Genomic DNA, 213,038 nt, shown 5'->3' with positions numbered 1-213,038 from the left:
GTTGGCCGCAACAGCCGGAGCTGCACCAATCTGAAGCCAGGAGCCAGGAGCTTCTTCAGGGTCTCCCGTGTGGGTGCAGGGGCCCAAGCACTTGGGCCATCTTCTCTACTTTCTCAGGCCATAGCAGAGAGCTGGATGGGAAGTGGGGCAGCTGGGACTACAACTGGCACCCATATGGGATGCTGGCGCTTCAAGCCAGGGCATTAACCCGCTGTGCCACGGTGCCGGCCCCCCACAGTATACCTTAAAGGGAAGCTGTCACAGTATCTGGAGCCCTTTGTGTCCTGCAAATGATGTAGGAGATGTCCCCAAATTCCTTGCAGCAGGAGCCCACCCGGATGGCACCAACCTTGGACTTCCAAATGGAACGGTGCATCTACAAAAGGAAAAGGGATGGCATCTGCCTCCAAATCTGGTTCTAAGCTGACCTTCACAGTCGCTGAAGCAAAGAGGTTGATGGAAAATGAACACCAGTTTCTAAATGTTAAAAAAGCTGGTGCCAGTTAGAGAGAAAGACAGATAGAGAGCTCCCACCCACTGGTTCACTTCTTGTATGCCTGCCACAGCCCCCGATTGGAGCCAAAGTTGAGAGCTGAGAATCCAATCCAGGGCTCCCTTGTGGATGGCAGGAACTCAACCACTGGAGCCATCAGCACTGCCTCCCAGGGTCTGCACCAGCGGAAGCTAGGGTCAGAGGTCAGAGGTCAGAGGTGGGACTCAAACCCAGGCTCTCGAAAACGGGACGCAGCAACTTAACAGGCATCTTGATTGCGAGGCCAAATGCTCGCGTCACAATGATTTTTAATAATTTTAATTTTGAGAAGTAATTCTTTGCTGATGGAACTGTTACTGAATCTTCTAAGAGTGCTTTCTGTTTTGTGAGGACATTGGAATACTGACCAATGATTCCCCCCACACTGTGATTTGCTGTTTCAAATTATAAATCTTGGTGCTCTTAGAGCTGACAATTCTCACGCAACAATTTTTCCAAACAAATTCAGTTCTTCATACAAATCAATTTCACGCCAGTCTGAATTTAACTTTAAGTGTAAGTTTACACAATTGCCATGTAATGTTTCTGTGATGTTTCCTGGAACTTGCGGAGCTTCATACAAGAAATTAAAGGCAGCTTCATCTTTTTGTGTACAATTTATTTTTTATAAAAATAAGCAATAGCTTATCCTTTTTTTAAGATTTATTTATTTATTTGACAGGCAGAGTTACAGAGAAAGGGAGAGACAGACAGAAAGGTCTTCCATCCACTGGTTCACTTCCCAAATGGCTTCAATGGCCAAAGCTGACTGGATCCGAAGTCAGGAGCCAGGAGCTTCTTCCGGGTCTCCCACGTGGGGGCAGGGGCCCAAGGACTTGGGCCATCTTCTACTGTTTCCCAGGCCATAGCCGAGAGCTGGATCAGAAGAGGAGCAGCCAGAACTGAAACCAGTGCCCATCTGGGATGCCGGCACCACAGGCGGAGCCTTAGCCCACTACGTCACAGCACCTGCCCCTTTGTGTACTATTTAAAACATTGACTTATACAACCTTTCATTGCATCTTCAATTATCAGAAAAATTAATTTTGAAATTCTCTGGATTTTTTTTTTTTTTGACAGGCAGAGTGGACAGTGAGAGAGAGAGACAGAGAGAAAGGTCTTCCTTTGCCGTTGGTTCACCCTCCAATGGCCACCGCAGCCGGCGCGCTGCGGCTGGCGGACCGCGCTGATCCAAAGGCAGGAGCCAGGTACTTTTCCTGGTCTCCCACGGGGTGCAGGGCCCAAGTACTTGGCCATCCTCCACTGCACTCCCTGGCCACAGCAGAGAGCTGGCCTGGAAGAGGGGCAACCGGGACAGAATCTGGCGCCCCGACTGGGACTAGAACCCGGTGTGCTGGCGCCGCAGGCGGAGGATTTTAATCACTGGGTCATCCAGCGCTTCATATGAAAGTGTTGTTTTCCATCAAATGCAACAGACTAAGTTTCATTTCTCTAAGACTGAATGTTTGCAATTTCGCAGTAATTTTTTTAAAGATTTATTTTTTGTATTTGAAAGACAGAGTTACAGAGAGAGGTAGAGACAGAGAGACAGAGAGGTCTTCCATCCACTGGTTCACTCCCCAGATGGCCGCAATGGCCGGAGCTGTGCCGATCCGAAGCCAGGAGCCGGGAGCCAGGAGCCAGGAGCCAGGAGCTTGGGCCATCTTCTACTACTATCCCAGGCCATAGCAGAGAGCTGGATCGGAAGAGGAGCAGCTGGGACTAGAACCGGCGCCCAAATGGGATGCCAGCACTTTGATCCAGGGTTTTAATCTGCTGCACCACAGCACTGGCCCCCACAGTACTTTTCAAAACTGAAGATTCTAAACTCTTTGAGGGGCTCTGACAATTCCGACACGCTTTATAACAATGTCCGTATGTACATTTTCATTTTATAACAACTTACTGATAAAGTTTACTGGCCAAGGACTGAGACATAAGAGTTAATATTGACACCATCAGGGACAGACAAGCGGCCTCCACTCAGTGATCCGAGCACTGCCAACTCACTGGGCTCCTTTTCTCTCCTGCAGCTGCCACTGCTGTCGCCGGGGTTCTGCCTGGGACACCCTGGGTGCCCTACGCTGTCCCGCCTTGCGTGTGCGTGCAGGGTAATCAGGTCCATGGCTCTGTGCTCCTGACACCTGCTCAGCCCTGTGGACCCCGTCACCGGGTGTCTGCTGCTGCGCCGACCAACTGCATTACACTTACACAAGTTCAGAGATAAATTGTTGACACTTCCAGATGGAAACAGCCAAGAATAAAGCCACGGCAGGGTCCCTGTGAGCACAAGGTCATGTACAAATTGCACAGGTCACGTGCCCAGGAAGTTCCTCTGCGCTGATGGGATGGGGTTTAGACAGAGCATTCCCAGGAGAGCCCACTGACCTCTCAGAGGCAGCAGGAGGGCAAAGAGAAAGGGGAGCCAGGAAATTCTGAGATTCCCACAGTGACTTAGGAAGGGACCCATCAGCTACAAGGCCCCTTCTGTCACCTCTGGGTCCTTGCACATCCTCTCTTTGCTGCCGTCACACATTCCTGACCGACCGTCCGAAACTTTGCCCCTCCTCCTGCCTCTCCTCGGAAGCTTCCAGACCCTGACTGCCCCACCCCGCTTTGCAGATTGCCTGGGGTACGTCCAGATCTCCTCTGGTGGTAAGACATCCTTTCAGAGAAAAATTAATTTCAGGGGACCCGGGAAGATGAACCTCCTTGGAGCCGGCACTGTGATGCAGCGGGTTAAAGCCCCTGCCTGCAGCGTCGGCATCCTGTATGGGCACCGGTTCAAGTCCCTGTTGCTGCACTTCTGATCCAGCTCCCTGTAATGCGCCTGGGAAAGCAGGGGAGGATGGCCCAAGTGCTTGGGCTCCTGAATCCAAGTGGAAGACCCGGAATAAGCTCCTGGCTCCTGGCTTCGGATTGGCTTAGCTCTGGCCATTGTGGCCATTTGGAGAGTGAACCAGCAGATGGAAGACCTCTCAGTCTTTACCTCTCTCTGTAACTCTGTCTTTCAAATAAATATTAAAAATCTCAAAGCTCAGGAATACATGGGCAAGACTGGCTTCTGAATGCAGATACTTCTGAAGCTCTCAATGAAATCCAAGCCTCCCGCCTCCCAGCAGCTCGCCCGGAGTGCAGTGCCACTTCTGAAGGGACCGCCCATGAGCAAGCTGAGGCCTTGAGTGAGGAGGAACAATGACTGCCGAGGCGTGGGCTCAGCTAAGGGACCGTGCTGGCCCCAGACTCGCACTGTCAGTGAGGACCCTGGGGCCGCAGCCCCGATGCATCACACATGTGCACATGTCGCAGTTAGGAGAGCATGCCCACATTCACCACAGCCCTGCGAGCCCTGTTACAGCCTCAGAGAAGTCAAGCAACTGCCCCAAGCCATCGGCCGGTAGGCGTCAGAGCCAGGATTCAAGCCCAGGTCGTCCAGACGCCAAGTCCAGTGCTGTTTTCTCTACACTGGGATAATGTGCCTTTTCCCTAAAGCTGTCCTTGAAACATGTTAGTAGGGTTAGCTAAGTGCATCTTTTTTTTTTAAAGATTTATTTAGTTGGCCGGCGCCACGGCTCACTAGGCTAATCCTCCGCCTTGCAGCGCCGGCACACCGGGTTCTAGTCCCGGTCGGGGCGCCGGATTCTGTCCCGGTTGCCCCTCTTCCAGGCCAGCTCTCTGCTGTGGCCCGGGAAGGCAGTGGAGGATGGCCCAAGTGCTTGGGCCCTGCACCCCATGGGAGACCAGGAGAAGCACCTGGCTCCTGCCTTTGGATCAGCGCGATGCCCCGGCCGCGGCGGCCACTGGAGGGTGAACCAACGGCAAAAAAGGAAGACCTTTTTCTCTGTCTCTCTCTCTCTCACTGTCCACTCTGCCTGTCAAAACAAAACAAAACAAAACAAAACAAAACAGGGAGGCGGGGCCGCTGCTGTGACGTAGTAGGTTAAACCTCTGCCTGTGGCACCAGCATCCCGTACAGGTGCCAGTTCAAGTCCCGGCTGCTCCACTTCTGATCCAGCTCCCTGCTAATGCACCTGGGAAAGGAGTGGAAAGATGTCCTGAGTGCCTGGGCCCCTGCACCCATGTGGAAGAAGCTCCTGGCTCTTGGCTTCAGATCAGCACAGCTCCGGCTGTTGCGGCCATTTGGGGAGTAAACCAGTGGGTGGAAGACCTCTCTCTCTCTCTCTCTAGCCCTCACTCTCGCTCGTTCTCTCTTTCCCTCTCTCTGTTTGTAATTGTGCCTCTCAAATAAATAAATAAATCTTAAAAAAAAAAAAAAGTGAGGAGGCTAAGGGTAAATCTGGAAGAGGGAGCGATGTCTCTTGAGTCCTCCGTGGCTCAGGTGCCGGGGAGGAAGTCACAGGAGCGCTGTTCTGTGCCCTTGCTGTCACGTGTGAAACTCACGGAGTCTGAGTCTCTTGGAGGACTGAGCGGGCTCCCCTGGGCGCCCCTGACAGCAGGCCCTCCCTCAGTCTCTCCATCAGTGCTGTGTCTACAGGTCTTTGTTCCGTGGCTTTGTTTTAAGCTATCCAAATCTCAGAGCCTTGCCTGCGGCGTGCCCACTTCTGTGCATGCTGTCCGTGCACAGGCAACATCTGTTCCAGGCTCAATCCAGCTTTTGGAAGGTTTCCTTTCCAAAATCTCTGGCCTGGCACCGCTCCCAGGCCCAGTCAGCAGAAAGCCGCAGTGTGCATGTGGCTTTTCCAGCAGCGGCTCGGGATGGCCTGGGGAGCGCCTTTGATCTCTGTTGCTGGGGAGGGCTAAGAATGGAGGAAGGAGGCAGGAAGAGGAGAAGAGAGCAAGGCTTGCACAGGCCCGTTCGAGCCCAGGACTTCCTCCCAGGGCCGGAAGACTCTGGACAGCCTCGAGGAGTCACAGTGGCTGGAGGGGATTGACATCACTGAACCCTGATTTTTGATGCTGACCCCAAGCAGGAGTAGTTGTCAGTTCTAGCAACGTGTTGGGGAATTTGCAGTAAGGAGCCATCTGAGAATGCACCCTTGTATCTTTTGCACTTAGGAAGTGTTGATGAATGTGCCTTTCCATCTTGTTAGGGGGCGTTTAAATACTTTGTGATCATCTTGGCCTACTGACAATTGCTACAGTGCTACCCTCTGGGGTCCCCAGCTTCACAGATTACCTGAAAGTGTTGCTCTGCGGTATCTCAGAGGAGAAGTTTTTTTTTTTTTTTTTTTTTTTAAGATTTATTTATTTATTTGAAAGACAGAGTTATAAAGAGGCAGAGGCAGAGAGAGAGAGACATCTTCCATCTGCTGGTTCACTCCCCAAGTGGCTGCAACAGCCAGAGCTGAGTTGAGCCAAAGCTAGGAGCCAGGAGCTTCTTCCAGGTCTTCCCATGTGAGTGCAGGGGCCCAAGGACCTGCGCCATCTTCTGCTGCTTTTTCAGGCACATTAGCAGGGAGCTGGATGGGAAGTGGAGCAGCCAGGACTTGAACTGGCACCCATATGGGATGGTGGCACTGCAGGCAGCGACTTTATCAGCCACGCTACACTGCAAGCCCAAGGAGAAGACTTTTGTGAGAAGTGGTGAGATGGATGTTCAAAAACAAGAAATACTTTGGAATGAGGGTTGTGACTCAATGGTTAAACCACCTGTAACACCAGCATCCCATATCAGCACCAGCCTACCACTTCCCATCCAGCTCCCTGCTAACGTGCCTGAAAAAGCAGCAGAAGACAGCCCAAGTGCTTGGGTCCCTGTGCCCACATGGGAGACCCGGATGGAATTCCAGGCTCCTGGTGTCTTCAGCCTGGCCCAGGCCTGACCCATTGCAGTCATTGGGGCCATTTGGAGAGTAAGCTAGCAGATGGAAGATTTCTTTCTGTCCCCCCCACCCCTAACTCTGCCTTTCAAATAAACAAACAAACAAATCTTTAACAAAACAAAACAAGAAGTACTTTAACAAAAGTCAATTTGCAGAGAAAACCACATAATTAACTCTCCGGGTCAGGCATTTGGCAGAGAGGTTAAGATGCCCTCATCTCACCTGGGAGTTTCCAAGTTCAAGTCCTGCCTCTGGCTCCTGACTTCAGCCTCTTCCTGATGCAGACTCCAGCAGGTAGCAGTGATGGCCCAAGTGGTTGAATTCTTGCCACCTACAAGGAAGACCTGCAGAGCATTCTGGGCCCCTGGCTTCAGCCCTGGCAGTTGCAGGAATCTGTGGAGGAAATAAACAGATGGGAGGGTGCCCTCCCTCTCTCTCCCCCTCTCTGTATCTCTGTATCTCTCTCTCTCTCTCTCTGTATGTGTGTGTGTGTGTCTGTCTGTCCCTCTCAAATTAAAAAAAAAATTCTTTTAAAAGAAAGTTGGGGGCCGGCGCTGTGGCATAGCAGGTAAAGCCACCATCTGTCGTGCCAAGAATCCCATGTGGGCACCGGTTTGAGTCCCGGCTGCTCCACTTCCAAACCAGCTCTCTGCTATAGCCTGGGAAAGCAGTAGAGAATGGCCCAAGTCCTTGGGCCCCTGTGCCCATGTGGGAGACCTGGAAGAAGCTCCTGGCTCCTGGTTTTGGATGGACACAGCTCCAGCCATTGTAGCCAACTGGGGAGTGAACCAGTGGATGGAATACCTCTCTCTGTGTCTCTACCTCTCTCTGTAACTCTGTCTTTCAAATAAGTAAAATAAATCTTTAAAAAAAGAATGTTGGGTTTTAAAAAAAGATTTATTTATTTATTTGAAAGAGTTACACACACACACACACACACACAGAGAGAAGGAGAGGCAGAGAGAGAGAGAGAGAGAGAGAGGTCTTCCATCTGCTGATTCACTCCCCAATTGGCTACAATGGCCGGAGCTGTGTCCATCTGAAGCCAGGAGCCAGGAGCCTCTTCCAGGTCTTCCACATGCGTGCAGGGGCCCAAGGACCTGGACCATGTTCTACTGCTTTCCCAGACCATAGCAGAGAGCTGGATTGGAAGTAGAGCATCTGAGACTCAAACTGTCACCCATATGGTGCTATGTCACAGTGCCAGCCTGTATTTATTTATTTGAAAGGCAGAGTTACAGAGAGAGAGAGAGAGAGAGAGAGAGAGAGAGAGAGAGAAAGGGAGAGCGATCTTCCATTTGCTGTTTCATTTCCCAAATAGGTCCGGGCCAGGCTGAAGCCAGGATCCAGGAGCTTCTTCCAGTTATCCAATGTAAGTGCAGGGGCCCAAGTACTAGGGTCATTTTCTGTTGCTTTCCCGGGCACATTAGCAGGAAGCTGGATCAGAAATAGAGCAGCTGGGACTCAAACTGGCACCCATATGGGATGCTGGTGTTGCAAGTGGAAACTACTGCTAAGCCACAGAACCGGCCTCCATTATAAATTTTTAAGGAACAGATGATATTTTTGTAATTTTCTTAAAGATTTACTTATTTATTTGAAAGGCATAGTGACAGAAAGAGAGGAAAGGACAGAGAGAGATCATCCATCTGCTGGTTCATTTCCCAAATGCCCTTACAACGGCTGGCGCTGTGCCAGGCAGAAGCCAGTAGCCAGGAACTCCAAATCTTTCCAAAGTTCTAGCTCATCCTTTGCTCATTCTCAAAGTGAAGCCCCCTGGGACCACATCTCTCCTCAAGACAAGCCCCAGGAGGCCTGCAGGCAGATGCAGGGTCCTGCCTCTGCAGGGTTAAGGCAGCAAAAATCTGTGCATCGTGGCCAAGCCTGTGTCACCACTCTCCTGCAAAAGACAGGAGCGAGAATGGCAGAGCCCCAGCGCAGATCCTGCGAGGCAGCAGTGATGGCTGAAGTGGTTGGATTCCTGCCTCCGAAGTGAGAAACTTGGATAGCATTCCTGGCCGCAGGCGTCGGCCCTGGCCGAGCTCCAGCCCCAGCTCTGCCCCGGCTATTATGGGCTTTTGAGGGGTAAACCAGAGGTAGGAACTTTCTCTGTCTCTGTCAAATAAATAATAAATATTTTAACAATGGCAGAGACCAGTGCAAAATGAATAGATGGAACCCTTCTCTCAAAAAATATGAAGAGTTACAGGGTGAGCACTGGGTGCAGTGGTCACAGCACTGCTTGGGACACACGCGTCCTGTGTTGGAGAGCCCGGCATAAGTCCTGGTTCCGCTGCCGACTCCGGCTTCCTGCTGATGTGCACCCCCGGGAGGCAGCAGGTTATGCTCAAGTACCTGAGGCCCTGACACCCACGAGGGAGTTGTAGATTGAATTCCTGACACCTGGCTTCCACCTGGCCCAACTCTGGCTGTTCTAGGCATTTGCGATGTGCGAGGATGGAGATCTCTGTCTTTCTCTCTCTCTCTCTCTCTCTACCTTTCAAATAAAATGAAAATAATATATATTTTTAATTTTCAGGAATTTCAAGATGAAGCCCAGCATTGTGGTGCAGCAGGTTAAGCCGCTGGTTCAAGTTCTGGCGGCTCTGCTTCTGGTCTACCTCCCTGCTGACGTGCCTGGGGAAGCAACAGAAGATGGTCTGAGTACTTGGGGCCCTGCACCCACGTGGGAGACCTGGGTAGAGTTCCTGGCTTCTGGCCGCAGCATGACCCAGCCCCAGCTGTTGTGGCCATTTGGGGAGCGAATCAGCAGATAGAAGGTCTCTCTCTCTCTCTCCTCAAATAATTAATTTTTTAAAAGATTTTATTTATTTATTTGAAAGGCAGAGTTACAGAGAGGCAGAGGCAGAGAGAGGGGGAGAGAGAGAAAGAGGTTTTCCATCCGCTGGTTCACTCCCCAGATGGCTGCAACACTGGAGCTGTGCCGATCCGAAGCCAGGAGCTTGGAGCTTCTTTTGGGCCTCCCACTTGGGTGCAGGGGCCCAAGCACTTGGGCCATCTTCTACTGCTTTCCCAGGCCACAGCAGAGAGCTGGATTGGAAGAGGAGCAGCCGGTACTAGAATCGGCACCCATATGGGATGCCTGTATCGCAGGTAGAAACTTAGCCCACGACTCCACAGTGCCATCCCTCAAATAATTAATCTAAAAAATAATTTCTCTTCCTTCATTTTAATACTTTGTTTTTCTTATTTAGGAATTGTCTACACAGATTCTTCAAAAGAAGGAAAGGGAAGAAAAGGAATCCGATTCCTCTAACTCCTTCACGTGGACTCTTGTACTTCCCCACATCTCCCCTATCTGGAATAACTGGTTTTGCTGACCCGGCCTGCTCTCCACCCTGCTGCTGGCGGGGTAGTCCATTTGTCTCTGATGCAGAACTCACAGCCGCTTACCTGCACAGAGGACAAGAGCATCTCCTTCATCACCCGGATTCTGCTTGATCAGGTGACTCCAGACGTGTCGATTTGCCAGGTCAGCTGCAGGCCAGCTTCCTGGGCTCAGACGCAGAGGCAGCTCTGCAGCATTAGTACCTAGGCTGCTGCCATTCTGAGTCCATGAACAGCACTTGACATTTATCCCAACCAATTGCTTCTTTCTCATATTTTTAAGTTTATTTTTTAAATGTGTTTTCTAAGAAAATCTGTTTATTTGAGAAGCAGAGACAGACAGAAGCAAGAGAGAGCTCCCATCCTCTGGCTCAGTCCCCAAATGGCCACACCAGACCAAAGCCAGGAGCCAGAAACTCGATCTTGGTCTCCTACATGGGTGGCAGGGACCCAGCTACTTCAGCTGTCACTGCTGCCTCCCAGGGTGCACACTGGCAGGAAGCTGGAGACAAGAGCTGGAGCTGGGACTTGAACCATCCACTCCAGCATGGGACTTGGGTACTACCGTGCTAAATGTTTGTTCCTTTATTTATTTATTTTGCTTTTTTTAAAAAAGAAAATTGTCATTTTATTTCTTAGGATCTTTATCCTCTCTCTCTCTCTCTCTCTCTCTCTGTGGTTTTTGTTTCCGTCCAATGAATTTGTCAAAACTCAGTATAGAATTACATCTCACTTGGAATCCATTTAAGTCAGTCCTGCCCTGTTTCTCAAAGATGCCAAAGCCACCTTGTTTAATCACTCAGTGTAAAGTAGCCCTACCGTATTACCCCACTTTACCTTTTATAGTACTTCTGAGAACTTGCCTTTTTAATTTTATTACTCATTTTTTAAAGATTTGTTTATTGGCCAGCGCCACGGCTCAATAGGCTAATCCTCTGCCTGCAGTGCCGGCACACTGGGTTCTAGTCCTGGTCGGGGCGCTGGATTCTGTCCCGGTTGCCCCTCTTCCAGGCCAGCTCTCTGCTGTGGCCCGGGAGTGCAGTGGAGGATGGCCCAAGTGCTTGGGCCCTGCACCCCATGGGAGACCAGGAGAAGCACCTGGCTCCTGCCATCGGATCAGCGCGGTGCGCTGGCTGCAGCACGCCGGCCGCACCGGCCATTGGAGGGTGAACCAACAGCAAAGGAAGACCTTTCTCTTTGTCTCTCTCACTGTCCACTCTGCCTGTCAAAAAATATATAAAAAATAAATAAATAAAAATTTATTTATTTGAAAGGCAAAAATATAGAAAGAGAGAGATCTTCCATCTGCTGGTTCATTCCCCAAATGGCTGCAACTGCCAGAGCTGGGCCGATCGGAAGCCAGGAACTTCTGGGTCTCCCACATGGGTGCAGGGGCCCAAGCACTTGGACGGTCTTCCACTGCTTTCCCAGGCCATTAGCAGTGAGCTGGATCAGAAGTGGAGCAGCCAGGACTCAACCCAGCACCCATATGGGATGCCAGCACTGCAGGAGGAGGCTTAACCTGCTACGCCATAGCACTGGCCCCTCTAAGGGCCTTAAAGAGAATAGAATAACAAGTTGAAAGTGAGTGCTGCCGGTGCTGCGGCTCAATAGGCTAATCCTCCGCCTAGCGGTGCTGGCACACCAGGTTCTAGTCCCGGTCGGGGCGCTGGATTCTGTCCCGGTTGCCCCTCTTCCAGGCCAGCTCTCTGCTATGGCCCAGGAGTGCAGTGGAGGATGGCCCAAGTGCTTGGGCCCTGCACCCGCATGGGAGACCAGGAGAAGCACCTGGCTCCTGGCTTCAGATCAACGCGGTGGGCCGGCCGCGGTGGCTCTTGGAGGGTGAACCAACGGTAAAGGAAGACCTTTCTCTCTGTTTCTCTCTCACTGTCCACTCTGCCTGTAAAAAAAAAAAAAAAAAAAAAAAAAAAAAAAAAAAGTGAGTGGTAAAGTGAGAAGTGCCTAGCATATAAATGGTGGCTATAATGACTTTATTATGTCCCTGCTCAGATTAGCGTTACCTCGGCTCTTCCTATCTGCATTCAAGTTGTTTACAAAACCTTTAAATAGCTCGGCATTCAGGACAGCACCATTCCTGGAGAAGACATCCTATGGCTGTAGTCCGACCAGGCACATACTTCCCCGCCGTGAGGGCAGAGAGCACCCAGGATCTCTCCTCTGTCTGCCAACGTTGCCCTCATCTGCTGGCCTAGTCAAACAAAGAAAGGGAAAGCAGCCCGGCTTCATTCTTGGCCCTCCCTTTCTCCTTTTGAAGCTCACAGAACGTTTGTTGGCTGACCCCACCCAGGGCTGACGTCAAGTTCATTTTTTGCCCTTGGTTGGGCTGAGTCCTGTTGCCTAGGAAGGAAACATTTGCGTGCCCTCGCCAATCCCTGGCCCCTGGCAGGAAGGACAGGCTGAGGGTGTTGCCTCGTTGCTCTGGTTGGGAGAGGCTAAGAGGCACAGTGATGCAGGAAGAGAAGAAAGATCAGCACAGAGGGCAGAAGACTGCCCAGGGCGGAGTCAGCAGAACACTGGCCAGCGAGGCCTGAGGTCCTCAGTGTTCAGAATCTGCTCTTTTATTTTTAAGACATTTCTTTATTGGAAGGACAAATAAATTCAGTCTGGGCCAGGCTGAAGCCAGGAGCCAGGAACTCCATCCCATGTCCACTCCCATGTGGGTGGCAGGGGCCCAAGCACTTGAGCCATCTTCCACTGCTTTTCCAGGCACATCAGCAGGGAGCTGGATCAGAAGCAGAGCAGCCAGGACTCCAACCGGTGGTGAGGTGGGATACAGATGTTTGAGTCTCAGAGCCACTTTGCAATGCAAATGCAGTTCCTATTGTTACAGATAGCACAACTGAGGCTGGGAGATGTTAAATAGCTTGCTACATTCATAAGAAAGAAGGAGAGTCTCACTTGGCTAATCCTCCGCCTGCGGCACACCGGGTTCTAGTCCCCGTTGGGGCGCCGATTCTGTCCCAGTTGCTCCTCTTCCTATCCAGCTTTTTGCTGTGGCCCGGGAGTGCAGTGGAGGATGGCCCAAGTGCTTGGGCCCTGCACCCCATGGGAGACCAGGAGAAGCACCTGGCTCCTGGCTTCGGATCAGGGGTGAACCAACGGAAGGAAGACCTTTTTCTCTGTCTCTCTCTCTCACTGTCTAACTCTGCCTGTCAAAAAAAAAAAAAAAAAGAAAGAAAGAAGGAGAGGAGGAGAGGGAAAGAGAGAAAAGGAAGGAAGAAAAGGAGGGAGGAAGGGAGAGAGGGAGGGAGGGAGGGGAGGGAGGGAGGACACCGACTCTCTTTGCCTCTCAAATCCATCAACACAATTTTTTAAAAACTGGAAAGAAGGGAGAAAGGAACTGAAATTTGGAAGCATGCCTGGGGGGTTCCAAAGTCATACTGTTTCTTTTTTTAAAAAATACTTTATTTGTTTTAATTAATTTTTCATTTTGGTTGAAAGGCAGAGAGAGAGAGAAACACGTGTGATAACTCTCCCATCCACTGATTCCACAGATGCCCACAACATCCCAGGATGGCCCAGGCCAAAGCCAGGAAGCCAGAAACCCATCTGGATCTCCTCTGTGGGTACCAGGGAGCCAAGCACCTGAGCCATCACTCCCAGGGTGTGCATTAGCAGGAACCTGGAATCAGGAGCTGAGCTGGAACTCAAACCAGGCACTGCAAAGTAGGATGCTGTGTCCCAAGCAACATCTTAACAACTGTGCCAACAGCCACTCCCCTCACCTTGGGCTGTGTCTAGCACAGCGAGCTTTTGTGGGCGAGGGTGCCATTAGACGCCCATGGTCCTCAGCGCTGCTGGGGGCGACTGTGGGTGCCCTGCTCACCCTGCAAAGACTGACTCAAGACTCAAAGGAAAGGGGGGGAAGAGTCTGAATCCTGGGATCCAGGAGCTCCATCCAGGTGTCCTGCATGGATGGCGGGGCCCAAGCATTGGCGCCATCACCTGCTACTTCCATGGTATGTTATTAGTGGGCTGGTTTGAAGACCAGTAGCCTGGACTCAAACCAGCACTCCCATATGGGATGCAGACATTCTGAGCAGCAGCTTAACCCATTGTGCCACAGCGCCTGCCTCCATCAACCTTTTTTTTTTTTTTTTTTTTTGATTTATCTATGTCAGGCACAGGATCTGGGGACAAAATGTCATAAAATACAGGTCCTCTCCTCATGGTGTCACCATCTAATTGGGTGAATGGAAAAAGGAAATGAAAAAAAATACAGTTTAGCAAGACTGACATTGGGGGATTATTAGATCATTTGTGCTAAATTTTCTATATTTGAAATTCTCTAAATAAATGTGAAACTCTGTTGTAGCCCCACCCAAGTGCTATCTATGCACAGGGTGTGGTGAGAATACAATGGAGAGGTGCCCAACCCAAACTAAAAAACGCCACTCAAGAAAGACTTTACTGGGGAGGTGACATCCAAAGTGACAAAGGACAAGCATCACCTACCTGCCAATTCCTCACACGGAAACTCAGACATGAGACAGCATGGCCTCCAAAGAGAACTGCAGGCACAGGTCGGTACCTGGGGTCAGAATGAAGAAGTCACTTCAAGACCCCTTGTAAAATTGTCCTTTAAGCGCAAGCCACATCCTCTAGGTTGTAAGGGTTTGCTTGTAATTTTTCAGGCCTGATTTCTCACTTTGTGGGATGAACACTAGAACTTCAAGTAAATGAGCAGAAGTGGGGCGCCACCTGCAGCTGAGAGAGTGCAGTTCTCAAGATTTGCCTTCTGTAGACAAAGCCATCGGATCTCCGGATGCAACTCTATCAAAGAGCTGAGCATCAGGAAAACCCTCTGATCTCCAGAAAGGCAAAGTTAGTGGAGCTCAACGCTTCCGAACGGAGCAGAACTGAACTCCAAGGCAGAGATGTGATTGTGAGCACAGAAGAAACTGACCAAAAGGAGGTGTGGGTTTGCCCAGCACTTCATCCAGCGCTAGCGACTTCCCATTTATAGAGCACCAACACGTGCTGGTTACACGGGGACCCTGGAGCATGGCGAGCAGAGCTAATCCCACTTATTTCTCAGCAGCAGCAGCAGCAGCCTCAGAAGGCGGAAACTATTACGCCCATTTTATAGTTAACAAATGGCAGTTCGGTGACGTTAAGTAACTCTCTCAGGATGTGACAAGGTGGGGTGTTCTAAAAATTTAAAACCTCAAGCCAGTCAAAGTAAAGGTGGGTGGGCTGTGTGGACTGAACATTAAGGAAACCTTTGGTACGGAGGACATCGGATGCTGGACACCTGGCGCCAGCCACTGACGTCAGGCGGGAATAGGTGCTGATTACTGATTGGCTAACTGCTTCCCGATTGCTCCTGCAATTAACTGCTGATAGCAGAATGTGGTTTTGCTTTAAGAACTCCCCGCTCCTGCAAGTCGCTGCTGTCTTCTCAAGACTTGCTCTGTGAGAAAAGCAGTCGCCAGCTGGCTAATAAAGATGCCTAATTTGATCCCAAAGTCTCGCTGTGTTTTAATTGGTGCCCCTCACAACAAGGATCACAGCCAGGATATGGACAAGCTGGGATTTGAACTCTGGTCTTTGGATTCTGAAACACATGCTCTTCTTTAAAGAATATTTATTTATTTTTATTTCTTTAAAAGGCAGAGTGACAGGAAAGAGGGAGAGGCATCTTCCACCCACTGGTTCACTCCCCAAATGGCTGCAACAGCCAGTGCTGGGCCAGGCTGACACCAGGAGCCAGGAACTCCATCTAGGTCTCCCACATGGGAGGTAGGAGCCCAAATACTTGCTTGATCATCTAACGCTTCCCAAGTGCATTAACAGGACGCTGGATTGGAAGCAGAGCAGCCAGGACTGGAACCAGCACTCAAATAGGGGTTGGAAGCAGAAACATCGCAATTGGTGGGTTAACCCACTGCACCACAACACTGGCTCCTGCTCGTGCTCTTAACCTTCAGATTAGACACCTGTTGGAGATGGCCATTAAGCAAGTTCAAGTTGATCACATCGTCTTTCCCATCTTCTTTCTCCAAGTGGCACTACCTGCCCCCTAATCCCACTGCCCAAGCCAAAAACTCGGGATTTTTGGCCCCATGCCTAATCACTCACTTAATTTGTTAATTCTGTCTCATAAATGCCTTTCATTTAGACTTTTATTTATTATTTATTTGAGAGACAGAGAAAGAGTGGCAGAGAGAAAGAGAGCTCCCATATACGGGTTCGCTCCTCAAATGCTCACAACAGCAGGGACTGGGCCAGGCTGAAACCAGGAGTCAGAAACTGTCACTTGAACCGTCACTGATGCTTCCCGGGGTGCACATTAGCAGGAATCAGGAGCAGGTGTGGGCTATCAGCATCTTAACTGCATCTTAACCCCTACACCAAAATCCCTCCTGGATGTCTTTAAGTATTTTCTATGTTCTCTCTCCTACTGGTGCTGCCTTAGTTGAGGCCGTGGCCACCTTCTGCTCGATTACACGCACGCCCAGCAACCTCTCTCCTTCCCAGCACCGTGTGATAGAATCATGGTGATTATAGTCACCATGACATTAGGGCTCTGCCACCCTAATCCCAGTGCTTGGCCACAGGAGCCGCTCAATTAATATTTTAATGATTGATGATAGTCAGGAATCATTATTTTCATTTCATTATTTTGTGTCTCTCAAAATTTGTTTGTTGAACCTGTTATGGTTTGAGCATGTTCTGGCCCCTGAACTCAGGCATAGGTTTAAATCTCAAGTCCTAAGTTACAAGGTAACTTAGAGGATGGAAACTTAATTTGACTATGGTGATTAGAGGTAGCATTTTGGAAAGTGATTAGATTACATTAGGTATTAGGATGGAGGCTCCATGATTCTTTTTTTGTTTTAGATTTATATATTTATTTGAAAGGCAGAGTTAGAGGGAGGGTTGGAGGGTGGGAGGGAGAGAGAGAGAGAGAGAGAGAGAGAATCTCCCATCTGCTGTTTCACTCACCAAATGGCTGCAATGGCCAGGGCTGGGCCAGGCTGAAGCCAGGAGCTAGGAGCTTCATCCGGGCCTCCCTCATGGGTACAGGGGCCCAAGCACTTGGGCCATCTTCTATTGCTTTCCCAGGCCATAGCAGAGAGCTGGATCGGAAGAGGAGCAGCCAGGACAAGAATCAGCACCCATGTAGGATACCAGTGTCACAGGCAGTAGCTTAACCTGATACACCATAACATCAGCCCCTGTGGGTTTTCTTTCTAGAGATTTTTTAAAAGAGAAATTTATGGGGCCAGAGCTGTGGCACAGCGGGTTAATGCCCTGGCTTGAAGCGCTGGCATCCCATATGGGTGCCAGTTCAAGACCTGGCTGCTCCACTTCTTTTTTTTTTTTCTTTTTAAAGATTTTATTTATTTATTTGAGAGGCAGAGTTATGCAGAGAGAGAGGGAGACAGAGAGAAAGGTCTTCATTCCGGGGGTTCACTCCCCAAATGGCCGCAACGGCCGGAGCTGCACCAATCTGAAGCCAGGAACCAGAAATAATCCATCAGATGGAAGACCTCTCTCTCTCAGCCTCTCCTCTCTCTGTTGCTCTGACTTTCAAATAAGTAAATCTTTAAAAAAATAAAATAAAAGATAAACTTATTTATTTATGTGAATGGTAGAGTTACAGAGAAAGAGAAAGAGAGAGAGAGAGAGGGAGCGACAGAGAGAGAAAGAAGAGTAGGACCTAGAAAACACAGAGGGACAACCAGGTGTGGACACAGCAAAAAGGCGGCCAGCCACAAGCCAGGAGAGAGGCCTCAGGAGACCACGTCAGGCCAGACTCACAGCCTCCAGTGCTGTGAGATAGTAACGTTCTGTTACTTGGGCCACTGTGTTGTGATATTTTCTTGCAATATTCCTTGCAAATGAATTCTATCAAGAGAAGAAATCAGACTGAAAGGGTTTGAAGGCCGTGTGCTGTAGAGCCACTTGGTAAGGCAGGGAACACATCCTGCCTTGTGATCACTCCTTCATGTTGTTGACCAACTCTTCCTGACCACCTTGGATTTTATTATTTAACTTCTTGATTGTGTGGGGCTTGTTACTCCCACTAGCACACAGGGTAAGAACCCCATCTTACTCTTGTCACCATTCTCACCCCTCCTGGCTGAGCTTGGTGCTTTTTAACCATGCACTTTTGGTTATTATTTTTTTCAGAGTCCTTATTTTATTTTGTGTTTGTTACTACTAGGTGATTGACACATTTGGATGGGTAAAAAGGAGCCTGGTGGCAAAGGCCTGGTCTCCAAGGGAAACATGCAATGGGGCCACCGAATCCAGAAATGGAACCTGACTCATCTCTGAATCTCCATATATAGACTCGGGGATGACTTATCTAAGCCGTTGCGGAAAACAGTGGTACACAATAGTTGAAGTTAGGATTGTCCAATAAAAAAACAAAAATCTGTGTGTGTGCTTGTGTGTGTGTGCTTGTGTGTGTGCGTGTGTGCACGTGCATGCCTGCAGGTGCACCCTTACCCAACAGCCCATAGAGTTTGGGGGAGCAGGCTGTGGGGAGCAGTACCATTAGCTTCAGGGTAGCCCCTTTGGTAAGGGAAGGGGCCTAAAGCATGAAGCAGGGAGGCAGCTTATGCTAGAGGCAGAAGACCCAGAAAGATGGGCAGAGATGAGCCTAGCCCCTAGCCATAGCCTATGCTCCAGCAGCTCCACAATAGCTCACAGCTGAAATGCCTGTGGGGCAGCACGACCCTCCCCCACATACACAGCCCTCCTGCGTGTGCGGCATCACACAAACGGGCGGGGGTGGAATGAGGCGCAGCCCTTCTGGAAGAGAGAGCAAACCCCAGGGGATTCATCCTAAGCTCCCTGTAGCCTTCTTTGTGCTGCACCTCCATGGTTCAGGGCAGGTTGGTCTCCTGTCCCGCGGGACAGTCTGCAACGTGAGCATCACCTGCTTAGGATGCTGCGCTCTGAGGCAGGAATCTGACCTAGCAGTTGAGATCTCTGTGTCCTATGTCAGAGGACCCTCGTCTGAATTCCTGCTCTGGCTTCTGATTCCAGCTTCCTGCTAATGCAGCCCTTGGGAGGCAGGTAGCTGTGTTTCGGCCTCTCACCTAGGAAATCTGGACTGGGTTCCTGGCTCCTGGCTTTGGCTTCAGGCCCAGCCCAGCCCTGGCCTAGCCCTTGTGGACATTTAAGTAGTGAACCAGTAGATGAGATACTATCTCTAGCTATCTCTTTAAATATTTATTTAATTTATTTGAAAGGAGGAATGACAGGTGGGGGTGGGGAGAGACAGAGAAATAGATCTTCAATCTACTAGTTTGCTCCCCAACTGTTGCAGTCATTTGGGGAGCAGGCCAGGCTGAAGCCAGCAGCCTAGAACTTCATCCTGGTCCCCCGCCTGGGTGTCAGGGGCCCAACCACTTGGGCCATCTTCTGCTGCTTTCCCACGCACATTAGCAGGGGTCTGGATTGGAAGTGGAGCAGCTGGGACTCAAACCGGCACTGATATGGAATGCCAGCATTGTGGTGGCAGCTTAATCCACTGTGTTACAATGCTGGCCCCAAACACATAAGTTTTTAAAAGTCCTTTTAGGAGCAGGCATTTGGCATAGCTGTTACGATGCCACTTGAGATGCTCACATTCCATTTCAGAGAGCCAGGCTTCAAGTTCCAGCTCCACTCGTGAGGCCAGCTTCCCTCTAGTGCGCACTCTGGGAGGCAGCAATGAGGGCGTAATATTTGGGTCTCTGCCACTCACATGGGATACCCAGATATAGTTCTGAGTTCCTGGCTTTGGCTTGGCCCAGTCCTGGCTGTTGTGGACATTTGGGGAATGAACCAGCAGATGGGAGAGCTCTCTCTCTCTCTCTCTCTCTTTCTCTCTCTCTCCACTCCGCCTCCTCCTCTCCCTCTCTCTCCTCTCCCTCTCTCCTCTTTCTCTGTATTGCAAATAAGTAAATACTGAAAAAAAATCCTGTAAATTAAAAAAATTCATTTAAAATATTTTTAAATGCTTCACTGCAAGAATTCACCAAAGTGGCTGGATGCTCCACACCTTGACAAGGTTGGTTTCTTGCTACATAGGGTGAACCAGGCTGCATCTCTTAGTCCCGGTCCCTTCCTGTCGGTGTCGTCAGCAGGAAGGCTATGAGGTAGGCAGTGTCCCTCAGGCTCCCTCTGCTGGCAAACTGGCAAACCCTCATCTTGGGCTCACTGGCCAGTGCCTGCAGCACATCACTCCAGGGAGGGTGCTGCCAGGAGTTTGGAGTCGTGAGACAACCCACTGATAATACACAAGCCATCTTTTTTATTTTTTATTTTTTTTTTGACAGGCAGAGTGGACAGTGAGAGAGAGAGAGACAGAGAGAAAGTCTTCCTTTGCCGTTGGTTCACCCTCCAATGGCCCCCAAGGCCGGCGTACTGCGCTGATCCGAAGCCAGGAGCCAGGTGCTTATCCTGGTCTCCCATGGGGTGCAGGGCCCAAGCACTTGGGCCATCCTCCACTGCACTCCCTGGCCACAGCAGAGAGCTGGCCTGGAAGAGGGGCAACCGGGACAGAATCTGGCGCCCCAACCGGGACTAGAACCTGGTGTGCCGGCGCCGCAAGGCGGAGGATTAGCCTAGTGAGCCGCGGAGCAGGCCCACAAGCCATCTTTAAGACAGAAGCTGGCCGGCTTCTTCTGTACAGGGCTCCACGGGAAGTAGTGTAAGCTTCGTGGGCTATTCAGTCTCAGCTAAATGACTCGGGGAGGCCAGCCCCATTGTTGCACAGAGGCAGTGCAGACAATACGGGGGGCACCAAAAACTTGCAGGAAAAAAAAGTGGAATTAAAACGTAAATTTATTTTGGTGCAAAATATAGAAACCTATTCACGTTTTCTTCTTTTAAAAATTTGCTGTAGGGGCTGGCACTGTGGCGTAGCAGGTAAAGCTGCCATTTGCAGTGCGGACATCCCATATGGGCACAAGTTTGAGTCCCAGCTGCTACACTTTTGATCCAGCTCTCTACTATGGCCTGGGAAAGCGGTGGAAGATGGCCCAAGTCCTTGGGCCCCTGCACCCACGTGGGAGACCTGGAAGAAGCTCCTGGCTCCTGGCTTCAGATCAGCTCAGCTCTGGCCATTGCAGCCATTTGGGGAGTGAACCAGTGGATGGAAACCCTTTCTCTCTGTCTCTCCCTCTATCTGTCTGTGACTCTGTCTTTGAAATAAATAAATAAACCTTTAAAAAAAATCCCCCAAAATTATTGTATTTATTTGAAAAGCAGAGAGAGATCTTCCACGTGCTGGTTCACTCCCCCAAAGGGCCACAATGGCCAGGACTGGGCCAGGCTGAAGCCAGGAGTCAAGAACTCCATCTGAGTCTCCCACACGAGTGGCTAGGACTCGAGTATTTGAGTGATCATCTGCTGCTCCCCAGGCACATTAGCAGGGAGCTGGCTCAGAAGCAGAGGCGCTGCGGTTCTAGCTGGTGCTCCAAGAGGTGGCTTAACCTGCTGTGCCATGGTGTCATTTTCTAGTTTTCCCATGAACTTTTGTAGATCATTTTGTGTGAATGAATTTCAATTTTTTATAATAAGATAAATTTATCTTTTTTTTTTTTTTTTAACTTGAGAGGCAAATAGACACACAGACTGAGAGCTCTCTTCTACTGGCTCACTCTCCAAATGCCCCCAGTAGCCAGAATGAGGCCAGGCTGAAGCCAGGAGCCTCCAGCTCAATCCAAGTCTCCCATAATGATGGAGAGGATCCAAGTAATTGACCTGCTGTCCCCATGGTGAGCACCAGCAGGAAACTGGAATTGGGAACAGAGCCAGGACTTGCACCCATCCAATATGGGATGCAGGTCCTTATCTTTTAATTCCAGTTTCCATCAACTTTTTAAAGTATTTATATTAGTAAACAAATAAGCATGACTGTCTTCCAATAAAGTTTCACTTAAAAAAAAAAAACAGGCAGTGGGGGCGAGTGCTTTGTGCAGTAGTGAAGATGCCATTTGAGATACCCATGTCCCTTAGAAGAGTTCCTGGGTTCAAGTCCCAGCTCTGCTTCCAATTCCACTGTGGCCCTCTGGGGAGTGAACCAGCACGTGGAAGATCTCCCTCTCTCTCTCTCCCTGTTAATGCATCCCTTGCGGGTGGGGTTGGGGAGAGCAGATGATAGCCCAAGTACTTGTTTCCTGGTCACCTATGTGGGAGACCCAGACTGAGTTCAGATGGAGCTCCAGGCTCCTGGCTTTGGTCTGGCCACACAGCTCTGCAGTGTGGGCATTTGGGGAGTGAATCAGCGGAGAGAAAATCTCTGTCTGTCAGTCTCAGTCTGTGTCTCACTGTCAAGAAGAAAGTAAGAAAGGAAGGAAGAAAGAAAGAAAGAACGAGAGTAGGCCGGCGCCTCGGCTCCCTTGGCTAATCCTCCGCCTGTGGCGCTGACACACCAGGTTCTAGTCCCGGTCGGGGCGCCGGATTCTGTCCCGGTTGCCCCTCTTCCAGGCCAGCTCTCTGCTGTGGCCAGGGAGTGCAGTGGAGGATGGCCCAAGTGCTTGGGCCCTGCACCCCATGGGAGACCAGGAGAAGCACCTGGCTCCTGCCATCGGATCAGCGCAGTGCGCCGGCCACGGCAGCCATTGGAGGGTGAACCAACGGCAAAGGAAGACCTTTCTCTCTTTCTCTCTCACTATCCACTCTGCCTGTCAAAAAAAAAAAAAAAAAAAAAAAAAAAAAAAAAAAAAAAAAAAAAAGAGAGAGAGAGAGAGAGAAAGAGGAAGAGAGAGAGGAAGGAAGGAAGAGAGCGCGCGAGCAGGCAGCTGGTTTGGCCCACAGATGGTAGTCCAGCAACTCCTGGCATAGAACTTTAGAGCGACAAGAACCTATCCAAAGGAATCTGTAGGGAGGAAGGGGAATGAGCGCCGGTGCACAGAGTGGTGAGGGCTGAGCGAAGGGATTTAGGTAGAGCCGATATTGTCTGCACTGAGTGGTTTTTCATCTACATTGATGAGCTCTTATATTAAATGTTCTGACAATGTCCCTAATAAATTATTATCTGTAAGAATTGTATAGTCTCTGTCACACCTTCTTCTTTTACAGAATAGAAGTTAGTGGCCAGCATTGTGTGCAGCGGGTTAGACCATTGGCTGTGACAATGGCATCCCATATGAGCACTGGTTTGAGTTCCGGCTGCTCCGCTTCTGATCCAGCTCTCTGTAATGTGTCTGGAAGGCAGCACACCATGGCCCTAATGCTTGGGCCCCTGCCACCCACGTAGAAGACACAGATAGAGTTCCAGCTCCTGGCTTCAGCCAGCTGTGGCCATTTGGGTAGTGAACCAGCAGATGGAAGATCTCTCTGTCTCTCCTCCGCCCTCTCTCTCTGTAACTCTGCCTTTCAAATAAAAAATTTTTAAAAACAATAAACAAATAAAATAAACACAGGGAGTTGAGTCTCAGAGAGAGTGAGACACTTGGGTGGACGTGGAATCTGAACTCTCGGTCTGGCTGCATTGCTCCCCATCACGTCCATTCCCTGACCCCGGCGTGTTCTGAAACTGTGCTGCTTCCTTTTCTGGCTGTCATAAGGAAATCGGATGTAACACACTGACCTTCAGCAGCCTGGGGTGCCCATGCTGAAGGAAATCAGCACACACCTGTGTGAACGCATCTCCTGAAATGGCCGGCACTTGGAGATGGGAGGTGAGAGCTCTGACCGCTGGGTGGCACCCCACTGACTGCTAAGTCAGCTCCCCAAGTGGCTGCTGAGCCCGTGCCCTGTTTCCAGGCCCCCTCCAGATGGCTCTCCTGCCATGACCTTGCCGGGTGGTGGGATGTTCCCCAATCAAGGGTGGGACATTTGTTGGGCATCGTGTTAAGAAGTTACACACACTACAGATGTTTCCCTGTGGGTTCTGACCACATCTGCAAGATCAGGGTTAGCAAAGTAAATGGTCGCAATTTTATCCCCAAGCATTGACAGTGTGCTGGTCTAGTTTCTTTACAAATGGTCTTTGCACTGTGACAACAACCCTGGAAGGTAGGACTTCCTACCCAATGAACAAATAGGAGTGCTGGGAGACAAAGATTACGTTTACATAGCTGTTCCACGGATGTGATCAACCGATCGAGGAGGCAGTTAAGGGGCTTCCGTGTAAAGGGATTCTGTTTGGAGAGGTGGGCTTGCCACCTGCTCATCTCTCTGGATCCACATCTTTGCATAAGCTCAGGGTGGTGTGGAAATACAAAATATGGCATTCACTTTGGGATTAGACAGCACCACATCCAAATCCCAGTCCCACTACTTGCTAGTCATGTGACCAATCACAGCTTTTTTTAAAAAAAAGATTTATTTTATTTATTTGAAAGGCTGAGTTCACACACACATAAACACATACAGAGAGAGAGAGAGAGAGAGAGAAACAAAGAGAGACACAGAGAAAGAGATCTTCCATCCTCTATTTCACTCCCCAAATGGCCACAATGACTAGGGCTGGGCCAGGCTAAAACCAGGAGCCCAGAACTCCATCTGTGTCTTCTATGTGTGTGGCAGGGCCCAAACACTTGGACATCTTCTGCTGCCTTCCCGGTGCATTACCAGGCAGCTGGATCAGAAATGGAGCAGCGGGGACTGAACCTCTGCTCATATGGGTTGCTGGTGTCATAGTTGGCGGCTCCATCTGCTGTGCTACAGTGCTGGCCCCTGTTAAGAACAATTTTTTCCAACATTTCTGCGTGTCTTGTGAAGGAGTTTGTTCCAGGGATGTTTGTAAAGTAAGCACCCCTAGTTGACAGAGATACTGTTTGCCTCCAGGTCAGAGTAATAAAGATAATGTCTCCTTTTGGGGCAAAGGTTGAGCAGCTGCGCTAGTGGCTCCCCATAAAAGATCAGGCCGTCACCAAGCTTGGGGCTGTGCAGCTGGGACAGAAGCCCGGCGACTTCTCCACGATGCTTGTGGAGCAAGGGGAGCTAACAGAAACAGGATCTTCTGCTTCCTGCTGTGCTACCAGTAGCAAAGTCTTTCGTTTCTGACCCAGGAGTCTCAGATCCTCCTCCAGTACCAGTGAAACTGTGGCGGGCTAACTCATGAGCAGGTGAGAACAAGATCCCAAACCCTTTTGAGGTTTTGTTTGTTTGTTTGTTTGACAGGCAGAGTGAGAGACAGAGAGAAAGGTCTTCCTTTGCCGTTGGTTCACCCTCCAATGGCCGCCGTGGCCGGCGCACCGTGCTGATCTGATGGCAGGAGCCAGGTACTTATCCTGGTCTCCCACGGGGTGCAGGGCCCAAGTACTTGGCCATCCTCCACTGCACTCCCTGGCCACAGCAGAGAGCTGGCCTGGAAGAGGGGCAACCGGGACAGAATCCGGCGCCCCGACTGGGACTAGAACCTGGTGTGCCGGCGCCACAAGGTGGAGGATTAGCCTAGTGAGCCGCGGCGCCGGCCCCTTTTGAGGTTTTAACACTATCATTGAACTGTCAAAAGAATCAGTAACTGGGGCCAGTGTTTGGGTGTAGCGGGTGAAGCCGCCAGCTGCACTGCCGGCATTCCACATGGGTGCCAGTTCAAGTCCCAGCTGCTCCACCTCCCATCCGGTTCTCTGCTATGGCCTAGGAAGGCAGTAGAAGATGGCCCAAGTGCTTGCCCCTGTGCCCGCGTGGGAGACCTGGAGGAAGCTCCTGGCTCTGGGTTCGGATTGGCACAGCTCTGGTCCTTGCAGCCAGCTGGGGAGTGAACCAGCGGATGGAGTACCTCTCTTTCTGCCTCTCTTTTTCTCTGTGTGTAACTCTTTCAAATACATAAATAAATCTAAAAAAAAAAAAAAAAAGAATCAGTAACTCTCCCTGTGTCACCTCCCATTGTACCTCAATCTCCTGAACGTTGGCTCCCAGTAGGATACAAAACCGTTTTTGTCAGTGTCACCAAACACAGATAACTTCCAGTTGCAGCGTGTTTTACCCCTGGGCAAATCCCTTCCGCCCTCTGCAGCCCTTGATGCTAGGGGTATATCCTCCTTCCGAAGTGCTCTGCAATGCACAAACCACACTTCTGCCTCTCCCTGATCTGTCTCTCCCCAGATGCCTTGCTGGCCTCTCTCTGTGGCTCCACCTGCCCTCGTTGGCTGATCTCGCACTGTGGCCATCAAGACCCTTGTACATGGTGATGACACCCCAGATTCTAGCTCCTGACACAAGCTCTCCAGCCCCCTGGTGAGCAGCGGCACCTCCAACTCAAGCTGTCATCCCCAGGACCCCTGCTGTTCTTCACGCCCCAGAGCCAAGCTATCTTTGAGCATTGCCTCTTCTGCTGTTTATGGAATCCATATCCCCTCCTCTTCAGACCCACTCCTGCTCGTGTCCCAAGCCTTCCTGCCCCGGGCGACTGCAGCGTCCCGCTACCTGCACTTCCAGCCTCCTCTTGGCCCTGTGAAGCCTCCACCTCTCTGTTCCTAAAACACAAGGCAAATCAGGCCACTTTCCTGCTTCGCTGTGCACGTCAGCATCGTGTGACCACACAGCCCACTGTGCTCCTCGATGCCATGTCCCCCTCAGTCCCTCCCTCGAGGATTTCTCCCATCTGTCTCTGGAAAGGAGGTGGGGAGGAGCTGCCTCAAAATAAAACCCAGGCACCGGCGCTAACTGGCTTTAGTTTTATTATCTGGAACCAGGAAATCAAGGTTGCATGAAACACCAGCTACCGGCTTTTTGCCTGCCTCAAACCCACACTGAGTGCACTTGGTTTTTCTTAAAAGATAAAATCATAGTTTGTATCGGGTGCATTTCTACACAGCTATTTGCTATCACCTTTTTTTTTTCTCCGCTTCTCAGGGTCTCCTTGAGAAACAAGCGCAGAGATGCCTTCATTCTCCTCAGTGAACAGCTCCAGGTCTCCCGGTTCCTGGGTGATGGATGTGTATCTACGAACATATAATTCCATAAGCGTGTAGCACGCAGGTACGAGTTGTTCACAGATATCGCATACCTCCCCAAGTATCCCGGCTACATAAATATTACGTATACTGTAATACATGTGTACATACATGTTTATTTGATTTCTTGGTCCTCCAAGCCAACAGAACCAACATCCCTTACTGTCCACCAGGAGGCGCCAGGGGAGGCAAAGGACCTGCGGTACCTTGGCGGTGATAGAGGTGGCGATGGATGCAGCAGCGATGGAAACGGGGCTTCCTTTTTAAAGAATCTGTGTGAGCGAAGCGCGCAGAGCCGCGTTATTTTGGGGAGACTCGGTCGCACTCCCCCTCCCGCAGTAGGTAGCGCCCCGGGTGTGCGCGCCCCGCTCGCGGACCCCATGGAGAGACGCCGGAGGCGGCAGCTGGGGCTCCTTTCGCGGCTGCAGCAGGCAGTAACCCGACCCCGCCGGCGCGGGGACTGAAGAGGCGCCGGGGAGAGCGGCGAGCTGTGAACAAAAGCCCGCGGCGCGGGGCCGGAGCCTGGGACGTGGGTAAGTCGGATCGGCGGGCACGGGCGCGCCGGGCTCTTGGCGCTCCCAGAGCCCATCCGCTGGGGGTGCGCTGGGAGGTATCTGGTGAGCATCTGGGGGCGAGTGTCCGAGCCTAGGCTGGGTGGATGGTCCCTGTCGTACCTTCCGACTTGCGGAGGAGATCGGGTGCGTTCGGAAGGCTGCAGGCACCTTCTCCATCCCTCGCATGCACCCGGTGGGGGTTGGGGTACAAGAGGCGGGCAGAGCTCCTAGCAAGCCCTGCCCGGGAGGCAGGAGCAAGTATCCACCACCCCTCCCGGCACGTCCTTGGGGATTTCTTTCAGCCCTGCCATCATCCGTGGGCCCTGAGCCATGGGTCTCCTTTGGCAGTGGGAAATCAACCCTAAACTTCTTCCCTTGGTAAACGGGGTCCTCGCAGCAATGCACTTTTGGATGCACAGGCCTCTTCTCTTTTTTTGTGTGTTCCTGCAAAACTGCAGCCCGGCAGCCCGCCTAAGCTACAAACAAATACGCTAATCCTCCCGGGAATCCTCCAGCGCCTCCCTCGCTGCCTGCACCGTGATCTTTCCATTTTAACTTGCAGCATGAAGGGGCTGCATCCAGCGGGCCGGGCGCCGCGGGGAGGGGTGGGGGGCATCGCCGCAGACCTCCGCCCAGCACGCCGGGGCCGGGGGAAGCTGAGGCTGTGCTCCGAGCCCCCGCGTCCCCCACCCAGGCCGCCCGGCCTGGGTTTCCAGGCCATCGGGTTTAGGATTTACGTTCCACCAGACCTTTGAGCCTAATCCAGGAAACGGATTAAATCGGGAGGGGTGGCCGTGGGTGCGGAGGGGGCGACAGCTCTCAGATGTATTCCTCTACTCCCTCCCTGTCACCCGCAGAGACGCCGACAAAGCACGCGGCTCAGCCATGGTGGACCCGGTGCCCGAGGAGGAGAAGGAAGGCGCGGAGCCCGGCGGGGCGGGAGGGGACGCGGCCGCGGCGTCCGTGCCCCCGGACGCCCAAGGCGCCCAGCAGCCCGAGGCCGCCTCTGCGTCTGCGTCCGCGGCGGCGCCCGGCAAGGCCGAGGTCACGTGCGCAGCAGAAGGCGGGCGGCGGGAGCAGTCCCCGCTCCTGCACCTGGACCTCTTCAACTTCGACTGCCCAGAGGCCGAGGGCAGCCGCTACGTGCTGACCAGCCCGCGCTCTCTGGAGGCCTGCGCCCGCTGCGCCGTCAAGCCCGTGGAGCTGCTGCCGCGGGCCCTGGCCGACCTGGTGCGCGAGGCCCCGGGCCGCTCCATGCGGGTGGCCACCGGCCTGTACGAGGCGTACGAGGCGGAGCGGCGCGCCAAGCTGCAGCAGTGCCGGGCGGAGCGCGAGCGCATCGTGCGCGAGGAGAAGAGGCGCCTCTTCACGCCGTTGGGCCCCGCGGCCGCCGCAGCCCCAGCGCCGAGTGCGGGTAGCAGCAGCAGCTGCAGCAGCGCCAGCCTCCCGGCCTCGCCGGCACCGCGCGCGGCCCGCAAGGCCTCCTCCAGTCCCTCCCCAGCCCGGACCCAACCTCCGCCCGCGGGCTCTCGGACAGGTAGGAAGAGCCACTCGCTGGACTCGCTGTCCCGCCGGCGGGAGGGCGCCCTCAGCTCCGAGTCTGGTGCGTCGTCGTCGTCCTACAGCGGGGAGAGCCTGCGGGAGCTGCGCTGGCCGCCGCGGGCTTCGGCCCGGAACAGCTACCCGGCGGGGTCGGCGGCCTCGGCCCCCAACCCTCTGGGCCGCCCGACCGCCTTGACCTTAGTTCCCATCACCGGCCGCAGCTTCAGCCTCGGCGACCTGAGCCACTCGCCGCAGACGGCGCAGCACGTGGAGCGCATCGTGCGCCAAGTGCGCGCCGAGCGCGGCCTACGCGGGGTGCCCGAGCGCGACCGGAAGATCGCGGCGCTCATGCTGGCGCGGCACCAGGAGGAGCGCCTGCTGCTGGAGCAGCGCGCCGCGGCCCACGGCCAGTGGGAGCAGCAGCGCGTGCGAGCCGAGCAGCGGAGGGAGCGCGAGGAGCGCGAGAAGCAGCGCGCGCTGGAGCAGGGCCGCCGCGCGTGGGCCGCGCAGGTGGAGGAGCGGCGAGGCCGCCGGGGCCGCGAGGAGCGCGAGGCGGCCCGGCAGCGGCAACAGCAGTGCGAGCGCAGCGAGGAGCGGCGGCGGGAGCTGGCCGAGCGCCAGGGCCTGCTGCGGCGGGAGCGGGTGGAGCGCGCGGCGCGGGAGGACCGGCTGCGCAAGCTGCAGCAGGAGCAGAACCTGAAGCAGCGCGAGGAGGGCCTGCAGGAAGGGCGCGAGCGGGCCGAGCAGGTGCGCAGGGAGCGCGCTCAGCGCGCCGCCCGCGCCAAGCAGACGCAGGAGGGCCAGCTGCGGCGGGAGAAGCGGGAGCTCGGCCGGGCGGAGCGCGCGCGCCACGAGGCGCTGCTGCAGGGGCGGGCTCGGCGGCAGCGCGAGGAGCAGGAGGGCCTGCGGAGTTCCCTGGAGGCCAGCTTGGGCCGCGCGCAGGAGAACTACGAGCAGATGGTGGAGCAGCGCACCCGGGAGCTGCGGGAGCGGGCCCGGCGGGAGGAGCTGCAGGGGAGGCGGGCCAAGGAGGCGGCCGAGCGCCAAGAGCGGCAGCACCAGGCGCACTTGGAGGCGTTGGCCCGGGCCGGGGAGCGTCGGCTGCAGCACGCGGCGCAGGTAGCCGAGGAGGCGGTGCAGCAGAAGGCGCGGCGCGCCATCCAGACTCGGCTGGAGAAGGAGCGGACCCAGCGCGCCAACAAGAAGAAGGTGGAGAGGGACGAAGACTGCCGCCGGCGGGAACTGATCCAGGCCATCGGGCGCAAGTTGGAGCGCAGCGAGCAGCTGTCGAGGGAGCGGCGCAGCGCGCTGGAGAGTGCCCGCTCCACAGCGCGGGCCTCCTTCCACGTGCGCGAAAAGGTTCGCGAGGAGACCAACACGCGCTCCTTCGACCGCATGGTGCGGGAGGCCCAGCTCCACGCCAGCCTGGATCGCAAGTGACTGCAGCCCTGCGCCGGCCAGGGTGGCACGCTCTGCAGGGTAGGGCCTCCCGAGGCCGCTTTGACCAAACCGTGGGAGTCCCCAGTTGGAGCACAATACTATGGCCTCTCTAGGCTGCCGGCGCTGAGGCATTGAGAGGACGGATGTGTGGGACCTGTCAGTGGGCCCCTCCTTTGTTTTTAAACACTTATTTCCTTTGGAGATGACATGGCACAATCCTTGCCCATGCCTGCCCTTGGTGGCTCCCACACCGGCCCTTGCCAAATTCCTCTTTGTGTCTTGAGGGTTGGACTAGAGAGGTTCTGGGGTGAGGGGCGGAGGGCGTGGGGGTGATGGCTCCCACCCCTCCTGCACTAGTTGCTCCAGGCACCTTTGGGACGCTGGTGTCTGGGATGACATTGGGTTGCTGAGTGGAGGGGGCGTCTCCTTGGCTCACCTCCACATCTCAGAATAAGGCAAATTGCACAAAGCTTGGCGACCTCCAAAAAAAAAAGCACAGCTCTTTGAAGGTGACAGGGTGCACCCAAGTGACCCAAGCAGCTGTGGCGCGTTGGGTACGCTTGCCTTTTACTTGGCCACCTGAGCAAGTTTCCATCTTAGTCCTCTAGGTTTTCTAGTTAGACAATCATCTGCAGATAGTGGCCCCTTTGTGTCTTTTTGTTGTCTCTTTCCTAATTCTCCCAAGTGGCACAGGAAGTGGGTTGGTTTGGTGATGCTGTTTAGCTTTAACGGAAGCGCCCAGCCCCTGGAGGAGGTGGGGTCCTTAGGCAGCAGCGTCGCACCCCATTAGACTTCCTTGCAGGGTGGGTTCAGGGGAGGCGGCGTCTGACGCCCAGCTCCCAGTAGACACCCACTGTTCACAGACGGCAGCCATGCCTTAAGAAGGAGAGCTACCTTATGTGCCTGCCAGGGCCGATCCAGCTGGCATCTCTGGCCCTGAAAGCAGACTCAAGGGTGGGCCCTGGAGAGCTTGGGGTGCAGGGGGCCCTCTGTGAAGGAATCGTCCCAAGCGCCCTGAGGACAACAAGGGTACCTGTGGCCGCTTGACCATGGCCGCAGAAGCTGGAGTTGCCTCTTTGCTGAGGCCTGTGCTTGCTGTGGTTGGTGGGGTAGCCCTTCCCCCTCTGAAATTCCGGGTACCCTCTCAGCTGTAACCGAAAGGTGTTTAATCCCTCTCTTGGTGCCTCATCCCCATCCACCAGATGGGGCCATCAGTACTCCTCTCCCGGGACCTCAAGGTCTCCTGGACCCAAAGCCCCGCCTCAGTATTCTCTGTTGGTCTTCTTTGTGCCTTTCTTGACCTGGAGTTGGGAGGCAGGAGGACTGCTGTGAGCCCAGCTGGTTTCTGGGAGCTTGGGTTCCTGGCGTTGCATCACGGCCAGATGGTCAGTTAGCCTCTGGGGGGGAATACTTGCAATACCAGGGCCAAGAGGCCATGGCCAGTTGTCAGCAGGCGACTGTACCCTTCTGAGTGCTTCCCTTCCATGAAGCCAAGATTGGCCCCCAGCCTTATCCACCTGTGAACTCTGCGTTTGCCAGAGAAGGTCGGAAGTAAAACATCACTTTTTATGATAAATTAGGATCAGGAAATAAAAATACCAGAAAGGAAAAATACAAGGAATCAGGGTAGAGATTTGCTACATTAGACATGTTTCATGTGTGTTCTGCCAGGCAGAATTCTCCCTACAATGGCTGGTTATTACACACACACACACACATACACACACACACACACATCACTTGTCAATCTCCTCCCCCAACCCCATCCCCTCGAATGCCAAACATGGATAGGAAGTGTTGTGTAGAAAGAAGTAGGGGTTAGTTGTTGCACTGAAAATGTTGTGAAACTAGGAAAGGAGCCGTGTACTAAGGCTTATTTAGTGAATGGTAAACTTGTCCCTTAACATTTCTTCTTGTTGGTGACCAGGTTGTCAGTGAGCTGTACTAACTTGTGTGGTTTGTGAGTCAGGGGCATTGAACTGAAAGGTTCATGTGATTCTGGTTCTTCCCTTGTGGTTCCTGAGTTGCTGTAGGGCTTCTGAAAACTTCTAGAATGTTCCACCCCAAAACCATGTACTCCCAAAGCGTGTGCACTCATGTGAGGAGACAATCTGGTCTTTGGGATGAGGCACCAGAAGGTACACAGATGATCTTATGTGGCCCTTGCCCAGTTTGTTTCCTGACTCCCTGGGTGACTTTGGGTGGATCACCTCTCTGGCTTTGGTCCCCCTAGGGTGGGGGGATTGTGACTGCTGCCCTGCTCTGCACACAAGTGCTGTGCGGATGAATCAGAATGCAGTGCTATGGCTGTGGAGCTGCAGGTGCAACCGCTGTAAATGGAAGGGTCACATGACTGTACTGAGGGTCACATGACTGCTGTGCCCAGAGAGTGCAATGCCTGGGGAAGACCTTGCACACAGTGGTCTTGAAAGGCACATGGCAGATCACAGTGCTGTGTGTGATGCAAAGGCCCAGCCTGAATGTCAGCAAATTAGAGGTTTGTGCTTGGACAGAAGCACCATGCAAAGGCAAAGATTTTGAAATAAAAAAAAATCCATATAACCACGTAGAATGAAAGCAAATACAGAAACCAAACCTCCTCACAGGAAGGAATGGCTTCCCCAAATTCTGGCCCATCTACTCTGTATTCTAGGAGAAGTTCGTGTTTCGAAAGAGGAGCTCTTTCCAGAATCTTCACTGGGCTCTTTGTGGGTGTTTCTTATTCCTAAATGCAGCAAGACAACATTGTGTGGGGCCCAGGGCAGACGAGTGGAGAGCGGCTGCTGATGTATATTCTGATGGGCAGTGTTGTCCCTGAGTGACATTCAGACAAACACCCCGAACTGGCCTGAAAGCACCGTGCTGGACGTTTCCTTGTGCCCACGAAGCTGCAGCCTGGAGATGCCCACAGGTCTTCGACGTTTCCCATCTTGGAACATCTTGTTCAGAAAAGAGGGAATGTGAAGTGGAGAGAGGAGGAAGGGGATGGATTGGAAGAAGCTTTTCTTGGGTTGGTTACCAAGGCAACAAGCGAGACAAACCATTTCAGATGAAATCATCAATGAAACTAGCCCAGTATCCTGTTCAGGCAGTGACCAATGCCCAGGCCACATCTGGACAGGGAGATGGAAATTTCATCTTGAAAGCACAGACTGAACCTTCAATAGGGGGCAGTAACCAGGATGTGGGGAAGACGAAGAATCTGTGAGAAGCTGAAGATAGGCAAGTGTCTTAGTCCACTTTGTGTTGCTGTAACTAAATACAGGCCGCTGAGTAATTTGTAAAGAAAAGAAGTGTATTTAGCTCACCATTCTGGAGGTCCAAGAACAGGGCACTGGCATCTTCTCGTCTCTGGTGAGGGCCTCGTGGCGTATGGCATCACGTGGTGGGTGCTAGAGAGAAGTCGCAATATGAGATAGGAAGCAGGAGAGGGGGAGGGGCCAGTCTTCCTCCTTTATGTCAGCTGGTTTTCATGGGAATTAATCCACTCCTTCAAGATGCAACCCACTGTGCAAAACCTGCATCAGTTCTTTTCTGAGGGTGGAATCCCCACAGGACCTAATGACCTTCCACTAGGCTCCATCGCTTTGCAGTCCCACACCCCACCCCTGCCTCACTGGGGACCCGGACGGGATCCTTTGGAGGATAAGCAATATCCAAACCACAGTGATGAGAATGCGATTTGTGTTCAGTCCATTCTGTAGAGGCCACCATTCATCATTGCCCCGCCCCCTTGAAAAAAGTCTGCTGAAAACAGAAGGGTGGTGCACAAAGGGGCTGTCTCTTGCTTGCCATTGAGTCCCCGTGCAGCCTGTGGCTTAGCACCTCCCACATGGAAAGCACATTAATACTAGGTAGAGGGAGCGGTAAATAGTGGGCATGTGACAGGTGACCAGAGTCCATCTGTATAGAACAAATCAGGCAGACAGTCCTCCAGCCAGTCAACAGATTTTCACTGAGCACCTGCTGGATTCCAGGCACTGCTCTTGCTGCTGCTGAAACACTGAGTCTCTTTGCTGATTGGCCCTCGGAATCATGAGTGCTGTGATATCATGAGCAGATATCTTTGTTTCCCCACTGGGCTTGCCTGCCTTACCACCCAGGGAGGTAACCTCAAGCCTTTTTCATTTTGGGGGACCAACGATGCACCTGTCAACCAGCACCAAGTCCCTGTTGCTCTCTCTCAGAGGTGCCTTGATTAATCAGTTCAAATTCGTAACGTCATGCTCCTAATCAGCTCTAAATCACAATAAAAAGAGATTAATCACCTTGCAGGGCATTATCTGTCATGCCCTCGAGAGAAGCAGCATGCATAGTAATTGTGGATCCAGAGAACTGAGCCTCAGGCCTTGTACAACCAGTTTGCCCAGAAGGGTACTGGCTCCATCCTTCAGCAGTTCTTGCTGAGATGAGGTCAACCTTGTTCAAGTATTTCAAGTTTCTTTTTTCATTTTCATTTATTTGAAAGGCAGACACACACACACACACACACACACACACACACACCATCTTCTGATTCATTTCCCACATGCCCGCAACAGTCACGGCTGATCCAGGCCAAAGCCAGGAACCTGGAACTCAATCTGGGTCTCCCACATGGGTGGTAGAGATCCAGGTACTTGAGCCATTACCTGTTGTTTCCCAGGGTGCACGTTAGCAGGAACTAGAATTGGAAGTGGAGTCCGGACTCAAACCCAGGCACTTGGACATGGGATCCAGGCAGCTTAACCACTGTGCCAAATGCCCACTAGCAACAAAAAGAGGACGTTGGTCATTACTGAGTTGATGAGAAAATTCAGTAAGCCAGAATATCCCACTTTTAAGCCTTGTGTTTGCAGTTGCTGGGTAGACTTGCCTTTCCTCCACTGTGTGATCATATCTGCACCCTGTGTGTCCTGGAAACACTTGGCAGAGGAACACAAAAGCAGCTTGGCATTGCTTCTGGTGGCCTGGAAAGGGGCTCTTGGTGGGGGGGCTTCGGCACAGCAGTTAAGACCCTGCTTGAGACACCCACATCCCGCAGCAGAGTGCCTGGTTCGAGTCCTAGCTCTGACACTTCTGATCCAGCTCTCTGCTACGTGCCCACCTTGGGAGGCAGCAGGTGATGGCTCAAGTACTTGGATCCCTGACACCCACGTGGGAGAACCAGATTGAGTTCCAGGGTCCTGGGGTTTGGCCTGGTCCAGCCCTGGCATTGTGGGTATTTGGAGTGAACCAGTGTCTCTCTGCCTTTCAAATACAATGAAAATAAGTAAATAAAATTTTCTCTTAAAAAAAAAAAAAAAAGAGGCTTCCAGGGACCCAGCAGCTGACAATCTGTTTTAGGGACGTTTTTATATGAGTACGTGCTATATTTGGCTTTGGGTGTTTGGTGTAGCACATCTATCAGAGCTGAACACAAGCTTTGGTGATGTGTTTTTAAAAGGCAGCACCTCACTGACCCAGGTGTGTCCTCGGCTACAGGGAGCTCCTCCCAGCACCACTTCACTACTAATGCCCTAGCTTCGATGGGTCAGGGCTGGAGCAGAGGGTAGAACTGACAGCTGTGGTTAGGGTGTGGGATGGGGGATGGCATCTTTCTGAGGCATGCGGAAATGTCATCGTTTGCAGTGTTGCTCCTTTGCAATTCAGCACATATCAGGTCACTTTAAAAAGTTCATGAGAAATAACATTTAAAGATACGTTTATTTTGTTGCCAACAAATTTTTGAAATCCATGCCTGTGAAGGGTCTTCAAAAATCCATGGAAATGCATATTATTTTTTACATTAAAATTACATGGATTTCAAATATTTTTGCACCAAAATAAATTTACCTTATAATTCCGTTTTCCACACATTTTATGAAGTACTCTCAAACAGTCATGTCCCACGTAAGCATGAAAACCTGCTCCAAGCTGCCATCTTGGAATGTTCTCACCTTTCTTCCTCCGACTAACAGTCTTGATGGCACACTTCTGTGTCAGACACTTGCACGATTCACGGGACTGTCCACAACATGTGAGCACACATGTACACACACACACACACACACACACACCTCTCCCATCCCGCTTCCATGTTCTTGCAGAGGGAGGGAATCTGTAGCCATCTTTTCCTTCCAAGAAAGGGTAAGCTCTGGAAAGATCGAGCTGCCTCTTGGTGGTCGTTCATGGCTTCCACCTACCTCCAGACCCAAGGCTGCCTCCAGGCTCTGGGCTGTGAATTGGTATCTGTATTTCCCAGATCCATTACTGGGCCTCGTGAGTCACAAAAGGTGTTCACGCTGCCACCATACGTCCCCTTCCCGGAGTGTCCGCTCATGTGTGGTGAGAGATTGAATGGCAAATGGAATTTGGATGCCAAAATGTTGCCATCTGGGAACACAGCAGAGGAACAGGGTAACTGACAAACCCAAAGTCCAGAAAATGCAGTCCGTGTGGTGTGGTCGTTACACCTTCAAAGCAAAGAGTCTGTAACATGGAGACAACAGAGCAGAGGACCGTGAAAGACGCAAATGCTTTCGAAGCAGCACAGTTGAAGGCCCCTGATGCTCAACGGGTGGGCGCTGTGATTCTGGATTCGGGAGGGCAGTAAAGGAAGGTTGAGCTTCAGCCAGGTGGACACCAGGTCCACATGGTGCCCCTTCTGGGGCAGCAGCCCCCCAACCACTGCAAAGGAAGTGGCTGTGGACTAGTGGTCCCCCAGTAATACACAGTAGCCTGGGATTTGGGATGGGTGTGGGATTGCCTTGTTTACCAAATTACCTTGTTTGGCAATAAAACTGACATCTGATGATAATTTTGGAAATTTTATTTTGAGATTTCCTAAACGATGGCTAAAATGACAAGATGCTTTAAAATATATGTCTTTCTTGGGCAAATGATGGTGTGCTTTTGTCCTGGTGATACTCCAAGTTCTGTGATAGCAACTTTAGCAGAACCAAGTAGGAGAGACTGGAGAACCACCATTGCAGAGGGGGAGTGGGGTCCAGTGGTGGAGGGTGTGGTGGCAGCTGGCAGGGATTCTGGGACCTATGGCTATCTCTGCTCTGCCCACATGGGAATGAGGAAGAAGGTGTGGGACTAGCCCAACCTGGGAGTGTGCTGATGGACTCGTAGGAGCAGGAAGGAAAAAGGTGGATGTGCCTTAGCATCACTTCATCCTCGACAAACGGCTTTCTCTGGGAAGCCTCAGCAATGCCCCGGTCTCCATTGCTGGCCCCCAGCCCTACAGGCAGCTGCATCTCCCCCGTGATGTTCAGTTGTGTGCAGGGTGAACAGTAGGCTGACCAGGCCAGTGCCACAGCTCACTAGGCTAATCCTCCGCCTGCGGCGCCAGCACACCGGGTTCTTGTCCTGGTCGGGGCGCCGGATTCTGTCCCGGTTGCCCCTATCCCAGTGCAGCTCTCTGCTGTGGCCCGGGAGTGCAGTGGAGGATGGCCCTGCTTGGGCCCTGCACCTGCATGGGAGACCAGGAGAAGTACCTGGCTCCTGCCTTTGGATCAGCGCTGTGCGCCGGCTGCTCTCCCATTGGTGAACCAACGGCAAAAGGAAGACCTTTCTCTCTGTCTCTCTCTCTCTCACTGTTCACTTTGCCTGTCAAAACAACAACAACAACAACAAAAAAAAAAAACAAAAAAACAAACAAACAAAAAAACAGTAGGCTGACCCACAGTGGCTGTGCATGGGGAAGTGGGAACCCTGCTACCCTTGTTTGCCCTAGAGAGAGGCCCCAGAGGATCTCAGAAGCATCCTCATCCCTCAGCAACAGCGGAACAGGCAGAATGTGCCTCCCAGGAACAGCTCCTTGTTTGAAGAGACCTGAAGGGTGAAGCAAAATCCCGAACGGGGGGGGGATGATTTTGCCAGGGCTGGGGTTGCAGGGTGATGACTGTATGCTAAGTACAGGGGACTCTAAAGCACTACACCTATGAGATCCCTATGAGGCAGGGACCATTGCTATTCCCATCTTAGATGATAAAGGGGAGGCACCAAGGTCCTGCCCCCAGGACACGTGATGCTGAGCTTGAAGTGTCTGCTCTACAGCATGCACCATCCCAGGGCCAGCAATGCAAGAGCCCCTTGTCCTGTCTCCAGCTGTGAGCCTGCGTGAGCCTTCGTCTTGTCCCTCTGTGCCAGCAGGGTCAATCTGTTCTAGTGAGGCCTGAGCTTTCTCTTTGCGATCTCACACATGGGCTTAGCAGTAGATGATTCCAGTGGCTGGCACCGGGACACTCGGGAGGACCCCTGTGTTATAAATATCATTCCTGGCAGCTCAGCGTCATGTCACCTGCGGCTGGGACCCTACTCTGGCTGTAACCAGCTCTCCAGGTGCTTAGGATGTGCACTTACATGGGAGCACGTCTGCTTTCCAATCCAGGAGTCATGAGCCACGTATACCTATTTACATGTGAACTAGTTAAGTTTAAAATAAAGCTAAAAGTTCAGCTCCTCCATCACACTAGCCACATGACAAGTGTTCAGTATCCACACATGGCTGGTGGCCACCACCCCAGACAACAAAGATACAGAACACTGCCGTCCCCGTAGAAAGCTCTAGGGCAGCGTTGGCATCAGCTGGGAATTCACTAGAAATGAAGAACTCAGGCGCCACCCCAGACCTTCTGAATCTGCTTCTGTGCAAGGTCCCCAGGAGACGCACAGCGCACATTCGAGCTTGAGAAACACCGTGCAGGAGGCAGGCCCACCCCACACACGCCACCCTTTCCTTCCTGATAGGAGTTTAGTTCACTGGGATGAGTCTTCAACTTCCTGGGCCGCCAGATCATGAGATTTTAGAGCCCAAAGGGAAGTTATACACCACCCATCCTATTTTACTTTTGTTTATTTGAAAGAGAGGGAGAGGGAAAGGCAGAGGGAGAGAGAGAGGGAGAGGGAGAGGGAGAGGGAGAGGGAGAGGGAGAGGGAGAGGGAGAGGGAGAGGGAGAGGGAGTGCACTCCCACCCACTGAGTCATTCCTCAAATGCCCACAACAGCCCCTGGCTGGGGTTGAAGCTGGAAGCTAGGGGCTCAATCCAGGTCTTCCATATTGGTGACAGGGACTCAAATACTTGAGTCATCACCAGTGCCTCCTAAGGTCTACACTAGCAGGGAGCTGGACCCAGAAGCTGGAGGCAGATTTTGAACCCAGGCAACTCCTGCATGGGACATGGGCATCCTAACCACTGGGCCCAACATCTGCCTCCACCCCTCTTTTGACCGACACTCTGCCAGGGCTCCCTCTCTACACGCGTTCTCGTTCCTTGCATTCTGATCTGGTTGGGGTGGTTGTATGCGTCCAGGACTTGACCTTGACTCTCTCTAGGTATGTGATTTTCTAGAAGGCTTCATCCCACTGAAGGCAGAAAAAAAAAAAAAAAAAAAGCTGTCCGTTAGGATGGCTTGATGAAATCTACCCTCTGCTTTCTTTGATTTTGAGCCTCCAACTGCCCAGTTTTGTTCTCTGGGTATTGTCTGCACTCAGTCCTCGCTGTTCATACACAGCTCACTGTTTGCTTTCATTATTAGATGGAGCCAGAGGTTGCGTGAGGAACTCTAGCTGTTCACCTGCAGCCATAGGGCTGGACCTACTCCCACTGCCACACCGGTCGCATCCACAGGCCCTCCCCACTTCTTGCTAGAAATGCACCACAAAGGTACAGCAGGGTTGAAGCAGTTTGTTTGATGTGGGTCCAGCCAAAAGCCCTGATCCTAGGTCTCCTAGCAGGCCTCTGTTGCCACAGGTGGACCAAGAATTTGACCTGGGTTTCCACTTCCTACAGCCGCTAAAAGAGGTAGAACACATCAGAGGGAGGGAGGGGGGTAAGCAAAAATCTCCATAGAAAGGGACAAAGGGACAAGGTTGATTTATGAAAGGTTATTAAAATAAGTACAGGAGTGGGTGCTTGGCTTAAGACACCAATTAAGAGGTCCAGGTCTGGGGCCGGCGCTGTGGCGTAGCAAGTAAAGCTGCTGCCTGCAGTGCCGGCATCCCATATGGGCACTGGTTCAGGTCCTGGCTGCTCCACTTTCAATACAGCTCTCTGCTGTGGCCTGGGAAAGCAGTGGAGGATGGCCCAAGTGTTTGGGCCCTGCACCCACATGGAAGACCAGGAAGAAGCACCTGGCTCCCGGCTTCAGATGGGCGCAGCTCCGGCCGTTGCAGCCATCTGGGGAGTGAACCAGTGGATGGAGGACCTCTCTCTCTCTCTCTCTCTCTCTCTGGATTCCTGTCTCTAGGCTCAAGGCTTGCCCAGCTCTGACTGTTGCAAGTATTTGGGTTATAAACCAGAGGATGGCACCGTGTCTCTCTGCTCTCCCTCTCCTTTACCAAAAAAAAAAAAAAAATACTAGCAATGAAAATATATGATTGCTTTTGCTTATGATCAGAACAATTAACAAATCTTTTTCCATGAGAAGCTGCTTCTGAGATACCTCTTCTCCATGTGGGCATCAGGATGGATCAGGTCTGTACCTCAAATAGGAAAACCAGTGCACAGACCCTTTCAAGGGAAAGGCAGGAGGCTCTGTAACTTGGAGGCACTTTGATACCATGTACGGTATTTGGAAGGTGAAGACTTGATGTGTGCACAGGGCATCGGACTTTAGAATGATTTATTTATTTATTTTCATAGATTTATTTATTTGAAGGGCAGATTTACAGAGAAAGATGGAGGGAGAGACAGAGACAAAAGAGAGATAGTTCATCTGCTGGTTTCTTTTTTTTTTAAGATTTATTAATTTATTGAAAGTCAAAGTTACAGAGACAGAAGGAGAGGCAGAGAGAGAGGGAGAGAGAGAGAGAGAGAGAAAGGTCTTCCATCCCCTGACTCATTCCCCAAATGGCCGCAATGGTGAGAGCTGTGCCGATCCGAAGGCAGGAGCCAGGAGTTTCTTCTGAGTCTCCCATATGGGTGCAGGGGCCCAAGGACTTGGGCCATCTTCTACTGCTTTCCAGGCCATAGCAGAGAGCTGGATTGGAAGTAGAGCAGCCAGGACTAGAACTGGAGCCCATATGGGATGCCGGCACTGTAGGCCAGGGCTTTAACCCTGTGCCACAGCGCCAGCCTCTCATTTTTTATTTTTTAAAAAGGTTTATTTAGGGGCTGGCACTGTGAGATAGTGGGCAAAGTCACCTCCTGCAGTGCCAGCATCCCATATGGGTGCCATGTGCTTGGGCTTCTGTACCTATATGGGAGACCTGGATGAAGCTCTTGGCCCCTGGCATCAGATCAGCTCAGTTGTGGTTGTTGCAGCCATTTGAGGAGTGAACCAGAGGGTGGAAAAACTGCTGTTTCTGTCTCCCCATTTCTCTAACTCTGCCTTTCAAATAAATAAATAAATAAATAAAAAATAAATAAATCTTTTTTTTTTTTTTTTTTTTTGGACAGGCAGAGTGGACAGAGAGAGAGAGAGAGAGACAGAGAGAAAGGTCTTCCTTTGCCGTTGGTTCACTCTCCAATGGCCGCCGCGGCTGGTGCGCTGCGGTCAGCGCATCGCGCTGATCTGATGGCAGGAGCCAGGTACTTATCCTGGTCTCCCATGGGGTGCAGGGCCTAAGCACTTGGGCCATCCTCCACTGCACTCCCGGGCCACAGCAGAGAGCTGGCCTGGAAGAGGGGCAACCGGAACAGAATCCGGCGCCCTGACAGGGACTAGAACCTGGTGTGCCGGCGCCACAAGGCGGAGGATTAGCCTAGTGAGCTGCGGCGCCGGCCTAAATAAATCTTTTTAAAAGGTTTATTATTTTTTATTCTATAGGCAGAGTTGGGGGGGAGGGAGAGAGAAAGAGAGAAGAAGGAAAGGAGGAAGAGGAAGAGGAGGAAGAAGAGGAGGAGGAGGGGAAACAGAGAGAAAGCTCCCATCAGCTGGTTCACTCCTCAGCTGGCTGCAACAGCCTGGAGCCGGGCCAGGCTTAAGCCAGGAGTCAGAAACTCTATCCAGGTCTCCAATATGGGTGACAGGGGCCCTAGGACTTGGGCCATTTTCTGCTGCTTTCCCAGGTACATTAGCAGGGAGCTGGATCAGAAGTAGAGTATCCAGTGCTCCAGTATGGGGATGTGGGATGCTGGCTGGCACCACAAGCGATGGCTTAACCCACTGCAACACAACACTGGCTCCTAGAATGATTTAGAAGGTCATAGACTCTATTTAATGGGAAGAGATTATTTACAGCTGATTTTCTTTAATGTCCTTATATCGAATCGTGGTAAAAGATGCCAAATTTCCTCGAAGCTTTCAATTCTGTTGAACAACGTGGAATTGTCAATATTCACCCAGTGTTGACCTCGAGAGCAGCAGATGCCCCTAAATAGATGGTCTGAAGGCCCTGTGGGAACCGGGTGTGAGGGAGTGGAGGAGTGGTGCCCAGCAGACAGGTCAAGGACAGCCTCTGGACGTTCATGGGCTGACAGCGCGTTTCTGCCTGCACGAAGCGTAACTGCTGGGCGCCCTCTTGGTCTCCTCCCGCAGCTCGGGCTGCAGGCAGCTTCTTTGCCTAGAATCTGCAAACACGTCTGCAGAGGCTGCGAGCTTCTGTCTGACACGAGCTCCCAGGAGTCCTGCAGGAAGCCAGGCTATCGGCACGCTGCTGCCTGCCCAGAATACCCAACATCGGGCGGCTGCACAGGCTCCATGTCCCTGCGCCGCAGCCGGCGTTCCTGGCATCAGCTCTGTCCCCCCCACCCCGGGAGTCCTTCTTCTCCCTCCATTGTGGCTTTTCCACCATCCCACTTGTTTCCAGGTGGCAGAAATACGCCTGCCACCCAACAAGATGTTTCTAAAGCCTTCTCCATGACAACGCAGAGTGGTGAGCAGGCTGCCAGCTCGGAGCCAGCCCGAGGGAGGCCCTGGGGCAGACAGCATAGAGGGGCGCAGGGGCAGCGGGGGACGCCAGCTTCATGCTGCTTCAGCAGTGAGCGGCGTGGGGTGGCTAGTGCACCCTGAATTCCGGGGGAGTGGTTTGGAGGCTGAGTAAACCGTGGGAGCCGGGGGCCTGACAACCATACGCCACGACCTTCATGTTTGCACACGGGCCAGAGAGTGCAGTACAGCCTGGGCTGCCTTTCTTCTTGCAAAATCTTTTGTAGCTGCATAGAGGAGAGAAACTGTGAGAATCCAGCCAGGAAATGCTTGGGCTTTTAAATGGGCTGCCAGTGCCTTGTAACTGGACTAATTCTTTACACATCTAAAGCTTGTCCAGGTGGTGTGTGTCTCATAGATGTCACCCCACCATACCCAAGTCCCAGCTGACCTCACAGTAGCCAGAGCCCTTAAAAGAACCAGAATTCCTACCTTCTCTCTCCTCAAGCCTTGGTGCAGAATGTCAAGTGCAGTGGAGATGGTAATGGAGGCCCAGCATCTACAGCGAGCTGTCTTGAAGCTGACTTTCTGGGGTGAGGGAAGTTGTCAGAGAAAACCACCTGGGGCAGGCATTTGAGCATAGCAAGTAAGCTAGGTAAGATACTCACGTCCCATATCAGAGAACTTGGGTCCAATGCAAGCCTCCGGCTCCTGACCCCAGCTTCCTGCTAATGCAGACCTTGGGAGGCAGCAGTGATGGCTCAAGTAATCCAGTCCCTGAACCCACACAGGAGACCTGGATTGAATTCCTGGCTCCCAGCTTCAGCCCAGTCCAGTCTCTGGGGAACGAACCATTAGATGGGAGATAACTCACTCTCTCTCTCTCTCTTTCTCTGCCTCTGAAATAAATAAGTAAAATTTTAAACAATGTATCAGGGGGAAAGCCACAGGAGCAAGGTTGGGGCATAACTGTGAATTAGAGAAAGGACTGAGAGCCGATCACAGATGGCACTGATTCTTGCTCCCAACTCCACCTCCCCTGGAGCTTCCTTAGGGGGAAACCGCACACAAGGACTGAGTGGTGGAATCCCTGAAGACGCCTTCAGTGGGGAGCCATGCTCTCTCGCTGGCTGCTTCCTGGCCCCTGCCTTGTTCATACTGCACCTCGCTCTCGCCCTCTGCCCTCTTGTTTAAGCAGAGCCCTCTTTAATAGTTTGGGGGTTCAGTGATTCACTTTCAGAACAGGGGCCACTGAAACCTCTGCATTCCAACTGATTTTTTTTTTTTTTTGGACAGGCAGAGTGGACAGTGAGAGAGAGAGAGACAGAGAGAAAGGTCTTCCTTTTCCATTGGTTCACCCCCAAAGTGGCCGCCATGGCCGGCGCGTTGCGGCCAGCACACTGCGCCAATCTGAAGCCAGGATCCAGGTGCTTCCTCCTGGTCTCCCATGCGGGTGCACGGCCCAGGCACTTGGGCCATCCTCCACTGCACTCCCTGGCCACAGCAGAGAGCTGGACTGGAAGAGAGGCAACCGGGACAGAATCCGGCGCCCCGACCGGGACTAGAACCCAGGGTGCCGGCGCCGCAGGCGGAAGATTAGCCTAGTGAGTCGCGGCACCAGCCATCCAACTGGTCTTTGTGCAAGAAGGAATTCAGCCTTGCGACAGGGAGTCGTGGTCAGCAGGTGGCAAGGTGTAACAAGGCACGGCATCCATCAGGACAAATGGGCCCCTCTCCAGACAGAGCCCCAGAGAGTGCCATTCAGGCAGGGGTGAGCAAGGTTACACAGCTGAACGGAGAGAGTTCACTGATAGGCCAGGCAGGCACCTCAGGAAAGGGCTGAGCACAGTGGGATTCAGACTGGGCCTTATAAGGGAATGGAGTCCTTCTCCTTCCCCTGGCCCTCTGCTCCTGGACAAAGGGCTTGCTGGGTGTGAATTGGGCACAATGCCTCCCAAGGCTTTATCGCCCAGTGTTGTCAGACTGGGTGGCCCACTTGGCAGCCAGGCAGAGCAGAGTTTCCCCTGGGGGAAGCCTGGGACCACCTGTAAAGGTAGCAGGGTATGGGCAGGACGCGTGGTGTAAGATACGTGGCTGCTTCCCAGGCTGCTGGACACTGCCACTTTCCTCTCCAGGGGGTGCTTTGTGTTCTGTAGGCCTCTCACACACACAGAGTCATCTCCGTCTTCCTGCCTCCCCGTGCAACCTGGGACCAGAGGGCTGCATTTGCGTCAGCGGCGTGCAAATCAGGCCATTCGCCACCAGTCAGGGAATCAAGCAAACTCAAACTCAGGGAGCCCTGAGGCACCTGCCCCCATTCTCCTGGGATTTTCGGAGGACTGAGCTCCTGCTCTGAGGCCAATAGCAGCTGTCCCTGCAGGGCAGGGGAGTGGACAACTCCTGAGTGGACAAGAGGAGGGCCCTGGGCATGCGGGCTGTGCTCTGGAGTAGGTCATGGTGACAGCTGCCGTCTGTCTTAGCACATGACTTTGGCCTCCTGGACTGAAAGAGAGGCTGCAGGACTCGCAGAGTGCCCAGGGCAGGATGGAGATGCATGGCTTGTGCCCAGGGCAGAATGGAGATGCATGGCCTGCTGTTTGTTAAGAATTTCCAAGACAGCAACAACAGGACATAAAAGCAAGAGTGGGCCCTCCTAAGCGCAGAGCCCTCCCTGTGTGACTGTCTGGGTGGCCTCTAGGAAGCTGGCCCTGCTAAGTCATTTTATCTGATAGAAGAGGCTGTCGGGGCTGGCACCGTGGTGTAGTAGGCTAAGCCTCCACCTGTGGCACCAGCATCTCATAAGGGCTCCCATTCTAGTCCCGGCTGCTCCTCTTCTGGTCCAGCTCTCTGCTGTGGCCTGGGAAAGCAGTAGGAGACGGCTCAGGTGCTTGGGCCCCTGCACCCACGTGGGAGACCCAGAAGAAGCTCCTGGCTCCTGGCTTCAGATCAGCCCAGCTCTGGCTGCTGCAGCCATTTGGGGAGTGAACCAGCGGATGGAAGACCTCTCTCTCTGTTTATCTCTCTTTCTGTGATTCTGTCTCTCAAATAAATAAATAAAATATTTTTAAAAATAATTATTAAAAAAGAAGAGGCTGGAGACACAACGTACCAGGAGATGCAGTTTCTAGAGTTTGTAATTCTGAGTGTAACCAGTATTTTTTAAAAAATGATTTATTTATTTGAAAGTCAGAGCTACACAGAGTGAGAAGGAGATGCAGAATATAAGGAGTGACAGTGGAATATAAAATAGTGATCATTTCAAACCAACAATATTAAGTGTTTTTTAAAGGATTTTGTTATTCATTTGAGAGGTAGAGTTACAGATAGACAGAGGGAGATACAGAGAGCGAGAGAGCAAGAGAGAGAGAGAGAGAGAGAGAGAGAGAGAGAGATCTTCCATCCATTGGTTCACTCCCCAAAGAGCCACAACTGAACTGTAACTGTGACCTAATCCAGAGCACAGCCGGCATACCCGGGGCCCTCCTTTTGTCCATTCTATTTGTGTGGCCAGTAAGTGGCCACAAGAAGCAAAAGCCACAGGAGTTGTCCACTCCCCTGCCTGCAGGGACAGCTGCTATTGGCATCAGAGCAGGAGCTCAGTTCATTCCCCCAAATAGCCAGAGCTGAGCTGATCCAGAGCCAGGAGCTTCTTCCAAGTCTCCCACGAGGGTGCAGGGGCCCAAGAACTTGGGCCATCTTCTACTGCTTTCCCAGGCACATTAGCAGGGAGCTGGATTGCAAGAGGAGCATCCAGGACACAAACTGGTGTCCAAGTAGGATGCTGGTACCACAGGCAGAGGCTTAGCCTACTGTGCCACAGCACCGGGCCCTATGTGGACTGTTTTAAAGCTTACGACCACAGAACTTCATGACTACAAGGGTTTAAGAAAAGTGAACATGAACTTGCAACAGTGGCTTGCATAACTCATGAGGAGTGTGCAGAGGGGATTAGTGGTGTCCGGGGACTCCTCTCTATGATGGGCTTTGTTATGGTTTGAATATGGTGCCTGGAATTCATGTGCTGAAAAGTTAGTCTTCGCTACAGTAGCAGTGTGGGTGATGCTGAGTTCAGTCCCGGAAGCAGAGACTGATGGGGTGAGGCAGGCGGGCCGTGTCCTTCTGAACCTCAGTTGTAATGAGAGCCACTGAACTCCAAGAAGGGTCTAGCAAAAGAGAAGGAAGCACTAACAAAAATGCAGCAGCGTCTAAATGCTGCCAGGCCGATGCCCTTGGGACGTGTCTTCAAGGAAAGGCTGGCTGGGGGTCAGGGTCCGCGGCTTGCAGACTTGGCTGCCAAGGCCTTGGAGGGTGCCTACGTCCCTCCGTGCCATGACCAGAGAAATCTATCAGCTCTGCCCTATGCTGGATTTAGAAATAGACCTCCACGGCTGCACAGAAGAGGAGAACAAATTATAAGACTTTGCCTGCCTTCTCCAGTTGAACTTGATGCAGGGGCTGGCATGGACATTGTACCTAAGATCCCACTTGAAACGCTTCCGTCCCACATCAGAGTCTGGGTTCAAGCCCAGCTCTGCCCTTGATTCCAGCTTCCTGCTAATGCACACCCTGGGAGCCAGCAAAGGATGGCTGGAATAGTTGGGTCCCTGCCACTCACGTGGGGAACCCAAACTGAGTTCCCAGCTCCCAGCTTCCACCCAGCTGGGAAGTAAGCCAGTGGATGGGAAATCTCTGCGTCTCCCTCTTTATTTCTCTCTCCCCCTTTGTCTCTCAAATAAAAATAAATAACAATTTTTAACTTTATATATGAATTTCCCTCCTATCAAAATTGTTTTTGTCTAGGTTTTTAAGGCACAAATAATCTAATGAAGGTAACTGTTGCTACACTTTATGGGCTTAGAGCACCACTGGGCCTCACCTTGGGGTGGAACCTTTGCTGCTCACAGGAGGTCTATGGAGATAAATTCACATAGACTGGAGACTGGCCATGTCAACAATCCCCTTGGTGAGAATTCCTTTCCAGAGCCCACTCTGGCCAACAGGATATGGAAGAAACCTTTGGGTGCATTTGGAGGAAGGAAGAAAAGAATTCTCCAGTTTTTGCTTAGGATTAAATATGTGCAAGTGATTAAGATCTTCTTTAAACAAGTGTTTAAGATCTTCTTTAAACTCCCTGTCTCTCCTTCTTTCTCTGTAATTCTGACTTTCAAATAAAAAAGAAACCTTTAAAAAAATCCCTTTAGACAACGACTAAGGCCATTTGCAGGTATGTGCTGCCACCTTTGATTTATTCAGTTACATACTTGTCTCCCACACGAGTGCAGGAACTCAGCGACTTAAGCCATCACCACTGCCCTACCAGGGTCCCCATGAACAGAAGACGGACTCAGAAGCAGGAAAGCCAAGCAGTCTAATATGGGTGAAGGTATCCTAACAGCCAGTCAAATGCCTGTCCCTCTTTCTACCTTAGTCTGCCATCTTCTAGGGTGTTCTCATTTGACCAAAGATAATTCACCAGCACTGCTGTCACATGCCAGCAAATAGAGGGAGTGGGTGACCAACAATTTCCTCTCATAAAAGTTGCATATGCCATTTCTTAAAAAAATGTATTTATTTGAGGGTGAGATAGATCAATGATAGATAGAAGGTGAACAGATGGATAGATAGATAGATAGATAGATGATAGAGTGCTCCTATCCATGGGTTTACTCCCCAGATATCCACAATGGCCAGGGCTAACTGGCTGAACTAGGAACTCAGCCCAGATCTCCTACACGTGTGTGGCAGGAACACAGTCACTTGAGCCGTCACCACTGCCTCTGAGGGTCTACATTAGCAGCAAGCTAGAGTCAGCAGCCAGAGTTCAGAAGTAAATGGAAGTATTCCGGAGAGGGACACCAGGCTCCTACCTGGCAGCTTTTTTTAAAGACTTATGTATTTATTTTTGAAAGTCAGAGTTACAGGGACAGAGGGAGAGACAGAGATCTTCCACCTGCTGGTTCACTCCCCAAATGGCTGCAAATTCAGGAGTGGGCCAGCCTGAGCCCAGGAGCCACAGGCTTCATCCTGATCTCCCACGTGGGTGCAGGGTCCGAACACTTGGGCCATCTTCCCCTGCTTTTTCCAGGCCATTAACAGGATGCTAGACCAGAAGTGGAGCAGCCAGGACACAAATCAGCCTAACCGGCATCTTTTTTTACAAAAAATTGTTTTAGTTATTTATCTTTATTTTATTGAAAAGCAGACAGACAGAGAGGTCTTCTATCCACTGGTTAACTCCCCAAATGCCCAGGGCAAGGCCAGACGGAAGCCAGGAAACTGGAACGCCATCCAAGTCTCCCATGTGGGTGGCAGGGACCCAAGTACTTGAGCCGCCACCTGCTGCCTCCCAGGGTGTGCGTTAGCAGGGAGGTGGGTCAGAGGCAGAGTAGCTAGGACTCAACCCAGGCTCTCAGGTCTGGAATGCAAGCAACTTAACTGCTGTGCCACACGCCTATCCCCTAACTGGCATCTCCACAGCTGGGCCAAATGCCCACGTTAAACATTGCTTTTGTTTTCATCCCACGGTGACTCCTGGTTGCAAGGAGAGGGAGAGCCAGGTGATACATCTGGATATCCTGGCTGTCAAACACAGCATGTAACCAAGTGGCCATGTGTGAAGGTAAAGCGAAGAGGGAAGGAGGTGGCCTGGGCACGGGTGGACAATGAGAAGTCTGCATCAGAGGAGTGGGAGAAGGGTCCATGGAGCAGCACAGCCCAGGAAGACGAACGCAAGGGGCTGGGGGTGATGCGACACCTGGGGAAGCCAACCATTTCTGAGTCTAGAAGAAGCAAAGTGGAGGTTTTACTTTGAGGCCTCATCACGCCTAGTGGTTGAGTCCGAGTTGGTCAGAACCTTCCAGGCCTGCAGGTCGGAGGATGATCTTGATCCTAAGATGGCTCCATCGGCAGGATGGCTGTGGAGGGTCATCCACAGATGTCTCGTCCCCCCACCTGCCCAGAGCAGGAGCCCCTCCCACCGCACACCTGCAGGTGGCGCACCACTGGGACTCGGGCACACTCCGTGTGCCTCACCGCCTTCCCAGCCAGCGTCCCTGACGCCTTTCTGATTGGTCCACATGAGGTCTGGCTATCCACTCATAAACACGTAACCCGTCCATCCAGAGACGAGAGCTCACAGAGCCCAGAGCTTCGCCCCCCACCTCCAAGGCCACTGCAGTGAACCGCTGTGTGGGGGCGTTTCTCTTCCGGGAGACGGCGACCCTGGGTTGTCTGATTTCTTCCCTCCATGAACGCCAGGCATGTTCATCGCTTCTTGCACTCGGAGCCTCTTAGCCACAACCTTGAAGAAAAATCGCCCTGAGATTTGCGATGGATTTGGCCTATGAATTATTCAGCATGGCTCCCGACTCAGGGGAAGTATTCGGTTTCTCATGCTTCTGAGTTAGAGAAACAGCGGAAGGCATGCGGCAGGGATGCGTCTGCTCCGGTCTGAGTGAATAGACGGGAGGGGCGGGGTGGGGGGGGGCGGGAGGAGTGTTGGCAGGAAGATACAGCGTCTCAGAGGACAACCCATCTTAGAAGCACCCCAGGACTTTAGCTCGGACTGGGTTTCAGCCGAAGCTTGGTTGTGGGAGCCGCGTGGGGTGACAGGGTCACCTTGCCTCCTGGGACGGCTGCAGGGTGAAGGGGCGGGGTGCAGAGCTCGCCCAGCCCCGAGCCACAAACTCAAGAAGGAACCTAGAAGCTGTGTATATGAAACCTCATCTCAGAACACCTAAGGCTCCGCCCCGACTTAGCCCTGATTCCGGACTAGCAGAGGCCAGAGGAAGGAGATGGTGACTCGAGGGTTCCGGCCCCAGTTCTGCCTTTCGGCGCTATGAGGGGGTCACCAGTGCGTGGGGTGAGCGGGGTGGAGACGGGTCTGCCCAGAGATCCTGGAATCCCGTCCCACCACAGGCCGGCAAATGCAAACTGCGCCTCACGGAAGCTTTCTTTTCCTGCTGGGCCAGCCTGGGGGCTCCCCTTAAGGCTCTTACTTTTCTTTTCTCCTGAATCCCAAACCTACTTGACACGCCCACGGTAAGGAAAAGCACGCCAAGTGGGCCAGGATTTCTGCCTGAGCTCCCAGGGCCAGTCCACCCGTCTCATGTGCACTCAGGAAGGAAAGTCTCTGGACACGGAGCAAGGACCCCCGGAGGACCCCTCCCCGCTGGGTAGACCTAGCACATTACCTCCTTCCCTGGGCACTTGAACAACTCCGTCCTGGCATCATTCTGCTCCTTAGGGAGAGTGGTAAGGCCTGGGTTTGATACCCAGGCTCCAGCTTCTGACTCCAGCTTCCTTTAATTCAGACCCCGGGAGGCAGCGGTGCTGGCTCCCGCCGCCCACATCGGAGACCTGGATTGAGTTCCTGGCGGCTGTGGGCATCTGGGAGGTGGGCGGGATGCGATTTCAAGGCAGCCAGCCCTCTGTGACTCAGCCTCCTCCTCTTTAGAAAGAGAGCTGTACAGGCACCAGCCCCAGCGGGTGGCTGGGGAGAGAGTGGAGCAACGGAGGTGAACGTGTTCAATCGCCAGTAGGCAGCACACATCAGGGCTGGGCGGGCTGCCTGGATGGGCACCCCGTGCGTGGGTACAGCCCCTGCCTGCAACCTGCTTAAATGATCGCTGAGAACAAAACACATTCCTGCGACACCCTCAGGGAACACCATGAGATGGCGAGCCATCTGGCCCCCGCTTAGCACTGCAGATGGTGTGTGCAGTTAGCACAAGTGTTTAGAACAGTTTCACAACTTTGTCAATCAGACGCCCGGCAGCCTCAGCCTCCCATGGGGTTATGACGACTTGCCGTCTGGTCCGTAACTCTGCAGGTGCAAAACCCACTGCAGATGCTGGTGGATCCTGGGAAGGGGCTGTGAGCCCACCCGCCCCCCAGTCCGCAACCCAAGGCCGTTCTCCACGGCAGTAGAGCGCCCCTTCTTCTGCACAGGGCACACATCTCCCAGGACTGCATAAAGCCGCTCCGTGGACGAAGGCAGAGACGGGAAGTTTCTCTTGGAAAAAGACAGAAGCCAGAGGACACTGGGCAAGCTCCCTGGGCGTCGTCTCCTCCTCTGGGACCAGTGCATGGTCCTTGCCCCCCCGTGACCTCCTCATCTGGAGTCTCTGTCTCCAGATGGACACCTGGGGCCCTGAGTCTTCAGGTGGGCTGGACCTGTCACTCTCCTGACAGCCCTTGACCTCCCATAGACTGTTCTGCCGAGAAAACACACGGCGAGTTAGGTCACAGCTGGCCTGGTGGCGTTCCCGTGTTGGACTTTGGCCTCCTTGGCCAGATGTGCCGACAGCTGAAGCCCCAAGCACCCCCTCACCCACCGAAGGCCTCTCTAGCCCTGGGAGCTGCCCTTCCTTCTGTGATGGGCAGGACCGGGGTCACAGTCCCAGGGCCAGCTCTGTTCTTCAGGAAGACTCCATCCCCCATGAGCAGGGAACTTGGCAGCCAGCAGCGTCTGGGGCCCTGATTCTCAGCATCTCACCCACAGCAATTCTATCTAGCTTTACTACCTGGATAATTGTTATGATCATCATTAACACAATTATAATACTGACTTTAAAAAGATTTCCAGGAGCCCGGAGCTCTATCCAGGTCTCCTATGTGGGTGACAGGGGCCCCTTGTACTTGAGCCATCATCTGCTGCCTTCCCAGGTGCATTAGCTTGGAGCTGGATTGGAAGTGGAGGAGCCAGGACTTGAACCAGTGCTTATATGGAATGCCAGCACCGCATGCAGCAACTTAACCCACTGTACCACAACAGGCCCATTAATTTTATTAGAGTATTGGAGGTATTTCCAAACTCTGCTCTCCACCCCACCCCCTCCCAGAAGTCCCCCTTCCATGTCCACCTCCTCACAAATCACTGCTGTGGGGGGACCTCGACCAATAGACTGTTGTACCTGTGATATATATATATATATATATATATATATATATATATATTTGGACAGGCAGAGTTAGACAGTGAGAGAGAGAGAGACAAAGGTCTTCCTTTTCCGTTGGTTCACTCCCAAATTGGTGCGCTGCACCAACCTGAAGTCAGGAGCCAGGTGCTTCCTTCTGGTCTCCCATGCGGGTGCAGGGCCCAAGCACTTGGGCCATCCTTCACTGCCTTCCCGGGCCACAACAGAGAGCTGGACTGGAAGAGGAGCAACCGGGACAGAATCCGGCGCCCCGACTGGGACTAGAACCCGGAGTGCCGGCGCCGCAGGTGGAGGATTAGCCTAGTGAGCTGCAGCGCCGGCCCAACATCATTGCTATCTTGAATCAATTCCACAGCAGTAAGAATGCCGGACACTGTGCTCATATGGCCTAGCCTGTTTTGTGCTTCTAAAGATGTATATTCATTTATTTAATTATTTGAAGGCAGAATGAGAGAGAGAGAGAGAGAGAGAGAGAGAGAGAGAGAGAGAGAGAATATCTTCCGTCTGCTGGTTCACTGCCCAAATGTTCACAGTAGCCAGGTTTGGGTCAGGCTGAAGCCAGGAGCCAAGAATTCCATTCGGGTCTCCACGTGGGTAGCAGGGGCCCAAGCACTTGGGCCATTGTCCGCTAGGTTCCCAGGCACATTGGCTGGAGCTGGATTGGAAGCTGGACGGATGTGGGATGCGGACGTCGCGAGTAGTGCCTTAACCCCCTACACACAATGCCTCCTCACCTCCCCACCCCCACCTCAGCCTGTTTGTGGGAGGAGGTGAGTGGCACAAGAAATAAGTGCCAGTTATAAACCTGAGCAGGAAAAGAGTGGGATTCATTTCCTAACCCTGTCTCCGCAATTATGAGGATGGATCTGGGGTGAGGAGGCCCCTCCTGGACACAGCTGGCTCCAGCCAGCTGCCTAAGGAAAGATTATCTGAGGGCACCACGGTACCTGCGCAGAAAGGGTGCCTGGCGCCCCCTGGCGGGGAACATGTGGTGCAACAAGGGGAGGCCCCGGGGAGATGCAGGCGCCCTCGTGGTCCAAGCACCACGCTGCTACCTCTGCGGTCTCAACCAAGAGAGCGCTTTCCCTGGCACAGGCTCCCTAGAAGACCGACCCTGGCTTCGCAGATGACAGCCGGGAATCTAGTGATTAATAGCGTCCCTTCCTGGAGGGTCCCTGGGGTGTCCTCATTATTAATTATGCCCTGAAGCCCCAAGGAGTTAGGTGATCTCTGCACGGGTGCACCAGCACCGAGCGTGCCCGGCGCTGGAGGGGAAAGAGACAGCAGACGCCCAGGGGTGGGTGCGGCAGGTGCCAAGAGGGGGCTGTTGGGGAGGCCCCGCTGGAGTCTATAAAGTGGAACATGTGGAGGGGAGGGAGACTTCGGAGGCGTCTGTCTTGGCCCCTGCAGGGTGGAAATCGGAGTGGTCCAAGTGTGACCCTCTAGCTCTAAATCTCCAATTTATGCTTACATCTACGTTAAAAAAGGCCGATGACTAAAAAACAGAGCGACTCTAGACCACAGCCTACTAATCTTAGGGCACAGGCAGGAGGAAAACGACCTTGTGATAGGAATGGCACAGTCAGAAACCCGTCTCTCTGAGACGCTGGTAAGTAGTCTCTGGTGGTCAACTTCCCTTTTAAAAAAGGATGTTTGTTTTTATTTATTTGAAAAGCAGAGATACAGAAGGGGAGAGGTGTTTTTTTGTTTTGTTTTTGTTTTTGTTTTGTTTTTTGACAGGCAGAGTTAGACAGAGAGAAAGGTCTTCCTTTTTCCATTGGTTCACCCCCCAAGTGGCCGCCATGGCTGGCACGTTTTGGCCAGCACACTGCGCCAATCCGAAGCCAGGAGCCAGGTGCTTCCTCCTGGTCTCCCATGCGGGTGCAGGGCCCAAGCACTTGGACCATCCTCCACTGCACTCCCGGGCCACAGCAGAGAGCTGGACTGGAAGAGGGGCAACCGGAACAGAATCCGGCACCCCGACTGGGACTAGAACCCGGTGTGCCGGCGCCACAGGTGGAGGATTAGCCTAGTGAGCTGCGGCGCCAGCTGAGATCTTCTAACCACTGGTTCACTCCCCAAATGCCCACAACAGCCGGGACCATGCCGGGAGCCAGGAACCAGGAACTCCATCTGGGTCTCCCACATGGTAGCAGGGATCCAAGTCCTTGGGCCACCACCTGCTGCCTCCCGGGGTGTGCATTAGCAGGGAGCTCGAGGGGAAGCAGCCCGTCTCAGGCGCTCTGATTTGGGACGCGGGCATCCCAAGCAGCAGCATAAACCGGCTGTGCCTCGGTCCTGCCTGCTTCTCCCTTTCGTCCTCCTCTGGGTATTGGAGCATCTCAACCTCGCTGTCCATCTCTGAGGCCACCTGTCTCCTTGCTGGGGTGCTGCAGGGTCACCCCTTTGTTCTGACTCCTCTCACTCCCTGGATGATCTCCTTGAGTCTTATAGTTTTAAATGCCATCAGTGGATCTGCATGGTGGCGTGGTGGGTAAAGCAGCCGCCTGTGTCCCTGGCATCCCATATGGGCTTCTGGTTCGTGTCCCGGCTGCTCCACGTCGGACCCAGCTCCCCTGTTAATGGCCTTGGAAAAGCAGTGGAAGATGGCCCAAAGTACTTGCGTTCCTGCCACCCACATGAGAGACCCAGATGAAGTTCCTGGCTCCTGACTTTCGGTTTGGCCCAGCGCTGGTTGTTAAGGCCATCTCCAAATCTGTGAGAAATAGATGTCTACTGCTTAGAGCTCCCCTTCACCCCACACCAGGGTGTCTTCCAGGGATTCTGGCTGACAGATAGAAGGCAGATCCTACTACCCTATGACCCATTGTCACCTGCCCCAGCCCCCCTGCCTGGGGCTCCCAACTCCCTCACTTGCTGTTTGTTCCCATAGCCCTTTGTGCCTTGAAATGAACGATGGAATGACTTTTCCTCTATGTATTGTCTGTCTGTCTGTCTCCCCTGCTATAGCATCAGCTCCATGAGCACAAGGACTTCTGCTCTGCTCCCTGGTGTAGCCAAGGGCTCAGAACAGTGCCTGCTGCCTGGTGGGCACTCACTGACTCATTCATTGTCGAGGGAAGGAACGATGGGTCCTGCTCAAAACTGCAAAGGGAGACTAGGAGGGGGGTTTTATCTACCCTGGAACTGCTCGTCTCTAAAGGGGAAGCAGCCCAGCCTGGCAAGGGGTAGACTGAGGGGCTGGGTGGACCTGGCCATGGCCTCAGGTAGCCAGAGGGGAGCAGGTGGCCTAGGAGATTCAAGACAAGGGCAGGTGACTGGTGCTGTCTCCGTCTGAAAGTCACAGAGTTTGCTTCAAGAAGGAGCCAAATTTCTCCAATGGAAGCGGGAAGACCTCCTAGGCACACAGCATGTGCCAAGGTCCAGAGGCGTGCATCTATCTGGGGATACCAGTTTGCAAGGAGATGATGAGATCATGAGGACAAGGACTGTCCTGCTCAGGCCCTTGAACTCTGTTCTGTTGGCAATCTGGAGTCACTGAAGGACCCGGGCAGGGAAAGCAAGCTGGTGGGAATTACTTGTTAGCAATTGGGCAGCTGCTGGAGGAGGAAGGGAAGCTTTGGGGAGAAGTTGTGTCACCAGCCCGGTGTACCCCGTGGCAGGTCAGCTCCCACCTGTGTGCCCTGTGAGACATACTGAGCGCAGAAACACACACCTGTGCCCTCCCCCCCCCGTGACAGCCACACCCAGGCGAAACCAACACCAGCCCTCCCCTGTGAGCCCAGGGAGCGAAGCCCAAACCCAGCACCACAACACACCCCACCCCTGTCTCTGCCCTCCCATAACCGGCACCCATATAGCTGGGCTTTGTCTTCCTTCCTTTTTTTTTTTTTCTTTTTCCCCCCAACAGGCAAGTATCAGTCAAAACACTCCAGCCTCAGTCTTTAAGACCCACTTGGTAGACGGTTGCCATGACAACCGCTGCTGACCCAGCCTCCCAGAAGCAGGAGTTGGAGGCCAGCAAGGATGCAGTTCTGCTGCCGCTGCCGCCCACGTCAGTCGTTCTCGGATGCAGCGGAAGGGGCCGGCAGGCTGCAGATCTCACACGCACACACACACTCACACACACACGCATGCACACAATGCACACACACACTCACACACACGCATGCACACACACACACTCACACACATGCATGCACACAATGCACACACACTCACACACACGCATGCACACAATGCACATACACATGCACACGATGCACACACACTCACACACACGCATGCACACAATGCACACACACTCACACACACGCATGCACACAATGCACACACACATGCACACATACACACGCATGCACACAATGCACACACACTCACACACATGCATGCACACAATACACACACACATGCACACAATGCACACACACACTCACACACACGCATGCACACAATGCGCACACATACATGCACACAATGCACACACTCACACACATGCATGCACATACACATGCACACAATGCACACACACGCATGCACACAATACACACACTCACACACACATGCACACAATACACACACACTCACACACACGCATGCACACAATGCACATACACTCACACACACGCATGCACACAATACACACACACTCACACACACACATGCACACAATGCACACACCCGCCTCGGTCCTCTGCACATGCCCTTTCCACCGCTCCCACCCTGCTTGGTGCATTAGCCTGAGCCCGCCCTCCACCCACACGTGATTCAACCAAGTCGGGGGTGACCTGGGCTGCAGGATGAATTCAGGGAGCTCAAGAAAGAAGCTGTGTCTGCCCTCTACGGGTGCCAAGCGGGGAGTGCTGGTGGCCCTGTCCTGCAGCGGGAGAGAGCAAGGTCATTGCACAAAGAAGCAAAGAAGAGCAGAGCGCGCTGGCCCCCCGCCGTGGCAGCCAGACCCCCGGTCTGGGCCCTGGTGCCTGCGGCTGGTACTGGTGCCAGAGGCTCTCTCAGCTTTGCAAGCCCCCAGGTTCTGTAAGTGGAGTCTCCTCAGCTCCCACCCACCCACCCCTCTGGTCGCATCTGCAGAAATCACTTCCTAGGCCGGTGTGGCACAGCAGGTTAAGCTGCCACCCACGATGCCGGCATCCTATATCAGAGCGCCCGTTGGGGTCCCAGCTGCTGCCTGCTAATAAGTGAAGGAGGCAGCCAAAGATGGCCCAAGTGCTTGGGCTCCTGCCACGCACGTGGGAGACCCGGATGAAGTTCCTGGCTCCTGGCTTCAGCCTGGCCCAGCCCTGGCTGTTGAGGTCATTTGGGGATCCAGTGGATGGAAACTTGCTCTCTCTCTCGCTCTCTCTCTCCCTTCCCCCACCCCGTCTCTCCCCCTGGCCCACCAGGATCTGTCATCCAGGTAATAAATCTTTTTTGTAAGAAACCACTTGCTTTCCCTGTGCCGTAATTTGCACAGCTCTCCGGTGCGGAGATGCCTCTCCTTTCCAATCTTTCCCCACTTTAGGAGCTGTTAGGAGCAGCGAACGCTTGGGACAGGAACAGGGACTGCTTGGTGCTAGACTTGGCCACAGTCCCATGATGGGAATGGTTCGCATTGCAGAGAGGTGGGGAGACAGAGGCGCCAGCACCCACAGCCCTTGCAGGGCGTGCGGCAGGCAGCATGGCCAGTCATAGCAGGCTGCCGCCCAGGGAGACCCATCCCGCCGCCACGCAGGGGCGAGGGCAGCCGCAGCCCCCGGCTTTCAGCCTTTCTTTCTTTTCTTTCTTTCTTTCAAGATTTATTTATTATTTGGAAGGCAGTGTCACAGAAAGACAGAGGCAGAAAGGGGGGGTTGGCTTCCATCCACTGGTTCGCTCCCCAATTGGCCGCAATGGCTGGAGCTGAGCTGATTCAAAGCCAGGAGCCAGGAGCTTCCTCTGGGTCTCCCATGCGGGTGCAGGGGCTCAAAGACTTGGGCCGACTTCTGCTGCTTTCCCAGGAGCATTAGCAGGGAGCGGGATGGGAAGAGGAGCAGCCAGGACTCGAACAGGTGCCCAAATGGGAAGTTAGCACTGCAGGCAGAGGCTTTGCCTGCTGCGCCACAATGCTGGCCCTCGGCTTTCCACCTTCCTTAGGATTCTCCTCGGAGACCTTAGCTCCCCAGCTCCGAGTAACAGGCTTTGCCCTCAGTGCCAAATGGAACAATCTCTGGCACACATGTGCGTGTGTGTGTGTGTGTGTGCACGCGCACCCAAAGGAGGGGGACAAGCTCTCCAACAAGTGGCTTATATATGTCAAACCCAGGGGGCCGGCACTGTGGTGTAGTAGGCTGACCCTCCACCTGTGGTGCCGGCATCCCATATGGGTACTGGTTCATGTCCCTGCTGCTCCACTTCCAATCCAGCTCCCTGCTAATGTACCTGGGAAAGCAACAGAGGAGGGCCCAAGTCCTTGGGCCCCTGCACCTGGGTGGGAGACCCGGAAGAGGCTCCTAGCTCCTGGTTTCATACCAGCTCAGCTCCAGCCATTGCTTGAAACCCAAGCTGTACACAGTCTCCCAGCGCCTCCGGAGCCCTGTGTTTGGAGTCGCCAGCACACCCTGGGCCGAGCGAGCAGCCCTGCTGAGCGGACAGCATGGGAGAAATCAGCAGGGCTAGGTGATGGAACTTTCCGGACAGCCCTGGAAAACCTCTTCCGCCTGGAACTCTGCAGAGGAGACCCACGGTTTGGGATAAGCCCCACCAGAGACAGACCCACGGGTAACCAGATCTGTTAGGCCTGGTTACCTATGCGGCCACTTCATTGTGTCTGAGATTGGGGACGGCATCCGCACGGAGCCGAAGGCAGGAGGGGCGGGCTGCAGTTTCTGTTGGCTCTGGGGAGGCTTGGGCTGCTGGGAGCCTCCCCCACCCCCACTGCAGGCTCGCTGCTCCCTGCAGTGTGAAGCCCCCCACCCCCCTGCTCATCAGCATCTGCATCCACCACAGCCCCTTTTCCCTGCAAGCTCAGCCAGACTACATTTCCCAGACTCCCCGGCAGGTAGATGTGGCCGTGTGACAGAGTTTAGCCTATTAAATAAAAGCAGGTGCTCTGGGGTGGACTTTGGGCCTAGTGGTTAAGACCAGGCTGACACACCTGTGCCCTACCCCAGAGTACCTGGGTTCACACACGGCTCAAGCTCCCAGTTCCAACTTCCTGCCGATGCAGACCCTGGGAGGCCCCACGCTTAGGAGACCTAAATTGTGTTCCTGGCTTCCAGCTTCCGCCCAGCCCAGTGCCAGCCACAGCAAGCATTTGAGGGAGGGAACCAGCGAATGTGAGCTCTCCCTATTTGTCTGTCTCTCACATACATGTTAAAAGAAAAGAAAAAGGAAACAGGTGGTGGGGGTGGCTGCCCCCCGTATCAGTGCCTGGATTTGAGTCTTTGCTTCACTTCTGATTCCAGCTTCCTACTAATGCACACAGCACGGCAGAGAGAAGTTTATTGCTTAAGTAGTTCAGTCCCTGCCACCCAGTCGAGACCTGGGTTGAGTTCCGGCACTCAGCCCAGCCCAGGTATTTGGAGAATGAGCCAATGGATGGAAGACCTCTCTGTGTCTCTTAAATAAAACAAAAATTTTTAAAAAGGAAAGAGGAGCTTTGGGCCACGTCCACGCACCATGGAAAAGGAAAATCCTTATGAACAGCTGGAGACTGTATCGGCAGGGCAACCTTGGTGAACTGTGGCTGGTGATGGAAGCGTGGCTGTCGTGTAGACCCCGGATGACACGCACAGGGCCCCACGGTCAACCCGCGCTCCCCTGTCCGAGGTCCTCCCCCAGCACCAGCGCCCGGGACAGCCCACAGCACCAGGCACGTCGTCACCTGATGCGCCGCGGGAAGTAGAGAAGCTGCCCGATGGAGCGCGGCTCCACGCTTCCACCTAGGAGTCTCATTCTGTCCTTACAGAGGGGCCGTTTATAGACTCAATGAGTCATGGATTTTTTTTCTCCAGTCACAGATTGCACAGGAAGCAGAAGTGAAATAAGTCGGCTAAGGTACTTCTAGAAATTCTCATTCCCCATCTGACTCCTCTCTCTCTCTCTCTCTCTCTCTCTCTCTCAGTTGGCAGTGGCCACCTTCTCTCCCACACCATCAACCTCCGGGGCGTCGGAAGCCTCTCTCAACAGACTCTGCACATGAGCCAAGTGTTATATTTGCTGGGCTCATTTAAAAGTTCTTTATCTTTATTTGAAAGGCAGACAGAGCAACAAAGAGATCATCCATCGGCTGGACTTGAACCCATGAACTCCCACGTGGGGTGTGGTGTTCCAAGTTGCATTTCTCTGGCTTTTTAAAAAAAGATTTATTTATTTATTATGTATTTGAAAGACAGAGTGACAGAGAGATGGAGGGGGAGAGAGAGAGATTCCCTCTGCTGGTTCACTCTCCCAGTGACCACAACAGCCAGGGCCGGGCCAGGCTGAAGCCAGGAGCCAGCAACTCCACCCAGGTCTCCCATGAGGGTGGCAGGGCCATCTTCTGCTGCCTTCCCAGGTGCGTGAGCAGGCAGCTGGATGGGAGCAGAGCAGCTGGGATTTGAGCCAGCACTCTGCTACGGGATGCCGGCTTAGCCTGCTGCACCACAACACCGCCCCACGCTGCGTCTTACCCGCTGCTCCAAATGCCCTCGGCGTTTGGAGCCTTTCAAACCTAGGGGAGCTAGGTCTGGTATTGTTCCTCCCTGGTTTGAGTGGGAGAAGGGCCAGCACTTCCTTTTCTTTGTTGCATGCGTGATTTTTATCTGCAGATTCCTTTCTGGAGAGGTTTAGTTACTCAGGTTAAAACCAGAGCGGTCCATCTGTGTGTCCACTTCCCACCACATCACCAAAGCTTGCAGGGGACAAGCGAGAGTGCCACCATCACCCCTCCAAGTTGTGGAGCTCCCAATTGCTCACGTGGCCGTGATGTGACATTCCTGAGCTCAGGGAAGTGGGGGCACCAGGGTCAGTCCGAGCAGCGGAACCAGGGAAGACGTCATTTTCCTTCCCCAGAGAAGAAAGTCCTTCACGGGAAATGCTACAGGTGGACTCGCTGTGCTCGGGTGGGTCACCACGCGGGCCCCCTGCTTGCACCTGCTGCAGTGGCCTAGGTGGGCAGATGCCCTGCGATGGATGCCACGCACAGGAAGCTGCCTCAGACAGGTGGAGGTGCGAGGTTACAGAGGAGCAACGAGGAGGCATTTAGTCACGCCCAGTGGTGTAAGTGCCACGGACTCCACGCAGCACGTATGAAGACAAGGCGTTGCTGCTCATCGCGTGCAAAGCTGACATTCTTCCAGAAGACCTCTCCCAGATGGGAAGGCCTGGGAGTGACGGGAGCACTGGAGGCAGGCAGGAGAGCATCGACAGTCACACGGCACCTAACGGTGTCAGCGACAGACCGCGTGTGCCACGCTGTCCCCTAAGAGCAGGTGGCCTGGTGACGTCGCAGACCTTCTGCTGGGGTAGGTGCAATCTGTGATGCTGGCGCACCACTAAGTCACCTGACCACACGGTTCTCAGAAGAAGGGGTGCCCTGGCTCGTGGGGCACACAACTGTCAGTGCACAGCCTCCCTTGGCCCTGGGGAGGCTGGGTCTCTTCAGGACCCCCCAGAAAGCCTCCCCAGTTCCCAGGTGTCCCCATTGGCTGCCTCCTCCCTGTCACGGGTCTGTGCTCTGTGGGACCCTGGGCATGGGGAAGGTGGAAGGTGAAATGTCAGGAGGGCAGCCAGGGACCGGATGGAGACAGCCCAGGCCTGGGGCAGGGTCCTCAGTGAGCAGGACCAGCCAGAGGTGGAGAGCAGCACCCTCTGATGCAGCTGAGCCAATCCAGAAAAGACCTGAGGAGAGATTCCTGGGACCTAGACAGAGAGGCGCCCGATCTACTGAATGAGTGAATGAATGACTCTCCCTTTAAAAATGCACCTTTGTTCAGGGGCTGCCAGAGAGAACACTTGCTTTGGGCCTGGACTTCCAAGTGCACCTGCTTTCATTTTTTTTCTCTCCCTCTAAATCAAAGAAAAGGATGTTGTGAGGACAAAGCGAGAGAATCAGTGTGAAAGGGCATGGTCCGTGGTGAATTCGTAATCAGCGATGGCTGGAGCAGTCTTTTGTTTCTCATCTTGAAGACAGAGCAACTGGAGACAACACCAACCACTCAGGACCGCCTCAGCCCAAAGCCCGCCCCTTCCTACTGAGCCTCAGCTCGCTTTCCCAGATGGCATGCTGCCATCTGCTGGGGAGAATGAGGAAGTGCACATGACAGCACCAGCACCAGGCTGTGGGCCGGGGTTGGGGGAAGTTGGGGTAGGGACCCGGTTCCCCTCAGCTGTGACTCTCTTGTCCTCTAAGACAGGCAGGGCCCTCCCCATCAGAAGCATAAGATTGCAATCAGGTTTTCCTCTTAAATCTAAGTGATGGGATGCTATTTGCTTTAAAAAGGAAGGAAATTTTGGCTCGTGCTAGAAAAAACCCCTAAGGACACACACACACACACACACACACACTCACTCACTCACTCACTCACTCACACCACGGGTGGGTGCTTGGCCAAGCCTTGGAGACACTGGTTAAGATGGCCACATCCCCGACGAGTTCTAGTCCCGGTTGCCCCTCTTCCAGGCCAGCTCTCTGCTGTGGCCCGGGAGTGCAGTGGAGGATGGCCCAAGTGCTTGGGCCCTGCACCCGCATGGGAGACCAGGAGGAGGCACCTGGCTCCTGGCTTTGGATCGGCGCAGCGCCAGCCATGGCGGCCATTTGGGGAGTGAACCAACGGAAAAAAGACCTTTCTCTCTCTCTCTCTCTCTCTCTCTCTCTCTCACTAACTCTACCTGTCAAAAAAAAAAAAAAAAAAAAAAAAAAAAAAAAGATGGCCACATCCCAAACTGGAGCTCCTGGGTTCAACACTCACCCTCAGTTCCTGACTCCAGCTTCCTGCTAATGCAGACCCTGGGAGGCAGCAGGGGATGGCTCGGCTTGAGTAATTGAGTTCCTGCTACTCACAGGGGAGGTCTGGATGGAGTTCCTGGATCCTGCTTTGACTGCAGCCCAGCCCCAGCCATTGGGGCATTTGGGGATTGAACCAGTGGATGACAGCGCGTGCTCTCTCTCACTCTCTCCCAAATAAGTAATATATATAAATACTGAGTGATTCTATTTATCTGAAGTATCTAAAGTACTTCAATTTATAGACGGGACTACAGGGCTGCTTGCCAGGGTCTGGAGGTGGGTGGAGATAATAGGGAACTTAATTGTTTCTTCTTTTGTTGTTTAAGATTTATTTATTGGGGCCGGCGCTGTGGTGTAGCGGGTAAAGCCACCACTTCCAGTGTTGGCATCCCATATGGGTGCAGGTTCGAGTCCCCGCTGCTCCACTTCCAATCCGGTTCTCTGCTATGGCCTGGGAAAGCAGTAGAAGATGGCCCAAGTGCTTGAGCCACTGTAACCACGTGGGAGACCTGGAAGAAGCTCCTGGCTTCTGGCTTAGGATTGGCACAGCTCCTGCTGTTGCGGCCAACTTGGGAGTGAATCACCGGATGGAAGACCTCTCTGTGTCTCTCTCTCTCTCTCTCTCTCTGCCTCTCCTTCTCTCTGTGTGTGACTCTGACTTTCAAATAAATAATAAAATAAATCTTAAAAATATTTATTTATTTGAGAGGCAGAGCCACAGACAGACAGAGGCAGAGAGAGGTCTTCTGTCCATTGGTTCACTCCCCAGTTGGCTGTAACTGCTAGAGCTGGGCAGATCTGAAGCCTGGTCCCCCGTGCAGGTGCAGGGGCCCAAGGACTTGGGCCACCTTCTGCTTTCCCAGGCCATAGCAGGGAGCTGGATTAGAAGAGGAGCAGCTGGGACATGAAACAGTTCCCATATGGAAGCTAGTGCTACAGGTGGAGGCTTATCTTACTATGCCACAGCACTGGCCCTGGAACTCATTATTTAATGGGTAGAGTTTACATTTTGCAAGATTAAAAATCTAAAATTGGCTATACAACAATGTGAATATATTTAACACTGCTGAGCTGCACACTTAGAAGTGGTTCAAATGATAAATTTTGTCAGATGTGTTTTACTACAATAAAAAAAAATTGGGGCTAGTGCTATGACACAGTGGGTTAAGCTGCTGCCTGTAGTGCCAGCATCCCATATGGGCACTGGTTTGAGTCCTGGCTGCTCCACTTCCAATCCAGCTCCCTGCTGATGCACCTGGGAAAGCAGTAGATGGTGGCCCAAGTCCTTGGGCCCCTGCACCCACATGGGAGACCTGGATAAAGCTCCTGGCTCCTGCCTGGCCGAGCCCCAGCTTATGTGACTATTTGGGGAGTGCACCAGCACATGGAAGATCTCTCTCTCTCTCTCTGTCTTCCCCTCTCAGTGTAACCCTGCCTTTTGAATAAGTAAATATATATTTTTTTAAGTTTTAAAAAGGAGGCAGGCATTGTGGCACAACGGGTTAAGCTATTGCTTGGGACACCCGCATCTCATATAAGAGTGTTCTGATTCCCATCCAACCACCTGATAGTGCCTCTGGAGGCAGCAGATGACGGCCCCATAACGGAGTCTCTGCCACCTGGGTTGGGGACTCTCGATTCCAGGTTCCTGCTAATGCACACCCTGGGCAGCAGCAGCGATGGCTCAAATACTCGGCTCCCGGCCACCCATGTGAGAGACCTGGATGGAATTCCCAGCTCCTGGCTTCGGCCTGACCCAAGCCTTGCTGCTGCAGGCATCCGGGGAGTGAACCAGCAGACAGGAGCTCCATGCCTCTCTGTGCCTCTCAAAAATAAAATTTAAAAAGGATAGCACACATGTCCCATGAGCCCTTTGAAGCCCCCTTGTATGATCACTAACAAAAGCAAAAATCCCACCTCATCAGGGGAGGTGACACCTGTCAGTTTCCAGCGGAGATTCTAGAACTAGCAGGTCATAGGTGTCCTGTGGTCCGTGCCCTCCTCAGAAGAAATTCCAGCTGACTGTCCTCGCTACGTGGGAACAGCCAGGACCTCAGGGCGGGAGCGCAGATTTTTCAGTTAATTAAAGAAGCCGCGTACAGGCGGTGTCTCGGTGGGGAGTCCCCTCTGCGGAGCAGGCAGGCTGGGCAGTGCAGCCGGCGAGACAACAATCCCACATTTGGCCTGCAGGTGGCAGCAGCTCTCTAGCAATAACTGCACTGCGTACTAACAAAATACTGCAGGAAACATTTAATTGGCTAAGAAATAAGAGTTTATTTAACAAATTTAAAAAGAAAATCAGGTGCATATATTTCCAGTAAGCAATCTACACCCCTACCTATTTTCACATAGAGGTGCTGCTATTTTTCTATTCACTGTGCTACATACTTAGTAAGCTTTTAACAAATAAACACTTCTGGATTGAGCCATTGGCTGACGGTAACCCAGATTTGCGTGAGGTATGGAAAGTGCAGGGTGAGAATAGGAGGAAGGAGAGGAAGGGGGGACTGGTGCATCCGCATGGAACTGTACCGCTATGTTTTGAATGCTTGTCCGCTCCCAAACTCGTGTTAAGATCGAACTGTCATTATAGTAGCATTAAGAGGTGGGACTGTGTAAGGAGTGAGGAGGACTCTGCCCTCATCAGTGGGTTAGTGCTGTTAGCACAGGAGTGGGTCCATTATTGCAGGAATGGGTCCTCTCGCAGCCTTTGCCTTCCCGCTGTGCGGTGATGAGGCAAGAAGGCCCTCCCAGGGCCCACGCTATGGCTTAGCAGGTAAAGCTGCCACCTGTGGTGCCGGCATCCCCTATGGGTGCCAGTTCAAGTCCCAGCTGCTCCACTTCCGATCCAGCTCTCTGCAATGGCCTGGGAAAGCAGTGGAGGATGGCCCAAGTGCTTGGGCCCCTGCACCCATGTAGGAGACGTGGAATAAGCTCCTTGCTTCAGATCGGTCCAGCTCCAGCTGTTGTGGCTATTTGGGGAGTGGACCAGTAGATGGAGGTTCTCTCTCTCTCTGCCTCTGCTTGTCTGTAACTCTGCTTGTCACATGAATAAATAAATCTTTAAACAAACAGACAGACAGAACGGCCCTCCTTAGATGCCAGCACCTCGGTCTTGGATGTCCCAGCTTCCACAGCCATGAGCCAGTGCATTCCTGTCCTCCACAAGTGACCCAGTGTCAGGTGCAGCAGCACCAACCAGACCAAGATGTGCACTTTCCCTTCCCGGCAAAACACATGCATTGGAAACATTTCCCGAAAGGTCTTTCTCCAGGGGCGAGCCACCATTCATATAATTCTTTGGAAACAAACAAAAACAGGAGCTTGGGTTTGTGAATCTTCCCCCTAGTAGATAAAGTATTCCAGGTTTCTATGTGTTTAAAGCTTTTACATCCAGACAGAGCCCTTTCAAATGCACTGCTGCCCAGGCACCCCAACCCTGCCCCCACCTCGATCCGGCACACTGGCTGAAGCTACCCCTGAGAAGGGGACCTTGGAGCCGAGTGTCACCAAGGAGCCTTGAGCCGGAGCAGGACAGCGTGGCCCGGCCTTGGCGCGTGCACTCTCCCAGGCAGCAGGCACTGCTCTTGCTGCAGGCTCCCCTGGGTGCCTGCTCCTTCCCCTGGGCCCTCCCTGCTGCCACCACCTGTCTATCTCTCAGAACGTCCTGCTTTTCCAAGCGGCGGAGAGTTAGCACCTCAAATGCCACCAGTGTCCCGGAGTGCCCTGGTCCCCAGTGGATCCCTCTTCTGTGAGCCCAGCAGACCCTGGCTTGTCACTGGTCCATCTGCTGGGGTCCATGGCCTCACCGCTTCAGCAGGGTAAGGCTCGGAGGGACAGGAGGCAGCAAAGCCTCCAAGGAGGGCGCCATCTGCTAGGTCACGCCCAGCAGTGGCCAGAGTGGAGAACGCAGGAGCCAGGGCCGCCTTCTTCCCTCTGAGCTTGTGACTTGTCTTCCAGGCGAGAGACCCCAGTATCCCTGCTGGCCCCAGGGCTCCAGGTGAGTCATCCCACGGCCAGGGCCCAACTCCAGGGAAGGGAGACTGTGGCGAGCCTTGGGGTGTGTGTGTGTGTGCGCCATGAGCCCGAGGCTGCTGCCCCAAGGTCTTCCCCCTACCCTAGCATGTGGTATAAGGGAAGCCCTTGGCTGGGGTGGGGGGAGAGGAGGAATGTCTTTGTGAGGTTAGAGGTCAGAAGCAAAAGGGGAGGGCGTGTCCCAGAAGGTGTGTAGGACCCTCCCTGGGTAAGGGATGCCTTGACCCGTGAGGACCAGGGACCAGGAGGAGCCACAGAGAGCGGCAGGCCCTGCCTGTCGCTGGGATGGACAAACCCAAACCCTGGCCAGCGATATCACTCCACTCCCCCTGCTTGGGCCTGCAAGGGTCCAGTGGAGAAGCCAGGGTAGTGAGCAAGGGTGAGGCTGGCCCCAGGCCAGAGTGGAGAGAAGCCAGGTGGAGCCGGGCCTCCCTCCCTGGGCCACCCCTTCCCCTTCCCCTTCCCCCGAGGCAGGAGAAGAGCCCCAGTCACTTGCCGCCACCACGGGGCACCGAGGGGGCTCCGGGCTGGGTGGCCATGATGTGGTAGATGGATTCCCGGAAGCGCTGGTCCCGGCTGAGCCGCTTGGCCACCTCCTTTAGCTCCTCTATGTTGTTGGCTTCCAGCTGGGACGTCATGAAGGACTGGGACGGCTTCACTGGGGAGACAGGGCCGGGCCAGCCACGTGATGGCCCTCCCTCTGCCCAGGCTGGCCCCGTCCCCACCCCGCCTGGGGGCAGCTGGGCTTCTCCCAGCCTCTCCTTGTCGCACAGGCCTCTGGTCTCTGGGATGCCCCCCTGTCTGCCCAAGGCTGCTTGAGTCAAGTTCACGGCCATGCTCTCCAGCCTTGGAGCTGGGCCTGCTCCTCTCGCTCACCACCTGCCCTCTCCCTGCCTGGTCCCCTTGCCCTCTTCCTGCCTGGTCACCACCAGGCTGGACGGCCCCGCCCCACCAGGCCACCCAGACGGCCGCACTCACTGTCGTTCCAGGACGTGCTGGAGCGGCGCCGGTGGAAGCGGCAGCTCTTGATGCGGCGCGTGGCCGCCTTGTGGATGTACACGGAGTTCTTCATGATGACGGCCATCTTGGCCTCCAGCTCTGCGTTCCGGATGCACTCCTCAAAGAACCCTGCGGGCGAGGCCGGGGAGGCGCGAGTGCCGCCACCTCCTTCGCTCGCTCTCCGCCCATCCCTCCCCTCCCAGAAACCCTGGTGGGGTTGACCCCACCCCTCGAGAGACCAGAGCCACCTGCTGAAGGGGCCCCCTTTGCTCCTTCAGCCATCTCGGGGGGCCGGGTCTGTCGAGGCCAGAGCTCTGAGCCTTTGCAGGCTACCCCCTCCCACGACCCCGACCACCAGCGAAAAGGAAGCAGTGCCAAATGCCCGTAGGCAGGGTCTGCGGGAGACATCCCATCAAGACCCATGGATGCCGCCTGCATCCCCGGGCCCAGCGTGGAGCTCTGGGCCTCGGCTCCAGCCGGAGCGGAGCTGCCGGGCTGGGGCGTCTCCAGGGCCAGTCCAGGAGGGCGGGGCTTACTCTTCAGATGGCTCACGTCTGCCCGCATCCTCTCCTCCTTCTCCTTGTTCCGCACCTTGGAGTTGAGCCCCTGTTCCAGGCTCCGCAAGGCGCCCTCCGCCTCCCGCAGGCGCTTCTCCAGGTCCATACGGACCTTCACCTCCGCCTGAGTGCACAGCGAGGCAACGGGGAGGGTTGGGTCCCTGGAAGCCTCCCTCGATCACCCCTGGCTCAGTGGGGTTGGATGGAAGTTACTAGAACCATCCTCTGTGTCTGAGCCCTGAACCGGCAGCACTGGGCAGCAGATTGACTGGCTGGCTGTCCCCCACCCCCACCCCGTGGCTCCATCTCCTGGATCTGAGCCTCCGGCCAGGTGAGCCCAGGTGGTTCGGGCAGCCCACCTGTGAGGTGCAAGTCCCCGGGGAGGGCAGGGCCCTGCACGCACCCTCAGCTCCTGCTCTGCCTGCTGCTTCTCGGCCGTGAGCTCCTGCAGTGAGTTCTGCAGCGCCTGGGACTGGCTCGAGTAGAACTCCCGCTCCTCCTCCAGGGCCCGCGAGCGCGCCTCGTTCTCCTTCATCCTGCGGGGGCCGACCAGGCGCTGACCCGCTGACCGGACGCTCACTCGCCGCAGCGGGAGGCCGACGGGAGGGCGGCCCCTCCCAGACAACGGGCTGCCGAGCCACCCCGAGGCCTTTCTGGGCTGTCACCCAGGTGAGGGGAGGGATGGCAGGGCCCGTGATCGGGAGCCCTCGGGGTAGCCTGAGGGCCCAGGCCTTGCCATTTCGGACCTCAGAAAAGCTCTCTGGGGCTGTTCCCTGCTAGGCACCAGGGGCTGGGAGACCCCGCCCCGCCTGCCAGGGTAACGAAGTGACCCGTGTGGACAGTGAGGACCCGAGTGCAGAGGGCCGCTCCCGGCCCCGGAGCTGGCCGCGGCCCGGGGGCTGCGGGCTCCTCACCGCTTCTCGGCCAGGAGCTTCTCCTCCCAGAGCTGCCGCATCTTCTCCTCGATCTGCCGCAGGTTGTTCTGAAGCCCCGCGCTGGGCGGCGGCGGCTGGTTCTCCGTCTCCTCCAGCATCTCCAGCGTCTTCTTCTTCTCTATGGACAGCTCCTGCACGGAGGACGGAGAAGGGCAGGAGAAGGAGCGCGAGTGAGAGTCTCCGACCCCCGCACACCGCGGCTGCCCCCACCTTCCTCCCGCGCCCTGCTTCCTGGGAGGGGCCGTCTCCTCTCCATCTCCCTGATGGGCACCTAAAATGTTTCCTCCTCCTGAGGTACAAGGTCAAGGGCTTCCTCACCAGGAGACACGGCTCCTCCTCCATCACAAGTGTCAGGGAGGGCACACTCTTCACTCTTGTGTCCAGCTTCCGGCAAGATGGCACTGCTACGGACTCATAGTGTTGTTGTTTTTTTTTTTTTTAATTGTGTGTGTTTTAGATTTATTTATTTATTTGAAAGGCAGAGTTACAGAGAGAAAGGGAGAAACAGAGATATTCCATCAGCTGGTTCATTCCTCAAATGGCCTCAACAGCCGGACCAAACTGAAGCCAGGAGCCAGGAGCTTCTTCTGGGTCTCCCATGCAGGTGCAAGGGCCCAAGGACTTGGGCCAACTTCTGCTGCTTTCCCAGGTGCATTAGTAGGGAGCTGAATTGGAAGAGGAGCAGCTGGGACTTGAACCGGTGCCCATATGGGATGTTGGCGCTGCTGCAGGCAGCAGCTTTACAGGCTGTGCCACAGAGCCGGCCCCAGTCTCAGATGGCTTGAGTGTCTGCCAAGGTTTCATGTGTTGAAATTGAATCCCCGCTCCTCATTGTCATAAGGTATTAATAGGATGGGTCCTGTATGGGAGTGCCTGGGTTCAATCCCTGGCTCTGGCTCTACCTCCAGCTTCCTACCAGTGTAGACCCTGGAGGCAGCAGTTACAGCTCAAGTAGTTGGGTTCCTGCCACTCACGTGGGAGATCTGGGTTGAGTTCCTTGCTTTAGCCAGCCCAGCCTTGACTGTTGCAGTCATTTGAGGAGTAGGCCAATGAATGGAGGTTCTCTCTCTCTCTCTCTCTCTCTCTCTCTCTCTCTCTCTCTTTCTCTCCGTCTCTCAAATAAACAATTAATAAATATATTTTTAAAAAGACAAGACTGGCACTGTGGAGAAAAAGAACCTACGTAGTAGGTTAAGCCTCTGCCTGTGGCACCGGCATCTCATATGGGCACTGGTTCAAGTCCTGGCTGCTCCTCTTCCAATTCGGCTCTGTGCTTATGGCTTGAGAAAGCAGTGGAAGATGGCCCAAGTGCTTGGGCTCCTGCACCCATATGGGAGACCTGGAAGAAGCTTCTGGTTCCTGGCTTTGGATTGGTTCAGCTCCAGCCATTGCAGCCATTTGAGGAGTGAACCAGCGGATGGAAGATCTGTCTCTCCTTCTCTCTGTAATTCTGCCTCTCAAATGCATAAATAAATACTTAAAAAAAAAAAAAAGAAGAGGGTGGAGGGGCAGATGTTGTGGTGCAGTGGGTTAAGCTGCCTCTGGGGATGCATGCGTCCCCTATAGGAGTGCTGGTTCAAATCCCAATTGCTCCACTTTCCGTCCAGCTCCCTGCTAATGAAGCTTGGGAGGCAGCAGATGATGGCTCAAGTGCGTGGGCCTCTGCCACCCATGTGGGAGACCTGGATGGAGTTCTGAGCTCTTGGTTTCAGCTGTTGCAGATACTTGGAAGATTTTTCTGTTCTCTTTCTCTCTCTCTGTCTCTGTGTCTGTCTCTCTGTCACTTTGCTTTCCAAGTAGTTGAAAATAAATAATCTTACATTTAAGAAAATCAATAAAGTGGAAACTTAACTTGTGATGCTTAGAAGTGGGGCCTTTGGGATTAGATAGAGTGGTTAGGGTGGCACCCCCATGACCGAATCCTGGGGCTTTGTAAGAAGAGGGAGAGAGCAGACAGACACACATACACATGTGTGCTCCCTGTTGCTTGCCACGCAATGCCTGGCACCACCTGGGGACTAAGCTGGCACCAAGGCCACCACTAGATGCAGCCCCAAGACCTTGCACCTCCACAATCATGAGCCACAGTAAACCTCTCTTCTTTATAATGTTTCCCAGCCTCAGTTGTTTTGTTGGAGTCACCAGAAAGTCACATTAGTGGCCTCCTCCTAGGTCCCAAAGGCAGCGTGACTTTCTGAGGTCCTTGTTCCCCCAAGAGGGAGCCAGGTGTTTGTGAAGCCAGCCAACAGGTGGCAGCCCCAGGCAGATTCTTGGGGACCACCTCCTATGACGTGAAGATAAGCACACAGAGGCACCCCACACAATGCTCCCATCAATCAAGCAAGGCTGGAAAGCTGCTTAGTCTTCAAGGCAATGGATGGGTTCAGTAACATGCACAGGTCACGTACCACGCCCCAGGCGCTCTCCAGGTACTGGGCTTAGAGAGAGCATCCAGATACAGTCTAGTCAAGTTCACCGACTGAACAACACAACCTAGACTGTGAAGTCTCACAACAGATGTACAAAATGCTGTGGCAGCCCTGAGCTCAGAGCAAACACCTGCACCCAACAACCAGAGAAGCTCGACGAAGGAGATATTTGAGCGGCCTTTAGAAGGATGAATAGGAGTTCTCCAGGCAGAGACGAGGTGGAAAGGATCTGATGCATAAAGCCACAGTATGAGCAAGGCTAGGGAGGCCGAAAGCGCTTGGCTTCCTCACGGCATGAGTTCTGTGGCTGGAGCAGGGTAGCATCGCTGCACAGGGAGAGGAGGGGGAGTGGGGCGGTAGGGGCAGAGCTGGGGCTGCGGTTTACACTTTGTCCTTGACACACGCCACCTCCACTGCCCCTCCTGGTTTCTGGGGTATCAGAGGCAGGTGACCTGGCAGCTGATTTCCCATCATGCTCCATTTCACTCAACAGCAGCTAAAATAAATGAGCCACAAGAAGGAAGCAGGTGGCTCCACAGCCTACCCTAACCAGTCCTCTGTCAGGTGTGCAAATATCAGCCCCGAAGAAGGTGGATTTCCTGAGGTCACGGTCACGGTGAGGGCAAGCTGAGATTTGCCCCCAGGGTCTGAGATCAACCAATGCCTACTGGCTGGGATTCCCATGATCGATCGATTGATGGCAGAGGAGACAGCCTTTCGCTCAGCACCCCTTGGTGTCATCTGCCTTGCAGATAACCCTTGGGGAAGCACCGTTAGAAAACCAGTGGCACGCGGCACAACCAAGCAGCCACACAGGCCTGGCGGCCACTCTCACCTCCAGTGTGTGTTGCAAGGACTCCGTGAGCTGCCTCAGTTCCTTCTTCTCCTGCTCCACACCTTTGAGGCATCTTGCAGTCAGTTCTAGCTCCCTGTGGGGCAGAGGGCTGGGTAAAGCTGTGCCCACCTCCCTCCAACCTCCTCTGCTTCCATGTCTCCTCCCAACATGGCCCACAAGTGTCCTTGGATGGCCAGCCCCAACAACAGAAATGAGGAAGCCCCAGCCAGGTGGGGTTGGAGTCACTTGCTCCAGGTGTGCATACACCTGTCAGTGTGATAAACCTGAGGCTCCCTAGGCAGAGAGAGGCATTTGAGAACAAAGCGGGTCCCGGCCGCAGCCCCAAGTTCCCTGGACAGCACTTGTAATATCCAGACGCGTTCTGACATTGGACATGGCCAAGGCCCCTCTCTTGGCTAACAAACTCCATGTTGCCTTCCTAACAAGCCTTGGTTATCTCAGCTTCTCACGCCAGTTTCCCGCCTTCTGCTTGGAAGGTTTTTCCTTTTCTTACCCAATTTTCCAAAGCCCTTTCAACTTTCCAGGCCCAGCTCAATCTAACATCTATTTATGGGCAGAGGGTCATGCACAAATCTTAATCCCTGCACCAGGGAGGAGCTGCACTGTGCCTTCGAGCACCTGTTACATAGTGTTGCACTGACATTTCCCGAGACAGCCTGGTTTCCCCAACCAGACCACGTGATCCTCAGGGGATTTATCATCTATTTCAGGGTCTGGCACGATTCTGAGAGCTATTTATGTAGGAAGATCCTCTGTGCTTTTCCCTCTCCAAAATACATGTCTAATTGACTCCCTTTTATGAGGCTGTTGCAAGAAAAATTTTCATCATTGATTGATGAAAAATAGTGATGATGATGATGATGGTGATGGTTTTAATGACATTGATGTGGTAATAGTAATGATGGTATGGTGATGATGGTGATGGTGATGATAGTGGTGATGGTGGTGATGGCAGTGATGGTGATGGTGATTATGGTGGTGATGGTGATGGTGGTGATGGTGGTGATGGCAGTGATGGCGGTGATGGTGGTGATGGTGGTGATGGTGATGGTGGTGATGGTGGTGATGGTGATGATGGTGGTGATGGTGATGAATGTGATGATGGTGGTGGTGATGATGGTGGTGATGGCGGTGATGGTGATGATGGTGGTAATGGTGATGATGGTGGTGATAGTGATGTGGTGATGGTGATGAATGTGATGATGGTGGTGATGATGATGGTGATGATGGTGGTGATGGTGGTGATGGTGATGATGGTGGTATGGTGATGGTGATGATGGTGGTGATGGTGATGACCATCAATACCACCTAAAGCAATATTCATTGAATTCCTGGGTAGACTGCCTCAGAATCACCTGGGATGCATTTTTAAAAATATTGATTACTGGGCACCATCTTCAAGAGGTTCAGATTCAGTAGATGATTATAACAGGTAGCCCCAAGGGGACTTCAAAAGTTCACGGAAAGTGCTTGTTATAGAGAAATTGAAATAAACATCTTTTAATTCCATTTTCCAAGAACTTTTTGAAATACAGTTGCAGGCTTGCAAATGACAAGGTGTGAAAGACTGTGCACGAAAAACAGAGAAGTAGGGGTTGGCTTGGCGAACGGCACCCCTGTGCCAGCCTGCTCCCATCTGGCCCCAGGAAGGTGCGAGGGGTTTGTCGCTCAGAGGGATGGATGTCTGCAGTCCCCCACGCCACAAGCTCTAGGGGGCAGTAATGACCCATTTGTTGGGGAGGGAGCCTATCTCTTCTTCTGGGCACCCCAAAAGCCCAAGCACTGGAAAGATAGACCCAATCTGGTGGTAACTCCTGGGTGGAAGCCTCTCCCGACTGGGGGCTCCAGGTGCCCTAACTCGGACACACCTCTCGCTGCACCCCTCCCAGGCACCACCGGCACCTCTTGATCTGCTCCTGTTCCATCCGCAGCTCCTGCACCACCTCCTCAAACTGCTGCTTCTCAGCCTCCAGCACCTGGTTCAGGCGCTCCAGCTCCTGCAGAGAACCAGAGAGGAAGAGTCACGGGCAGCCATGGCCCTGAGATCAGGACCCCCGGGACCCTCTGCACTCGATCACCATCTGGGGCACTGGCTGGCCCACACTGGCCATGAAGTCCTGAGGAGCCCAGGCACCACGCACAGACACAGTCTTCACAAACACGAAGTCTGCAATGAACTTGGCTGGCATAAAGGGCATGCAGCATGCTGAAGGCAGGACTTAGAAATGCTCCCCATGGTGTTTCCTGTGGCTGGATATGATCGCAATGCCAGATGTCTACTCTACTGCGGGCTCCGGTCTAACATCCTAGCAGCTAAGGCGGACTGGCTGGCCCTGCAGCCTACAGAAGAAAAAGAGGACAACCTGCATTTCCACGAAGCATCCCTCTGTTAGAAGTGGCAGACAAGAGGGGGTCGGCGCTGTGGCTCAGCGGGTTAACGCTCCGGCCTGAAGCGCCGGCATCCCGTATGGATGCCGGTTCTAGTCCCAGCTGCTTCTCTTCCGATCCAGCTCTCTGCTATGGCCTGGGAAAGCAGTAGAAGATGGCCCAAGTCCTTGGGCCCCTGTACCCACATGGGAGACCTGGAAGAAGCTCTTGGCTCCTGGCTTTGGATCGGCGCAGCTCCAGCCATTGCGGCCAATTGGGGAGTGAACCATTGGATGGAAGACTTCTCTCTCTGCCTCTCCTCTCTCTGTGTGTAATTCTGACTTTCAAATAAAAAAATAAATAAATCCTAAAAAAAAAAAAGAAGTGGCAGACAGAAACCATTCCCAACCCAAAAGTCGGAGAATAATGACTTTTTTCCCCAAGGCCTCTGGCAGGCAATGAGTGTGAGTGGTTGTACTTTTCCTCCGTTCAGTCCTAAGAGTGGGGAAGGGCCAGAAAGCCCAGGACAGGCCCCACGGCGCAAGCCCAGTGTTACCCAGCTGGGCTGTGCCCTTTTTTTTCTGGGATTTGATAGGAGGTCCACTTCCTGGGAGGTTTGGCTTAAAGCATTTTTAGGACAACAGCTTTGTTTCTCCACATTTCACACGGCGGTGGGGGGGGGGGCACTGTTCCTACATCTGCTTTCTCACTTTGAGCTCCAAAATGCACTTTCATTCTCAGGGGGGCCTTTGTGCCCAAGTATAATGGAGACCAGCCAGGGAACAGGGCTGCCATTGGCACGAGATGCAGAGGAGGCATAAAAAACGAAGGAGAGGAGAGTCTGATTTGAACCCCTTGCCCCTGACCTCCGCCCCTAAACTTCTTGCCCTAACAGCCACCATTCCTTTCCTTTCTGACCATTATTGGCATTTTGGGCATGGCTCATGCAGTATGAACCGGTCTCAGTTTGCCAAATGTGGTCATCACCAAAGATGCTCCCTGGCATTTTGGAAATACCATACACAGATTTCGAATCCTTTTGCGCCAAGAAAAAAATACCTCATCTTTTCATTCCATTTTCCACAAACTTTCTGAAGTGTGTTCATAGTCGGAGGCTATAGCTGGACGCACTGCGTGGCCACCGTGCACCTGCTAATGTTGGGTGGGCCAGGGGACTGTCTGAGGCCAGTGGAATGTAAGCAGATGTGTAGTAGTTCCACTAGATGCCTTTAGAAGACAGTGAGTGGGACTGGTGCTGTGGTGTAGTGGGTAAAGCTGCCACCTGTGATGCCAGCATCCCCTATGGGCACGAGTTCAAGCCCCAGCTACTCCACTTCCACTCCAGGTCTCTGCAAATGCACCTGGGAAAGCAGCAAAAGATGGTCCAAGTCCTTGGGCCCCTGCACCCATGTGGGAGATCTGGAAGAAGCTCCTGGCTCCTGGCTCCAGATCGGCTTGGGCCACCGAATAGTGGAAGATCCAGGAGGGTGGCATTCTCATATCTTTTCCCCACACCCTGCCCTCTGCATCTCTGCCCCTGTGTGCTCTGATGTCCTTGATAATACGCTGAGACGTGCATTTCCCTGAGGGCTATAAGCCACCCTGGCAAATTAATCACACCCAAGGAGGGGGTCAGGGATGCCCAATTTTTGGCAGAATGTCTCAACACCCAGACCTGCTGCTGGGAGGTGGGGTGGCCTTGTAGAGCAGAGTCTGTGACTGTAACAAGTGCATCTCCCATTCCTTTTTGCACATTTGCACTAACAAAAGCTAGCCACCTCTTACCTGTGTCTTATGATGTATCCTGTGGCTGGTCTGGGGACGTAAGAGTTTACCTAGAAATTTCAGGATGCACTGTCTTCCCTGAGCCCCCATGACTACCCTTTCTCCTTTAAGAGAAGTGTGAACAGGAGAGAGCATGTTTGGGACCTGGAGGCCCCTCTAACAAAGGTACTGTCTGCCTCCATCACCTCTCTTCTCTGTGTGTGGCCTGTCCAGCGTCCAGGTCAGCCTGGTCCTAGCTCAGTTCTGGTAGCAAGCCCTCAAGCTGCAGGGCCCAGGTAGACTGTGCCAGAATGGATAGAACGCGGGACCACCCCGCTGCTGTCCTCTGCTGCAGCTTTGCTTGCTTCGTGGGTGGGGAAGCCCACGTCACAGGTGTCAAAGGAGGTTGGGAGAGTTTCTCGCTTATGTGAGTCTGGTTCTTCCTGAGTCCTCAGAGTCGCCTTACTCCCCCTGGTGGCCTCTGCCTGCTGTGGCAGAGCTGTTTAGGGGCTTGCAAACCTCCCTAGGCTGGGACCTGAAAAACCACAAAGGCACCTGGTCTCAGAGGCCCCCAGGCTTCTGCTGCTTTTGAAACGAACACCCAGGAGCCAGCTGGAGGACCCCACCCACCTCCTCCGCTGCTGCCCCCTGGGAAACGCCTACTCCAGTGCCCCAACTTGCAATCATTTCTCTTGGCTTAACAGGACCTTGGGCTATCTTTATGTGGACGAAGGTAGGAAAGAGTTAATGATGAATGTGCCTTCTCTGGCCAGCATTTATGAGGGTACTTCAAATAGTTTGTGGAAAAATGGAATTCAACAATAAGCTTATTTCAGTGCAAAAAATTTTTGGAATCCATGTATAGCTTTTTCATAATATGCATTTTTCATGAACTTTTAAAAGACTCCTCTTATGCATTGATTTAATTATTTGTCACCAAAATAAACTTCTTCAGTTCCATTTTCTACAAATTTTCTCTTCTTTTTATTTATTTCTCTTTCTGTGTTTTTTTTTTTAAGAGATTGACTTATTTGAGGTGCTGGCGTCACTGTGTAGCAGGTAAAGCCACTGCCTGTGATTCTAGCATCTCGTGTGGACACCAGTTCATGTCCCAGCTGCTTCGCTTCTGATCCACCTCCCTGTTGATGGTCTGGAAAAAACAGCGAAAGATGGCCCAAATACTTGGGTCCCTACCGCTCATGTGAGACCTGGAAGAAGCTCCTGGCTCCTGGCTTTGGCCTGGTCCAGCCCCATCTGGTGCGGCTATCTGGGGAGTGAACCAGTAGATAAAAGATTCTCTCTCTCTCTCTCTCTCTCTCTGCCTCTCTCTCTCTCTCTGTAACTCTGACTTTCAAAATAAATAAATAAATCTTTTTAAAAATCTTAGCACTACTTAAAAAAAAAAAAAAGGTTTACTCATTTGAAAGAATTAGAGAGAGAGAGAGACAGAGACAGAGACAGAGAGAGAAATCTTCCATCTGCTGGTCACTCTCCAAACAGCAGCAACAGCCAGGGCTGGGCCAGGCTGAAGCCAGGAGCAGGAATTCTATTCAAGTCTCCCACATGGGTTACAGGGGCCCCAGCACCTGCCATCCCCTGCTGCTTTCCCAAGTACATTAACAGGGAGGTGCAGAAGAAGTGGAACAGCCGGGACTCTGAACTCCCACATGGGAAGCCGTGGTCGCAAGCAACAGCTTAATCCACTGCACCACAACGCCAGCCCCTTAAAGTCCCCTTCTGTGTGTTTCACGATGCCAGCAGGTCTCTACAAAGCCCCTAAGTACAAGAAAGGGAAGCCAGTCCACCTGGAAGCAATCAGATGGCCTCTCTTCTCCCCTCTCTCCCTCCAGCCAGGCGCATTCACAAAGGTGCATTTTCTGCCCAAGTCAGCAGCTGCGTGACGCCTGTTGCATGAAAGAGGCAGAGGAACAAGTGCCGGTGACTCAGAGCCCTCCATGGTCAACGGCACTTGAAAGGCAATTCTGCCTTCATCAGACGCTTGTGCTCCCTGCGTGGTTTTCCTGCCAAGAGACTGCCCGAACTCTGCGTGAAAGGCTCTTGGGAAATTCTCCTCTTAAGACAGCCCATTTCACTCTGAACAGCTGGTTACAAAACTGCCAGAGCAAGCACTTGGTGGGGGGTTAAGATGCCGCCTGGGACGCCTGCATCCCATTTCAGAGCGCCTGGTCCTCGGCCAGCTTTTCCACGTCAAATTCCAGCTTCCTGCTAACGTGCACCGGGGAGGCGGCGGGTGATGGCTCCCTCCGTCTCATCCCTGCCATCCACACGCGAGATTCCGATAGAGTTCTAGGCGCCTGGCTTTAGCCTGGGCCAGCCTTGATGGTGTGGAGAATTTGGAGAGCGAACCAGTGGATAGACGATCTCGCTCTCTCTATCTGCCTTTCAAATAAAAATAAATAACAACAACAACAATGGAAGTCCCCCTTACAGGCTCAACGCCCTGCCAGGCTCAGCGCTGTCAGTCTCCGAAAGCCGTAAGTACAAACGCAGGGATGGGACGGAAGAGAGGGGTGAAGCTTGCGGGGCTCCCATCAGAGGGAGCAGCCCTCCCTTCCCAAGCCCGCTAAGACATCTCTGTCCTTTACTCAAACTTTCTCTCCCTTCAGCAGCTGCCTCTCGCCCCGGGCCTTTCTCTCAGTCTCGGCCACGACTTTCTGTGTAGCCCCCTCCTCAGCTGTGAAGCCTGTGCCACCCCCTCCCCCAGTGTGCAAAAGCAGAGCCAGAAAACAGCTCCTAGCCAGAGGGAAGACTGGCAAAGGCAAGACAGCAGCCCACACCTGGCCACTTCTCTCTCTCTATATATATATATACATATATTTTATATATATATACATATATATATATTTGAGAGGCAGAGTCACAGACAGAGAGAGGCAGAGACAGAGAGAGAGCTTGTCCATCTGTTGGTTCACTCCCCAAGTGGCTGCAACAGCTGGAGTTGGGTCGATCTGAAGCCAGGAGCCAGGAGCTTGTTTAAGGTCTCCACGTGGGTGCAGGGGCCCAAGCACTTGGGCCATCCTCTACTGCTTTCCCAGGCCATCATTAGTCAGGGAGCAGGATCGGAAGTGGAGTGCCTGGAACCCAAACCGGCGCCCACACAGGATGCTGGCGCTGCAGGCGGAAGCTGAACCTATCACTGCCGCAACGCCAGCCCCTCTTCACGTGCATTGCCTCATTTAATCCTTGCAACAACTTCAAGTACGGCCTCACTTTGCAGATGGGAAAACCACCGGTGTGTCAAGGGCAAGTCACTTGTTCAGGTCACATAGCCAGGAACGATGAAGGAGGGACTCAACACACAGACGGTGAGAGATAAACCAGGATGGAAAGCCCTGGGCACCGCTGGTGGGAGTGTCAACTGGTACAAGTATTCCGGAAAGCAATTCGGCAACTGGATCAGGCATCTGGAAAGTTCTTACTGAGTGAGGCGGGCCTTGGGGCAGCAGCTAAGTCGCTGTTTGAGACGCAAGCATCCCACGTTAGAGTGTCTGGTGCGAGTCCCTTCCAATTCAGCTTCCCGCTAATGTGCATCCTGGGATCCAGCAGATGGCGGATGGCTCCAGTGCTTGGGCCCCTGCCACCCATGTGGACAAGTCTGGGAGGTAACAACTCCGGGGGTCCCAGCCTTGGGGTGCTCCTCACACATGTGTGAGTTCTACCTTTAGGGGTCCTTTCCGGTTCCCCCAGTGAATATCAGAGAAAAGCCCCTCCCATTCTGGCTGGGGATGTAACCATTTTAAACACAACAGGACACTCTGTTCTTAGCAAGCCTGCCATGACCAGAAACTGCTTGACCAGAGACTAGTCTACTTAGAAGAAGGAGGGTGCCCAACGCCAGCCCCCTCAAGCTATCCTGTCCCACCCAAGCCGGGGAGAACACTGACAAGCATTAGTGAAGTTCACAGTCAAGGGGCCAGGCTCAGGAAAAGACTGAGACAAGGGCGGCATTTGGTGCAGCCGTTAAAACACAGCTTGAGCCAGCGCCGTAGCTCACTAGGCTAATCCTCCGCCTAGCGGCACTGGCACCCCGGGTTCTAGTTCCGGTCGGGGCGCCGGATTCTGTCCCGGTTGCCCCTCTTCCAGGCCAGCCCTCTGCTGTGGCCCGGGAGTGCAGTGGAGGATGGCCCAAGTACTTGGGCCCTGCACCCCATGGGAGACCAGGAGAAGCACCTGGCTCTTGGCTTCAGGTCAGCATGGTGCCCTGGCCGCAGCAGCCATTGGGGAGTGAACCAACGGAAAAGGAAGACCTTTCTCTCTGTCTCTCTCACTGTCCACTCTGCCTGTAAAACAAACAAACAAACAAAAAAAAAACCCACAGCTTGAGACACCCACGTCCGATATCTGGGTGCCTGGGCTGGAGTCCCAGCTGCACCCCCAATTCCACCTTCCCACTAATGTGTACCCTGCAGGGAGAGGGTAGGAAAGAGATCGCTCAGGTAGTTGTGTCGCTGCCACCCACGTGGGGACCAGGACTGAGTTCCTGCTCCTGGCTCCCATCTGGCCCATCCCGTTGTGCTGGGCATTTGGGAAGTGGGACTGCAGATGGAAGATCAGACTGTCTGTCTGTCTCTATTTCTCTGCTTCTAAAATAAATGAAGTGGGTTTCTGTTTGTTTTTTGCTTTTGTTTGTTTATTTTAGAGAGATAGATAAATGTTAAAAGAAACTTCAGGGAGGAAAAAAAAAAAAGAATACAGGTCAGAAACTTAGATCCAGGGGCCAGCACCATGGCGCAGTAGGTTAATCCTCCGCCTCTGGAGCCAGCATCCCATATGGGCGCTGGTTCAAGACCTGGCTGCTCCACTTCCAACCCAGCTCTCTGCTATGGTCTGGGAAAGCAGTAGAAGATGGCCCATCCGCTGGTTCACTGCCCAGTTGGCCACAACGGCCAGAGCTGCACCGATCGGAAGCCAGGAGCCAGGAGCTTCCTCTGGGTCTCCCATGCAGGTGCAGGGGCCCAAGCACTTAGACCATCTTCTAATGCTTTCCCAGGCCATGGTGGCACAGTGGGATAAGCCACCGCTTGCAACATTGGCATCCAGTATTTCAGTATTGATTTGAGTCCCAGATGTTCTACTTTCTTTTTTTTTTTTCTTTTTTTTTTTTTTTTTATTTTTTTTTTTTTATTTTTGACAGGCAGAGTGGACAGTGAGAGAGAGACAGAGAGAGAAAGGTCTTCCTTTGCCGTTGGTTCACCCTCCAATGGCCGCCGCTGCAGCCGGCGCACCGCGCTGATCCGATGGCAGGAGCCAGGATCCAGGTGCTTTTCCTGGTCTCCCATGGGGTGCAGGGCCCAAGCACCTGGGCCATCCTCCACTGCACTCCCTGGCCATAGCAGAGAGCTGGCCTGGAAGAGGGGCAACCGGGACAGAATCCGGCGCCCCAACCGGGACTAGAACCCGGTGTGCCGGCGCCGCAAGGTGGAGGATTAGCCTATTGAGCCACGGCGCCGGCTCCAGATGTTCTACTTTCAATCCAGCTCCCAGCTAATGCACTTGGGAGGCAGCAGAAAATGGTCCAGGTACTTGGGTCCCTGCCACCCATGTGGGAGATCAGGATGGAGTTCTTCGTTCATGGCTTTGCTTGACATGACCTGGCCATTGTAGGCATTCAGGGATGAACCAGCAGATGAAAGAACTCTCTCTCTCTCCCTCTTTCTCTCTCCATCTCAATATCACTATCTCTCTCTCTCTCTCTCTGTCTAGTTCTGCCTTTCAAATAAATAATCTTTTTTTAAAAATACACAAAAGTCAGAAAATGTGAGGAAGACAAAAATTAAAAAAAGAACGAGTACAAGCATAGAAAACAGTAATAAATTGGTAGCAATCAACCCAACTATAGTTAAAATAGTCATTTTAAATGTCAATGATCTGGGGCGAGCGCTGTGGCACAGTGGGTAAAGCCACTGCCTGCAGTTCCGGCAACCCATATAGGAGCCAGTTCAAGTCTCTACTTCTGATCCAGCTCTCTGTTGTGGCCTGGGAAAGCAGTGGAAGATGGCCCAAGTGCTTGGGCCCCTGCACCCTCATGGGAGACCTGGAGGAAACTCCTGGATCCTGGCTTTGGATCGGTGTAGCCCCGGCCATTGCGGCCATCTAGGGAGTGAACCAGCAGATGGAAGACTTCTGTCTCTCTGTCTCTGTAACTCTGCCTTTCAAATAAATAATTAAATCTTAAAAAAAATAATTGGGTGGGGATACAAATATTTTTTTAAAAAGTCAATGGTCTAAAAAATACACCAATTAAAAGAGTTTAAAGGGGCCAGTGCTGTGGCACAGTGGGTTAAAGCCCTGGCCTGAAGCGCCAGCATCCCATATGGGTGCCAGTTCTAGTCCCAGCTTCTCCTCTTCCAATCCAGCTCTCTGCTATGGCCTGGGAAAGCAGTAGAGATGGCCCAAGTCCTTGGGCCCCTGTATCCGCATGGGAGACACAGAAGAAGCTCCTGGCTTCTGACTTCAGATCGGCGCAGCTCTGGCCGTTGCAGCCAATTGGGGAGTGAACCAGCAGATGGAAGACCTCTCTCTCTATCTCTACCTCTCTCTGTAACTCTTTCAAGTAAATAAAATAAATCTAAAAAAAAAAAAAAAAAAAAGCTTATAGATCCAAAGCCAAGACCAGATCAAAGTGAATCAAAAAAATAAGACCTGTCCCGGTTGCCCCTCTTCCAGGCCATCTCTCTGCTGTGGCCAGGGAGTGCAGTGGAGGATGGCCCAAGTGCTTGGGCCCTGCACCCCATGGGAGACCAGGATAAGTACCTGGCTCCTGCCATCGGATCAGCGCGGTGCGCCGGCCGCAGCACGCAGGCCACGGTGGCCATTGGAGGGTGAAGCAACGGCAAAGGAAGACCTTTCTCTCTGTCTCTCTCTCTCACTGTCCACTCTGTCAGTCAAAAAAAAAAAAAAAAAAAAGACCTAATTATGCGTTGTCTACAAGGGAACCACTTTAAATATAAAGATATTTAGATTAAAAGTAAAGAGGAAAGCAAGATGAGCCACACTGACACTGACGGAAAGAGGAGGTAGCTCTGTGAGTTTCAGAGGAGGCTGACTTTAGGTCAAAGTATGTTATCAGGGATGGAGAGAAGCATTACATTGGGATATAAATTGCATTGCCAAAAAAGGTATTTTTCTAAAGATTTATTTTTATTTATTTGAAAGGCAGTTATAGAGGGGAAGAGAGAGAGAGAGAGAGAGAGAGAGAGAAAGCGCTCTTCCATCCCCTGGTTCACCTTCCAAATGGCCCATGGGGGAGGTGAGAGATGAGGCCACAGTAGGGACCCTGGGTGCCCTGTACCTGAGGAAGGGCGCCCTGGGCGGATGAGTCCAGGATGGCTCTCCCCGTACCCTCTGCCCACGCCTGCAGAGGGCTGGCCCTTCCCTGCTCACAGGGAATGCCAGGGCTGCAGCATCGCACGGCACACGGGCCTTGCCAGTGCCCCAAACGCTTCCCTGCACTCTATCTACATCATTGAGCCGCACGGTTACCCAAGAATAGGGCGGGAACAAGCTGGGTTTTGCTCACACACCACAGACGGAGAGACTGAGGCCCAGGGAAGTCAACCGCTATGACCAAGTTCACACCACCAGGGACAAGGCGGAAACACTGGCACAGGGGATGAGAGCCAGGGAGCAATTTTCTGCCCTCTGCCTACCCAGCAAGGCCTCCACTCCAGGCACCAGCTGGGCTGCAGCCTCACTCGTATTCTGTACAAAAAAAAAAAAAAAAAAAGAAAGAAAAAAGAAAAGAGAAAGCTCACAACCGACGGCTTCCTCCTTCCACGGGCTGCGGCATTAAGTGAGGCCTGTGCGTAGTGGGTGTCCGCTGTCCTAATTTCCTGGCTAAAGACCTAGATAAAGTGTCTAAATTTTCCTCCAGCCGAACAGCTGCCCCAGATTTGGCCTCTCCAATGGATAAGCCTATCCGCCTCCTCACTGGTGCCCGGGTCTGCCGCTCAGTCCACCCCCGGACTTCCAGGAGCACCTGTCTTTGGGTTGCTGAGCCTACAAAAGGAGTCCCACGGGAAATGCATAGCCTGCATGAAGAAAACCCCAGAACTGGGATGTGGGACCTGGATGACAGACAGGGAGGCCCACACTGGGGCAGGGGGAGGATGACACTCCATGGCAGCTCAGTGCCAATCCTCAAATCCAGGCCTCCAAATACAAATCCTCAATCTTTGTTTTTTTTTTTTTTTTTTTTTTTTTTTTTTCCCTTCGTAATCAACAGAAGGATTCAGAAGCCCAGCCAGAAGAATAAATGGGCACGAATCACTGACAGTATCTGGGAAGAAGGAAAACGAGGGTGGATCATTCCACCAGATTAAAACCAGGAGGTAATGTGTTGCGAGAACCACACCTGTGTGCTGGGGCCAGCTTTTAGCCTAGCAATGAAGACGCCTTTCTCCTGGCTCCCGACTCCAGCTTCCTACTAAATGCAGACCGAGGGAGGTAGTGGTGATGGTTCAAGTCATTGGGTCCCCACAACCCACATGGGACACCTGCATTGAGTCCCTGGCTCCCAGATTTGACCCTGCGCCTAGCCGCAGCGAATGTGAGCACTTGGGGGTTGAACTAGGAGATGAGAGTTCTCTCTCTCACTCTCTCTCTCTTTCTCTTTACACACTGATTCATTCCACAAACATTGCTCAAGCATGCATCTTGGGTGCTGTGCCAGGCCCCAGAAGCGTTTGGGGTGTGGAGGGGACATGATGCCTCTTGGCTGCTTCAGAGCCCAGTGAGGGGTGGATGGGAGGGTGAGGGGTTCTTGAGAGACAAAGTCACAGTCAGGCGCTGAGCCAAGGCTGGTAGCCCCTGCCCTGTGGCTAGCAATGAGGAGGACAAGGACAAATGAGTGGGCAAAGAGCAGTAGACTGAATCAGGCCCTCCTTCTGTGTACTCCTCCAAACAGATCCATCATCAATGATAACAGGATCAGAACACTAACAAACGTATTCATTAAGTGCCATCCTGTGCCCCATGCACTTCTTATATGCAATGTCGCATGGATCCTGCACATCATTGGTTCCGTTTTCCAGATGAGAATATAGATCTTCAGAGAGGTTAAGTAACTTGCCCGAGGTTGAGGCTAGCGTTGTGGTACAGTGGATGAAGCGGCAGCCTGTGACGCCAGCATCCCATATCGGACCACCAATTCAAGTCCTAGCTGCTCTACTTCCAATCCAGCTCCCTGCTAATGTGCCTTGGAAAGTAGCAGAGGATGGCTCGAGTGCTTGGGACCCTACCACCCACATGGGAAACCCAGATGGAATTTCAGGCTCCTGACTTTGGCCTGGCCCAACCCTGGCTGTTTTGGCCATTTGGGGACTGACCAACAGATGAAGATCTCTTTGTCTCTCAGTATCTTCATCTCTCTGTCGCTCTGCCTATCAAATAAAGTCAATCGTTTTTTTTTTAAAAAAATATATATATATTATTCATTTGATAGGCAGAGCAACAGAGAAGCAGAGGCAAAAATACAGAGAGAGAGAGAGAGAGAGAGAGGGAGAGAGAGAGAGAGAAATCTTATATCCACTGGTTTACTCCCTAATTGGCCACAATGGCTGGGGTTGGGCCAGACGGAAACCAGGAACCAGGAGCTTCTTCCAGGTCTCCCACGTGGCTGCAGGGACCCCAGCACTTGGGTCACCCTCTGTTGCTTTCCCAGGTGCCTTAGTAGGGAGCTGGGTGGGAAGTGGAGCAACTGGGACTCCAACTGGTGCCCATACAGGATGCCGGCACTGCTGGTGGTGGCTTTACCTACTACATCACAGTGCTGGCCTAAGTCAATCTTTTTTTAACAATGCAAAAAAAAAAAAAAAATCCACAAACCACACACACAAAACCTTGCCCAAGGTCACACAGTGAGAGGCGGTGAAGGTCAAACACAAACAGAGGCAGCCTTGCTGCAGAGCAGGATGGCTAACCACTGCGGCCCCCTGCCCTTCAGGAGTAGCAATGATGCCTCAGGGCAGACAAGGCCACATCGTGCACAGATCCAAAGGGAAGAGCGCCACAGCGGTTCTCCACCTTCAGGGGAGGGAAGTCTCCTGACCCACACGGGCGCCCCAGGCCAACATGTGGCCTGCTCGGGACTTGCATTCCTGATGTTGACACCGACAGAAGCAAAGCAGGTCTGAGATCATCAAACCAGATCAGCCACGCTTATGGTCCAGAAGCCCCTCCGTGGGCAAAGGCCAGCGCAGCCCCCTGTGACCACCACTGACAACCAGCTCCCTGCCTCTTGACACCGCCGATGACATTTTTGGGTGGCTTTCTCTAAAAGGTAGTCATCCAACCTTTGTACTCTCTTCCCAGGGGCTGGCTTCTCGCCAGGAAGTGACAGGAAGTCCCAAGCAATGTCTGCTTCCTTGGTCTCCTGCTCTGTCCCATCTGATTTTCCAGCAAGTCCTCCAAAGCCCCAGCTCCCGCAAGCTCAACACCTGAATGCTAGGAACACAAGCAGGAACAGCATGGCCGTAACGAAAGGTCGCGGGCGGGGAGGCAGCCGTCCTGGGGGTTCACGGGGCACACCTACCTCCCTCTGCTCCCTCTGAAGGCACAGTTCTTCCGTCTCTTCCATCAGTTTGTCTGCCAAGGCAAGTGCACACACACGTTCATGAAGGGTTCGTTCCAGAGCTGGGCCCTGAGATGGCAGGGGCAGCTCTGGGTGATAGGAGCAGCCTCGCTGGCCTCCTCTGCTTCCTTCCCTTCCCATCAGTGTGCCTGCTTTGGGTATTGGCAGGGTTTTGGCAGCCCCCGATACTGCAGCTGCTGGGCTGGTCCCCAGCTGTCTGCCAGCCAAACTCGTGTCTGGCCAGTGTGGGAAGGCAGAGTCCTGGAGTGGGGTGAGAGGTGCCCAGAGCTGGGCCCCAGGGGTCTAAGCAGGCAGAAGCAGAGAGGGTCCCAGGCAGAGGGGCACAGCCCAGCCTCAGCACCTTCTGTCCCCACCGAGAAGGTTTACCAGCCAGCCAGGGGCACAGGGACTTGTAGCCCTGGGGCCAGGTTGACGGTGGTCTGGGGGTGTGGCTGGAGGCAAGTGCAGGACCTGGGAGCCCAGGGCAGGATGACCTCAGCTCCATTTATGGAGCCCTTACTGTGTGCGGCACACAAGCTCTTACAGGGGTTTTCTCATTTAGCGGATCCCTGCACCACCTCTAAAAGCTATGGGCTATTTTTATCTCCATTTTAAGGAAGAGGAAATTTAGGCTTATAGACGCTGAGCTGCCTAAAGACACATACACACCCTGACACATCAGTGACCAGGCTGCGTCCAAAGCCCAGGCTCCTAACCACTGGGCTCTCCTGCCCCCAGCCACCCTGGCAGAAAAGGACATTTATGGCACCATAACGCCCTCCAGGCATTGCCCTGGTCCCTGGCTCTTTGCAGCTGGCTAGGCCCTGCCCCATCCCCACTGGGAACCTCCATCAAGCCCCTGGCTGCAGCCCCAGCCCCAGTCCAGTCCTCCAGCCAACCTAAATACTCCTGCTTTTCCTTAGCCAACTGCAGCCCCTGGGCCTCCAGGCTTTTGATCATGGCTTCTCCCAGCTGGGCGTTCTTCCAAGTCCTGGGGAGGGGAGACAGATGGGACAGAAGAGAGAAGAGGAAGAAACACAAAATCATTGAAATCAAAGGATGCACCTGCTCTGTACTCATCCATCCTTTTTTTAAGGCCTGAACCTCGGTTTGCACTGTCTCGGGCACTCAGGGGTCTGGGCACAGCACCAGCATCGATCACTTACGGTAACTGGAGGTTGGCCCTGGCTGCAAAGTGGGCCACGAGCACTTGCAGAGCAGGGAAGAGACGTCTGTCTGCACAGCTGAATGCCCCCACCTAGCACAAGGCCAGGCACAGGGCACAGAGCCAGCACGCAGTCTATTTGTTGGATGAACAGCATGACCCTGCTAGAATCTGCAGGTGTGGGGACAGGGCCAGGGTTTTCCGTGATCTGGACCCTAATTTGTAAAGTGTAGCTCAGGCCTCTGCTCCAGTTACTTTGGGGCCCTGGGCGGTGCCAAATCGAGCTTGTCACACTGGAGTCACCCCCAGTGGGGTCCACGTCTGCCACCTGTGGCTTTAGACGGTCCAGGTTCACTTAGGCGACCCTCGCAGATGCTCAAACCCTGGCTTCACTCTGTGCCCACCAGGATCCCAGGCAGGGGGCAGGGAGTTCAAGGGCAACCAAGCCCATCCCCCTTCCCTCTCCCCCCACCCCGCCCACATACTTACACCTTCCCAGATTCCTGCAGCATCTCCAGCCACTGCGTCTGCTCAAACTCGGACTCGGCCGCCAGCAGGATGTTCCCCTGCCAAGGAGAGGAGCCGTGGCCATGACTGAGCGGTCCAGCCCTGCTCTCCCAGCCACGGGCACTGCACCCCTCCCAGCCCAGGCTGCCCAGGGGGCTTTCCTAGGGCAACTCTGTGCCCACTGAACACAGCTCCACTCACGTGGAAGTCCTGATGGGAGATCTTCATGGCGTAGGGCATGCTGGGCTCCTCCTTGGCTTCCACCAGGCAGCCCCCCAGGGGGATGACACCCTGAGAAAGACCCAGAACACACAGTCCCCACCCCCATCCAGTCAGGTCACTCAGGGCAGAGCCAGGTCTTGTCAAGGGCCCCAGACCGGAAGTCAGCCTCTGCAGCCACAGAGAGCCCACACGTACCCAGTCCCCTGCCGTCCCCCAAAGGCCCCATCGGGCTCTCCCCACTGTGGCCCAGGGGAGGGCTGCCTCACCTTGGGGTGGATATTGAAGTATTTATTGCTCTCAAAGCTCTTCTTTTCACTCTCAGAGTAGTAGAGCAGAAAGCTCTCTTTGATGATGAAAAACCTACAGCGGGGGGTGGGGAAGGAGCGAGTGAGGTTTCTTCAGACAAGAAGGACACCCTCGGGGCCCTGGACTCTCGCTGGAGCCCACAGGGACACTGGTTCTTGCTTCTGCATCAGCTCACATCCCACAGCTGCAGCCAGCCGTGGCCTCACACCAGGTGGCGAAGTGGGAGACCCAGGGCCAGCTTCTGGGTCTGGCTGCCTCCTTCCCTCCCCACTGCCCCGGAGCTATCACCTTGGGCACAGCTGGGCACGGGTGGCCTTCTTCTCGGGGACCTCCAGCCCCTCGAGCTAGCACCTTCAGTATCTTAGGGTCTCTCGCAGGTAGAAGGGGCAAGAAGCAGGACTGCAAGTGCGGTCTTTTTTAAGATTCTGTATTTATTTGAGAGGTAGAGTTACAGACAGTGAGAGAGGGAGACAGAGAGAAAGGTCTTTCGTCCGCTGGTTCACTCCCAAATGGGCTGAATGGCTAGAGCTAGGCTGATCCAAAGCCAGGAGTCAGGAGCTTCTTCCGAGTCTTCCATGCAGGTGCAGGGGCCCAAGCTTGGGCCATCTTCTACTGCTTTCCCAGGCCATAGCAGAGAGCCGGATCGGAAGCGGAGCAGCCGGGTCTCGAACCAGCGCCCATATGGGATGCCGGCGCTGCAGGCGGAGGATTAGCCTTCTGCAACGGCCCCTACAAATTGGGCCTTTTGGTGCAATCACGAAGGCTTTGCTACCAAAGAGCACTGGGTCCCAGGCTGGCGAGGTCAGGACTGCGGGGCGACAGGGTGACCCCGGAATCCTGCTGTGCCCCACAGTGCTTCACAGCCCTGGGACTCAGGTCTCTGCGACTTCAGGTTTGTGACATCCTTGATATCAACAGCTGGGGCACTTGGCCGGCTCTAGGGACTCTCACCAGGCTGATGACTGGTGCTGACTATGATGAGAGACCACACGGCCTCTGGGAGCGTCCACACCAGAGAGCTCAGGGAACACCTGGAGTGGCCGTCTCCTTCCTCCAGGGCCCCTGCTAGTGCCACACTGAGGAGGGGGCAGGGTGTGGAGTTCAAAGCAAGATGTTTTGGAGCCAGCCAGGGTGGGCTCACGAGGGCCAACTGTGTGAACCTCTCCCCTGCCCCGCCTTCAGTGCAAGGCTCAGTAACTTGCTATTGGCCACGGTGGGAGGATTTTCATCATGAAAATCAAATTCTACAAAACAAGGGCCAGTTGGCAAACGTTTGCCAGGATACTGCATTGAACGGCCCTCTTGGGAGGGGAAAAGTCCTGAAGTCAGAGATTCCCTAAAGACCCCCCACCCCTACATCATCTTCCCCAAGGCCACAGCTGCAGGCCTGGGGCCCCAGACAGCTGCCTTCTCTCCTCTGCTCAGCTCTGTGCTTTGGTCTGAGCCTCATGCCCACCTACTGTTTTCATTGGCCCCGACCCTCTCTGCCCAGGCACACAGCAAATGCAGCCCCGTGGACCCCACTTGGGGGTGACACCCTGCGAATGCGAACTCCTCTGCCGGCCTTTCGGCCCCAGGTGGTCAGAGCATTTGAAGTCCACCTGCTGCAGAGCTACCGTGGCATTCCAGGTCCTCGGGGACCTGTCCTCTGCCCACCCGCCAGGGAGGCCGCTCCTGCCCCTCAGTGTGTCTGAGCTCCATGTATGTGCTGGGCTCGCTGCCTCCCCCCACCATGTATGCAGGGCCCAGCAAATGGAGACTGGGCTGCTCCATCTGCAACAGCCTCCCTCCCGCTCTCGGTCTGGCTGAACCCTGCTCGCCCTTGGCCACCAGCCCAGCCCCAGGACATCTGAGCTCCTCCTGCACAGGCCAGTGGGTCTGGACACTTGGCACCAGGCACCACTGCCACACCTTGTGTGCTTGTCTCCTCCTGAAGAGGTGCTAAGCTTCTAGAGGGCGGGGCCTGTGCCACTTCAGTGACTTGGGCTGAGCTGGGTGGCCCCTGCCTTCCCCGTGGAGCTATGGTAGAGCTCGGAGCACAGGCTTCGGTGCCAGGCAGACCTGCCATTTCCAGCGGAGGGGACCTTGGACCCGCCAGCTCACCTCTGTGTGCCTCGGTTTCTTCACCAGTGGAAGGGGGGTTGACAGCACCCGCCGTCACTAGGCAGCGTGAGGACCAAGTGCGACTTTCTCATCACTCCACCAGTTCCCAGACAGGGCTGCACAGGCCACTCCCACACCTCACCCACGGGAAAGGGCTAGGGGACAAGGACGGGCATCACGGGGCTGCCTCCTGGGCCCTCCTCGGCCCCTCCGTGGCTTCTGAAATCCTGCTGTGGGCTGAACTGTGCCCCCCGAATGCATACATACATCCATGTCTCATCCCCAAACGGGACTGTGCTGGAGAGAGGACTTTGGGGGGCCACGTTAGAGGGGAGCATCATCCGACAGGGCTGCGTCTCTCTACTTCTCTCCCTTCCCCTCCTTCTCTCTCTGCTCTGTCTCCCCACCTCCCCCTGCCTCGTGAGGACATACCATGATGGCCGCTGTCTGCATGCTGGGAAGAGAGCCTGCACCAGAACAATCTCAGACTCCCAGCCTCAGAACTGGGAGAAATACACGTGTGCGGTATCCTGGCGCCTGAGACAGACACCTGCCTGGCTTCTTGCCACTTCTGGAGCCCCTCCACACTCAGCGGAGCAGCGGCGATCCGTACCCACACGGGCAGGGAGGAGCCCAGCCCCTCATGCTGCAGCTGCAGGTGCACGCCCAGGTTCGCAGAGCCTTCCCTTGCCTCTGTAAGACAGGGGCACCGATGACCTGGGAGGTGCTTTGATTGACTCCCCAAATCATCATGGAGCTGCCACTCTGCATCAGGCGCTGCTCTCGGTGCTGGAACGTGGGTGTGGGCATGAGATAAAAGCCCCAATCTGCATATAGCTGACACTGTAGTGTGTACTGGGGGTCGGAGAGTAAATGCATAAGAGCAAGAGGGCCTGTGCCAGGCGCTCATAGATGCATGGAGGAAAACAAAGCAGGAGTGGGGATGGGGAGCAACGAGTTAGGGGTCTGACATGGGACAGGGTGGTCAGGGAGAGCCTGGTTAAGAAGACGGCCTTTGAAGAGAGGGGTGCTGTTCCAGGCAGAGGAGCCACAGGCGCAAAGGTCCTGGGGTAGGAAGTGTGCTTGTCTCTAGAAGGAACTGCAAAGCTGGCAGCTGCTGGCCCGGTCACGTCAGGCCCTGTGACGGTTGCAATACCAGTAACAACAAGGCTCACTTTTATCTAGCGCTGCCCACAAGCCATGCTTCATTCCATTAATGCAGCTAATGCATTTGACACTCACAAGGGACATTAAGGGCTCTCTACATTTTATACAGGCAAAATGAAGCAGGGCAGTGGCATGTCTTGCCCGAAGTCCCACTGCTAGTTGGTCGATGCTGGCTTCTTCTGAGTTAGGGAGGAGCCACAAGGGGCTGGCAGCAGGAGTGACATGACCTGACTTGCATTACAAAAGGCTCATCCTGGCCACTGCAGTGAGAACAGATTGTCGGTCAATGGCAAGGCAGGAGAGGAATTCCTTGTGAGCTAGAGGAGCAAGAGACGAGCCGGTGGGTGGAGGCGTGTGAAGGCCTCAGCACTTGCCTGCACACAGGATGTGTCCCCAGATGCCACACCCTTGCATCTCCTCTTGTCCTCTGAAGGGCAGTACAGCGAGAGGCCAGGGGAGATGGACATCTGGGGGCAGTCTTGCTCTGTGCCAGCAGTAGGGACCACTGAGGGCTGCAGGGAGTGGATGGACCTGCCCGCCACACACAGCGTGCACACCACACCTGGACCCAGTTCCAGCTACACTCAGCTTGGCTTGGGTGAAGTGGGGGTGAACAGAGGGGCTGGCACGGACCTGGAGGAGAAAGGTCACTGCCCAGGTCCACACTTGGAGGGCCCAGAGGGCCAGCGTGGCTTAAAAACCTGTCTCTGTCTTCCTTGCAGCGGGGAACCCAGGACCAGAGACCCTGCCCAGAGCGAAACCTGTCTTCCCACCCCTTCCTCCAAAGCTCCCTTCTCTCTCTCTCTTTTTTTTTTTTTTTGACAGGCAGAGTTAGACAGTGAGAGAGAGAGAGACAGAGAGAAAGGTCTTCCTTCTGTTGGTTCACCCCCAAAGTGGCCGCTACGGCTGGCGCACTGCGCTGATCCGAAGCTAGGAGCCAGTTGCTTCCTCCTGGTCTCCCATGCGGGTGCAGGGCCCAAGCACTTGGGCCATCCTCCACAGCCTTCCCGGGCCACAGCAGAGAGCTGGACTGGAAGAGGAACAACAGGGACAGAATCCAGTGCCCCGACCGGGACTAGAACCTGGGGTGCCAGCGCCGCAGGCAGAGGATTAGCCTAGTGAGCCGCAGCACCGGCCCAAAGCTCCCTTCTTCCCAGCTACTCTCATTCTGACTATAAGCCAGGGGCCACTCCTTCTGAGCCCGGCACAGTTGGGCTGGATGTGCAAAGGGCTGGGACAGTCATGGTTTAGCACTATGCTTTTAAAAGACTTTTTAATTTTTTTGAAATGCAGAATGACCGAGAGAGAGAGAAGAGATCTTCCATCTGCTGGTTCACACCCTAAATGTCCATAACAGCCAGTGCTGGGCCAGGTGGAAGCCAGGAGCCTGGAGCTCCATCTGGGTCTCCCAGGTGGGTGGTAGGAACCCAAGTACTTGGGCCATCTTCTGTTGCCTCCCAAGCCATTAGCAGGAAGCTGGATTGGAAACAGAGTAGCCAGGACTTGAACTAGCACTTCAGTGTAGGATGTGGGTGTCCCAAGAAGGATTTTTTTTTCCATGGCAATCCAAATTTATTGAACCACTGATGCTAAGTTATACAAAATTGCACCACTTTAATTAAGGCTTTCCCTTTACCCTTGGCCTCCTCCAAGTAGTTGTAACATTAGGTTGGCCAATTTAAAAACTGTGGCTCCCTCTCATGATGTCACTGGGTCCTGACAGCCAGTGTCGCCCCGCTCCCTTCAGATTGCTGCCCCCAGCACCACAGCGGTCCTGCCGCTGCCACCACTGCTGCTCTGGCTGGTTTCCCAAGAAAGGGCTTAACTGGTGGTGCCACAACACCTGCCCCATGTATTTCTCTTTATTAGGCCATTCTCACGAATCAGTTCCCGTGCTAGGTGTTCTACATGCATTGGAGTAGTTGATTTGTGCAATAATTCTGGGCAGGGCTCTTCACACCCATTTTACAGATGAGAGAAGTGAAGTTTAGAGGTGAAGTAATGTGTGCAAATCATATCCAGGATAGAGAGGGAGCTGGTATTAGAACGCACGGACCACAGTCCCTACTCCTGCTCCTCACAGACACTGCCTGGCAAGCTGCTCTGTCCAGGGGAGGCAGATGGGCCAGAGGCAGTGCAAGTAACTAAGGCTGGGTGCCCAAGGGCCAGGGCTCTGCCACTTCCCAGCCATGTGATGGGGCAAGCTACCTAGTCTTCTGAGGCCTGGGTCCCGCACATGCAACCCGAGGATGATAATGAGACTTGTATCTCAGGGTCGTCAGGATATCGAGTTTGCTCACGTAATGACTCAGAAGAGGGGCAGGTGCTTCTGCAGCAGTTGAGTTGCCACTTGGGACACCAGCATCTCATGTCAGAACGGCTGGTGTGAGTTGTGGCTCTGTGCTTCCTGCTAATGTGAGCCTTGGGAAGCGGCAGATGATGGCTCAGGTACTTGGGTTCCTGCTACCCATGTTGGAGACCCGGTTGGCGCTCTGGGCTCCTGACTTTCACATGTCCCAGCCCCAACTGTTATAGACATTAAGGACTGAAACAATGAATGGAAGACCACACTTTGTCTCTGTCTTTCAGATAAAAAAATTAGAGAGAGAGTAAAAAAGACACACAAGGAATGCTCCTATCCACTGATTCACTCTCCAAATGCCCACAATGATCAGGACTGGGCAGGCGCCAAGGTCAGGAGCCAGGAGCTAAACCTAAGACTCCCACGTGGGCAGCAGGAACTCAGCCACTTGCTGCTGCCTCCCAGGGTCTGCATTCGCAGGGAGCTGGAGTCTGGAGCAGCGCCCAAAGTCAAACCCAGTACTGCGATGTAGGATGTGGGCGTCTAAACTGGCATTTAAACCACTAGGGAAAACACCACCCCACCGACTTTTATTATCCCTGTCATTCCTCCTTATCATCAGGAGGTTCCACACCTGCTCCCTGCAGCTCCTCCCCATCCCCCCGCCCCACCTCCTTTCCCATTTGCACTGTCACAGTGCCTACCAGAGGGAGCTCTGAGCTGCAGCCCAGCTGGACAGCTCCCTGTCCTCCAAACACCAGGCACATTCCTGGGTCTGCCCTCCCCTGGAAGCCCACCCTTCTTCCCAGGTCCCACATTACTCCCAGGGGAAGCCTTGTCAGTTCTGGACCTTAGGCTCTTCCGTGGGCTATGGTGACATCCAGAGAGACTGTGTGATGTCCACATAGGGGCTGGGTCGACCCTGGACGCCCCCTCCCTCTAGCCTTAAAGAACAGAATTTGGGGCTGGCGTTGTGGGACAGTGGCTTAAACCATTGCCTGCAACACCGGCATCCCATATGAACTCTGGTTCCAGTCCTGCCTGCTCTATGCACCTCCCTGCTAATGCACCTGGGAAAGCAGCAGAAGATGGCCCAAGTGCTCAGGCCCCTGCACCCATGGGGGAGACCTGGATAGAGTCCCAGGCTCCTGGCTTCCTTTGTGGCCACTTGGGGTGTGAACCCGCAAATCAAAGATATCTTTCTCTATAATTTGGCTTTTAAAATAAACAGATAAATCATTTTTTTAAATAGTATTTTCACCTTTAGTTTAAGGAGCCCTTGCAAAGTGCCACGACACTCACTTTGCTAAGTGCTTCATCGACATTATCCTGTTTCAGTTTCTCATAATTCCAAGAGATGGGTGCGTGGAGGGTTTTTTCTTTTAATTTTTTTCTATTTCTCGGGGGAGGAAAATGAGGCATGGAGAGATTAAGCAGCGAGGAAGTGGTAAAGGGTGGAACTCAGCAATCTCCGCAGGCAAACCCAAGTTCTCAACAGCTGTGTGCCGGGCAGCCGACTCCGCCCCCCTTCCTCCTTGTCCTCATCCTCTTCCTCCCCGGGACCCGGAAAGGTTTGTCTTCCCAGAGCTTGTCTTTGCCAAGTGACTACATCACCTGGTGCAGCCACACTTGATGCCAGGCCCTGGGGTTTAGTGATCCTCTGCCTTCAGGGAGCTCACAGCCGGATGTGGGAGGGAGAAGATAGATCAAGAATTTAACAAATAGCTAGTGTTTACCTTTGTGCCAGGCACTGTTACAGGAACAGCACTTTATAAAAAGATTTGTGGGGGCCAGTGCCATGATGTGTGAGGTTAGGCATCTGCCTGCAGGGCTGGCATATTCTCTATGGGCACCAGTTCAAATCCCGGCTGCTCCACTTCTGATCCAGCTCCCTGCTGATGGCCTGGGAACGCAGTAGAAGACGGTCCAAGTGCTTGGGCCCCTGCACCCATGTGGGGAACCCAGAGGAAGCTCCTGACTTCAGATCAGCCCAGCTGTGGCCGTTGTGACCATTTGGAGAGTGAACCAGCGGATAGAAGACCTCTCTCTCTGTCTGTCTATAATTCTGCCTCTCAAGTAAATAACTAAACCTTAAAAAATGCAAAGATTTGTTTATTCACTTGAAAGGCAGAGAGAAAGAGAGAGAGAGAGAGAGAGAGAGATCTTTCATCCACTGGTTCACTTCCCAAATGGAAACAACAGTAAGGTCTGGATCAGGCTGAAGCCAGGAGCCAGAAACTCCATCTTGGTCTCCCACGTTTGGTGGTACATGGACCATCTTCCTCTGCCTTCCCAGGTGCATCAGCAGGAAGCTGGATTGGAAGCAGAGCAGCTGGCCCTTGAACCAGTACTAGGAAATGGGATGCTGGTGACACAAGGAGCAGCTTAACCCCCTGCACCCCAGAACCAGCTCCAACAGTATGTGTTAACTCATTCATTGCTCATAGGAGGCAGGGGTGGGGGACAGGAGCACAGAGAAGGTAAGTGTCACGCCCCAGATTGCATGGCTGACAAGTAGAGGAGCCAGCATGATTGGAAAGCACCGGGATTCGGGGCAACGCTGCAGGGCACCACGGGCACGCACTGTGACGTTGTGAGGCACCAGCAAGTATTGGAATGTGCATTTGTACGAGGCACCCGAAGGAATGACGGCGGGACGAGTGGTTTAGAGATCAGCCAAGGACGTTCTCTGACAGGAGGGGACAGCTGAGTGAGGTTTTGAAGAATGGATAGGAGTATTTTGGGAATTTGGAAGGGAGTGGAAGGGAGAGATGTATTCCAGACAGTGGGAACAGCATATGTGAAGTACAGCATGTTCGAGATTATGAAGATACAACAGTTTACTGCTGACAAGTACAAGAGGGGTGGTCAATATGCGGGGGGAGGGGGCATGAGGGGCGGGTTAAGGCCGGAGAGCAAAGCAGGGACCAGCGCAGGGCAGAGGGAGGTCTTTGCAAAGAGGCTGGGTTTCTTCTGGAGGGGTCAGGTGGGGTGGGGTGGGGGAGCTATTGGTGGGTTTTAAACAGGGCACGTGTGAGGTCAAATCATAGCTGTAGATGGGGGGAGGGGGAAGAAGGGCCTGAAGGGTCCATCAAACAAAGGGGCAAATTATAGCTATTGGGAGGTAAAAGTCAGCAGGCTTTATGGAATAATTAGACAAGGGCAAGGTGAGCAGTCTGGGATGACACGATGGCCAAGTCTCTGGCCTGGGTGACAGGATGGACACGAGTGGTCTCCAACAAGAGTTAAAGACCCCCTGGGATTCTTAACCTTGGCCCCCACATTTTTCTCTGCACCATTATTGTTGTGTGTGTGTGTGTGTGTTTAGAGATTTATTAATTTATTTGAAAGGCAGAGTGACACAGAGAGAAAGATATCGGCCATCTGCTAGTTCGAATGGCTGCAACAGCCAGAGCTGGGATAGCCTGAAGCCAGGAGCCAGGAATTCTCTCTGGTCTCCCACATGGGTAGCAAGGGTCCAGGCCATCTTGCCCTGTCTTCCCAGGTGCATTAGCAGGGAGCTGGATTGGGAGTAGAGCAGCCAGGACTCGAACTGGTACTCTGATATGGGATGTGGGCATCACAAGCGGCGGCTTAACCCACTGCACCACAATGCCAGTCCTCTTCCCCATTACTGTGCTGAAGGCAATGAGGGCTCAACCAGGGCTTGATGGTCGGCACTGGCCTCGTGACAGATCCAGCCCCAGGGAGATGCCACTGGGCTGTGGGCAGGTCGTGTTGGAGAAAGGCCTTTCATGTTTGCAGATGCAAATGCCGAACCTGGGAGTGGGAGCTGGGAAGGGCTTGGCATAACAGTGAGAGAAACTTGAAGTTGACGGAAATTCTGGAGGGCCATGGTGTGCAGAGGAGGGACGATGCTGGGAAGAGGTAAGAGTCTGGGTCCCGGGGCCGGCGCTGTGGTGTGGCAGGTAAAACCGCCACCGCCTGCGGTCCCAACATCCCATATGGGTGCTGGTTCGAGTCCTCGCTGTGCCTCTTCTGATCCAGCTCTCTGCTGTGGCCTAGGAAGGCAGTAGAAAATGGCCCAAGTGCTTGGGCCCCTGCACCCATGTGGAAGACCTGGAAGAAGCTCCAGGCTCCTGGCTTCGGATCAGACCAGCTCTGGCCGTTGCAGTCATATGGGGAGTGAACCAGCGAATGGAAGACTTATCTCATTCTTTCTCTCTACCTCTGCCTCTCTGTCACTCTGCTTTTCAAACAAATAAATCTTAAAAAAAAAAAAAAAAAAGAGTCTAAGTCCCAACTGCATCATCATCTCCAGGGCCTGGAAAGCTTGGGAGGCCAGGAGCTGAGGCTCAGTTTGAACGTGTTTGTGCACAACCTGCTGAGACTCGGCCATCTAAAGGCACCTCTGTGCCCCCTTTGCCCTCTTCCCTGGAGGTGAGCGATGGCGGTGAGCCCACCGGGGGCAGTGCAACAAGGCCGGCCTGCATGGACAGCAGGTCCATGCATAAAGGAGGCGCCAGAGCTCAGGACCGCCTGGGGACTGGCGGAAACCCCACGTTACCATCCAACTTTCTCAGGTAGGAGAACTGGTCTTGAGACTGAATGCCTCTCATCCCAGGAGGGCAGCAAGGACACAGAGGGTGTGTGAATTTCTCCCAGGTCACCCAGCCTGGGCCCAGCTCAGCACCCCGTCTCCCGGATCTCTGAGTCCATCCTGTCAGGTGGTGAATGGGTGGGTGGGGTTGGCGCTGGGGCAGGACAGCTTATCAGATGTGTCCTTTTCAGTGGAGGCAGAAGGAAAGCAGAAACAATAGCCCACTGTGTTCCTGGAGCCCCAGTGTGTGTCCCCTTTTGTCAGTTCAGCCTGGCCCATGCTATGTGTCTGGCCCCAGGTCTGAAATGGGTAGGACAGCAGGATGGCCACCAGTGAAACACATGAGCTCACAGAGAGATTATCAAGTCCCAGAGGGTTAAAAATTTTTTTTTTGTTAGCAGAATTCCTCAAACAATATGGCAAAGACAACAGCACAGAAGTACTGGTAGACACACAGCTGAATCTCTTGGAGTTGCACAACCTGATGTCCACTGCCTGGTGGTACACTCAAGACCCTTCTAGAATTATCTGGTTAGAAACCACAATTCAATCCACATCAACCCTGTTTTGCAAGTGAGACTCTGCAAGCCAGTGAAGGGACCTGGTGTAACCTGGGTCCTGCAGCTGGCAGGGCCAGACCTTGGACTTGGAGCACCTGCCTGTAAGCCTAGGCTCATTTTGCCCATACCCACAGCTGCTCTCAAAAGATCGCTTACTTTTTTAAAAAAAAATTATTTGTTTTCAGTTTATTTGAAAGATAGATGGCCAGCACCGTGGCTCACTTGGCTAATCTTCCGCCTGTGGCACCGGCACCCCGGGTTCTAGTCCCAGTTGGGGCGCTAGATTCTGTCCTGGTTGCTCCTCTTCCAGTCCAGCTCTCTGCTGTGGCCCAGGAGTGCAGTGGAGGATGGCCCAGGTCCTTGGGCCCTACACCCGCGTGGGAGACCAGGAGGAAGCAACTGGCTCCTGGCTTTGGATCAGCACAGCACGCCGGCCGTAGCGGCCATTTGGGGGGTGAACCAATGGAAGGAAGACCTTTCTCTCTGTCTCTCTCTCTCTCTCTCATTGTCTAAATCTGCCTGTCAAAAAATTTTTAAAAAAAGAAAGATAAAAAGACAGAGATGGAGAAAAATCTTCGTTCCATTGATTCAAACCCTGAATGCCTGCTACAGCCAGGGCTGGCCCAGGCCAAAGCCAGGAGTTGAATCTGGGTCTCCCATGTGGGTGGCAGGGACCCAACACTTAAGGCATCACTTGCTACCTCCCAGGGTGCGCATTAGCAGGAAGCTGGAGTCAGGAGCAGAGCATCAGACCCAGGCCCTCTGGTGTGGGGCGCAGATATCTTAACTGTGAAGCCAAATGCCTACCACAGGGGTTCTTTCTTTTGAGTCCTGGCCATGAGGAATCTGGACTGCTTGCAAGCTTGAAGCTTGGGGCACACATGCAGCTGAGACTCATTTTCAAACAGGACGTGGACAGCTCTGGGGAAGGGGAGAGGAAAGACAAGTGGCTCGTTCGCACAGTTCACTCACTTGACTTTGGCAGACCTCGGTCTGGGCAAATCACCCTGTGAGCCTGATTTCATTTGGTGCCGGTGTGATCCAGACATCCTGGCCACCTCCTTTGCCCAAGGACTCCTGTGTAACCGGTGCCACCACCTCAGAGAGCAGAGGGCTCTGGGAAGACCCAGACAAGACCCTTCCCGCCTGCTTCTGTGCCCTGTTTTCTAGCATCTGGGTGCGTGGGGGAAGCTCTGGAACAGGAGAAGGTAGAGCTGGAGTGAGAAACACCACGCAATTTGCAGAGGTCAATTTGCAGAACAAAGTACCTCGGTCACTACTTATTTCCTGGGGGCAGAGACACCGGGCCCTGAATTCCTCCTGGAGTCACCGTGGAAAGAGTGTCCCCAATCCCACCTTCCCATACACACTCGCAAGACAGTCCCTGCCCCTGGGCTGCTACCTGGCCTACTGCCATTCTGGTAGAAGCGTGGGAAACACATTTCCCCAGCCTGGCAGGTGGGTGATTTAGGCACTGCCGTGTCCGTGGGACACCTCATAAGCCAGCTGTGGGGACGCCACAGGAGCCAGAAAGGGAGACAATGCCCCCGCGTCACGAGGGCAAGGTTGAGCCTGGTGTCGGAGCTGATGTGCTAGGCTTCTCCCTGTGGGAAGCCTGGTGTAACCCATGATCTCTGAGAAGTGGTGTTCACAGCCTAAGACAAAACCCTGACCCCAAGCCCCTTTGGGAAGAAAGCCCTCCCACAACCCTTTCGGCACAGCGACAACCATCTGCACAGGCACTCAGCCTGTGCAGGTTGAGTTTGGGAGTACGTGGCCGCTGTCTCCATGGCTCTCTGGGCACCTGCTGGACATTGTGAATCTTAGGGACCCACCAGCATTCTGCAGGAAGGAACTGCTGCTGGGTGGAGCTCAGGGGCCAATGGCCATGGCACCTGGTGGGGAAGAGGGCGGGTAAGGACCTCAGGTGTCCTTGACGGAGGAAGGACTTGGCTGGGCCCCCGTTGTCAGGGGCTGTGACCTTGGAAGGTGTTCGGCAGTGGTTTTGGAAGTGGCTAGAGCCCAGAAAGTATTGGCCCTCAGGAGAGAGTTAGCCTGGCCCCGCTGGCCTCCTTTGTTCCTCGTCCTTTTTTTTTTTTTTTTTGGACAGGCAGAGTTAGACAGTAAGAGAGAGACAGAGAGACAGAGAGGAGAAAGGTCTTTCTTCCATTGGTTCATCCCCTAAATGGCCGCTATGGCCAGCGCACTGTGCCGATCTGAAGCCAGGAACCAGGTGCTTCTCCTGGTCTACCATGCGGGTGCAGGGCCCAAGCACCTGGGCCATCCTCCACTGCCTTCCCGGGCCACAGCAGAGAGCTGGACTGGAAGAGGAGCAACCGGGACAGAATCCGGCGCCCCGACCAACCGGGACTAGAACCCGGGGTGCCGGTGCTGCAGGCAGAGGATTAGCCTAGTGAGCCGAGGTGCTGGCCTTGAATAGGGTTTTGCCAGGGCTTTGAACCTGCATCTCCATTGTTTTCAGAGGAGTCATCAACCCGGCCCTGCATCCCTCTCCCCAGTTCTCTCACCTCCGCTAATCAATGCTTCCGATTCCCCTCCCCTTTGGCTGCCCTTGGTCAGAAACACTGCTCTGCTGGGAGCAGAAGCATCTTCCGCCTTCCCAGCCCCCCCCCCCCCCCGGGGGGAGGAGGTGGGGGCTGGAGGCAGATGTCCTAAGACAGACCCTGAGGGGAGGAGGTTTTATGGAGCCCAGCTGGCCGCAGCCGGTTCCATCCTGCCGGCTGGCTATTTATGCAGCACTGAGCGTTTCCTGGCCCCCTCGCCTGGGCCACCCCAGCCAGGCATCGATCGCCCTAATGGCGAGGCTCTGCAGTGGCGGGCCGGAGCTGTCCTGTCCCCAGGCTTTCCTGTGGCTCTCATTAGCTGAGGTCCAGAGACTCCTCTTCACAGATGGGCAACTGGGGCCCAGGGGGCCCTGCTGGGAAGCAAGAGGGGGCTGAACTGAGCATGGGTCTCCCTGCCACACCTGCTGGAGCCTCTCTGGCTGGCTCTGATGGTGTGTGTGTGTGTGTGCGTGCATGTGTGTGTTCCCAGAATTGGGGATATGGACACAGGCCTAGAGTGGCCATGTGTGATGTCACTTCTTTCCCGAGCCCCAGGGAACAGGGTGGGGGGAGTCACTGCCCAGGGACAGCTCCAGAGTCCCCATAAAGGAGGGGAAGCAGGAGACACAGTCTTTGGGAGGGGGCTGTGAGACTGGGCTTGCAGCTGTGTTTGCAAGCAAGCACACTGCTGATGCTGGATGGTTTCCGGGGTAACTGTGGGGACCCCTGATGGAGATTCCTGGGCTGGAGGGGGGGTCCTAAAGCTCTCCAAACCCCCTCACCTCCACCTGTGTGCCTTCAGCTGGGAGGGGTTACCCTGACACTTCCCAGCCCTGGAATCAACGGTGGGTGCTGGGGCCAGGTTCCCACTGTGCCTGCATGGTGGGGGAAGGCAGGAGGGGTACGCTGAGGGCCACAGGCACTTAGCAATCAAGTGAAAATGCCTGGAAAGAGAAGCCTTTGAGGACAGGATCCAGAGGCGATGCCAGCGACGGCAGCCCGGCCCAGTGGAGAAGGAGCTCTGGCTGCCTGGGGCAGCCAGGGCAGGAGGAGGGCAGATATTCTGCTGGAGCTCCTGTAGCCTACAGGTCTAATGGCTGCCTTCCCACTCCTGCGGAGGGTCCTGATGATAGACAGAGGCGAGGCTGGCCCTGACAGACAGGGACGAGGCTGGCCCTGATGATAGACAGAGGCGAGGCTGGCCCTGACAGACAGGGACGAGGCTGGCCCTGGCCCTGGAGGTTGCAACTCTGCGAGCACAACCCCGCATGCCCCTCGCGGGCTCCTCACGCTGCTCCGGCCTCCGTGGAAAAGGTCAGAGCCAAGCTTAACTTGGGAGGCACCCAGGGAACCTGTATCCCATTAAATCCCAGCGAGAAAGCTGTCGGAAGCAACAAAAGCACACGCGCCCGGCTGTGTAAAATCTGAAACGCAATCCACAGCTCCATTTGTCCTGCGGTCTCACAGAAATAGTCAATTATTCATCAGAACTGAAGTAACCGCTCCCACTCCCACATGATCTTAAGACCCCACCCCACCCCCACCCCCACTCAGGGCCAGACTCACGGTGTGGGTAGGACGGGGAACTTGGGGCATCTACATGAACCCCTGGTTTCCTGGATGAGCTGGGAGGCAGGGACAGGGGCTGGGCTCCCAAGGCCAGCCTCAGAACAGCCAGGAGACGGCAGAGGGCCCCTGAAGCTGGCCTTGGCCGCTTCCCACAAGTCTGGGGTCTGTGAGCTCCCTCTCCTCCAACACCTTGCAGACTCAGCCCTTACTGACTGCTTGAGAGTTGGGGACCAGGAAGCTGGTGGTGAACGACGGGGGCTGCTCTGGCTCCCCCCACCCCCACTCCCACCACCTTCCAAGGAGCCATCCTTGACAGGACCAGTGTGTCCCCTCCCCCACGCTCTCGGTATTCCTCCGCCCCAAGTGCTGAAATCTCTGTTCTCTTGGCCCACATTACAAGCATACATATAGGCAGGCACATTTGGGTGGCTGGGACACCCTCATCCCACACTGGAGTGTCAGGGCTCCAGTCCCAGCCCCACACCCAACCCCAGCTTCCTGCTCATGGGCACCCTAGGAGCCAGCAGGCCATGGCTCCAGTGCTGGGGTCCCTGCCACCCATGTGGGAGACTGGGATGAAAGTCCTGGCTTCAGTCTGTCCCAGCCCTGGCTGTTCAGGCTTTTGGGGAGTGAACCAGTAGATGGAAGACCTCTGCCATTCAACTAACATCAATAAGCCAGTAATTATACATACGGATTACATATAACCTGTAATTACATGTACATATACTTATTTATTTATATTTTTTATTTCAGCGGAAGCATGGACCCTTCCTGGGCCCCGGGAACGGAGCCTTGCAGAAGGACTAGCCCAGGGCTGGCTCTGGGTGGGGAAGGAAGACGCCCTTCCCACCGGAAGCCAGCTTCTGCGGTTGGGGGAGGGGGCCTTGGGAGAGGGTGCACTTGGCAGTGGGTGTCCCAGGAGGATCCCATCTTTGGAAGATGGGACTTCTCCCGCCGTGGCGGACTCTGGCCCGGCCTGGCCCGGGTGGGCCCCAGTCACAGCCACCCTCTTGTCTTCAGCTCTCCCGAGCTGCCCATGCAACCCAAGTTCATTCTCCAGGTCAGTGGCCTCCACCCCGCGCCTCCCAGCCCTCGAGCAAAGATGACCCCAGCCCAGACTAAGATCCACATCTTCAGGGACAGCCAGCCGGGAGCGAGGTCAAGGTCACGGGGGAAGGCAGAGGCAGCGCGAGGACCGGAGGGCGTTGGAGGGGTGCTCGGGCCCGGGCCCCTTCCCCGAGGCCCTCTCAGCAGCGGGGCGCACACTCACCGCCGGGACCACTTGGCCGACGGCCTCCCGAAGGGCCGCTTCCACAGCACCCCGTAGAGCTGCACTTTGGTGCTGATGTCCAGTGCGTCCGAGTCGGCCTGCTCCAGGGACGGCGACGGCGACACCGAGTTGGACTTGGAGGTGAACATCCTGCCTCAGCGGGGCTGCCCCCGGCGCCGCCCGCCCCCTCGCTAGGGCCGGCTGGTGGCAGTGGGAAGGCGGCTTCTGCAGGGGTTCCGGGCGCCGTCGGGGGCGCGTCCCAGAGAGCTGAGGCGCCGCGCGGCCCCGGCCCGGAGCCGCTGCATCAAAGCGCGCGGGGCGGCGAGCGCGCTCGAGGGGGCGCGGGGCGCGCAGCCGGCGGCTCGGACTCAGGGTGGAGATTGCGGCGGGCCCGGCGGGAACTCGCAGGGGAGGGCGGCTCAGCCTCGGGCGGGCAGCATCTCTCCCTCCCTTCACTCCCCCACCCCCCATGACAGCCCCAATTCTGGTGGCCCCGATTGGCTGGGAGTGGCAGGTGAGCCGGCGGGAGGCCGGCCTCAAGCGCCAATCAGGGCGGGCGCCGGCTGCGGGGCCGGGCTCCGCGCGCCCGGAAGGTCCCGGCGGGTCCCCCCGGCCCGGGGATTTGGCCACAGGCCTCCCCGCCCCCACCCCGGGCGTCCCGCCCTACCCCCGGGTTCCTTCTGGTCGTGCGGCGCCCACTTGGGGACGGAGGACGCGTCTGCTGGGTCGTGGGCGGGAGTCATTCCTGCAGATCCCGACTCGCCGATGGGCCGGGGGTAGGAGGGCGCAAGGGTGTGGGGTCGGAGCACTAGGCTTGGAATCCCAGCTCGGTGCCCGCATAGCTCCTTGGTTTTCTCACCGGTGGAAGTGGAGCTGCCCTGTGGCCCCTGGAGCGGGCGGGGACCTCGGGTAGACTTGGGTAAGTGCCCATATGCCGCCCCAAGGAGAGGCTCCATCCGTCAAGGTAGCGGCCCCTCCCCGCGCCTGGCCGGGATCGGATTTCTTTTCCTGGAACTTGACTTGACTGTCGGCATTTGGCACTCGGTGCCAATCTGCAACTGTCACTGCGGTTTGTGCTCCTGATCTGTGCTCTGCGCGCCTGGGCCACGCTCCGCGGCGCTGGGGGCTTCGTCCCCTTCGGCTCCCTGCCTCTCTCTTGGGTTGGGGTCTGCCGACCGGCCCACGTTCAAATCCCTGGGGACCTCCCTCACCTCTGCAGTTTGGAAGCGCCAGGTTAGCCCCGCGGCGCTCACCCGTTCCGGAGGCGAGAGACCGCCTACGGGAGCACGCCGCAGTCACCCGGTTCCGAAGCCGGGAGCCGCAGGCCGTCGCTGGCTGCAGTGACGCACCTGTGCCCTTGGGGCAGCCACTTGAAATCAGACTGGCGCCGAAGCTGGCGAACAGGTAGCCCGGTCACTTTATTCTCTTGTCCCAAGTAAGAGAACTGAGGTGTACTTTCTACACTACTGCAAAAAGTTCCCGGAAAATAATTAAAAGTTACATTTATTTTGGTGTAAAAATGTTTTGAAAACATGCATACAAGGTTTTCTTCAGTGCAAGTATGAAAAATGCATGTTATGAACACACTGTGCGAGACAGCCTGTTGTCTAACCTGTCTGGCTCCTCCCCGCAGGCCTTAGGGTTTGACCCCTCCCTGGGGGCCACCCAAGGTCTCACAGTTATGAATGTAGTTAAGAAGGGGGCCTCCCCGGGGGCTTCCTTTGTCACCGCCCTGGCAGCCTTGCCTTCTGCTGGCTCCTCACCACTCAGAGGAGCCCACCTGCCTTCCCTGGGCTTCTAGAACACCTCAGGTCTCAGCTGTGCACAGGGCCCAGGGCCGGGAGCATCAGGTGGGAGGAGTCAGGAGCAGGAAGGTGATGATGATGAGGGCCCAGGGGTAGAATACAAAGAGGATATTGCATGTTTTTGCCTGTTTTTGACACATGTTCTAATGCTTAGAAAGTTCCCAGTCTTGCTTTTTCCAAGATGGAAGCTAAAATCTGTTAGAAGTGATGCAAAAACAATTCTCCAGGGTGGTGGGGAGGGGGGCAGGCCCTTGGCCTTGCAGGTAAATCCCTGCTGGGGACACCCACAGGCCACGTCGGAGTCCTGGATTCAGGTCCCAGCTCCACTCTGGATTCAGCTTCCTGCTCATGCACACCCTGGCAGGTGGCAGGCGATGGCTCAAGTGCTGGGGTTCCTGCCACCCACATGGGAGATGGAGTTCCCAGCTCCTGGCTTTGGCCTGGCCCACGCCTGGCTGTCAGTGGTATCTGGGGAGTAACTCAGGGGGTGGGGAGATCTCTTGCTATCTCTCTGCCTCTCAAATAAATGTGTGTGTGTGTGTGTGTGTATATTTGGATTCTGACTTGTGATGGAGAGGAAGACAGAGGATTTAATCAGTTTACAGCTGTGGGCCAAACCGGAAGAACTATTTCACATTTCTGAACGTATGCAGACACCAAACCCAGGCAGCCCCCACATCCCAGTTACAGTCCCAGTCAATCCAGAGTGCACGTGTTTCTCTAGGGACTGTACCCACCCCCACCCCCCAGCCCCCGCCTTCCCAGAGCCCCCTCTCACCATTCTAATCCAGAGCCAGTGCAGCGTGAATGTAAACAGCTAATGCTTTCCTTACCCCAAGTTTCCTTATTATACACGCTCTTGGCTTATAGGGCACGTGCTGTAGCCTTGCTGCTCGTAGCTGCGGGAACTTGTCTGGGGACTTGGCCCTTAACTGGATAGCATCTCTGTGAGCTCAATAAACCCTTCTAGTTCAGAGCCCCTGGGTCTCCGGAGCTTGGGCCTGTGGGGTGGAGTTTTCTCATCATGGACACGGGGACAGTACTGAGTCCTAGGTGACAGCATGAGCAAAGCCCAGGTGCGAGCAGGTGCTTTCCAAGGGAAGGCGGTGGCAAAGGCATCCGACTTGCTTTGGGCCTCAGCCGAGGCTGCAAGGTTGTGTTCCTGGTGCAGTGGCAGCCCTGGCTCCGGCTGCGGTGTCGCCACACGGAGGCGGGCTCCCGCAGCCCAGGAACGGCAGCAGGAAGTGCCCGGTGGCAGCTGCCGCTTCCTGCTCAGGCCACCTCTGCAGCTTGCTCTTGGGCGTCATTGCTGGAAGCTTCATTGCAGGCCTGCACCACCCTCCCCCCGCCCCATCCTTTTAAGTAAATTCATTCCTTTCCTGCTGAATCAGGTCAGTAGCAGCTTGGGCTGCTCGTGGTGAGAACTAGCAATGAGCATAGACCTGTGGGGAAAACGGGAGGAGAGGGAGGGTACCCGCCGTCATCCGTAAGAAGTCCTTGCCGGGGGGACGGAGCGAGTGAGTGCACCTGACCTCAGGAAAGGCTGGGGGCCTCCAATGGCGGAAATGGGCAAGGGATTTTCTCCAGTGGCAATGAGGTCCCAATCCTTGCCTGCCCCCTCCACGTGCTGGACGCCTGAACAGACCCTGGTACCTGAGGTTAAGGCCGGCTGGAAAGACCGCCCTGAGGTCAGCAGTGCGAGTCTGATGGGCACTTGGGTGCCTTTTGTCCCCCTCTATGAAACATTCTGGGTGGCGCCAGGTCAGCCCTGGGAGAAGCCGCTTCTGCGTCCCCTGTGTTCTCCACCAGGCTGGTGGGAGCGCTGAATGTCTGGCTGATAGATCTGCAGGAGACCAAACAACAGGGCGCTAACCCAGGGCCCCGATCAAGTGGCTCAGTGCCGCCCAGTCTTATGAGAGCAGTCAGCCCAGGCTGGAGCCACACTGGCAGCCCCTGCTATGGTGTGGCCCCCAGAGGCCCCTGGGTTTGAGTTTTCGTTCTCCATGTGGGGTGGGACCCCTAAGAGGTGGGCCTAGGAAGAGCTCCTTAGTTCACTGGGGGAGCTGCCCCAGGAAGGGATTCGGGCAGCTTTCGTGGGAACCCTGAGTCCTTGTGAGATCGAGCTGGTGCACAAGCTTGAGCCTGAGCCCTGAGGTGGCGTGGCCTCCTGTCTGCTGGACATGATCCCTCCCTGTGATGCTCCTGCCCTTGTCACCTGCCATGAGGGACACAGCCGGGGGAGGGGCTTGCCAGGGCCTGCGCCGTGCTGCTTGGATTTTCAGGATCCCAAACAGGGAGTTAAATGAACCCAGAAAGCTGGGCTGCCTCCAGCATTGTTACAGTAGCAAGAAATAGATCAATAAGGCCCCAGGTGAGATGGCTCTTCTCTCCACTTGGGCTCCCTTGCACTGGACTAGATACAAGGGGACTTCAAAAAGCTGGTGGAATAATGGAATTAAAAGATTTTATTTTGCTGTAAAATTTTGTTTAAATCCATGTCTAGTGTTTGCATATTATGCATTTCCCGTGAAGTTTTGGAAGACCCCTACTAGGTTCTGTTCTCATCAGCAGGGTCAGCCTTTTGCTGGGCTTCTACCCTCTCCCTGCCCAACTGCTCACACCCAAGGCTGCAGGTGTTTCTGGAGCTGACAAGAGGACGTTCCTGGCCTGCCACCTGCCAGCCACCAGCCACTTCACGGCACTGATGTGGGCTCTTGGTGTCCTAGGGCAAAGCGGTGAGCCACCCAGGGCTCGGACACTCGGAAGGCTCTGTGCGCCCTCTTGTGGGGGATGCGTGCATTAAAACAGATACCTTAATTTGGCTTCTAGCAGCAAGTGCAGTTATCTATTTGGGGTGGGAGAAGCGCTGAATCTGGCCCATAAAGCCATAGCCATTTATTGCTCCAGTGTCACACACCCTCCTACAACAGCTACTGGAGAGCCAGGGTGCTGGCCCTCACCAGGACAGAAGTGCAATTCGTGGGATCAGGTGCCAAAGGCTGGGGATGAGCACTCTCCATTTCCGCTCAGTGAAAAGGCTATGGACTTTGAAACTCTTGTGGCTTCCAACTCTGTATTATTTTGGAATATTTCTTCCAGCCTCAATAGCACATTTTTGTTTTTATTTTTCTGTTTTTTTTTTTTTTAAATTTATTTATTTGACAGCTAGAGTTAGACAGTGAGAGAGACAGAGAGAAAGGTCTTCCTTTTTCCGTTGGTTCACCCCCAAAGTGGTCGCTACGGCTGGCACTGCACCAATCTGAAGCCAGGAGCCAGGTGCTTCCTCCTGGTCTCCCACGCAGGTACAGGGACCCAAGCACTTGGGCCATCCTCCACTGCCTTCCTGGGCCACAGCAGAGAGCTGGCCTGGAAGAGGAGCAGCCGGGTCTAGAACCCGGCGCCCATATGGGATGCTGGCGCCACAGGTGGAGGATTAACCAAGTGAGCCACAGTGCCGGCCCTCTGGTTTTTCTAAGTACCGAGCAGGATGAACAAGAGCCAGAAGAGAAAATGTAACACAAGTTCTACTCCTGCTGCACCCTTGGCCCTGGGGCAAAATGCAATTCCGACAGAAGGAAACACAGGTGGGAGCGGAGGCTTTGGGGAGATAGTGGTGGAGGCTGGAGTGTTGGAAGGTGGTGGGCAGGGACACTTTCCCATTCCAAGGTGTGTTCCCTTAAGCCAGGGAGCAGAGGGTACAGGAATGCTGGGAGAGAGAACCAAAGGACGGGAGGTAGGGTGGGCACCTCTCCAGGCCGAGGCTGGTCCTCTGTACATAACAACACAGATGACCAGGGTGGGATGAGGGGCCTCAGGCCCCAACCAAAAAGTGGGGGAGATAAGTGAGGTCACAACATCCTCCCCCAGGGCTGCCTCTATAATTCCTCCCGCAGGGGCCAGGGGGTCAGTGGTGTAGCGCAGTGGGTTAAACCACAGCTTGAGACATCTGCGTCCCACATTGGAGCGCCAGTTTGAGTCCCAGTTGCTCCACTTCCAATCCAGCTTCTGCAAATGTGCCTGGGAAAGCAGCAGTAGATGGCCCAGGTACTTTGGGCCTCTGCCACCCAGGTGGGAGACCAGGATGGAGTTCCTGGCTTCTAGTTTCAGCCCGGCCCAGGCTGGGCTGTTGCAGCCATTTGGGGTGTGAACCAGTGGATGCAGGTTCTCTTTTTCTCTGTTTCTCTCCCTCTGACACACTTTCAAACAAACAAATAATTTTTTTATTTTGAAAAATTTATTTATTTAAGTATTTATTTAAAGACTTATTTATTTGAAAGGCAGAGTTACACAGAGAAGGAGAGGCAGAGAGAGTGAGGTCTTCCATTCATTGGTTCACTCCCCAGTTGGCCGCAATGGCCAGAGCTGCCAGGAGCCAGGAGCTTCTTCCAGGTCTCCCACACGGGTGCAGGGGCCCAAGCACTTGGGCCATCTTCTAGTGCTTTCCCAGGACATAGCAGAGAGCTGGAGCTGGATGGGAAGTGGAGCAGCTGGGACTTGAACCAGCACCCATATGGGATGCTGGCACTGCAGGTGGCAGCTTTACCCACTATGCCACAGCACTGGCCCCTGTATTATTTATTTGAAAGGCAGAGTAACAGAGCGGCAGAGGCAGAGAGATCCTCCATCAACTGGTTCACCCCCCAAATGGTTGCAACAGCCAGAGCTGGGCTGATCTGAAGCCAGGAGCCAGGAGCTTCTTCCAGGTCTCCTGCATGGTTGCAGAGCTGGGCTGATCTGAAGCCAGGAGCCAGGAGCTTCTTCCAAGTCTCCTGCGTGGTTGCAGGGACCCAAGCACTTGGGCCATCTTCTACTGCTTTCCCAGGCCACAGCAGAGAGCTGGATCAGAAGTGGAGCAGCTGGATCCCAAACCTGTGTCCATATGAGATGCCAGCACTGCAGCGCCAGCCCCAAAATAAATAAATCTGTAAAAGAAAAACAAAAACACTCCTCCTCTTCCTCCCATGGCCAGCAACCTGAAAATTGCTATTGTAGCAAAACCACCTTTGGGAGGCACCAGCTGAAAATATCCGGCAAGGGTACTGACCACATCCTGTGATGACCTATATCCCACCATGATACCATTATAGCAAAATCACCATGGCTGACACTCCTACTCCCATCATGCACTTCCTACCATGACACTTCAGAGACTTCCTAAAAGGCCAGAAAATGGGAAGTCACCAAATTCCTGGAAACCCCACCCAAAGCAGCACCCATGCCTCCAGATCGCATAAAGGCATGACCCCAAGCTTCACAGGTGGCAGCCCACTTCTGAGCCTGCCTGCATTTCCTCTGTGTGTACTTTTGCTTTGCTAATAAATCTTACTCCCCTGCTACTGCTCACCTTTACATCTCATGCCTGAATTCTTTCATGTGCCAGAGAGAACCTGGAATCCTTGGCCCAACGAGCCAGCTCCACCTTAGGACTTGGAGCCTGCTGATCCTCATATCCTTGAGTCACCTGTGCTATGACAGAACTTGGGCCAGCCAGGACCATAGCTGAGAAGTGACGCTGGTCAGAGCTGCGGCAGGGATTACAAAGACCGTGGCTAGATCCAATGAGCTGAATCCGAAAGCTTAGAAGTCATCCAAGGAACTGACACGACTCATGTCTGCCTCTAGTCCACCTGCTGCAGCCAGCGGCATCGCCTGCGCAGAGCCCATGTTCCTGGGAACCACTAGGCCTTAGCCCATGAAGGGTCTCCTGCCCACTGGGCTCAACCCTGGGATCACAGCCCCCTGGACATGCATTGAGTCCCCTACCCGACACAGCCTGCGGGGCCCTGAGTTGGCCTGTCTTGGCCCTTTGCTCACTGGCGCGCACCGTGTTTTTCCTGTGAATCCTTGAGCCACCAGCTCCTTGAGGGCTGTTAGTGACTTACTCACCACCTGACAGCTGGGTCCCTAAAAGGACTCGCTGAGCCCTGCTGAATGAAATGGAGGAGGCACGGGACCCAGCCTCCAGCCCCCAGCCCCAACCACCCGTGGACAATGTGGGACCTCGGTTATCAAGTCCTGCCCCAGTCTTCCAGTCACAGGCAAGCAATCCAGTTCCTTCCAACCTCATTCACCCCCCTCACCTGGGGGCTTTCTCTTCTCAAGGCTTCTGAATTTGTCAGGATTCCCCTCTTGAGTGTGGCAGCCAGAGTGAGTTGAGACACATGTTTTCCTCACATTCCATCCAAAAACTGTAAAACTGGGCAATGCTAATGCTGCAACAGAAACCAGCAGCTGAGCCAAAAATGGGATCCAGGTCTTCCAATGCCCGAATCAGTCCAACACGACCTAAGGGCAGTTAATACTAGATTAGGAACCTGAACCCAGTTAATTTCCCACCTGGACCTTCATTCCCCAGATGGCTGTGGTGGCTGGGGCTGGGCCAGGTGGCAGCCAGGAGCCTGGAACTCCCACATGGGTGCAGGAGCCCAGGCACTTGGGCCATCATCCACTGCTTTCCCAGGTGTATTAACAAGGAGCTGGGTCAGAAGCAGAGCAGCCGGGACCAAACTGACATCCTGACACGGGACGCCAGCATCGCCAGTGGTGACTGACCCGCTGTGCCACAGCACCGCCTCCCCCGTTGACTTCTCTGTTGTCCGTTTCCATAGCCAACTCGCGAGTGCAAGACCAAGGCAGAGCTCCACGAGAGGCCAGCGGGCGTTTCTGCCGGGGGTCAGGGCAGCAGCTGAGGAAAGGCAAGGTAGAAATGAGAAAGTGCCCCGCGGAGCGGACCAAATCATTTAACAACATGGGTTCAGAACCTCTCTGCCTGCAGCTGATACCCTAGAGGGGAAGAGGAATAAAGTAAAAAACATGGGGCAAGTGGAGCAACTGACGGGGACACCCACACACCACTGCAGAGTGCCTGGTTCTAGCCTTAGCCACTCTGCACCGCTGATCCAGCTTCCTGATAATATGCCTGGGACGCAGCAGGTGATGGTTCACATCCTTGGGTTCCTGCTATCCCCATGGGAAACCTGGATGGAGTTCCTGGCCCTTGGCTTCGGCCCATCCTAGCTCTGACTGATGCAGGCATTTGGGGAGTGAATCAGTGGATGGAAGATCTTTCTGTCTCTGTCACTCTGCCTTTCAAGCAAAAAAAAAAAAAAAAAAAAAAAAAAAAAAAAAAATTAAAGATGTATTTATTTATTTGAAAGGCAGAGTGACAGACAGGCAGAGGCAGAGAGAGAGAGAAAGAGAGGTCTTCCATCCGCTGGTTCACTCCCCAGATGGCCGAAATGGCCGAAGCTGCGCTGATCTGAAGCCAGGAGCCAGGAGCTTCTTCCGGGTCTCCCACATGGGTGCAGGGGCCCAAGGACTTGGGCCATCTTCTACTGCTTTCCCAGGCCACAGCAGAGAGTTGATTAGAAGTGGAGCAGCCAGCACTCCAACTGGCACCCATATGAGATGCCGGCACTGCAGGTGGCAGCTTTACCTGCTACATCACAGCGCCGGCCCCTCAAATAAAATCTTAAATGAAAGTAATCAACACTACAGAAAAAGAACCACAACAGCGTGAGGAGCAGGAGGGTGGAGGTTACAGGATTAGAGTTTCAAGCAGGGTGGCCACAGCAGGCCTAACTCGAGCAGACCTTGGATCCAGACCTGAAGGAGGCGAGGAGGCAGCGGAAGAGCAAGCCAGATACAGGGACAACGCAGACACAGGGCTGCTTGCGTCTAACGCTACAAAAGCAACACAAAGTGAAGAACCGCTGGCAACCCTAGTGAAGCCCTTTCTCCCACCCCTATTAAATGTTTCCACATTATTTGAAAAAGGCAAAGATCTTCCACTCACCTGTTCACTCCCCACATGTCTGCAGAAGCTGGGGCTGGGTCAGGAGGAAACCAGAGCCGGGAAGTCAATCCGGATGTCCCATGAGGGTGGCAGGGACCCTCTAGTTGAGTCATCACCTGTTTCCTAGTGTGTGCATTAGCAGGAAGCTGGAATTGGAAGAGGAGCGGGTACTCGAACCCAGAACCTCTGGGCTGAATGCCCGTGATCACTCTGATCTCAGGGCAGCAGTGTGAACAGGCACAATGCGGACTTCCTGAGATGTCAGAGCCCACTGCTCCAGGCAGAAGAGGGAGGCAGCATTTTGCTGGAAGGCTTCTGAGGAGATGGCAGGAATCATACATACCATTACTCCTTTGCTGGTTTGCTCCATGAAGCGAGGTTTTCAAGCAAGATGTAATGCCCAGGGCAGGATATATAACCAACTGTAGCATGTGTGTTGACATACAGAAAAGTGGCATAAAGCAGGCCAGTAATAATTCATGAAATCTAATGACTGAGGGGCCGGCACTGTGGCATAGTGGGTAAAACTGCTGTCTGAGTGCCGGCATCCCATATGGGCGCCAGTTCAAGTCCTGGCTGCTCCACTTCCGATCCAGCTCTCTGCTATGGCCTGGGAAAACAGTAGAAGATGGCCCAAGCCCTTGGGCCCCTGCACCCGCATGGGAAGAGCTGGAGAAAGTTCCTGGCTCCTGATTCCAACCGTTGCAGCCAACTGGGGAGTCAAACAGCGGATGGAAGACTCTCTCTCTCTCTGACTCTGCTCTCTCTGTGTAACTCTTTCAAGTAAATAAATAAATCTTTTAAAAAAATCTGATGACTGAACCTAAAAATTACCTGTTTCTATGACACACGGTCACATCTAGCATGTATTATATTTAAGTAGAAAGGGGCCCCAGCACTAAAGTCCACACTGGGAGAAAACATTTATCAAATTCACAACTTATACTTCTATTTAAATCTCTGTGTCCAAGGTCGGCTGTTCACAGCATTTATAAAGACATAGATAGCTCTGCCCTTTCAAGTGAACCCACTTTGATTGGCATATGCTGCTTGTCTTTTCTGGGGGAGCTACTTTCATAAATAGTATCTGCTAACAACAATGGCCAGGGGGCAGGCATCACGGTGCAGCAGGTTAAGCTGCCACCCGGGACACACGCATACCGTGTCAGAGTGCCTGGCTCAAGTCCCAGCTACTCTGTGCTGGAAGCGTCCTGCTTACACGCCCGAGAGGCAGCAGATGGTTCCTGCCAACCACATGGCAGACCTACCTGGAGTCCCTGGCTCCTGGTTTTGACCTGGCCCAGCTCTGGCTGTTGCAGCCATTTGCGGAGTGAACTAGCAGATGGAACTCTCTCTCTCTCTGCCTTCCAGTTAATAAATATTGTTTTAAAATGGCAAGGTAGGGGGTTGGCACTGTGGCATAGTGGGTAAAACTGCTGCCTCTATATAACATCCCATATGGGCTCCAGATCGAGTCCCGGCTGTTCCACTTCTGATTCAGCTCCCTGCTGTGGCCTGGGAAAGCAGTAGAAGATGGCCCAGGTCCTTGGGCCCCTGCACCCACGTGGGAGACCTGGAAGAGGCTCCTGGTTTCAGATCAGCGCAGCTCCGGCCATTGTAGCCATCTGGAGGGTAAACCAGCAGATGAAAGATCTCTCTCTCTACATAACTCTGCCTGTCAAATAAATAAACCTTTAAAAAAATATGCCAAGGTAAAACCCAAGACAATGACCTGTGTCTTCTGGGGACAGATGCTGTATTGCATCCTTAAATTTTCCTTCCCTGCTTCCCTCCTCTCTCCCCTGAAGGATGTGCGTGTAGTAGAAACATCTTTTCGCCTCCACAGCGTTTCACTACCTTGTATAATGTTCAAAGGTAGGTCCAGTCTGGTCTTCAAACAGAAAAACTGCTAACAGGATAAGTAATAAGCCAGTCACATAAGGTATGCACTAATAAAAATTTAATATCATAAAACAAATCAGAAAACAGCAATTTTTTTTAACCATTCACAATTAAAGTGGAAAGAGACAAAATTATAAGGCAGCCATCCATGGAATGATTTCATGTTTACAAAGGATCCAGAAAAAGGGACATTTAGAACCACTGCCCAGGCCACTGAGCCAGGGGAACTGCAGTGTTATCCCGCTATCCCACGAGACTCCAACTTGCTGGAAGATGCCATCAGAAAAAAGGCCAATGCGTCTCCCGTGTGAGCAACTGCGTTAGGCTAAGCCCACGCAGAGATCTCCTAATGCTTGTCTAGTCCTTTCTCACAAGCCACAACTTCCCGTCAGGTCTCCCAGGTAACTCTGGGAGTCTCTGGTAAAAACAGGTTACATCCTGAGTCTTCACTTCACAGCAACTCCACCAGTGCTCGTGGGTGACGTGGGCCATTCTATACTGAGCAGAAAGTTTGTGACGCGAGGAAGCTCCCCCCGCAGAGCATCTGAGGAGGGCTCTCTCCTCGAACTGCAGCAGTGGAGGGTGAATCTGGTCATTATTCTCAGTCTCTCCAAGGGGTCCGAAAGGCAGAACATTCTTTGGGGGCTTGTGCTGTTGACATAGAGTTCCCATGTTCAGTACCTAGCTACCATGTGTCAGGGGCTTAATACACTCCAGTGCTGGTGTGTCCTCCTAGTTCTACACCTTGAAAAGGAGAAAAATTGGGTAGAAAACACTAAGAAGTAGGCTGCTACCAAAAAATTACACTTTCCTTTCTACAAAGAAATGGCACCTCCAAACAGCCCCTCTCTTTTTCTAATGATTCACAATGCTCCAACAGGGCGGACTCAGCTACTCTGAACTGGGAAATAAAAAGGCGAGGGAGGGGGAGAACACACAGCCTCTCAGGTAGTACCATTCCCAACATTATGTTTTGGTGCAGAAACTTTGCCTACAACACAGAAAGCTGACAACAGCATGCACAGGAAAACCGAATCAAACCTGGGACATCACTGCTTTGCTGAGACGGAGACCGAGCTGCAGCGAGGGGAACGGGTTAACACGGCTCTACTTCATTCGCCTGCAGGAGAGCACTGGGAACCTGAAAACTCTCTGCCAGGAAGAGGGAGCGGAACTGCAACTCATTAACTTTGGTTCTGAGGAAGGACCATGCTTTTCACCACCAACCGCGTCTCTTTGGTAGCCAATAATTCCTTCTGTAATCACGGCAGCGACTTCTGTTTTGCCAGTGTCTTCCAGTGTGTTGGGACGTTAAGGCATCCACATCTCAGGAGGCAGTTTGAAACCGGAGGAAGGAACCGGAACGTGCCCGAGTGAACACGGATGTGGTCTCTTGCGCACGAGCGGGTGCTCCCTCCAGGAAGGCGGCCTCGGCCGTGCTGCTGGCCTCCTGGCTGCCTGCAGCTGCATGTGAGCCCTGTAGATTTATATGGCTATTTCTGCCTGCTGCCCAGGACAGAAAATGAGTAGTTCCTGGGGCAGCAGCTACAAAATCGGGGAAAGCCCATAGCTTCTGAGAGCTGAAAGGGCCTTGAAAGGTTTGCTTGTTAATAGTAAGGTCCACAGGGGAAGGCAAATTTGTAAGTCAGATGTTTTAATTCTTGCAAGATACTCTAGCCAAACTTTTAAGCAGGATGGCAAGGCACTGCTGCGGGAGGCTTTGGCCAGCAGAACAAACTTCTGACCATTGCACACGTCAATATTATAGAAAACACTACTATTCGAACCAAACCAGACACTAAAATTTGCGATTATGTGACAAAGTCAGTTTCCAGAGAGAATCAAGGCACCCGTGGCGGAACCTAGATGGGACCCCAAGCCTCTCATAAGCCAGCTGTGGCCATCTACACAGGAGAGTCACTGAGACTTTCCACACTGTCCCTCTTGATTTGAAAACTTTGTGCAGTGGTTGCCAGACACTAGGTAGAACCACAACCTATTTATGCTGCTTCCTCCACTGCAGCCAGCAGGGGGCTCACAAGTTTTATTTCCACAGCTGCTGACTCAGTGACAAATCTACAAAAGAACAAAAAGCAATCACAGGCATGCTGGCTTCTGCATCACATTTTATAAAACATTTTTACAAATGACTAAATTCACTGCCCTGAAGAAATTAGTCTTGGTTCCCTCTTGATGCGATGTGTTTTGAAATGGTACAGAAAATCAAAATAAATTAATAATACAATATTATACACTTATTTGACAAAACAGAGCTTAGGCATATTTTGGCAAATATGAAAAAAATCACCCTAGCTTGTTAAACATTTTTGCTATCTCAGCTGTTTGAATAGGTGACTGAGTCAACTCACACACCAGGGGGTGATATCTTAAGGGGTTAACAAAGCTGCACTTGACACAAAGGTAACTTCTTTGAACGGAACAGAGATAGAGACACTGTTATCTTCATCATCACAGTTCAAGAAGTGGTTGTCCTCAGAGAACTCCTCTCACACAAGTATTAACATCACCACCGCCAGTAAGCAGCAAAGTGTGAGGAGGAGGGGCTGGAGGGAAAAGTCAGGAGAGAAGCACGAAGAGAAGGGACAAGAGACATGATTTCAACAAGCTTTAAATCAACAGGCCAACACTTCCCACTATGACACACAGAGACCTGCTTCACTGCTACAGGTGCTGATGTGAGCAGACACAGAGCACCCCAAGCTGACCAAGTATTTAGCCAGAGGGAAAAACATGTAAAAGAAACAGCCACAGCAAAAATCCCACGAATTTTGGTAGTCTTATTTTAAAAAGATTACTACAAAGATGTCAATAACTACCCAAGTTCACTTAAAATTTATCCCTTCATTTCCAAAGATACTTTGTGATCTAACTGTTTAAAGGAAGCCTAGGCCTGGCTCCTCTAAGAATGTGTTGGGGGCAGGTATTCTGCAAAGGAAAACTTGAATAGAAATGCTACAAAGGCCTCCTCACCTCCTCAGAAGCTGGTCCTACCCGTTTGGAGGCCAGCTGCTCCCGCACCGGAATGGCAGGCCGTGAGAAGCCCATGCAGAGAGAGCTCTTTCTGTCTCTGCAGACGTCCCTTTCCATGGCACAAAGTCACCGTCAGTGCGGCCTGCATAATTTTCCCGACTCCAGCCCCCAGTGGACTGCAGTCACCGTGAGCATCGAGGAAGAATGGGTGCTGTGACCTTCTATCAAGGCATATGGCACGGATGCTAGAGCACCAGGCTTACATGGCGAGAGCCATGTCACACACCAATGGGCAAGGTGCCAGAGCCTCTACACTAACAAGGAGGGTCAGTTCAATTACAGAATACTGTATTTTCATAATTACTATTTCATTGTGAGTATGACGTTCTCCACTTTTCTTTAAAACTAAATTCCATCTTCCCTGAGAATAGGGTTAAGAGAAACATCAAAACTCAAAATGCCAAGGGCCCTTTAAAAGACAACACAGTGGAATGTCTACACCTAATTGTAATGTGTTGTTTCTACTCTAAAAGCATTCCCATGTCTCCAGGTTTTCATCTCACCTCCCTCTGGACTCTAGGAATACAGGTGGAGATGGGCAAGGCCAGACAAGACTGAGGAGGCGAGCAGCTGTCACGTGCCGGGCTGTTCTCACTGGACGGCAAGGAACCCCTGGCCGGGGCTGCCGCCTGAACACTTAGTGCTGGTGTCCTACTGACAGGATGAGTGGGATGAGGCAACCCAGAACCAGGGCTGCCACTTCCAGGCGGCTGAGGCCTTTCCCTCCGCTGGTGTCCGGTCTGTGGCTGTGCCCCATTCCGCCCACTTCGGGGAGGACGTGTACTGTGGCCACGTAAAGAAAGGTCCCGGCAGAGAAAAGCATGGCCACTCCAGTGGCATTGACCTCTGAAAGGGCTTCTTTACTGCTCTGTGAATTACAAGAGAGAAAGAGACACACTGAATCAATGAGTTCAGGGAGGAAGTCTCAATGAAACACACACGACACTCACACCTGGGGGCGCCTGGGACACTGTGGGGCTCCTGGATTCACAGTGATTTTATGTTACTGGTAAGAAGCTTCCAAATAAGGGTTGGAGAATATTAGTGCTTTTTAACATTTTGCATGTAAACTGACAATGTATCCTTGTGTATATGGGGTATTTATGGGGTATACAAAGTAATATTATGACTTGTGAATACAATGTAGAATTAAATCAACCTAATTAACAAACCTATCACCTCAAATATGTACCCTTTTTTTGTGATGAAAACATTTGAAATTTATTCTTTCTGCAATTTTGAAGTGTGTAATAATATACCATTATGGACCATTTTTACCGCAATTGTCTTTTAAAACAAACTTCAAGGGCTAGTCGAACAGGTTTGGCCTGCATGACGCTGGAGAGGGAATAAACAACATACTAACGTGGATGTTATATTTCAGACAGAATTCATTCATGCTTATAGTTAACGAACATTCCCTACGCACCAGCCTCTAGGCCAGGTGCTTGAGACACAGCGGCAACCAAGACATAGTAACTGCTCTCACACAGCTTAAATGTACTTCACAGGGTAATCTTCATCCAACTAATTTCAACTTTTCCTCTTAAATAAGTGGACTTATGGATATGATGACTGATTAAAATTTAAGAGAAGAACATGCAAAAAGGTTGTTTAGCCTAGAGGTTAAGGACTCCTGTGAGCAACATTGGACTGCGTGGGTTCAACCCAGCTCTGGCTCCTGATTCCAGCTTCCTACTATGCAGACCCCAGGAGGACCTCAACTAACTGGGTCCATTCCCCACCTCCCAAGCTTCGGGCTTCTAACCACTATGGGCATTTGGGGAGTGAACCAGTAGATGGGACCTGTCTCTCCTTGACTGCCTTTCAGAAAATAGAGGGGCATGGGTGGGTGGGTGTGCTGGCACTGTGGTATAGTGGGTTAAGCTGCTGCCAGTGACTGGTTTGTCCTGGCTGCTCCACTTCTGATCCAGCTCCCTGATAATGTGCCTGGGAAAGCACTGGAGGACGGCTCAAGTGCTTGGGGCCCTGCACCCATGTGGGGGACCTGGAAGACACTCCTGGCTTTGGCCTGGCCTTGTCCTGGCTGTTGCAGCATAATTTGGGAGTGAACCAACAGATGGAAGATCTCTCTCTGTTAACTCTGTCTTTCAAGTAAATAAATAAATATTAAAAAAAAAAGTTCTAAAAACTTACATCGATCTATGAAATGATAGAGTAATACATTTTTAAAATCATCTTTTTTTTTTTTCTAAAAGGATTTATTTATTTGAAAGATAGTCACAGAGAGGGAGAAAGTCTTCTCTTTGCTGGTTCACTCCCCAAATGGTCACAATGGTTGGGGCTGTGCAATGGGTACCCTAGGGGTCCAAAGACTTGAGCCATCTTCCTTTGCTTTCCCAGGTGCATTAGCAGGGAGCTGGATTGGAAGTGGCATAGCTGGGACTCAAACAGGCACCCATGTGGAATGCCCAGCACTGAAGGCAGCAGCTTAACCCACTACACCATAACGCCAGGCCCCAGAGTAATATTTTACACTTGATCTTAGCCAAAGGGCTGAGAAGCAATGACAGTAATATTTTATTTTAAAGATTTATTGATTTATTTATTTGAAAGGCAGATTATAGAGAGGCAGAGGCAGAGGCAGGGAGAAGAGAGAGGTGGTTCACTCCCAAGTTGGCTGCAATGGCTGGAGCTGCAGCGATCCAAAGCCAGGAGCCAGGAGCTTCTTTCAGGTCTCCCATGTGGGTGCAGGGGCCCAAGGACTTGGGCTATTATTCATTGCTTTCCCAAGCCATAGCAGAGAGCAGCTTTACCCACCACGCCACAGCACCAGCCCCAGAAATTTTTTTTTCTTTTATTTATTTACTTGACAGGTAGAGTTATAGACAGTGAGAGAGAGACAGAGAAAGGTCTTCCCTCTGTTGGTTCACTCCCCAAATGGCCGCTACGGCCGGTGCTGCGCCGATCCGAAGCCAGGAGCCAGGTGCAGGGGCCCAAGCACTTGGGCCATCCTCCACTGCCCTCCTGGGCCACAGCAGAGAGCTGGACTGGAAGAGGAGCAACTGGGACGGAATCAGGCACCCATATGGGATGCCAGCGCTGCAGGCGGAGGATTAACCATGGCACCGGTCCCCTCCCTAGTAATATTTTAAAAGGAACTATATAATGCTCTTTGATTGACAGATGGCAGAGCACTTGTGAATGGAAACGGGTTTCATCGCAACTCATTCGTTAGCAACTGAGATCAACAACCCCTTGATTAACAGGAAATTAACCATCTCCTGTGTCATATATCCTTTTTAATGCAAGTTTTATTTTATCAAATACTGAACTGCTTTGACACTCAGAGGTCGATGACCTTCAGAAAGGACATGTGGAAATACAGTTCTCAGTGTGGTTCTAAGATTTTCCTGCCAGGTGACCTTAAGGCAAAAATGGGCAGGGCTACTGCTACACAGCAGCCCAGGTAGACAGAATTACCGGACATGGAAAGGCCCTTCTTAGAAACAACAGATCACCCAGCCTCTGTGCTGACAAATGACACAGGTCACACTAGGTCTGCAACTAGGTTCAGGACAATGATAAAGAACTGCACATTTGATGTTCAATGATGGGAGAGCTGGCAGAGCAACCTGGGTCTTAGCTGAATGCCACCGTCTGCTCATGCCCGACCTCCTGCCACTCACGCTTTATGTGCCCACCTCAATCAGCAATAAGCATGGATGGTTGTGACTTACACATGTGTCAAATAAAATGAACAAAACTGGATAAGTTATGTATTAAGTACTGAAATATTATCACGTATTTGTATATTCTTGGAAATGATAAGGAAGAAATTTTCTAATAAAAAATAAGGAAATGCTAAATTTTAATCAAAAGAATTGACTTGGAATGAAACCACATACCTCACAGAGGTTTCACTTTGATGCTTTAAGAGGGCAATTTTGTTCAAAAAGTCCACACTCAGAGATCACAGGCAGTGCACATTTAGCCTAGCAGTGAAGCCACCTTTGTTGTCCCTCACTGGAATGCCTGGCCTCAATTCCTGGTTTCAGCTCTCCACTCCAGCTTCCCACCAGTGCAGACCCTGGGAGGCAGGGCTGACAGCTTCAATTAACCAGGTTCCTGCCTCCCACATGGGAAACCCGGATTAGGTTCTCGGTTCCTAGTTCTGGCCCCACCCCAGCCCTTGCTGTTGTGGGTATTGAGGGAGTGACCCAGCGGATGGGAGGTCTCTGTCTACTCTCTCTGCCCTACAAATAAATAATTTAAAGGAGATCATCAAGTTCCCATAGACCACAGAATGAAGCAGAAGCTCGCCTGGAAAGGCTGGGGATGCTCAGGCTTACCTTACTGAGTCCTAAGTACGTCACCATGGACATGACCGGCGCTGCCAGCGCGAAGACCAGCAGGTGCTTTCTGATTCGATTCCGCTCCAGGCCAGCATGCATTAAGAAGGAAACCAGCCCAAAAGCAGCTGGTGCCTGGAAATTAAAAAAAAAAAAGAAAGAAATTATCCCTTATTATCATCCTAGAAATATGGGTTGTTTCTATATCAAGAGGAACATGTCGGGGCTGGTGTTGTGGCGTAGTGCCGGTTTGAGTTCAGGCTGCTCCATTTCCGATCCAGCTCTCTGCTATGGTCTGGAAAACCGTGGAAGATGGCCCAAGTGCTTGGGCCCCTGCACCCACGTGGGAGACCTGGGAGAAGCTCCTGGCTCTGGCCTGTCCCAGCCCTGGCGGCTGCGGCCATTTGGGGAGTGAACCAGCAGATGGAAGATCTCTGTCTCTCTCTCTCTCTCTCTCTCTGTCTTTCAAATAAATAAATCTTACAAAAAAGGGAAAAAAAAAGAAATCCTGTCATCTAGCTAGAAGACACTACAAATGAGTAGAGTGAGTAGCATAGCCAAGGAATAATTCAATTTCACAAACAGTAAGTTACAAAAAAAAAGGGGCGGGGGGGGGAGTGCTGGCACTGTGGTGTACAAGGTTAAACATCTGCCTGCAGTGTTGGCATCCCATATAGGCACTGGTTTGAGTCCCGGCTGCTCCACTTCTGGTCCAGCTCCAGTTGAGGGCCTGGGAAAGCAGTAGAAAATGGCCCAAGTGGTTGGGCCCCTGCACCTGTGTGCGAGACCCAAAAGAAACTCCTGGCTCCTGGCTTCAGCCCAGATCCTGCAATTGCAGCCATTTGGGGAGTGAACCAGCAGATGGAAGACCTATCTCTCTGTAACTCTACCTCTCAAGTAAATAAATAAATCTTTAAAAAAGAGAGGAACAGGGGCTGGCACTATGGTGTTAACAGGTAAAGCCACTGCCTGGAGTGCTGGCATCCCACATGAGCGCCGGTTTGAGACCTGGCTGCTTCACTTCTGATCCAGCTCTCTGCTGTAGCCTGGGAAAGCAGTAGAAGATGGCCCAAGTCCTTGGGCCCCTGCACCCACAAGGAAGACCTGGAAAAAGCTCCTGGCTCCTGGCTTCAGATCACACCAGTTCTGGCCATTGAGGCCATTTGGGGAGTGAACCAGTGGATGGAAGACCTCTCTCACTCTCCCTTTGCCTCTGCGCTCTGTAGCTCTGCCTTTCAAATAAATAAATAAATCTCTTTTTAAAAAAAGAGGCAAATGTTATATGACTGAATTCTCAAACCAAAAAGCCAGGCCCATTATCCCAGAATGAGCTCTGCCATTTAGGAATTAAAAGCTAAGAAAAGATCCTATGGGATGTGTGTGTGTGTGTGTGCATGCACACATGTGTGTGTGCATATTTCTTGGATGGTATACAAGGGAAACAGTCAGGAGAAGAAAAATCCTTGTGGACAAAAATTAATATGAAATACAAAAATCCATAACAGTTTGTATATATGGCCAAAAAACACTTAAAACTCCTCAAGTAAAAGCTTAAGAGAACAGTAGCAAAAAACAGTTGGGGTTGACATTGTGGCATAGTGGTTAAAGTCGGCCCTTACACTGCCGGCATCCCCTATGGGTGCTAGTTTGAATCCTGGCTGTTCCACTTCCTGTTCAGCTCTCTGCTAAAACCTAGGAAAGCAGTAGAAGATGGCCCAAGTCATTGGGCCCCTGCACCCGTGTGGGAGACCTGGAAGAAGCTCCTAGCTCCTGGCTTCAGATTGGCTCAGCTCCAGCTGTTGCGGCCATCTGGGGAGTGAACCAGCAGATGGAAGACCTTTCTCTTTCTCTCTGCCTCTGCCCTCAAAAGCTCTGCCTTTCAAACAAATAAATAAATAAATCTTCCAAAAAAAAAAAAAAAAAGAAAGAAAGAAATAGTTAAGAATAGGTTTAGGGGCTGGCACTGTGGCACAGCAGGTTAACGCCCTGGCCCGAAGCGCTGGCATCCCAATTGGGTGCCTGTTGTAGTCCCGGCTGCTCCACTTCCAATCCAGCTCTCTGCTGTGGCCTGGGAAAGCAGTATAAGATGGCCCAAGTCTTTGGGCCCCTGTACCCACATGGGAGACCCAGAAGAGGCTCCTGGCTCCTGGCTCCAGATCGACCCAGCTCTGGCCGTTGCAGCCAACTGGGGAGTGAACCATTGGATGGCAGACCTCTCTCGTCTCTCTCTCTCTCTCTCTCTCTCTCTCTCTCTCTCTCTGCCTCCCCTCCCTCTGTGTAACTCTGACTTTCAATAAATAAATCTTAAAAAAAACATGACAATAGGTCTGATCTGATTTCATCATCATTTAAAAAATCATCTATTATTTTTCACTTTATGTTTCTGTGTGGGAGCAAACTGTTGAAATCTTTACTTAATGTATGCTAAACTGATCTTCTGTATATAAAGAGAATCGAAAATGAATCCTCATGTGAATGGAAGGGGAGAGGGAGTGGGAAAGGGGAGGGTTGCGGGTGGGAGGGACGTTATGGGGGGGAAGCCATTGTAATCCATAAGCCATACTTTGGAAATTTATATTCATTAAATAAAAGTTAAAAAAAAAAAAAAGAGGTTTAGTTTAGTCAGTTCACCAAAATGAAAGCAATTACAAAACTATTTTTCCCATCTAGAAAAACATTAAAGACCAAGAGAAGTTTTAATTATGAACAAATTAATAAATTTTCCACCAAATTCTGCTTACCTTATGTAGCATTATTGCCACAAACACGATTAACTGGACACTAGTCTGTGAAGTAGAAGCTGCTGCTCCCAAAGCAACACCATCAGCTGAATTTAGAAAAAAAAGAAACATAAAATACTGTAAATAACAACAGTGTAGTGGCTGCATGTGCAGGCTTAGGGTCAGGTACAGCTGGATTTGACTCTGGAAAGCTGGGTTCAACAAAGTTATGTATTTCTTAGGGTTTTCATGAGGGTTAAATGAGGTCTCATATGTAAAGAGCTCAGCCCTGACCCAGAGTTTCCCATATGTTATTTTTGTGTCATTAACAGAAAAAGAAAAAGTATGATGCTCAAAAATCCATGGCTAAATTGTAATAACAGAAATGCCAAAGAAGAATTTCAAAGGCAGCATCTCTTCATGATACAGATGAGACAAAATAAAAACTGAAGGACCCTACAAAGATGATCCCTACACAGTGAGTAGATACTGGTTGAATGGGAGAAGTTGACTGGGAAAGCGTGCTACTCTACAAGTCAGCACACCAGTGTGCCACCTTTCACACGCCTTTGCTTGTCACTTACTGAGACAGTCTTTCTCCTGGGACTAGGTTTCAAGTTAAATTCTGAACTGTGCCCCATCAGTGACGCTGAGACTTCTCCATTTTATAGACCTCATATGCTTAAACTGCAGCTTCAGGCATGCACTGGGCAGCGAGACTGCTCAGCACTGAAGTGCCAAGAATCTCGTCTCCATGAGGTTCTAGAGCAGCAGTCAGCACACTTTTTCTTGAAGGGTCAGACAGTAAATATTTTAGGCTGTGTGAGGCTGCGGCTGCTTGGTTGCTTGCAGCTAACCTCTGCTGTTGCTGCACAAAAGCAGCCACAATGCAGACATTTGGCCTGTGGGTAAGTTCCTGCCACAAACCAGAGTGCCGGTGTTCAGTTCCCCTCTTGGGCTGCTGACTCCAGTACTGGATGCCTACTATCCACATGGGAGACCTGGATCGACTTCTCAATTCCTGGTTTTGGCCCCAGCCCAGCCCCAGCCATCATGGACATTTGGGGATGAGCCAAAGAATACATTGTTTCTAAACAATACACAAACATGTGGACCTAGCTGTATTCCAATAAAACTAATTATTGAATTATGAAACAGTCTTTTTTTAAAAATTAACCATTAGAAATAATAGAAACCATTCTTAGCTTGCAAACTCTGACACTGAGTACACAGGGTTTGTGCTGGAGGACTTCATTAAGCAACCTTTCCCAAGGTCAGCCCAAAAGCATTCTCTGCGGGTGGTCCTTGTGACACAAACACAAGCCTTCTCCGGGTGACCAAAACCCACAAGGTTTCACTGTAATTCAACCCTACCTGCAGCATGGACGACCAGACCCAGGGTGGTGGTGATTTTGGAATTGCTAGGCCTTGGGGTTTCTGGATCTGGAGTGAAAATGAGAAGAACAGCAATAATGTGAGACAGAAACTGAACGTCGGTCTGGAAGGTGGAAGAATTTTCTGAAAGCTCTTAAAGTAGATTATTACTTTCCTTACTGCTGTCTCTTTCCTTTCTCTTTCAAACACTTAGATATCTCCCCTGCTCTGAAGAGGAGGGCAAGAGGAAACTCATTTGACCCAAACTTCCTTTAGCAAATAAACTCATGAGATGCATAACCCAGCTGCCAACTCCCTCACACCGTGGGTCTCCTCCTTCTCCAGTGAAGGTGCTCTGTGGCCTCAGACCACTTCTCTTCAACCAATCTAGTCATCAGTCTACATCTTCCTCTTTTCCAGTCTCCCGAAACTTTTATTCTAAAATCTGTCATATTTGCCTTTCTTCTTGTGATTGCCACCATCCTAACCTAAATTTTCATCAACTCAAACCTAAATTAGCAGTAGGCTCCCCTGGGTTTCCTCTTATTTTTCCCTAATCTAATTCATCCTACACGTCCCTGTCACATGCATCTTTCAGAGCCCCACTCTTGTGATGTGTCAGTTAACTAGTTAAGAATCTGCTGCTGGGGCTGGCACTGTGGCACAGCAAGTTAATGCCCTGGCCTGAAGCACCAGCATCCCATATGGTTGCCGGTTTGAGTCCCGGCTGCTCCACTTCCTGTTCAGCTCTCTGTTATGGCCTGGGAAAGCAGTAGAGGATGGCCCAAGTCCTTGGGCTCCTGCACCCACGTGGGAGACCCGGAAAAAGCTCCTGGCTCCTGGCTTTGGGCTGACGCAGCTCCGGCCGTTGTGGCCATCTGGGGAGTGAACCATCGAATGGAAGACCTCTCTTTCTCTTTCTGCCTCTCTTCTCTCTGTATAACTCTGATTTTCAAGGAAATAAATAAACCTTTAAAACAAACAAACAACAGAATCTGCTGCTTTTCAAGTTCAGTCCCAACTGCTCTACTAGGTAGGTTCTTAAGCCCTTTATCAACTCATTTCACCTCGCTTTTCACTACCCAGTCCAGTTAAACCAGTTTAACACCTTCTTACAAAACAATCTCATTTTCCTTTTCCCAAATCGTCTCACCCCTAATTCTTGGCATTTACTCAGTGTTCCATCTGGTAGATCCAAAACCTAGACATTGTTCCAAGTCTAATCCTAGGACCACCATCCCTAGGACAGAATCAAAGATTAATCGTAACTCAGAACAACTCCCCTTGAGATGATGGTTCAGTGTAGCACTTAAGATGCTGCTTTGGGAGCCGGTACTGTGGTTCTCGTAGTACTGCACGGGCATCCCATACGTGCACTGGTTCGAGTCCCAGCTGCTCCCCTTCTGATCCAGCTCTCTGCTATGGCCTGGGAAAGCAGTAGATGGCCCATGTGTGTGGGCCTCTGAACTCGTGTGGGAGACCCAGAGGAAACCCCTGGCTCCTAGCTTTGGATTGGCCCAGTTCTGGCCATTGCAGTCATTTAGGGAGTAAGCCAGCAAATGGAAGACCTTTTTCCTTTGTCTCTCCCTCTCTCTCTGTCTGTGACTCTGCCTCTCAAATAAATAAATAAAACCTTAAAAAAAAAAAAAAAGATGCTGCTTGGGAGACCTGCATCCCATTCTGGAGGGTCTAGGTTCCAGTTGCAGCTCTGCATTCAATCCCAGCTTCCTGTCAATGCACATCACAGAAGGTAGCAGATAACAGCCACGTACTGGGTCCCAGCCACCCATGTAGGAAATCCCGACACAGTTCCAGGCTCCTGGCTTTAGCTTGGCCCAGCAGCGGTTTGTTGCAGGCATTTGAGGGGAGTGAACTAATGAATGTAAAAGTACAGATTGACTGTACTTTTCTTTCCAACATGTCTTACAGAATGTAGCACAGTACGGAGCACCCAACAATGCTGCTTACTAAATCTTTGTTGGAGGGTACAAAGATTTAATGTTTATAAGTATCACATGAAGATTTTAATAAGCAAGTAAATAATACACATATGATGTAATGTGAAATGAAGGGGACATCAAAACGCCAGGTCAAACGACAGACAGGCATTAGTCAAATAAATTCCAGGGGATTTAATCCTTTTTTATTCCCTTTTTAAAATTTTTTTTCCAGGCCCGGCGCTGTGGCGCAGTGGGTTAATGCCCTGGCCTGAAGCGCCAGCATCCCATATGGTCGCCGGTTTGAGACCTGGCTGTTCCACTTCCTGTCCAGCTCTCTGCTATGGCCTGGGAAAGCAGTAGAAGATGGACCCAAGTCCTTGGGCCCCTGAACCCACATGGGAGACCGGGAAGAAGCTCCTGGCTCCTGGCTTCGGATCGGCACAGCTCCAGCCGTTACGGCCATCTGGGGAGTGAACCATTGATGGAAGACCTCTCTCTGCCTCTCCTCTCTGTGTAACTCTGACTTTCAAATAAATAAATAAATCTTTAAAAAAATAATTTTTTCCTTTTTTTGTTTTTTATTTGTATTTCATCTTCTTGAATAGCCTAGTATACTGAAAGAAAGGTTTATAATGGAAAAGGTGGATAAGTAAAGTAATATGCCACATTTTATTAATAAAGTTTATCTTCCTGTTAGTTAAAGGCCCTGCTTGCCCTAAGTCAACAAATATTTCAATCTCATTCTGAACTGAGAGGAACATATTTCTTACTATATGACAAGCTTGTTTTGGCCTTTCTTTTTACATAGCCTTGTGATCTAGTTATAAGTAGCATCTTAAATAAAAATTAAAAGCTTTGGAATGAAAACATTTTTCATGTCTATAGGAAGAGACTACTTCAGCATAAGTTTACCAAATGAATTAACTTTTACTAATATTTGGTAATACATAAAACCCTTTAGAGAAGAGGCAAACCATCAACAGACACAGGAAAGTCAGCAACAACAGTGACCTTGGAGTTGAATCAGGAGGAAGAATAGAGAACACATGCTACATTTAATTATTTGTATAGGATTACAGGGCACTCCTGGGCCTATACATCTTAAATTGAAATAGACAAGAATTACAAGAAAAATGTCACAGAGGCCACTGTGGGCAACTAAGTAATGGAGCTGGAGTGAGACACCATCCAACGGAAGGTGTTTCTCATTTGCTATTTGGACTAAAACACATGAATAAAACCATTCATTCCTAACTCAAGTCTCCTAGGTCAGACTTAATTTAAAAGCTGATGGAAAACTTTATTAAGTGAATGAAGGGATGTTGGGCCTGTGTTGTGACCAAGTGAGTTAAGCTTCTGCCTGCAATGTTGGCATCCCAGATGAATGCCAGCAAAAGCCTGGCTGCTCCCTGCCAATGCTCAGGAAAGCAGCAAAGATGGCACAAGTGCCTGGGTTCCTGCTACCCACGTGGGAGACTGAGATGGAGTTCCAGGTTGTTACATTTCCTTTGTCATCTCTGATTTTACTGATTTTGGTCTTTTTTCTCTCTCTGGTTAGTTGGGCCAATGGTTTATCAATTTTATTTTTCAAGAAACCAGCTCTTCATTTCACTGATCTTTTGTATTGCTTATTTGGTTTCAATCTGTGGCATAGTGAGTAAGCCTGCAGCTTGCGATGCTGGCACTCCATATGGGCACCAGTTCGAGTCCTGGCTGCTCCACTTCCAATCCTGCTCCCTGCTGACGCACCTGGCAGGGCAGCAGAGGATGGTCTGAAGTCCTTGGGCCCCTGTACCCATGTGGGAGGCCTGGATGAAGTTTCTGGCTCCTGGCTTCAGTCTGGCCCACTTCTGGCTATTGTGGCCATTTGGGGAGTGAACCAGCAGATGAAAGATCTCTTTCTCTACCTCTCTCTCTGTAACTCTTTCAAATAAATAAAGTAAAACTTAAAAAAGAGAGAGAGGGCTGGCGCCACGGCTCACTAGGCTAATCCTCCACCTGTGGCGCCGGCACCCCAGGTTCTAGTCCCGGTCGGGGTGCCGGATTCTGGCCTGGTTGCTCCTCTTCCAGTCCAGCTCTCTGCTGTGGCCCAGGAGTGCAGTGGAGGATGGCCCAAGTGCTTGGACCCTGCACCCACATGGGAGACCAAGAGGAAGCACCTGGCTCCTGGTGCGCAACACACTGGCCGTAGCAGCCACCTGGGGGGTGAACCAATGGAAAAAGGAAGACCTTTCTCTCTGTCTCTCTCTCTCAAACTATGAGGGAGAGAGAGAGATGCTCATTAAGATGCCCAACATCCTACCTACATCAGAGAATCATGCGTAACTCCACGCTCCGACTCCTGATTGTAGCTTCCTGTAATCCAAGCCCTGGGAGGTAGTGGCGAGAGCTCAGTAGCTGGGTTCCTGGCTCCTAGCACTGCCCCCAGCTGGTGAAGGTATTTGGGGAGTGACTCAGTGCACAGGAACTCTGTTTCTCAAATAGAGAACAGCAACAAAAACAAAAACAAAAACAAAAAACCAAAAAACAAAAACTTTCTAGACTAAGGTTACTTCTGTTTCGTTTAAACTTGATCCTACAACTTTTTTTTTTTTTTTAAGGTTTATTTGACAGGCAGAGCCAGAGGGGGTGGGGCAGATATTCTATCTGCTGGTTCACTCCCCAAATGGCCGAAACAACGAGGGCCCAACCAGGTTAAAGCCAGGAGCCAGAGGCTTCTTGGGGGTCTCCCACTGGGGGTGCAGTAGCCCAAATACTTGTGTCATCTTCCACTGCTTTCTCAGGTGGATTAGCAGGGAGCTGGATTGGAAGTGGAGCAGCTGGGACTTGAACCAGGTGGCTTTACTTCCTATGCAATAATGCTAGCCCCATCCTACAACTTCTAAAATCTTCATTTGGAAATAATTTCAAGTCTTCAGAAAAGTTGTAAGGATAGTTTGAAATGTCATGTACCTTTTTCTCAGACTGAAATATTTTCTAACATATTGCCCCACTTGTTTTTATACCCATGCTTTTTTAAAATCAAAGAAATTGTTTTTAAATTTATTTGAAAGGCAGATACAGAGACTGACTGAGTTCCCATCTGCTGGTTTAGTCCCCAAATGCCTGCAATAGCCAGGGTTGGGCCAGGTGGAAGCCTGGAGATTAGATGGTATCAGGGATGGTATCAGGGAACTAAGTCCTTGAGCCATCACCTGCTGCCTCCCAGGGTGTGCATTACCAAGAAGCTGCAATCAGGGGTAGAGCTGGACTCAAATCGAGGCACTACCAAGTACATGCTCTCTCTTTCTCTATACACAAATGTTTGTTTTCAGGGCCCGGCGTTGTAGCATAGCAGGTAAAGCTGCCGCCTGCACTGCCAGCATCCCATATGGGTGCTGGTTTGTGTCCTGGCTGCTCCACCTCCGAGCAAGCTCCCTGCCAATGCACCTGGGAAAGCAGCAGAAGATGGCTCAAGTACTGGGCACTGTCGCTCCCCCTCTTCGTGGAGGAACGACACAGGACCCTGCGCTGTTCTTTCAGTCTGCTCGGCCTTCCCCGGGTTTGCTGCTGGTTCTTCCCGGGTTGGCTACTATCCCTTCCACCTCCGTGGAAGGGCAGTTCCCCCTGGCCGCATTCCCCACTTCCGCAGGGGAGCGGCACACCGCCGGCCAGCTTTCTCGGGGGCTGCACGGGTTCCCTTAGATGTTCCCCATAGATGTTCCTGGTGCATGCCGTCTCTCTCCTCCTTTATAGTCCTCCTCCGCCAATCCCAACTCGGCTGCCCACACGCCGAGTACGCTGCTCTCCAATCAGGAGCAAGTCCTACAGTTTATTAGTTGAACTGGAGGCAGCTGTGCGGAAGCTGTTTACTTCTCTCCCAGCGCCATATTGTGGGAGAGCAGATGCATAGAATAAGTCTTAATTCGAGTAACTTAGTCTAGTCCGGATTGCTCCCCACAGGGCACCCTGCTACCCACATGGGAGATCTGGAGGAAGCTGCTGGCCCCTGGCTTCGGCCTGGCTCAGCCCTGGCCATTGTGGCCATCTGGGGAGTAAATTAAGGGATGGAAGGTATCTTCCTATCTCCCTCTCTCTTTCTTCCTTTCTGTAACTCTTTCAAATAAATAAATAATTTATCTTAAAAAAAAAAAAAAAAAAAAAAAAGGTGTTTCCCTGTACCACTAAAGAGTAAGTTGCATGCTTCACAACCTTTAACCCTATATACTCCAAAGTGTACTTCCCTAAGAGAAAGGCAATTTTCTTACATAATCACAGTATAATTATCAACTTCAGTGACCTGAACACTGACACTTCTCCTATTTCCTCTCATATATTCTATCAATTGCTCAATAATGTCTTTCAGAGCAGCTTTCTTTTCCAGGAAGAATCCAGTTTAAGATCACATATTGCACTTGGAGGTAACTCTTTAGTATTCTTTAATATGGAACATTTCCTTTGATTTCAACTTTTTTTTTTTTTTAAGATTGATTGATTTGAAAGAGAGAGAGAGAGAGAGACAGCTTTAGGTCATTCTCCAACATTGTTAGGTTGGATGATTTTTGCCAGAGACAGTCTTCATTTGGGAGCTGTAAAAATGAGGGTTTCCTAACGAGTATTCTTTTCACTTTCACCCACTGGCCTTTGGGATTCCACTGCGACAAGTGCTCTCCCTCCCTTTATCTATCCTCCATCTCTCTCCACCCATCGTTCACCTACCTGACGGTTGTACTCATGGAATTCCACTTTCTCAATGGCTGGTAACTCTATTACTGTTCATTGTTTTGAACCCAGATTTGACCAGTGGGAGTCTCTTTAAGTTGGCTCCTTTCTCTTGTGAACAGTTCCTATCTTCTTCTTCCCTCGTTTTTTTGAGTACCAGATGCTCAAGGTCACTTCTACGCCCCTGCCCCTGTCCCAGAATCACACATTTCTCTAAGAGCCCCAGTCTGCTCATGCTACTGGAGTGTCTGTACTTGGAGGCCCTGTCTACACAGAGCTAGGACATACAGCTGTGTGGACACAAACACACACATAGGTAGTACAGCTATATGTACATACATCTACATTCTAGAAATCCTGCACCCAAAACCTCCAACTCCAATCCAGCCCTACAGGAGTTCTTTCTTGCCTTTCTCCATTCCATACTCCCATGTTCCTTCTTCCACACAGAGAACGCTGCCTTCACCAACAACAACACATTTACTCATTTGCTCAACCTTGTAATACACCTAAAACTGTTTCAGAATTGTTTTGCCCATACCATTACAAAAAGCAAATCTACTAGAAAAGAGCAGCATTTGTTTATAGTTCTCTCCAAACCCTACCCAAGACTAAAAGTATAGAAGTACTACATTCCTAAGTTACTTGAATTACTTGTTTTTTAAATCCCTGCAGTGTAACTGTGTTATTCATTTGAAATACAGTTCATCTCTTTCAGTTTGCTTTCCTATCCTTGTTGACTTCATTCTGTCTTATGAGTAAGTAGAATAAGAACATGTCTCCAAAAGTCAAAACGATACCCAAAAGGCATGCTCTGGGGAGTGTCACGCCCTCCAGCCTACCCCATCCAGGGAAGCAAATGTCTCTGTTTCCCAGCTGACCCTGCTGTGGTCTTGGTTTCTTGTAATGATAAGCAGATCCATGTTTATTTTCTCCATACAAAACACAGTATGAATATACACTAGACGCTCACTCCATGTTTCCTTTTTTTCCACTTAACAATACCTCTGGAAACTGGTTCCTATCCATTAAGACCTATGATTCTTCATTCTTCTTTAAGCTACATAATGGAATACCATTATGTGTACATACCATGGTTCATTCAACCAGTCCAGGACTCTGGCTGAACTTGAGAGAAGCAAGCTACTATTATGTTTTAGTACATTTGTTAAAAAATACCTTTGTAAATCAGGATATTCTATATTACATTAGTAACCATTTAAAACACACACACATATAAATCAACTGGATGTTCAACTTGGCATAAACTTTTGCCTTGTTAACGATAACCTCATAATTTAATGTTCATAATCCTGCTAAGCAATAATAGCGATCAAACTGATGCCATAAAAACACAGTTCAACTCTGGCTTGCTTAAGGACTTAAATGCATTATCTCGTCACTTAATGCACTGATAAAGAAGACATACATCACTGTATTACAAATTTATTCTAATGTTTTGGCAAATATATGTCAACGTAATTGTTTTCTTTGTAATCATATTAATCATGCTTTATGAACTGAAAAACAATATTCCAATAAAAGATCCACAGGCTTTAGACTTCCTAAGGGCTGCACAGCCCCTAAACAGGTTAAGAATCTCTGCCCTCCCGTCACAAACGTGACAGCTTTAGACAAGCAGAGTAATCAATCAATAAACACTTCCTTGTGCCACATCCACGCCTCACTAGCTCCCCCTGCTGAAAAAAAAAGTGCACAGGAGCCTTAGGAAAACAAAGTTTTATCACTCAATAAGGTCGCTGACACAGCCTGAATTATTCACTTCCCTGTAATGTTCTAAACTACACGTGCACTGCCTGGCCCAGCGAGGTCTGGAGCCACTCACCATCAGTAGAGTGCATGTGGGAGCTGCCAATCTGATCCACCAGCAACATGAACACGAAGCCCAGGACGAGGGAAACACCGATGTAGGCATGGAGCTGTGTGTGGTCGTGGCTATGCTCACGCTCATGCACGACTGGTATTTCTGCTGCTTTGTCTGACGCAATCACATTCTGTGTTTCGCTTGCTTGGTGGTGTTTTCCTGAAGCAGAACAAACCATAAAGAGAACCTTTGTCTTTCCTCTTAAAACATGCAAGAAGCATCACTCTGCTGTTTTTCAAGCTCTACTTACTTCACTGTAAAGATACCCATTTTCTAAACTGTAATCTGGACAATTATAAACTCCTCCAGCTTAAATTTCAAAATGAAAAAAGTTTCCAAGTGTCTTCTGCTTTTGGCAAGCAAGACCTTCTGACTGCTTATTGTTCTCAAAACCTGGGAAGTTGGCCGGCATTGTGGCTCACTAGGCTAATCCTCTGCCTGCGGCGCCGGCACCCCGGGTTCTAGTCCCGGTTGCGGTGCCGGATTCTGTCCCAGTTGCTCCTCTTCCAGGCCAGCTCTCTGCTGTGGCCCGGGAAAGCAGTGGAGGATGGCCCAGGTGTTTGGGCCCTGCACCCCATGGGAGACCAGGAGGAAGCACCTGGTTCCTGGCTTCAGATCGGCACAGTGCGCCAGCCGTGGCGGCCACTTGGGGGGTGAACCAACGGAAGGAAGACCTTTCTCTCTGTCTCTCTCTCTCACTGTCTAACTCTGTCTGTTCAAAACAAAAAACAAACAAACAAACAAAAAACACCTGGGAAGTGGAAGCAAATCACCATGCAAGAAAGCAGTCACATTCCCAGAAGCACTTCATTCCCAAACCCCTTTCTGTCTGAGAAATTCATGCCAATCTCATCAGAAACTCAGTAAGTTTTATTCTGATGAAAATAGATGAATGAAGAGCCATAATAATGAACAGAATTAAAATCAAACTAATCTAACTTAATATCTAGGTTGGTATAAAAATTTCAAATAAAGAACAAACTGAGCATAACATTTTCAGCTTTAAAAATATTGGAGGGCAGTCACTAACAAGAAATCAAAAGAGCTGGGCAGCTTGAGCAATACACCCTTCAGTCTAAATTCAGTTCCAGAAACAGAGATGGTTAGGAAACTGAATGTTTCAGTAAATGACCTCTGACCAAATTATACCTCTACTCTATATTCACTTATTTGACCCTGAAACATAAATGATTCAAGGCAAAAATCTTTATCTCTGCAGTATTTCATGAAGAGGCTAACACACTACACATTTATCATTTACAATTAGATAAATCAGCTTAACCTTTTGATTAGAGAAACCACATAGGGATCGATGCTCTGGTGTAGTGGGTAAAGCCACCTCCTGCAGCGCCGGCATTCCATATGGGTGCCGGTTCGAATCCCAACTGCTCCACTTCTGATCCAGGTCTCTGCTATGGCCTGGGAAAGCAGCAGAAGATGACCCAAGTCCTTGGGCCCCTGCATCCATGTGGGAGACCCGGAAGAAGCTCCTGGCTCCTGGCTTCAGATTAGCACAGCTCCAGCGACAGCGACCATTTGGAGAGTGAACCAGCAGTTGGAAGATCTGTCTCTCTCTGCCTCAGCCTCTCCCTAACTCTACCTTTCAAATAAATAAATCTTAAAAAAAAAAAAAGAAAGAAAAGAAAAAAAGAAACCACATAGACCTGTTTTATATTTTAGAACCTATCTTACTGTTAAAATACGTTTTGAGGGGCACAAAGCAAATGTTACCTGAGGATAATAAAAATCTACTTCCTGGAAAATGCTTTTGTTTTGTTTCCATAGCTATTTTTTTTCTTTTTAACATTTATTTATTTATTTGAAAGTCAGAGTTACACAGAGAGAGGAGCGGCAGAGAGGGAGAGAGAGGTCTCCCATCCCCTGGTTCACTCCCCAGTTGACTGCAATGGCCGGAGCCAGGAGCCAGGAGCCTCTTCCGGGTCTCCCACATGGATGCAGGGGCCCAAGGACTTGGGCCATCTTCTACTGCTTTCCCAGGCCACAGCAGAGAGCTGGATTGGAAGGGGAGCAGCCGGGTCCCCAATTGGCGCCCCTATGGGATGCTGGAGCCTCAGGCCAGAGTGTTAACCTGCTACACCACAGCTCCGGCCCCTTTCTTATCTTAAAATAATAAAAAACACATATTTTAGCATTTACCATTTTAACCATTTTCAAGTAAATGGTTTAATAGCACTAAGTTCATTTACATCATTTTGTAACCATCACCAGAACCTTTCCACCCCTGAGAATTTTAATAAGAAAATTTTTTTTTCTAACAGAAATGTCATTTAACTTATTCCTAAATTAAATGCCCAAGTTTTTCTTTTTAAAGATATCAACTTCACTGGAGCATAATTTACATACAATAAAACAGAGTGAGTATCCACAAGTTTAAAAACTCCAGGAACTACCACCAAGGTGAAAACCGAGAACATTTAACTTATCCCCACAAGTTCCCTTGCATTGCTCTGCAGTCAGTATGCTACTCCTGGCACCAGGAAAGCACTGATCTGCTTTCTGTCCTGACAAAGTTTTCCCTGCTATAGGATCTCCTGTAAATGGCACCATGCGGCAGACATTTTGTGTCAGGCTCCTTTTGCTAAGCATTTTCTTTTCAGGCACATTCATGCTTTGTATGCATAGCAGTTCATATGTCTGTTTTTTTCTAAGTAGTGTGGCTTCATGTGGACATATCACAATCTGTTTATCCATTCACCTGCTGATGGACATTTGGGCTATTTCTAGTTTTAGTCTATTATCAATAAAGCTGATATTCAGGTGTAAGTCTGTGTGGACATTTTTCTTTTTCCTTGGGTAAACACCTAAAAGCAGAACAGACAGCTGATGTATATGTGTGGCTCAACAGGTTAAGCCTCAGCCTGTGACGCTGCCAGCCCACACACGCATTGGTTCAAGTCTCGGCTGCGCCACTTCTAATCCAGTCCCCTGCTAATGTGCCTGAGAAAGCATCAGAAGATGGCCCAAATGCATGGGGCCCTGCACCTACGTGAAACCCAGATGGAATTCCAGGCTCCTGGCGCCATTGCAGCCATTTAGGGAGTAAACCACTAGATGGAAGACCTCCCTCTCTCTCTGCCCCTTTCTGTAACTCTGCCCTTCAAATAAATAAATCTTAAACAAAATTGTCAAACTGTTTTGTACAGTGGTTTTTTAAATTAAATAATCCATTAATTTGAGAAAGAAAGCCTCTAATCACTGGGGTTGAAGCCAGGTGAAGAAAGGCCATCTAGGTCTCTTGTGTCGGGGGAAGGAATCCAATCCGGGAACCATCACTGCTGTCTCCTAGGGTCTGCATTAGCAGGGAGCAGGAGTCAGGAGCCAGAGCTGGAGCCAGAGATGAAGCTGAGGAATAAACCCAGGTCTTCCAATGTAGGACTCAGTAATCTTAACTGGTTCAACGCTAGCTCAATGCCAAATGCATGTCTCTGGCTGTACTATTTAACATATCTAGCAGCAATTTATGAATGTTCTGGTTACTCCATACCACTGTCACATTTGATATTGCCAGGTTTTCAACTTTTAACCATTTTTATATACTCATCATGTCAACTGCAAAAAGATAGTTTTAATTATTTTTCTAGTCTTTATGCCTTTTACTTCCTTATTTGGCCTTATTGCAGGCTAGAATCTGGTTAGGATGTGAAATACAATGTTAAGTGTAAGAGGCTGAGAGGAGATAGCCTTGCTCTGTTCCCAGTGAAATCTGCAGGGTTTTCATATTTTCTCGAACTAAAAAGTTTCTTTTCTAGTTTGCTGAGAATGTTTTCATGAATGGAATCTTGATTTTGTCAAATGCTCTTCTGTACTAGTCCTCCACTGCCTACCCGGGCCACAGCAGAGAGCTGGACTGGAAGAGGAGCAACTGGGACAGAATCCGGCGCCCCGACCGGGACTAGAACCCAGGGTGCTGGCGCCGCAGGCGGAGGATTATCCTAGTGAGCTGCGGCGCCAGCCTACTATGCTGTTTTGATTACAATAGCTTCAATGTCTCCAATTTTGTTCTTATTCAAAACTGCATTGGCTTACATGGTCTTTTGTGGCTACTTAAGAATTTTATGATTTTTTTTCCTATTCTGTGAAAAATACCATTGGAATTTTGATAGGGATTGTGCTGAATTTTTAAACTGCTTTGGATAGCATAAATATCTTAATATTAATTCTTTCAGAGGCCGGTGCCGTGGCGCAGCAGGTTAAAGCCCTGGCCTGAAGCACTGGCATCCCATATGGGCGCCAGTTCTAGTCCCAGCTGTTCCTCTTCCGATCCAGCTCTCTGCTGTGGCCTGGGAAAGCAGTAGAAGATGGCCCAAGTCCTTGGGCCCCAGCACCCACATGGGAGACCTAGAAGAAGCTCCTGGCTCCTGGCTTCGGATTGGCATAGCTCTGGTCATTGCGGCCATCTGGGTAATAAACAAGTGGATGGAAGATCTCTCTCTCTCTCTCTACCTCTCTCTGTAACTCTATCTTTTAAGTAAATAAAATAAATCTTTAAAAAATATTAATTCTTTCAATTCATGAATATTGGGTATCTTATCTGTGCCTTCTTCAATTTCTTTCATTCATATATACAGTTTTCAGTATATAAATCTTTCACCTAGTTGGTTAAATTTATGCCTAAGCATTTTATTATTTTGATGCTATTATAAATGGGATTGCTTTTTTTAATTTGTCAGTTCACTGTCAGTACATAGAAACAAAAATGATTTTTGTATATATGTTGATTTTGTATCCTGCAACTTTATTGAATTTGTTTATTTGTCCTAACAGTTGTTTGATGGAGTCCTTAGAGTTTATAAGATCATCTCTTCTGCTAACACAGACAATTTTACTTCATCCTATTTGATTTGGAAGCCTTTTATCTTTTTCTTGCCAGTTGCTATAACTAGGGCCCCCTTTTAATTAAACATATAGTAAAATAACAGAAGAATCCATAGATAATTGTACTTAAAAGAAATCCGACATGCGGCACTTGTAGAGAAACAGTAAAAATTTGTGAAAGAATCCACATTAAATTACTTTTAATTAAAGGTTTACTTATTTGAAAGGCAGAGTTACAGAGAGAGAGTGGGAGACAGAGACAGAGAGAGAGAGACCCTCCACCTGCTGGTTCACTTCCCAAATGGCCACAACAGCCAGGGCTAGGCCAGTTTGAAGCCAGGACTTATGAGCCAAGAGCTTCATCCAGGCCTCCCACTTGGGTACAGGGGCCCAGGCACTTGGGCCATCTTTCACTGCTTTCCCAGGGACATTAGGAGGGAGCTGGATTGGAAATGGAGCAGCTGGGACTTGAACCAGTGCCCACATGGGATGCTGGCATCATAGGCGGCAGCTTTACCATGCCACAATGCCGGGCCCCACAATGAACTATTTCTACAGTTTTGACAATTATCCAAACAGTTATGAATATGTCACATTCATATTTAGGTCTTTGACCCTGTAGTCTGCCTTTCCAAACACACGAATTCCAATAGTCCAAGGCATTATGATGGTCTCAAATTTTAGCTCCACCAAAACAAGCACTACATTAGTCAATACAAAAATTCTTAAAACCTGTTTCTACAGAAAGACAATTTTTTCAGATGAAAAATGATAATCATCTAATGATTTCAGAGCTATAATTATGAAAGTATGTGAGAGGTTCCTTTTCACATAAATCATATTTAATGCTTATTAAAAGCATCATAGTACTTAGTGAACATGGTATACCAAGCTCTGACTAAACACCTGCTAATTATCATAATTATAAGGTCCAGAAAAAGAGAAATCACAGGTTACAGTGACATGTAAACAAACTCCCTGAAGTTTGGATAAGTCAGTTTGACTTACAATAAAGAAAAGAGAAGAGAGGAGGAGTCTCTGGGTCTTCTGATTCATTGCTGTTTCCCTCTAAAGCTGCTCAGTCTACAGCCCCTTTGTTGTTTTGCAGACTCCTACAACTGTCATATGGAACCTGTACCACCACTCCCTGGCCGCCAAACACCACCACACCCATGTTCACACCTGAGGCTTAAGAATAAAAACATTCTGGGGGCCGGCGCTGTGGAACAGTGGTTTAACACCCTGGACCGAAGCACCTGCATTCTATATGGGCACCGGTTCGAGACCCAGCTGCTCCACTTCCAATCCAGCTCTCTGCTATGGCCTGGGAAAGCAGTAGAAGATGGCCCAAGTCCTTGGGCCCCAGCACCCACATGGGAGACCCGGAAGAAGCTCCTGCCTCCTGGCTCCGGATCAGCACCGTTCTGGCCACTGCTGCCAATTGGGGAGTGAACCATTGGATGGAAGACCTCTCTCTCTCTCTCTCTCTCTCTCTCTCTCTCTGCCTCTCCTTCACTCTCTATGTAACTCTGACTTTCAAATAAAAAATAAATAAATCTTAAAAAAAATAAACATTCTGGATAAAGCACAGTTCTTTTGTTCTAACAAGAGCTGGGAAATATGTATTTTTTGTATCTAGTAAGAGATGTGGACAGTGCCTACCTCAATACTATTCTTAACGTCCAGTATACTCGACATTTTAGAATTTGGCTCACTGCCAGTTGTGAATTCAGCCCCGTTGTGGATTGTATCCTTCAGATAACTAAAGTTTCGTCACATGTAATAATCTGATTTTGCTGAGTTCTTTGGTTTGGATGTTGAATGTCCCCCAAAAGCCCATGTGTTAAAGGCCTGGTTCCCAAGGTGTAGCTATTGGAAGGTGGTAGAAGCTTTGGGAGGTGAGGTCTAGTGGGAGGTCCCTAGGTCACTGGGGGTATGCCTTCTGAGGGGAGTTCTCATTGGAGGGTTGTCATAAAAAACCTAACTTTGGCCCCAAACCGTCTTTCTCTGCTTCTTGGCTTGCCATGTGATCCTTGCTCTCTGTATGCTCCACCCCTAGCCATTCTCCACCAGCCCTGGATATCTTGCAGAGGCAAAGCCTGCACCATGATGCCTGTACTCTGAACCTCCAAAACTGTGAGTTAAATAAATCTCTTTATCAGTAGTTTCTCTCAGGTGTTTCACTACAGTGAGGAAAAGCTAATATGCCGAGTCACACATGTGGCTCAAGCATGTTTTCAAGCTGGCATGAAGGACCACATTACTCAGATGGTGAGCTGACGACTGAGTATCTATTCTCACACCAATACACTATTCTCTATGCTTGTTGTTATTTATTTATTTATTTTGACAGGCAGAGTGGACAGAGAGAGAGAGACAGAGAGAAAGGTCTTCCTTTTTGCCGTTGGTTCACCCTCCAATGGCCGCTGCGGCCGGCGTGCTGCAGCCGGCGCACCGCGCTGATCCGATGGCAGGAGCCAGGTACTTATCCTGGTCTCCCATGGGGTGCAGGGCCCAAGCACTTGGGACATCCTCCACTGCACTCCCTGGCCACAGCAGAGAGCTGGCCTGGAAGGGGGGCAACCGGGACTAGAACCCGGTGCGCCTGCGCCGCAAGGCAGATTAGCCTAGTGAGCCGCGGCGCCGGCCAGCTTGTTGTTATTAAGGTCAGGAGACATCTCTTTGAATGTTTTAGTCCTTTACTGCATGGGTCCCTATGAAATTACAAAATTTACTATAAAGGGTCCTTGAATCCAAATGTTTATAGTTACACATTCTTTTTATTTTATTTTATTTTATTTTATTTATTTATTTTTTTTTTTTTGACAGGCAGAGTTAGACAGTGAGAGAGAGACAGGGACAGAGAGAAAGGTCTTCCTTTGCCGTTGGTTCACCCTCCAATGGCCGCCGCGGCCAGCGCGCTGCAGCCGGCGCACCGCGCTGATCCGATGGCAGGAGCCAGGTGCTTATCCTAGTCTCCCATGGGGTGCAGGGCCCAAGCAGTTGGGCCATCCTCCACTGCACTCCCTGGCCACAGCAGAGAGCTGGCCTGGAAGAGGGGCAACCGGGACAGAATCAGGCGCCCCGACCAGGACTAGAACCTGGGGTGCCGGCGCCGCTAGGCGGAGGATTAGCCTATTGAGCCATGGCGCCGGCCACACATTTTATTAAGAACACTAAAAATACAACCACAATCATGTGGGATTTAGGAAGTTTTTGAGTGGGAATTTTAAAAAGAACTTACATACCAAAAATGACTATAATCACTCTTTCCTGCAAATAAACATTAAAGCGTTCTTCATGAATTGGGTCATTCAATTCACAAACTGCTAAAGGTATATGTCTAATGGCAAATACATGAAAAGATTTCTCTTAAGAACTCTTCTCAAGGTAGAATTCCATGGAAGATAGGAACTGTTCTGAAAAGCAACCTCTAGGCTTATCCTGCCAACCCTCCAAGTCAAATGCATATCTCAGGTAAGCCTGCTTTCTTACCCTCAAGGACGTCTTCATACAGTGCGTGGACCCCTTCGGGCACGATGACCGCCAGGGCAGTTCCACAGAGAAGGCCAGCACCCAAAACAGTCACCAACTTCAGTCGCTCCTGGAAAGAAATAAAGGGAATTACTAAAAAGACTGATCAATGAATGGGACAAAGTTGCTGAAATATCTGTTATCAAGACTGAGCTGCTCATGTGTGGGACCACCATCCACACTAGCCAGTGAATATGAAAAACGGTCAGCTTCATTAATAATTAATGCCAATGTAAATAAGGAGATACCATCTTTTAATTGACCAGTTGGCAATGATGTGAGAAAACATCTATCCCTGATGGGGAGAAACTCGTCTGGCAGGAATGTGAATTGCTTCAACCTATCTGGACCACAATCTGGCAATACAGATTTAATGCCTCAAAAATGTGAATTCTTCGACTCACAAATTTTGCTTTCAGAAATCATTCTAAGAAAGAATTGTGGGCCGGCGCCGCGGCTCACTAGGCTAATCCTCCGCTTAGCGGTGCCGGCACACCGGGTTCTAGTCCCAGTTGGGGCGCCAGATTCTGTCCCGGTTGCCCCTCTTCCAGGCCAGCTCTCTGCTGTGGCCAGGGAGTGCACTGGAGGATGGCCCAAGTGCTTGGGCCCTGCACCCCATGGGAGACTAGGATAAGCACCTGGCTCCTGCCATCGGATCAGCGCGGTGCGCCGGCTGCAGCGCACCGGCCGTGGCGGCCATTGGAGGGTGAACCAACGGCAAAGGAAGACCTTTCTCTCTCTCTGTCTCTCTCACTGTCTAACTCTGCCTGTCAAAAAAAAAAAAAAAAGAATTGTGAAAGACAACCACTGTACTTATCACAAGTGCAAACCTGAAAATAACCTAAATGTCTAACAAAACAGATCGGTTAAATAAACTACCCATCTAATACTTCATCACAGCACAACAACACTCGGTCATTAACATGATGATGTAAAACCACTCATGGCCATAGAAAACCATAATACACGGCTATGAGGAAAGAGCTTATGTCAGACAATATATTGAGAATCTCATATTTATAAAAATAAGAATATATACAAAGTAGAACAGGTATACATTAAAAATTAACACAATTCATTATAGTTTACAACATATGTAATTATAGTTTATAATTTACAAAATATTTACCTACAATGAATATGTATTTCGTATTTCTCATATAATGAAAAAAATGTAAATGATAATAATAAAATTGTTCTTTGGCTTTAATCCAACTTAATCTCAATTGTTTTCTTTTTACCCGAGTTTCTTTGAGAGAATGTCTCCTGTTACACAAAATATGGACATCAGGTTTCAAAGTATCTTGAAACAGTAGTGTACCCTAGAATGGCATTCTGGGATCAAACAAGAATGAAAAATTATCTTAAAAACTACAGAGGGGCCGCCTCTGTGGCGCAGTGGGTTAAAGCCCTGGACTGAAGAGCTGACATCCAATATGAGCGCCAGTTCTAGTCCTGGCTGCTCCTCTTCCGATCCAGCTCTCTGCTATGGCCTGGGAAAGCAGTACAAGATGGGCCAAGTCCTTGGGCCCCTGCACCCATGTGGGAGACCCGGAGGAAGCTCCTGATTTCAGATTGGCGCAGCTCTGGCCACTGACCTCTCTAACTCTGTTTTTCAAATAAACAAAATAAATCTTTAATAAAAATATAAAAAACTACAGGGAGGTAGTTATATATGTTGATTATGGAAATGTTTCAATAATTTAACGGTAGATCATATACTTCATCTTCCTATTTTGGTTTCTTTTTTGAGGTTAGCAAGAGTAACAGTGGTTCTATTACCTCTGATACATTACTGAACTCCCAGCTGCGAAGCCTGGGGCTAACTAACTTCAACAAATTCTGTCTCTGTGGGGAAAAAGACAATCAGCTGAAAGGCTGGCTGCAACATCATGCCCTCTTCATCTGGGGGTTGGGGAGGAAGGAAGCCATATCTCACTGTACCTCTACTGAAAAAGGGAGAACTACATCGGTAATGTCAGCACGGACTAACGTTTGCTTCAGAGCAAGGGAGGAGTCCCAGGGTGCCCAGCACAGTGGCCAGCCATTAGCTATGCATGAACTCAGCGTATCCTGAGTGCACCCAGGGGCTAGGGAGACAGAACTGAGTCATGACCCCATCCGTTAACAACTCAGTACCTCAAGTTTTCTTCTGCGAAATCAAAGTATTTCTATCTTCTTGCGGACAGATAGGGGGCAACAGAGGACAAAATTTAAGCCTTCTGGAAAAATGGCACCAAACAACCATTGTTCCTATTTCATCTTTCAATACTGAGCCATTTGTCTTTTCCAAGTTACCAAACACTCCCTGAACACCGCCACTCACAGCATTCATTTGAGATAAACCATCAGATTAGGGGGAACACAACATGAAAGACAGCTCTATTCTGGCAGAAGGTGACATGGTAGTTAGTCTTTTCCTAAGGCTCTCTAAACAATTCATAAAAGTCTTAAAAATTCATGGATGCCTTTCTCTCTGTCTTTCCCTCTCACTCTCAAATAAATAAACTTTTAAAATTTGTGGACATAAAGTACCACTCCTAAGAACAGACAAAATCCAGGACACAACTGAACTGAACTGAGTATACTATTTCCTTTCAGGGACTTGTTTCATAACTTGACAATTCAAACTACTGAACAAACTGTTGAGGAAGAAAACTGTCAACATTTTTTTATAAAGATTTATTTATGGGGCTGGCGCTGTGGCATAGATGGTAAAGCTGCTGCCTGCAGTGCAGGCATCCAAAATAGGCACTGGTTCGAGTCCCAGCAGCTCCACTTCCAATCCAGCTCCCTGCTAATGTGCCTGGGAAAGCAGCAGAAGATGGCCCAAGTCTTTGGGCCCCTGCACCCAAGTGGGAGACCCAGAAGAAGCTCCAGGCTCCCAGCTTCCGATCCACCCTGCTATGGCCTTTGTGGCAATTTGCGGAGTGAACCAGCGGACGGAAGACCTCTCTCTGCCTCTGCCTTTCAAATAATAGATAAATACATCTTAAAAAAAGAAAAAAGATCTATTTATTTATGTGAAAGTCAGAGTTACAAAGAAAAAAAGGATGGAGAGAGACAGGGAGAGATCTTCCATCCTCTGGTTCACTCCCCAGATGGTCACAATGGCCAGTTTTGGGCCAAGCCAAAGCCAAAGCCAAAGCCAGGAGCCAGGAGTTTCTTTCAGGTCTCCTGTGTGGGTCTTGGGCCATCCTCTGCTCCTTTTCCAGGCCATGAGCAGGGAGCTGGATAGGAAATGGAACAGCTGGGACACTAACCAGTGCCCATATGGGATGTCGGTATCAAAAGTGGTAGGTTTAGGCTGGTGCTGTGGCTCACTTGGTTAATCCTCAGCCTGCAGCGCCAGCATCCCATATGGGCACCGGGTTCTAGTCCCGGTTGCTCCTCTTCCAGTCCAACTCTCTGCTGTGGCCCGGGAGGGTAGAGGAGGATGGCCCAAGTGTTTGGGCTCCTGCACCTGCAAGACCTCTCTCTCTGTCTCTCTCTCTCAATGTAACTCTACATGTAAAAAAAAAAAAAAAAAAAAAAAAAAAAAAAAAAAAAAAAGTGGTAGCTTTTACTGGCTACGCTACAATGCTGGCACCAAACATTTTCATTTAACTATATTTTATTTGAAAGACAGAGAGATAGAGATCTTCTACCTGCCGGTTTATGCCCCAAATGTCCACAACAGCCAAGGCTTGGCCAGACCAAAGCCAGGAGCTACAAACTAAATTCAGGTCATGGGTGGTAGGGACCCAAGTACTTGAACAATCACCTGTTGCTTCCCAGGGTGAGTATTAACTAGAAGCGAGAATGGTAAGTGGAGCCAAGACTTAAACCTAGGCACTCTCACTTTTTTAAGTTATTCTTTTTTTTTTAAAGTTTATTTATTTGAGAAGTACAATTAGAGACAATGAGAGGGAGATACAGAGAGAAAGGTCTTCCTTCTGTTGGTTCACTCCCCAAATGGTTCCAACGGTCGGAGCTGCGCCGATCTGAAGCCAGGAGCCAGGTGCTTCTTCCTGGTCTCCCATGGGGGTGCAGGGGCCCAAGCACTTGGGTCATCTTCTACTGCTTTTCCCAGGCCACAACACAGAGCTGGATTGGAAGAGGAGCAGCCAGGACTAGAACCAGCGCCTATACAGGATGCTGGCACCACAGGCAGAGGATTAACCTACTGCGCCATGGCGCTGGACCCTTTTCTTTTTCAAAGATTTATTTTTTTTTATTTGAGAGGCGAGCTACAGACAGAGGGAAGGAGAGACAGAGATAGAGGTCTTCCATCCACTAGTTCACTCCCCAAATGGCCACATGACCAGAGCTGGGCCGATCTGAAGCCAGGAGCCAGGAGTTTCTTCCAGGTCTACCACGTGGGTGCAGGGGCCTAAGCACCTGGGCCATCTTTCACTGTTTTCCCAGGCCATAAGCAGAGAGCTGGATTGGAAGAGGAGCAACCAGGATATGAACCAGCACCCATATGAGGTGTTGGCATCAAAAGCGGTGGCTTTTACCTACTACATCACAGTGCACAGCCCCAGAACCCAGGCACTCTGGTATGGGATCTGAGCATCCCAAGCAGCGTCTTAATCGCTGCACCAAACACTGACCCTGTCCTATTGGTATTTCACTCATGCTCTACTCTTGGAAAGAAAAATCTTTGGAAATTAACAGAAGATAAGAAATTATGATATGGATGTACCTGTGAATGAGCTGATGGCTCTTAAAAATTATTTGGGGGTAGCTCACATCACACACAAAAATTAATTTTGATAGGTTATGCACCTAAACATAAAACCTAAAATTCAAAAGCTTCTCAAAGAAAATGTAGGGTATCTGTAATCTTGGGATTGGCAAAGACTTCTTGGCAAGTGTAAGGCCGCCACAAAACACACCAAACACTGGAGTAAGGGAAAGAGTTTATTGGGGGAAACCCAACAGACTGGAAGGAAGGGGTGAAGCAGGAAAAGAGGGAGATGGAGAGCGTGAGAGAAACAGACACAGAGACAGAGGTCAGGAGAAGGAAAGAAGAGAGAAAAACACGTGTTCAGGAGCAGGTGCTTTAAAAACTTTGCTGGGGGGCGGGCAGGGTAGTAGGAGCAGCAAATACCATTAGGATGGGGGTGGAGCTTGACATGGGTAGTTGGGCCCTGTGGCCACCTGGCTTCCAGCATTGGCGGCAGGGGCTACAGCCTAGGATGGTGTCAGGGTGTAGATCGTGCCATAGATAAGCCTGAGCCATTTCACTAACAGCAAGGATTCAAAAAACCTAAACTATAAAAGAAAAAAGTTCAACAACAAAACTTAAAACAGGCGCTGTGGCGTAGTGGGTAGAGCTGTTGCCTGCAGTGCCAGCATCCTGTATGGGCACCAGTTCAAGACCCAGCTGCTCTACTTCCGATCCACCTCTCTGCTGTGGCCTGGGAAAGCAGAGGAGGATGGCTTGAGTCCTTGGGCCCCTGCACCCATGTAGGGGACCAAGAGAAGGCTGCTGGCTCCTGGCTCCCGGCTTTGGATCGGCAGAGTTCCAGCCATTGCGGCCAATTAGGGAGTGAACCGGAGGATGGAGGATCTTTCTCTCTCTGCTTTTCCTTCTCTTTCTCTGTGTAACTCTGACTTTCAAATAAATAAATAAATCTTTAAAAAAAAAAAAAAACAACACCTTAAAACATTTGTTGAACCACTAAGAAAACGACATGGTACAAACAAGAGTGGGAGAAAATATTCACAACACACATATCTATGGGGAATGCTGGGATTAACAATGTCCACTTCAACCTCCTTCAGCTTGGAGACATCTGTTTCCCTGGCTGCTGGGCGTGTTGCCTACCCACTCTGTGGTGCTGACCTTGGGCCAAAGACAAATGACTACCCTGAAGCTAGATCCTCCCCTGCAGGGCAGTCCACATCCGGTAACTAGACCACTGGGGCCGTGTGAAGGGAAGTGTGAAGCCCACTGCTTCAGCCTTCATTCGGGATGCTGGAAGGGGTATCGGTTTCAGAGCCCATTGTGGGTGAATGCAGGTCTCTACTGCAACTGAATCACATTTGAATTTTCCCCTATGCTTACTCCTACTAATTCTCTCATAGGTGTTACTCCCAAGAGCATTTCCCAATGAAAGGTCTCCCATGCACATCTCAGAGTGGATCTTCAAGGGAATCCACCTAAGACACTGACAAAAGACTTGTATTTGAACTACAAAACTTCCACAACTCAATAATAAGGGGCAAACAGAACAATAGGATATGGGTAAAACACTGAACAGATGATTTACAAAAGATATATGAATGGCCAATAAGCCCATAAAAAGGCACTCAACATCATTCAGTGACCAGAAAAATGCAAATCAAAACTATGCAAGGTATCTTTTCACCCCTACTCAAATGGTCAAAATTAAAGACGGATGACACTAATTATGACAAGGACACAGAGCAAGCAGAACTCTCAAATGGTACAACCACTTTGGAAAACTAGCAGCCTCTCACAAATTAAACCAGCACTCCATTTCATAGTTTTACTCAAGAGAAATGAAAACTCATAGCCACAGAAAAACTTGCACAACAATGTCCACAGATGCTTTATCAGTAGTAGCCACAACCTGGATCAGAGGTCCACTGACAGAACTGTAGACTACTTACACAATGGAATACTACTCAGCAATCAAAAGCAGTACTACCTGACATCAGGGAATCTCAGAAATATTTTTCTGATGTCTGAATGAAACAAGTCTTTCCCAAAATGAGGATATACTGTATGAGTCCTTTTATATGAAGTTTTAAAACAGTCCCAAGTAATCTATGGTAAAAGAAGTCAGAACAGTAGCTGCCTCTGGAGCATGGATGGTAGCAATGTGAACCTAGAAAGCCCTGACCCAAAGCCATGCACAAGATTATAATTCTTTCAGAATTTAGAAACAAAGAATTATTTTTTAGATTTTAAAAAAAGATTTATTTGAAAGTCAGAGTTACAGAGAGAGAGCAATGGGGGGGGGGGACGGAGAATCTTCCATATGCTGGTTCACTCCCCAGATGGTCGCGATAACCAGCGCTGGGCCAGGCCAAAGCCAGAAGCCCAGAGCTTCTTCCAGCTCTCTCATGTGCGTGACAGGGGCCCAAGCACTTGGGCCATTTTCCGCTGCTTTTCCCAGGCCATTAGCAAGGAGCAGGATCAGAAGTAGAGCAGCCGGGACACAAACCAGCAACTACATGGGATACCAGTTGCTGCAGGGGCAGCTTAACCAATACGTCACAACACTGGCCCCAAGATTTATTTATTTATTTATTTGACAGATGGAGTGCCAGAAAAATCTTCCATCCTCTGGTTTGCTTCCCAAATGACCACAACAGCCATGGCTGGTCCAGTCTAAAGCCCGGAGCCTGGAATTCCATCTGGGTCTCCCACATGGGTGGTAGGAACCCAAGTGATTGGTCCATCTCCCACTGCCTTCCCAGGCCCATCAGCATGAAGCTGGATGGGAAGAGGAGGAGTCAGGTCTCAGGACTCGAGCTGGCACTCTGACATGAGATGCAGATGTCCCAAGCAGCAGCTTAGCCTGCTGTGCCACGATGCCTGCCCCAGAATTTGAGAGTCCGAAGGAAGGATGAGCAAGGTAAACTTGTGTGAATTACCTAGTTTTACAATAATTCCTTGGAAGACAGGCAGTGAGGTATAATTACTGTATTATACTTTCAGTTCAGTTTGAAAGTAAGTAAAGCACATTAATTTAAGAAAGGAAGCTAAACTTCTATGGAACACTATGAAGTTTTTTGGTCTTTGTAGCCCTTTTCCCCCAAAGCTATAAGTTCTGTCAAGGCAAGGACTTCTGTTTTTAATTTACTACTGAAGTCTCAGTTTATAGCACATAGCAGCTTCTCCCTAAATATTTAATCAAAGAATGAATTAAATACCTGGCACTAGGAGGCAGGCATTTGGCCTGGGGGTTAAGACGCCTACATTCCTCGGGGCCAGTAGGTTAAGTCTTTGCCAGTTGGAGTCCCAACTGCTCCACTTCCAACCTAGCTCTCTGCTAATGTGCCTGGGAAAGCAGTGGAAGATGACCCAAGTCCTTGGGCCCCTGTACTTGCGTGGAGAACCTGAAGAAACTCCCGGCTCCTGACTTCAGATTGGCCCAGCTCCGGCTACTGCAGCCATTTGGGGAGTGAACCAGCGGATGGAAAATTTCTGTCTCTCTCTGCCTCTGCTTTTCAAATTAAAAGAAAAATTCTTAAAACAAAACAAAATGCCTACATTCCATGCCCAGGTTGCATATCGGAGTGCCTGGATTGAGTCATGGCTCTGCTCCTGATTCCAACTTCCTACTACTGTAGACACTTGGAGGCAGCAGGTGATGTCTCAAGTAGCTGGGCACCTGCCCACCCCCCACCCCCCCCACAGGATATCTGGACTGACTACCCAGCTTCCAGCTTTGGCCTGGTCCAGCTTATGGCTGGTGTGGGTATTTGGAGAGTGAACCAGTGGATGGGAACTCTCTCTCTGTCTCTCTCAAACAACAAACAAAAAAGAAAACAACCTAGCACCATGCAGCATACTGGGGACTTGGTACCTGATACTTCACCATCTTGATAAAAGTAAACAAATACAAGAATACAGTGACATTTCTCTTTTGCTGAGAAATACTTTTGCTGGAAAATAGCCCTAACATATTTCTTACAACTGTAACTATATTCTTAAATGTTAGAATTTTCAATGATTGATTCAGAATTTGTAACTTGGCTCAAGAGTACACAAATATATTTTTAATATGGTACCTAATAGGACTCCATCACAGTAAATGTGCCATTAGACTGCCATTTGTCTCATTAATGAAAACATCTTTAACAATACCGATTTTTCCCCAAGGAGTTAAAAATCTTGTTCAGTTCTTTTTTCAATCGTCAGCAGAGCAATATCAAGATTGTCCTACAAAACCTTCATCAGCTTGATAAGCATCTATCAGCCTTTTCAAGGTGACCACTTACGGAAGCAATACTCTTTTTTTTTTTAAGATGTATTTTATTTATTTGAAAGGCAGAGTTACTGACAGAGAGGGAGAAACAGAGAGAGAAACAGAGAGAGAGAGAGAGAGAAATCTTTCATCTGCAGGTTCGCTCCACAAATGGTCCCAATGGCCGGAGCTGGGCCAGGCAGAAGTCAAGCGCCTGGAACTACATCTGGATCTCCCACATGGAGCACTTGGGCCATCATCTGCTGCTTTTCTAGGCACATTAGCAGGGAGCTGGGTTGGAAGTGGGGCCAACAGACACACATCAGCACCTTTATGGGATGCCGGCATCACCGACAGTGGCTTAACCCACTGCACCACAACATGGTCCCCCAGAAGCAATACTTTTGAGGAAAAAAAGAACCAGTAGTTGAAAAAATAAAATCACTGCTCAGGCTGCAGTTTCAATTTTTATTTTAGAAAAATTTCTTAAGTACTTGAATCCTCTCAGATTCAATCTGACTTATTTCAAGCACTAGAAATATAACTGTTATTGGGATGGCTATGTTCTTTCACACAACTTCACAACTTGGGACTCAATCTGCAATTGGGTAACTATCATGTGTATAAAACAAAGTTAATAAAACAACAGCTCCTCTCCTTTGCTACGGTAAATCACTGATGGTATTTAAATGAAGCACAAATTCCAAGTACAGTTCAAGATGAGAAGAAAATTCCAAAGCAATAGTTTCTGTCAGAGAAATGAAGTGTTTGCCCAGGACGGTCACGAACTGTGCAATGCCCTTGGTTTTATATGATCTCATTTTAGAATTTCACAGTTGTAATCCTGACTGAGCCAAAGGATCGACCAGATGTATTAATTAAAACAACAGCTTGTACTCAACGCCATTAAGTATCAGCACAAAGCTTTGAAGTCAGTTTAATTTTCTTGGCAGATACTAAGGTAGTAAATGATCTTTCTTTTCCTGCTCATACAAACAGCCAAAAAGTTATTTAGCTTAACTAAATACAAACCAACAATTTTAAAAGCTTTTGATATGAAAACAGTTTATTTTAATCCTCATACCATGCCCATGTTAGTAGTCAAAGCATCAGTTACAGTCTCCTTAAAAAAATAATCAAAAGCGCATCTCTTATTAAAAAAGACCAATCCCTTCAAAGTTCTAGGGACTAAAGAGACGGACAGTGTGGAGGAATTCTTGTTGAGGCAACAAAGGTTTCTTCGTATTCTGAAAAACAAGCCTACTTCAGGGAGGTACCTCCAGAAGTCACTTGCGGTATCACATCAGCTGCTGCAGAGGCACAGGAGAAAACGCATATGTGAATCTTGTTCTTCCGGGCCTTGTAACCGAAACAAGGTGCCCCCCCAGAATCCTGGCTCTGCAGCAGCTGTGTGAAGCACAGCCTCTTCTCCAAGCTTCTGGTGCCTCAGTGCTGGTCCTTCCTAGAAGGAAGCGCTACTCCCACTGTGACCGAGGGTGTGAGCACACTGCAGGGAGCAGCTGTCAGTGCTTATCCTCCACACCATCAGCAGTGAGCACAGAAGGCCGCCAGACACCTCCACTGCAGGGTAACCAAACAAAAGCTCAAGTGAACAACACCATATTGGCCGTTTTGCCAGTGGTATACAAGCTCCCCCTTTCCTGGTTTACTTCACGTAGAACTTGCTTAACATCTTCTAGGAAGTAATAACAAGCAAGTGCTTTATTAATGCCACTTCCTCCAATCCTGGAAAACAAAAGTCCTTTCTAAACATAAAAAACTAAATATAAATGGACATCTCACAGTAAGACTCTTCAATATGACTACAAAAAAAAAAAAACCACCAAGAAACATTGACAATAAATATTTATCATTAATGAGTCCAACTGATCTGAACAAACTAAAATAATAAGAATTTATTTTTCTCTAACAATACTAAAGTTTTAAAGATAAACAATGATTATACTCAAGGTTTGTGAGCAGACAGGCTCATTTGTAGGAAAAATGCACTTTCAAAAACTGATAACACAGATTGAGAATCTTCTTCTGAATATTTAGGTCTTTTGACCATGTGATTCTACCCCTGAGGAAATGATCTGAGATACAGTCCTAGGTTTAGACACAAAAATATACACTCAACACTATTATCACAGGAAAAACTTGGAAACATACTAAATGCATAAGAATTTCGGTACAGGGGCCAGTGTTGTGTGGCACAGCAGGTAAAGCTGCCACCTGTAGTGCCGGCATCCCATGTGGGTGCTGGTTTGGGTCCCGGCTGCCCCACTTCCGACCCAGCTCTCTGTTATGGCCTGGGAAAGCAGTGGAGGATGACCCAAGTCCTCAGGCCCCTGCACCTGGTGTGGGAGGCCCGTTGGAAGCTCCCAGCTCCTGGCTTCAGATTGGTGCGACTCCAGCCACTGCTGCCATCTGGGGAGTGAAACAGCAGGCGGAAGACCTCTCTCTCTTTCTGCCCCTGCTTCTCTGTAACTCTGCCTTTCAAATCAATAAATAAATCTTAAAAAAAAAAAAAAAAAAGAGAGAGAGAGAGAGAGAAAGAATTTCAGTACATAGGGGCTGCATCGTGGCATAGTGGGCAAAGCTGCCACTTAAGACATCAGCATTCCATATGGGTTCAAGACCCGGCTCCCTGTTAATGGCCTGGGAAAAATAATAGAAGATAGCCCATGTGGGAAACTGGAAGAAGCTTCTGGGGCTCCTGGCTTCTGCCTGGCCCAGCCCCAGCTGTTGTGGCCATCTAGTGAATGAACCAGCAGTTATCTCTCTTTCTCTTAACTCGTTCAAATAAGCAATTAAATCTAAAAAGAAAAGTTTTGTACATCAAAAATGTAATAAAGACATTAAACAATGCCTAGAGAAAATGTTTAGCAATAAAAAGGAAATGCTTATGATAGACAACAAAGTTAAAAAGGGAGAGTTTAAAATTATGTGTATACCACCTAATCAATCATGTTAGAAGTGCAAATAAATAGAAGAAGGGAACAGAACAAAAATGTTGGTAGTATTTTTAACTGGACAATAGGAAAATAATAATTTTATTTTCCTTTTTACTTTGTCATACTTTCTAAAGTTTCCACTAATTGCCTCTATCATATAGGGTCCTTAAACATTTGTTGTTAACTTAATCAGAGACTAGGTAAGTTATGGCTTTGTACTCACTAAACTTGAAGCTTTTTCCTCATTTACAAACATGGTAAAAACTCCCTTTCAACAAAGGTTACTGGTAATATCAACATAGAACATGAGACGTAAGTTGACGTTATTATTGTGCTATGCACAATGTCTCCTGTGAACAGAGATGTTTCTCCCTTTATGAAGTGGTTCTAAACAACTGTGCTGTGAGGTTTTGTAATAATTTGCCATTGTTTTTCAGTCCCTTTCCTTCTGGCTGTCACACTGTGACTTATTTCCTCACCCAAGTCTCTCTAGTTTGCTTTTTCTTTTTTCTTAAAGATTTTATTTAATTTATTTATTGAGAGGTAGAGTTACAGAGAGAAGGAGAGACAGAGCGAAGAGCCCTCTATCCGCTGGTTCACTCCCCAAATGGCCACAAAGGCCGGAGCTGAGCTGATCTGAAGCCAGGAGCCAGGAGCTTCTTCCAGGTCTCCCACACAGGTGCAGGGACCCAGGCACCTGGGCCATCCTCCACTGCTTTCCCAGGCCACAGCAGAGAGCTGGATCAGAAGAGCAGCCAGGACACAAACTGGTGCTCATATGGATGTCAGCGCTACAGGCGGAGGCCCAGCCTACTAAGCCACAGCGCTGGTCCCTCTAGTTTGGTTTCTCAAGTGCACAGAGGGCTTAGGAATCAGACAGTTCAAAACCCTGGTCTGGACTCACAAACATGAGTTGCTTGGCCCACACAGTGATGTAATGATACTGGAATTAGTAGCCAAAGAGTAAAATTCAGGAGATTTCACACAAACATCCAGAGTTCCAGCTTTGGAAAACTAGGAAGGAATGGAAACACCAGGGCTGGGTTGTCAAAGGCACTTCAGCTGACCGTAATTCCCACTGCTGCCTGACACCTCCTAGGCCATGACACTGAAGGTTCGCTACCACACATGATTTAACACTCGGACCCTCTTACGCTACACCAGGCCTGATTAACGCCTCCGCAACTGTTAGACTTCCTGACCCACTTCCTAGCTGCCTCAGTCGGGGTCCAATCAGGGAAGAGAAGTCATACATTTAATAGGGAAACCTTAATATAAAGAGTAACTGTAACAGAACTAGAGACATAAAGAATTCCCTAGTAAGAACTTGAAAGAATGCAAGACATAGGAATAGCTACTACTGTAGGACTGAGATAAGAGTGCTCAAAGAAGAATCCCCACAAACACTGAGATACAAACTTACTGAAGAGGCCGGCTCAATGAATGGCAGTGGCACACCGCTAGAACCTGCAGGAAATCTGCATCCCAGGATGTCGGGGAAAGCCTCACAGGACAGACTCCACTACGGACTTGCCCACTGGTGGTGCCAGCAGAAGCCACTGCCTGCTAGGTGCTGGGGCAGCTGTGTGTGTGGCAGGAGCCAGACGCTGAGCCTGGGAGAAGCCACACACACTGCATGAGCCTCCCCCGAGGAAGCGGGGGGCACTGCAGACCTGGACACCAGCGAGGCTGCCTGGGCTACAGGACTGGGTGCCAGAGAAGCCACCTAGAAGCCTGTTGAACAAGCACACCAGCACGAAGTAGGAAAACCCCTTTGTCTGACAATTTCTCTCCATTACCCTCTATTGACAAGGCTTACCACTGTGCCAGCTGGCAGGGGAAAAATATTTATCCGTTTTGTAGAGCAGTCAATGAGGGTGAATCTGGAGCTGAACAGCAAAAATAAACTGGTAACTGGCACACTGGCCTGTCTGAATCACAGAAGAGATACTACACAGGAGCCAAGTGAAGACCAGGAGCAGCAAAGAGCAAACAAAATGTTTACTCTTCAGGCTGCTTGATTAATCAGAGACTTTAGAGTCATTTGGTTTCTGCATAGCAAGTTCCACACTGAGGGGTGCTACCAGTGCCTTCCTCCTCCACCACTGTTAGGGTAACTAACACTTCCCGAGAGCTTACTATGCCAGGCACACTCGGCTACCTCACTTTGCACGTGTTAGCTCATTTAATCCTCACCACAATCCCATGAGGTAGGTCCTTCTATCGCCCACTTCACAGATGAGGAGGCAGAAGCAGGGTGCAAGGAACTTGCCAGGCTCCCCCAGCCAGTAAACAGGGGAGACACATTCTCACCCTGTGTCGTCTGACAGATGCATAAAGAATGAAAGGAACATACAGTAAGGCGTAGCTGCTGTGGTACAATATTTTGGTTAATAGAAAACTGACTCCCAGATAAATACAGGGTTTGTAATACACCGTTTTTTGTTGCCATTATCTAACGGTTAACTCCAAGATCCTGTTACTTAAAAATCCATCTTAGGCTGGCACCGTGGCTCACTAGGCTAATCCTCCGCCTGCGGCGCTGGCACCCCAGGTTCTAGTCCCGGTTGGAGCACCCGTTCTGTCCCGGTTGCTCCTCTTCCAGTCCAGCTCTCTGCTGTGGCCCGGGAAGGCAGTGGAGGATGACCCAAGTGCTTGGGTCCTGCACCCGCATGGGAGACCAGGAGGAAGTACCTGGCTCCTGGCTTCGGATCGGCGCAGTGCGCCAGCTGTAACAGCCATTTAGGGGGTGAACCAATGGAAGGAAGACCTTTCTCTCTCTGTCTGTCTCTCTCTCTCTAACTCTGCCTGTCCAAAAAAAAAAAAAAAAAAAATCTATCATCTATCTAATTAGGACAGAGAATTTCCAGCCTAGGTAACATCTATTTTTATTTTATTTCAATAAACATAGAAATTGAAAATCAGTATTCAAGGAGGACTGAGATTTCGCTAATCCTATCCCAGGTTTTAAGAAAGCCAGTACTGGGGCAGGCACTGTAGCACAGGAGATTAAGCTGCTGTTTTGGATGCCCACATCTGATCAGAGTGCCCGGGACAGGGTCCTGCCTCTGCTTTTAATCCACCTTCCTGTTCACGTACACCCTGGGAGGCAGCAGGGTGATGGTGCAAGAAACTGGGTCTCTGCCAGCCATGTGAGAGACCAGGATGGAGTTTCTGGCTCCTGACTTTGGCCTGGTCCAGTCCTGGCTGTTGTTGGCATCTGGGCAGTGAACCAGTGATGGAACGTCTCGATAACTCTCTCTCTCTCTGTCTGGCTCTGCCTTTCAAATAAGTAAATAGACTTAAAAAAATACTAGAATTCATATCTGCTTATATTTGGTCCTACTATTTGTTAGCCAGAATTCCAAACTGGGCTGTAGGGAAACATAAATTTCACTATGATTGAACCAAAGTCTTATCTCTAAAGTCTTCACTTCATAAGACTGTCATATATGAATCCATTTCACATCCTCTTCCTTCAGAAAGGTTGCCACTTCTTAAATAGCACAATTTAAGATCGCCTACACTGTGAAGATGACAAGTGTGAAATTAATCCAAACAGGAACTACTTCAGATTCCAGTTCAGCAGGGGCTGATTTAAAGGGCATCCAAGATGTACTCAGTTCTTTCCTGTAGGTTTCATGGTAGTTGCAGACTGTTTATCTCTGGAGTTTCCAGTGCTGCTACCCTAAGCACAAGGCATGGATTTACTGTGGAAGGTAAAATGTGTGTGGTGTTAAATGTGTTTCTAATTAGGATAACTTAAGGAACCTGTTTAAATGATCAAATTGGTTATACAAATTGTATAACTCCTGTTATATACAGTGTCCATTTGGAAAGTCAGTATTATTTAGTGGTCAAGTGCTTTAGTGTTGGGAATCAAAATGACTTAGTTTCAAGTTCCGCTTCTATAAAAGTTCGCAACCTCCATGCCTGAATTTTCTCATCTGAAAAGTTAAAGGGTCTCTCAAAGTTTCATCCTGGAGATTAAAGAAGATACTACACATCCTGGTATGCAGAAAGAGCTCAACAAACTTTACTCCTCATATTATTATGTAGATAATTCTTCATTATGTTTATCCATGCAGCACCCAGGAGAAAACAAAGGTTTTCAGGAAAATATTACTGAGCCAGATATGTAGCCAGATTTTATTTGATCCAAACTTAGTTTCATCAACCAAAGATTTTTTGATGAGGAAAAAAATATATATTTTCAAGATTTTTTTATTTGAAAGTGAGAGAGAGATTGCTCTTCCATCCACTGTTCATACCCCAAATGGGTGCAACAGCAGAGGCTGGGCCAGGCCAAAATGAAAAGCTGAGTTCCATCTTGGTTTCTCACATGAGTGGCAGGGGCCCAAGCACTTGGGCCATCTGTTGCTGCTTCCCAGACACATTAGCAGGGAGCTGGATTGGAAGCAGAGCAGCAGGGACTTGAACCAGCACTTATGTGAGACGCCAGCTTTGCTGGCTGTGGCTTAGCTCACTGACACACGCTGGCCCCAACAAGAGATGCTTATGAGACAGCAATCTGTGGTTCAATCTGAATAAAAACAAGTTAACAATGTGCTTTACAGATATGAGTACATTTACCAAGTTGCAAAGGTTACCAATTATAAAAACCCACTGCATTACTAGAGAATAAAAACACACAATACAAAAATCCTTAAAAATGCTACAAAGACAGCCAATTGTCAAAGAAAAAGCATACTGAACAAATCCTTCTTCACATACAATAAACCTTTGATTTGGTGGCAACTCAACCCCCAAAAATACTTGTCATGAATGAGTTATTATAATCAGACACAAAATAAAACCTTAAAACATAAAAGAACAAGACAAAGCCTAAAATGAGATTAAATAACAAAGAAAAGAAAGCTAAATACTAAGAAAAATATCACAAACCAGGAAGACTAGAGGAAAACTGGCCTCTACAAGGCACAACACTCACAGTGGCTGGGAATGGCCACCCCAGAACAAGACCTTTGGATTTCAAACAAATCACCAGGAAGTGGGGAGGTCAGGAGCTTGGCCACCATCACAAGTCTGTTCTCAAATACACAAGGGTCTTCAAAAAGCACATGAGAAATGCATACTATGGAAACACCATACCTGGATTTCAAAAATTTTGCACCAAAATAAATGTAATCTTTAATTCTATTTTCCAATGCATTTTTTGAAGTGCTCTAGAAAAGGCTTAAAAACAGTAAATCAAGGGCCAGAACTGTGGTGTAAAGCTGCCACCTGCAGTGCTGGCATCCCATATGGGTGCCGGTTCAAATCCCAACTGCTTCACTTCCAATCCAACTCCCTGCTATTGCACCTGGGAAAGCAGCAGAAGACAACCCAAGTCCTTGGGCCCTTCCACCCATGTGAGAGAGCGGGAAGAAGCTCCTGGCTCCTGGCTTCGGAAATGGCCGAGCTCTGGCCATTGTAACCATTTGGGGAGTGAACCCGTGGACAGAAGACCTCTCTGCCTCTGTCTCTCTTTACCTCTACCTTTCAAAAAAAAAAAATCTCCTTTTAAAAAATGGTAAGTCAGAACAGTTATAAAAATGAACAACTTGAAAATTCAGTTTTTGTAATCATTACTGAGACTCCTCATCATTTTCAAAAGTTATTATGTTCTAGACATAATGGTAAGCCCTGTGCTAATAGTATCCCATTTCATCCTCACAATAATCCCATAAGTCTATTAAAGAGATGTTAAACAGCTTGCTCAGGTAATGACAATGATTTCTGAACTTCACTGTATCAGATGATTCCTTTTGAAATTGGTGCACTATTAATCATATTAAACTCCAAAATCATCTTAAGAGAAGCATGCCTTTCATGTGCCTACTCAGGGATTTATGCTGCTGTAATACATGAAAAAAATGTGCCATTTTACCCCAAAATGTTCTGCTGCAAGAAAAGTAGGCAAGCTGAGAGAAAGCCTTCAGAAATGCTTATATCAATATGATTATTACAATTTTACAAGTAATTTTACATCTGTTGGATCTAATAACAATATGTGCAGGCTTGTCTTTGGTGTCCCTTTTTCCACTACATTTTCCTAGTACTTCATTTTTACAAATTGAAATTAAAATTTTAAAACAAAAACCAGTCTGGAGCAGATAATTAGAGGAACACTGCTCTGGTGTTCTGGTGCAAACCCAGCCTGCTCTCTTTACCAGCTCTGTGGCAGAGAGAGACATGCCAGGTAAACACTGAACAATCCTTACGCGATCAGCAGAAAATCCCACTTTGGCCATCTCTCTGCATCTTCACCCTAAGCGTCAGTGCTGCTGCTAAGACGAGCTTCTAATAGGTAAGACAGGTTCTCAACCTGTTTATGTAGCATCGGTGTTCAGAGCCAAAGAAAACTGCTCATCAGCAACTGAATCTAGAACACAAGCAGCTAATCAGTCCGTCCAATTCCTTTCCCGGACAGGAGCGTCTGTGTAAAGCGGGTGTCGGCCTCCCTTACACACTTGGTTCTCCTCCTTTCCATAGGCTAAAAAAAAAACCCTGGCATTCTGATTACTGTCGTTATTTATATTTGCTTTTGCCTTTGTTTATAAACCAGTAGGCATGAAGCTACAGTTGCCAGGTAAGGCCTGGGAGTTCACAACAGTATAGAGAGAGAGGGCTTTGGGGTAAGGAACGTTGGTGACATGAAAGAGAAATCAACACCCTTAAGCCTCTGGCTGGTCATGGAGTGGCAGGTGGACCCTGCTACAGCAGGTTTCAGACAAGCTGACATTGACTTCTAAATACTAATCTTGCCATACCCAGCGATTGAACTGGTCATCTGGCTTTTACTCCTCAAAGAAAAAGATGCACAGCGAAGCATTAGCAAGATTAAGAACATGAATAAAAGGTTACCTTTTCATGTAAATGGGAAAGTAAAATAAGTAAGTTTACCTGGCTCTTTTATTTGTAACACTAGTCCCTAGGAAAAGCCAGCGTTCTTGAAAAAGGAAAGTCATTTAGCCAAGGTAGGAGTTTGGGGAGCTAGTTTCTAAGGATAGAGACTGTACATCCAGCTCTCCATGAATGAAGTATATTTCTACCCATTTATCACCAGTTTCACAATATATCCATCCATCCTGATAGCATACTCTGTCTAGAAAACATGCTGAGTTCTTGGGGAAAGAAAACATCAGCTGTATTTTAAGTTGTACTTTGTTATATTTAACTCCTTACTGTGTTACACCCTTGGACAGAGGTGAACCACCTTATACAAGTCATGTACCTTTTTTTTTTTTTATGTTTATTTGTTTTCATCTACTTGAAAGGTGAGGGTGGGGGGTGGAATATCTTCTGCCCACAAGAGCCAGGGCTGGGCCAGGCTGAAGCAGGAGCTTTGAACTCCATCCAGGTCTCCTAGGTGGGTGGCAGGGGCCCAGGCATTTGGGCCATTTTCTGTTGTCTCTCAGGATGCATCAGCAGGGAGCGAGATCAGAAAGAGCCAGGACTCTGATATATGGGATGTGGGCATCCCAATAGTGGCTTAAACCTCTGTGCCACAACCAGGTCCCAGGTACCATGTACCTTTGCCTCAGTGAGCAGAGTGGCTAAGAACTGCTGAGACAGAACCATCAAGATTTTTAAAACAGCTCTAAACGCAGTATACTGCATGAACTTGCTCAGCTCACACGATCTGAGTCTGTTTCCTCATCGAGTATTAAAATGAAGTCAGGTAATGCACATCATAAAAATAAAACGTTATCATTAGATGCTGAGGGGTGCAGCAAAAAAGGAAAACAGAAAAGGAACGGTAACGCCTGCAGCCTCCCTTCCATCTGGCTGCGAACTTCCAGCACTTCGCCCCAGCTACTCCGCCAGTGGGCTGCTTTTCCCTCCTCACCGTCTTCAAGGCCGCCTCGCACCTCACCCCGGTTCCCTGTCCTCGCCTCTCTAGGGCCCTCTGCTCTCCCCTTCCCTCTGAGGGCACTTTCAGGACACGCGTCACTGAGGCAGGACAAACTCACAAGAACCTGCTACTTCTGAATCACCATTTCTCTCCCTACCCTCTCACCGCGGGCACATTCGACAATATCAAGAATCCACGTGCATTCGCACTGAGCAACGCTCTCATCTATCCTCTTCCCCTGCTAATGTGTATTCCACGAATGACAACCAAATTAACCAAAATGTGACAACACATTAACCAAAAATGCATTTCAAAGCAAACAGGGATGAAAACTTCAGAACAGAATTTCAATGCTTTTCTTTAAAAGGAAATGTAACTTAAAAACCACTTGTGTTTTTTCCCCCTTACATTCACAGCGATCTGCGATCTAAAAAAAAAAAAAAAAAAAAAAAAACAGAAAAACAAAATATTTCACTTTCTCAAGAAGAGAAGTCATCACATTGATTTGAACACATATGGACAAACAACATTCTCCATTTATCTTCTCGCTAACAATCTAGAGCCTGATTCCTTGAAACTTCTGGGAATCTTTATAAGCGGTTTCAGAATATCCCAAGATCTTCCGTGGAGTACCCACCCACCCAAGACGAAGAATTCTGGCTCTATCTAAGGTTTGGTTCTATTACTTAAATGCTACCCATCTTTTCTTCCTTGATGGGGCCGCGAGCTCGGAGACGAACCAGGAAGCAGCTCCCCCTTGCCACTGTCACTACCGGCCAGGAGCCATCCTGACAGCGGACACAAAACGTAGAATCTCTTACCTCTGAGAAATTAACAGCCAGGGGAATGATGCCAGCCACGTAACATCCCACCAACATAGCCAGAGAGAGCAAGCTAATGGAGAGGAAATCATCCATTCTGCCCTCGTTCATCCAACCACCACCACCAGACCACAAAATTCCAGTGGCTCCAATGGGTGCTTAGCTTCTTGACACACGTGCCGCGGTTCCAAGAGAACAAGTGCGCTCGCCAGTCCTTGCGACCTCCCCACCTGCGGCTGTGTCCACGAGGCACCTTTCTCTCGCACGTACCTGCCAAGAGCCCCTTTTTGCTGATATTAGCACCAGAGAGAACTTTTCAGCAATCCTGGGCCCCTGCCAATGCCTGTCACTGGGTTCTCGGGGGGTAAAGAGCACTGGGGAAATGGGCGAACGAGCGACTTCTTCGATCTTCGGAATGAGGGTGCACAACGGCACCCCCCCACCCCCCAGACAACGTCCCAGGCGGCAGCAGGAAAGGCAGCACAGTCCAAGCGAACCCGCGCGTCGTGGCGGCGACCCTGGTTTCCCTGAGGCGGGCCCCGCGGGTGATCCGCCCCCCAGGGATGGGACCAGCCCACCAGTCCCAGCAAACTCTCCGCCAAGTCTGGACGAGGGAAATGAGTCCTGTAGGTCTCTAACGAAGAGTCCTAGAGGTTCAGCAGCGAAGCTGACATAAAGCTGTCTCTGCCCTACACCCGGCGCTGCCCATGCTATTCCACTCCGCCGGGCCTTGACTCGGAGTCACGGATACTACAGCTGCCATGGCCGCCAAGTGGCACCTCTTCATTACATCCACTTCCGGATTGCCTCACTGGCCCCGGCTTCAGAAAAGCACTTCCGGGTTACAACCGACCTATGGCCCGGGCTACTTATGCGGCCGCCATTTTTGAGTAGGGCTGGTGAAAAAATGACCGGTGTCCCTGTCTATACCGGCCATCATTCTAGTCGTACTTCTAATAAAAAGGGTACGGGAAATAGAGTCTTGAAAAAGAGCGTTCTTTTTACAGCGCCGAAGCTTTCCCTACGTAGTTCTTCGCCCTTATCCAAGATGGCTGAAGCCGAGTCAGTATCTGCTCTAGCTGCCGGAAGCGTGTGCGTCTCTATGGTACGAAGGTTCTCTTCGCGTCGCGCTCCCGACGATTTCCGGCGGCTCCTCTCGCGGGGATTGGCTGTTGGCGGCGTTGCGGCTAAGCTCGTGTGCGGCGGCGGTGTCGGCAGCGGCTGCAAAGAGAAGAGTTTGGCGCGATGGTGAGAAAGGCCCTTGCGGCTCCCCGAGGCCCCCGTTTTGCAAGCGACCTCAGTCCCGTACATCTCCCCAGCCTCTTGCCCTGACTCTCCCAGCGCGCGCGCTTGCAGCTCCCCGTCCCTGCAGCTCGTGGCTCGACCCTTCCCCTTCCCGCCGCGGGGACGCGGGGCCTGGCTGTAGGCCCCGGAGCCCGGGTCCGCCCTACGGTTGCGCGCCCGCCTGCTGGCTCGAGCGAGGCGTGCCGTGGGTCTGCGGATACGCTCGCTCTCTCTGGCCGCTGGGTGGAGGGAGGCGTGAGGGTGCTGCTCCTTCCCTCCAAGCATGCTGCTGTAGGAACAATGGCCGAGAGACGTCTGACAAACCCCTTCCCGAAACTGACAGAATCGCCGGCTTCCTGGAGCCAGCCTGTGAGCCCAGAGGGGTCGTGTTGGCTCCGAAGGGGGCTTCCTCAGCCGTTCCCTTTTGTTTTCCAGCGCCCTGCCTGCCCCCCACCCCTTATTTTTTACCTCCTTTTTCGCCTTCTCTGAGACTCCTAGGTGCCTCATTGGGCTTCTGCCTCCGCCTTCAGTCTTGTTCTTAGCCCTTCTTAAGTCCCTGGGGACCAGAGGCAGACAAGGTGGGGTCCCGGGCCGGGCCTCCCGACGCCTGTGAGCGGGGCGGCGGGGCGATGGGTGGGCTTTTGTCTCTAGATCAAGAGAGAGGAATCGGGGCTGCCTCCACACGTAGACTTTCCTTTTCTGGTTGCCGCGGGGGTTAGCAAGGAACTTCTCCAGGTGTGCTTTGCTGAGTTGAGCTGCTTCATTGTTTGGCCCAACATGGTCTCCCGAAGAGGACTGAGTTAGACCATCTTTCCGGTTCCATAACCAGCAGTGTGACCTTGGGCAAGTCGTTGGACCTCTGAGTTTCCTTCCCTGGCTTTATGTCACCATGTGGTACTGTGTCCGAATGCTTAGATTGAAACCTGAGAAAGTCCCAGTAACAGGTCCATCCCGCGTCGGATGGATGTGGGCAACAGTTACTTATCGAAGTAGGCTGAGGATCAGAACTTGTAAGTGTCCCTTCCTTCCTTCTGTAGCATTCCACCGACATAGCCAGGGACAGAAGACCAGACTTTGTCCCTCCCTCCCTCCCCTTCCCTGGTAGTTTGGGGGAAAGCATTTGAAGCTAATTGACGTATTGTGGCATTTCAGCAGTAGCAGACTGACCTCTTAGAGTTCATGTTTGGGGGGCGGTTACCCCTTCATCCGAGTGAATCGCTACTGCTTGGTAACCAGAGAATAAGGATTTTATTAAGGAAATGGGTTTTCACAGTCTTCTTATTGTGTAGATAGAAGATCATAGATGTATATGCTATAAACTAGATTTATAAGAGGAAAAGCACTCCCCTGAGAAAGGACCATAGAAAGCAAGGACCAAATCTGTCCAGAAGGGAAAAGAGTGATAAGGCAAATATGTTTGGATTTCTAATAAAACCGAAGTGTTCTAAAAAGAGCTCCCAAGAAGAAAGTGGAAGGGTATAGTGATCCTTAAAGGCTTGGTAACAGGGAAGCACTGCCACTTAAAAATGGCAGCCATCTTGAGTGCAGTTTTTAGAATTTAGGTTTTTAGAATTTAGTCAGGTTCCACTCTTAGTAGTTTTAAATCCTTATCTTTGGGCAGCAGTATTGAAAAGCCCCAGGGGAACCAGCGCTGTGGCACAGTAGGTTAGTCCTCCGGTTCGAGTCCCAACTGCTCCTCTTCCGACCCAGCTCTCTGTTGTGGCCTGGGAAAGCAGAAGATGACCCAAGTCCTTGGACCCCTGCACCCGCGTGGGAGGCCGGGAGGAAGCTCCTGGCTGGTGCAGCTCTGGCCATTGCAGCCATGTGGGGAGTGAACCAGCACCAGGTTCATTTTAAGGCTAGATGTTTTGGCCAGGAAAAATACGGTCTTGCAAAAGAGAAGAAAAAACAAGAGTGCGTTGATTGGGGATTGAGTTTATGGTGGAGTTGCATCACACTAGCATCTAACTAATGAACCTTAGGTGGCAGGTAATTGGGCAGGCTCAGTCTCAGTGGAGAGCGATGCACAGCTGAGGGAGATTCCCCGTCTTCACTCCCGCCTGTAGGGGGCATTTGGCAATGTCTGGGTATATTTTTGGTTGTCACAGCTTTGGCAGGAGGGAGGGTTAGAGTTTGCAGAAGCAGTCATGCAGGACTGGGAGGCTGAGGGACTTAGGAATCCAGTCTCTGATCCACACTTGGGCAGAGACGTAATTACTGTTGGGAGGGGAGGGACTGGGCATTTGTGGCTTAGTGGGGGGATGTCCACATCCCATATCAGAGTGCAGGTTCCCAACTACTCCAACTTCTGTTCCAACTCCCTTGTAATGTACCTGGGGAGCAGCAGGTGATGGCTGAGAGCGCTTGAGTTGCTGCCGGCTGCGTAAGCAGATCTGGATGGAGTTCCTAGCTCCTGGCTGTTGCGGCCACTTAGGGAGTGAGCCAGTGGATAAAAAATTGAGGTTCTCTCTCTATCGACCTTTCAAATAAATAAAACTGTCAGATGAAGACACTGTGTTTTAATATAATGATTATGTCATGAATAAGGATTGTATACGATACTGTGGATTTCTCCAGTAGAAACTTAGACACTTACATTGAAATCACTTCTTCCCTTGCAGTCTCATACCATTTTGCTGGTACAGCCTACCAAGAGGCCAGAAGGCAGAACTTACGCTGACTATGAATCTGTGAATGAATGCATGGAAGGTGAGCTTAACACCCATCGGGGGCAGAAATCTTTGAGGTTTTTTTTTCCCCACTGAAACTTACTATTAAAATGTGTTTTGTTTAGAAACTGGGTTTGTTTTTCTCCATAGATTTCTGAATGTATTACTTTGTTAGGGAAAAGTAGATACTTAGGATAGACCGTACTTGTTGAATATTTCAAACATGAACTATGCACACGGTCTTTTCCTGCTGCAAGTATGCATTTCAAACCCAAGCCCTGTATATAACAAATAACTTCCCAAGGCTTCTCACTGTTTTCTGAGTACATTGCTGATTGTTACTTGGTCGTGCTGCAGACATCCGTAGATAGCCCCATACGTTCTCGTTAGAACTAGCACTGGAGTTGCTAAGCCGCTAGGGACAGCTTCTGAATTTTAGATTGCTGATTGTACATAGAAACGTTAAGAGCATTGAGATTTAGTTACAGCCATCAGAGTGTTGTTAGAAATTAAAGCTTAGCGGGCCAGTGCTGTGGCGTGGTAGGTTAAGCCTCTGGTGCTGGCATCCTATATGGATGTTGGTTCAAGTCCTGGCTGCTCCTCTTCCAATCCAACTCCTTGATAATGACTTGGGAAAACAGTGGAAAATGGTCCAAGTGCTTGGGCCCCTGTACCCGTGTGGGTACCTGGGTACAGGTAGAAGCTCCTGGCTTCAGATCAGCCCAGCTCCAGCTGTTGTGGCCATCTGGGGAGAAAACCAGCAGATAAAAGACCTCTCTCTGTCTGTAACTTTGTCAAATAAATCAATCTTAAAAAACAAAAACACTGAGGTCAGAAAAAACAAATGGAACCAAATCAGTATAATGTGCCGTGCATTAGATGAGCTGACACCACCCTGAAGGGAACCGTTAGTCCTTACTGTTTCTTAGTAGTTGCTTTGGTTTTGCTGCTGTGTATGTCCTTGAATCTGTTGATTATTCAAATTAACTAAGTTAGACTTAAAATCTGTCCATGTTAAGCCAGCAGTAGTGAGCGACTGTTTGTAATAATCAGAGGTTCTGGGTAGCTGGTGCCATTCTTTCTAGCCTGCTATTAAATTCTGTTCAAGAGCAAGGTAGTCTCCTGGTCTGTCTTCATTTCCTTCATCTGCTTCATCCTTGCTAACCTTTGAGGTGGACTTTGTTTATATGCTCCTACGTCAGGTTGCCTATAATAATGGTGCTTGGCCTTTGATCCCACAATAACATTTGCTAACCTTTACTGATTTCAACAAAGCCTAACTTTATATGTGTGTAAACATGCATAGAAACATGTACGTACGTGTGTGTGTGTTAGCAAGTCTGTATATCTTAATATACAGTCTTAGGTTTCATTAAAAACTACACAGAAAGTAGAGTTTCTATATTACTCCTTCCTAGCTCTTCACATTTCCCCCATTATTAATGTCTGTTCTAGTGATGTGCTAGGTTTGTTACAGTGATTTAGTATTGATAAATCTTTATTAACTAAAGGCCACAGTTTGCATTAGAATTTATTCTTTGTGCTGTACAGTTCTGTGGATTTTGCTTTTCAGACTGGCTTCTTTGTAATATGCATTTAAGGTTCTTCCATGTCTCTTCATGACTTAGAAGAGTTGGGGTTTTGTTTTATGTTATAAATGGTGATTTATTAAAAGATTAAAACAAAAATGTTAGGTAGAATTATTGAATCAGTTCCCACGTGGTGGTTACCAAATGGTGGTTTTCTTGCTCTGTTTTTCTTTCTGGTAGTAGTTCATAGTTACTTGTAAGTAGAGCTTTTCTTCCCTAAGCCCCTCGCTCCTTTTTAAAAAATTAATAGACTGCTATTTTAGAGCAGTTTTAGGAAAATTGATCAACTAGTACAGGTTCTAGCATCTCCCTTCCCAATTTCCCCTGTTACCACGTCTTTCCTTGGGTGATAAATTTGTTGCAATTGAAGAACCAATATTGAGATATTAGTAAGTAAAGTTCAGAGTTGATATTAGGGCTGCTGGCTTTGAGCTTCCTCTGAGTTTCGACAGATGTGTGCTGATAAGTATTTACCATCAGTAGGTCACATGAATGGCCTGAAAATCTCTTCAACTCTTCTACTCCCTCCTTCCCCGCCCCTCCTCCCAGGCCTCCAGCAACCACTGGGTTTTTTCCTACTGCCTCTAGTTGTGCCATTTGCAGAATGTCATGTTGGAACTGCACGACTGTAGCATTTCCACATTGGCTTCTTTGAGCTAGCACAACGCTTCGAATGTCCTTTGAAACACAATCATTTTTAATTTTCATGAAGTCCAACTGTTTCTTGATGTTGCTTGTGTTTTTGTTGTCATATCTAAGAAATCATTTCTTTGAGATGACAAAGGTTAATGCCTGTGTTTTTTACTGAGCGTTTCATCATGTGAGTTCTTTTATTTATTTTAAATATTTGATTTTTTTTTTTAATTTAATTTTTATTTTCATTTTATTTGGAGAACAGAGATCTTTGATCCCCTGGTTCACTTTCCAGATGCCTGCAACAATCAGGCCTGGCTCAGGCTGAAGCCAAGCATCTGGAGCTCAGTCTGAGGCTCCCCCTGGGTGCCAGGGACTCAGCACTGGAGCCACTGCTGTTGCCTCCCAGGGTGTACATTAGCAGAAAGTGGGTTGGAAGCAAAGGCATTCTGATAGGGAATGTGGGCATCCTAAGTAGAGGTGCCAGACACCTGCCCCGGCTCTTTCCGGTTTCCCTCTGCTCCCACTTCTTGTTTGTTTATTTTAATTTGAAAGGCAGAGTGACAGAGCTCATGAGCTTCCATCCACTAACTCATTCCCAGATGCCCTCAACAGCTAGGGCTGGGCTGGACTGAAGCCAGGAGCCAGGAACTCCATCTAGGTGTACCATGTGGGTGACAGGACCCAAGCACTTGAGCCATCATCTGTTCCTTCCCAGGGTTCACAAAGCAGAAAGCTGAGCTGGAAACAGGCAGGAATCCATCCCAGGCATTTTCTGATCCATCTTCATGGTTTGTTTGTTTTTTTTTGTTTTTTTTTGTTTTTTTTTTTTTTTTACGTTGTGTGATTTATGGGTCCAACTTCATTTGGTTGCGTCTAATTATCAAGTTGTCCTAGTACCATTTGTTGAGAAGACTAATCATTTTTTCTTATTTTTTTAGCTTCTTTTTTTTTTTAAAAAAAAAGATTATTTATTTGCAAGTCAGTTATACAGAGAGAGAGAGGTCTTCCATGGCTTACTCCCCAATTAGCTGTAACAGCTGGAGCTGCACCAGTCAGACACCAGGAGCCAGGAGCTTCTTCTGGGTCTCCCACATGGAGGCAGGGTCCAAGGACTTGGGCCGTCTTCTACCGTTTTCCCAGGCCATAGCAGAGAGCTGGATTAGAAGTGGAGCAGCCAGGTCTCGAACCGGCGCCCATATGGGACACCAGCACTTCAGGCCAGGGCATTAACCCGCTGTGCCACAGCACCAGTCCAAGACTAATCTTTTTTCATTGAATTGTTTGGCACCCTTGTGGAAAAGCAGTTGACCATAAGTCTGAGGTTTTATTTTTGGACCAATTTTATTCCATTGATGTATTATAATCCTTATGCAAGTACTACACTATCTTGATTGTAGTAAGGTTTTTTTTTTTTTTTTTTTTTGACAGGCAGAGTGGACAGTGAGAGACAGAAAGGTCTTCCTTTTGCCGTTGGTTCACCCTCCAATGGCCGCTGGCCGGCGCATCACGCTGATCTGAAGCCAGGAGCCAGGTGCTTATCCTGGTCTCCCATGCAGGTGCAGGGCCCAAGGACTTGGGCCATCCTCCACTGCACTCCCTGGCCACAGCAGAGAGCTGGCCTGGAAGAGGGGCAACCGGGACAGAATCCGGTGCCCCGACCGGGACTAGAACCTGGGGTGCCGGTGCCGCAAGGCAGAGGATTAGCCTATTTGTTAAATTTATCCACAAGGATTTTATTTTTTTATGCTGTTGTAAATAGTTATTTTCTTCATTTTAGATTGTTTACCGTTAAGAGTATTGAAATATTGATTTTTTAAATAAGATTTACTTATTTATTTGAGAGTTACAGACAGAAAGGGGGAGGCTCTGGTCTTCCATCTGCTGGTGCACTCCCAAAATGACTGCAACAGCTGGAGCTGGACCGATCTGAAACCAGGAGTCAGGAACTTCTTCCAGGTCTCCTACTCGGGTACAGGGGCCCATGCACGTGGACCATATTCCGCTGCTTTTCCAGGCCATCAGCAGGAAGTTGGATCAGAAGCTGGGATGCGACTCAGTGCCCATATGGGATGCTGGCACCGCAGGTGGAGGTTTAGCCCACTACGCCACAGCACTGGCCTCAATAGAATTGATTTCTATATAGTAATTGTGTATCCTGCCACTGTTGCACTCGTTCATCCTAATAATTTTTCCGTGGTTTTCTTAGCGCTTTCCACTGTGGAATCGAGTCATCTGCAAATACAGACAGTTGTACTTCCTTTCTGATCTGGATACCTGTTCCTGCTTTTCTTGCCTAATTGTCCTGCCAGGAACCTCCTGCTATGTTGAAGGGAAGTGGCAAGAGTAACTATTCCAGTCTTCCTAATCTTAGCAGAAAAGCATCAGTTTCTCACATTAAGTATGATGGTAGCTTGTTGGTCAATGCTTTTTTAAGGTGAACAATGAATGTATTTGTCTAATTTTTTTATTTCCTGTTTGTCAGGTAAGGTTCATGAAGTGGAGTCACTTGCCTCAGTTTCACAATTAATAAGGGCAGAGCTGGAATTCCGGTCTGTCCAAATCCATAGTCCAGGATCTTAATCACCTGTGAGGATAACCCCTTCACTTGTTTCTTTCCTCTGGTTTTAGAAAGATTTACTGGAAAGAATTGCTCCGTCAGATGCAGTGTTACTATTAGCTTAATCATTAGAGGACAAGTCTTTTAAAGTCCTTTTACCACCCGTGGTTTGAAGTTTTTTTATGTTAGGGCACCAAACCATTACCAACATCCTGGTGAATTTCTTTTTGTTCGTATCACTAATTAAGAAAAAGTGATCAACCTACTGTTGTTTTTCCAGCCCAACTCTTATCAGAATAAATATGATCTCGATACACAACACTGCTCATCTGAAAGTTTGTGATTGTAAGATCTTGATTTTTTAGTAAGTAAACTTTAAAAAGAAAAAAAAACTTTGTTTTTCTTTCTTTCTCTCTTCTCCTAGGTGTTTGTAAAATGTATGAGGAACATCTGAAAAGAATGAATCCCAACAGTCCGTCTATCACATACGATATCAGTCAGTTGTTTGATTTTATTGATGATCTGGCAGACCTCAGCTGCCTTGTGTAAGTATTAGCCCCCTATCTCCTGTGTTTACTGTTCTGTCCAGCTGTTTGAGATGATTGATGGTAGCCGAGTAACTAGGATTTCTTAGAGATGGATTGTAAACTGAATACATAAAGCCAAAAACACAGGACAGTTTGAAGAACTTTACTGACTGATGCAGTTACTCTGCAGAGGGTGCTGGTAGAGAAGTTTCATGTCTTGGTGCTTTTCCCTCCCCACCCCCTTTTTCATTACCACTATTACCAGGGAGCATAAAATACTATATCATTCACCCCCTTAAATTATTTCTAATTTATTTGAGAGACAGAGAGAGAGTGCTCCCACGTACAGGTTCACATCCCAAATGCCTGCAACTGCTGGGACTGGGTGAAGCCGAAGCTGAGAGTGAGGCAATCCATCCAGGTCTCTCACATCGGTGACGTGAACCCAGCACTCTGATGTGGGACATGGGTCTTCTTACCTGTTAGGTCAAATGCCTGCCCTGAGTTGTTTTATGTGTCTCTTCATTGTTACAGCTGTTTTACTTTGCTTACTCAGAATGTTCAAGTTGTCTAGTTTTGGTCTTTAACGAAAGGTGTTAATTAGAAAGTTTTAATTATTATTTTTAAATATAACTCAGAAAACTATGAGAATAGTAGAGCTGCAGATACTCTGCTGGGTTAATCTGCAGTTGGTCTGCATGTCTTCTGACACATGTCCTCTCATAGAGACACAGACATGTTCAGTCAGCAAATATTTGAATGCTGCTTACCAGGTGTGGTCCCTCAGTATTTGTGGGGGATTGGTAGCAAGATCCCCAAATCTCAAACTCCCAACATAAACTGGCAATGTAACTACACATCCTCCTGTGTATTTTAAATACAATGTAACGCTGTGTACATAGTTGTACCATATTGTTTAGGGAGTTGTGAGGAGAAGAAAGGTTTGTACCTGTTTGGAACAGATGCAGTTTTTTTGTTTTTGTTTTCCAAATATTTCTGACCCACAGTTGGTTTAATCCTGTGATGCAGAACCTGGGCATATGGAGGGCCAAGTGTATGTTCTGGGTACTGGGAATTCAGCAGTGGATAGAACAGATGAAACATCCCCGCTCCTACGAAGCTTGCATTCTGATAGGGAGAGTCGTAACCTAATAGACAGGTAGATTAAAAATAAAGGCGTTAAGTCCCTCTTTAAAACTAGAGACAAACAGATCAGGGAAGGGAAAGTGGTAAGGAGGGTCTGGAGGTGGTTGCAATGTTGCCGGGCGGCTGGAAAATAACCGGGTCACTGAAGGGTGATGTTTGAGCACCGGCTCAGGGGAGAGAGGAGGCCAGGCACAGGTGGTGTACGAGTCACAGGCAGGAGTGTGCATGGTGGGTTTGAAGTCCCTGAGGAAGCCTGGGAGGGGCAGGGGGCAGGGTCGTCCTAGGAGCTACTGCAGAAGCCTTTCATAGTAGCGAAAGGTCAAGCACATGAGGGCTGAGAAGGTGCTCTGGGATTTGGCACCACAGAAGTCTCTGGTAGAATCATGGGAGTAAAGTCTTTACGGATTTCAGTGAGTTTAAGGGAATCAGAAGAGGGGATTTTAGGCAGTTAATACGGATGACTTGTTTGAAGAATTTTGCTTGAAAGAGTGCAGAAGCAAATATAGCCAGAGAAGGAGACTGTCCCCCCTTTCCATGGGAGAAAATGCTGGCAAGTGGCAGGCTGATCTGGTGAGGAAGGGAGAGGTGAATGGCTTTAGTAGGATCTTGACAGGCCATTGGTGGGGAAGTAGGAAGGGCAGACAAACGTGCTGGTGGTTTTCTGGTTGTGCTTCCGTTACCTCAGGTAAATAGGAAGCAAAGACCCTCTTTGAAATTGAGGGTGAAAGAGGAGATGTTGCAGGTTTGCAAATAATCTTGGAGGGTGTAGGGCTAAGGATATGTGTGATTTCTGGGATGCACTAAGTGTCCTCTGGGGTACTTGTTAATGCATTTAAAGTGAATTCAAGCTGAGGTCCTAGATTTTCTAGTCACTCTTAAACTGGATGGCTGCAAGTGAGGAGGTGGAGAGTTAGTGAAGATTTTGCTAAATGTAGGAGGTATGTACAAGGGATTGAGTGACCCATGTCAGAGTTACAGAGAGAGACAAAGCTCTTCCATCTGCTGATTCACTTCCCAAATAGCCACAACTGCCAAAGCTGGGCCAGGCTGAAGTCAGGAGTGAGGAATTCCATATGGATCTCCCACATGGGTGATAAAGCCCAAACATTTGGGCCTTCCTCAGGACTGCTTTTCCAGGCACATTACAGGGAACTAGATCAGAAGTAGAGCAGCCAGAACATGAACTGGTCCCCATATGGGGTGCTGATACTGCAGGCAGCAGCCTAACCCGCTGCACCACAATGCTGGCCCCAAAGGGTTTGTTTTTAATTACAACTAGTATCTAAAACTTGCTATGAGCAGAATGGTAAGAATATAAATTTTCATGAGATTAATTATATTATCAACCAGTGAAAAGGTATTTTGGCTTTTGTGACTGGGAATATTATACAAAGTAAAACAGTGGTAATGAGGGACATACCACAAGTATGTAACTATTAAATATAAACCAGAAACCACATATAATATGCTAAAATAAGGAAAAAAAGGAAAGACTTACTTAATTTTTCCCTGGATAATTCTTTCCAACTTGTTCAGGTAATACAGAAGAAAAATTAACGATAATTTATGGTTTTTAATTGTCTAATTATCTATCTGAAAAGCTCTAAGAAGTAGGGTTTTTGTTTTACTTTTGCTTTATTTTGTTTTAATCACTTATATTCATCTACTTGGGAAAGAGAAAGGTTCACTCCCCAAATGCCCATAACTCAGGGCTGGGCCAGGCAGAAGCCAAGAGCCTGGAACTCCATCCTGGTCTCCCATGTAGGTGCCAGGGGCCAAGCACTTGAGTCAGCACTTTCTGCCTCCAGGATGCACTAACAGGAGGCTGAATCAGAAGCAGAGTAGCCACCCAGGCACTCAGTATGGGTTTGGGTGTCCCGAGTGGCAGCCTGACTTGCTACACACAGCACCCACCGTATGTTTCTGTTTTTAACATTGAAAATCATTTGGCCTCTGAAAGCTTTGAGAATTGAATTTAGAACTATTTTTCTCACATGATTTTGGTTATATTCTATTAGGCAAGAAAAATAAGATGTTTCCAAAGAGGTCACATACTGCTGTGGGCTCCTGAGCTTGCTCACCCTGCTGCTTTCCTTGGTCAGGGAACAGAATTTGAGCTGTTAACTTCCCAAGCCAGGGATGAGTCTGTTTGTAAATTGTGACCTTGTGGCTTCTGTTAAATGTATATGATAGTGACCCTTGGACCTTTTTTTTTTTTTTTTGTAAGAAAACACATATGAGGAAATGGAATAGGTTCTACCTGGCAACATAACTAACCCAGGGCAAACCAACCATGTATTAGTAATATAATCGGAGAATTTGCATTTTGTGTACTTAGAGTCAGAGTATGGATTGTTTTCACAGCTTTCTGATCTTTGATTTTTAAGATGATTGAAACAGCCTTTTAAATATGCAGGCTCTCCTTGTTTGCTTAGACAAAAGGTTTCTGTGATGAGATGGGTCTCCTGTCGGGGGATAGTTTGCTGTTGTGAAGACTGCTGAGTTCAGTGTGCAGACCACAGCTTCTGCTGCTGTCTCAGCCTGCATTCACTGATAGCAGAGCAGTAGGCTAGAAAAGTCATCCCAGCCAACAGCGAGGCGTTTTATTAATGTACTCAGCATTTCATTGTCTCATTTTCTCAAGTGCCGGTTAGCAGCCATCAACACACAGCTTTCCATAAAGAAGACATTACTTCTGTGAGTTGGAAAACAGCGTGCAAGCTGATGGGTTACTAAATGCTTACAAGCCATGATGATTAGATTTGCGAGAAGGAATGGACTGGGAATAAGGCTTTCCCACCCAGAAATGATAGTTCTGAGAAATTCTGTTCCTTTTCTTGCTCTTGTCCATTGCTATTACGAATATTGTAGTCTACCCTGCCACATCTTAAAAGTATGCTAGATTAGCACTTATTTAATTATGAAGCATGAACAGAAGATAGAGAAAATTACTTTACTTCTTAGAATATTGCTTATTTTAAAAAGGACATTAGTAAAAAAGCATTTTGTAAAAGCGCATTTTTAATAAACCCGAGGCTGATTTTATCCTTCAAAGGAAGACTATGATGTTGCCGTGGGAAGCATTTCTTCTTCAGAATCTGTTTCCTTGGCCAAAAATTGAGAGTGTCGATTTCTGGCTTGGTGTTCAGTGAGGTCCAAGGAGAGAGGAGTGTTTAAACTCTACCAGTCGTCCAGGGTCACTTATACATTGCTTCTTGAACCTTGGTGTCCTCATTTGTAACAGATTATAATTGTACCTACTTGCAGGGTTGCAGAGTGCTTAAAGCAGTTCCTAGTGTTTGATAACATCTAAATAGGTACCTGTGAATGTCATTTGTCTGGCTAAAACAAGACAGTAATTGAAACCCAGTTACTTTGTTTTCCTGAGGTGTGTCTAGGCAGGCAGACTGCCGCCTCCCTCCTGGCTGTGCGCCTCCCTCCTGGCTGTGCGCGGTGCTCCCAGCAGGTGGTGCCCGCAGCTCTGAGATGCGGCATGCACTCTCTGTGATGGCTGTCGCTGGTTGCTGGTTGCGTGCGGTTTCTTTTTTATGCTATGGCTTTAGTTTGGCTCCAGAAGTGGGTTTGTTACTTATCCCACAGAATTTCAGTTGTAGGTCAACTGGGATGTTTTTTCTGTTTTTGGTTTTTGTCTTTGAGTCCTGGAGGGATTTCTCAGGCTCCTGAAGCACTTGGAGGCCTGTGGGAGTTTACTGCTAATGCTGGGCGTGTTCTCTGCCCTTCTTTTCTGAGAAGAGACGTTTTTAGAGTTTGCTTTGTCTTCTGATAATTCCCCTCCAAAGACCTCTAGCAAATTTAAATTTATTTTAAAAAGCAAGTTCTAAAATACAGACTATGGGGTTTCTTTCTCTTAGTACTTCACAAGGGAAAAAACAGCAAGAAATCTTGGCAGTAACATGTTGTAAAAGTTTCTTAGTTAATTCAGAGTAAACTTAGCAAATCTAAAGTTTGTACCAGTGTTTGGTTTATGTCTTGTAATCACTAAAGGAACTATAAAAATAGAAGCTACGTGGGAGAAAGAGCACACAGTTCTGGCCACACTGTGTCAGCAAGTAGAGAGGTAACATACTGAGCACGTAACTGGACTTCCCGGTCTTAGTTGCTTTTTCCACTGTGCAATTGTACTAGGTGATCTGAAGTTTGTGTTCCTTAAAATTCAGCAGCCACGGAAGCATCTTTCACCTCCTCCTTAAGCTGATGTGTGGGAATGTGCACACCCATGTCCCGCCGGGCAGTTAAGATTTGGGGCTTTGAATGCATGCCAGTAAGTGACCGCTGTAACTCTGCTTGTTACCTTTCTCTTCCTCAGTTACCGGGCTGATACCCAGACATACCAGCCTTATAACAAAGACTGGATCAAAGAGAAGATCTACGTGCTCCTCCGCCGGCAGGCCCAACAGGCGGGAAAATAATGGAGTGGAAGCAGTAGGGGGATGGGGGTGGGCTTGGAACACAGGTGTGTACAGCGTGCTGTAGTGGGAGTTTTGTATTATAGTGATCCTGTTTCCACTTGGTACACTCTAGCCAGATTGAATGTATCAGATGAAGTGTGAGAATGTTGTTCAATCTGAAACCCCCATTGCCCCTTTTTTCTTTTCTTTTTCTTCCCTTTTTTTTTTTTTTACTTAAACATTTTTATGAGGATTTAGATGGAATTTTTTTGTCAGTTAATGTTGGTTCCAGAGCTTCAGACTGTTGAGATCTGCTTTATAACAGTCACTGTACTAACCCTTGGAGATGGGGTGGGGGGTGGCTCAGTTTAGTTACATCCTCAAGGCAAACTCTTAGTGGAAAATAAATGTTCTTTAGTTATATTTTTCTCTGAGTGATGGTGTTTGTTTGGTCTCTGAACATTTAATTTGCTTGCAAAGTGTCAGTTTCAAAACCAATAGGCTACTACACAGAGAATTTGAAGAAAATTTGTATATGTGCTGGATATGCTTTGCGGTGGTTTATATAAAGCTAATAAACTTCTACTTCATTTTTCCAGAGTCATTAAATGAATCTCAATGGTAGCTCCAAGGTTTGTGCCCACCATTGATGCCTGCATTATACAGATGCTCCTGGATTTACCATGGGGTACCATCCCAGTGAACTCACCATACATTGAACACATCCTAAGTCAGAAACACATTTGATACGGGTCACTCAATGAGCATCCTCACTCAACAGCACTGTATACTGCAGAGTCTGGGTTGTTGGCTCTCCTAGTGGGGAATTGTCCCTGCTGTGTCCAGCTTCGGAAAGAATATCAAACCACGTGTTGCTGGCTCAGGAAAATATGTAAAATGAAAGTGTGGTTTCTCCTGTGCCACTCAGCCCCAGCGTGCGTCCGTGGCCGGCTCTGGAGGCTCTCTAGGGACAGGGCCTGTCTGCAGCAGCAGCCGGCTGAGCCCCTCAGCTTTGACAAAGGGCCCGTTGGGGAAGTCCTTGGACCATTTGGGAGATGACTCTGTCCTGGATGGAAGCTATACGGGAAGGCGAAGAAGTACAGGATAATCTTGCTTTTAATGTACACATGGGCTTGTGACCTGAAGGCACACAAAATAGGGGGTTGAAGAATGCTTTCATACATGAATTTCAAAAAAATTTAGCACCAAAATGAACCTGGCTTTTTAGTATTGTCTTTCCACGACTATTTTGAAGTACCTGTGTGTTATACTTTGAGTCATCAAGTATGTGGACACTCCTGATTTTGCTATTGTCGCTTTACCAATAACCGGTAATGTCTATGCATTATAAGATTGGCAGTTTTTTGGAGAGACTCATGGCTGAGCTAGTATTCCCCCTGCTGATCCCCAGTTACTCATTCTGGCCTTAACCATATTTCTTTCTTTTCATGCAGAGCCAAATTCTGGGTTAATATTTAAATATGCCAAATTTTTCTGTAAAATAATTTCATTAATGAAATGCCATCACTGTACCAGTTAATAAAATTAGGTACTTGACAAAAATGAATATAGCTATAGTTAATGTTCCACTTGTGAATCAACCAAATTTTTTTTTTTTTTTTTTTAAGATTTATTTTATTTATTTGAAAGAATTACAGAGAGAGGTCTTCCATTTGCTGGTTCACTCCCCAAGTGGCCGCAATGGCCAGAGCTGTGCCAATCCGAAGCCAGGAGCCAGGAGCTGCTTCTGGGCCTCCCACGTGGGTACAGGAGTCTAAGGACCTTAAGGACCTGGGCCATCTTCTGCTTTCCCAGGCCAGAGCAAAGAGCTGGATTGGAAAAGGTACAGCCGGGACTAAAACCAACGCCCACATGGGATGCAGGCGCTTCAGGCCAGGGCTTTAACCCACTGCGCCACAGTGCCTGCCACCAAATTTTATTTTTAAAAGATGTTTTGAAACAAGTAGTGTGGCACAGTGAGCTAAGCTGCTATATGTGATGTGGCATCCCGTATGAGCACTGGTTCCAGTCCTGGCTGCTCAGTTTCTGATTTGGCTCCTTGCTGATGCACCTGGGAAAGCAACAGAAAATGGCCCAAGTGCTTGGGCCCTGCCACCCATGTGGGAGATCTGTGTGGAACTGTGGGCTTTTGGCTTTCGCTTGGCCAAGCTCTGGCCATTGTTGCCATTTTGGGAGTGAACCAGTGGATGGAAGATTTCCTTCCTTCTCTTTCTTTAACTGCCTTTCAAATATATAAGTCTTAAAAAACAAACAAACAAAAACGGCACTGTGAAGTAGAGGGCCACGCCACCTCCTGCATCTGGCACACACTCTGGCATCCCACACGGGTGCCATCCAGGCTGCTCTGCTTCTGCTCCAGCTCCCAGTTCCCTGCAGGTGTGCCTGGGCCCCTGCACCCATATGGGGCATGTGGATGAAGCTCCTGGCTTCAGTCTGACCCAGCCCAGGCCATTGCAGTCATCTGAGGAGTGAACCAGCGGTTAGAAGATCTTTCCCTCTCTCTAATTCTGCCTTTCAAATAAAATCTTTAAAAAAAATTGTTGTTGTTTATTTAAAAGATCTTCCATCTGCTAGTTCACTTTCCAAATGGCTACAGCAGCCAAGATTAGGCCAAACTGAATTCAGGAGCCAGGAACTTCACCCAGGTCTCCCTTACGTGTGGCAGGAATTCGAGTACTTGAGCTATCTACTGCTTCCCAGGTGTATGGGCATGGAGCTACATCAGAAGCACAGCAACCAGAACTCAAATCAATACTCCAATAGGGGTTGCGTGTGTCCCAGGCAGGGCTTAACTCACTGTGCCACGACAGTGTCTGCTACCCTTTAGCCAAATTTTAAAACTAAAATATCCTCACAGATAAATAGATGCAAAAATCAGATTGTCCTGTTTTTCATTTGGCCTGGCTTGCTAATACAGTTCAATCTTGTCTTCATTTTTTGGAAAAACATTCAAGAGCAGATCTGTTGGGAATGGGATCCATTGGCTCTGGGGCCCAGTAGTTTCTGGTGCTGGGCTTGCAGGGGAAGATAGGACTCCCTGTAGGGTTAATGTGAGAAGACATCTGGGTCCTAGATGCTGGCTGGCCAGAGCAGAAAGGAGGAGGGCAGTATTCTGAATCCTACCAGCAACCTGAGGAGGAGCAGGACTGGAGTAGCCACGGAGGAGCCATTCCATCTACGTGCAGAATTCTACAGGAGAGGGACCCAGATAGTCATGTGGCAGTGGAGTCTGTGATGAGTGGTTTGGCCCAGATAGAACCTCTGTCCCCATGATAGAGCTGGCTTCTGCTAATTAAGTGATACTCTACTGCTACCTAAAAGTGAAACCTATCAGGCAAATTGCTAAATTGCCAGTTCTCTAATCCACCTTCTCTTATAAACCTGGGGATTGATTGATAATGGCTGCTTCTGCCCTTCTGTGCTTGACCTAAGAGGTCCCAGGAGTATAATGGAGATTTTGACTGACTCCCAGTTTTCTGGCTTAAAACACAAGTGATGTATCTTCTTCTCCTTGTTTGGCAGGTGGTAAGCTGTTGGATTGCGTTCAGTGAGGGGTGATTTAAGGTATGAACAGACAATGTTCTGTCCTAAAAGCAGATCAGACTTTGGGGCTGGAGGAAAGAGTTGAAGGCAGTTCTTAAGCTTGACATCAGTTTTACATCAGGATGACCCTCCTTTATCAAGTCATTTTTATTATCTGAAGATTGAAATGAAACCCAGGATTACTATATGAACTACTTGAATAGATATTTATTTGTAAGGGCACTTCTGGAAGGGAAGTACGGATGGTACTAGTGTTAGCACTCAGGCCTAGCATTTTACCTCTTAGGAAATATTTTCTCATCCTCATTACAGCAACCTTTGGAGGCAGGAAGTAGTTAATATCTCCACTAATGGGGGAAAAAGGAGATTCAGATTTTCCAAGTGATTCACCAGATGGCATAACAGATTCTGCCAGATGAAAAAGATCTAAGGTTTTAGCCTCGGATCTTGAGGGAGGGAGGTGGAAGAACCCCTCAAAGTGAACTGCGCCAAGATAAACAGTGGGTCTCTGATGCCTTTCAAAGGAGTCATTTTAGACCGAGTGTGTGAAGTTAGGGACCTGAAGAGGTCACACACCGGTTTACTCAGTGTACAAGACACAGAACAGCTTGTCCATGGGGTCATCAAATGTGTCTCTTGTGGGTGGAGTTCTGCGGCAGTGACAGCCATCCAAGAATTAGCGCCTGAACACACAGGTGCGAGAACCATCCTGGCGCAGGAGCCTCGCACACGAGAGCCACCTTCTCTGGTCTACAGATGCAGTTTCTGGGGCCCCGCAGGAGACATGCCCAATTCCGAGAGTTACTCCATCCAGAGAAGCACAAGGCCACGTCTTCCCAGTCTAGGTATAATTTACCAATTAGCATCATTTTTGCTGTAAGCAGCCTTGCCTAGTAATAAGTTACCCCATTACGTTTCCTCGGGGCAGAGCTAGACAGTTCACCCAGGCTTCTCCATGCACAGGAAGTTCTGTTAACCCTTTACAGATAACAAGTAAGATGACTTGGCACACTTAGCAGCCTTCCTGAGGGAGGACTTTGAAGGCAGGAAAATAGGGCAGAGGTAATAAGATTGGGGAGGGCAGTTGGTGGAATAATTAAGATATCACTTGGGATGCCCACATCCCATATCGAAGCGACTTGTTCAAATCCAGGCTCCTGTGCTTGCAATCCAGCTTCATACTAATGTTATCTTTCAATAGCTCAAGTACTCGGATCCCTGCCACCCACCTGGGAGACCTGGATTGAGTTCTAGAGTCCTGGCTTCAGCCTAGCCCAGCCCTGGCTGTTGCAGGCATCTGGAGAGTGAACCACTGGACAGCAGATCAGCCTGCTTCTGTGTGTTGGCTTTCTGCCTATGAAATAAAGTGAAAATGAGGATTTTTTTTAATAGATATAGTGAAACTTTGGTAGTATTTGAAGACCAGCAAGTAAACTCATGGTTGGCATAAGGGAGTATTTAGGAGAGATGGGGGAAAGTCAGGAAAGCTTTGATCGGAGTGCCTGGAGCATCAAGCTGAGGGTTTAAATTTGATTCTGCAGGCTGCAGGTAGCCTTAAAGATGTTTGAGCCCTCACCTGTTAAATCTGTGCATTAGGAGAATTAAAGACTGCTCTTTGTAGACTGGGTTGGAAAGCCAGAGAATATAATACCCCAGAAGCCAAGCCCAGGAAGTGTTTCTGTGAGAAAAGTAGGGTAAGAAATTTTAAAGAGCTTGCGATTTGGATTCTCGGAGGTCTCTTCAGTAGTGCATTAGGAGACAAATAGCAGGTTGCAGGAAAGAGTAAGGGAAATGGTGGCGCAAAAGAGAAAGTAAAGTTCTTTTGGAAACTTGAAAGAAAAGATGGTGGGAGGGGCAGGCGTTGTGGTGCAGGAGGTTAAGCCACTGCTTGGGACACCCACTTCCCATAGAGTGCCTGGGATCCAGTCCTGCTGCTGCTTCCCATCCAGCTTCCTGCCAGTGCCTCTGGGAGGCAGCAGCTGATGGCCCAAGTACGTGGGCTCCCACCACCCAAGTGGGACACCAGTTGGAGCTCCTGGCTTCAGCCTGGCTGAGCCCTGGCTGTTAAGGGCATTTGGGGAGAGAACCAGGGTATGAAAATTTCTCTCCCCTCTCTGCATCATTCTGCCTTTGAAATAGATACAAAAGAAAAGGTTGTGGTAACACGGAATGATAAGGTGAGGAGAATGGATTCTCTAAATAGAGACAATTTATGCATATATTTGTAAGTAGAGGAAGGGTCCATGCTCTTTAAAAGTAATTAGAATTGATTGAAAGATTGCATTATGTCACTTGAAAAGGATATATGTCCAGTTGTACGTGGAAAGCTGAGAGTGTGTGTGTTAGATGATCCTGACCCATTTAAATAGGTAAAATAGGTTACTGGGAGAAAAGGAGGAATAGGTGTATCCAAGGCCTTGGGGGTAGAGGGAAAAGTTTGCAACAGAGGTGGGGAGATGCACACGTTTTTAGTAGAACGAGTGTGCCCACCATGGCTTTCAACCAATGAGCAGAAGGAGGACATTAGGTGTTGAATGCTTTTTATTCAGTGTACCTAAGATTAATCATTGACAGCCTACACTGTATCACATATGGATACTTTACCTGAATACCTTCCTCATTCCTGCACGGCTTTTCTCATTTTACAACTGAAGAAAAACAAAAATTTTTGTTCGTCGTTTGTTTTTTTGAAGAAACAGATTTAAGAGCGGTTATCCAAGGTCATGAAGGAAAACGCAACCTAAATCTTTCTGGCTCCAAAGATCACTTTTTTTTTTTTTTTTTTTTTTTTTTTTTTTTAGATTCATTTACTTACTTGAGAGAGTTACAGAGAAGGGCAGGCAGAGGCAGAGAGAGAGAGGTCTTCCATCTGCTGGTTCACTCCCCAGTTGGCTGCAACGGCCAGGACTGGGCCAAGCTGAAGCCAGAGCTTCTTCTGGGCCTCCCACATGGATGCAGGGGCTCAAGCACTTGGGCCATCTTCTCCTGCTTTCCCAGGTGCATTAGCAGGGAGTTGGATTGGAAGTGGAGCAGCCAAGACTTGAACTTGTACCATATGGGGTGCCGGCTCTGCCTAGGGCAGATTAACCTGCTGTACCACACCACCAGCACCTAAAGATTGCATTCTTTCTACCATGCTAATGGATCCCAGATACTGGTACACCAACTGGCACTGAGATGTCTGCAATGCAGAATCACTGGACCCTTTTTAAAAACCAGGTTCTTGGGGCCAGCATTGTGATGCAGCAGGTTAAACCACTGACCGCATCCCTAGCATCCTATATCAGAGCACTGCGGTTTAAGTCCTGGCTGCTCCACTTCCGATCCAGCTCCCTGCCAGTGCACCTGGAAAGCAGCAGGAGGTGGCAAGTACTTGGGTCCCTGCACCCACTTGGGAAACCCGGTTGGAGTTCCTGGTTCCTGTCTTTGGCCTGGCCCAGAAGGAGAGGAAGGAAGGAAGAAAATGGCCCTTTAAATTAGGAGTCGGCCACCATTTTCTTTAAAGGACCAATAGTAAATGTCTTGGTCTCTCGCACGTATTCATCTTTGCAAATTTTTTACTATCTTTTAAAAATACAAAAGCTATTCTTAGCCTGCCAGCCATACCAAAACAAACTTGGATGTGGCTTGTGCGCTAGAGTTGACCGACCTCTGCTCTAGGAAATTTGATCCGGTCACTGTGGGTCGGGCTCTGGGAAAAGAAGGATTTTTAAACGGCTCCCCGACAGACTTCTACTCCTCATTATAGGGTAACAAGGACCAGACTTCACAGCCAGACAGCTGGGCTAAGTAAGTGAACAGACTGCCTTCCAGACACCAGCCAGCAGCCCGCACAGGGCCGTGAGCCTGAGTGAAGGGAAACAAGTGGAAGGCCCTACGCTTGGGCCCGGGGCAGGCACAGACACAAGGCCTTGTGGAATGGAGGAGACAGACTAGGGTCTGAGGGAGGCAGAGGCAGCTGGGAATTGTAGGGCCAAGTTCTGGAAAGGAAGGAGCTCCACAGAAAAAGAGCTGACTGTGTGCGGGTCCCCTGACATCTTGAGTACCAGGCTGGGCAAAGAATGGCAGAAAAGAAAACACTTCTCAGAGCTCATTTAGGACACACAAGTTCTGACCCAGCCAGAAGGGAATCCTGAATGAGTAACCGGCCGTGCTTGATGTCAGGGATGTTACACTTTCACGATACTGATCTGTCGGGGTCAGTGATGTGCAGCAGGTTAACCTGCCGCCTGTGATGCCCACATCCCATATGAGCGCCTGCTGGAGTCCTGGCTGCTCCATTTCCAATCCAGCGGGCCCCTGCCACCCACATGGGAGACCCAAATGGAGTTCCAGGCTTCTGGCTTCGGCCTGGACCAGCTCAAGCCATTGCAGTCATTTGGGGAGTAAATCAGTGGATGGAAAATTTCTGTCTCTCCCTCTCTCTCTCTAACTCTGCCTTTTGAATAAAATAAGTCTTAAAGGGGGGATGGGGGGAGGGCAGTGCTGTGGTGTAGTGGGTAAAGCTGCCGCCTGCAGTACCGGCGTCCCATATGGGCACCAGTTCAAGTCCCTGCTGCTCCACTTCCAATCCAGCTCTCTGCTATGGCCTGGGAAAGCAGTGCACCCACGTGGAAGACCCAGAGGAAGCTCCTGGCTGCTGGCTTCAAGCCGGCCCAGCTCTGGCCGTTGGAACCATTTGGGGAGTGAGCCAGCAGATCGAGGACTTTCTCTGTCTTTTCTCTCTCTGCCTCTGTCTCTCTGTAACTCTGCCTTTCAAATAAATAAATCTTTAAAAAAAAAAAAAAGACTGAAGTATCCCTCGAGCATGGCCACTATAGATATTCCCTAGCAAAGTTCAAAACTAGATCTCACTGCTCTGCAGGTAACTTAATTGCATGCTGAAATAAAGTCCAGCACTCATTAATGGGCAATAGCAGTAGCCAAACGCAGAATGAAGTGACATTCACAATTGTCCAGCTTTCACTTACTGGACCTGGAAAGAAGCAGAGAAATCTGACTCATAGCCGGAGACTCGACTCCATCAATAGAAGCCAACCCAGAAATGGCAGGAGGTGACGGAACTGTCAGACACAGGCCTTAAAACAGATACCTTAAATATGTAGGAATATTTAAAGGAACACGTGAATATATTGAAGAAAAATAGAAGATACTTTAAGGAAAAATGTTTTGTTTTTTGATTTTTTAAAGGTTTGTATTTATTTGAGAGGTAGAGTTACACACAGTGAGAGGCAGAGAAATAAAGGTCTTCCATCTGCTGGTTCACTCCGCAATTGGCCACAATAGCCGGAGCTGCGCCGATCCGAAGCCAGGAGCCAGGTGCTTCTTCCTAGTCTCCCATGCGGGTTCAGGGGCCTGAGGACCTGGGCCATCCTCCACTGCTTTCCCAGGCCACAGCAGAGAGCTGGATTGGAAGAGGAGCAGCCAGAAATAGAACCAGCGCCCACGTGGGATGCCGGCGCCGCCGGCGGAGGAGTAACCTAGTGCGCCACGGCGCCGGCAAGGAAGAGTATTTTTGAGGAACTGCCACACTGTTCTTCACAGCAGCTGCAGCATTTTACGTTCCCACCCACAGTGCATGGTGGTTCCAGGTTTTCCACGTCCTCACCAACACTTGTTTTTCAGAATTAATTAATTAATTTGAAAGGCAGAGTTGGAGTTGGCCAGTCTGAAGCCAGGAGCCAGGAAATCCATCTGGGTCTCCTATGTGGATGGTAGGGGCCCAAGTACATGGGCCATCTTTTTTTTTTTTTTTTAAGATTTGTTTTTATTTATTTGAAAGAGTTACAGAGAGAGAGAGAGCGAGGTCTTCCATTCCGCTGGTTCACTCCCCAGACGACTACAACGGCCAGAGCTGAGCTAGTTCGAAGCCACCTGTATCGCCGGCATCCTATATATGGGCTCTGGTTCAAGTCCCAGCTGCTCCACTTCCAATTCAACTCCCTTTCATGGCAGCAGAAGATGTCTCAAGTGCTTGGGCCCCTGCCACCCACTTAGGAGACGCAGAAGTTTCAGCGGGCCCAGCCTTGGCCATTATGGTTATCTGGGGGGTGAACAAGTGAATGGAAGACCTCTCTCTGTGTCTTTCTGTAGCTGACTTTCAAATAAATAAATAAATCTGTTTTAAAAAGTTTAAGACGTATCAGAGGAAGGGAGAGCATGCAGACGCTTCCCCCTCCCGATTCACTCCCCAGTGCCCACAACAGGCAAGGCAGAGAAGGGTCAAAGCCAAGAGCTGGGAACTCTGTGCAGGTTGCCCATGTGGAGGCAGGGATGGAGCCATCACTGCTGCCTCCCTGGGTCTGTGTTAGCAGGAAGCTGGAGTCAGGAGCTGGAGCCAGGAGTTGAACCAGATAATGGAGTATGGGACATGAGTGTCCTAAGCAGCATCTTAGCTGCTAAGCCAAACATACTAGGCCCGCCCACCCAGCAGTCAGCTTTCTCAGATTTTGTTTAGCTGAGGAATCTTTTAAAAGTGTATTATTTTAAAAATATTGACAAAAAAATATATATGTTTATGGCATTAAACAAGATTTTTTAAACTTTTTTTCCTCATTTTATTTGGAAGACAAATAGAGATCTTCCATCTACTGGGCCAGGCCAAAGTCAAGAGCCTGGATCTCCATCTGGGGCTCCTGTGTGGGTTTCAGGGACCCAAGAACTTGGGCCGTCACTGCTGCCTCCCAGGTGCACAGCAGCAGGAAGCTGGAATTGGAAGTGGAGCCAGGATTCAGACCTAGGGCACTCTGATATGGAAGGCAGGCTTGTGCTACAAGAGAAATTCCTCAGGCAAAGGCAGATTGAACTCTGAATCTACACAAATACATGAAAAACACCGGAAATGGTAAATATGTCTGCAAATATAAAAGACTTCTCCCATTTTTAAATTTCTTCAGTAAATAATTTGCTGTTTAAAGTAAAAGTGCCCTGTGCCATTTATAACAGAATTTAAATGTACGACAGTAGTGCAGAGGACGGTTGGGACAAATGGAAATAAAGTGCTGAAATGGCTCTTGATATTAACACGAAGTGGTGTCATATCATTTAAGGTAGACTGCAAAGTTAAAGCTGCTCATTTGTAAACTCCAGAGCAATCACAGGAGAAACTACTCAGTACAAGAGTGTAAGACACCAGAATAATGTGGAAATCTGGAGTAGAAAGAGTTGCCATGGGAATGCTAACTCCCACCTTTGACTACAGGCATTTGTTCATGAGCACTTGCTCTGTTCCAGGACCCCAGGACAGAGAACAGGTGGGAAAGCAGATAATAAGTAGCGGGCTGGTGGATTTAGGCGCAGTCATGGTGATAGTCGCATTCTGTGTAACTGATGCAAACGCTGCAATTAAGGCTGGATTCTCAGACTGTATCAACCAATCCAGATGCAACTATACACAGTCTGCAGGTGTCGCTCCCCCTCTTCGTGGAGGAACGACACAGGACCCTGCGCTGTTCTTTTGTCTGCTCAGCCCTCCCCGGGTTTGCTGCTGGTTCTTCCCGGGTTGGCTACCGACCCTTCCACCTCCGTGGAAGGGCGGTTCCCCCTGCCACTTTCCCCACTTCCGTGGGGGAGCGGCACACCGCCGGCCGGCTCTCTCGGGGGCTGCACAGGTGTTCCTTCAGATAGATGTTCCCCTTAAATGTTCCTGGTGCATGTTGTCTCTCTCCTCCTTTATAGTCCTTCCACCAATCCCAACTCTGCTACCCACACGCCGAGTACCCGAGTACGCTGCTCTCCTCCAATCAGGAGCAGGTCCTACAGTTTATTGGTTGAACTGGAGGCAGCTGTGTAGAAGCTGTTTCTCCCTTCTCAGTGCCATATTGTGGGAGAGCAGATGCATAGAATAAGTCTTAATTCCAGTAACTTAGTCTAGTCCGAGTTGCTCCCAGTTGCTCCCCACAGCAGGGAACCCACTATAAATATAAAGACATGGATAAGTTAAAAGCAAAAGATCAGGGGAAAAACATGCCATGCAGATGCTAAGGGGAAGGCGCTGGAGTGGCTGTACTTAGTATCAGACAAGCAGACTTCATAACAAGACTGTTGCCAGGGATAAAGACCGCCTTCCTGTGATTGATAAAGGGTAAGTTGATCAAAAGATAAAACAGAAGCAGGCGTTGTGGTACCGCAGGTCTAAGCCACCACTTGGGACACTTGGATCCCATGTTTGAGATCCAGTCCCACCTCCACTTCTTCTTTGTTTTTTTGTTTTTTAAAGATTTATTTATTTATTAAAAGAGCTACAGAGAGAGAGAGGAGAGAGGGAAGACAGAGAGATCTGTCTGCTGGTTTACTCCCCAGGTGACTGCAATGGCTGGAGCTCAATCAGAAGTGGAGCAGCCGGGACAAGAACTGGCACCGATATGGGATGCCAGCATTATAGGCGGCGACTTTACCCATTATGCCACAAGGCTGGCCCCCCAGCTCCATATCTGATCCAGTTTCCTGCCAACACACTTGGGAGGCAACAGATAATGGCACAATTACTTGGGTTCCAGCCACCCATATTGGGAGACCTGGATGGAATTCCTGGCTCCTGGCTTTGGCTTGGCCCAGCCCTGGCTGTTATGGGCATTTGAGGAGTGAACCAGTAGATAGAAATGCGCTCTCTCTCTCTCTCTCTCTCTCTTTCTCTCATCATGCTGCCTTTCAAATAAATAATTTAAAAATAAAAGACAAAACAATCCTGTGTAAACATATTTAATAACAGAACTTCAAAATACATGAAATAAAAGGCTTCTCAGGAGATTGTGATATGCATTATACAAGTACTTTTCTTAAAAAAAAAAAAAAACTATTTATTTGAAAGAGTTAGAGAAGAAGAGACAGAGAGAAAGATCTTCCATCCACTGGTTCACTCCCCAGATGGCCACAACAGCCAGAGCTGGACCAGGCCAAATCCAAGGTCCTGGAGCCTGGAACTCCATCCGGGTCTCCCACATGGGTGCAGGGGCCCAAGCACTTGAGCCATCTGCTGCTTTCTAGGCACAGTAGCAGGGAGCTGGATTGGAAGTAGAGCAGCCTGGACTCGAATCGATGCTCACATGGGGCATCGGCATTGCTGGTGGCGGCTTAACCCGCTGCACTACGATGCTGGCCTCTTACCAGTATTTCTTATTCTGAATGTCACTTAACTGAGGGTCTTATTTTCTTTAGTTGGTCTGAAGTTGGCTAAGATATGATGTATTCTTAACAAATGACCACACTCTGAATATAAGTGATTTTTTTAAAGATATATTTTATTTATTTGAAAGAGTTACAGAGAGAGGTAGAGACAAAGAGAAAGAGGTCTTCCATCTGCTGGGTCACTCCCTAAATGGCCTCATGGCCAGAGCTGAGCCAATCTGAAGCCAGGAGCCAGGTGCTTCTGGGTCTCCCACATGGGTGGAAGGGCCCAAGCACTTGGGCCATCTTCTACTGCTTTCCCAGGTGCATTAGCAGGGAGCTGGATCAGAAGTGGAGCATCCGGGACACAAACCAGCATGTATATAGGATACTGGCGCTGCAGGCTGGTGCTTACCCCACTGTGCCACACTGCTGGCCCCCGTAAGTAATTCTATACCACACTGCTTTCCATGAGACAACACCTAGGAAGGAGCTGGTTTATATGAAGTGCACAGTAAGCAGCGATTGAATCTAAGCATGACAAGACACATAGTTGGCTACAAAAGTGAACAAAGAATGACTGGGGGGATATGGGCAGGGAAGAGCCTACACTTCAGTACAAGGAGCGAGATCCCGTTGTTATAGGAGAGGATGCTGGGGCCGGAGGTAGGCCCAGGGGACTAGGGATCATGGGTAGCAAGCATAACATCGAAAGGCTAACGCAGCTCTAACCTGGGGATCAAGACAAGAGAGCAGGAGACGAAAGCCGGAGATCATGAGGCCCCGTGGGCAGTGGAGTCGTCGCAGGAAGCTGTGCAGTAGCTGCAGACCAGCCCAGGCAGCCCCTCTTGGGGGCGGTTTCTTCCCTTTCCCCTTCCTGCCTGCTCCACTCCACAGCCTGACGCGGGCAGCTGCCCTAAGAAAGACTTCTGCCTTTGAAGGCAGCAGTCACCCCTCGGCTACATCTACAGAGCCTGTGTCAACTTATCTGGCGCACTCCTTTCTTTTTGTAATTATATGCTCCAACTCAGTGTTCACTCGGAGACATATTGTGAAAAGGTTGGTTTAAAAGCCTTTTCCGTGCCAAAAGTAATTTTCTTTATGCTTTTCAAGAGAGCAGGGAGAAGGCTAATGAGAACTGATTGCATCACTTAGCTGAGACAGGCTCTGCGTCCTTGTCAGGAGATGTTTGAATTTAAGGTCTCTGGACTGTAATTTAAGGTAAATGGAATAGATCATGAGTTCTTCCCTGGAAACCTGGCATTGAAAGGGTTGCCATGGTAATAGCCAGCTGCTACCTTTGCCCGCAAGCATTTGTTGTGGGACTCTGCACTGTTGCAGGAACCCGGAGCCTGACCAGCTAGATGGCAGGAAAAGAGTGACGGAGTCAGGTGAAGAGTTTGAAGAGCTCCCAGCATGCTGGTCATTTCCTCCCAAGGGCCCTGGCCGTTCCCAACAGTGCTTCGCCTCGATGCTGTCTGGGAGCCCCGGTGCCTGTCGGAAGCGCAGTCACTGCCTAGCACCCACGATGCAGTTCCAGGAAGGCCGACCGTAGCACGACCGTAGCACGCACTCCGGTTGCCCAGTCGCAGTGGGGGGTTGCCATTGGAGGGGCGGGGGGAGGCAGCGTCTTGCTTCCTTGAGGAGCAGCAGGGAAGGATTTGAAGGCACCGGCACTGCCAGGCTGCTGAGCACAAACGCTCCTCATGGTTTTGTAGAGTGAACAAGAGGTCTTCACAAAGTTCGTGGAAATGTCTGTTATGAAAAAGTTATGCATGAATTCCAAATGTTTTTGCACCACAGTCAGTTTTTATTTTTTTAATCCCATTTTCCACAAACTTTTTGAAGTTCCTTATATACTGAAATATTTACAGGCAAATTGGCATCATACCTGGGGTTTGCTTCAAATGATCCCGTGACAGGGTGTAGATGAAATAATATTGGCCACAAAGTGATCACAGTTGAAACTAAGTGATGAGTATTAACCTCTGCTTTTTTATATGCTTGAAATTTTCCATTAGTGGAAAGATTGCAAAAACAAAAGGGGCACCTGCGCTGTGGTGTAGTGGGTAAGGCAGCTGCCTGCAGTGTCCACATCCCATATGGGCACCAGTTTGAGTCCTGGCTGCTCCACTTCTGATCCAGCTCTCTGCTATGGCCTGAGAAAGCAGGAGAAGATGGCCCAGGTCCTTGGGCTCCTGCACCCACGTGGGAGACCCGGAAGAAGCTCCTGGCTTCCACCTGACCCAGCCCTGGCTGTTGCAGCCATTTAGGGCGTGAACCGGCAGATGGAAGATATTTCTCTCTCTCTCTCTAATTCTTCCTTTCAAATAAATAAAATATTTTTTTAAAAAAAGAAGCCTTTGCTCTGGTCTATTTGGATGCTTGGCAGGAGGCATCTGCGGGGGTCGGGGGAGGTGCTGGGCTGTGACAGGCTGGCCTTCCCAAGCGTGGGAGCCGGGCAAGATGTCTGGAGCCATGGAAGCTGCATTTCTGACACATGCTAATGAGCCTGGCCCAGGGCTGTAGACAGAGACAGCTTCAGACTGCACTGGGGAAGGATAGCCACCCTGGCCCAGCCCCCTCCTCGACTGCTTCTGACTGGACACGGTGCCAGGGCAGAAGGGGCACTTCCCACCTCTTGACAGCGCTACAAAGCCACTTTGGAAAAGCTGCCAACTCTGCCCAGCCTTGGCGCAGGCACCCCCGAGGAGCAAAGCAAATGTGTTTGCTGAATGCCCGATTTCAAGTCTCTCGGCTCGTCCCCATGATCTTCCCCAGCCTGGTGGGGGGACGGAGCTGTCGCGCTGGGGACCCCAGAGGGCGCCTGCCCCGGGAGTCAGAAGGCTTCATTAAGCCGACACTTGGCAGCTGATTTTGTCATGCTAACTTTAGACCATTCCTAATCAAGGATCACCAGTCCCTGAGGTGGTTGGATCACTGCCCATTTGCAAAAGTAGGTCTTCCTCTAGCAAGCAAATAGGCTCTGAGTTGCGTTACTCGGTTGGTGATGTGGACAGGGCCGAGGAGACCAGGGACACGGATATTCCTCCTGTGGCGACGTTAACTGCTCTGTGTCACCTTGAAAGCAGGTGCCAGGAGCTTAGAACGGAACTCCTCACTCCACCCGCCCCGCTGCCCCACCTGCAGCAGCTCTTCCATTCGGGCCTGAGACCTGGGCATGAGATTAGATTTCTCTTGCGCATCTTCCATATCCAGCTGGTACCCAAGTCTTGTTTTCACCTTTGCCTCCCCGCCTGCATTCATTCATTCCCACAGATGCTTGCTGGGCACTCTCCAGGGGCCAGACACGGTGCTCAGCCCCGGGAACGCAGTGCTGCGCCAGACAGTTCAGCGCCACGTGATCCCTGCCTTTGCTTCCTAAATCCTCTCCTGTCTGGGGCCCCATTGGTCCATTTGCTGCTGCACTAACGAAATACCTGATGCCGGGGGCTGTATAAAGAAAAGAGGCTGATTTAGCTCGCAGTTTTGGAGACCAAAAGTCCCATCTGTTCAGCTCCTGGTAAGGGCCGCCCTGGCTGAGTCACACCTGGCAGAGTTGGGAAGGGAAAAGGCTGCTTTGTAACAGCCCAGTCTTAGAACTACTTTAATCCCTTCCAACGGCAGGGTCCTAATGACGTAATGACCTGCCACAAGGTGCCACCACCTTTCCACCTTGCCAAGCTTCTAGCACAGAAACCCTTGGGACTCACACTCAGACCGTATCAAAACCGTAGCAGGGAGGCCAGCGCTGTGGCGAAGCGGGTAAAGCTGCCGCCTGCAGTGCCGGCATCCCATATGGGTGCCGGTTCGAGTCCCGGCTGCTCTACTTCTGATCCAGCTCTCTGCTATGGCCTGGGAAAGCAGTAGAAGATGGCCCAAGGCCTTGGGTCCCTGCAGCCACTTGGGAGACCTGGAAGAAGCTCCTGGCTCCTGGCTTTCCGGCCGTTGCAGCCATCTGGGGAGTGAACCATCAGATGGAAGACCTCTCTCTCTCCCTCTCTGCCTCTGCCTTTCTGTAACTCTGACTTTCAAATAAATAAATAAATCTTAAAAAAAAAAAAAAAAAAAAAAAGCATAGCAGGCCCGAATCGCCCTCCCCACTGCCTTAGTCAGGCCCCTGCCTTCCCACCTGCTGTTATTTCCTAACCCATCTTCTCAGTGTGACCCCAGGTCTGTTACTCAGTCACTCATCATTGTCTTGTCACCAGTGTCAAAATCCCGCCCTGATGTAGCTTGGACAACAAGAAATAAGGTGTCCTTTATTGACTTCCATAGCAAAACCCCAGGAAGAGCCAGATGCTGATGGGCCTACCATCTCTAGTCTCTGCATTTCTTGCATTCTCTCCTGGACCAGCATCTTTCACTGGGCTGTCCACAGTCTTCAAACTGTACCACTTTAGAAAGACTCCTTCTTTCCAACTGAGTTTAAAAATCCCAAGGAAACGTTCTGATTGGCTGAATTTGGATCACCTGACCCAGGAGCTGGGCTATGGGTGGTGAGCAGCCTCCAAGGTGACCCCCAGGCCATGCCCACATGCTGGTGCCCTCTCCTAAGTGGAACACAGCAAAAGTCTTGGGGTCTTACTTCCGGCACAGAGTCATAGGCGGACGGTGTCTACCGTCTCAGGTGCACCCTGTGACTCTCGCGGGTTGTTTACCGTGGGGGCAGCCTGCTGCTGCGGACAGCCCTATGCAGAGGGCCCCCAGGAGCCAGCTTGGGGCAGATCCTCAGAGCCTGCCAAAGAGCGGATCTGGACACAGATTCTCTAGCTCTGGCTTGACTTACAAACTGCAACCGCATGAGAGGCCCTGAGCCAGAGCCGTGCATTAGCCGCCCCTGGACTCCTGACCCGCAGGAGCTGAGATGATAAATGTCCGCTGATCCCAACCACTAATTGTGGGGTGTTTGCTACACGACAATGCATCACTATTAGTCTATAATAAAATGGGAGCTGCTATTCCAACCACAAGAGAAAGCGCGTTTCCCATAGAGGGAGGGGGCTGGGCTGGCGATGGAAGAGAACAAGTCCACTCCTACTCCCTAGCGCTTTAGCCTCTTCCTGGCTGTGCAAGAGATTTTCCTATAGTGAAAATCTGATAATGTCGCTTTCCTGCTTAAGTCTTGAAGCTCTCTGTCACGCTGTCTTGGTCATTTCAGGCTGTGTAACAAAGTGTCTTAGACTGGATGGCTTATAAACAATACGAATTCCTCTCGCAAATCTGGAGGCTGCAAGCCCACGATCAGGGCTCCCGTGTGGCCAGGTTTGGGTAAGGGCCCTCTTCCAGGCTGCAGGTGTCTCACGGCGAGCAGAAAGCAAGACAGCTCCCTGGAGTCACATAAAGGCACCAATTCCATTCACAAGGGCGCCACCCTCCTGACCCAAGCACCCTCCAAAGGCAGCACCTCCTAACACCAACACCTTAGGGGTTACATTTTCAACATACGCATTTGTGGGGAGACACAAACATTTTAGTTCATACTGAAAATAAAATCCAGATTTTTTTTGAAGATTTATTTATTTATTTGAAAGTCAGAGTTACACAGAGAGAGGAGAGGCAGAGAGAGAGAAAGGTCTTCCATCTGCTGGTTCATTCCCAATTGGCCACAATGGCCAGAGCTGGGCTGATCCAAAGCCTGGAGTCAGGAGTTTCTTCTGGGTCTCCCACATGGGTGCAGGCACCCAAGCACCTGGGCCATCCTCCACTGCTTTTCCAGGCCACAGCAGAGAGCTGGATTGGAAGTAGAACAGCCAGGACTTGAACCGGCGCCCATATGGGGTGCCAGCACTGCAGGCGTCAGCTTTACCTGCTACACCACAGCACCGGCCCCAAACTCCAGATTTCTTAGCATGACATCTAAGCCCTTCATGATTAGCACCTGCCTGTCTGTCAAAATTTAGCTCCTAATCCTGCTTCATGCCCCAAGCACACCCCTGCCGTTCCACAAGGACACCCCACAGTCTCCCCATGACTTGTGGTGTTTTTCCTTTTAGGGGCCCACACATGTCTAGTTCTTCAAGGCCCACACACTAACCGTTAATCATAGGTTAAGGCTCAACTCTGGTGTCACCACCTCCAGGAAGTCTTCCTTGATCATCTAGTCCCTCCACCCCTCTATCTTCCGAGCTCTAACTGCCTCCTTTCCCGTGGCTGTTATCCCACCATAGGGAATTGTTGGAGTGATTACCCACCTCCCTCAATAATCTCTGCTTTTTGAAGGAGGAACCAAATCCTTCACATTCGAATCCCTAGTGTCTTCTTGCTATATGTTTGCAATTAATTAGCCAGTTAGCTAATTAATTGATATATTGTATCAAGAAATTACTCTCACCTCCACCTACCTATTAATACTAGTTTCATTATCAAGGAGTGTGAGAGGGGGTGGAAGATAAAATTTCATCTTTTTAAAAAGATAAAACCTGATTATGATCAAACATATCTTTTTAAAAAAGTTTATTTCATTATTTTTAATCTATTTGAAAGGCAGAGTGACAGAGGCAGAGAGACAGAGAGAGGTCGTCCATCAGCTGGTTCACTCCCCAAATGGCCGCAACAGCCAGAGCTGGGCCATCTGGAGCCAGGAGCCAGGAGCCTCATCCAGGTCTCCCATGCAGGCCCAGGGGCCCAAGGACTTGGGCCATTTTCCACTGCTTTCCCAGGCCATAGCAGAGAGCTGGATCGGAAGTGGAGCAACCGGGACCTGAACTGGCGCCCATATGGGATGCCGGTGCTGCAGGTGGTTGCTTTACCTGCTACACCATGGTGCCAGCCCTTGTTGTTAATAATTGTAATAGAATCGCCTAACAGATTCCAAAGAGAAATGAAGATTAAGTGGGTTACAGAAATAGCATAATCTGAGAATAAATTCTGCGAGTCAGACATCCTTGGGTTCCAGGCCCTGCCATTTCCTAGCTCTGTCACGGTAAGGGGATCACGAAACATCTCTGAACCTCGACCTCCTTGACATGAGTGGAGATGACAATGATTTCTAGGTCACAGTGTTGGCTTGAGACAGAAATGACACCGTCGATACGTAAACACTTGGGTTCTGGGTGTCTGATCAGCCAGCCACCCGCTCCCCCTTCCCTAGGCCCCCTCCCCTCTCCTGTATACTCCTGGGGTGAAAAATCTGGGTCAGCATGAGTGGCTGCTAAGTGAGAAGAATATTGAAGAGAAAAACCAAGGAATTATAGCCTTCAGGGAAGCTAGAGCATTTTACTTAAAAATTGCTTGAGCGATGTCTTTGTAGAGGTTTGCAATTTGTATGCAAATAAACTGGTCTCCCCTTATCCCGAGCTGAGACCTCGCCCTGGGCAAAAGCTTGAAGAAGACTGACTGTGTGGCCCGCAGAGGAGCCTCCAGCAGCTTCCCCTTGCTGCCAGGTTAAAGGGAAACCTCTGATAATTCCCACCGCCGTAGCCTTTAACGAATGCATCAGTATGGAAGGCTATTAAAGCCAGGTCATCCCCGTCTGTATTTGCCGCATCATCTCTGCTGTACCCACTGCATCCTTGTTCTCACAGTCATTGTCTGGGCTGGGTCTCCACTGGGGAAAACCGCACCCGACTTCCTGAAAACCCAAGTCAACAGCCGCAGGAGAGAAAGCTGAGAACAAACTGACAGGCATCCCAATTCCCAGAGACTCTCGGAACTGAAGGAGAGCAGAGGTTTTGTTGTATTCGTCTTCATTCGTTCATTCATTCATTCAACAAACACAGCCTGCCGCAAGCTAAGTAGGCACTATTATTAGGTCTTCTGCCCTCATACAGTTTTCAGTCCAATGGGAGTACAGAAGGATACAGGAAATTTTTTTTAAGGATTTATTTTATTTATTTGAAACGTAGATGGATGTCCCCCTCCATGCTGCTCTGGCTGGAGGTCCTGGATTCTAATAAATACTTTTAAATCTAAAAAAAAAAAAAAAAAAAAAAGAAAGAAAGAAAGAAAGAAAGAAAGAAAGAAAGAAAGAAAGAAAGAAAGAAAAAAGAAACAGTAATAGAGAGAGACAGGGGAAAAGAGAAACTTCTTCCATCTGCTGGTTCACTCCCCAGATGGCCACAACAGCCAGGGCTGGGCCAGACTGAAGCCAGGAGTCTACAACTCCTTCCAGGATTCCCACATGGATGGCAGGGTCCAAGGAGGTGGGCCATCCTCTGCTGCTTTCCCAGGTGCATTAGCAGGGAGCTGGATGGGAAACAGAGCAGCCAAGACCTTTGTGGCCTTTTGGGTAGTGAACTAGTTGATGGAAGACTCTCTGCCTTTCAAATAAGTAAATAAATCTTTAACAAATTAAAACAAAAAGCTCATGGAAAATGTGTGTCCTTAAAAAGTTATGCATATGGCCGGCGCCGTGGCTCGCTAGGCTAATCCTCCGCCTAGCGGCGCCAGCACACCGGGTTCTAGTCCCGGTCGGGGCGCCGGATTCTGTCCCGGTTGCCCCTCTTCCAGGCCAGCTCTCTGCTGTGGCCCCGGAGTGCAGTGGAGGATGGCCCAGGTGCTTGGGCCCTGCACCCACATGGGAGACCAGGAGAAGCACCTGGCTCCTGGCTTCGGATCAGTGCGGCCACTGGGGAGTGAACCAACGGCAAAGGAAGACCTTTCTCTCTGTCTCTCTCTCTCACTGTCCACTCTGCCTGTCAAAAAATTAATTAATTAATTTAAAAAAAGTTATGCATAGATTTCAGATTTTTTGGCACCAAAATAAACTTACTTTTTAAATTCTATTTTTCTTCTATTTTTTTTTTTAAAGTACCCTCCCTTGGGATTCCATCCCTCTCCCCATCCACCCCCACAAAGAGCCTGGCATTTTTTTTTTAGAATTATTTTTATTTATTTGAAAGAGTTACAGAGAGAGGTTCAGAGAGAGAGAGATATCTTCCATTCCGTTGGTTCACTCTCCAAATGACCACAATGGCCAGAGCTGAGTTGAGCCAAAGCCAGGAGCTTCTTCTGAGTCTCCCGTGCGGGTGCAGGGGCCCAGGGACTTGGGCCATCTTCCACTGCTTTCCCAGGCCATTGCAGAGAGCTGGATCGGAAGAGGTGCACCTGAGACTCAAACTGGCGCCCATATAGGATGCTAGCGCTGTAGGTGGGGGCTTTAACCTGGTAGGCTGTAGTGCCGGCTCCTAGCCTGGCATTTTCTTTACCTCTGCTCGTGACCAGTACTACCCTATGTAACTTGCACAACACCCCGAAAAGTAGGGGTCGTTCTCCCTCTCTTAGCAGTGAGACTGCGGGCTGGGTTTCGAGATAGTAACTCGCCACAGGGTGTCCAGTTAGCAAGAGACCACCAGACGTCACCCCTTCTCCTGCCACCTTGCCATCTGGGGCGCTGTCCGTGCTGTTGTAAAGCTGAGTGCTTCCTGACCACGCAGCATGGCCGTCCTCCCTCAGGCCTGTGAGAGGGTCAAGGCCAGGCCCTGGGCAGCCTCTGCAGACCGAGGCCACTGGCCTGCGCCGGGGCCGCAGCCTCCCTCTCCTCTGCTCCAGGTCCTGGGAGCCCTAGATTCTGTGAGGCAGATGAGAGAGGGGCTGCTCTGCCCTGAGGTCCCCAGACAGCCATGCCCCCTGCTGCTCCTTCAGAATGTCTGCCACCATCGGGGGAAAGGCCCTGAGGCTGAGACAGCGAACCTGCACAGGGCTAGAAGGCGGTGCCCGCTTTGTTGGGGACCCAGCCTCCCGAGTTCCGCTTCCTGTGGAAAGCCCCCGTGTCCCGCGACGTGAGGAGTTCCAAACCCGGTCGGAGTCTCAAGTGGCTGCTGAACTGGCTTTCCTGTGTCCCCGGGCCAGCGAGCTCCAGCTCAGGAGTGAAGTGGGCGCCTCCTCTTGTCCGGGTCGGCGTCCCAGCCCCTGGGGCCACCCAGTGTGGCTGCAAGGCTGTGCCCAGGGCTGGAGCATGCTCTGCTCAGCGGGAGAATCCACAGCTCCAGGACGAACCAGCACTAGCCCGCCCCACTGTCAGGCCAATCTGAAGCAGCTGTGCCCAGCCTGCTGCACCAGCCCTCCAGGGTAGGAGGCCTGGCCACAGGCATTGTCTCATTTGACACCATTTTTTCTCCCTCCCTCCCTCCCTCCCTCCCTCCCTCCCTCCCTCCTTCCTTCCTTCCTTCCTTCCTTCCTTCCTTCCTTCCTTCCTTCCTTCCTTCTTTCCCTCTCCCCTCCGCTCCCCTCCCCTCCCCTCCCCTCCCCTCTCCTCTCCTCTCCTCTCCTCTCCTCTCCTCTCCTCTCCTCTCCTCTCCTCTCCTCTCCTCTCCTCTCCTCTCTCCTCTCCTCTCCTCTCCTCCCCTCTCCTCCCCTCTCCTCCCCTCTCCTTTTCTGCAGTTGAGAACACTGGACTCAGGAGGCCCAGTGACTTGCTGAAGGTCTCCAGACTCATGAGTGCCTGGGCCCGAGCCGGAGCCCTCTCCTCTCCACTCCTGCGTGAGCCTGGCTGCTGCGTGAGCGTGCAGAGCCTCGGGTGAGCTCACCGCTCTTCCACAAGGCAGCCCAAGTCCCCACCTTGGGCGGATAAGGCCATAGGGCAAGCTACCTATACTGAGGACCCACAAGCACAAAGCTAATTTACCAGGAGAAATAGCGCAAAACAGAGAGCCTCAAGGCTAGAAAGACATTTGGGGAAAAAAACCAACCAAACAAACAAACAAAAACAACAACAACAACAACAACAACAAAATACAACAAACCTTGGCCAGAAGGCAGAGAGAAAGCAGCCCATGCAACCAAGGAGCCCTGGGCAAAAACATTCCAGACTGTCACCCTTCTGGGCTCAGAGAAAATGCCTGACACCGGGCAGAGCAACAATGGCCTGCGGCGCTGTGCCACGGACACCATGTGGCCGGGTCCGCTGAGTGCCATGCCTCTCGTCCCCTGCCCTTTGTCTCGAGAGGATTCAGCCCCTTCGCCTGTTTCTACACCTGCAAAGCGAGGAGAGCAGGACCAACCGGGTCCCCCTCGCGGTGCAAACATGTGGGGTGGCAAGCTTTTGTCTAGCAGGATAGACAAGACCAAGCCTGTCTGGACTCTGCAGTGAGGCTGGGAGAGCTATCTAGAGCCCCAGTGTCCACGAGCGGGACAGCCACACACAGCTGGGATCCCAGGACACAGGGGTCAGCGTCGGTGTGAACCAGAAGGCCATGAAGGTCAGGAAACAGACCCTGGATCTGACTTCATGACTTCGAATCTCGCCTCTACCTCCCAGTGGCTGGGTAACCATGAGCAAATGCGAAGACTTCCATGGGCTTCCATTTCCTAGCTTGTGAATGAGATGATACCACAAACACCTAGGGGGCCGGCGCTGTGGTGTAGTAGGTTAAACCTCTGCCTGCAGTGCCACCATCCCATATGGGCACTGGTTTGAGTCCCAGCTGCTCGACTTCCAATCTAGCTCCCCGCTAATGGCCTGGGAAAGCAGTAGAAGACGGCCCAAGTCCTTGGGCCCCTGCACCTATATGAGAGACTTGGAAGAAGCTCCTGGCTCCTGGCTTTGGATTGGTTCAGCTCCAGCCATTATAGCCATTTAGGGAGCAGATGGAAGACCTTTCTCTCTCTCTTCCTCTCTCTGTAACTCTGCCTCTCGAATAAATAAATCTTTAAAAACAAAACAAAAAGTAGCCGGGGCAGTGTTTAGCCTAGTGATCCGCACATCCGTGTCTCATGCTGGAATACGTGAGTCCAGTTCCTGACTCCAGCTTCCCTCCAGTGCAGCCTCTGGGAGGCAGTGAGGATGGCTCAGGTGACTGGAAGCCTGCCACCGACGTCAGAGAGCTGGACCATGTTCCTGGCTTCCGACTTCTGCCCCTGACGTTTTCCTGGCCATTGCAGGCGTTTGAGGAGTAAACCAGCGGATGGGGGCTCTGTCTGTCTGCATCTCCAGTGAATGACAGAATTGTTGTAAGGACAGGAGAAGTGTAAGCGTGAGAGTCCCAGCATCTGGTCACTGGGTGACAGGCGTGGCGGTGAGCATCAGTGGACCAGCTTCCCCTGACTCCAGGGAGACGCACGTCTGCCTGCAGGCTGGCCGGTGCAGCCCTGAGTCATTGATTAATGGCTCCTTCGGAGCGGAAGCTTCCAAAACGAAGTCGGCCATCTGTGGCTGGTGTTGGGGAAGAAACTCATAAATCAAAAAAAGCAAGATCGGCACGTGGCAGCTGGCTCTGTGGCAACCCTGGACCCCGCCTCCCAGCCTCGCTCTCCCTATATATAAAATGCTTTGTGGATGCGAAGTCCCTGTTCCTAAATGTAAGAATCCTCTGTCTTCAGAACAAAACAGGGGTGGATGTCCTGCCTAGTGGTTGGGGCCTTGGTTGGGACACCCACGTCCCATCTCAGAGCACCTGGGTCAGGTCCTGCCTCCACTTCTGAGTCCAGTTTGTTGCAGTGCGCACCCTGGGAGGTGGCAGCTGACGACTCCAGTGGGTGAGTCCCTGCCACCAAGGGGGGACACCTGGGTTGAGTTCGGCCTGGCCCAGCCTTAGCTGTAGCAGGCATTTAGGGAGTGAACCAGAGGACAGAAGAGTTCTGTCCATCTACAAATAAACACACACACACAGCTAGCGTGCCTTATCTTTTCAATCATTCATTCGACAAGCAAACATCCACCTTGAGCCTCTGAGAGCCAGGCTCTGGGCGGTGGCTGTGGGTGGCATAAAGATGGAGCAGACGCATCCCACAGACAGGTGCCCGTCCCGGGATCAGGAGCACAGTGAGGATGAATGCGGGAGGCGAGCGACTGAAACTGGAACAAGGCTGCAGTCTTTCAGTCGGGAGGGCTGCTTTACGGGAGCAGCGCCACCTGGGGGGATAACGAGGAACAGCGAGAACGCAGGGAGCAGCTTCAGCAACAGGGTGCAGCAGGACGCTTCGGCGGGATCGTAGGGCGAGCAGGAGAGCGTGGGCGCTGAGGCTGGCCTGGCCGGCCGGTGACCGTCGCGATCCTCTAAGCCTTTGTGGGATCGGGGCTCAGCACTGTACTGTGGGCTCCATGGTGTCCGTGATGGTGAAGCCACAGGTGTGGGTCCATGTGCCCCGCCTAGGGCATCCCCCGGGAGCTCACGCCACGGCTCAGAGCCTGCTGCTCCTCACAGCGCCCATCCGAATGGAGGAGCCCATCCCATGCCCACCACCTGACAGCTGCAGGTCCAAGGCCACACAGCACACCCAGAAGAAAGCCCCAGTGCCACCCTGCTGCTCCACCTGCTGTCCCACGCGGCTGACTGTGACCTGACAGAACCTTCACAACTCCCCTCTGTGCTTCCGCCCACGCAGAGACCAAGGCTCCAGAAAGTGGCTTCATTCTGGGGCCAGGGAACCGGAGCCCTGCAGCTGCCAGAGAGCTCTCGGTCCTGCGGTCCCCCTTGTGCAGAGAGCAGTGGGACCCCACTGTGCAAGGAGCTGCCCCTAACCAGACTCGGGGAGAAGCCTGTGGAGGTGGCCACAGAGCAGCCACCTCCAGAGACTCCTACTCCCTGGTTGTGGGTCCGGAACCTCCCACTATCCTGCCAGCCCTAGGGTCCTGTCCTACCAATGGCCTCTCAGGTGGAAGATTTCCGTGCCAGTGCTTTGCTCAGGCCTCTGGCTCCTGAATCTAATCCAGATTCGATGCAGTAAGGAGTACGTGGTGGCCTCCCTCCACCCCCACACTTCTTCTTGCACCAGCCTGGGCTCCATGTGGAGGCAGGGTTGGCCCAGCACTCCCTGGCATGGCCTCCCCTCTGCGAGCCGCCAGCCTTCCCTCTGGGTGCAGATGGGTCACCAGGGCCACTTGTCGACATAGGAGTTCTGAGCCCATGACTCAGCCACAGCCCAGGATCCTACAAGCACCACAAGGGACTCTGAGCAGACTATTGGACTCACACAATGAGGGACACTTATTTGAAAGATAAATTGTTGGCCAGCGCCGAGGCTCAATAGGCTAATCCTCCACCTGTGGTGCCGGCACACCGGGTTCTAGTCCCAGTTGGGGTGCCGGATTCTGTCCCGGTTGCTCCTCTTCCAGTCCAGCTCTCTGCTGTGGCCCGGGAAGGCAGTGGAGGATGGCCCAAGTGCTTGGGCCTTGCACCCACATGGAAGACCAGGAGGAAGCACCTGGCTCCTGGCTTCAGATCGGTGCAGCGCGCCAGCCATAGCGGCCATTTGGGGGGTGAACCAATGGAAAAGGAAGACCTTTCTCTCTGTCTCTCTCTCTCTCTCACTGTCCACTCTGCCTGTCAAAAAATAAAAAATAAATTGTTGAAGGACAGGGGTCAGCATTGTGGCATAGCAGGTTAAGGTAAGCCATGAGCTCTGGTTTGAGACCTGGCTGCTCCGCTCTGCTCCAGCTCCCTGCTAACGGCCTGGGAAAGCAGTAGAAGACGGTCCAAGTGCTTGGGCCCCTGCACCTACATGGGAGACCCGGAAGAAGCTCCTTGCTCCTGGCTTCAGATTGACCCAGCCCCTGTCATTGTGGCCATTTGGGGAGTGAACCAGTGGATGGAAGACCTCTCTGTCCCCCCCCCCCCCCGTAACTCTGCCTTTCAAATAAGTAAAAAGTAAACTGTTTAAAGAAATAGTTGAAGGACAGGCTTGATTTTCGATGGCTTGAGTGGATGAGAGAGCGCTGGGGGGAACCGGTCTCCCTGCTCATCACTTGAGCTCATTTTCCCCAGACAGGGATCACAGAAGGGTCCCACCCCGCCCAAGGGAAGCAAACCGCGCCCTGGGAAACGACCTGCAGCTCCAGGAGCGGAGGACATGCCTGTGGGTTTGTGTGGGGGTCTAGCATTTCCTTCTAGAATGCTCCTGTGGTTATGTTACGGGGGGGATCCCTTGCTTGGGGTTGGGTGGGGGTGTTGTCTTCACACAAGAAAGCCAGAGTCGTCGTAAGCCAGTTGGCAAAGTCGAGTGAAGAGGGTGCAGCCGACAGAGCAGGCGGGCAGCTCAGCAAGAAAGGAGCTGCAATCAGACACAAGTTTTCTGGATGTTGGGTGGGGTCCTCCTTCTCCCCCTACACCCTTTCTGGGATCTTGCTGGGTGGAGGGCTTTCTGAGTGTGGAATCCCTCCCAGAACTTAACAGCCCCTTCGGTAGAGGGCAGACAAGATTCCCTTAAGCTGCCCCCAGGGAGAAGGCACCACCCAACCAGGTTACTGAAGACTTTAGATCTGGAAACGCTGGTTTCCTTCCCCTCTGCTTCTGCCCCTCGCACAAACATAGGCTCAGGTCTACCCAGCTACCTTAACCGTTACAGCCTGGCCTGTGGCATCACGATGCTGTGTTCACCAGGACGTACGCCCAGGCCACCCCGCAAGGCGCCCGCTGAACTGGGATGTCATTTTAATCACCTGAGGACGAGAGCCCCAGCTCACCGATGCCCGAGGGCCACACAGAAAGACCCCTCTTGCTCCCATAGTTCCTGCCTTCTGCTGTAGTTATTTAATGTTTATTTATTTTCATCTACTTGAAAGGCAGAGCAATGGGTGGGTGGGGGGAGCAGATTCCAGCTGCTGGTTCATCTTCCAGATGCCTGCAACAGCCAGGGCTGGGCCAGGCTGAAGTCAGGAGCCTGGAGCTCCATCCAGGTCTCCCACATGGGTGGCAGGGGCCCAAGCACTTGAGCCATCCTCTGCTGCTTTCCCAGGATGCATTAGCGGGAAGCGGGATTGGACGCAGAGCATCAGCACTCCGATTGGCACTTCCATAGAGGATGCAGGTGATCCAAGCGGGGGCTTAACCTGCTACACCGTGACACCTGTGTCACCCCTATAGTTTTTTGTCATGTAATATTACAATTGCCTCTTTGTTTGTCCATCTTCCCTGCTGGCATTTTAATTAATTTTTAAAATTTATTTATTTTATCTTATTTATTTGATGGGGAGAGAGAGAGAGAGAGAGAGAGATCTTCCAATTGCTAGTTCACTCCCAAAATGCCCACAATAGCTGGGCCTTAGGTCAAGCCAAAGCCAGGAGTCAGGAACTCTATCTGGGTCTCCATGTGAGTGGCAGGGACCCACATACTTGAGCCATCATCCACTGCCTCCCAGGGCACACATCAGCAGGAAGCTGGAATTGGGAGCAAAGCTGAGACTCGAACCCAGGTACTCTTGTATGGGATGCGGGCATTCAGTGGTGTCTTAACCCCTGTACCCAATGCCCACCCCATAGCACGTGAAGTCTTGCGAGCAGGACCCATTTCTGTCTTGTCCACATTTGGTCATCACCCCTAGCAAAGGGCCTGGTGTGTCACATGCTCTCAGAAAACAGTTCTTAATAACAATAGCAACACAGAGCCGGCACTAGGCACTGGTTCAATTCCCAGCCGTTCCACTTCCAATCCAGCTCCCTGCTAATAGCCTGGGAAAACCGTGGAAGACGGGCCAAGTGCTTGGGCCCTGCATCCACATGGGAGACCTGGAAGAGGCTCTGGCGCCTGGCTTCGGATCGTCCCAGCTCAGGCCATTTGTGGCCATATGGGGAGTGAACCAGCGGATGGAAGATCTCTCTTCCTCTTCTCTCTCTAACTCTGCCCTTCAAGTAAATAAATAAATCTTTCAAAAAATAAAAATTTAAAAATAACGGTAGGAAAACAAACTTACTAAGCATTTAGAAAGGACCAGATGCTTAGCAATCATTAAATAAATCAGTCTTCAAAAAATCCCTCAGGGCTTAAAGTAGTTGCATTTTACAGGTCAGGAAGCCAGGCCTGAGAGATGATTCCACAGCACACAGCTAGTGAGTGGCAGGGTGGGGGATGGGTCCAGCTGATGCAGCCGCGATGGTCCATGCACCTAGAACACTCTTCCTTGTACTTCCTGGGGTTGAACTGAACAGGAGATGGCTGTCCTCAGCTGGTCCTGGAGCCACAAGCCCCACAGGGCCACCAGACAGCCCGGCTGCCAGACCAGGGGAGAGTGGAGCCTCCCAGCTCCAAGTCCTGGCCTTTGCTACATGCCTGTCGGCGAAGGCCTGCTACGAGAGGGAAGCCATGGGCCTCCTCCCTCCTGGAAGCACACTGACTCAGACCGCAGGGGACACTGGGAACATTGCTGGGACTGCAAGTGAGGACATCACCAACCCTGGCTTTTCTTGCCAGGTTTCCTTTCCTGTTCCCTGATGGGAGAGGACCACACCCGCTCCAGCGGGTGGACACCCCTAGCAGGCCTGGGCTGCCCTTGGAGAACGTCTGGGTTACTTCTGTCTGCAAGTGGGCAGAGCCCTCCATTTCCCTCCAGTCCCAAGAGCCTGGGATTCAGAAATTGCTCTAAGCTGGATAAATGGCAGATGTGCTTCCTGCCGCCCCAGCCTGGGCCCTGGGGACAGCTTCTGCCGGTTATGCAAGGCCTGAGGTCGTTAGTGACCAGCCCCAGGGCTTTGCCGAGTCCTCCAGGGGCTGGAGGAGAGCCCAGAGCCTCAGTTCCCAGGGGAAAAGAGAAAGAAAGAGAGAGAGAGAGAGAGAGAGAGAGAGAGAGAGAGAGAGAGAGAGAGAGACGGGCCTGGGGAAGGCTGCACTCAGAGGAGAGCCAGAGAGAAAGCCTGACCCTGGAGAAGCCCTTCCTGCTGAGACGGGGTGGGCCGTGCTCCTGGGAGGACGGATGGACAGATGGACGGAGACTGCCGCCAGGTCGTGGTCTGGAGTGACCTGCATCCTGAGCCCAGGCCCCGCTGGATGCTGCAGCCAACTTGTGAACTCCGCAGCTGGCCAGGGTTTTGCTCCAAGACCCTCAGGCCCAGGGGTCAGCGGCCCTGGGACAAAATGGAGGCAAGTGCAAAGACTGTGTCCCGGAGAGGGCACTGGCACCCTGGCCTGCGGGCGGTGGCTGTCTAGGGGCGCTGCGACCGCATTTATTTCTACCTGGTAGGTTCTGCTTCTGATCACAGAGCTCCTAGGGGTTGTCCTCTGGTTCCCATGGAAACATCAGGCAGAGCACCTGCTCCCTGATCAAGCCAGGCTCGGGGGATAGGATCTTTCCAGAACGATGTTGCTGGTTTTACCCAGGAAGGGTGTCCCCCTCTGAGTTTTCACCGCTACCTTTATTTATTTATTTATTTATTTGAGTGGTGGAGTTACAGACAGTGAGAGAGAGAGAGAGAGAGAGAGAGAGAGAGAGAGAAAGGTCTTCCTTCCATTGGTTCACCCCCCAAATAGCCGCTACAGCTGGAACTACGCGGATCCGAAGCCGGGAGCCAGGAGCTTCTTCCGGGTCTCCCACACAGGTGCAGGGGCCCAAGGACTTGGACCATCTTCTACTGCTTTCCCAGGCCATAGCAGGGAGCTGGATCGGAAGTGGAGCAGCCGGGACTCGAACCGGCGCCCATGTGGCATTAACCTAGTGCGCCACGGCGCCGGCCCCACCCCCGCTGCCTTCTTGTGTGGGAGAGGAGCAGAAGAAAAGCTCAGCGGGCCAGGGCCAGCCCCTGGGGAAGGAGCGGGTGGCAAGGCTAAAGGCAAGCGAGGTTGTAGGGCCGGATCCATTCAGAGAGCACTTGGGTTTCCATTTCCAGATCCCAGCAGTCCCTGCCGATGCCACAGACACCTGCTTCAGCCTGACCTGAGCTGGTTCCTGGGTTCTTGGCCCTGGTCCACGGCAGCAGGACCACCTGCCGGC

General features: G+C 50.7%; 4 protein-coding genes and 1 long non-coding RNA gene across 8 annotated transcripts; 3 read left to right on the top strand and 2 right to left on the bottom strand.

The window, feature by feature from the left end:
* The first annotated feature begins 26,746 nt into the window (after positions 1-26,746).
* Positions 26,747-37,636, top strand: CCDC177 (coiled-coil domain containing 177). The gene is made up of 2 exons (XM_070065640.1): positions 26,747-27,073; positions 27,952-37,636. Exon 2 carries the CDS (start codon positions 27,980-27,982, stop codon positions 30,074-30,076), a length of 2,097 nt encoding a protein of 698 aa, XP_069921741.1. The 5' UTR covers positions 26,747-27,073; positions 27,952-27,979; the 3' UTR covers positions 30,077-37,636.
* Positions 37,637-60,939: 23,303 nt separating this feature from the next.
* Positions 60,940-106,969, bottom strand: PLEKHD1 (pleckstrin homology and coiled-coil domain containing D1). The gene is made up of 13 exons (XM_008248580.4): positions 106,551-106,969; positions 90,412-90,505; positions 90,125-90,214; positions 89,906-89,982; positions 89,151-89,242; positions 88,213-88,265; positions 75,432-75,526; positions 73,509-73,602; positions 70,224-70,375; positions 69,713-69,845; positions 69,289-69,433; positions 68,732-68,881; positions 60,940-68,411 (listed from the first exon to the last, which is right to left on the bottom strand). The coding sequence occupies exons 1-13, from the start codon at positions 106,697-106,699 to the stop codon at positions 68,242-68,244; spliced, it is 1,494 nt and encodes a 497-aa protein (XP_008246802.4). The 5' UTR covers positions 106,700-106,969; the 3' UTR covers positions 60,940-68,241.
* Positions 106,970-107,071: 102 nt separating this feature from the next.
* Positions 107,072-132,005, top strand: LOC138847205 (uncharacterized). The gene is made up of 3 exons (XR_011384882.1): positions 107,072-107,469; positions 128,475-128,614; positions 131,683-132,005. It is a non-coding gene; the product is annotated as an uncharacterized lncRNA (long non-coding RNA).
* On the bottom strand, positions 118,096-167,790 carry SLC39A9 (solute carrier family 39 member 9). 3 transcript variants are annotated; one of them, XM_002721664.5, is made up of 7 exons: positions 166,973-167,790; positions 146,368-146,476; positions 137,998-138,195; positions 129,511-129,579; positions 128,158-128,243; positions 125,417-125,551; positions 118,096-121,971 (listed from the first exon to the last, which is right to left on the bottom strand). In XM_002721664.5, the coding sequence occupies exons 1-7, from the start codon at positions 167,081-167,083 to the stop codon at positions 121,741-121,743; spliced, it is 939 nt and encodes a 312-aa protein (XP_002721710.2). In that variant the 5' UTR covers positions 167,084-167,790; the 3' UTR covers positions 118,096-121,740. The 3 variants fall into 3 exon arrangements, with proteins under 3 accessions (XP_002721710.2, XP_051682278.1, XP_017193191.1); XM_051826318.2 differs by having other exon boundaries at positions 118,096-121,966; positions 125,422-125,551; positions 166,973-167,789; XM_017337702.3 differs by having other exon boundaries at positions 167,243-167,787.
* Positions 167,791-168,066: 276 nt separating this feature from the next.
* On the top strand, positions 168,067-182,393 carry ERH (ERH mRNA splicing and mitosis factor). Of its 2 annotated transcripts, none has more exons than XM_002721665.5 (4): positions 168,067-168,220; positions 170,878-170,965; positions 176,132-176,252; positions 181,708-182,393. In XM_002721665.5, exons 1-4 carry the CDS (start codon positions 168,218-168,220, stop codon positions 181,808-181,810), a joined length of 315 nt encoding a protein of 104 aa, XP_002721711.1. In that variant the 5' UTR covers positions 168,067-168,217; the 3' UTR covers positions 181,811-182,393. The 2 variants fall into 2 exon arrangements, with proteins under 2 accessions (XP_002721711.1, XP_008246804.1); XM_008248582.4 differs by lacking the exon at positions 168,067-168,220 and adding an exon at positions 168,371-168,625.
* The last annotated feature ends 30,645 nt before the right edge of the window (positions 182,394-213,038 follow it).

The sequence above is a fragment of the Oryctolagus cuniculus genome, chromosome 20 (genome assembly GCF_964237555.1).
Source record: "Oryctolagus cuniculus chromosome 20, mOryCun1.1, whole genome shotgun sequence".
Classification (NCBI taxonomy): domain Eukaryota; kingdom Metazoa; phylum Chordata; class Mammalia; order Lagomorpha; family Leporidae; genus Oryctolagus; species Oryctolagus cuniculus.
This window is presented reverse-complemented; position numbering and strand designations above follow the sequence as displayed.

Coding starts and splice junctions, on each gene's coding strand:
- SLC39A9 (XM_002721664.5), bottom strand. CDS start 167,083: ATGAACGAGGGCAGAATGGATGATTTCCTCTCCATTAGCTTGCTCTCT. Junction 146,477..166,972: donor TGGCTGTTAATTTCTCAGAG/GTAAGAGATTCT, acceptor ATTTCTTTCCAG/GAGCGACTGAAGTTGGTGAC. Junction 128,244..129,510: donor TCTGGTCGTCCATGCTGCAG/GTAGGGTTGAAT, acceptor TTCTAAATTCAG/CTGATGGTGTTGCTTTGGGA.
- CCDC177 (XM_070065640.1), top strand. CDS start 27,980: ATGGTGGACCCGGTGCCCGAGGAGGAGAAGGAAGGCGCGGAGCCCGGC.
- PLEKHD1 (XM_008248580.4), bottom strand. CDS start 106,699: ATGTTCACCTCCAAGTCCAACTCGGTGTCGCCGTCGCCGTCCCTGGAG. Junction 70,376..73,508: donor CCTTGCAACACACACTGGAG/GTGAGAGTGGCC, acceptor TCCTCCGTGCAG/GAGCTGTCCATAGAGAAGAA. Junction 69,846..70,223: donor AAGCTCCTGGCCGAGAAGCG/GTGAGGAGCCCG, acceptor CGGCCCCCGCAG/GATGAAGGAGAACGAGGCGC.
- ERH (XM_008248582.4), top strand. CDS start 168,557: ATGGCCGAGAGACGTCTGACAAACCCCTTCCCGAAACTGACAGAATCG. Junction 168,626..170,877: donor CGGCTTCCTGGAGCCAGCCT/GTGAGCCCAGAG, acceptor CTTCCCTTGCAG/TCTCATACCATTTTGCTGGT. Junction 170,966..176,131: donor TGTGAATGAATGCATGGAAG/GTGAGCTTAACA, acceptor CTCTTCTCCTAG/GTGTTTGTAAAATGTATGAG.